The sequence below is a fragment of the Pimephales promelas genome, chromosome 2 (assembly GCF_988280905.1).
Source record: "Pimephales promelas chromosome 2, fPimPro1.hap1.1, whole genome shotgun sequence".
In the NCBI taxonomy this organism is placed as follows: Eukaryota; Metazoa; Chordata; class Actinopteri; order Cypriniformes; family Leuciscidae; genus Pimephales; species Pimephales promelas.
The window spans coordinates 14,618,574-14,860,131 of record NC_142770.1 but is presented as its reverse complement, the minus strand read 5'-3'; the positions used below and the strand labels follow the sequence as shown (position 1 = coordinate 14,860,131).

The 241,558-nt window shown below is 37.7% G+C and overlaps 4 protein-coding genes and 1 long non-coding RNA gene across 12 annotated transcripts; 4 read left to right on the top strand and 1 right to left on the bottom strand.

Annotated features, from left to right (window-relative positions):
• Window positions 1-739: 739 nt before the first annotated feature.
• Window positions 740-122,787, bottom strand: dennd1b (DENN domain containing 1B). 5 transcript variants are annotated; one of them, XM_039668723.2, is made up of 23 exons: window positions 122,467-122,787; window positions 121,736-121,800; window positions 99,185-99,228; window positions 87,668-87,717; window positions 86,827-86,946; window positions 81,582-81,651; window positions 78,314-78,394; window positions 77,786-77,845; window positions 75,874-75,927; window positions 74,060-74,170; window positions 69,161-69,261; window positions 66,628-66,673; window positions 65,271-65,372; window positions 57,304-57,429; window positions 23,853-23,954; window positions 20,323-20,413; window positions 19,513-19,550; window positions 18,541-18,579; window positions 16,436-16,492; window positions 14,929-15,018; window positions 5,661-5,737; window positions 5,294-5,513; window positions 740-4,973 (listed from the first exon to the last, which is right to left on the bottom strand). In XM_039668723.2, exons 1-23 carry the CDS (start codon window positions 122,481-122,483, stop codon window positions 4,386-4,388), a joined length of 2,349 nt encoding a protein of 782 aa, XP_039524657.2. In that variant the 5' UTR covers window positions 122,484-122,787; the 3' UTR covers window positions 740-4,385. The 5 variants fall into 5 exon arrangements, with proteins under 5 accessions (XP_039524657.2, XP_039524655.2, XP_039524656.2 ...); XM_039668721.2 differs by having other exon boundaries at window positions 19,510-19,550; window positions 122,467-122,785; XM_039668722.2 differs by having other exon boundaries at window positions 14,929-15,015; window positions 19,510-19,550; window positions 122,467-122,783.
• A 3,168-nt stretch (window positions 122,788-125,955) lies between these two features.
• On the top strand, window positions 125,956-128,022 carry c2h1orf53 (chromosome 2 C1orf53 homolog). Its single transcript, XM_089116653.1, has 3 exons — window positions 125,956-126,401; window positions 127,124-127,225; window positions 127,497-128,022. Exons 1-3 carry the CDS (start codon window positions 126,177-126,179, stop codon window positions 127,566-127,568), a joined length of 399 nt encoding a protein of 132 aa, XP_088972779.1. The 5' UTR covers window positions 125,956-126,176; the 3' UTR covers window positions 127,569-128,022.
• A 6,159-nt stretch (window positions 128,023-134,181) lies between these two features.
• lhx9 (LIM homeobox 9) lies at window positions 134,182-145,962 on the top strand. Of its 4 annotated transcripts, XM_039668730.2 has the most exons (6): window positions 134,182-134,287; window positions 136,850-137,060; window positions 137,938-138,140; window positions 138,621-138,976; window positions 142,546-142,748; window positions 143,135-144,768. In XM_039668730.2, exons 2-6 carry the CDS (start codon window positions 136,887-136,889, stop codon window positions 143,387-143,389), a joined length of 1,191 nt encoding a protein of 396 aa, XP_039524664.1. In that variant the 5' UTR covers window positions 134,182-134,287; window positions 136,850-136,886; the 3' UTR covers window positions 143,390-144,768. The 4 variants fall into 4 exon arrangements, with proteins under 4 accessions (XP_039524664.1, XP_039524665.1, XP_039524663.1 ...); XM_039668731.2 differs by lacking the exon at window positions 134,182-134,287 and having other exon boundaries at window positions 136,184-137,060; window positions 138,624-138,976; XM_039668729.2 differs by lacking the exon at window positions 134,182-134,287 and having other exon boundaries at window positions 136,194-137,060.
• A 1,199-nt stretch (window positions 145,963-147,161) lies between these two features.
• LOC148995808 (uncharacterized) lies at window positions 147,162-149,851 on the top strand. Its single transcript, XR_016145437.1, has 2 exons — window positions 147,162-147,625; window positions 148,983-149,851. It is a non-coding gene; the product is annotated as an uncharacterized LOC148995808 (long non-coding RNA).
• An 18,822-nt stretch (window positions 149,852-168,673) lies between these two features.
• nek7 (NIMA-related kinase 7) lies at window positions 168,674-235,788 on the top strand. Its single transcript, XM_039668727.2, has 10 exons — window positions 168,674-168,875; window positions 187,795-187,874; window positions 195,885-196,022; window positions 200,641-200,703; window positions 204,041-204,151; window positions 208,830-208,938; window positions 211,485-211,592; window positions 217,857-217,951; window positions 232,350-232,463; window positions 235,537-235,788. The coding sequence occupies exons 2-10, from the start codon at window positions 187,821-187,823 to the stop codon at window positions 235,645-235,647; spliced, it is 903 nt and encodes a 300-aa protein (XP_039524661.1). The 5' UTR covers window positions 168,674-168,875; window positions 187,795-187,820; the 3' UTR covers window positions 235,648-235,788.
• The last annotated feature ends 5,770 nt before the right edge of the window (window positions 235,789-241,558 follow it).

Below are 241,558 nucleotides of genomic sequence, written 5' to 3'. Positions count from 1 at the left end.
AAGTGACGTTTGCGAGAGAAAAAAAAACCCTAAAGGCTTGTTCACACCAAGGACGATAACTATAATAATGATATAGTTCCAAAAATAAAAATAGCAGTGAAGCAATATAGCTGATAAAAAAATGATAAAAAACAAAAATCCAATCAGAATCCTCTGCTTTAAAGCTTGTGTATTTAAAGCGACAGACGACAAACCTGCAGCGCTCGCTTAGAATAAACAGTGTTATCCCTCATTGGTGTTGACGCTTATATATTTATCGCTATAGTTCTTTGTGTGTACAGGCCTTAAGACTTCTACGCGAGTCATTTTTGGGCATGCATGGAAAACTTGCTAGTGCAATATTTCACGGGTCACAATGCTGTTTCCGATTTATGTATGTTTTATCGTGCGTATGCGTACATTTTTTTTCTCTCTCGGGTGTAGTCTCAGGATTTTTATTTTTTTTTGTCTTGCAAATGTCATTACTTAATCTGTGTAATAAAAATTGTAATTGGTCAAGTAAATTTGATTTTAACCAATTTTCAACATTTTATAAATTAACAGCATAGTAACTTAAACATGGACATGTTATAATTTGCTGCTCTTGTTCGGTAAACCGCGAAGAAATCGTACAATATAAAATGAACAGCAAATGGTCACAATGCAAATGATTTAGTGGTTTTCCCTTTCCAATATACATTTAGAATCACCAGAAATATCACAACAGTGGTCAAATGAAGAGTGAATCTACCCAGGTGAGTTGTATGGACATATATAATTTATTTAAGTTCACAGTGCATACAGTGGTACCAGTAGTTCCTGTAACAACACACCAGACTGAGCCAATTTGCACTTGAAAACCATATAACTGCAGTGAGAGCATGCGGAAGAGTTCTAGCATCCAGCTTCATTCACTCAAAAGCACTTCAACCACCACAAACTAAACTGATCAAATGTTCATTCCATATGTACATACCAGGAAACATTCAAGAAAATGAAGCACAAATGGTGTGTCTATCATTATGTTGAATAAAATCAGTGTGACAAAAACATGTTGCCTTGTGTGGAACATTCAAAAGTACAGTCTGGAGAGTCCAGTGATTCAGCTACAGCAGCTCATTACTCAATTTACAAAAGAATTCAACAGCAAAACAGATGAAGAACGTCACAATACTACGAAGCAAAAACAAAAATAGTACCATGGTCATAAATGCTGACATCGTATTACTTTATCGACTAAAAGAAGTACGCTCATGCATCTTAAAAGAATTCCCAGCATTACCAAAAAATACTACAGAACTTTACAACGAAAATGCACATCAATAACACGAGCATATGTAAACAGGAAAGAAGAAAAGATTTTGGGTAGCATGTTCTTCAATTTATGTGCTTACTATCCAGTTTCAAGTAGTGTTTAATTTTAAACAGCTGGTGAACAGTAACTGGTTCAAATGTATCGTAACCAAGCGAAATGGCAAAAACAATGAGGCTTCTCATATAGTTTTTCCAAAAGATTACACACTTCAGCTTTAAAATCAACACTCGGAAGTTTCAATGCTGCAACATGAACTGTGACCAAATTTCAAATAATGCTAAATAACAACTCATTTTATTTTAATAAGAAGAAAAACGCATGTAAATTAGTATAGAAAAGGGGTTAATTACCTTCTATCTATTCTGAATTTTCAGTCATTACCAAAGACAAATATCAAGAAGTCATCATAATTCAAAGCACATGAATGACAACAATAAACCAAACCATACATGTTTTTCAAATACACAGTATCAAAAAGTAATAACGACAATAAAAATACGCACTGGAAGCAAATGTAAAAAGTGATCACATGGCCATTCTGAGATACTTCGGCTGAGGTCCTGTGTGCTTGATTGGTCTCGAACAGGCTGATGGTCTTTCTTACATTAACCATATACCAAATAAACAGGTTATTAGGTAAAAAACTAAGACATTCTACTAAGTATTTCAGGTTTTGGTTCATATACCAATATTTTAGAAACCATTAAAATGTAAAAATACTAAAGTACCTGTGATAAACAAGTCGTCTACATAGACAGCATCACATGAATCAATGTGCGGTCACATTTAGAATTGTTCAGTGATTTTTATTTAATTTTTTTTAAGAGAAATCCAGTCATTTCCAAAGAAAGCTATGCATTCAGGAATTTCACAACAAAAAGTTCCCCTATGCAGATTCAAGTTTCGGTCGGTCGTGTGGATCCGCAGCATTGACCAACAGAAAGCTGGTCGAAAGTGACTCAACAATAGACCATTTTTTGCCAGTAAAATATTGCCAATGTGACCACACCGATAAAGAGTTGCTGTCTACGTAGAGTTTCAGGTATGAGATTCCATTTATGAGTTAGAAGGAAGCAGCTACTCAAGCAGTCGAACTCAGTTAAGGCACAACCTTGTATTTAAATAGAGGATTGGGGTAAATTTCTTTTCAGAAGTTCCCTAAAGTTGCTGATTGCTAAAAATAGTACACGCAAATTCGATCTTCCCATTTACAGGATAATACCTTTGAGCTAGCAAAAACTATAAGCATTTTAAAGTGAAAAGAATAGCTATTTTAAGTTGAAATACTTTTTTTTTTAATTTACGTACCATAAGTTTTAATAGTTACATTAACTACATGTCCTGCATGTCATGTGGGCATTGATCAAAAACAGACATGGACTAATAGCCACACAATGGTTGATAACTCTGATTGGGATTTGCATAGTTCATCAGGACGTCTGATTTGTTCAAAGGCCGAAGGATATATCGTTTCTGGGCTAAACGGCTACGTTAAAAGCCTAGCTTGATTTGAGACAGGGGTCCTGAAACTCTGAATGCTTTTACGCTCACATCTTTACCACAGCAGATTACGCAGGAGGGGTGAGGAGAGTCATTAAAGTGTCAGACAGAATGGCACGTGTCCTAAATCATCCTGCTCAACAGCCACTAAAGAAACAAGTGCTGGATCTAATAACCACTTCCTGTTTGGTGTAGCATACAGCTTTGAGGTTGACGTTCACAGCTGATATGAATGAAATGAGTGAAACAAGACAAATGTTTTCGTAACTAGAATTGGTACAATTTCATAAGCCTAACATTCATACATCAAGCTAGATTCTCTGCAAACCATAGATGAAGACACCCTCCTCCCGTATAACACCCTCCACCCGTAGAAGGTGAAAAAGAAGTAAACGAGACGAGTGGTATGAAAACATTGGTAAAACGTTGAGCGAGAAGAAAAAAACGTGACCTACTACTTCCGGCGAGATTCTAAAGTGCACATCTGATGGACACTTTGCAATCCCATGAGGCCACGGGAGAAGGTTTGTGAAGGGCAGTGAAGCGGTACAACTTAAGCCGTAAGTCACATGACGATATATGGCGAATGTAGAATGCTTGGATTTTGATTGGGCTTGGATACTAACTATAAAATACTTTTTTTTTTTCAGAAGTTTTCAATGTTTGTCCCTTATCAAATGTACTTTTATTACCTACTCAAACAGTACAGGATTTAGGACACAACTAGTTTATGCTAAAGCTGCTACAGCACCCCTTGTGGCAACACTGAGAATGCAACACGTACTCAAGTTAAGTTATAAATTTCACAACTTGTGCATTTGTGTTCTAGTGCCGTGGACTGAACTTTGTACTGAATAAGAGATCAATAAGATTAAAATATACATTTATTCGTCAGTAACAAGTTGTGTTTGCGCAAAAAAGTCAGTATACTATGACTATCGTTTTTAAGGCTATTAGTCCTTTAAAAAAAATGTAACTGGGATTTTTGTCTAAGCTGAAATTAAAACACTAACATCTTATCTGGGATAAAAGCATAAACCTGAGAATTGTCTTGAAAAAATACTTTTTTTTTCTTCAAAAATATAGCAAATTGAGAACCAGTTGTCCATCTGGCCTAGATAAATATCTCTCTTTAAGACGCAAAAAGTAGTGATAGTAGTTAGCAAGCTAAACAGCTACAGCGTCACAGTCAGGAAATACTGTGTAGAAGCAAATTAAATCTGTTTAAGGCATCATATTAAGCTGAGATTCACTCGCTATTTAAATATTTTCGTATGATTTAGTAAAATATACAGGGAAGTTCGCCCCTCACCCACAGTGATTTATCGAAACAGTGATTTGAAACTACGCAAGTGCAAATCATCTGCTGAAATAAATAAAACTGGATGATGAATATGGACATAAATCCCTTTGAACCTAATTTTCGTCCTTTCCATCGACCAGTTCTTAAACTTACCGAATGCTGTTGTGAGAAATAAGAGGACTACAAAACACCTTTGCAAATAATTCATGCAAAGAGTGCTGGTGTGACATCATAGGACAGTGTAAATATGAAATGAGAATTGTTAGACGGGAGTGTTGCGTCAGTTTCTCAGGATTTGTCCAGGCTGGTGTTGTTTTGAACGTGGTTGCTTTTGATGGCCATGCTGATGCGACACATGGACTCGATCTCCTCCAGTAAGCCTTTCTCCTCAGTCTCATGTCCTCTTTTTTCCATATCTGTCTCCTGGAACTGGTTTTCCCTCTCCCAAGGAACGAAGACCGAAGGATGCCCGTCTGTTGCCCTGTGCTGGGCGTGTTCCTGGTAGGGCCTTTGGGTTTTTCTGGAAAGAACCTTCTGTCGGGAGAGGCCGTGGGCTACTGGGTGCAGTTTGAGTGCGCTCAGCTGGGCGTCAGCAGAACTGGAGGGTTTGTCAGCATCACCAGGTTCCAAAAGTTGAATTGTCGGTCCCTCGGGGAGAGAGTTCCTTAGTGGGACCTCCTCATTGGGGAGGTTATTGGAAAGGGTAGGACGTGGAGGTAGGGAACGAGAGCTGGGTTGGCGTCGAGGCGAAGGCGGGAGATGCTTACCGTGAACGACGCTGTCATCTTGACCCATATTCCATCCACCTTGTTCTCCGTTTCCTACTTCGCAACCAGCCTGAGCAGGGCTGCTTCCCAAAGGAGACTTGCAATTTTTCTGGAAACAGTACAAATGACACACTGAGGCCATGCAGTTGATCGTGCACACAATCGTGAGATCAAAACAGACCCTATATACCTCCTTAATATTAACAAACTCTTTTAAAATGATGAAAGTTTTAAGTTTCCAAAATAATTAAATCTATCCATCCTTTATTCAAATCTTGACAAATAAAAAAACAACATTAAAATGTAAATTAAATCATTTAAATGAATGAATGAATAAAAAAAAACAACAATCATTAATTAATAAAACGTAAATATATGCAAATAATTGAAATAATTAAAAATAAATAATTAAATAAAAGGCATCCTCACCGTGGGATTGTAGTCCAGGTCTTCAATTGATCTGAAAAAGTCGAGGCTCTTGGCGGCGGACAGTCGCCCTTCCTCGATGTGGGACGTGCTGAGAGAGTCCAAAATCTCCTCCAGCAGGGTCATCTGGCCCGTTTGACTGGCTTCAGACCGAAACTCTAAATCAGAGTCATCACTGTCCTCGTTGTATGACGGCGCCTCCCCACTGTCTTCAGAGGATATTCTGCTCACACACACGTACATTGTTGTTAACTCGAAAGTCATGTGGGATGAAAAAAAGCACCAGAGGGCAGTGTTTCCTTGAAGAATGGATGATGTTTACACTATAATTGGTTTGGAAAACACACTGTAATAGAGTTTAAACCCTTACCTGCTGGCTGTGTCATCATTGTTGTCATTGTCTGGAAAGTAGAGGCTCATGTGTGGAGACGACTTTGGATTTTGATGCTAAAATAGAGGATTGAAATTGTTAAAATCCCACATAATCTACTAAAGCAACACATTTCCTGAATGAAACTTTGCATGTCCCCATTACAGAGCGACAGCATTAATTCCTGTCCCCATCATAGGTGCTCGGTCTGCTAATCCCTTGGCTTTTATAACACACCTGTGTAACACGTTTAATTGGCAAATTAAAGAATTGAAGCATTATAGGGCACCACTTCACGCTGCGGCCCCAGGCTTTAAGGTTTGCTATTAACTAGCCATCCACGACATGTGCACACACACACACACACGCAAGCAAACGTGCCGCCACTCACTAAAGTAGCCCATAAACTGCCGTTTGCCACATTATCAAAGCACATACTAAACCAAAGCCCTTTTACTGAGCTCGAGGCACGAGAAAAACGTCATGCTACGTTGCTAACCGGACAGAGTGGATCAGATCAACTGGTCAAGTCTCGCCGTAATGGCTCAAGCGAAAAGCTTCCTGCCATCTTAGGTAACGGTGCCTGCCGAATGGGTTAATGGCCACCCTGTCCATAAAAATAGCTAAGAGATGCGTGTACCGAATACTTTGCCATTGGAATAAACAGGAACACATGTTGGGCACTGATTGCCCCACTCGCTAGTAGCCGGCAGCTATAATGAAAGCGATTACGGGGGGTTCAGGCCTTGAATCCTCCAAAAGGCTTTAATGGATTCCTGTGTCAGGGCCATAAATTTAGCCAGCAAGCCACTTTGGCTTAAGTGAAAAGGCTGGATGCACCTGCGGAACTGTGTCACATTCATTTGGTGTCGGTGGGGTGTGTGTGTGTGTGTATGTTTGTTTGCCCTGCAACACTGTTTGCAGTTATGTAGCCCCTTGAGCTGCGAAGCGGGCCGTGCTGTTCAGAGAGCGGCCCCTCTCTTGTGCTTTCTATGAGCAGAGGTGTTTATTAAAACAAGGCGAGTGCAAGCCCTCTGCAGGATGGCAACACCAGACCTGCGTCTCAAACACATTCTACCCAAACAAAAAAAAGCAAACTCTCAACACATACAGTCAGGTATATGAACAAAATCATTCATTTTTTTTCAGCCCTTCTGAGATATTTGACATTTTCCAAACTTCGTTCTGAAATTTTGTAGAATTTAATCTAAGAATAAATGTAAAAACGAAAACGTATAAATATATGTAGTTGCTACAATGCTACAGTAGTTGCTAAGCAATTTATTTTTGTGGTTTCAAAGGTGTCCAGAGTGTTTTTAGCATGCTGCTAAGCAGTTGTTTTGGGTTGTTGCTTACAGAACCAATTCAAAAGACATTAGTACTTAGGGTTATGGGAGGGAAATAATAGCAATAGTAATGCTAATCTTAAAACAATTGCTAATTACGCATCAAGATGACACAGTAGAGGATGCTAGAAAATAACAATAATACAAAGTCAGCCTTAAACTTCGCAGTCGATAGGTGGGCTAAGTGCTAGGCTAATTTTTAAAGTTTAGATTTTTAGTGAGTTCATGTTGCAAAGAAGTTGCACTTGTTAAGGCCATGTCAAAATAAGTTTACATTTGAGGTTATGGGTGTGAAACAATAGTAACAGTAGAGCTGCATGATGAATTTAAATAAAACTGAAATCGTGATTTGGCATGCTGTGATTATCCAATCAAGGCTGTGATTTAATTAAATATAATATATGCACTGCGTGTATCAGAGTGAAGTGTGGCACATTGTTATTTTACACATGAGGAATTATTAAATATAAATGATAAAAAGTATATATATATATATATATATGTGTGTGTGTGTGTGTTTGTATAGTATAGTATATATATATGTTTGTTTATATATGTATATATATATATGTGTGTGTGTGTGTGTGTGTTTGCATGCCTGTGTTTTTGTCTCTATTTTTATACAGCACTTTGTTCAATGACCAGTTGTGTAAAAGTAATAAATAATTAAGTTAAATGAAATGAAATATTATTCTTATTATTTATTTTTTATATTATAGTTATATTTTCATATTTTACAGTGAAATATTACAGTAATATCCCTTATTTTGTTTAATATTTAATTTTTTTAAATCATCTATATATTACATTTTTAGGCCAAACTAATAAAAACTGAAGCTTAAAAAAAATCGAATTTTAAATCGCAAATGTTTAATCAGAACAAAATGTATTATATCCCCCCCGTTAGTGTAGCCCTGAGTAATAGAAATGATTGTCTTAGTAAATCGCTAATTACTCTCTGAGATGGCACAGCAGAGGATGCTGGGAAATAACATGAAGACAAAGTCAGCATTTAACTTTAGTCACTGCATTGTTTCCAAAGTGAGTCAAAGTGAAACAAAGTCAAAGGCCAGGAAAAGAATCAGGATATGAAATAAAATAACAAAAGCCGTTCGAGCCACTGTTCCGAGACAGGCCAAAACCGCTGATTTGGAAAACAAGCAGACATGTGCCTATTTGCTTCTTTTACGTGTCCCCAAATCAGCACGGACATATTGAGCTGCCACAGGTCAACGTCTGCTCCTTAAACTGCCTGTTTAAATCCACACGGAAAATGGGCTGTCTTCAGTCGAAGCGACGAGCAGACATCGCGCTCTTCAACGGAGACTTGAAAACCGTTAAAACTTCATCTCTCTTGTCAGGGCAGGCCGTTTTAAGAGAAAATCCCGTTTTGCTTCTAGCGTGGCCAAGTTGTAAGAAGCGGCAACAGGGCTTTACGTTGCAGCCAATCGTTTCGTCGATTTAATAGCCAGGCTTACATTATATATTTCATATGCTATTTCAGACCAGGCACTGATCTCATGCGCTTGGCAGGGTATGGAAAGGGAAGATATGCCTGGAAAATGCAAACAAAACCCCTGCGCCTCCAAGCCAAAACTTAAGCCAGCATCTGCTGAGCTATTCAAGCAGTTCCCCTTTAAACAAAGCCCAGGACCCCTTCCCAGGCAAACTTCCCTCCAACTGGCTCCAGCTAAAAGCAACTTTCCGAATATCAGAGAGCAGGAGAGCGCAAGAAAGAGTCTGAATGTGTGTGTGTGTGTGTGTCGTTCAGGAGCATCCAGTAGGTGGCACTTTGGTTACAGCCGACAGGGCTTTCTCCCCCGCCATCTCCGTCTCATCATCGTCTCATGCAGATGTGCGGCTTCTCTCCGTTTGCACAGAAACGTCCACCGGCCAGAAGCGCTTTCTCTCCATTTGTACGTCAATGTTTTTTGACACCCAACGAATCCATCTCGACGCTGGCAGTCCTTCAGACCTACAGTTTCACAAAGCTCTATCTCACACGTTCTCACATTCATCCATCCATGAAAGTGTATGAGATGAGTTTCGAAAGAATAAGCCATATCTAAATAGAATTTGAATTTAAATACATTTAAACGAATTTCGAAATTTTACATCAGTTTTTTTGAGTGAAAAGGATATTCAATAAGAAAAACAGAGTGAGACTTGTGCATCATAATGGATTATTTTGATGAAAGATTACAAAAGTATTTTCTTTAAAAGAGAATATTAGTTGATTACAAGAAAGTGTATTAAAAGAATATTCTGGTTTCAACCGGCGACATTAAATGTTGATAACCACAATAAAAAGACAATTCCCTCCTTTAAAAAAACAAAAAACAAAATTAAAAAAAATCTGGGTTACAGTGAGACACAGTGGAAGTGAATTGAGCCAAATACTCATTGTATATATTGTACAGCCACAAAATATAAGCAACATGAGTGTTAACATGATTTTGGTCTTAGAAAAAGTCACCTTTTCATTGTGAACAATGAAACAACTAAAACCCTAAAACAACAATTTTTTATAACTGTATAGCTGAAATAAAATACAATTTTCAAGTACTTTTATAAGACAAGCTTCATATTTCAACTTTTAAATCCTCAAAAAAATGGCCACATTCACTGTAACCTCTATTATTTTTTATTAGGAAAGCAAGGAAAACTAGTAAAAAAAATGTTATTAATCATCATAATGCCAAAAATGTTGTCAACGTGTACTGAACCTGGAATACTTCTTTTAAAAAATTCAAATGACTAATTATAATTTCATGACACCGAGTTCATTTTACACCGTTAACCCTTCCGCAGCTGTAACGCAATCGTGTTTACAGTGGTCACTGCTTAGGGCGGTATGCAAATGAAGGTGGAAGCCCACAAACCGGAGCAGGAAGTGTGTATGAATTATACACAACGTGAACAGAGCTTTTTGGACTCTTTAATATGCAGCGCTGCTGAACTGGCCACGGCTATAGGGGATCCATCTGCCGGCTTCATCCAGAGAGCGTGTGTGTGTGGAGTCATTCCCCAGAGGCTGTGTGCCACTCAGAGGAGGCAGCCGCAACACACACACACACACACACACACACACATCCATAGCTTCAGTCGGCAGGAATAAGCAGGAGATAGAGATCAGCTCCACTCTGCCCCAGGCCCTGCTACTGACACCCAGTCTGGCTTTCACAGGCCCTCAGGCTCGACCTGAAACCAGCCCCTTATACTGTGCGCCACATGGATTCGGCGCAGTGAGCCAGAGTCACAAAACACAGCTCAACTTTTCTCAAGTGAGTGCAGCAAGTGTTCTTATAGTTTCACAAAACATTTGTGAAACTCTACTGGACTTATAACACAAAAAGAATCAAAACATAGTATTTTATATATTTATTGTCTATTATATATACCTATTATATTATATATACCTATATAATATATATATATATATATACCTCTATTATATCTTATATATACATTTTAATAAATTATATATACATCACATTTTAATCAATTATTTTTGCATTGGTATTAATACATTGTTTATGTTTATTGTATATTCAACAAGTATAATTACAATGACTATTGTTTTTCAATAAATACATTTTCATATAATATTTTTTTATGTTAATAATCCTTTATCAAAAGAAATATAAAATATATACCCACATATTAGATTGGTTGTTCATTCTGGGCTCTACCACTAAACTGTTTTTGTTTTCCCCTAAAGCTGAGCTGATTTCATGTCTCTCATGTTACTCACTCTCTTTCTTCCCACATCATGAAATTAAGAAATCAATATAATAAATTCCAGCCTAAATCAATATTTCATATACATTTATTTATTTATTTATAATGTAAAGTCAGCTTTGCATCGGGTTCCTGATCACCCTGTTTGTTACGGCTCATAAAAAATGAGACGCTTAAATACATAAAAAAAAAAAAAAAAAATTCAAACAAATTTACTCAACAGATAACTGAATGTATACTGGAAATGTTTTGGTTACACTTGGTAACAATATTTTAAAGTTTCCTTGTAACACATTACATGTATTTTTTATTGTAGTAATAACTAAAAATTACACAAACTTAAATGCAACTAACCCCAAACCAACCCCTAATCCTACCCTAACCCTATATAGTATGTAGTTAATTCTTATTACTGAGTACTTAAATGTATAACTACACTCTAACAACGACCCTTTATTTTAGGATGTATGTGTTACAGTGTAATGATGAATTTAAGTGCTGAGTAATATTAATTAACTACATGTACTTACTATAGGATTAGGGTGTGGTTAAGGTGCCTTGCATGTAATTATGTGCGATTTATAGTAATTACTATAGTAATTACATGTAACGAATAAAAAAGACATTTTTTATATTAGATAAAAAAATTATTATATAAAAAAATGCAAAATAGAAGCATTTCCACTAGTGGTCACATTAGACATTTGGACACTACCACGGTTTATCAGATGTTGCAGGTCTCATTACACTGCAGCATTTCTCCCATTTTAATGAACACCAGCAGAAGTGCATTGAAAAATAGAGCGTGTTGGCCTGCCGCTCAGACCCCCGTCACCCTGTGCTCTTTTGTTCTCTGTTAGACGGTAACGATGACTGAGCGGCGCAGTGGATTGATTTGCTCATTGATCGCGTGGAGGGTCTTTGTGGCTCTGGTGCACGAGCAGGAGAACATGCGTATGTACTGTATGTGATGAATCCGAGAGCTCTGATAGAGGGTTCCTCAGGGACGGGCGAGTGGAGGGAGGTCGGTCCGCCACCTTAAGAAAAGCCCTAATTGGAGGACCTCTGTCTCCACACCTTTTCACGCCACCTATTCCTTTCTCCCCACCTCTCCCTGACGACAAGGATGCAACTAATAGCTGTGCTAATTAAGGGCTGGATGGAAAGTCACCGGTCACGATGGCACGCAGGCGGGGAAGGGATCAGGCCAGCCGTGGCTTTTGTCCAATGCCCTTCTGACACGGGACGCGGAGGTGTGAGCATGTAAGGGCAACAAGGGCTGGCTGTTCATGCCGGAAGTGAGATATTTTTTACAGCTAATCCACACTTGCACCATTCAGCTCTGAATTTTTGATCAACATTCATGTTGCTGAGCTACAGTTGTTAAAGCCTCAATAGAGAGAGTGAATAACAGAGCTAAGGACACTCTCATGCTGATGAGTGTGTGTCTGAATAGGCAATTTATAACTAGCGTGTACATGCAATTTTTATTTAAAAAAATCTATATGAAAAGTGAGTGCAGTCATGAAGAAATCAATGCTGGACAAGTGTACACAGCTCTTTCATTTACTCTCTGAAAATAAAAAAAATGAATATTGTGCAAAGGTTTGGGGTCAGTAATTTATATATGAAGAGTTCAGATGCAAAAGCCTCTAAATGCCATTTGAAATTTTTCTTCTAGAATGGTCATTTTTATCAAGCTTGTATATTTAACTTCAGTAATTTCGCGCCAATATATATATATATATTAGGGGTGGAGCCGAACCCAAATATGGTATTCGGAAAGGCACAAATAATGTCTTTTTTGGCGATTACTCATTTCGAACAAATACTTTAAAAATATTTGTATTTGGGAACAAGAAAAACTTTATATCAAAACAAGCTGCGTTTCCTCATGAGACTGTGACGTTTAGGAAGAGGTGACTGACACAGGCTGCTCCACACAGCAACAGAGAGGTCTCAGCTGAGTGAAAAAACACTTAATTGCATCACAATTTTTGTTGAATGTATTTTTGTAGCTTAAATAGGTTACGGAGGGGAGTTTGATGGGAAGATTATTCCATGGTTGCACGTCAGAGGCGCCCGCACCATTGGATGTGCTCTTGCCACAGCACAGCCTATGAGTGAGCCAGACGCTCAATGTGCTAGCTGTGCCGCTGCAAATGTGTTTTACATAAAAGCTTCAGTAAATCGAGGAAAAGGAGTTTTTCCTCTTCAGTAAATCGAGGAAAAGGAAGCTTTTATGTAAAACGCATTTGCAGCTGCAATCCAGGGCACGAAGCTCCTGTTCCACCACATCCCAAAGATGCTCTATTGGGTTGAGATCTGGTGACTGTGGGGGCCATTTTAGTACAGTAACTCATTTTCATGTTCAAGATACCAATTTGAAATGATTTGAGCTTTGTGACATGGTGTATTATCCTGCTGGAAGTAGCCATCAAAGGATGGGTACATGGTGGCCATAAAGGGATAGACATGGTCAGAAACAATGCTCAGGTAGGCCGTGGCATTTAAACGATGCCCAATTGGCACTAAGGGCCTAAAGTGTGCCAAGAAAACATCCCCCACACCATTACACCACCACCACCAGCCTGCACAGTGGTAACAAGGCATGATGGATCCATGTTCTCATTCTTTTTACGCCAAATTCTGACTCTACCATCTGAATGTCTGAACAGAAATCGAGACTCATCAGACCAGGCAAGATTTTTCCAGTCTTCAACCGTCCAATTTTGGAGAGCTCTTGCAAATTGTAGCCTCTTTTTCCTATTTGTAGTGGAGATGAGTGGTACCCGGTGGGGTCTTCTGCTGTTGTAGCCCATCCACCTCAAGGTTGTGCGTGTTGTGGCTTCACAAATGCTTTGCTGCATACCTCGGTTGTAACGAGTGGTTATTTCAGTCAAAGTTGCTCTTCTATCAGCTTGAATCAGTCGGCCCATTCTCCCCTGACCTCCAGCACCAACAAGGCATTTTCGCCCACAGGACTGCCACAAACTGGATGTTTTTCCCTTATCAAACCCTTCTTTGTAAACCCTAGAAATGGTTGTGCGTCCCATTAACTGAGCAGATTGTGAAATACTCAGACTGGACCGTCTGTCACTAATAACCATGCCACGCTCAAAATTGCTTAAATCACCTTTCTTTCCCATTCTGACATTCAGTTTGGAGTTCAGGAGATTGTCTTGACCAGGACCACACCTCTAAATGCACTGAAGCAACTGCCATGTGATTGGTTGATTAGATAATTGCATTAATGAGAAATTCAATAGGTGTTCCTAATAATCTGGTGAGTCTATATATATATATATATAAATCTTGCCGAATCATTGAACCTGAAAATTCAGCTTTACAATCAAAGGAATAAATTACATTTTAAAGTATATTAAAATATAAATAGTTATTTAAGTTTGATTCTAAATTGCAATAATATTTCACAATATTTCTGCTTTTTGGATTAAATAATTGCAGGCTTGGTGATCAGAAGAGACTTCTTTCAAAATGATTTTGCAGGTCGATGCAGCAAGAGCATTGTGGGAGTCCCTGGGTGCATGGCTTGATGGTTGTGGGCATCAGCATGAGGGACAGAGTAACAAGGCACATGCATATTTGACATTTTTGGAGATCTGTGTTAGGGTGCAAGGAGGATAAAACCTACAGCTACTAAACTATACCAAGGAAAAAACTATAACTAGCAGCAAAATAGGTTTGTTTAACGTAAAATACCAATAGATGATGGGAAAAAGGTCATGAAACATGATAATGTGCTTTTATAAGTGGATGCCAGGGGGAAAAAACACTAGAAAAGTGTTTTTACCTTACAAAATTAGAGTTGCATCAAAACTAAAGCCTTTTTACCAGTCCAAAATCTGGTTTTGTGAAACCACCACGGCCTATTTGGGTTGGAAATGGAGGCAGGCCAGTGAATGATATGAATCCAGGCCACCTCCTGCGTCTATGGGAGGCTCACTGCTTCCCTGCCTAGGCTTGGCAACACATCACTGAATCGCACACGCAAGACACACACTACACACGGCCGCTTTAGCCACAGCTGTCAATCAAGCCGCCCCATGTCGGTTCGGACTTACTGGTGTGCAAATGGCCGCTCCTTTCAGGGGGCGGACTGTCCGTGATCCCCTTTTCCCTCTGTGTGCAAGTGTGTGAAAGAGTGTGTACATGCTCACCGCTCTCCTCTGTAGTCTCCTGGGTGAAAGGCTTTTAGTGCTGGTGGGAGAACCTTCACAGTACAGGCTTTCCTCCTCTTCAGCATCCTGCTGAGCACCAATATAAAAAAGAGGGAAACTGACAAATCATGTATAATACTTGCATAATATATACCCAGTTTTGAACGTACTTCAAAATATCCAATTTTATGTTTATAAGATACAGTCAGATTTGCCATTGAATTTAGGCAATCAGAGCAAGATTTTACTTGGGTTCACTGCTTGGTTCAAAAATCACTTCTGTAAACACTGTTTAATGCATCGCTACACTATTGACAATCAGTGAAATTTCGATGAAATTTTCCTAATGTCGTTTAACTTTTCCGCCATTGCTCTGCTAAAATTTGCAGGCGAAATCTACTAATTCAATAGGAATTCAGGCAATCGGAGTGAGAGCGAAGGAGTTCCCTATGCAGATTTCACTCGTGTTCAAATCGTTTTTACTTAAATTCACTGCTTGGTTTAAAATTGACTTTTGTGTAAACACTGTGCATAATGTATCGCTACACTATTGACAATGAGACTTTTTGCGAGTGAAATTTCATCAATATTCCCTAATGTGATTCGACTTTTCAGCATCCGGGTGAAAAAGCAAAAAAAGAGAGGGGAAATGCGTTGTTCTGCGAAATTTTGCAAGTAAAATCCATTTACTGGGAATTTCATGTGAGAGAGGAGTTTTATTGAACCAGTGAACTTTCAGTGAAATTTCCCTAATGTGAAGGACCTTTCCCTCATCTTAAGCGTCCTGCCAAAAAGCAAAAAAAAAAAGCAAAAGAGAAACTGAGAAAGCACACAAACCTTTCTTAATATGTACCCAGTTTGGCCGGTCTGAGTTTTTCGAAATGTTATGCTACAAGCCCGTTTGAGTCTTGCACAGCAACAGACTGCATGATTATTTATACGAACGCGCACACACCCAATAACACTGACTCATTTGAGAAGCGTCTTGTTCAAATCTGTTTTGGTTTAGCTGAAGCAGAGCAGACAGCAGCTGCTAACATCCGGCGTATCAACTGTGAGAGGTCTCGTCTCCTCTGGGCCGCCTTTCCAAACTCCTGGCCTGACAGTTCACGCCACAATTGCCTTATCAAAGACATCAGTGTTATGGAAACATACATCTCGTTACATTAGCTTTGAAGAAATCACTCGCTCACTGATGAAATATGCAAAAAGTATGAAAGGTGATGCTGGGGAGGGGGGGCTGACATGACAGCCTATCGCCAGAGGCGCACTTGTTAGAAATGTACACTCCCGAACAAAGCACTAAGCAGGTTTCACAAGCCATTTAAAACCCTGAGCGCGAGCCATGGGTGAAGTCATGTGATCCATCTTAAATAGTGTGTGTGCATGAGTCTTTATGAGTGTGAAGGTGAGAGACGGCGAGCTGCTTTATTCAGAAAGCATTTTTAGGCTTTTGAATGCCCAAAAATACACTGTTTTGATAAACAGAGAACTCTGAATAACTCACCTTTTGTGTAATCTTGCCCTTCATGTCACGTATTTTCCGCTTTGCATGATCTTTGGCCTTTCAAAAGAGAGAGAAATCTATAATCAATACCTGAACAATATACTTAGGGGAAAATAACTACCCAACAATGAAATTTCTAAAAAGTGAGAGGTGAATCATATTAAAGGGATAGTTAACCCCCAGAACATAAAAGAAGATATTTTGAGAAATATTGTCCATTGTCCATACAATGAAAGTCAATGGGCTCCAAAGTTGTTTGGTTTCCAACATGCTTATACATATTTTTTCATGATCAATACAGTACCATACAAAAAAAGAAATATGACTGTCAAATATTAAGGTGAGTCACACGAAATCCATTCTTTTCAATAAGTATCTGCTTGAACAGGATTTGCGTGCAAGAGCGTTCAAGTTTAAGATAGAAACAGGAAGCTGCTTCTGTAAGCTGTGCTTCATTCATCAATATACTATTGAAAAAGTTTTTTTTTCCGAATTTCTGAAAAATTCTGGTGGAAATGCTAATGTTACTGCACCTTTACACTGCAATGTTTGTACTTTTGCACAATAACTTCACATCAATCAATTAAAATTAAGTCTGTCATGTTCTTAACCCTCCTGTTATCCTCAAATCTGATAACACTTTTTACCCTCTGGGGTCAATTTGACCCCAGTAATTTAAACCTCCACAATATGTTTATTTTTTTTTTTTTACAAAGGTTTGTCTCAGTTAATGTATGTCTTTGTTGATTACTTAAGTAACGTTTTAAGTTGACATCCACCCACCACCCCCCTCCCCACCCCACCTAATCCCACCTAACCCCTTATACATCCAGAATACCCATTACACGACTATGGACAAATTTACAAATCAACATAAAATCTTACTGATTTGACCTAAAATTGGAAAAGTATAAATACATCTGGGGTTTTATTTGTTTTATAATGTTTCTAAGTATAGATTTATGCAATCTATGACATTTGGAAAGAAAAACTATTTATTTTATCAAGGATAGTAACACGAGTTATGTTTGGGGTCAATCTCACAAAAATTATGTTTTGTCCTCCCCCATGGCATGGGAAACATCAAATTTCTCACAAAAATGATGTTTTCCCCTCCCCAATACAAAGGAAAGAATTATTAGTTATCTTGAGAATTATGTCACATGTCATGTGAACTACTAGTAGTTCTTGCAATATTACAGATATGGTTATGTTTGGTTAGAGCCCTAAAACAGAGGGACGTTTTTTGAAAATGACATTGAATATGTAAAATTACAATGAACATTATAAATTCAAATTATAACATGTTATAATGACCTCAATATAACAACCAAAACAAATGTGTGTGAAATTTTAATATTTCTTCTGTTTTATTATACAACTAAAAGAGCCTGGGGTCAAATTGACCCCAAGGAACACCGATGCTACAAAATTTGTACAGGACTTTGAAAAAAATATTAGCAGGTTAATTTTATGTTTACAGAGTTGTCCCCATTAAATTAGGAAAAGTCATTCAATTTGAAGCAAAAAAATAAAAAATAAATTATGTTTTTACAGAAGTTAAACATTGAATGGGGTCAAATTGACCCCAAGGATAAGAGGAGGGTTAACAATAGCATGTAAGAGTGTGGTGAATTACCCTAAATCCAAACCCACTTTTTTTACATGTTCTGCGCAGATTGAGGAAAAAGCATGAAATATATTGGTTGCCAAAATGTAGACGCACAATTCTTTATACAAGCACATGATAGATGTCAAATTTCTAGTAACTAAAATTCTGATTTATCAGGTTGAAAAGCATTTCCATAAACACAATGGATAAACACAAAAGAAGATATTTGAAAAACATTGGGAACCAAACAACATTGGCCAGGCCACTACTGGCTATCACATACATCACGTTACATGTTATAATATATAACACCATCTCTCTAATGTCCTACAGAAGAAAGTCATATAAGTTTGGAGCGACATGAGGATGAACAAATGATGACAGAATTTTTTGGTAAACCTGTCACTCACTCTCAAGCTGTTCCAAAACTGTATGAGTTTCATTGTTGTGTTGAACACAAAAGGTAACAATGGCTTTTCTTGTGTGTTCTTACCATCTGAAGGTTTTTCACGACTGGTTTTGCCCTCTGCCGCTATGGAGAAGAGAATTTTCAGAGATTTTGTTGTAAGACTTGTACTGAAAAAATCTCACAGAAAATATACACACATTTACTGTCACAAATCATTAACGGCTGAATAAACACCTTGTTCCACGTGTCAAAACCTTTGTTTTGCCCCAAAGCAATGAGAAACAACTTTGCCATTAAAACGAACTATTAACCAGATCTGTTCCCTTTTTACAAGTCTGAAACCAGAGAGAGTGATGCTCTAGGAAGCTCTTATTGAAAGGTATGTTCTTGTCTGAATTTATCTCTCGTTCCCGGGTAACATCGGTCTTTACCAAATGAATGCTGCCAGGCTAACACGCTAAACCTCTGAAATGCGTGGGATGTTGCCGAGTTTACATCCCAAAGCCTTGACCGACATGATGGCGCTGCGGCCCTTTCTTATGGATTTGTGTCAGTCAGAAGAGGTGAACTTTACACAAAACCTTTTGAAAAAGGCACTCCAGAGAACTAATTCGGCTCCGGCTGACGGATAGAAAAGAGGGGGGGGGGACGCAAAGAGACAGTCAAAAAGAAAACAGGCGCGAGAGACAGCGCGGAGAGAGGTGAGAGGAAGAGACAGCAGAGGGAAGGAGAGAAGAAAAGAGTGCTTTTCTTTTGTTCAATCTATCGAGTAATGGCTGTGTTTCCTGCCAGAAGTCTCGTGTCATCTCCGATGACTGGCTGTCACATCATATCAAGCCTGTCTCAACATCTTAACTGTCCCACGCCACAGTTTTCACCATCTTCCCAGGCATCGCATCTCCACTTTCATGCGATTCACTCAACTGGATATTTTTCATCACCTCATAACCGACGAGAAATAATAAAGGCGCTCATCTGCTTTGGACTTAATTATTAAACCAAAATTAACATTAACATTATGAGCAGAAAAACGAACAATTGCCTGCTGCTTACCACCTTGGAGTGAATCCACTGTTGATAAGACCTTGAATTACCTAAGAAACAGAACAGCATTAGAGTGTTAATAATACATTTAGTACAAATATTACTAACCAAAAAATATTATAAGAAATTAGTAATTTTATTCATCAAGAATGCATTTAGTTGATCAAAAGTGGCATTTATAATGCTATCAAAAGGTCAAAAGGCATTTATAATACTACAAAAGTTTCCTATTTCCCAAAAATTTAAATAGAAAATAGAAATGAAAAATCCCGAAAATGTACTACAAAATTATTGAGCAGCACAACCGTTTTACATAAAACTTAGTAAATATAATGTGCACATGTGTATATATACACACATACAAACATTTGTTAGATGCAACTAGATATATATCTTATTCAGAGCTCCACAGATGATAAATGAGGTTTAGAAGGAATTTGACAACTTTTAAACAAAAAAGAAAACAACTTGTTTGGATAAATAAGAACATTCTGTCATCATTTACTCACCCTTGTGTCATTACAAACCTGAATGTTTTTTATAGTTTTTTTTTTTTCTTTTCAATGTGCTTTAACAACTGGTCACTTCTGTTTCATTTGTATGGAAAAGAGCGACATGAACCTTCTTCGAGGTTTCTGATTTTGTATTCCAAAGTCAGGAAATTAGTAAATAATGACAGAAATTTAATTTTGAAAGAGCTCCTTTAAATTTTACATTTCAAAATGCCTAATGTTGTTGAAGCAACTGTTTCCCAAGGGTAAAAGTAGTGTGAGTGTGTGTGAGCTGTTTTCACTCATTGAAAGATGGAGAGGTGGCACTCACTTCTACAGAAGCCCCCCTCTGTGATCTCCTCTTCATAGACGTCTGTAAAGCCCCTTCCTGCGTTTAATTTGGCCAGTCTGCCTTCAATGAACTGCCGCCATAAATTAAAGTATCACAGGTTATTAAGGAAGAAGGGGGATGGAGAACAACACCAAAACAATTCCATCTAGACTGCTCCAGACGTGGTCACTGTGTGTAATTTACATCAGGTGATGGATTAACATGGCAGAGGAGAATGTTGTGTGAGCAATGCCTTTTGGGAAGTTTAATTTCCTCTCTTGTCACGTAGAGGACATAAAAGGGATCTAATAAATATTCCCATTAAAACTAGGCCTATGACATTTTCAGAAGTATGAAAATAAACTTGATGTGAAAATATTTATACAAGTATAACAAGCCAAAAAAAAAAAAAAGAAATATTATATAATTATATATTAAAAATATTTTCTGAATATATAACATCACATCATATAGTCAAACTTCAGTCTAGGTTTCTTGGGAAAGATTAAAAGATTGATTTGGAAGGATGTGGAAACTTATACTGAAGATGTTTGATTAAAAATGTATTTTAAATATATAAAAGAAACTAATGTAAGACATGTAATACAGATAAATAATAAAGTTGTTATGTAAAGGAATATAGAAAAAAACATACGTAAAGATATTAAAGCATGATACAGTACAGTCAATAATTTTACTAGAAAAATGGGTTCTTGTGTAAACTATAATTTTATGTACAATTTGAATTTCTGTTCATATATATTTTTATTTTATGGTCTGTAACCTCAAAAACCAAGCTAAGACATTAAGGAATATATAAATGTTCTGCAGTTTATGGAAGTTTTATTTAGTCTTCTAACTTAAAGTTATTACTGTAACAATTTTTGCATCCTTATAAAATTAATTAATAACATCTACTAAAAGATACTAGACAAATTCTTGTATATGCATCATTTTATGTTTAAAGGTATACATTAGCACATTTATTTCATATAACGCATATAAAATATTCTTAGGCCTACCACTAATAAATTGGATGCGATTCTGCACAAGTGCTTTGAATCGCCAAGAAGAGCACATTATTTTTAATGGGACCACTGAAGAAACAATGGACCAGAACAGGTCTCAGGTGTCCCAGTAACAGGGTGGGGACATCTCTAGGGGTCAGCACCTTTCATTGGACTCTGCTACAGGGTAACTTCATTACAATCTCTTTAATGAGTGATGAGACTACAGGGTTCAGCCTCAGACACCCAATTAGAGCATGTGATCAGGTCAAATTAACACCTATCAAAAACTCTCATCCTTCAGTATCGTGTTACAGACACACTCTCGTCACATTAATTGGACACTGCTCCAACATATCTGCTTGTTTAGTGGATATTTAAAGGCTGGTATGTAATAGAGCTGGGCATTGAAACAAATTTCATGATTTCAATTTACAAGCGTGCGATTCAATATCAATTTATTTTGAATACATATCAGCTACAACATGCCAATTTTTTCTAAAGTGAAAAAAGTCACTCTCAACTAATGCGATAAACTATACAGGGAAACCTATCAACTGGTACATTGCTATAATAGTAATGGTTAAAAAAAACTTATTTGTTTTTATTATAAAAAAGTCAATGATTTTATAATGATATATAATTATGTTTCTACTTCAATTCAGTTTTTGAAATATGGTGGCATAAAAACATGTTTTTATGACTAATTTGTTCAAACATACATTAAATATTGAGATTGCACCAATGCTATTGTTTTCTATATATCCTAAACATTTGTTAACAACATGTGTTCTTCACCTCAATGTGCTCATTGTGTCTGCCCTAAATTAATACACAGTGTTAGCTAACTGCATGATTTGAATATGTACATTTCTGAAATATATAACTTCGACACAGTCACCACTGATAACAAATCACTCTAAATTGTAATGTAGACACATGAATTTTCTGTAAAGCTGCTTTGAAACGATACGTATTGTGAAAAGCGCTATACAAATAAATGCAAATTTAAGGGCAGGTTAAGCAAAACATGTAATAGATATGTAACAGTAGAAGTGCATATACATATATTCAACACATATATATTCAATACTTCTCTATAGAGTTAATTATTCTAGCTGACTAAAGAGGTTTTGTATATTAAAAGACTTTTCTGAGGTAAATGTTATGTTTACAAGCTGTTTTTTAATGTCTTTCCGGGGTTGAAACACTGATTAAACAATTACATGAGACATGATACATTTCGTTAAGTTGTATCAAATCTTTTGACATACATTCTGATGTTCATTGATGTTTACGTCATGCTTTAACTAGTAGTAAAGATGATCTGTCACGGCACATTAAAGAGCGCCAAAATCGTTTTTATTGTTTGTCAAAGATAATAAAGCTTATTATGAATTATTGTAAAGAAGGTGCGCTAAAATTAATATTTAATGAAGTTCCTAGACTAAAAGATCAATTCTTGGTATTTAAGTTCTTCAAAATAAGAATCGATTGAAATTGAGAAATCTCCAGCACTAGCATCTAGGAACCAACACTTGATGATGGAGTTGGTGACATTTATTTTATTTCATTATGCTATATTAACGGTGCATAAATGTTCCAAAACACCATGTTAAGGGTAAATGTATTGTAAACTAGAATATATAACAATATATTTGTGATCTTCACATTTAATTATGAACAAAAGGCATAATCTTTAGCTAAAAAAACGTTTCCAAGCAACTTAATTTGCTGAATGCAACTACGGCGCATCAAAAAAAAAAAAAAATGAAGGCGTCAAGGGGATAGTGATGAGAGTCTGTCGGAAGAACCAGTTAACCGGATCCGTGCAGACAGGGAGATGGGGCGATGCCAGACCGCTGCAAGCTCTCTCTCGTTGGCAGGGTGATTGTGAGTTAGCATCAGGCGCTGGAAGCCGTGTGTGGGGGGGGGGGGGGGGGGGGTTTAGGAAAAAGAAAGCAGGTCGCCGTTGACAGACTACCCCCGCAATCTCTTGGCAGCCAGCCTCTACTCGTTTCTAGGCAGGGCCGGCCTCCAAGCGGATGTGGTTCATGGTCAGAACGGGGCACTGCGGTGCTGGCCTTTTGCAGAACGGCCAAGTTGAAGATAAGACCTCTCCCGGAGCTACTGCATGGGCGGGAGGTGGAAATGTCTTTGAACTGCTGGTCACTATCTGGGTTTTTGGAGAGAGCGTTGTGTGAATGGCGCGTCAAGACGTAGATGTGATTAAATGCGCAACTGCTTGTTCCGGGTATAAATTAAGACTTAATTAAGACTGCGGAGGGGGAAGGAAAGAGGCTCGATATCATGGCTATAAATAGAGCTGGAGGGAGCGATGGTTCAAGTGTAAGCAAGACAGTAATCCTCTTGGAGTTATTGTGCAATATGTTGCATGAGTATCTATATAAATATCATGAACTTCTCAACTAAATTAACAAATCAAGAACACTACAAATGTGTTATGTAATTTATGTTTGAGGTTTAAAACTGTGAAAATTTCCTCCATCGTTTCCACTTTACCTGCTTGAAAAGTTGCAGGTTCACGGCCATCTCAAGGAAACTTCTCATGGTGCTGGAGCGGTGTGCCACAAAGCTCTTCTCGCAGAAGGTGATTGGCTCTCCCTGGGGACAAGAAAGCCAAATTTAATGACTATAGACAGTCCACTATTGGCTAAAACGCCTGCTAACTGTGCTGCTTCATCCGAGTCTCACAGACAGATGTTTTGTTTGACTGCACTCACTTGTTTACCATCATCACCCATTGCATTCAATTACATCATGTCACATGAACAGATTACAAAAAAAAGTTGCCAGAAGAGATCTAAGGCTTGTTGAGAGGAAACACTTTGCCCATATGTGTGAATTAGAAAGAGTTTTGGAAATGTTTTTGGCTTATAAGGTTGAAAACAACATTTTTCTATGCAAATCGTTCGGAAAACCATCTCTACACAAATTTGATTGCATTGTTATGGTGGCCGAGAGAGCTCAACGCACTGTAAATGCAGAAAAAACATTACAGCAAATTAAGAAAACAACTTCATCACTTTGACAACACAAGCGCTGCGTTTAACAACGCGTTTCTGTATTTGGTTGAGTTGTGAGTATTTTCAGCACATTTCTGTATTTGTTTGCGTTATAACTTTTGCAGCGCCTTTCTGTTTTTGTGTGTTTTGTTTTATTGTGTGTATTTGTTGTGTGTTTCTGTATTTGGTTGCATTGTGTCTATTTGCGGCACATTTCTGTATTTGGTTGCATTGTGAGTATTTGCTGTGCATTTCTGTATTTGGTTTCATTGTGAGTATTTGCGACATATTTCTGTATTTTGTTTTATTGTGTGTATTTGTTGTGCGTTTCTGTATTTGGTTGCATTGTGTGTATTTGCGGCACATTTCTGTATTTGGTTGCATTGTGTGTATTTGTGGCACATTTCTGCATTTGGTTTCATTGTGAGTATTTACAGCACATTTCTGTATTTGGTTTCATTGTGACTATTTGCAACACATTTCTGTATTTTTTTTCATTGTGTGTATTTGCGGCACATTTCTGTATTTGGTTGCATTGTGTGTATTTGCAGCACAATTCTGTATTTGGTTGCATTGTGTGTATTTGTGGCACATTTCTGTATTTGGTTTCATTGTGAGTATTTGAGACACATTTCTGTATTTGGTATCATTGTGTCTATTTGCAGCAAGTTTCTGTTTTTGGTTGCATTGTGTGTATTTGCAGCACATTTCTGTATTTGGTTTCATTGTGAGTGTTTGCGGCACATTTCTGTATTTGGTATCATTGTGTCTATTTGCAGCAAGTTTCTGTTTTTGGTTTCATTGTGTGTGTTTGAGGCCTATTTCTGTATTTGGTTTCAATGTGAATATTTGCTGTGTATTTGGTTTCATTGTGTGTATTTGCGGCACATTTCTGTATTTGGTTTCATTGTGAGTATTTGCACCACATTTATGTATTTGGTTCCATTGTGAGTATTTGCGACACATTTTCTGTATTTTGTTTCATTGTGTGTATTTGCAGCAAGACTCTTTTTTTTGTTCCATTGTGAGTATTTGCTGCGTATTTCTGTATTTGGTTTCGTTGGGAGTATTTGAGACACATTTCTGTATTTTGTTTCATTGTGTGTATTTGCTGTGCGTTTCTGTGTTTGGTTGCATTGTGTGTATTTGCGGCACATTTCTGTATTTGGTTGCATTGTGTGTATTTGTGGCACATTTCTGTATTTGGTTTCATTGTGAGTATTTGCTGTGCATTTCTGTATTTGGTTTCATTGTGAGTTTTTGTGTTTTTGCACCACATTTCTGTATTTGGTTCCATTTGTGAGTATTTGAGACACATTTCTGTATTTAGTATCATTGTGTGTATTTGCAGCAAGTCTCTGTTTTTGGTTTCATTGTGTGTGTTTGCGGCACATTTCTGTATTTTGTTACATTGTGAGTATTTGCTGTGAATTTCTGTATTTGGTTTCATTGTGAGTATTTACACCACATTTATGTATTTTGTTCCATTGTGAGTATTTGCTGTGCATTTCTATATTTGGTTCCATTGTGAGTATTTGCGGCACATTTTCAGTATTTTGTTTCATTTTGTGTATTTGCAGCAAGACTCTTTTTTTGTTCCATTGTGAGTATTTGCTGCGTATTTCTGTATTTGGTTTCGTTGTGAGTATTTGCAAAACATTTCTGTATTTTTTTCATTGTGTATATTTGCGGCACATTTCTGTATTTGGCTGCATTGTGTGTATTTGCGGCACATTTCTGTATTCAGTTTCATTGTGAATATTTACTGTGCGTTTCTGAATTTGGTGGCATTGTGTGTATTTGCTGCACATTTCTATATTTGGTTGCATTGTGTGTATTTGCTGTGCATTTCTGTATTTGGCTGCATTGTGTGTATTTGCGGCACATTTCTGTATTCAGTTTCATTGTGAATATTTACTGTGCGTTTCTGAATTTGGTGGCATTGTGTGTATTTGCTGCACATTTCTATATTTGGTTGCATTGTGTGTATTTGCTGTGCATTTCTGTATTTGGTTTCATTGTGAGTATTTGCTGTGCATTTCTGTATTTGGTTGCATTGTGTGTATTTGCGGCACATTTCTGTATTTTGCTCCATTGTGAGTATTTGCTGTGCATTTCTGTATTTGGTTTCATTGTGAGTATTTGAGACACATTTCTGTATTTTGTTTCATTGTGTGTATTTGCTGTGCTTTTCTGTATTTGACTGCGTTGTGTGTATTTGCGGCACATTTCTGTATTTTGTTTCATTGTTTTTATTTGCTGTGTGTTTCTGTATTTGGTTGCATTGTGTGTATTTGCGACACAATTCTGTATTTGGTTGCATTGTGTGTATTTGCTGTGCGTTTCTGTATTTGGTTGCATTGTGTGTATTTACGGCACATTTCTGTATTTTGTTTCATTGTGTGTATTTGCTGTGTGTTTCTATATTTGGTTTCGTTGTGAGTATTTGAGACACATTTCTGTATTTTGTTTCATTGTGTGTATTTGCTGTGCGTTTCTGTACTTGGTTGCATTGTGTGAATTTGCGGCACATTTCTGTATTTTGTTTCATTGTGTATATTTGCTGTGTGTTTCTGTATTTGGTTGCATTGTGTGTATTCGCGGCACATTTCTGTATTTGGTTTCACTGTGAGTATTTGCGGCACATTTCTGTATTTGGTTTCATTGTGAATATTTGCTGTGCATTTCTGTATTTGGTTTCATTGTGAGTATTTGCACCAAATATCTGTATTTGGTTTCATTGTGAGTATTTGAGACACATTTCTGTATTTTGTTTCATTGTGTGTATTTTCTGTGCTTTTCTGTATTTGGTTGCATTGTGTGTATTTGCGGCACATTTCTGTATTTTGTTTCATTGTTTTTATTTGCTGTGTGTTTCTGTTTTTGGTTGCATTGTGTGTATTTGCGGCACATTTCGTTATTTGGTTTCACTGTGAGTATTTGCGGCACATTTCTGTATTTGGTTTCATTGTGAATATTTGCTGTACGTTTCTGTATTTGATTTCATTGTGTGTATTTGAGACACATTTCTGTATTTTGTTTCATTGTGTGTATTTGCTGTGCTTTTCTGTATTTGGTTGCATTGTGTGTATTTGCGGCACATTTCTGTATTTTGTTTCATTGTGTGTATTTGCTGTGCATTTCTGTATTTGGTTGCATTGTGTGTATTTGCGGCACATTTCTGTATTTGATTGCATTGTGTGTATTTGCGGCAAATTTCTGTATTTTGTTCCATTGTGAGTATTTGCTGTGCATTTCTGTATTTGGTTTCATTGTGAGTATTTGAGAAACATTTCTGTATTTTGTTTCATTGTGTGTATTTGCTGTGCTTTTCTGTATTTGGTTGCATTGTGTGTATTTGCGGCACATTTCTGTATTTTGTTTCATTGTTTTTATTTGCTGTGTGTTTCTGTATTTGGTTGCATCGTGTGTATTTGCGGCACAATTCTGTATTTGGTTGCATTGTGTGTATTTGCTGTGCGTTTCTGTATTTGGTTGCATTGTGTGTATTTGCGGCACATTTCTGTATTTTGTTTCATTGTGTGTATTTGCTGTGTGTTTCTGTATTTGGTTTCGTTGTGAGTATTTGAGACACATTTCTGTATTTTGTTTCATTGTGTGTATTTGCTGTGTGTTTCTGTACTTGATTGCATTGTGTGTATTTGCGGCATATTTATGTATTTTGTTTCATTGTGTGTATTTGCTGTGTGTTTCTGTATTTGGTTGCATTGTGTGTATTTGCGGCACATTTATGTATTTTGTTTCATTGTGTGTATTTGCTGTGTGTTTCTGTATTTGGTTTCATTGTGAGTATTTGCGGCACATTTCTGTATTTGGTTTTATTGTGAATATTTGCTGTGCATTTCTGTATTTGATTGCATTGTGTGTATTTGCGGCACATTTCTGTATTTGGTTTCATTGTGTGTATTTGCTGTGCATTTCTGTATTTGGTTGCATTGCGTGTATTTGCGGCACATTTCTGTATTTTGTTCCATTGTGAATATTTGAGACACATTTCTGTATTTTGTTTCATTGTGTGTATTTGCTGTGCATTTCTGTATTTGGTTTCATTGTGAGTATTTGAGACACATTTCTGTATTTTGTTTCATTGTGTGTATTTGCTGTGCTTTTCTGTATTTGGTTGCATTGTGTGTATTTGCGTCACATTTCTGTATTTTGTTTCATTGTTTTTATTTGCGGCACAATTCTGTATTTGGTTGCATTGTGTGTATTTGCGGCACAATTCTGTATTTGGTTGCATTGTGTGTATTTGCTGTGCGTTTCCGTATTTGGTTGCATTGTGTGTATTTGCAGCACATTTCTGTATTTTGTTTCATTGTGTGTATCTGCTGTGTGTTTCTGTATTTTGTTTCGTTGTGAGTATTTGAGACACATTTCTGTATTTTGTTTCATTGTGTGTATTTGTTGTGCGTTTCTGTACTTGGTTGCATTGTGTGTATTTGCGGCACATTTCTGTATTTTGTTTCATTGTGTGTATTTGCTGTGTGTTTCTGTATTTGGTTTCATTGTGTGTATTTGCGGCACATTTCTGTATTTGGCTGCATTGTGTGTATTTGCGGCACAATTCTATATTTTGTTCCATTGTGAGTATTTGTGGCACATTTCTGTATTTTGTTCCATTGTGAGTATTTACACCACATTTCTGTATTTGGTTTCATTGTGAGTATTTGAGACACATTTCTGTATTTTGTTTCATTGTGTGTATTTGCTGTGCTTTTCTGTATTTGGTTGCATTGTGTGTATTTGCTGCACATTTCTGTATTTTGTTTCATTGTTTTTATTTGCTGTGTGTTTCTGTATTTGGTTGCATTGTGTGTATTTGCGGCACATTTCTGTATTTGGTTTCATTTTGAGTATTTGCGGCACATTTCTGTATTTTGTTTCATTGTGTGTATTTGTTGTGCTTTTCTGTACTTGGTTGCATTGTGTGTATTTGCGGCACATTTCTGTATTTTGTTTCATTGTGTGTATTTGCTGTGTGTTTCTGTATTTGGTTTCATTGTGTGTATTTGCGGCACATTTCTGTATTTGGCTGCATTGTGTGTATTTGCGGCACAATTCTATATTTTGTTCCATTGTGAGTATTTGTGGCACATTTCTGTATTTTGTTCCATTGTGAGTATTTACACCACATTTCTGTATTTGGTTTCGTTGTGAGTATTTGAGACACATTTCTGTATTTTGTTTCATTGTGTGTATTTGCCGTGCGTTTCTGTACTTGGTTGCATTGTGTGTATTTGCGGCACATTTCTGTATTTTGTTTTATTGTGTGTATTTATTGTGTGTTTCTGTATTTGGTTGCATTGTGTGTATTTGCGGCACATTTCTGTATTTGGTTTCATTTTGAGTATTTGCGGCACATTTCTGTATTTGGTTTCATTGTGAATATTTGCTGTGCATTTCTGTATTTCATTTCATTGTGTGTATTTGCAGCACATTCCTGTATTTGGTTCCATTGTGAGTATTTGAGACACATTTCTGTATTTAGTATCATTGTGTGTATTTGCAGCAAGTTTCTGTTTTTGGTTTCATTGTGTGTATTTGCGGCACTTTTCTGTATTTGGCTGCATTGTGTGTATTTGCGGCACATTTCTATATTTTGTTCCATTGTGAGTATTTGTGGCACATTTCTGTATTTTGTTCCATTGTGAGTATTTGCACCACATTTCTGTATTTGGTTTCATTGTGAGTATTTAAGACACATTTCTGTATTTTGTTTCATTGTGAGTATTTGCGGCACATTTCTGTATTTTGTTTCATTGTGTGTATTTGCTGTGTGTTTCTGTATTTGGTTTCATTGTCAGTATTTGCACCACATTTCTATATTTGGTTCCATTGTGAGTATTTGCGGCACATGTCTGTATTTAGTATCATTGTGTGTATTTGCAGCAAGTTTCTGTTTTTGGTTTCATTGTGTGTATTTGCGACACATTTCTGTATTTGGTTTCATTGTGTGTATTTGCGGCACATTTCTATAATTTGTTCCATTGTGAGTATTTGCTGTGCATTTCTGTATTTGGTTGCATTCTGTGTATTTGCTGCACATTTCTGTATTTGGGTGCATTGTGTGTATTTGCTGTGCATTTCTGTATTTGGTTTCATTGTGAGTATTTGTGGCACATTTCTGTATTTTGTTCCATTGTGAGTATTTGCTCTGCATTTCTGTATTTGGTTTCATTGTGAGTATTTGCACCACATTTCTGTATTTGGTTTCATTGTGAGTATTTGAGACACATTTCTGTATTTTGTTTCATTGTGTGTATTTGCTGTGCATTTCTGTATTTGGTTGCATTGTGTGTATTTGCAGCACATTTCTGTATTTGGTTGCATTGTAAGTATTTGCGACACATTCCCGTATTTTATTTCATTGTGTGTATTTGCTGTGCGTTTCTGTATTTGGTTGCATTGTGTGTATTTGCGGCACAATTCTGTATTTGGTTGCATTGTGTGTATTTGTGGCACATTTGTGTATTTGGTTTCACTGTGAGTATTTGCGGCACATTTCTGTATTTGGTTTCGTTGTGAGTATTTGCTGTGCGTTTCTGTATTTGGTTGCATTGTGTCTATTTGCAGCACATTTCTGTATTTTGTTCCATTGTGTGTATTTGCTGTCTGTTTCTGTATTTGGTTTCATTGTGTGTGTTTGTGGCACATTTCTGTATTTGGTATCATTGTGTGTATTTGCAGCAAGTTTCTGTTTTGGTTTCATTGTGTATTTTTGCGGCACATTTCTGTATTTGGTTTGAATGTGAATATTTGCTGTGTGTTTCTGTGTTTGGTTTCATTGTGTATTTGCGGCACAATTCTGTATTTGGTTGCATTGTGTGTATTTGCTGTGCGTTTCTGTATTTGGTTGCATTGTGTGTATTTGCGGCACATTTCTGTATTTTATTTCATTGTGTGTATTTGCTGTGTGTTTCTGTATTTGGTTGCATTGTGTGTATTTGCGGCACATTTCTGTATTTGGTTTCATTGTGAGTATTTGCGGCACATTTCTGTATTTGGTTTCATTGTGAATATTTGCTGTGCATTACTGTATTTGATTTCATTGTGTGTATTTGCGGCACATTTCTGTATTTGGTTTCATTGTGTGTATTTGCTGTGCATTTCTGTATTTGGTTGCATTGTGTGTATTTGCGGCACATTTCTGTATTTTGTTCCATTGTGAGTATTTGCTGTGCATTTCTGTATTTGGTTTCATTGTGAGTATTTGAGACACATTTCTATATTTTGTTTCATTGTGTGTATTTGCTGTGCTTTTCTGTATTTGGTTGCATAGTGTGTATTTGCGGCACATTTCTGTATTTTGTTTCATTGTTTTTATTTGCTGTGTGTTTCTGTATTTGGTTGCATCGTGTGTATTTGCGACACAATTCTGTATTTGGTTGCATTGTGTGTATTTGCTGTGCGTTTCTGTATTTGGTTGCATTGTGTGTATTTGCGGCACATTTCTGTATTTTATTTCATTGTGTGTATTTGCTGTGTGTTTCTGTATTTGGTTGCATTGTGTGTATTTGCGGCACATTTCTGTATTTGGTTTCATTGTGAGTATTTGCGGCACATTTCTGTATTTGGTTTCATTGTGAATATTTGCTGTGCATTACTGTATTTGATTTCATTGTGTGTATTTGCGGCACATTTCTGTATTTGGTTTCATTGTGTGTATTTGCTGTGCATTTCTGTATTTGGTTGCATTGTGTGTATTTGCGGCACATTTCTGTATTTTGTTTCATTGTGAGTATTTGCTGTGCATTTCTGTATTTGGTTTCATTGTGAGTATTTGAGACACATTTCTATATTTTGTTTCATTGTGTGTATTTGCTGTGCTTTTCTGTATTTGGTTGCATAGTGTGTATTTGCGGCACATTTCTGTATTTTGTTTCATTGTTTTTATTTGCTGTGTGTTTCTGTATTTGGTTGCATCGTGTGTATTTGCGACACAATTCTGTATTTGGTTGCATTGTGTGTATTTGCTGTGCGTTTCTGTATTTGGTTGCATTGTGTGTATTTGCGGCACATTTCTGTATTTTGTTTCATTGTGTGTATTTGCTGTGTGTTTCTGTATTTGGTTTCGTTGAAAGTATTTGAGACACATTTCTGTATTTTGTTTCATTGTGTGTATTTGCTGTGCGTTTCTGTACTTGGTTCCATTGTGTGTATTTGCGGCACATTTCTGTAATTCGTTTCATTGTGTGTATTTGCTGTGTGTTTCTGTATTTGGTTGCATTGTGTGTATTTGCGGCATATTTCTGTATTTGGTTTCATTGTGAGTATTTGTGGCACATTTCTGTATTTGGTTTCATTGTGAGTATTTGAGACACATTTCTGTATTTTGTTTCATTGTGTGTATTTGCGGCACATTTCTGTATTTGGTTTCATTGTGAATATTTGCAGCACATTTCTGTATTTGATTTTATTGTGTGTATTTGCAGCACATTTCTGTATTTGGTTTCATTGTGAGTATTTGCGGCACATTTCTGTATTTGGTTTCATTGTCAGTATTTGCACCACATTTCTATATTTGGTTCCATTGTGAGTATTTGAGACACATTTCTGTATTTAGTATCATTGTGTGTATTTGCAGCAAGTTTCTGTTTTTGGTTTCATTGTGTGTATTTGCGGCACATTTCTGTATTTGGTTTCATTGTGTGTATTTGCGGCACAATTCTATATTTTGTTCCATTGTGAGTATTTGCTGTGCATTTCTGTATTTGGTTGCATTCTGTGTATTTGCTGCACATTTCTGTATTTGGGTGCATTGTGTGTATTTGCTGTGCATTTCTGTATTTAGTTTCATTGTGAGTATTTGTGGCACATTTCTGTATTTTGTTCCATTGTGAGTATTTGCTGTGCATTTCTGTATTTGGTTTCATTGTGAGTATTTGCACCACATTTCTGTATTTGGTTTCATTGTGAGTATTTGCTGTGCATTTGTGTATTTGGTTGCATTGTGTGTATTTGCGGCACATTTCTGTATTTTGCTCCATTGTGAGTATTTGCTGTGCATTTCTGTATTTGGTTTCATTGTGAGTATTTGAGACACATTTCTGTATTTTGTTTCATTGTGTGTATTTGCTTTGCTTTTCTGTATTTGGTTGCATTGTGTGTATTTGCTGCACATTTCTATATTTGGTTGCATTGTGTGTATTTGCTGTGCATTTCTGTATTTGGTTGCATTCTGTGTATTTGCTGCACATTTCTGTATTTGGGTGCATTGTGTGTATTTGCTGTGCATTTCTGTATTTAGTTTCATTGTGAGTATTTGTGGCACATTTCTGTATTTTGTTCCATTGTGAGTATTTGCTGTGCATTTCTGTATTTGGTTTCATTGTGAGTATTTGCACCACATATCTGTATTTGGTTTCATTGTGAGTATTTGCTGTGCATTTCTGTATTTGGTTGCATTGTGTGTATTTGCGGCACATTTCTGTATTTTGCTCCATTGTGAGTATTTGCTGTGCATTTCTGTATTTGGTTTCATTGTGAGTATTTGAGACACATTTCTGTATTTTGTTTCATTGTGTGTATTTGCTTTGCTTTTCTGTATTTGGTTGCATTGTGTGTATTTGCTGCACATTTCTGTATTTGGTTTCATTGTGAGTATTTGCACCACATTTCTGTATTTGGTTTCATTGTGAGTATTTGCTGTGCATTTCTGTATTTGGTTGCATTGTGTGTATTTGCGGCACATTTCTGTATTTTGCTCCATTGTGAGTATTTGCTGTGCATTTCTGTATTTGGTTTCATTGTGTGTATTTGCTGTGCTTTTCTGTATTTGGTTGCATTGTGTGTATTTGCGGCACAATTCTGTATTTGGTTGCATTGTGTGTATTTGCTGTGCGTTTCTGTATTTGGTTGCATTGTGTGTATTTGCTGTGCGTTTCTGTATTTGGTTGCATTGTGTGTATTTGCGGCACATTTCTGTATTTTGTTTCATTGTGTGTATTTGCTGTGTGTTTCTGTATTTGGTTTCGTTGTGAGTATTTGAGACACATTTCTGTATTTTGTTTCATTGTGTGTTTTTGCTGTGCGTTTCTGTACTTGGTTGCATTGTGTGTATTTGCGGCACATTTATGTATTTTGTTTCATTGTGTGTATTTGCTGTGTGTTTCTGTATTTGGTTGCATTGTGTGTATTTGCAGCACATTTCTGTATTTGGTTTCATTGTGAATATTTGCTGTGCATTTCTGTATTTGATTGCATTGTGTGTATTTGCGGCACATTTCTGTATTTGGTTTCATTGTGTGTATTTGCTGTGCATTTCTGTATTTGGTTGCATTGCGTGTATTTGCGGCACATTTCTGTATTTTATTGCATTGTGTGTATTTGCGGCACATTTCTGTATTTTGTTCCATTGTGAGTATTTGCTGTGCATTTCTGTATTTTGTTTCATTGTGTGTATTTGCTGTGCTTTTCTGTATTTGGTTGCATTGTGTGTATTTGCGGCACAATTCTGTATTTTGTTTCATTGTTTTTATTTGCTGTGTGTTTCTGTATTTGGTTGCATTGTGTGTATTTGCGGCACAATTCTGTATTTTGTTTCATTGTGTGTATTTGCTGTGCGTTTCTGTATTTGATTTCATTGTGTGTATTTGCAGCACATTTCTGTATTTGGTTCCATTGTGAGTATTTGAGACACATTTCTGTATTTAGTATCATTGTGTGTATTTGCAGCAAGTTTCTGTTTTTGGTTTCATTGTGTGTATTTGCGGCACATTTCTGTATTTGGCTGCATTGTGTGTATTTGTGGCACATTTCTGTATTTTGTTCCATTGTGAGTATTTGCACCACATTTCTGTATTTGGTTTCATTGTGTGTATTTGCTGTGTGTTTCTGTATTTGGTTGCATTGTGTGTATTTGCGGCACATTTCTGCATTTTGTTTCATTTTGAGTATTTGAGACACATTTCTGTATTTTGTTTCATTGTGTGTATTTGCTGTGTGTTTCTGTATTTGGTTGCATTGTGTGTATTTGCAGCACATTTCTGTATTTGGTTTCATTGTGAATATTTGCTGTGCATTTCTGTATTTGATTGCATTGTGTGTATTTGCGGCACATTTCTGTATTTGGTTTCATTGTGTGTATTTGCTGTGCATTTCTGTATTTGGTTGCATTGCGTGTATTTGCGGCACATTTCTGTATTTTATTGCATTGTGTGTATTTGCGGCACATTTCTGTATTTTGTTCCATTGTGAGTATTTGCTGTGCATTTCTGTATTTTGTTTCATTGTGTGTATTTGCTGTGCTTTTCTGTATTTGGTTGCATTGTGTGTATTTGCGGCACAATTCTGTATTTGGTTGCATTGTGTGTATTTGCTGTGCGTTTCTGTATTTGGTTGCATTGTGTGTATTTGCGGCACATTTCTCTAATTTGTTTCATTGTGTGTATTTGCTGTGTGTTTCTGTATTTTGTTTCGTTGTGAGTATTTGAGACACATTTCTGTATTTTGTTTCATTGTGTGTATTTGCTGTGCGTTTCTGTATTTGGTTGCATTGTGTGTATTTGCGGCACATTTCTGTATTTAGTTCCATTGTGAGTATTTGAGACACATTTCTGTATCTAGTATCATTGTGTGTATTTGCAGCAAGTTTCTGTTTTTGGTTTCATTGTGTGTATTTGCGGCACATTTCTGTATTTGGCTGCATTGTGTGTATTTGCGGCACAATTCTATATTTTGTTCCATTGTGAGTATTTGTGGCACATTTCTATATTTGGTTTCATTGTTTTTATTTGCTGTGTGTTTCTGTATTTGGTTGCATTGTGTGTATTTGCGGCACATTTCTGTATTTTGTTTCATTGTGTATTTGCTGTGTGTTTCTGTATTTGGTTTCGTTGTGAGTATTTGAGACACATTTCTGTATTTTGTTTCATTGTGTGTATTTGCTGTGCATTTCTGTATTTGATTTCATTGTGTGTATTTGCAGCACATTTCTGTATTTGGTTCCATTGTGAGTATTTGAGACACATTTCTGTATTTAGTATCATTGTGTGTATTTGCAGCAAGTTTCTGTTTTTGGTTTCATTGTGTGTATTTGCGGCACTTTTCTGTATTTGGTTTCATTGTGTGTATTTGTGGAACAATTCTATATTTTGTTCCATTGTGAGTATTTGCTGTGCATTTCTGTATTTGGTTGCATTCTGTGTATTTGCTGCACATTTCTGTATTTGGGTGCATTGTGTGTATTTGCTGTGCATTTCTGTATTTAGTTTCATTGTGAGTATTTGTGGCACATTTCTGTATTTTGTTCCATTGTGAGTATTTGCTGTGTATTTCTGTATTTGGTTTCATTGTGAGTATTTGCTGCACATTTCTATATTTGGTTGCATTGTGTGTATTTGCTGTGCATTTCTGTATTTGGTTTCATTGTGAGTATTTGCACCACATTTCTGTATTTGGTTTCATTGTGAGTATTTGCTGTGCATTTCTGTATTTGGTTGCATTGTGTGTATTTGCGGCACATTTCTGTATTTTGCTCCATTGTGAGTATTTGCTGTGCATTTCTGTATTTGGTTTCATTGTGAGTATTTGAGACACATTTCTGTATTTTGTTTCATTGTGTGTATTTGCTTTGCTTTTCTGTATTTGGTTGCATTGTGTGTATTTGCTGCACATTTCTATATTTGGTTGCATTGTGTGTATTTGCTGTGCATTTCTGTATTTGGTTTCATTGTGAGTATTTGCACCACATTTCTGTATTTGGTTTCATTGTGAGTATTTGCTGTGCATTTCTGTATTTGGTTGCATTGTGTGTATTTGCGGCACATTTCTGTATTTTGCTCCATTGTGAGTATTTGCTGTGCATTTCTGTATTTGGTTTCATTGTGTGTATTTGCTGTGCTTTTCTGTATTTGGTTGCATTGTGTGTATTTGCGGCACAATTCTGTATTTGGTTGCATTGTGTGTATTTGCTGTGCGTTTCTGTATTTGGTTGCATTGTGTGTATTTGCGGCACATTTCTGTATTTTGTTTCATTGTGTGTATTTGCTGCACATTTCTATATTTGGTTTCATTGTGTGTATTTGCTGTGTGTTTCTGTATTTGGTTGCATTGTGTGTATTTGCGGCACATTTCTGTATTTTGTTTCATTGTGTGTATTTGCTGTGTGTTTCTGTATTTGGTTTCGTTGTGAGTATTTGAGACACATTTCTGTATTTTGTTTCATTGTGTGTATTTGCTGTGCATTTCTGTATTTGATTTCATTGTGTGTATTTGCGGCACATTTCTGTATTTGGCTGCATTGTGTGTATTTGCGGCACATTTCTATATTTTGTTCCATTGTGAGTATTTGTGGCACATTTCTGTATTTTGTTCCATTGTGAGTATTTGCACCACATTTCTGTATTTGGTTTCATTGTGAGTATTTGCGGCACATTTCTGTATTTTGTTTCATTGTGTGTATTTGCTGTGTGTTTCTGTATTTGGTTGCATTGTGTGTATTTGCGGCACATTTCTGTATTTTGTTTCATTTTGAGTATTTGAGACACATTTCTGTATTTTGTTTCATTGTGTGTATTTGCTGTGTGTTTCTGTATTTGGTTGCATTGTGTGTATTTGCAGCACATTTCTGTATTTGGTTTCATTGTGTGTATTTGCAGCACATTTCTGTATTTGGTTTCATTATGAATATTTGCTGTGCATTTCTGTATTTGGTTTCATTGTGTGTATTTGCTGCACATTTCTATATTTGGTTTCATTGTTTTTATTTGCTGTGTGTTTCTGTATTTGGTTGCATTGTGTGTATTTGCGGCACATTTCTGTATTTTGTTTCATTGTGTGTATTTGCTGTGCATTTCTGTATTTGATTTCATTGTGTGTATTTGCAGCACATTTCTGTTTTTGGTTTCATTGTGTGTATTTGCGGCACATTTCTGTATTTGGCTGCATTGTGTGTATTTGCGGCACATTTCTATATTTTGTTCCATTGTGAGTAGTTGTGGCACATTTCTGTATTTTGTTCCATTGTGAGTATTTGCACCACATTTCTGTATTTGGTTTCATTGTGAGTATTTGCGGCACATTTCTGTATTTTGTTTCATTGTGTGTATTTGCTGTGTGTTTCTGTATTTGGTTGCATTGTGTGTATTTGCGGCACATTTCTGTATTTTGTTTCATTTTGAGTATTTGAGACACATTGCTGTATTTTGTTTCATTGTGTGTATTTGCTGTGTGTTTCTGTATTTGGTTGCATTGTGTGTATTTGCAGCACATTTCTGTATTTGGTTTCATTGTGTGTATTTGCAGCACATTTCTGTATTTGGTTTCATTATGAATATTTGCTGTACGTTTCTGTATTTGATTGCATTGTGTGTATTTGCGGCACATTTCTGTATTTGGTTTCATTGTGTGTATTTGCTGTGCATTTCTGTATTTGGTTGCATTGCGTGTATTTGCGGTACATTTCTGTATTTTATTGCATTGTGTGTATTTGCGGCACATTTCTGTATTTTGTTCCATTGTGAGTATTTGCTGTGCATTTCTGTATTTTGTTTCATTGTGTGTATTTGCTGTGCTTTTCTGTATTTGGTTGCATTGTGTGTATTTGCGGCACAATTCTGTATTTTGTTTCATTGTTTTTATTTGCTGTGTGTTTCTGTATTTGGTTGCATTGTGTGTATTTGCGGCACAATTCTATATTTGGTTGCATTGTGTGTATTTGCTGTGCGTTTCTGTATTTGGTTGCATTGTGTGTATTTGCGGCACATTTCTCTAATTTGTTTCATTGTGTGTATTTGCTGTGTGTTTCTGTATTTTGTGTCGTTGTGAGTATTTGAGACACATTTCTGTATTTTGTTTCATTGTGTGTATTTGCTTTGCGTTTCTGTATTTGGTTGCATTGTGTGTATTTGCGGCACATTTCTGTATTTAGTTCCATTGTGAGTATTTGAGACACATTTCTGTATCTAGTATCATTGTGTGTATTTGCAGCAAGTTTTTGTTTTTGGTTTCATTGTGTGTATTTGCGGCACATTTCTGTATTTGGCTGCATTGTGTGTATTTGCGGCACAATTCTATATTTTGTTCCATTGTGAGTATTTGTGGCACATTTCTGTATTTTGTTCCATTGTGTTTATTTGCTGCACATTTCTATATTTGGTTTCATTGTTTTTATTTGCTGTGTGTTTCTGTATTTGGTTGCATTGTGTGTATTTGCGGCACATTTCTGTATTTTGTTTCATTGTATGTATTTGCTGTGTGTTTCTGTATTTGGTTTCGTTGTGAGTATTTGAGACACATTTCTGTATTTTGTTTCATTGTGTGTATTTGCTGTGCATTTCTGTATTTGATTTCATTGTGTGTATTTGCAGCACATTTCTGTATTTGGTTCCATTGTGAGTATTTGAGACACATTTCTGTATTTAGTATCATTGTGTGTATTTGCAGCAAGTTTCTGTTTTTGGTTTCATTGTGTGTATTTGCGGCACATTTCTGTATTTGGTTTCATTGTGTGTATTTGCGGCACAATTCTATATTTTGTTCCATTGTGAGTATTTGCTGTGCATTTCTGTATTTGGTTGCATTCTGTGTATTTGCTGCACATTTCTGTATTTTGTTCCATTGTGAGTATTTGCTGTGTATTTCTGTATTTGGTTTCATTGTGAGTATTTGCTGCACATTTCTATATTTGGTTGCATTGTGTGTATTTGCTGTGCATTTCTGTATTTGGTTTCATTGTGAGTATTTGCACCACATTTCTGTATTTGGTTTCATTGTGTGTATTTGCGGCACATTTCTGTATTTTGTTTCATTGTGTGTATTTGCTGTGCGTTTCTGTACTTGGTTGCATTGTGTGAATTTGCGGCACATTTCTGTATTTTGTTTCATTGTGTGTATTTGCTGTGTGTTTCTGTATTTGGTTTCGTTGTGAGTATTTGAGACACATTTCTGTATTTTGTTTCATTGTGTGTATTTGCTGTGCGTTTCTGTACTTGGTTGCATTGTGTGAATTTGCGGCACATTTCTGTATTTTGTTTCATTGTGTGTATTTGCTGTGTGTTTCTGTATTTGGTTGCATTGTGTGTATTTGCGGCACATTTCTGTATTTGGTTTCACTGTGAGTATTTGCGGCACATTTCTGTATTTGGTTTCATTGTGAATATTTGCTGTGCATTTCTGTATTTAGTTTCATTGTGAGTATTTGCACCAAATTTCTGTATTTGGTTTCATTGTGAGTATTTGAGACACATTTCTGTATTTTGTTTCATTGTGTGTATTTTCTGTGCTTTTCTGTATTTGGTTGCATTGTGTGTATTTGCGGCACATTTCTGTATTTTGTTTCATTGTTTTTATTTGCTGTGTGTTTCTGTTTTTGGTTGCATTGTGTGTGTTTGCGACACATTTCGTTATTTGGTTTCACTGTGAGTATTTGCGGCACATTTCTGTATTTGGTTTCATTGTGAATATTTGCTGTGCATTTCTGTATTTGATTTCATTGTGTGTATTTGAGACACATTTCTGTATTTTGTTTCATTGTGTGTATTTGCTGTGCATTTCTGTATTTGGTTGCATTGCGTGTATTTGCGGCACATTTCTGTATTTTATTGCATTGTGTGTATTTGCGGCACATTTCTGTATTTTGTTCCATTGTGAGTATTTGCTGTGCATATCTGTATTTTGTTTCATTGTGTGTATTCGCTGGCTTTTCTGTATTTGGTTGCATTGTGTGTATTTGCGGCACAATTCTGTATTTTGTTTCATTGTTTTTATTTGCTGTGTGTTTCTGTATTTGGTTGCATTGTGTGTATTTGCGGCACAATTCTGTATTTGGTTGCATTGTGTGTATTTGCTGTGCGTTTCTGTATTTGGTTGCATTGTGTGTATTTGCGGCACATTTCTCTAATTTGTTTCATTGTGTGTATTTGCTGTGTGTTTCTGTATTTTGTTTCGTTGTGAGTATTTGAGACACATTTCTGTATTTTGTTTCATTGTGTGTATTTGCTGTGCGTTTCTGTATTTGGTTGCATTGTGTGTATTTGCGGCACATTTCTGTATTTAGTTCCATTGTGAGTATTTGAGACACATTTCTGTATCTAGTATCATTGTGTGTATTTGCAGCAAGTTTCTGTTTTTGGTTTCATTGTGTGTATTTGCGGCACATTTCTGTATTTGGCTGCATTGTGTGTATTTGCGGCACAATTCTATATTTTGTTCCATTGTGAGTATTTGTGGCACATTTCTGTATTTTGTTCCATTGTGTGTATTTGCTGCACATTTCTATATTTGGTTTCATTGTTTTTATTTGCTGTGTGTTTCTGTATTTGGTTGCATTGTGTGTATTTGCGGCACATTTCTGTATTTTGTTTCATTGTGAGTATTTGAGACACATTTCTGTATTTAGAATCATTGTGTGTATTTGCAGCAAGTTTCTGTTTTTGGTTTCATTGTGTGTATTTGCGGCACATTTCTGTATTTGGCTGCATTGTGTGTATTTGCGGCACATTTCTGTATTTTGTTCCATTGTGAGTATTTGCACCACATTTCTGTATTTGGTTTCATTGTGAGTATTTGCGGCACATTTCTGTATTTTGTTTCATTGTGTGTATTTGCTGTGTGTTTCTGTATTTGGTTGCATTGTGTGTATTTGCGGCACATTTCTGTATTTTGTTTCATTTTGAGTATTTGAGACACATTTCTGTATTTTGTTTCATTGTGTGTATTTGCTGTGCGTTTCTGTATTTGGTTGCATTGTGTGTATTTGCGGCACATTTCTGTATTTTGTTTCATTGTGTGTATTTGCTGTGCGTTTCTGTACTTGGTTGCATTGTGTGTATTTGCGGCACATTTCTATATTTTGTTTCATTGAGTGTTTTTGCTGTGTGTTTCTGTATTTGGTTGCATTGTGTGTATTTGCGGCACATTTCTGTATTTGGCTGCATTGTGTGTATTTGCAGCACAATTCTATATTTTGTTTAATTGTGTGTTTTTGCTGTGTGTTTCTGTATTTGGTTGCATTGTGTGTATTTGCGGCACATTTCTGTATTTGGTATCATTGTGAGTATTTGCGGCACATTTCTGTATTTGGTTTCATTGTGAATATTTGCTGTGCATTTCTGTATTTGATTTCATTGTGTGTATTTGCAGCACATTTCTGTATTTGGTTCCATTGTGAGTATTTGAGACACATTTCTGTATTTAGTATCATTGTGTGTATTTGCAGCAAGTTTCTGTTTTTGGTTTCATTGTGTGCATTTGCGGCACATTTCTGTATTTGGCTGCATTGTGTGTATTTGCGGCACATTTCTGTATTTTGTTCCATTGTGAGTATTTGCACCACATTTCTGTATTTGGTTTCATTGTGAGTTTTTGAGACACATTTCTGTATTTTGTTTCATTGTGTGTATTTGCTGTGCTTTTCTGTATTTGGTTGCATTGTGTGTATTTGCGGCACATTTCTGTATTTTGTTTCATTGTTTTTATTTGCTGTGTGTTTCTGTATTTGGTTGCATTGTGTGTATTTGCGGCACAATTCTGTATTTGGTTGCATTGTGTGTATTTGCTGTGCGTTTCTGTATTTGGTTTCATTGTGTGTATTTGCTGTGTGTTTCTTTATTTTGTTTCGTTGTGAGTATTTGAGACACATTTCTGTATTTTGTTTCATTGTGTGTATTTGCTGTGCGTTTCTGTATTTGGTTGCATTGTGTGTATTTGCGGCACATTTCTGTATTTTGTTTCATTGTTTTTATTTGCTGTGTGTTTCTGTATTTTGTTGCATTGTGTGTATTTGCGGCACAATTCTGTATTTGGTTGCATTGTGTGTATTTGCTGTGCGTTTCTGTATTTGGTTGCATTGTGTGTATTTGCGGCACATTTCTGTATTTTGTTTCATTGTGTGTATTTGCTTTGTGTTTCTGTAATTGGTTTCGTTGTGAGTATTTGAGACACATTTCTGTATTTTGTTTCATTGTGTGTATTTGCTGTGCGTTTCTGTACTTGGTTGCATTGTGTGTATTTGTGGCACATTTCTGTATTTTGTTTCATTGTGTGTATTTGCTGTGTGTTTCTGTATTTGGTTGCATTGTGTGTATTTGCGGCACATTTCTGTATTTGGTTTCATTTTGAGTATTTGCGGCACATTTCTGTATTTGGTTTCATTGTGAATATTTGCTGTGCATTTCTGTATTTGATTTCATTGTGTGTATTTGCAGCACATTTCTGTATTTGGTTCCATTGTGAATATTTGAGACACATTTCTGTATTTAGTATCATTGTGTGTATTTGCAGCAAGTTTCTGTTTTTGGTTTCATTGTGTGTATTTGCGGTACATTTCTGTATTTGGCTGCATTGTGTGTATTTGCGGCACATTTCTATATTTTGTTCCATTGTGAGTATTTGTGGCACATTTCTGTATTTTGTTCCATTGTGAGTATTTGCACCACATTTCTGTATTTGGTTTCATTGTGAGTATTTGAGACACATTTCTGTATTTTGTTTCATTGTGTGTATTTTGCGGCACATTTCTGTATTTGGTTGCATTGTGAGTATTTGCTGTGCATTTCTGTATTTGGTTTCATTGTAAGTATTTGCGACACATTCCCGTATTTTGTTCCATTGTGAGTATTTGCACCACATTTCTGTATTTGGTTTCATTGTGAGTATTTGCTGTGCTTTTCTGTATTTGGTTGCATTGTGTGTATTTGCGGCACATTTCTGTATTTTGTTTCATTGTTTTTATTTGCTGTGTGTTTCTGTATTTGGTTGCATTGTGTGTATTTGAGACACATTTCTGTATTTTGTTTCATTGTGTGTATTTGCTGTGCTTTTCTGTATTTGGTTGCATTGTGTGTATTTGCGGCACATTTCTGTATTTTGTTTCATTGTTTTTATTTGCTGTGTGTTTCTGTATTTGGTTGCATTGTGTGTATTTGCGGCACAATTCTGTATTTGGTTGCATTGTGTGTATTTGCTGTGCGTTTCTGTATTTGGTTGCATTGTGTGTATTTGCGGCACATTTCTGTATTTTGTTTCATTGTGTGTATTTGCTTTGTGTTTCTGTATTTGGTTTCGTTGTGAGTATTTGAGACACATTTCTGTATTTTGTTTCATTGTGTGTATTTGCTGTGCGTTTCTGTACTTGGTTGCATTGTGTGTATTTGCGGCACATTTCTGTATTTTGTTTCATTGTGTGTATTTGCTGTGTGTTTCTGTATTTGGTTGCATTGTGTGTATTTGCGGCACATTTCTGTATTTTGTTTCATTGTGTGTATTTGCTGTGTGTTTCTGTATTTGGTTGCATTGTGTGTATTTGCAGCACATTTCTGTATTTGGTTCCATTGTGAATATTTGAGACACATTTCTGTATTTAGTATCATTGTGTGTATTTGCAGCAAGTTTCTGTTTTTGGTTTCATTGTGTGTATTTGCGGTACATTTCTGTATTTGGCTGCATTGTGTGTATTTGCGGCACATTTCTATATTTTGTTCCATTGTGAGTATTTGTGGCACATTTCTGTATTTTGTTCCATTGTGAGTATTTGCACCACATTTCTGTATTTGGTTTCATTGTGAGTATTTGAGACACATTTCTGTATTTTGTTTCATTGTGTGTATTTGCGGCACATTTCTGTATTTGGTTGAATTGTGAGTATTTCCTGTGCATTTCTGTATTTGGTTTCATTGTAAGTATTTGCGACACATTCCCGTATTTCGTTTCATTGTGTGTATTTGCTGTCCGTTTCTGTATTTGGTTGCATTGTGTGTATTTGCGGCACATTTCTGTATTTGGTTTCATTGTCAGTATTTGCGGCACATGTCTGTATTTAGTATCATTGTGTGTATTTGCAGCAAGTTTCTGTTTTTGGTTTCATTGTGTGTATTTGCGGCACATTTCTGTATTTGGTTTCATTGTGTGTATTTGCGGCACATTTCTATATTTTGTTCCATTGTGAGTATTTGCTGTGCATTTCTGTATTTGGTTTCATTGTGTTTATTTGCACCACATTTCTGTATTTGGTTTCATTGTGAGTATTTGAGACACATTTCTGTATTTTGTTCCATTGTGAGTATTTGCTCTGCATTTCTGTATTTGGTTTCATTGTGTTTATTTGCACCACATTTCTGTATTTGGTTTCATTGTGAGTATTTGAGACACATTTCTGTATTTTGTTTCATTGTGTGTATTTGCTGTGCATTTCTGTATTTGGTTGCATTGTGTGTATTTGCGGCACATTTCTGTATTTGGTTGCATTGTAAGTATTTGCGACACATTCCCGTATTTTATTTCATTGTGTGTATTTGCTGTTCGTTTCTGTATTTGGTTGCATTGTGTATTTTTGCGGCACAATTCTGTATTTGGTTGCATTGTGTGTATTTGTGGCACATTTGTGTATTTGGTTTCACTGTGAGTATTTGCGGCACATTTCTGTATTTGGTTTCATTGTGAGTATTTGCTGTGCGTTTCTGTATTTGGTTCCATTGTGTGTATTTGCTGTCTGTTTCTGTATTTGGTTTCATTGTGTGTGTTTGTGGCACATTTCTGTATTTGGTATCATTGTGTGTATTTGCAGCAAGTTTCTGTTTTGGTTTCATTGTGTGTGTTTGCGGCACATTTCTGTATTTGGTTTGAATGTGAATATTTGCTGTGTGTTTCTGTGTTTGGTTTCATTGTGTGTATTTGTGCCACATTTCTTTATTTGGTTGCATTGTGAGTATTTGCGGCACATTTCTGTATTTGGTTTCATTGTGTGTATTTGCTGTTCGTTTCTGTATTTTGTTTCATTGTTTTTATTTGCTGTGTTTTTCTGTATTTGGTTGCATTGTGTGTATTTGCGGCACAATTCTGTATTTGGTTGCATTGTGTGTATTTGCTGTGCGTTTCTGTATTTGGTTGCATTGTGTGTATTTGCGGCACATTTCTGTATTTTATTTCATTGTGTGTATTTGCTGTGTGTTTCTGTATTTGGTTGCATTGTGTGTATTTGCGGCACATTTCTGTATTTGGTTTCATTGTGAGTATTTGCGGCACATTTCTGTATTTGGTTTCATTGTGTGTATTTGCTGTTCGTTTCTGTATTTTGTTTCATTGTTTTTATTTGCTGTGTGTTTCTGTATTTGGTTTCGTTGTGAGTATTTGAGACATATTTCTGTATTTTGTTTCATTGTGTGTATTTGCTGTGCGTTTCTGTACTTGGTTGCATTGTGTGTATTTGCGGCACATTTCTGTATTTTGTTTCATTGTGTGTATTTGCTGTGTGTTTCTGTATTTGGTTGCATTGTGTGTATTTGCGGCACATTTCTGTATTTGGTTTCATTGTGAGTATTTGCGGCACATTTCTGTATTTGGTTTCATTGTGAATATTTGCTGTGCATTTCTGTATTTGATTTCATTGTGTGTATTTGCGGCACATTTCTGTATTTGGTTTCATTGTGTGTATTTGCTGTGCATTCCTGTATTTGGTTGCATTGTGTGTATTTGCGGCATATTTCTGTATTTTGTTCCATTGTGAGTATTTGCTGTGCATTTCTGTATTTGGTTTCATTGTGAGTATTTGAGACACATTTCTATATTTAGTTTCATTGTGTGTATTTGCTGTGCTTTTCTGTATTTGGTTGCATTGTGTGTATTTGCGGCACATTTCTGTATTTTGTTTCATTGTTTTTATTTGCTGTGTGTTTCTGTATTTTGTTTCATTGTTTTTATTTGCTGTGTGTTTCTGTAATTGGTTGCATTATGTGTATTTGCGGCACAATTCTGTATTTGGTTGCATTGTGTGTATTTGCTGTGCGTTTCTGTATTTGGTTGCATTGTGTGTATTTGCGGCACATTTCTGTATTTTGTTTCATTGTGTGTATTTGCTGTGTGTTTCTGTATTTGGTTTCGTTGTGAGTATTTGAGACACATTTCTGTATTTTGTTTCATTGTGTGTATTTGCTGTGCGTTTCTGTACTTGGTTCCATTGTTTGTATTTGCGGCACATTTCTGTATTTTGTTTCATTGTGTATATTTGCTGTGTGTTTCTGTATTTGGTTTCACTGTGTGTATTTGCGGCACATTTCTGTATTTGGTTTCATTGTGAATATTTGCTGTGCATTTCTGTATTTGATTTCATTGTGTGTATTTGCAGCACATTTCTGTATTTGGTTCCATTGTGAGTATTTGAGAAACATTTCTGTATTTAGTATCATTGTGTGTATTTGCAGCAAGTTTCTGTTTTTGGTTTCATTGTGTGTATTTGCGGCACATTTCTGTATTTGGCTGCATTGTGTGTATTTGTGGCACATTTCTATATTTTGTTCCATTGTGAGTGTTTGAGACACATTTCTGTATTTTGTTTCATTGTGTGTATTTGCTGTGCTTTTCTGTACTTGGTTGCATTGTGTGAATTTGCGGCACATTTCTGTATTTTGTTTCATTGTGTATATTTGCTGTGTGTTTCTGTATTTGGTTGCATTGTGTGTATTCGCGGCACATTTCTGTATTTGGTTTCATTGTGAGTATTTGTGGCACATTTTTGTATTTTGTTCCATTGTGAGTATTTGCACCACATTTCTGTATTTTGTTTCATTGTGAGTATTTGCACCACATTTCTGTATTTGGTTTCATTGTGAGTATTTGAGACACATTTCTGTATTTTGTTACATTGTGTGTATTTGCGGCACATTTCTGTATTTGGTTGCATTGTGAGTATTTGCTGTGCATTTCTGTATTTGGTTTCATTGTAAGTATTTGCGACACATTCCCCTATTTTGTTTCATTGTGTGTATTTGCTGTGCGTTTCTGTATTTGGTTGCATTGTGTGTATTTGCGCCACATTTCTTTATTTGGTTGCATTGTGAGTATTTGCGGCACATTTCTGTATTTGGTTTCATTGTGTGTATTTGCTGTTCGTTTCTGTATTTGGTTTCATTGTGTGTATTTGCTGTGCATTTCTGTTTTTGGTTGCATTGTGAGTATTTACCGTGTGTTTCTGTATTTGGTTGCATTGTGTATATTTGATGCACATTTCTGTATTTGTTTGCATTGTGTGTATTTGCAGCAAGTTTCTGTTTTTGTTGCATTGTGAGTACTTGCAACACATTTCTGTATTTGGTTTCATTGTGTGTATTTGCTGTGCATTTCTGTATTTGGTTTCATTGTGAGTGTTTTTGGCACATTTCTGTATTTGGTTTCATTGTGAGTATTTGCGGAACATGTCTGCATTTGGTTTCATTGTGTGTATTTGCTTTTCATTTCTGTATTTGGTTGCATTGTATGTATTTGCAGCAAGTTTCTGTTTTTGCGTTCATTGTGAGTATTTGCAACGTGTTTCTGTTTTTGTCCGCTTTGTGTGTATTTGCGGCATTTTTCTCTATTTTGTTCCATTGTGTGTATTTGCTGTGCGTTTCTGTATTTGGTTTAATTGTGTGTGTTTGCGGCACATTTCTGTATTCGGTTTCATTGTGAGTATTTGCGGCACATTTCTGTATTTTGTTCTATTGTGTGTATTTGCTGTGCGTTTCTGTATTTGGTTTCATTGTGAGTATTTGCAGCTCTAAGTCCTCAGACGAGCCTTTCCATCGTTGCCTCCATGCATCCCGATTCTCCATGCATCCGGCCAGTTCGTTGGTGCTCTGGGCTCCCGCATCCCTCTTGAGTATGTCCACATTTGTTAGCGTGGGGCGTCCTCTTGACCTGTGGCCATGTGTTGGTTCCCATAGCACCAGCTTGCTGGCTGGCAGCTCTTGATGCCTTCGGCAATGTCCTGCAAGTCTTATTCTCCTCACAGAAATCTTGTTGGTCACTCTTGATACTCCCTCATAGAGGATTTTGTTGGTTACATGCATTCCCTTACTGATATTAAGCACTGCACGGAGCATCCTGGTGTAGCACCCGTCCAGGGACTTCTCTAGGGTTGGATTCAGTGTCCAGCATTCACTGCCATAGAGGAGAACAGACTCTACCGTCGCGTAGAATAAGCTGAGTCTGATTTGGCGGAGAGGCTGGAGTTCCATACACTGTTCATGCCGTTCAGGGCCCTCCACGCAAGTGCTTTCCTCACTATTAGATCACGCTCTGAGTTGACCCATGCGCCCAGGTACATTCACTGCCATAGAGGAGAACAGACTCTACCGTCGCGTAGAATAAGCTGAGTCTGATTTGGCGGGAGAGGCTGGAGATCCATACACTGTTCATGCCGTTCAGGGCTTTCCACGCAAGTGCTTTCCTCACTATTAGATCACGCTCTGAGTTGACCCATGCGCCCAGGTACTTAAAATCCTCAACTTCCTTTAGCACAGTGTCTCCTACTGTTATCAGAGGTTGATGTTCTGGTGGTACGTTGTAGGTCATGACCTCGATTTTCTTTGCATTTACCCTAAGGCCAACCTTAGTGCACTCTAGCTCCACCCTGTGTAGTAGTTCTTGAGCTTGTTCCATGCTATTGGAGAGCAGACTGAAGTCATCCGCATATTCAAGGTCTGTCAAGACTACTGCCAGGTGCCGACTTGATTTCCTTGGTGTCAAAGTGAAGCCAAGTTCCTGCTCTTGCCCACTGATTGCCTTCTTGAGTGCATAATCAAGGACTATGATGAAGAGAAAGGGGGCTAATGTATCCCCTTGCATAACTCCAGCCCGGATGTCAAACTCCTCGCTGTTGCCATCTGGAGTGACCACCCTGGCCCTTGTCCCTGAGTACATGAACTCTATTGCTTGGAGTAGGTTCGGAGGAATTCTGTATGCCTTCAGAATCTTCATCATCATCCCTCGGTGAATCGAGTCAAATGCCTTTTTGAAGTCTATGAAACATAAGACTGCAGTCAGTTTGTCCTTCCTCACCTCCTCTATCAGTCTCCTGAGTGCCAAAATCTGGGTTGTAGCAGTTCGCCCTACTCGAAAGCCATTCTGATTTACTCTCAAGAGAGGGTCGATTGCTTGCCGGACCCTGTTTAGAATCATGCGGTTGTAGATTTTGGCAGTTATACAGGTCAGGCTGATACCTCGGTAGTTGTCTGGCTTCGAGAGGTCTCCGGATTTGGGCACTGGCACGATGTTTGATAGAGACCACATATCAGGCTGCCGATGGTGAAGCAGAGCAAGGTTGCAAAACTCCAAAATGATGTCATCAAGATCACAGTTCTTCAGCACCTCTGGGGGTATGCCATCTGGGCCAGCGCTTTTTCCCACTCTTACTGTGGCTTTTGCCCTGACGAGCTCACCGAGTGTGAAGGGACCATTGTTGATGTTCAGGTTTGGGAGGTCTGATTGTATTTCCTCTTCCACAGCCACGTCTGCTGTTTCTCCCAGCAGCCCTTTGAAGTGGCTTGACCAGGTCGCCACCCTCTCCTCCAGGCTGTGTCCCTTCACCTGTCCCTCCTTGGTCCTCTTTCGTCCCGTCATTTCATTGATGACCCTCCATGCTTCCCCATACTGCCGTTCCCCTTGCGCCGCCTGCACCCTCCGCACTCTTTCCATCAGTTCCTCCCCTTTGATGGTATCATAGGTTCTGAAAAGAAACTGTTTGGCTTCGTTCAGCTCACTGCACCTCTCCTCAGTTGGTTCCTGCTCAAAGTTGAGGCGGCATTCCTCCACCATCCCACGTGCTGCTATGACCTCTGGGTGTTTTGATTGCAGGGAGGTTCTGATTTTCTCCATCTTAGGCACGCACAGTCTGGTCGCCTCCTCGTTCACTGTGACGAATCTCCTGTATTCGCTGCTTGCCTCTGCTCCCCTGTCCAGCTGCTGGAATCGTCTCTTCACCTCCTCTGTGTATCTGGTTAGAAGGCCAGGGTCGCTTGAGTAAGCTTTCCAGTTATACCGGATTTTGGGGCTTGGTTTGGGGGCCCTGAGGCTCAAGCGAACCCTCATTGAGACCACACAGTGATCTGAGCCCACAGAGCTAAAAGTGCTGTATGGCTCAGCATTCATGATGAAATTCCTCCACTTCTTCCTCACTCAGATGTAATCTAGCTGCCGTAGCATTCCTGAGGCTCTGTCTCTGAAGGTCCACCTCTTTCCTGTTCTCTTCCGGAAGATGGTATTTGCCGCCAGTAACTCGTGCTTGGTGAGGAAGGCAGTGAGGTAAGTGCCATTGCGGTTGGTAGAGTCATGGTAGGGGACGAGTACGTCCTCTGGTCCAAGCCTCGCATTAAAGTCCCCAAGGATTGCCAGGAAGTTGTGCGTTGGGACGCCGCAAACCGCTCTTACAAGGTCCTCAAAGAAATTCTCCACCTCGTCAGATGGCGCCACGTTGGTGGGTGAGTACACAACTATGACTGTTGTTACTGGGTTACCCAAGAACTCTGCACACATAATCCTGTCGGTGTGATGGTAAACCTGATGTAGAGCCTTACGTGCCCGTGGGGCCAGCATTAACCCGACACCTCCTGTTGCGGATTGGGCATCATTCTTCCACGCTGATACGGAAATGAACGTGCTTCTCTCCACTCTGTGGTACAGTATCGGGTCTTCAGTGTGCACTCTCTTGTGTTCTTGGACCGCCAGGATCTCCACTCCCCTTTCCTCTGCACAATGTGCAAGTTCTATCAACCTCGCTTCTTCTCTCACTGTGCATGTGTTGAAGGTTCCCATTACAACTGGTCTTCGACAGCGCATGAGTGCATTGGACGGGGTGGTGTAGTCGGACAGGACCCTCCCTGAGACAATCTCTGGGTTTAAGGTCCCGTTGTCATGGTGTCCTCCCGGAGGAGGACCAGCACCACCGTCCGCTGCGGTGTTCCTGCGGACTCCCGCCGTTGGAAGTATAGGATTTGGGATGTCTTTGTGCTCCATGGTTGGCTTTACTATGCTTATAGCGGACTGTGGGGCGCAACTCCTCGTAGTCCCGATTTAATTTCAGAGTGACCTTCTCTTAGACAGGTTGCCATCCAAGGCTGTGAGCCCCATCTACCCATGCTATTTGACCCCTAGCTGGGGCAGTAGTTGGCAGGCACCAGGACGTGTCCACACGCTGGTGGGCCTGCACGTCGTGCCTCTGGGGCCCACTGCTGCTCCGAGAGATCCCCTGCAGTTTCGCCTGGGTCCTTGCGGATCCCAGTATCCGTGTGTGGCCACGTGGAGGCACTGCAGGAGTCTTGGTGGTAGAGAGGCTGTGTACCGGCAGAAGGAGACTTACGCACTCGGCTCCTCTTTTCACCTCCACTAGGGGGGGCTAGCCGGTGGCAGTAGCAGATAGCAGAGAGTAACAAGCAGGAGCAACATGCAGCACACAGCATGCAACATGCACTGACTACAAGTACTTCTGCGCACTACTGCACATGACGCATCACACACACCCTGTGCAAACGCACGCAGCACCTTTCTGAATTTGATATCATTGTGTGTATTTGCAGCACGTTTCTGTTTTTGGTTTCATTGTGTGTGTTTTCGGCACATTTCTGTATTTGGTTTCAATGTGAATATTTGCTGTGTGTTTCTGTATTTGGTTTTATTGTGTGTATTTGTGCCCCATTTCTGTATTTGGTTTCACTATGAGTATTTGCGGCACATTTCTGTATTTGGTTTCATTTGAGTATTTGCGGCACATTTCTGTATTTGGTTTCATTGTGTGTATTTGCGGCACATTTCTGTATTTGGTTTCATTGTCTGTATTTGCTGTGTGTTTCTGTATTTGGTTTCATTGTGAGTGTTTGAGGCACATTTCTGTATTTGGTTTCATTGTGTGTATTTGCAGCAGGTTTCTGTACAGTATTTGGTTTCAATGTGAGTATTTGCAGCACATTTCTGTATATGGTTTCATTGTGAGTATTTGCGGCACATTTCTGTATTTGATATCATTGTGTGTATTTGCAGCAGGTTTCTGTATTTGGTTTCATTGTGTGTGTTTGAGGCACATTTCTGTATTTGGTTTCAATGTGAATATTTGCTGTGTGTTTCTGTATTTGGTTTCATTCTGTGTATTTGCGCCACATTTCTGTATTTGGTTGCATTGTGTGTATTTGCGGCACATTTCTGTATTTGGAATCATTGTGTGTATTTGCAGCTAGTTTCTGTTTTTGGTTTCATTGTGTGTGTTTGCGGCACATTTCTGTATTTGGTTTCATTATGAGTATTTGGGATACATTTCTGTATTTTGTTTCATTGTGTGTATTTGCTGTGCGTTTTTTGTATTTGGTTGCTTTGTGTGTATTTGCAGCACATTTCTGTATTTGGTTTATTGTGAGTATTTGCGGCACATTTCTGTATTTGGTTTCATTGTGAATATTTGCGGCATATTTCTGTAATTGGTTGCATTGTGAGTATTTGCGGCACATTTCTGCATTTGGTTGCTTTGTGTGTATTTGCAGCACATTTCTGTATTTGGTTTATTGTGAGTATTTGCGGCACATTTCTGTATTTGGTTTCATTGTGAATATTTGCGGCATATTTCTGTAATTGGTTGCATTGTGAGTATTTGCGGCATATTTCTGTAATTGGTTGCATTGTGTGTATTTGCGGCACATTTCTGCATTTGGTTGCTTTGTGTGTATTTGCAGCACATTTCTGTATTTGGTTTATTGTGAGTATTTGCGGCACATTTCTGTTTTTGGTTTCATTGTGAATATTTGCGGCATATTTCTGTATTTGGTTGCATTGTGAGTATTTGCGGCACATTTCTGTATTTGGTTTCATTGTGAGTATTTGCTGTGTGTTTCTGTGTTCGGTTTCATTGTGTGTATTTGAGGCACATTTCTGTATTTGGTTTCATTGTGAGTATTTGCGACACATTTCTGTATTTTTTTCTGTGTGTGTATTTGTTGTTCATTTCTGTATTTGGTTTCATTGTGAGTATTTGCAGCACATTTCTGTATTTGGTTTCATTGTGAGTATTTGTGGCACATTTCTGTATTTGATTTTATTGTGTGTATTTGAGACACATTTCTGTATTTGGTTTCATTGTGAGTATTTGCAACACATTTCTGTATTTTGTTTCATTGTGTGTATTTGCGGCACATTTCTGTATTTGGTTGCATTGTGTGTATTTGCAGCGCATTTCTATATTTGGTTTCATTGTGAGTATTTGTGGCACATTTCTGTATTTGGTTTCATTGTGAGTATTTGTGGCACATTTCTGTATTTGGTTTCATTGTGAGTATTTGTGGCACATTTCTGTATTTGGTTGCATTGTGTGTATTTGCTGTGCATTCCTGTATTTGGTTTCATTGTGAGTATTTGCAACACATTTCTGTATTTGGTTTCATTGTGTGTATTTACGGCACATTTCTGTATTTGGTTTCATTGTGAGTATTTGCAGCACATTTCTGTATTTGGTTTCATTGTGTGTATTTACGACACATTTCTGTATTTGGTTTCATTGTGAATATTTGCTGTGTGTTTCTGTATTAGGTTTCATTTTGTGTATTGGCGGCACATTTCTGTATTTGGTTTCACTGTGAGTATTTGCAGCACATTTCTGTATTTGGTTTCATTGTGAGTATTTGCAGCACATTTCTGTATTTGGTTTCATTGTGTGTATTTACGGCACATTTCTGTATTTGGTTTCATTGTGAATATTTGCTGTGTGTTTCTGTATTAGGTTTCATTTTGTGTATTGGCGGCACATTTCTGTATTTGGTTTCATTGTGTTTATTTGCAGCACATTTCTGTATTTGGTCGTGTTGTGTGTATTTGCAGCACATGTGTTGTCAAATTGATGAAATGTTTTCTTAATTTCCTGGTGTTGTTTATTTACAGTGTATTTTCTTCAGTTAAAGTGTGGTGAGCTCTCTCGTCCTCCCAACATTGGCGCACTGAATGAGATTATTTACATTAGATGGTTGTAAAACGGTTGTAAAATGTTCAATGGTTGTAAAACTATTCTATACAAATTACATTGAATGCAAATATTTATACGTAGTAAACACTTCCTAAGCAAACTGTATCGCATTGTCCCACTGAATAGCATGCGACTATTTAAGAATGATTTTTACGAACAATTTTCAGAGAAATTCATTCTGCTCCAGCTTCACGAACAAGGCTTAATAGCAAGAAAGGTTAGCATTTCAAGCAACCTTTCTTTTTTTTTCTTTAATTATAATCCAATTATAAATTTGTATAATTCATTTTCACAACAGCTAAGTGGCGTGGCTTAAAACCTGTCTGATCTGCACATTTAGCATCATTCTTGGTGCTCGGGGGTCAATAACAAAAGAGACCTATGACGCATCACACTACAGTGACCTATATAAGTCCATGATTGCCGACTCTTGCATGGGAGCCAATTATGATTCCCTGCATTGTTTCATTTACAGCTCAGTTAGATGTCGGCACTATGTTAAGGCGCTGAAGGGAAAGCATATGGGCTCCATAAAGCAGAGCGGAACTTCACACAGATGATTCGTTGCAAATGGAGGGATCTCTTTAGAAATGTAGCACACAGAATATAGGCTATTATCACAGAACATGACGGTAATCCTGGTGAAATACTCGATGTGTAAAATCAAATACCGCTATCACATTTCAGATACATAAAGGCTTTCTTCAAGAAGGAATGCTCTAAAATAATGCATAAATTACTGATTTATAGTAAAATATTGCAACTAATGCAATGTTTTCGACTAAATTGCTCTGCAATGCTGTCATTTCAAAGACATAAGGGTGTTTTGTCTCTGTAATAACAAAGTGAAATATTAATCAAAATAAAGCTCCACAAAGGCTGATTTTCAATCGTTCGACTTCTCAGACTCTTAATGAGATGGGGCCGACTGTCAAAAAGAACGACCCATATTTGAGCTTGTGTTTTAAAGCAAATGTGAAGAAAATTAAAGTGGCGAGACTGAGGGCATTCTATTTAAAAAAAGAAAGCATGAAAACAGTGGTAATTCCATGTAGATTTGCAGACAATGTGCTCAATTGAGGCAGTGCTTTGAAGGCTAAGAGTTTCACAGACTTGACTTCGAGCATGTGTGTATTTTTTTCTAGCGGCGAAAAGACAGTTTGTGCACAACTGCTAAAACATCAATAATGTATCTTCGCTCTGTGGGTCTACAAAAACCAATTACTCTCTGCCTTGCCAACAAAGATGGCCACATTTGACAAACAGAGAGCACACTTTGTTTTCTTCAACGCCACTCACGTAACCGGGAGGCACATTTCAGGAGTTTAGAGGGTCTGAGAAGACCACGAAGGCCCTGAGATTTCAAAGAGACCGTCCAGGCTTTTTAACATCTGACATTTCAGCAATGCAGACAGGCCCACCTTTCCCTGCACCTGTTTTTCCCTTTCTTTCAGCCTTTCTTTCTCTTGAAATGGCTTTGACTGAAAAACAAAAATAGGCTACTTCTTAGGTTTAACTGAAATATTCTTAAAGTCTACAAAAAAATAAAATAAAAATACTTTGTTAAAAAAAATGTTTGAAAATAAAAAAAATTGATGATTAACCCACGTCATTTCAGAGTCATCAAAACTTGTTGAAAATAGTATAAAAAAGGTAAAAATAATAATTTTTAAATGTGGACTTAGTCACTGACATTAGCAACAAATAAAAATGCATAAATATTTATAAACGCATTGTGACGATCTGCGGCTGGAGTGCCCGCTTGAGCCCCTGGGGGGCACTCCTTCCTAGTTTATTGTTTCATTCATGTTTTACCCTGGACTGATTATGGTTTATTTGTTGCACCTGTTTTAGATTGAGCTCCCTGATTTAAGCCTGAGTTTTCCCTTTGTTCGGTGCTCAGTATTGTATGTGTCCGACTGCATTACCTAGCCTTGTTCCAGGTCCCTGTTCATCTGCCTGTTCCCGGTTTCCCGTTTGCCTTATCCCTGCATGGATTTGATGTTTGTTTGGACTGCTTACCTGGTTTTTGACCCCTGCCTGTTTTCTTGTACCTGTCTCTGGATTCTCCTCCTAATAAAGCCTGCGTTTGGATCACCTCTGTCCCTGTCCCATGTGCAGTTTCATGACACGCATACTTATAAAATAAATAAATTATGTATCAAGATGGTACATGGTGTTGATAAAGTGATGATAAGGTGATATTCCGTGCAGAGCTTGAAGAGAAGAGTGGTAGACTTACAGGTTTATATCTCAGGGCGTCCCGATAGGAGCCAAACAATGCAGCCTGAGCATGCAGAAAGGCCCGAGCCACCCCACTGCCTGTAGCGGTCGACTGCTTTTTCAGCTTACTCTTCAAACTGGAGACCTAAAAGAAGGAAAGAGAGGGATAGAGTTAAATTAACACCTCTGAAATAGGTGGAGAAACAGGCAAACCCATTCAGAGTGTGAAGTGTCACATTTACAGGTCACCCCCCGCCCTAAAAACCAAAGAAAGAAATAAAGAAAAAGCCTTCTATCTCTCAAGAGCACCTGCTGCTCTGTTAATTGAAGCAATGGTGCCGTGTGCAGGGGTGGGGCCAGACAGCAAAATGACTTTGGCAGAGAATCTTGGTCTCTCTTATCCTTTTTCTTCTTTACTAGCTACTTCCTAAATCTCTCGACATACTTTCATTATATGATTTACAATGATCTGCTACTGGTCTGCTTTTAGTTCCTTGTTGTCCAGTCTGATACTGGTGAAAATCAACATTAAATGTGTTTGCTTATTTTTGCTGGGCTTAAAAAAATGTAAAGTTGGGAGAAAATAGTGCCAATAAAAGAGCGAAATTCTTCTTTAAAAAAAGAGAGAGAAGTTCTGCTTTAAATAGAAATATGCGGTGTAACCAGTGTTGGGGAAACTTACTTTTAATAATACTGTTGTTTAACATTTAATGACCGCAGATAATATAATATTCATAATATTCTGAGAAATATATGTTTCTGTAATATTTTTATTTGTTTTGTGTAAATGAAATGAGTAAATGCTTGTTTACAATTAGTTTAGCTTAACTACAATAAGCATTATATTCACACACACACACACGCACACTCCACATACTCCAACATAGTCCACACTTACACCCCATTTCTTTCAATGTAGGGACAGGACAGATGTAAAAAAAAAAAATGGATGACAAAGTAAGTTGCATTACTTATTTGAAAATGTGTAAATTTAAAGGTAATGGGTTACTCTCTGCGTTATTTGGGAAAAGAAATCTGATTACGTAACTCAAGGTGCAACACCACCACCTCTGGGTGTGACAAACATGCAGAAAACATTTTGTTGTCATGTGACATATGAAATTACAGAAAGCGAAGGTTAGTTAATAAAAATATGATCTTATTTGTAATTGAGCCCATAACCCAAAATAAATTATAAATGCACACTTATTAAAAAACAATTATTATAACCAATGAAGTATTTGAATTGCATGTCCCCACCAGATTTTTCCCCATACTCCTAGCCTTCTGTATCAAAGCATCCAAGCCTGTCATGAGACACAGCGGTGCACGAACACATGGGGATGAACCATGAAGCGGTGCTTGATCCAGGTAATCTAAGGTTAAGCAAATTGATTACATATTCTGTGGCGCTCATAACCATCTGCTGGCAATTCATTTGCATGCCTGAAATTGACACTGAGCAGCGTGCATGTCAATAACCAGTTTAGATTGCTTCATTAGGGAAGATCAAGCAAGGACCATAAACGAGAGCATTTAGGCAGTCCACAGAATACCAAGAGGCAGTTCAGTTTAGGAACGCAGCAAAAGCACTTGGGTGAATCGCCACTCACCCTTTTGAATGAGGAAAGAGGTTTTGTTGCAGATGCTCGCAAAATGTGCCATTCTTCATATCGAACAAGTTTCATTTTTGTTGTCTTTTGTTCTATTTGTCCCTATTGGGGTGCATCTCTTCTTCACAGAGTCCCTGAGCTGATATGGTGAATACTCAGAAGCATCAAACTGGAAGTTTAGCGGCGCTAAATTAACAAGTGTCATCTCCATATTCACACTGGCTAAGTGCTTTTATGTTTATGTAAAGTTAGTGCCATATTAATATTTCATGTTGATGCGTTGTCTTTTTTTTCCCTCACTTCTCTCGCTCTCCCCAAACAATCCGTTAAACAGTCTTCATTTTTGAAGAATCAAAGAAACCAAAATGCCACTCACACTCAGGAGAATGTTCACTATACCCAATGGGCAAATAAGAGGGAATTAAACAAAAGGTTGTGCACAAGAATGTCTTCAATATTTATAAATTAAATTCAAATGTATACCTAATGAAATAAATTCTATTATTTACAATTACATGACCCCCCCCCACCCCACCCCAATTTCCATTGACAAGATCAAAGTGATCTGTGTGTTTTGTCGTTGTGAACTGAGCTATCATCACTGCACGTCCAGTCTGAAATACCGCTTGATGGCCAAGCACGCGCGCACGCACACACACACACAGCTGATGCAAATTCTCCGCCCCCTCGTCAATATCAAGACTTCATCACCTATTTCTTTCACCCTTTTATTGATGGACAGTGTTACATTGTATTAGAGATTATTTGCTCCAAGTGAGAATGTTAGTGTGAAATTGAACAGTATTGCCAATGTTGTTTTCAATAAAAAACATTTGCACAAAGCAAGCCGATCCAATTTACCATGTTGATAAGAGCATTATAATGAGAAAAAAAAAATAATGGGACAAAAAGAAAACAAGAGACATTTAGAATATATAAAAATGTGGGATTACTCGCGAGTTAACAAGGACATTAATGTGATTAATCGCGATTAAATATTTTAATCGTTTGACAGCACTAATATATATTATCTATTTTAGACAAGCCTGAATGATGACACAATTAACTACAATGCATTTTTTCCTCGATTCATATATCACGTTCACAGATAATGCTGGTGATACACTTCAATTTAATAAGTGGCGGCACAAGTGTGGCCAATAATTGATCAGTTAGACTAATTAACTCCTATACTTTGAGTAACGTTAACGAGATGTGAGCGGGTGGGGCATCAGAGGGGAGCTTAGCTCTACAGGTGATAAACCTATTTGGCAGTGACATTTTTTAGTGTAAAGTCATTCAGCCTATAATCTGATCAAAGGGAGAGTCCCCCATTGGGTCCAATTATAACTATGGTATTGTAAGAGGGGGGTAGCGGGGGGAGGGGGTTGGGTGGGGAGATGACTTATGTTGAGTTATGATATTCATAATCTATGCAGAGAGGCCTTTCCACTATAGGTCTTCTCCCCAAAGCTGTGATCTTTTCAATTTACATCAAGCGAGGATGGCTGAGGATGAAAGTGCAGCCTCCGACTCGCTGAGCCCGTCGAGGGCAAACACAGGGCCTCATTAAACTCTACTGCATGGACTCCCCAACAGGGTTTGAAGTGCGTCAAGTAAAGAGCACGGGGTCAGAGGTGGCCCTGAAAACAGATCTCCATTTAACTCACCAGCTGGAGATGATAATTAGCAGGTGCATCACTGTCTCCTGCTCTAAAGGATGATACCATGGAGATCTGCTCTGCGATGGGCTTCTATTATACACCGCAAGTTTCAACAGAACACCACTTCTGAGACGCTTTTGCGCGTGTGCGCACGCACACACACGCCGGTCTCTCCTCGAGAGCTGAGCTGTTTATGGTCAAGGGATTTTAATTCATTGAACTGGACAAGCCGCAGACAGGCGCTACACACAGCCATGTCCTCACACATATATTTTACACTTTTTCCAGGTTTATAAATGGAGATCTGATGGATTTTACAACCAGACTGGATATTTAGAGATTTCTTTTATATATATTATCTATTAAATAAGCCTGTATGATGATACAAATAATTTATAAATGATAAATATAAGTTAAAATAAAGGAGTAAAAAAAATAAATGACCATTTACAAAGTTAATCTAGACATCTCACAATATTGTCAGGTTACATTGTGACCGTTTTGGCGTATGGCTGAAAGACTTTTTTTTTTTTTAAATGTGTTTTGTTAAGGATTCTGTCCAGGGATGGAAAGCCGTTGGGAGGCAATTAGAGGACTACAAAGAAAAAAGAAATAGATATGAAAATCTTCTGCTTTCTTTTGATGTGCAATAGGCTGAAAAGTAAAATCTACACGCAGACTGAATTCACATCCTTTCAGAAAAAACACAAAGACAAAGTGTATTTCAACCGTAAAGCTAAAGGAAACGCAGGTCAATGTCTTGTTCTTAACACAGCATACATTAAGTAAAAGAATAATATGTTAATTAATTAAAATTATATAACTTAATATAAAAATCATACAGCTATTTTCAAACAAATAAACAATGCTTGCAAAGTTTACATTCGTACTTAATACACTGCATACATTTAAAATAAATAAATAAAGAGTATAACTTAAATGTAAAACTAATAAAACAGAAATTATCAAACAAAAAAATGCTTAAATTTCTAACAAAACGCAAGGTTAGTGTCTTTTTTCTTAAAACGCAGCGTACATTTAAAATAAATAAATCAAACAATAAATAAATAAATCTTAATATAACTTCAAATAAAAGAAAATCTTCATCTTTTTTTCATATTTATCAGACAGTTAAAAATAAATAAATAAGTACCGAACTGAAAGAAACACCAATACAAATGACCACTCAATAACATTCACTAGTTAGCATTCACAAAGCAAATTACTCCATCAATCACTGCTAGTTTATATGCTAACATAAGCATGCTGAATGTGCAAATTATTCGATTTTGGCCTGTGGAAGATGTAACGCAAGTTTGTAAAAAAAAACTAAAATATGCATTCAAACACTAAAAAAGACTAGAAATATTTCAATGCAAATGTGAAAGTAAACCTCTGGTTTTTAAAACATCTGCATTTGATTTTAGTCTGACGCTCAAGCAACAAGAGCCAATCAAGTGCAGTTATTGTTCATCAACAGACCAATAATGGTGGTGCCTTGAGGGCTGGACACTGCATTAGTCCACTCGGGGCGGAAATGAGCCCCACCTGGTCTGCCCCGTCCCACACACTACGGCACGAAGAACTGATCCTTTAAGAGGGTCCTGAATGGGCTTGATTTGCGATGCCCTGAAATAGAACGAGCGCTGAAGAACGCAACATTCCCACTTTCCCCAAACAGTAATTGTTTGGTGTGTCAGCTGATGTAGTGCTTGTTTTTGTTTTCTCTCGAATCCCAATTAAACACCATACCGGGTGATCTCAGAGGAGGCGCGCGGATATTGCACTCTCTCTGATTAATTTGTTAACCTTCATTTGGTAGCTTAATATACACGAGGTGGGTGTGCAAACCTGAATTTTTGCTGTTGATTGAGAACGTAAACGATCAAAAGCAGGAAGTACAAATATAAGTTGTGTGGAAGAGACGAAAAGGGAGACAACCGGTATGACACGAGCAGCAAAGACAGAAAAACTGGAAAAGTAAACAATAGATCTGGCGTAACTTGAACAAAAGTAATAAAGTCAAAAGGAATATTTTATCAAAACAGTCTCAGGATTGATGCAGGACCTGTGAGCAGAGAGAATCGCATCCAAATAAGATTGCAGCGCTGTTTTGTAGCACAATGGATTCATAATTTTCTATTTTTAGATCGTTTTAATGACTGCACAAGTAAACACCCCCCATATCCCGCTACCAAATCCAATTATAATTGAATAAAATAAAAAAGCAACAGTTTCACAATGTTTAAGAAGGAAAACACCTTCATTTATTTTTGAGAGAGCAAACTCTGCTTTTAACATAATTTATTTTCTTTCTTTTTCCTTATGCAAAATCTACAACCACCCATCATTAAAATCTCCTAAATATTTATAAATTCAGTTCTTGATGGAACTAGAAAAACTTTAGCGACCAACACGTTCTAAAACAAAGAAAGCACGAAGAGTTGCACTAAAAAGACATCCAAGTGATCTTTATTTTAATGTTTATAAGTCACGGTACACTCACTTTAGACATTTTAAGCTCATTTTCACACATGGTACAAAATAAAAAGCAGCGCTAAATTTGTTTTGAACCCTCGTGCGACACTTTCGAAAAGTGTGGTGATTAAAACTGCAACCCAAAAAACACAATCCGTGGACTTTCAACCTCGTCCCATCTGATGTTTCCAATAAAAAGGCATGTTTGAAATCATTCTCAAGCGTCCGCCACATCCTTTCTGAGCCGCTGCAATTATTATCTCTATTTGTAAAATCCGTCGGTTTGTGCAGAACGGAATCGCTACTGGCGTGGTAGCATTTCTAATAGTCAATAAATCTAAAATATTATGTGTGAAATTGGGAAAAACTGCCATTAAGTGACAGACAGCGGTGAGCACAGCATAGGGTCCCGTCTGAAAAAAGGGCCAGGTAATTCAGGACAACTGTCACCCCTGACCCGTCTGAGAGCGGCTCTAGTGGTCAGACTCTCCGAATAATAAAGCCCACATGGTAAAAAAAAAAAAAAAAAAAAAAGCCTTCAAACACTTAATTAGATGAATCTCAAAAGGTTCGGCTTAAATCAATAAAAGACTTGCGAGGAAAGAAAAGAAAAAAAGAAACGCTCCAGGGTAAGTTATATTCTATTTTGCTTTATAGTTGTAAAATGCATTGATTTTTTTTTAGAGGCCAGAAATGCTAAAATCTCTGAATAAATGTGTATTTAAATAACGAAAGTAAAACAGAGAATCAAATTAATTGATTCAATTAAATTCCATCGATTGGCCCTTTTCAGAAACCAAATTGCGAGGCACTATTTAAGATGGGGGGGAAGGGGATAAACCCAGAGCGTTTGCTCAATTTAAACGTATTCCTTGAGTTATGAATTTTAATATCCCCAAAGGTATGATAACCAGAGGAAAAGAAAAATGAATTTTTTGCAGTGATAAATATATTATTGTAGGTGACATTTACATTCAGGTGGGGTAATTTAACATGATATGCAGAATACGCTCTATCATTAGTCAATGAAAAATTGCGTGAGAGGATCAAAGCAAACATGAAGCTGCCACTTAATTTATCACGCTACGAAGACAAAGAGGTTTTTTCTTTCCCCTCCGTCAGTTTCAAAAGACCCGACTCTTTTTTTCTTTCTTTTTTATACGACGCTCTCGGTTTGCAATTTAATTTACAAATGGGATGCCAGTGCTGAGATGGCATAACAGAACAGGCTGGCTTTTTCTGCTTGGACAGACAGCAGCGGGATCCACCGAGTCATATAGGAGTGTTAAAACACACCCCCCAGCGGGAGAGAAAAAGAGAACGCGAGAAGAGAAGAGAAAAAAAACAAACACGTTTCTTTATGTTCAGAAGGACAGATGACAGACGTGTTTCTGACCCTGACGCTGGATGCACTTCCCTGTTGCACTGACCGTGCCACCTGAACATTAATTAAAGAGAGAAAGCGCTGGCAGGTGGCAGAAAAGCAGGATCTAATAATTGGCCCCCTTCTTCCCCACGCCTTCAGAAAATCCAGGACTTCTAGCAAGATGTGCCACTGGGCAGAGAGAAAGGGGAAGAGAAAAAAAAAAAAAAAAGACATGAAGGCAGGAGTTTGAAATTCAGAGATGGCTGGCGAATTGCGATGGACGTTTAACGTCACAGGGCAAGTTTGCAGAGAGCGCTTTTTGGGGATTCACGGCTGCATCTGCTAATGATGAGGACAGAGGTGCGGTGTGTTCCTCTCACCAGAAAGAAACTGTTTGTTTAAATGTGAAAAGTAGAATGGGAGAAAATGGCAATCGCATTTGTGTGTGTGTTTGTGAATTTGAAACAGTGTGCTTAGAACAAAAGACAACGGTAGTGTATGTGTGTGTGTGTGTGTGTGTATGTTGGTTTACTTTTAAGGGACAACATTGCCCTCAGAACTTAAAGTAAATTTAGAGGAAAGTTACCCTTTAGAGATATCCTCAAAAGTAAAAATAATTATTCATATAATATATACATGTATTAAACACACACACACACCTTTAGACAAATCCCACTTTTAGGGACATTATTTGAAACAAGGATTCAAAAATAAAGAAAATATTATTTTTTAATTTTAAAATTACAAATAATTTTTGGAAGCTTTAAGGTTAGTCTGTAAAAATTATAAACATGTATATATAAGTCTATGGTGAGTCCTCATTTAAATTTCAAGGTAAACGCGTGTGTTGTTGTGGGACACTCACCACGTCACTGGGAAGCTTGTGCAGATCGTCTGTGGAGGTTTCCAGGGTGTTTGTGTCCACGTTCAGAATGACCACATCCTCCAGGGATCTGCCCTTTACTCTCTTTGGAAAAGCAACACACTTTGTTACACACCGTCCTGACTATTCCCATTTCCTGTGACTGTTTTAATGACTTTAAAATGTGAAAAATAAAAAGTAGTTTATTTAAATAATTTGTATAAACTTTTTGTGAATGGTTAACAAATTGTAAACATATTTTCACAGTACCAATTTCCAGACTACTGAAGATTCTCTATTTAGAGAACATAACATATTTTTTTTTTATTCAAAGAAGTCAAAACCTCCACATAAAGACTAAAGCAGGAAAGATTTAAATAGATTAAATTAACACTGGATTCTCATAAATGAAACCACTTTTAAGCTTTTAAATTATGTTCTTAAAAACATGTATGCACCAACAAAGACTCACAAAATCATTCTTGGTTGAGAGTCAAAATGTTTGAATCAATAACACAAATTAAATAGAATCATTTAGTACAACTGGAACGTTGTTTGTGAATGAATGACACATTAAAAAAAAGTTAAAGCAGTTGAAACAAATGTTAAAAATACATTTTATATACATTTGCAACTATTTTCAACTAATAATATATAACACCTTTCAAATAATAAAACTATTCAGGCATGTTGAATGAAGCACCGTGTTGAGCGGCGTAATGCTTCCACACAATGGTAGTCACGGTAGTGGCGACAAATCCAATAATTATTCCTCCAGTGCAGGTGGGGGAAACAGCCAAGTGTGTAAAAAATTTCTGGTTTGTCATTTTTGACAGTCGCTGCTACGGCGGCCCATGTGCTGATTTGGTCTAATTACGTGCAGCCGGATTGGGGAGGGAGGGTTGGAGGGGGGGGGGACTGTCAGCGGGCGAACGTGTGATAAACACCAGCACTGGCGCGACTGTCAGCGCTATCAGATCTGCGCGTGAAGCTATAGGTCTACCTCCAACCAACATGCCATTTCTCAATAACCGAACGCACCATCTCTTTGTTTCTCCGCCGTTTCACCGGCTCTTTCATTTCTCACGGGCGCCCCGGGAGATGAAAAGCAAAAAAACAATGTGTCAAATTTTGTAGGTTTCTCGGCGCTCGGTGATGATGCATCAAAGTAGATGGGCGTTATTAGCATCTCAGATGGTTGGAATCCAGAAGAGCGGTTAGTTTTAAATGACCCGGTGTGAAAAAAAAGTAAATAATGATGGTTTATGTAATATTGACTGGTGTGCTTCTGATCAAACTTCACGTGAAAACAACTTTAAGGATGATGAACGGCTGCTGACGGAAGATTTATGTGACGTACCTCTAAAAGGCTGAGATGAACTCCGACCAGATATGGCATGGGCGCACTGGGAATAGAGACAAAACACAGTCATTAGCAACATGAAAACAGCTTTATTGCATTTTAAAAATAGTCATAATTCAAGAAAATCGCTGTTTTCTTTCCAACAAGATGCAGATACAACGTAAACATTTTCAAAACACAGCCGTACATTTCACAGAACAAATATAACAACCAGGCCAACGATTTCAAACGAAATAATAATAAACGAGGACCACCGTACATTGACATATCTTTGACGCAGCATGCATCAGGAGCTAAACTTTAATGGCATCCTCGGCCGTTTCCCGGAACGAGCGCGTTTGAGCAGTGAAGGTGATTAGTGTAATTGGCGAGCGTCACTTTTGAGTCTCGGTGCAGAGCGGGGCGAGGCAGGGCCGTGTAATTAGATAGGTTTGGGTAGCCGCTACAGTGCTCGCTCAATCAGGTTATGTGGCTAATAAGCTGCAGTCTCCCTCACTGCATCTGTTAAGGCCATAGATTTAACTGACAAGCAGGCATGCTGACACGCAGACACGCACGCACATGCACGGGGTGAGCCCTGTCACGTCATTGTTGTCCGTGAGTGTAACTTTGTTATGACAGCCTAATTCCCATCATTTCTAATAGCGTTCATTATGAGCGATTGCACAGCCTTATAATATGATAATGCTCTTTTTTTTTGTATAATTAGATCGCTAAAATATGATAAATCACCTCGGATGTCGGTCCTGGAGTGGAAAACGGTGCTACTCTTAAAGCTAGATTTATATCAATGTTGTATTATTCGACCACAAATAGTTTCTAGTGTCAAGCATGGCAGCACAAGTCTGTCAATTTAAGGGTATAGGGTGTTCTATTAGCTATACAGCAGGGCTGTAAGTTAAGAGTGTGGTCACGGTTTCAGACCACAGTTGGCAAACGGAAATCAGCCTGCCTCTCAACCCGTGTATATATATATATGTATGTATATATATATATTTCTGATGGGTAAAAAAAAATTAGATTGCATGCTGGAGTTGTCGTGGTGGCATAATAAATCATGTCCTTGATAAACCCTTTGAGATCCCAGATATGGTGAGGGGTATTTCAGAAGCAAGTATTGCATGTTGTGAAACTATATTTTACTGATGGAGCGATAGAATATATCAGCAGGTCAATTAATTTAAGTTTGGACGAATTTGGAGACTGTACCTGATTGGCCGATTAAAATAACTCTGACCTATTCAAATTAAGTTCATTTTCAAGTGAAACATTGTTTAAATGAAAATTATAAAAAAATCTATTTTGTAGACCGACCGACCGAAAGACCGACAGACAGACAGGCCGAAAGACCCACAGCCAGATAGATAGCCAGATAGATAGCCAGACAAACAGATAGATAGTCAAAGCCAGACAGACAGACAGACAGATAGTCACAGACAAACATAAAGACACATAGATAGATAGACAGACAGACAGTCACAGACAGATAGGCAGACACACACAGACAGACAGACAGATAGTCACAGACAGACAGTCACATACATTCAGACAGACAGACAGAAAGTCAGACAGACACAGACAGACATAGTCACAGAAAGACAGACACGGACAGTCACAGACAGACAGACAGACAGTCACATACATACAGACAGACAGACATAGTCACAGACAGACAGTCACATACATTCAGACAGACACAGTCACAGACAGACTGACAGTCACATACATACAGACAGACAGACAGACAGTCACATACATTCAGACAGACATAGTCACAGACAGACAGTCACATACATTCAGACAGACACAGTCACAGACAGACTGACAGTCACATACATACAGACAGACAGACAGACAGTCACATACATTCAGACAGACATAGTCACAGACAGACAGTCACATACATTCAGACAGACACAGTCACAGACAGACTGACAGTCACATACATACAGACAGACAGACAGACAGTCACATACATTCAGACAGACATAGTCACAGACAGACAGTCACATACATACAGACAGACAGACAGTCACAGACAGACAGTCACATACATTCAGACAGACAGTCACAGACGGACAGACAGTCAGACTGACAGGCAGACAGACAGAGAGTCACAGACAGACTGGCTATATCTGTCATTAGGGCGCCTCTTGGGCAGAAAGAAACAAAAAAATGTTCACAGACCTGACTGCCAAATGTTCCTGCTGCCTATTGGATGCTCATTATTAAATATTTTGGCTTAAGATGGTAATGGTTTCGACACAGAATGCAGTAATATCAGCTTCCAGTGCAATCCACAGAATTGCACAGATTTTCCCCAATCAGTTCACAAAAGTTGGATTCCATGTGTGCCGTCAAGATTTGCTTATGATGTACACTTCAATGTAAAAGCTGTACAAATTCCCTCAAAAAGGCCTAAAGCATAAAAATCATACAGCTCTTCAGCTCAAAAAGCGACAGCCCAAGCTTGAGTGATATATAAATGAGAGAGACATTTGTGTGTTTAAGTGTGCAGATGAGCTCTTACCAGCAATAATCCAGCAGGTGAGGAGGAAGTACAGGAATGAAGATGTGCTGCCAGTGCATAGGGTAGAGCATGGCGGTGGACCCTTGCACGCATGCAGTTAACTACGACAAGAAAAGAAAAAAAAGGACGTGAGCTTCTTAATGTGACTGGCTCATCAATGAATTTCCCATCACACTACAGGGGATTGCGTTTATTGCAGGCTGTAAAGTTATTCTTTTTATCCAAACATCACAAGCTGATTAAATGTGCTTTTTTTGGTTTTCTGATGTTAACAGCACCGGTTCAAATCCAAAACTGGGGCATCAATCAAGGGACTAAAAATACACACACGGTGTCAAATGTGTATCGTCTTCAGGACCGATAGAAAATTAATGATGCTTTATTACTGTTATACACACGCACACAGTACAGTATACAATCTGACTCTACGAGAAGCAAACGCTTAATTATGTCGCTGGTGTGGATGTTTAATGAGTGAACACCCAAGTGACCCCCTACCACACCCTGGTTCCCCCTCACAGCTACCTAGCAGTTGTAATGACCTGTGTGGCACACGCCAGAGCTTCCTCATCTTCCAGATTAAAATAACATGATTAAATATGGAAAAAGAACAGAGGTCTGAAGGCTCCTCTGGGACTTCATTAGGGCAAATTGCCAAAGAATGAAACATGAGTTAACCAAGAGAGACTGTGAGCTGTTAGAATACCACGGGGAGTAGGGGCTGGAAGAAGGGGTCTTGACAATTGGAGCTTCCAGTAATGTGTGTGAACCATGCCTCCGAAGTATCAAGAGACCCCCCTGCTCACTGACACACAATATCACAATTGACCACTGAAACCAACCAAGCTTGGCGGTGGCACAACAGCTCGTTTCAAAGAGATCAGTTTAAATCCTGAATCCCGTCTATATTCAACTGTGCGCGAGGTGTAAGGCTGGTTGCGTGTTGTTGTTGTTGTTGTTGTGCATTGAATTCTGTGACATTGTGTTCGAACGCAACCGCTCCAGATAAGACGTGACCTATCGAGTCAAGAAATAGTACAGCTTTAATTAACAGTAATTTAGTGCCATGCATTATAACATATGCAAATTTGTTGTGCAGTACTCTGAAAAGAACGAAAAGGCTTTAGTGGTGACAGATCTAATTTTGTTCAGGCAATTTAGAAGAAAGAAATGAATATTTATGGCATTTTTCACCGATTGAAGTTTGCTTGATATCAAAGCTTTGAGACCCGTTCTGTTCGAGATCCTTTTTCTCAAGGTCCAATAAATGAATCATGCTGAGAGGTCATTGCACTGCAAAGAAACACTTTTCTTTGACTGCGAACAGACTGCCATCTAGTTTCTTAGAGGGGAACCCTTCCGTACCATGCAGAGATGGGTAAGAAAGCCTAATGGCGTATTCCAATTAATTCAACAATGTCCACAGACAAGCCCAATTGGCTTGATTTATTCTCGACTTGAAAGTAAAGCCGTGCCGTCTTCTTTCAAAGACGAGGGCACAAAAAGGAGGTGGAAAAACCTAGATAAACATTAAAAGGTGGAATTCAAAAACAAATTAACTCTTGATATTTTTCCCACAAAAGTTGTTTTGCTCCCAACCGAGGGATTCATCATAAAGCACGCACAATCCTGCAAGAAAGTCAGTCGTGACCTCCTTTCTGTGACAATTAAAGAGAAAGTTCAGAATAACTGTATCGATGCCACTGAATCTCCAGTTGTACCCACAATGCACTGCTGGAGTGCTGCACCTAATAAAATATTTGGCGGTCTTATGAATAATTAATAAATAAAGAAATGCCAAATAAAAAGAAAGCCAAATGGCCACAAAAGGCAAGGTACGCTTGATATTCCTTTGAATGAAGAAGTCATCCGCAAGAACAAATGCTGGATTACGGCTTGTTTGGATGCGGGGCAGCATCCTGCCGAGACCTGTGAGCTACCGCTGCCGTTAGCGATAATGAGCGTGCTGGGGACGTGTTAAGTGGGGGGTCTTCTCTATGGAGACCAACCATAGAGCAGATTATACAAAGGGATCCGGCTTTGGAAATACAGTAGACCCCCAAAAAACAATGATGCCATTACAAAGATTTCCAATGTATACATGACACTGTCCGGTTTTACATGAAAATGTACAAATATGCAACATCAGCTTTAAATAAAATATATGCCAAAATGAAATGAAATGATCACGCAAATTACTAGTGATAGGCTGATCATCGAAAGAGTTACCTCCCCATGTCAGATCCAAACTATTGTACATGATGTGACCCTGTCCTGTGATATTACATAAAAAATCATGACACTCAAGGCTGCACTGATTCGTTCACAAACTCTTTAATTAGCCTGTTTATTAAAAAGATGATGAGGCAAAAGATGAAAGACTAACCATATAACAATTTCTACTGGTAAGTAGCATGCTAGGAGACCTAGAAATAGATCTGTACCTTTCAGGAAAGGGAATAGAAGGATTTTGCCATCTTTGCTCAGCGAACTCTGGATTTGCCCAATCAGGTGACAGTCACATAACCCTCACTTCACAATCAAACCACATCCACACTCATCTCTAGGAGTACATTTGTACCATTTTGCCTTGCTGAGATATATTCCACAGATGAAGTATAAAGATATGCTTTGTAACACCTTTCCAGTGAACCCTGTCTATGTAAACAAGTTGACGAACATATTCCCTACATCTAGGAAGAAGCTGGGATTCGAAAATATCCATGGCAACTTCTCCAAGAATAGACAAAGACCCAAAAAAAAAAAAAGGTCCCGTTCTTTGATAAGCACAACAAAGCTCACAGTGGAATCTGTGATTGGGGCAGACTGGAGACTAGAGGTGCGATTCCCCCTGACAAGGGTGACAGCGCCGCAGTCTGCGCTGACTCCTGCTACCTGCGAGACTTCTCTCCCCTGGCCCTCTCCTTGTTTCCCAATTACCAAGCCTCGCTCTCCTCTCCTGTTGACAAACGCACGGCTCCGAGCGGGGCGCCGACACAGGTGTATCGCTAACAAGGCGGTGGCATTAAAAAAAGAAAAGGTAGAGGTAGGGCGCAGGGCGCCAAACACCACTAATCCACCTCCCACTGCAACACAATATCACAAAGAGGAGAACAGGAAGTGCCGCAGGAAGATAAAATGTCTATTAAAGGTGTGGTAAGAGAGATGCTTGAAGAAGGAATGAAAATAAGACGGCATTGCGGAGTAGAGAGTAAAAAAGCGGAGAGTGTGGGGCCGAAAGGAACCTCAGTGGCTAGCACCACAGGCCAAGACAGGATCGGGTCTTGTTAGCATACCACTGACAGCATGATGAGAAGGCGGCTGTCAAGACTCGGGGCCGGCCGAGGGGGTCTCGCAGATGAAACGCGCCAGGGCCTCCCAGTTGACTAGTTAGAGGGATCCTGATGCAGCACAATTATACTGGCATATGACAAGACTGCATGGGCGGCTGCCTCCCAGAGCCTGCGACATGGTTTTAAAACAGTGGTACTCCTTACCTCTGGTCACAAAACAGCAATAAGTCAACTGATGCATTGTTGTTAGATCATGATTTATTCCTTTGCTTTCCAATACAGGCAAGTGTGCGGCCATGTTCTGCTAGACTGACACAGCAGGTTCACTGGGGGCCCGAACACTCAGGCTCCACTGGCAGCATACATAATGGATTCCTTCTCTTCCTCTTTCCTTCTCTTTCTTTATCCCGTTGGCTGGCTAGAGAAACTGTAGCGGTAGGCTGACCACACCCTGGACACTGCCATACGCCCTCTCTCAGAACATTTCAGAAATCGGCCATATGTCTGTATTTGCGTCTATGAAATTTTGCCAAAACTGGTTGTGTGTGTGTGTGTGTGTGTGTCTTCCTATAGTTGCTTGGAACTCCCAAAGCTCTAGAGAAGAAGACGGATGGTTTCCGGATTTGAGATGATGAAAGTCTTCGCTGAGGTGGAACCTTAATATCACTAGTCTTCGTAGTAACTCTTTTGGCATATTAGTTTCATAAACTCAAGGTCGCTCATGCTCCCATTCTGCAAAACAGTAAATCTTGTTATGAGATAGTAAAAAAAAACTATTTTCCCAAGAGACTAATGATTTGCACATTCTAACCCCTCGTGTCAGTGAGCACACGGAATGAAGGCGGCAGCCCGGAGGAGTGAAATACTCTGTGGATAGGGTCATTCCGACAGCCTCCTCCGGAGCCAGAGGGTCCAAGGGGAGCCCCTCGGTTCCGGCACTGTCGGCGAGCGCACCGCAGATGCTCTAGGGGGGGGAATCGGAGCGAGATAGGGAGCGAATGACATCACTCGCCGCTTCTCCAACTGTCGTGAAGGTTTGGACCATCGTCCGCCCCCATGCGATAAGCGCCCACTCCCTTTTTCAGGCAAGAAGTGCCAGAAAGAAAATATGTGAAAGAGTCAGGGATCCAAATAAGTGATAATTTAAAGCTAACAGACTTGACTGCACATTAGCGCAGAGAAATACCCAAAATGACAAAACGGTGAGATCTGAATCAGTGTACAGGAATTTTTTTTTGACCACTGACCACTGAATTTTTTTATCTAAAGTTCAAATAATGAGAAACAGGGTCATCTATATAACTCTTTAATTATGATGTGCATGAGGTAGTTGATGATGCCCAGCCCTAGATACGATCTACAGTCTATGATTCAGTATCATCCACCTTGAGAAAGGTTTCAAGTCTTGTGGGGGAAAAAAACATACAACAAATGATCCCATCACACATCATAATTGGAAAACGTATATGATAAAACATTTCTTTACATGCAATTGTTCCCAAAAGACCTACTTTAAATTATTGTATTAAAAACAACATATATTAATATGTTTTAAGTAAGAAGAAAGCTGTCTGATGTGTAAATGAGAACGACATCAAAAACTCACAGTGCTAAGCTTGCTTGAGGTAATGATGATGCGTCGCTCATGCAGCATGCTGGCGTAGAGGTGCAACATGTTGTTCACATCCACTGCTACAAAGTACTCGGTTAAATTTCTCTAGGAGGAGAAAAAATTATGTTGATTAAGACGCATTTGGACAACACATCACACCTAAAAATGAATGAATGTAGTTGCATTAGATATATTTAGGCCTGGTTTCACAGACAGGGGCTTAGGCCACGTCCACACTACTGCGTTCTCGTTTAACCTTCAAATGGTCTTCGTTTCCTGTTTACACTTTTGGGCTTTGTGGTCTATACGACCCCAACAATTGATTGAGTAATTGTACAAAAAATATACGTTCATATATAATTTTTTTTGTTTACTTCCCATCTATTCATTAATGCCGTGTTTTTGGAGATATAAAGTACTTTTGTATCCATACGCCTTATTCACGGCAGCGCCATCTTTGAATTTTAATGAGAATGAAAGCGAGGCTGTGAGGGATAGACTTGCATCTCTTCAATGGGCTGTATTGTTATTTAATGTGTTTTCGGATTGTTCTGCTCATGAAACACTGGAAAAATATCTTTCTAAGAAATGTCAGTTGACAAAAATATACACCTTATTCAGCTGCTCTGAGTAAGGTGTATATACCACAGAATTCCTCAACTGCACCATTAGCTTTAGCATTAGCATATTAAATATTATTTCTTTTTGATACATTGCATTTATGCTCTAGTACTAGGCCTTCATTTCTGTGTAAAAATTTTCAGATTTATGCCGGATTTTTTTATTTATTTATTTTTTTTTTGACGCATGAAGAAAATACATTTAGTTTTTTTCACATTTCCCATTCAATGTGACCCCGAAGGCCAGAAGTTTAAACATTTTTTTTACATATCTTCAGAACAACCGAATCAAACCCAGTTTTTGTGTGTATGTGTATAGATAGATAATGTATAAAAAAGTCACAAAATCATATTCCACTGAGATGAAGGGAACCTTTTTTTTGTTAAGTAAAAGTCGATTGGGGTCGTATAGACCCCATGACCCGATTGAGGGCTACAAACAGAGAATTAAAACGAAGACGATCTCCATACACACCAGCGTTTTATCTGCGTATTAGAATTGATTTCCGTACGACTGAAAACGCGGATCACGTGACCATTCACCAACACTGGGCATGCGTGCGCCGGTGTAAACGGTGGCTGACGAATCAGGGAAGGACACGTCATGACTGATGACACCCAATCATAGAGCCGAGCGTGAGCCTCTGCGTCAGCGTTTCTAAAGTCCTCCGTTTTGTCCCGTCTTCACTAAAACGCCCTCCGGAGATTCCAAAACAAAAAACGGAGCTGCAGCATTTCTAAACTTCTCCGTTTTAGGTCTTCACTTTTTCCGTTTTAGTCTGGACGGGAGGTGCAAACGTAGCAAAAGATCTCCTTTTTTAAACAAAAACGCAGTAGAGTGGACGGGGCCTTAGATAAGAATTAAGCCTTCAATTAGAACATTTAAGAAGCTTTCATAAATGTGCATTGGGGACAAAAACTTGAGACAAAACAATGGCACTGACATATTTTAAAAACAGCTTAAACATGAATTTTAGTCTGGGACTACAGTAGGCTTCAGCCTTGTCTGTAAAACCAGGGTTTATTTAATATTTTTTGCTTCGTTTCATGTTTTGGTTTGTTTCATTTTCTGCTTCATGCTTTGCTTCATGATAACTTTTTCTCTTAGTCACTGACATTCATACTGTACATTAAATGTGGCTTTATTTTTGGGGCCTCTGTATTTGTAACTGGGTTAAACATACTCACACTTTCAGGTATGGTGGGGAGTCCATTAATGTCAGGAGCTATGAAGTATGAATGCTGCAGAAAACAGACAAGAAAAGAAGAAGCAAAGGTCACCATTTAGCAACCATCCAGTATTTAGTGTTTATAGACATTTTAACTTACTGTCTGTTCCACAACCAATAAATAAACCACGATTGGCCTGAACTGTGTCTAAGCTTGTTAACATCACACATACAGACAACAGATACGGATACATGAAGTCAACAAACGCCGATCCCCTGTGGACACTACCGGAGGAGGCTCCCCGCATCGGAGAGAATGTCTTTATTAAGGTACAAAAGCCAACTGCTCTGTTCTGACAGTATCAGAGGGGTCTGCAAGGCGTACTTTTGAACAGGCGAGCAAGTTTAATGTCTGGATCAAAGAGGCTCCGAAGCAAAGATCCCACGCTGCCAGCTAACTTTAACACTTTTTGTTTGCATATGTGGAGCGCTCCGCTCTTTCCCAATGCTGGGTCGCAATTCGCTGTGCGTAAAGAGTACCCATCTGTTGCTCAACACACAGGTTCAACTTTTGCTGCCTTCGCTTATGTTCCACAAACAAATGCAAGTGCAACCAGCATCTTCTAATACTCGAAAGATGTAAAATATTTATCTTGGACGCTGTGATCACATGACTCGAGCAATCAAACCAAGTGCTGTGCAATGTCAAAACAATTTATCTGGGCTCTATGTGTGTGTCCAGAGTACTTTTGCTACAATCGTACGAACGTAAACAGTTTAAAGATATCAATAAAGCAGAGTGACCAAGTCTTCTTCATGTGCTGACATGTGTTTATTTTCCCATACCGAGCAGCTGACTGCCCTCCATGTCGTGGACTACAGTTCCAGCTGGCGGTGGCCAACAATTTGCAGCCGTGTTTATAAAAATCACACATTATCAGAGTGCTTGTTATCACCACGCTCTGCCTGCTGCTCCCTGTAGTGTGATCAGAATCCCAGACCCTGCACCCAACACCACTCCTCAGCACACACACACACACACACACACACACATCTGATTGAAACATTACTCCCCACACAGTGCTGATTCAAACCTCTCCTATCACCAAGACCCTCTTCCCAAATTCCAAAAGTTGTCATTCTGCTAATCATTTTAACTTCAGAGATGTTAAAGCAGAACATGGCGGTGATTAGTGAACCCACCACCGGCTGGAAGACGGTACTGGTAACTCCAAGAAACCCCTTCGGATGACCTGATGGGTTTTTAGATTTGAAGCTAAGGTCAAATTCTTGATAATTGATGCTGAGTAATAGCAAGCTTAATATCTAGTAACATCAACTTATTGTATTTAATATATAGTGTGATAAATGTTTTTTTTTGTGACATATGTATACACAGACATCTGAAGTGTCTAAATAAAGCTTCAAAATGCACATTTCTTTTACATATACAACATTCTAGGAATACAGTCGGAGCATGATATTATAAAGTGTTACAGCTTGAAAAAAATAAAAACAGCATGATGTTTAAATACAATGCTGTTGAGCAGATATTCAAGTGTGTTTTGTATGTAGGCTAATGGGCAGAGCATCAATGGGATTTCTTGAGCATAACTAGTCTTTTGCTTGAAAAATAAATTAAATAAATAAATAAAATGTTTGATATTTGAAAAGAGAATTCAGCAGCATGGAAGAGCATGAATCATTTAGCAAGTTTGATTGTTTTCCAGACAAGAAATCATAAAAAGAACTGACAACAAGACCCAGGATGGGTTTTTGCCATATTTTATAAAAAGAATAGAGATGGATTATTTGGCAAAATTGGAAAGCTGTCTCCCATGTGATTAGACCAACGGCTCCAAATTTCAGAACTGCCCCATTCTCTCTCTCTTTTCATCCCTTTCCCTTCAGCACACTCTCTCCCCACTCACCGACTGTCTGCTTCCTGGATCTTGCACTATTTGCCCATAGGCAAAATGTAAGTGGTTGCTCTTGCAAAAATGAAGGAAAGAATATAGATGGATTAGATGGAGAGATCAAACATATAAACATACATAAAGACAGACAGAGACTGCAAAAAAAAAAAAACTGACATCCAAAATATTGACATATAAAAATTGGATGGATGGACTGACAGACAGAGAGAGAGACAGAGAGACAGACAGACACTGTAGATAGATAGATAGATAGATAGATAGATAGATAGATAGATAGATAGATAGATAGATAGATAGATAGATAGATAGATAGATAGATAGATAGATAGATAGATAGATAGATAGATAGATAGTCATTGAATGGCAGCTGTTTAAGACGGTGTTAACCAATGGCTGCTGCTGGACATGATTTGCAAAAGTGGTCATTAGGTTTAACGCTGTCCAGCCGTCTTTTATCAGAGCATAAGGCCGGCGGTCCCACTTCTGTTTCTAAACAAACCGTTATCCCTCCCCAGTACCTACCACACTCAGATTTACTGGCGTATTCGGCTTTGGCACAGGGTGGTTGTGCAGCGTTTCCAGCATGTCGTTCAAGTCATCTTCCTGTGAGGACAAAAAAAAAGGCTAATATGAAAAACAAACAAACAAGAAAAACGCACTAAATGAGCTCCCAAAAAAAACGCAAACTGCAAAGAGATTCTATGATTTAAGTATTCCTACAGCAGTCTACGGAAGAGAAATATATCCGACTGACACGCATTTAACGAGCGATCCTGAGGTTAAGAGACGGTAAGCTAGGCTGCGGCAGACGCTTATTATTCTGGGGATGATTTATGGCAAACATTGGCTGTTCGTAATTAACCAAAGGTCCTTGCTCAGAGCGGGCGGCTTTAAGAAGCCATTGGAGGAAAGCTTTGCCACAAAACAGGCCTCAGGATTACAACGCCGAGGTTTTACGAGCTTTTACGACAAGAGTGCAATTTACCCTCTCAAACTTGCTGTAGAATAGCGATGCTGCTGCTGTTAAAACAAAGTCTGACATCGAATAGTTACGCACATATTTAGATGTGCCCTCTCCTTGCAAGCAAGTTCCCAGATTAGCTATGTGGCCAGTGCTTGCAGCGTATATGTCCGTGTGTTTGTACATATGTGTGTGCGGGGGTGTGTGAGCTGCTGTCACGAGAGCCTGGATGCTCACACGCATGGTCAGTAACACAGCCTGAGGAAACACTTCATTTACCCTCGCCATAAACCTTCATCGCTCTTGTCCTTCCTCGTCAGTCAACGCTGCCTCACGCGGAACAGAACGCCAAAAGTCAACCCGATCATGCTCGCTTGCTCAAAGAATTCATTAATGCGTCCTAGAGTTTAGCTTGTGTTGGACAGTTTAAGGGAGAAAAGGAGTGAAATGTCGAAATGTAAACGGTTCATAAATTCAACCAATTACTTGGAATAGTTTTATTAATGAATTTGACTCATTTGTGACTCAAAAAGACCCATTACGGAAACTGTTGCATTTAATGCACATTTTGGTGTAAACCGTTAGTAAAACTGTTCTTATGTAAATTGTAAAAGTGTAAAAACAATTTTAATTTAAAATGTATGAGAAAATCCTTTATGAAAACATTATTATTACATACATTTATGCATTTACTGCACATTTCTGTGCAAATTAGTGACATTTTTTGTATAAATTGCCGCATTTAATGCAAATTTCTGTCTAAATTGTACAGAAAAACAATTTTCACTTAAAATGTGTGTAAATCTTTCAGGAAACCAATTTTACATAAAGTGCTGCATTTACTGCAAATTTCTGAGCTAATTCATAAAAATGTTCTTGTATAAATTGTCACATTTAATGCAAATTTCTGTCTAAGTTGAACATAAAACTTATTTAAAATGTATGTGTAAATCTTTCATGGAACCATTCTTACATAAATTGTTGCATTTAGTGGAAATGTCTGTGCAAATCATTTGTTTTCACATAAAATTATCACACACAATGAAAATGCGAGTACAATACTTCCTAAAACTATTCTTGCCTTAAATGCCGCATTTAATGCAAATCTCTGCACAAATTGTTCGTAAAATCATTTTGAAATAAATTGTTGCACTGATTAACACTATGTTTACTGCTCTTTTTTTGTTTTACTTTTGTTTGTGTTTGCATTATGTGTACTGTGTTTATTTCCATTAAGAACGTATTTGAACAGGAACCATCTTTTTGCAATCATCTGGATGCAATTCAGAATTTTTTCTTTTGGGGAACCAAAAGAAAACATTCTGAATTGCATCCATTCATTCTGTGATCTTTGAAAGTTACAATAAATAAGAAATACCTTATGCCTTCAATTTTAAAAAAGAATGTCCTTTACATAATGAACAACATGGAATTTAGAGAATGAGGGGAAACTATTTTCTTTGGGTATGAAAGAAAAAAGGAAAAGATACTTTTGTTAGTGCAATGGGTCGATGTTCTTAATTCCTGACCCCTGTGAGTCCCAGTGTACTTAGCACATGATTTGTTTAGTGTTGTGGAGGCTTGGTCTTCTTCACTTCTCTTTCAGCGGCTCCGTTACACATAACTGAATGATAAGAGACTGATAGAGAAATGCTGAGCACTTCAGTAACTCGCTGGCTCCACACAAACTCTGTTTTTCATTTGATGTTGGCTTAATATTTTCATCCCCTTTTCCTAATTCAAACTTTTCTTCGTCTCCTACTCCTGTGAAACTTTCAGAAAGGGAGAAGAAGAAAAAAAAAACGATTTGGCACAGTGTATTTCCTGACAATTTGTTTTCCCGTATATCATAAGGACTGACTTCCTGTTCGATGCTCGGTCTGTTAAATGTCAACAACACTGCAAAGCAAAGCGCAACCAACCAACTGTGCCTGTTTCGCTGAGATGGATTATAGATGACGTTTTTCTTTCTCCTTTGTCTTTGCAAAAAAAAACAAAAAAAAACACTCAAGTTTTGCTTTGCAGTGGCACTTTTGGCTCACAAGCTGGATGGCAGGAACATGGGTAATTTCGATGCTGTTTGTGACATTAGCAGTTTGCTCAACAGGGGGTCCGGCTAGGCGCAATCAGTGACAAGAAGAAGCGCCCTCACAGAGGAAACTTTTTTTTTTACAGTTACAAATGTTTACAGTTCAGCATTACTAAACTTTCAGATACTGTTTGATCTGTTTACATTCTGAAATTTTAATGAGAGACTGAAGACGAGCCTTTAATTACCTAAGAGATATATATATGCGTGTGTGTGTATATATATATATATATAAATAAATATACACATGTGTGTGTGTGTATATATATATATATATATATATATATATATATATACACACATATGTGGGTGTGTATATATATATATATATATGCCATTTAATGTGAGTTATGTAAATATTTAATATTTTCCTATTTATACCCCTTACCTTTTTGCTCAAGCCTTCCCTTACCTTATCTAATCTTTGATCAGTTTTAAAAAGTTTGGCAGTTTAATTCAACTGCATTAAATGTGATAATGTGTAAATCAGTTCATTAAACCGTTCTCAAATTATCACATTTAATGTGAATTTCATAAAGTTGCAGTGAAGTATCATTTTTCCCATTTGAAGACAAGCTGACGACTTTGTGTTTTAAATATGCATGAAATGCAAATACATATATTAACTTTTTTAATGAACAATTTTCTAAAAGTTATCAGATTTAATGCAAAAAAAAAAAAAAAAAAAACATTCCTGCGTATTGTTATAGTGTTGGAGTTGGATATTTCCCTTAACTTACCTGGTGTTTTGATAAGTAGTCTGCAAAAGTATTTAGCAGCTTATAGTAAATCTCAAACCATGGGAGATAGCTGTCAAAAAAAGAAGGAAAAACATCCATTACACAAATATTACAGAATACTATACAAGACAAAACTATAAACACTATCACTGTAGCCCCATTCAAAAGGGCGTATCTACTTTTCCGAAATCAGCCGATTCTTCCACACCTTCACTTTTAACCTGGCAGGCTTTACACCATGTCTACACCAGACGCGACAAAGCGACCGTTGCAAATCCATTTGTTCTTCATGTCAGAAGCGCGAGGAGTACAAGTACATCAGAATTAGAACAGGGAATCAGTTTATTGTCAGGGATTTGTCACGTCGCACCACGCATCCAGTGTAGACAGCATCAGATTATAATGGGTTCTTAGAACAAAATATGCAAAAAGTGCTACTGGGGTATAAAGTCTGTATCTCGGTTCTCTTTATGATAAAGCATAAAAGCATTTAATTAGAGCACTCAGCATTTAATAATTTAGAACAAATACATAAAAAGCATTTTTTTTTTCCTTTTTTCTTTCTCTTTCCTTTTTTTAGGAAAAAAAATAAAAAGCATTTATTTTTTCATATATATATATATATATATATATATATCCACACACCAATGCATAGCAGCTAAAATGCCTTCATCAGGGTGTGATAACAACACACTCAGAGTCCTTTAACTGCAAACAATTAGTCATATGACACAGCACACCTGATGAGAATTGTCTCGAGGGGAAACTAAAAACCTTAAACAAAATCGAGAGAATCTATAAATTCAAAACAGATTTAAATCAAATTCAATGTAGTCCCTATACACCAGCGATCTATAACATCAAAATATAATTAGTGCTGTCAAATTGATTAATAATCACACAAAAAAAAACCCATATATATATATTCACGTCATTCACGTTTGTTTTAGACACGGTGTTAAGACTAAAGTGAACTTATTATTACATTCTTGGTAATCGCTGATACTTGCATTTTAAACATTCCAGCCACGGAGCGGGCTAAATAAAAGTATTTGGTTTCTTCAACAAAAACATGACTGGACCACTGTAGCCTGTAATAAACCAGGGATGGGATGGTTTACAAGCATGCTGCGCCCAGATGCACAACCTGAACCTCATTGTCGTACATTAAGTCACTACATATGTCACTACTCCTTTTTTTCCCAAAATTAATTCACCAGCAGGAGTAAAAAAAAAACAACTAAATAAATAAATAAAAAATAAATCACACCTTATCAATGTGTATTAACTAATCACACAATGACTAGCCAAGAGTATCTGCAACATAGTGTGTGTTGCAGCCTGACAGAATCTTGGCAAAGTTGACAGGCCTTTAAAGATGGAACGCGGCCAATGTGTTGTTTTGGCTTGAAGGTTGCAAGAACACACACACCATTTATTTTGTTATGCAATCTAGTGAAAAAAAAAAATGCGGCCTGCTAGCGGGCTCTGACTTTTCCTTTCCCGGTATGTGGGCGTGATTACAACATGCAATTCAACTCGGTCTGAAATCTCACACTTAACCAAGAGCGATTACATCAGCTATTCTTTTCCAACACAGAGCATTGACTTTTGTTTGTTGCTAATGCTTGATTGCCTTAATTGGCTAGGATGTAAGAAAAGAATAAGCTTGAATTAATGGATAAAGGGAATGCGGTACTTTTTGAAGAAGAAAAAGCAAAAAAAAGGTTTCATCTCGTCTGATCTCAGCTGACCCACAGAGCACACAGTGTCTTGATTAGAGGTTTTTTTTTTTCCCTTTCTATCCTTCCATGGGTCAGCGAGCTCTCCAGCAGACTGGAATTAACACACAACAAAAAACACAACTAAGTGTATCTAATGCAAATTTTCATATTGCCGAATGCGTAGAAAGGGGCCAGTGGCACGCCGTTCCCAGGGACGTGCGCTCAAGCGTGAGAGTTTCAAGTCTGGGTGACCATTAACCTAAAACAATCATCTCTTAACATGCCAATATTTTGACGTGCATGACGATGTTCCTAAACCAGGTCACACTATTCTAAATTAAATGCATCTATGCAAATTGCAGACAGGCGAGAAAAATGATCCATGGCCTGGATTGCGGTGTTTTGGCTAGCGTGACGCGTTGTTTGAAAGATCGTAATTGACCGACACCTTCCTCAAGCTGCATTGCACAACAAAGAAAAAAAAAAATCATTATCTCTCTCTCGCTCACTCTTTGTTTAAAATGTGAGGCTCCTGGACGCTAATCCTTCATTTTTCACATGTGAAGGGGACTTAAACGTGAGCCTCTCCTTGTCAGAGAGCATAAACACTCATTATACTCTTAAATGAGAGCATGTAAATCTTTTGTATTAAAGTCAAATAAATCACTGTTCTATAAGCAGCATAACTTGTGTTTACGAAGATATCCAGGGAGGAATACCTTTCACAAAAATTCTGGATTCATTTTTTTTTTATTTTAAGTCATAAAGCAGAAGCAGTCCATTTTGCTTTTGTTTTAACTTTTTTTTTTTTTAATAGGCTGAGAGGAGCACGGCACCCCAGCCCAATCTCTTCACAGCTAGTAAGTAAAAATGTGTTTGTATTCGGCAAATCCTCTGATAGAGGAACATTCATCATGCTGAACTGTGCTGAGACGAGCCAATCTCAACGGCCCTTTTAGGTTCTCTAGCGCCGTGTGTACTTGGAGAGTAAACCAACTTATCTGTGGCTTACTGGCAATCCCTAACAAACTCAAGCTCCTTGCTTCCACAGTCAGAAGCATCAGATAAGCTTGAGCAAATGGTTTGATAGCTGGAAAAAAAAGAGACAGAAACTGACCACCAATGAATGAGAGAATGTGTAGGTCATGACACAGTTAGAAAAGATGAATTTGTATTTTCAAGAATTAAGTGTGAGCTACTTAAGTACTTCTACTGAGCTGAAACTTAAATAAAACCCAGCAACTGCACTGTAAAAAAAAATATGATTAATAAGTTATGACCACAGATATATATTTTTTACATTACTCTAGCTCATAAAAACAGCTAAAAACTGCTCAACTTTTTTGGATAAGTTATACAAAATTCAACTAATTTTTTTTAAGTCGGTTTAATGTAATTTAAATTCAAATGTACTTCAAAATTTAAGGAAGCAACTTTTTAGTTATTTTCAAAAACAAACAAAAAAAATCTTAGCTCACACTGAAAATCTCTCTCTATATATATAGTATAAAAACATAATAAAATATTAAATATTCTGTACTATTTATAGGTAAATGTGGAAATCAAATCAATCATTTTTCAATTTAACTTCTGCAAACAAATTGCTTCGAATTAATTAATACCGATAAAAATAATATTTTGACTAATTTAGAACAATCTGGTCTCTGACTTTAGAATTCCAACAATAAATCAATCTAAACTCATATTATGTATTTATGAAGATTTACACTGCATGCATGGTCTTTGGATTGTCTTGTACGCCTGTACGATCTAATCGGCCCTTAAATCAACATGCGTCCTAAATCATCAGAGGTATTTAGGAGCTTTTAAACCAAGTCAGCTTGCACCTTGTCTCATTCCCAGGATGAGATATGATTACACCCTGACTTTTCCTGAGTTTTATGTTCAGCTAAGGAAAAGAAATACCCCTAAATGACCACTAACTGAAGAAAACTTCTCCCGTCTGAGGAAGACGCCAAGTCGGGTCCCAGCCATCAAATAAAACCGGCAAGAGAGAGAGAGAGAGAGTGAGAGAGAAAGGGTCTATTTCATCCGGTGTCTCGCAGATGTCCGAAGGCTATGTGCTCAGAGTGTCCGAGGGCTGAATGGGCAGAGAGGGTGGGGTAAAACGGAACGCGTGTGTTTTTGAAGTGGTTTGGCCCCAAGGAACCCTGGCCTATTTGGCCTAGGCTAAACCTGCAAAGCTACAAAGGGCTGTCCACATAAAACTGTCCCTCTCATTAGGCAACTTCCTCGTGTAAGCTTAGGTGACAATTTTATGGTCCCAGCACTTCAACAATCACAAGGACACAAACTGTTTTAATTACTTTTCTTTTATATTCTGGTGGAGAGTGTAAATGTGTGTGAATAAGAAAAAGTCTTACCTTACAAAAATCTAAAATTACACGCATATATATATATATACTGTATATGTTCAACTTTTTATATAAACTGATATAGAAATAATTGTGTGTATGTTTATGTGTGTGTATAAGTAATAGTTTTAAATGTTATATATCAAATATTTGAAACTATCTGAATAAAATCTAAATAAAAGGGGGTAGAATAACAAAACTTTCTTTAGGTCTTCTGTTACGTTTCTCCAAGTTATTTCCATATAGATGACAAACAAAAGAAGTCTTGGGTCTTAATGGAAAAAAAAAAGGAACAAAACTTTCAGATGCATTTCTTATTATGAATGAAGGAAGCCATGCAAACTACTCAGAATGCATAATGAATTTTATACATCATATGTCAAATGAATTAGCATGTAAAACTCAGTGAAAGGGACAGGGGAGACTCTTGCTAATTGGCAGCAGGGCTTTATGCATAATTATTGGTGAACCGTCTCCGGCATGCCTCTGTGCCTGAATAACGAGTGGAGAGAAAGAGAGAAACACACACACACACACACACACACACAAAACAAAGGCCATCCTGGCTAGGACGGGAGGAGGAGAGATCTCGACAGCAGCTGATCATGACGATGATAAACCTGCGATTGTCCATCAATACCATGTAGACGGAGAGGGGAAAAAAAATGTGGTATGTCCCAGTTGAGCTGCTCTGAATTACTAAATGACTTTGTATTACTAAATACACTAGTTTAGCGTTTATGTAACAGAAACAGTCTTCTACTGTATCTGCTGCTTTCCATTCTCAATGGAACAGTTCAAACTGAAAATATGAAAGCATATGAAATCATACTATGATCTAAATATACAAACAAAAGGAGTATTTTTATCCGTGTTTATTATTATTTCATATAAGTGAAGTATTGTTGGTTTCAAATCTCTTTATTTCAGAATCTATAATTCATCTGGAATTGGTTTCCCTTAAACAGGAACAGGGACAGTGAATTTTTCAAGAAATAGGCTACATCAAACTGTAAATTAAATTCATAATATATTATTAACAATAAAAACAGACAGCAAATGGTCAAAAATCAACTAATTATGCAGTTTAAAAGAGCATAAATAAACAAACAATCTGTTCTGACATTAGTAATGATAATCTCTTACCTGAGCAAACAGATGCAGACCCTGCCGCCGGAGGTCAGCCGACAGAAACCAAACCTCTGCTTGCTTTCAATGTCTGTGAGCACAAACGTGAAGTTCTGGCCCACCTGAGTCTGGGACACTCTTCAGTCCACCACAAAGAGAGGAAAAAACAAGTTTGACATGAATCTTTTATCAAACTGTTCACTTGAATTATATTTGATGGAATGGTCCGAGTATTAACCAGCAACTGTAACTTTTAGCATTATCATAATCATAAAAGACGTCAAATATCAGAAAAGATATATATATAAAAAAAAACTCAGATAAAAAAAAAAAAAAAAACTTGCTGTAAACATTGTACATGCATTCACTAATTTCATATCCAATTGGCAGCAGAAAGATTGCATCACATTTAAGGTTGTAAGAACTAAACAAATGGTGACAGTGTCGTTTATCTCCACTAGATGGCAGCAAGAAAGCTTCAGCTGGAAGGAAGTGAACTTCTCACTCAGCACATCAGCTATTCAACGGCACTTTCCATTTTTCATTTCCAAGAGCAAACAAGCCAACACACACACACAGTGCTGTTTATTCAGAAGACGTGTCTAACATCATGCCAGTTAGGAGATACATGCAAACACATTGTCCACTGGGGGGGGGGGGATCTTTCTCGTTTTATTTCTCCGGACCTCTAAGTGAAGGGTCTGACATTGGAGACCAGTACTACTGGAACCAAAGGAGGTGCGCAGCTCCTCCCTGTGATTCATTTACGACAGCCTCTTAAACATGTGTGAACGAGTGTTGTATAAACAAACATCCTAATTTTTCCCTATTCACACATCAGGGATGAGGGATATCCTACCTTTCTACGTCAAACGGGAAACAGAACTTAGGCACTGTCTGCAGGACCTCCTGAAAAGAAACAAAAAGAGACATTATGGGTCGTTCAAATCATGTCAGTTAATTTAAGGATAAGCCTTAATTATTGACTTAACGATAATGACATGATATGGTGACGAACAGAGATCATGCCAGGTTGTTGCAATGAGGTTGCTAATGTGTTCTGAGTGTTTTAGTGCAATGCTAAAAGGTTGCATATTGCCAACTTCATGTCTCAATGATATTCTGGTGTTCAGATAGGGCTCTAATGTAAGTCTAAAGAATTTTTCGCCAGTTTTTCGTCTGCCAGGCAAAGTGCAATTGATTAGAAAAGTACACACACTTTTTCTCAACAAACTGTTAAAAATGGTTTGGTGCGCACACTGTAATCAAATGAAACGGCTTTATGATTGTTAACGCAGATCATTAACTAGCAAACAAATGTATTTACGTTTTTAGTACATTAAATGGCAGCGTATTGTCTCAAGTCAAAAGAGCGCAACACCACGTTTCTGTGATATTCTGCTCTCTAGATGCGGCTCTAATGTAAGTCTAGGGGACTTTTCTCCTGTTTTATTTCTTTTGTCTGCCAGATGAAAACCACGAGTTCAATTGATTCGAAAAGTAGGTGTAAATCAGTTTCAAATAACTATTCAATAAGCAGAACAGTGGCTGGCACACAAATGAGCAAACGAATGGATTTAAAGGGAAACGACACCAAGCTGACGTAAAGGGGAGGGCGTTCAGAGGCTAAAATAATTAGCGGCCATTAGCTCATTGATCGTTTCGCTTGAGGTGTGGGGACGACGGAGGTGACGGCAGATTGTTGGAACAATGGCTGAGCGGCACTGGGGGTTCAGAGGAGGTGCGGAAAGGATTGGAGGGGGGGGGGGGGGGCGAAAGTAGGCCCAGCCTTTGGGGCTTTACCTTCCCGCACAGCCCCAGAGGGAGAGTCCTAGCACCAGCAGCATATGGATTTCCATAGCCATATGGGTTAGCCACGTCTGGCCAGTCCTGCACTGTAGACTAGCCATGGGGAACTGCCAGTGATCCCCTGCTTAAAGTATAACAAGCTGCGACCATTCAGATGTTTTTTGGGGGCAGCTGGGTGGCTCAAAAGCGTCTTCCATACCCGTACCTGCACTTTTGAACAAAATTAACCATTCAGCGTGCATGTATGTGCGCCAGCCTGCGCGGGTGTCTGTTTTTATTTGCGTATATATGCATATGCGGCGCGGATGATGACTGGTTGCTGATCTCGGTGGGAGGCGGTGGTGCTGATGGGGGAAGACAGAGTGAGAGAGTTAGTATGTGATACAGAGAGCGGCGAGGAGATTGAAGGCTCTGGCAGGCGAGAGAGGAACGTTGGCAGCGGCAGAAACATCCTCGCCGTGTCGTGGCGTGGCGGATGACTGTACGGCACTAAAGCTGTCACGCGAACGCAAGCCTGATGCCGCCGTATGTGACTGCTACTATCATTAACTCCTATAGGCTCTTCCCCCGAGTGTTTATGCCAAGCTGCGCCACGCATTTGCAGAAGTGTATGCAAACGGATGCAACACAAATAAAATTGTCTCCTTAGCAGATGCAGAACTTGTCGCCGGTCCCACACTGGCCTGCTTGACGCCAGTCAATGCTGGTCCCTGCTGTCAATCAGGATCGAGCGACGGAATTCATACTGGATATTATATTTCAGACTAGAGCAAAGACAATATTTTTGATGACATGCAGCTGAATGAATGCATTCATAATGCCATGTCAATTGAAACAATCTAAAGAATTAAATAAACACACAAAAAGCCATGATTAAGACTACAGGAACTCCAAAGTCCTCAGCTCCTTTAATTAAATGGGGATAACTTGATAAGTGGTCTCAATATAATAAATGCTAAGAGGGGAAAAAAGTCGAAAAAATAATCGTATTTATTCTGCATGCTCTGCAAGTCATTCAGGTTTGGATTCAGGGTGTAACAGGTTGTGATGAAACATTACAAAGACATTTATTTAAACTGAAACTAGCAGAAAAGTGCATTTAAGTAAATTTTGATATTTGATTGAGTTTTAATGGATCTGAATGGGTTCAGTCACTTGGCTTCCGGCATCTGAGTGAAACATTCTCACGATTCTCCTCACGGTTTTAGTAGATCTAAATCTCTGTGCGCATGTGCATTACACACCTCTTTCTCTCAGGGTTTTATTACTATTCATCCAGGTGATCGGGGGACTACACCAAAGTGTGCTCAGATCGTGTGAAGAGGTGGAACGAGAGTTGCTATCGTTCCTGTTGTTTGGTTGTACTGTTTTCCCCTTTCTCTGCCTCTCTCCCAACCATTTTCCCAAGACAAAAGAATATAAAACAGCTAATGCATTTACAACTCACTGGAGGAGGCAGGATGAACTCTGCAGGCTGCATTATTTATTTACTGTTGAGACAGGGATATCACTCAATGAGACAGCGGTCTCCATTCCCCCCCTGGTCCCACTGCGGAGGCCTACAATCACAGCTTCTCCTCTATCACTATCTCTCTCTCTCCTCCACCAGCAGCATTTATTACCGCCCCATGCTACCGGGAGACACTACCGCTCCCTCCCTGAACTCCCTGCAGAGCAAGGGAGCTTCTGCCGGGCTGGATGGAAGCAGAAGATCCACCACTGGCATCAGGAGATATCAGGGGGCTTCTGCATAATGACAGCGTTCACACCTCAAGACAAAACTGGCCGATTCCCATGGAATGGGTGCTCGAAATAGTGGAACCACAACTCAGACGCAATCAGCGTCAAGTAGATGAGGATAGGAAAACATTTGACTATAAGGATGCTTTCAAAGCAGCAATTACTATGAATATGCTGTAGTTAGACTGATGTGTTAAAGCAGAAAAAAAAGTAATTTCAATTCATTTCTAAATATGTAATTTGGCCTAGATTGGATTTAAAAAGCTAAATTCACTATGATTTCTGTGCATAACACTGTCATTATTTGCGAAACATAATTATTTAGGATAACCGCGACTTTTTTCTCATTATCGTAACTATTTCTTAATTGCTACAATTTTGATTATTTGGACAACTGTGACTATTTTGCACAATTGCAACTAGTTTGAATGACAATTGCAACTTTCTTTTTATTGCCACTGCTACTTTATTCATGCAAATTTCTCATAAATGCAATGCAACTATATTTCTCGGAATAGTAACATCTGCAACTATTTAAATGATTGCAAATGTATTTTGAACTGGAATTACTTCTTGATTACTTCTCAACTTTATTTCTCATAATTGCAATTTTTATGTAAATGCTTTAAGTACTTTGTGTAACAATTCTGACTATTTCTCCTAACTGCAACTTTGACACAATTGCGAATGTATTTCTTATTTTAAACTTTCTCTGACAACTCCTTTTTTTTTTTTTTTTTTAGAAATGGGCTTCTATAAAAAAAAAAAACAGATCTGTCACATCTGTAAGGAGAAAAAAAAATCAGATTCGGGCCACATTCAGCGTGAACGTAGCCAATGTTACTAGGTGATGTGAGCGTTAGAGTCGAATATTTAGATGGGAACAGTAAGACCAGAATGGGAGGGAGGGAGAAAAGAAAAGGGAGAGAGAGAAAGATGTTGCGAGTGGGAACTAAGCGGTGCACCGGATGAGCGAGTGAAAAGCATTTCTACATTCTGTCAATACTGGGATGAAGGAGGGAGGGGGGTGCGAGAGAAAGAGGGAGAAAGAAAAGGAGAGAAAGAGGCAGAAGGAAGGTAAGGGAGAGAAAGCATGAGAACTGAGATATACAGACAGGCAGGCAGACAGACCGACAGACGAAGATAGGAAAGAAGAGAGAGATATGGTGGGAGAAAGACAGGAATAGAGAGTGAGAGAGAGACAGCAAACTCCCCCTTTCTCTCTCCAAGCTGGTGGGATTCCTCCCCAGGGGTTTCTGTCTTTAAACCTCCATGCTCTTTAAAAATTCTGCCAGCCAGCAGGTCTACACGGCGCTATGGAACTGTCTCCAGCAGGGGAAAGAAGTATGTGATTGTGTGTATGTGTGTGTGTGTCTGAGGAAAGATAGAGAGAGAGACGGAGACTGGCAGAGCCACCATGCTGACGGCACAGAGATCCCAGTGACAGGTTCAAACCCAATCTCCCCACAGGTCAGTGTTCACTGTACCCCCAAACCCCAATTAAGTCCTGCTTTTTCCTTCTCCATATCCCTCTCTCTCTGGGTGTCAGTGAACGAGCCATAACACATGCAGCGCCCCGTGGTTATGATGACGAAAATGCTACTGGGTTCAAAATCAAATGCGTCTACTACTACAATTGCTAAATTTCCTTAAGGAAAAGTGAGCGCTGCTCACCTGTGCATAGATCTTCATCACAATGCTAGAGTATTGGTGGTGGTTGCTATGCTGTTGCTAAGATGTGGTTTCATAGCGTTACATGGTGGTTAGGGTGTTCTGGGTGGTTGCTAGGCATTCGCTTACTGATATAAACCGTATGTAGCCACGCCCCTTTTTAAAGCAGTGCTCGTTGTGTTCTGTCTTCCAGTTTGTATTCCCACAGCATGAAGGTAAGATCTTACAGATTTATGAATGAACTGCTCGTTTTCAAATCTTCCCGGTTTATGACATTTGTTATGGCATCTGCTTCAAACAAAACAATCTCTACAATAAGTAAATCCACTTCACCAGCTAACAACGCTTTGATAGCGATGCCAAAGAAATATACAGAGATAAAGCAAAAAACTGAAGTCCAAAGACCAAATTTTAAAGATGGCTGCGCGCTTGTCTCTCTGGCGCATGTGGTCTATTCTGGTCTAAATATGGCTCCAACAATGCAAGTTCTTATGCAAAATGAAAATAGTGTTCCCAATCACAACACAAAAATAAGAAAAGCAATCATCATAATACTATTATTGCCTAAAAAAAAAACAAAGACAACTAACTACTAGGGCTGTCAAACAATTAATCGCGATTAATCGCATACAAAATAAAAGTTTGAGTTTACATAGTATATATGGGTGCACTGTGTATAATTATATATATATATATATATATATATAAATACATAAATACACACACATGCATGAATATTTAAGAAAAAAAATAGAATTTATATATAAAATATTTATATACAGCATATACGTTCTTAAATGTGTGTGTATTTATATATATTAAATAATTACACACAGTGCACCCACATATATTATGTAAACACAAACTTTTATTTTGGATGCGATTAATCGCGATTAATCATTTGACAGCCCTAGTAACTACAATGTTTTATATCACAATCGCAACTTTACTTAACGTAACTGCAAATGTTTCCCATAAATGCTATTTTAACTAACAATTACGAACTATTTCTCAAATGTGACTTGGTTTCTCATGCATAATTGTGAATTAATTATTTAGTCTAGTCTTTAAAAAACTCCATGGCTAAGGAAAGATCAACTAACTACTTTTTATCAACATTTTATCTCACAGCGCAACTTTACTTCTTGTAACTGCAACAGTTTCTCATGAATGCCACTTTTTCTAACACGCGCGACTTCATTTCTTGTAATTGTAACAGTTTCCAACAATTCCTTGCAAATGTCCAGCAGAATTACAGAATGTCTTTAGGTTTGGCCTTTAAAAACATCATGGTTAAGCAATAATAGTCCTTCATTAAAATGTAAAGCTTCAAATCAGATTCATTTTAAAATCAACTATTTATATTGCCAACATAATGATATTAAATAAAAATATTAAATGAATGATACCTCATATTAGATCGGCATATAAAGTAGTGTCCATCCATGACATGGTCAAGCCGGTTTGAAGTGCGATAGCTTAAAGCGAATATTCTCTAATAGAACCGGCGCCTGATGCAACGGCACATCAATGAGGATAAAATAATCTTCTGCCTTCTCTGGACCCTCAAATCTCCAACCGAGATTCCTTTCATTACGTTTTAATCGTATGCTGCTGGCTTGCTGCTTTTGACCCTGCACTACGCGCCTTTAATAAGTGCCGACTTCGCCCCTGGATCGAGGCAAAGTGCTAAAGGGGTAGCTCTTCCAGAGTTTCAAATTGACACAGGGCATTACATTTTCACTTGAAACGAGCCAAACAGAGCGGGAGGTGGTTGATTTCTCTTCTTTAGCCCTCGTCTTCCTTTCTTTTTTGCGGCTTCTTGCGCTGACCCTTAGGTGGTAAGAAGCTAATATTCGGTGTGCTGGCACAGAGGTTATTTCTTACCCGCGCAAACGCGCCGTCTGTCTGAGACTGCTTAAGGAAATGTAGCAGGTGATGTATTGATCCTCTGCCCACTTCAAGAACTGACAAGTGCGTGACAGGACCGCTGGGAGGAGACACAGGGCAGTGTGGATACGCAATCTCCACATTAACCACCCCAAGCCTTCCAACACCAGCTTCACTAGGCCTGTGGTCACTGGAAAAGGAGTTTTATAGTGCTACGCATGAGGGAAGGGTTTCTGAAAAAACAAAACCTGGCCCTCGAGACAAAAATTTTGAAATGTAAATGAGGAAAAACAGAGTAAAAATGTTTTACTTCCCAAATTTTCCAAATGAACATAGAGATTCAATCAAATTTGGCTCATTAGCCAGTTTGCACAATCAATAAGCTACCACACGTTTGCTAGGTGGTTTTCCAGGGTGTGGTTTTTAGGTGGTTCAAAGGGAAAAGAGCCCACCCACAAGTATATATTACATTCAGGCTGCTAATACGGTGTACAAACAACAAGGTTTCGCTTAATTTCGAAAGCAAACGCAGGTGGATAGATTTTCCAAAACACTCCGCAATGAATATATTAATGTGACGGGTAAGAGTTTTTTGTTCTCAAGAATACACAACTGATATTCTACTGGGCCAAGCTGAGATTCAGCTACATATGCCCGAGAACCGGAGAGCCAGAAACATCATTAATTGAGTGCCAAGTGGCCTGGGGGATTTTCTGCGTTTAAGCTGTCAACTCCCATTGGACCGCGCGATCGCTCGCTCACTCACACTCACTTCTCCCTCTCTTTCTCTCAGCTGTGGCTAGAAGCTACATCAAGCGTGTGGAGTCTCTGAGAAACGCAACCACCACCCCCTCATGCTCTCTCTCTCCATCTATCTCTTCCTCCACCAAACCAGGACATCCTGCACTTTGGGCCAACGACAAGTGTTTCCTTCCTCGATTGAGATTTGTCGCACAATGCAAATCTCAAGAGGTTTGAGAGAGCTAGAATACTTAAAAGATAACATTTAAAAATGGAAGGTCATCATGCAGTTCTTAATTTCAGTTCACTACGTGGACTGAAACTGTGGCTGCGAAGGGAAGTAAAACCGACGAATGACCAATCATCATCCCGTTCCACATTCAAAGAGGACGTGAGACCAGAGTTGAAAATATCCCTTTTATTTTTTATTTTTTTGCAAGATGTCACTTTCTTGATGAACAAGTCAATGTCTGAGACGTCCGATGTAATGAAGACCGTTTCCTACAAGCACCCTCCAGCGTTTCTGGCACTGTTAACAGAAAAAAGCATGAGGAGAACGCTTTTTTCCGTTCTCAAAGCCCTAAGGTCAGGGTAATCAGACGCCACGGGCAACAGCGTGGCCTCAGTGAGGATGTTTCGACTAGCCTGATGCAAAGGCCAGCTAACTGGGCCCGGCCTTCACATTACCCACTCTCTGGAGATCTGAACTGAGGAAAAAATCTCCCAAATGAGAACAGAAAGGGATACCCCCAAAAGCAAGGAATAGCCCCCCCTTTCCATTCCTCCAGCTCCGGCAGACGATGTTCTTCTCCATCACGGCTCATCTCGCACATGCCCTCCATGTTAAAGCGTTGAAACCACACCGACGCTCTTCGTGCTCCTTGATGATGCTCCGCTGGCTGGCCTTCCCCCCAGGCTGCTGGTGCGTGTCCTGCAGAGGAGGGGGTGAAGCAGGGGGAAAGGCTACCAATCATGAAGTGTCAGGCTTGGGGCATATGATTGTACACTGTGTCAAAGCTAGACAAATATTTGCCCCGCGAGGCTCCGGGGACGCAGTTTCTCGCTTTGTTACATGAGCTGTAGCTTCACTCAGCATGCCGGTTTACCACCTAACTAAGGAGATGGAGTGCCGGGTGACATCTGGAAGCTCCGGTGAAACTCTCCAACATCCATCAGGTCAAACACACTCCGCTGGTGGCTTGGAATGTGACGTTATCACTGCGCTATTCCCTTCGGGATACAAAGCAATGCTGGAGAAACGTGTAAATCTCAAGGATGTGCATGATAAGGTCAAGGTTAAAGGTTAAATTTGAGATAGATAAACAATATGATAATGCAGGATAGCATGCCTTGCTTAACCCTGAGACTCGTTTAACACAACCTCTAATGGCTTACTGTTTATATAAAACGGCAATAGGAAATATACAAATATTTAACAATTAAATTCATTTAATTGTTTCAGTTGAAATCTTAACTTGATTGAAACAGCCACAGGTTTGTGTAAATTGGCTATTTTGCAAGGTTATTTTTATACAATAATAAAATTAATAATATAAACTATAATAAAAACACAATCTAAATAATGATATAGTAATATTTTAACATCATTGTTTTATGATGTTTTATAAAATAATAAAGTATAAAACACGTTCATTTATCTTTTAAAATGTCACTTATCATATCACTAATTACATTTTTATTAGCTTTTGCCTTTTAATAGTATGGTGCAGAACTCACATCAAAGTACATGGAGTGGAGGGGGAACAGGACTAGCACAGGTTGGACATTAAATCACTCTAATATTAGACTAAATATATAAAACATATATCAAGCTTTCTATGGGCCAAGAAAAGAGATTTGTGATTTGTTGTGATAACTATATAATTACGGATGAAACTTCCTATTGAGATTATACATAGAGCACAAAGATAAGACGGTGCTTTAGGGTTCAAGGCACTGTGAGACATTTACTGCACGCAACAGTAAAAGAGGAGAACAGCTAATCTCTGCAGATATTTACGAGCTGGTGCTCCTTAACCCGTCATCAATGAAAACATGCGGCTTTTCGTTGCAAATCCTTTCAAATAACTTCAAATAAAGTCAGTTTCTGTGGCAAGCGCAGAAATAATAACCCGCATATGCATATCTGTTTAATTTCTTTTATTTTTCCCTTTAAACTGACACCCGGAAAGAGATCTGAGAGAGACCGTGGCAATGAAGTCTCGCTTTTCCATCTGTCTGCTTCATTTGCAAAAAAATGGCCTCCTTGCGATTCAGATATATACGGCTCTCTAGCTGCTCCACATGGCAGCTGTAGGTGACCACGGCCACGGCGAGTCTCTGGGGCCGAGGGATCGCACTTCATATTTCGCCGCCCTCTGTGCCAGCTTCCAGTCTGTTCGCCCCTAATTTAGAGTCCCTATTCGAGCAGAGCGGGTAGTGGAAGAGAGAAGGATAAAAAATCAATTCATATTTCCATAATCCAGTCCTGTCTGTCTCCGTCTCTTCCCTCGCCCTCTCTCTCTCTCTCCCTCTCGCTCGCTCCCCTGGGGTAAAGTAACCCCTCCACCCCGATCTACGGCCTACAACTGTCATTACGCGCCGCAACAATAAGAGGATAAACAAAGGAGGCCTGTAGAGATCGGAGCTGCTGATGCCATATGCTGGCTAACTTGGGGGAAAAAAGGGATTTCAGCGGATAGAGAGGGAGCAGCCGTACAAAGACGCAAAAAGAGCCTAATCCTGGTAATGAGGCGACTCAATGAGAGCCTTTATGTCAATGTGGAAAAGGCCGATCCATCTGTACACATCTTAAACTAGAAACGATCTTGTCACCAAACAAGTTGAATGGAGACTTTTCTGGAGGACTTATGCTATCGCGTTTAAGTTATCTTATAGTCTTTTTATTCGCTGACATTTAAATTATGCTTCTTGCAGGCCAGGCAAACAGTTTCTGAAGCATCTCAGCAAAAGCCCAATGAAGACCAAAGTGCACACGAAAGCCAAAGATGCTCATCTCTCCTTTCTTTCATTCTCATTGTAGTTCATAATGAACCATCCAACTTGCTTTGCCTGAGAGGAGAGGCTTGTACATGGAGACCTTGAGGCCGAGTGAGCAGAAATAAAGTGTGAAAACCACAACGTTGCACTATGGCCCAGACCCAGACCCACTTCTGCTTGTACAGAGAACTCATATGACCTAAACAATACTGAAGCAACAACCAACAACACAAATGCAATTCTTCTTTTACTGATCATAGTTTTAGAAGTTCTGCAATGCCTATTTGAAAGTTTAACTATTAAGAGAGCAATAAAATGATAAATGTGAAAGATTTTTGACTCCGTGCTCAACTGATACGAGTTTAACATCCAATGCCAATATCTAGAGAGCAGTATCACTAATGTAATGCAGATATATGATTCCAAATTTAAATGTTTATTTAAAATATACATTAAATTGTACATAATATTTAAAATGTACATTTATAAATAATGATGTTTATATATATATATATATATATATATATTTAAAGTATAATATGTAATATTTTAAAATGCATGTAAAAATAAAAATACTAAGAAATTCATTATTTTATATTTAAATACGTTTAAATAAATAAAAAAATTAAATAAATAAAAAATCCAACCATCTACAACCGTATTTATCTAAAAATATTAATATTATTTAATTAAAAATGAATATTTAAAAAAACAACATAACAAAAACATAACATGTGTGTATATATATATATATATATATATATATATATATGATATATTTAAAGTATAATATTTAATACTTGCATGTTTTAAATATGAATATTTTAAAATGTATGTACAAAATAAAAATACAAAAAAATAATTATTTTATATTTAAATATGTTTAAATAAAAAAATATATATTTAAAAAAAATCCAACTATCTATCTAAAATATAAATATTATTTAATTAAAAATGAATATTTTAAAAAAACAACATAACAAAATAAAACATAACATAAATAAACCATAACATAAGAAAATAAAACATAAAACATAAAAACAAAACATAAGATAAAACATTATAAAATATAACTATTAATAACAAAAATATTGTGTGATATGATAATTACAAAATAGCCAAATATCAGCTGATTAAGCAGATATTTCAGTCTATTACTACTCTTGTTACAGGCTTATTATGCTTTACTAGTGTGATATAGTGCCAACCCATGAATGACACACAGCTGTAGTGGTGTGAGACACAGCGGTGGACGTCCGAAATAGCTCCATCCGCACCCATTCACATCACAACCAGCTGATAATTACCAGAACAACGCTTATTGAAGAACTGCTCACCGCTTTTCATTATCAGCAACATCACACCGCATGAGAGAGAGAAAGAGAGAGAAGGAAGGAAGAGAGGAGGGAGGGAGGGAGGCCTTTAGGAGCAGGAGGGGTCGTGGATGTGGTGCTGGTGGGGTAGGTGGAGGGGTGGGGAGGAAGGGGTACGGATAGAAAAAAAAAAAAGTTCCTCTGTCTCCAACCTGGTCTCCAAAGTCCTGAGGGAACTTCCACAGCACTGTCGGATCTGTAAGAAATTGACAGACAGCATTAATCAGCAACCACGCACCGTTCAGAACACATACATATTAATGAAGGGGGTGGGGGCAAGGGTGGTTTCTCCTATGTGTCGGCACACCGCGGCAACGAGCAGAGGCATGGAACGTTCTGCATATGCAAATGCCATCCGGTTAGATAGAGGCCTTTAGAAACACAGAGACAATACTCCACTACCTGCAGAAACAGCAGATGTGTGGCGCTACATTAATATTTCACACCTAAATTTGTTAAAGGAAAGCCTTTACGGCAGCCGTTTAAAAAATATTCTGTTCACATTCAAAACATGAATCAATTTATTATTTATTTTTATAAATATTATACGTCATAGGCCAGGGGTGGACAACTCCGTGACTCAAGAAATATCAAATACATTAATAATAACTATTATTATACATAAAACAAATAAAATAAATTATAATTTAAACAAATAAAACATAAAAATATCTAATCTAAATATATATATATATAATTTTATGTTTATTAATTATTATTATTATCAATGCGTCAGAGCAGGTGTGCTGCTGCTAACCAATGTTTTGGGAGTTAATAGCTTAATATTAACCGAGTACTATTAACTTTTAAAGCAGTTTTTAATTAATGTTTTTAACACATTAATATTATTTTAGATTTTAGGTGAATAGCCATAATCTGACATAAATAAGCGTGTGCAGACTTGAAAACGCCTTGTGACACATAATAAGGCAGCACTCCAGACGCCTCTGCTATGAGTCACTCTAAAGAGATCAGCTTGGACCACAAAACAACAACTCAATGTCTGCTGAAGGTCAATGTGAGAACCCTGAAACAATGAGTTTGGTGTGTGCACACACACACACACAGCATGTGCAAGGTAAGTCTGATCTACAACAATCCATATTATGACAATAGGGCTGAGAGTTTTTTGGCGCAATTCGATATTGCAGACAAAAAAGTCCAATATCTTTTGTCAATAGTGTAGTGAAGCATGAAGCCCAGCACACAGAAGACAATTTCAAATCAAGCAGGTTTCTGTTGGTCCACATGTACGAATCTGTGACCTACTTGAACCTACCATAAACCATATGCGAAATTCCAGATTAAGTGGATTCCTATTGAAATAACTGGACTTGTTTCCCATATAACCACATTAAATATTTGGCAACCAAAACAGAAGTTATAAACAGCTACACCTCTTCATCTAAGGTAGTATTCAGAGTAGGACTGACCATGCTTCAAACACCGGTTTGTTACAGGAAGTTCAAATATCCAGTCTGATAAAAGATAAATATGTTCTCAGAAAAGAACAGATTATTCCAACAGAACTTGTACAGGCATGACACACAGTACTAAAGGTTTGTTTGGATAATTAATTTAATGGGAGAAATCCAATCATTTCAATAGAAATCTTTGTGTGAGGGTAAGACAGATTTCTCTTGTGTTAAAGTTGCTCACATGAATTCATTAATTTGACCAGCAGAAAGCTACTTGGTTTGAAAGTGACTTCTGTGAGAACAGTGTTTCATGCCCCACTACACTATATTGACAATAGACAACTGACCTTTTGTCGCAAATTTCACCAAAAGTTTGCTGTTGTGACCTTTGGAATAAGCAGTCTAAGTCAGAGCTAAGAAAGTGACACTTTTCAGGTTTGGCTCGATTAAAATTAACTCTGGTGCGAGAGAGATTGCTGACTGCATCATCACACCCTTCACCACATCTAGAGTTTAACATGGGGTACTTTCCTAAAGATCATCTCTAAATGCAAATCAAACCAGCTATTAGGCTGACTGAAATAAAACCATGCCAATCTCTAGGTATGGTGAAGGGAGTGTTATGATGTGGAGCTATTTTAATTCCAAAGGCCAAGGGAACTTCATCAGAATGCATAGTATTGTGATGAATGGCGTGGGGGTGTATCTTTTTGTGTTGTTTGGCGTTGGTTCCGCCCGTCTGAACCATTTCGTAGTATGTGCTTATTGATGATCGATCTCACCTGGACTGGAGGACATTTAAGAGAGCAGAGGGGAAGTTCGTGAGGACGTGATTGGCTTCGGATGCGCGGATCGCGGTTATATCCGCGGATGCTGCATATAATCAGCGACCCAGACGGGCCAAATGATTAAAAAAAAAAAAAAGAAATTAATTGCGGGTGGGTCAAGGGTCGATGAGATAAATAAATCATTAAAAGACTAGAAACTCTGAATTTCACGGTAAAGTTCAACGAAAGTATTTCTCTTCGGGGAAAAGCAATCAAGGAAGCCTAGAAAACCTTCTAGTGGTCATCATATAAAACACAAAGGAAAAACCCTACATGAGATCGCTTTATAACTTAACAGCTTTAACTAAAGATACACACAAGCTTAATAAGAGTGTTTCCAACAATGATGCAATTAAAACAATGATAATTTAAGTTTGAAAGGAGTAAAGCCTGTGTTTAGGCTATTAAAGAAATGTCATTTTTCCAAAAAAGAAATTTTATTTTAAATAAATGTTCATTTAAAAGCAGCCTACTTTCAGTGTGATATGTTACCATATCATCATGCTTAACACTGAGAATTTGAATAATTGTAATGTGATGATCAGGTGCAGATATCTAAATCAGAGAACATCATAGGTTTGAGCAGTTGTCGGGTGGATGACTTATTCTTCACAGCTAATTCAGGTGACATTAGAGCTGATCCGCACATCTCTAGCGCACAAGCCCTAGAGCCCCCTTTAAAGTTCAGGTACAAGTCAACGCACAAACTTTTTCTTTGTTCAATTTGCACACTGAACATGGGTTGGAGCTAAAAGTGCACTAGATTAATACATCTGTAAAATGTAATTAATAATAATAATTACCTTATTAGTAAAACACCTAATATTTGTGCTTGTAAAAAGTGTTTTCTTCAGCCATGATCAGGATTTTACCACCTCCACCTCGTTTTTTTATCAATAGTGTCGGTAAAAGAAGCAAGTGAACCGAATTACAAGTGTGACCACACCCTGAAAGTAAAAGCATGTTTAAATCAAAACTACAAAGCATGATAATAATAATATACTGCGGAACCACCAAGCAACCAACTAGAACACCTTCTCAACAGCATAACAACACCCTAATAGTGTAAGTTTTTAGACAAACACAGCTATAACACAATCATATAATAAATTACATCAATGAGTCAAGTTAAATATGGAGTATTTGCACGTTAGCCGTTTCCTCTTTCTTGTCAGCATCAATTTAGAGAGTAACAATCTGAACTTCCCATCATATTTGAACCGAAACTCTTGCTTCTTCATTCTGATCTAATCCACAGCAACAGTGCTGATAATTCAGTTCTGCTGTGCTGGAAGTGATGTCAGATGAAGCATCTAGCAGAATGAACACTGTGATGATTTAGCATGTCGGGCATGAACCCAACTTTAAACCTGCTTTATCGAATGGATCTCTCCATTTTTCATATAGGAACCCCTTCTTGTTTGCATCTCCACCCCTCTGGACGAATCCACCATAGTGGTTTCACTTCTCTCTGTAAAGGTAAATATGCCCGCATATTCTCCACCGGTGCTGACCAGAGTTCAGAGAGGAAAGGGAGTGGGGGTGGGTGAAAAGACTGACAAAGGTGCATTACATAATCCCATTGTGAGATTTCACGGACCTTGTCTTATAATATTTTTACAAAGACTGAATTTCCTTCTCCCCAGGGATCTGAAGCCCAACTCCTCCATCTGATCTGGCAGAGTCAGGTCAATTTTATGCTGATTTTATGGGTGAGAGGATGGGAACCACTGCCAGGGAGAGAAAGAGGAACACAAGGGAGAGGAGAGAGAGAGGGAAAAGGAAAGAGACAAGAATGAAGAGATGCGTCAGAGTGACAGAGAGAGGAAGATGGGTAGCTGACAATTACATGTTTAAGATTTTGGGTTCAAATTTCAATGAGTTTTTAAATTATAATATTTCAATTTCCAACTATTGTCATAAAACAAAACAAGTTTAATGACATCACAAAATCTTACCTAGTTTGGGGTTGGAACTCTTTTTTTTTTAAAGAAATTGATATCTTTATTTAGAAAGGATGCATCAAAAGTGGCAATAAAAATATTATGTTACAAAAAAATGTACAAAAGTTATTTCAAAGTTTTTATACTAAAAATATTAAGCAGCAATGTTTTTAACTTTGATAATAAATGTTTCTTGAGCAGCAAATCAGTATATTAGAATGACATTTTAATTTGATTTTATTCAATTTGATTTATTTAATTTGATTCATTCTAATTTAATTTTAATTTCTAATTATCTAACTTTTTCTGTTAATTTCAAACAGAAAAAGGTTATTTGAAATAGCAACATTATTTTAAAGATATTACTGTTTTTACTGTATTTTTATCAAATGCCTTGGCGAGCATAAAAGTCTTCTTTCCAAAACACTTTTAAAAATCTTACCAACCCCCTTCGAAAGGTAAAAAACAATGCCATGTTGTCATAAAACGCACGAAAATTACGTTTAAACAATTTTAGATGTCACAGTGCAGGACACTGGTGTCAATGCGCTCACATCAACTACTTTGATATAGAGAGCGAAAAGACAATAAAAAGGGTAATAAACAAGAAAAGATTGAACAACACAAATGGAGGCAAGAGAAAGCGATAGGTGAGAGGGAGGGGTAACAGAGGGGGCATTGCCCTCCAACCACGCACCTTCTGTGCTGCATATCCTGGAGGCTCCCGTGTTCTAACGCATTCAAAAATACCTTGAGACACATGCTTATTCATACACAGAGGCAAAAGGACTTGCAAATCTCTATCCCTGTGGGATTTTCGCACAACGGGGGGCTCACATGAAAAGCCCCAAAAATTCAGATGAGCTCTTTTATTATTAACACCCGCCCTGTCCCTTCAACAAGCCAGATCCGGCTTCAAATCTGAGCAATGCAATCAAATATTTGCCCAAACACTTATCTAGTAAGAGTATTCAAAGCGGAGATCTAAACGTTTTGTCATTTTTTAAAGAAAGACGACAGTATCTGACGTGCTCAGGTAACGCTAATTCCCATTGGCGCTGAAAAAAAAAGATGCCTTTTCTGTTCAAACATGAGCACGTTCAACAATTAACCTCCCAAATGCACTTCGGTAAAGGTGCCGCTTTCATTCATTCAAGTCTTTAAATATGCCAAAAATCTGTGTATGGAGGAAAAATGCAGACAAAAATGGCAAAAAAAACTTAAAATTTAAAATTAAAGGCTACTTAAAAATATTAATAAATACTATAATAGTAGTATATAATAAATTGGTATCTTTTTACACAACTTATATGTTTGTATATAAGAATATTTTGCAATAAATTTGAACAATCTTTACACTGAAGTTGCAATACAGTTGCAATACTTTACATTGAAGTTGATCTTTACAATACAGTCATTCTGTATTGAGCCATGGTATTTAAAATCTTGCAGTGATCTGTTCAAATATGAGCTTTTTTAACAATAAACCTCCCAAACGCACTCGGCGAAAGTGCCGCCGCCATTCACCGTTTGAAATTTTGAATACGCCACGAATTTGCAAAAATGCATGTAAAAATGACCGATTGGGTGACCAACTGTCTGTTTTTGGAGGGGGGGGGGGGGTGTACACTGGGGAATGTAGAGAGATGAAGGCCCCTGTCTGTGGGTGAAAAGCTGTCAAAGGGAGCCCGGCTCCTTGCCTCCGCAGCCTCCTGCTGCCATATTGTGAGTGTGTTTGCGCGGGGCGGGCAGACACAAAGGGATTAATGGGTTAAGGCTGAAAGTTGAAGGTTAGGAGGGTAAACCCAACCCCTGCTGCTGAGGCAGGGAGAGAAATGTCACCGTGACAGACCTGGGGCTGCTTAATCCCCCTCTCGCCCCTCTCGCTCCCCAACGGCCTCCCCTCCTGGGCTTGACACACTGAGGCCGCTCCTGTTCCCAGCAGGTCTGCGAACCGCCCCGAGCCAGTGGGCACACAGAGACACAGAAACAGACAGACAGACAGACAGACAGACACCCACGCACAGGAAGAGGGGTAGACCAACTTGACTTTCAACTAGGGATGGGCAGTGTATAAATGTACAATAGGAGAACATTGTTAGTTGGTAGAGATATTTACATGTGAGAGAAGTGAAGAAACAAGTGGTAATGTGTCCGAAATGAGTTAAGATGAGCATATATAGTCAAAAATAATTTAACCGATGTGTGGCCACAGGTGTGTGTATGCAGAGTGCAACAGTCAGGTTCTGGAAGCAAATATCCCATTCGCTTTTTCCATAGAGAAATTGATTTTTAATGATCCTCTATAAACCCAATTCCAAGTGATGAACCACACTACCCATAATCCTAAGAAGATCCACCAATCAGGTGATCATAGCAAACCTACCCCCATGAAGATTTGTGAATTACGTAATCCAATGTTAACTGAAACTATTAAAAATTGGTTTTGGTAATTGAAATAAAGCTGATTTAAAATAAAACATAAATATTAGATAAAAAATTACATTTAAAAAACGATGACTTTAAAATAAAGTTTAATTTTCAGTTAAAACTGCCAAAGCTAAATAGAACAATAACAAAAAAATAAATAAATAAATAAAAGCTTATGCAAAATAATAATAAAATATTATAAAAGTAATACTTAAATAACATTGACTTAATCAGATTGGTATGATCTTGATTAAATCTTGGTAACAACTTGTATGTTTGAGTATGATCATCTATTGCAATAAATAATAAATATGTTGTTTTTATATTTGTAACAAAAAAAATTTACATCAAAAGTTTTGTATTGTGCCATAATTTTTTTTTCATTTAATTACGATATCTGTAGTGTTTCGTGGGACTGTGTGGATTATTCTTCTTAGATGCGAGTTACACAGTTTTGTAACTGTTGTTTTCCTAAGGTTTTCCAAGGTTGCTTTTTTGCTTCAAATCAATGTTTCTATTATTGATATCAAGATGTGTGCATTCGTGATAGTCACATCACAGGATAAGCGATGTGAAGTATATGGATCATAGTTGATCTTTGATACGCACAGGCCATCTTACCGCCGTTCAGAACGAATGTAACTCGCAAAATTATTGCAAAGTTTAACCATCATAGAATGAAAGTTTATTAAATTAAGTCAAAATGCCCATCTCGTCGAGTATCCTCTAAAATATAGTTGGCAATAAGTTGTAAACAATTGAGAAAGAAAACGGATGTGTTTCATTATATTGGATCTGTACATTCATCTTAAAGTGACAGCAGCCTAATATACCCCCAAATGTTTGTCACCAATGTTAAATGTAGCTTTGTAGCTTTAATAAACATAAACTGTATTATTTAATTATATTGAATTTAGTGAAGACTATGCAGTGTTATTTTACATTTCATTATCCAACTTATGTACCTGAATAATGTTAGATTTAGGCCTACCTGAAAAAAGCACTGCTTATATTTTATTTGTATCTTTTTTTCTATTGTGGGGATTAGGGGGGTGGAAACAAGGCTGCTAAAAAGTAGACTACTGCAATCAATCAACTTTTTATTTGATTCACTGAGTTATTCTTGAATAACATTTTTAATATACTAAAGCATTTTAACAAACAAACATAACGTTAGAGGTGAAAATTTCTTGAGATTTTGGTTATAAAATCCTAGCCAGGCTTCAACCTTGGAGTTACATCTCAAAGCAGTCCAGACCAGAGTTTCCACTAGAAAAAAATGGTGCCGGTCAAAGTGACAGCGGTAGCGGTTTTGTTTTACGAACATGTTGATGATATGCCATTCAAATATAATTAGTCAAGTTGAGGAAAACTGGAGGCAGGCTATGTACCGCAGTTTAGAATGCAACATGTTATTATTCGCCTAACTTTCAAATAGACAACATGAAACATGAACATCCGATTGGCGTCAATCAACACCAATTGTTTTTTACTATGGTTTCACACACATTCACTTTTTGAAACATTGAGGCACAGATATACTAAATACAATTAAATAAATCATCTCCAGTTAACTAGCAGATCATTCATTTAGTTCGCTATTAAATAAGAGAGTCGTGGAACCTTCACTCAGACACGCGTATCAATTTATCGCCGTTGTGGAGACTCCGATGAAATCACAAAATAAAATGCACAAAAAATGTGTCCCTGCTTGATACAGGCTGTAACCACTGATGAACATGGCCTATTCAGTAAAAAAAAAAAACTGTAGCCTATGAGTGAGCAGATTAGAACCACTGATCTATACAATGAGATGTTCCTGATTCACCATCAGCTGTCGCATCTGAAAAAAGCTTTTAAGGCTAGCCTGCCTGGGCCTGGCCATATTTGAAATGTCTCACTCAATCGTTTGTTGTTTAGGTCACATTACAGCCGTTTTCTTTATGTTCCTTTATAACATAGCCAAAGGTCGGTGTATTATTTCTGTATGTATTTTAAGCTTATTCTCAAATTCATGTTGGGGGGGCGGGATTATTATACAAGTTTAATCGGAAAATTCGAACGGAGAGATTTAATTTTGTCTGACATTTCTTTTTTTTTTTTTCGGCCAATGTCTGGTAATTACCGGACAACGGAAACCCTGGTCCAGGGAGACATTTAAAATAAATCTCATGTGTAACTCTAATGAGGCTTTTAAACAAAAGCTTCAACAGTTGTCCAGGTTAATTTGCGGTTTATCAACCTGAACGAAACTTGTAACGATGGGGGAAATCCATCATTACGCTAAGCCTCAGCATTTCCAATCTGACGTAACATGCCAAGGTGGTGGCAGCTCAATGTATTGCCATCACTGTTTTCATCTCACCACCATTGAAAACACCTTGAAAAAAATCTAAAAACCCATTGGCTAGGAAAACAATCTCGCTCGTTCGCATCAGACCTGGCAAGTAATTTGACTGCGGAGCGAACGCCGGCTAATGGGTGAGAATTGAATTGAAATCACCTCGGAGGAGCTGGCTATTTTTCTTTTTTTGCTTTCGCACCCAATGTGAAGCCGGCCGTGGGTGATGGCAGGCTTGGGAGGGCCCTTCCAGAGATTCCCCTTGGGCTTTGTGCACGGCTAACCTTCGACAGGACCGCCGCTGCGTGGCAACACGCCGCTGCCCCGAGCGCAGACAGTGCGGGTCAGTCGCAAATCAATGTTTTGACGTCCCGGGAATGCTTGTCTTTAAAAGTCGATACACGCCGCTTTGATAGAGCCGAGGCCGGGGGGAAGAAGGTTAATAGGTGAGTGGTGGAAAGAGCTCACAGCTGACACCACTTTTTACCACCTCTGTCTATCTATCTGCGAACAAGATGGTGTAGAGCCAATAGGCCGGAATACATGCCGAGCTGATTGAGTTGCCAAGCTGTCTTCGTACCCTGATGGAAAACCTCAATGTACCTTAATGGCTCATTGGGATCGACTTGTGTTTAATACACTGTGTCAACAAGTTCTGTGAATATGTGAGGTGTCATTATCATAGTACTAAGTATTATCAAAGTAGAGACCAAACTGTGGAGCCCGCAGGGCAAAGGAGCCGGTCTGTCGAATTTCTAAATATAACGCTATGTCCTAGCCAGTGAGCGTCAGTGGCGTCCAAAACACTCCATATAACTGATTATCACATCAAATACGGCTCTTACTGTGGCACATATTTGTACTTGAAGTGTGGACAGAAAGATTACTTATCATTGGAAGACGCCTGGTAAGGGCAGAACAATCAGATGACAAATTTCAGCAACCTGGCGAAGTAGACAAAAGCTAGAAGACAAGCTACATGACTGAATATTAAACATCTGATTGGCAGTGAATGTGTTGGACATCAAAACATTTATGTTTTCAGTGTGGAGAGGCAAATTGCTTGTTAATGTGATGATCAAAAGACGTCAATATGAGCACTGTGGCAATGTAAACCAAGACTGTAAATCTTTATTACATATCATTGTCCATTATGCAGTCTTAAAGGGGTAGTCCATCCAGGAATGAATATTCATGTCATTCCAAACCTGTATGACTTTCTTTCTTCTGGACAAAACAAAGTTTTTAGACTGTTTTTGACCATTCAATGCAAACCATGGGGTCCAAAACAATAAGTACACCATAAGGGTGAGTAAATGACAAAAAAAATGTATTTTTGGGTGAGCGGTCCCCTTTAACATATTGGATTAACTCACAGCAACAGCTGCATGTTGTAAAAGGGATCCAATATATTTACAGTTAATTCTCTTCTCAACCAGACCAATGCGTGCAAACCCATTGGAAAACCAGTGGTTTCTGTTTTCATCCAGAGATGAAGGACTACGTGTTGCCTGTCTGCCTTTTCTCTTTGTACCCTCCCTCCATGCCTCCTCCTTCTAATGTCTTATACTTGGCCAAAGGTTAAAATGCTGAACTCGCAACCTCCTTGGCAAAACCTTTTCTTCTTCCGTTCCTTTTTTCGCTCATCTATAAAAGATTTATTTCACAGTATGTAGAGGTCTGGATTAACCCACTCTATGCCCCAGAACAAAGCCATTGTCTTTGTGCCCGAACAGGTCTGTGTAAAGAGGAAGCACCAGCTCCTTAACGTCCACAATAATAGCATTGTGCCTGGCATGCTGGAAGGGTCCTGGTTGTCTTTGGAGGCTCGTCTAGACTTTGAGCCAGCTACTCAAGGAACTGGTAGAAAATCCCATCAAGCAGTGGAGTGAACGTTAACTAAGGTAACCCGCTGTGAACCTGATGAAGATGTCAACCGAACATATGGCCAAAAAAAAATTCTTTTGTTGGTACAAGGAGCTTTTTTCTTCCCCTTCAGAATGAAGGGGAGTGGAAAGGGGAGGGAGGGCAGTGTTTGGAAGCCAAAAGCAAGGAATAACTGTGGTCATCAGTTTACTTCTGGATCAGTAACTTTATTCTAGCTTCGAGCAGCTCTGCCCCCAGATCTCACAATTAAAAGGGTAAGCAGATTAGCAGGCATCTTTCAAGCTTGAATAGAAAGAAAACACTCAGTTGTTTTAAAATGTTTTTCCCCCTCACTCTTTTTTTTTTCAAGCCACAAATAGCATTACATTTCATGCCACTTTAGCTGGCAAGAGCCTTAAAAAAGGATATACTTTACTGCAATGATATGCTTCTTAAAGTATCACACTGATCATTTACTGCCTGTGAAAAGAGAAACCGAATAGTTCACATGTACCCTGGAAGTTCATGGCGTGCATCGGTCATGATTACAATTTGAATTTGCGATATTCTAACAAGGTAGTACACATATTCACTTTTAACTAGTTGCATATTACTAGCATATTACTAACATATTGGCTGTTTATTATTACAAAACACATATTAATGTCTTATTCTCCATGACCATATTCAACATCCCTAAACCCTACACCATTCACAAGCCTATCCACTACAACAACCTTACTCACTGTCTAATAAGCAGTATTATACATATGGTGAGATTATATATATATATATATATATCAGCCTGTATTCTGTCCCAATTTCTTATGACATTTTAAGATGGTTCGGTTAAACCCTCAAGCATTGAATCTTTTTGTTGCTAACTACATTTTGCTCATTTTGCACCAAATGCTCAAATTTGGTGAAATGCCATTATCTCCACCCCTGTGTCATAGTGTGTCATTAGCTTTTAATAATCACCTGTGATGCCCTAAAATGCAATCACGCTAATGTCAAAGTGAACCTGAAGCAAGTTGCATTTAGAAGTCATACATGAAACCAGTGATTTTGTGGCATTTTTGCAGCATAAAATTTGAATGAGCATATGTTTTGGTTTAATTAAACATATTAATAATAGAGACAGGCCTTGTGAAAGATAACAATACTAATCAACAACTACAAATTAAAGGTGAATTTGATACATTTCAGTAACTGGCGTGGTGTAATACACTAATCCAGGTAACAATATGGGAATGGGCTTTCCAACAAACATCAAACGCTGATTATTCCCGTGTTTTATCTCAATGTGTGACAATTTGTCAAACGTCTGTGTGGATTCATTTGCATATTTTACATACACTTATAGATTTCAGAAAACAGCTAGGAAACAGCAGAGAGAAGGAGAGAGAGGAAGAAAAAAATCTTGAAGCTAGTTGGGGTGCAACCCAATTTCACAGCTTCATGATTGAGTGGAGCAGCATATGGATGTCGGCTATGTGACAGTCCCGGCATATCACTGTATATTAGCGCAGTCTGTCACAATACATGTCCAATTGCGAGAATGTTTATCAACTGTCTTCATGTGAACGATTTTTTTTTTTTTTGCATACCATTTGGTTGGGCTCATAGCTAGCATGCATCGTCAGGAAAGAAAGCCAGCGCACCACAAAGAGAATAAACAACATTCAAACAATCTGCCTCACAAATCACACCTTAACTCCTGACTCAAGGGTAATTTATATGCAGAGTACAGACAACGGGAGGGAGGCTGTTATGGAGGTATTGCCAAGCTCACTAATCACATCAGTCATCAAACTGCCTTATCTCAAGCTAGGCTACATCTCATGGACATTAAAATGTCTTTACCTCTTAAAGGGGGGCAGCCGCGACTCCGGTTTGGGTGCGCGAGGAGAAAAGCTGGAAAGGGGCTGCAGCAGGTAATCACAAGTTGCAAACCATATGCTCGCACCATCTGCCTCACACATAGCACATACACGCATCTAAAAATGGGCTAGCTTGCAGGAAAAACTCAATTATCTATTAAAGCATATGACAATTAGGCATTGGACAGAAAAGGTGCTTTTATATGCATCATATACCTTTATATCACCTATGCCTACAGGCCACCTCTGGGATAAAGACTCTTCTAAAAACACAGAAACATGACAGTTTTTCTAAACTCTGATCTATCATTGAAATCACGATGTGATTCATCTTGGGGAAATAACTATTTTACCCAATCAAAATATTGTGAGCATTACTGACTTGAACCTGATGATACCAAGAAAAGGCAACCCAACAATTCTCAATTTGTCAGATTCATAAGCAAATGACTCTTAGGATCGATTCTTTTAATGAATGATTCCAAGTTACCAGCTTGAATCAGTCATTCAGTCAGTCAGTGATGATGAATGCTTCACTGAAAAGATGGATTACTGACACATCTGACTCACTCACTAAACTAACAGTGGTGTTGAAATGTACTAAAATTGTGTGTATTTACGGTAAGATTCAAGGAACTTAAATTTAGATTATTACTGGCTGTTCATATGACAACATGCAGTAAAAGACATATTCACCTGTACAGGAGAATCAACATGTGTCTTTGCAATGGCTGGGTAATAAATAGATTTCTCGATACTAATCGATTCTCATTTTTACGAACCGATATCAATTCTTAAATCTCAAGAATCGATTTGTCATCCTGTTTCATTTGAATGAATGGAACATTGTATCACGGCTGCGCACATCCAAAAAAATAAATAGCAATAATCTTTGTCCTTTGTTACTATTGATATGAAACAAAGTCTCAATTTTCAAATTACGTCCATTTTCTCTAGAAATTCAAAAACATACCATTAAAATAACCTTTTGGCCCTGTGCCGTGAGATCGCTCTGGCGCAGCTCAAGAGAAGCAGCAGCGCTGATCTCTCTTCCGGGTTAATAATAACAGTTACAGCGCAAAATAATCATGAATGAGCATCTGAAAGTGTATTAAAAGATAGAGTACAACTTCTCGAAATCCGAATCATGTCACATTGATTCGCTCAATCAGCGTTTCAACCGTGTAAATACGTCAGTTAAACAGTTTGCAATCAATGTCATGTATCGTCATATTTACCTGAAAAAACTCGTAAACTCGTTATTCAGCTAGAAAAAAATAACTCTAGAGAGGAGCATTTTGCTAAATACATACACCATATTACATATGCATTATAATCTTAATGTTCTTCAATATTTAATGCATATTTGAATAAATCTGGCAAGTTTTTATGACAGCCACCATTTAAAAGTTTATATTCATATTTGGCTAATGAAGCCTAGTAGGCTACAACTAGACTCCCATAGTTTACAGCATTAGTTAAGAGTTTTGATTTCCTTGAGAACATTTGCCATTTATTGTAACTGATATCCAAAATAATCAATATTGAATCGAAATCGAATCAAATTGCAAGCTTGTGAATCGAAATCGAATCGTGAAATTTGTGTCAATAGCCAGCCCTACTATAGACTTAAATATAGAAACAAAAAAAGTCAAAAAAGTGAGGTAAGATCAAAAAGGTATCAGAAAACAATAATGTTTCATTCATAATATTAATGTTTTATTGTATTTTTGATTCAATGCAGCTTTGATGAGCATAAGATACTTCTTTTAATTGTACTGACCCCAAAGTTTTGAACGGTAGTGTAAGATTTAAAAGCATCACAGGAAAAAATTAATGGTTTGAGAGTGTTATGACTTGGAGTGGGGGAGACGAGAGAGGCGTGCTCACATACTTAACTAAATACTGTATGCTAATTCCATATGACACTTTCTGATGCAGAAAAGGAGACGAGGACCAATCGAGTGAGAGAACACTGTTCCATGTGTGACAACAAAGACCTCATGGCTGAGTCACATGATATTCAATGACAAATAGCACAGCAAAGCCCTCACAAAGACAAGCAGTGGGGACTGACCTACATTCAGTGGTGAAAAGTGGGCTGGAGCCCAAAAGGAGGGCAGCACTGTGACACATAACTCAAAAAATTGCCACAAGTCACTCGACACATGAACATTTTTAGCCGAGATAGGCCATTATTGTAATGTATGAAAAATGAGATTCAAGCCAATGTAGCAAGTCTAGCCTGCTCTTAAGGTTACTGGGAAACTTGTCCGATATCTTTGAGGATAATCACTAAACTGTTCACCAACAAAAGTAAGATTTTTTTTTACTGGGGAAAAAAATTTCAATCTTTATTTTAAAAAGAAAAAAAATACAAAACATTATACATTTATTTATAATGATTATAAAGACATTTGGTTCAAAGCTTCACAAGAGAAGCCTACAGAAGAACCTCTGCAACCGTTAATGTGTCTTTGTTCAGAGCTGGCCTTATTGCATTTGTCGGAGTGAAGGCAAACTTTCTCTCTAAGTTCAGGCTCAAGTATTGAAATGACACAACGCAATAATCTAAATCAGTGGTATTAATTATTTACCACATCCTCACTTTCGATGTCATTACACAACTCCAAAAATAGATCTGCCAAGAAGTCTTTCCATGTTCTTTCAGACCGACTTGCGACGGTGCACTTAAATGTGGAAGTCTGGAGAGCCGTGACGAGCCCTGCGGTAACTGCCTCTCAGATTACACCGATCAGCAGATTCGTCCTGCTGCCGTGCACAAGCAAAACATCGGTCCTCACACAGCAGAACACGTCCCGTGTAGCAAGGGAGGGAGTGTGTGGGGTCAAACCACCTGAGAAGAAACAGGCCGACTCCTGCAGGGCCTGACTGTTCCCGTCACATCTGCTGATCTTCACTCGCCAGCACCGGACACTACATTACCGGCCTTGCCATCCAACTATAGTAAAGAAAACAAAAACTACTTGCCATCTAACTATAGTAAAGAAGCTAAAGCAAAACCAAACCTACCTGCGTGTCAATCAAAATCACTTGAAATAAAAAAAATATTTAAAAAGGTTCTTAAAGTGTGCGCCACTTTTGCGGCAACACGTAGGAGTTTAGGAACAGGTGACTGCAGAACCATCCAGCGCTGGTGAATTTGGCAAAACTTCCATCGTAATCATAAATTCATATATTCACAGACCCAGTGGAACGGCTTCAGACTGTTCACAACTAACGAGACTCTTCAGCACGGCAAGGAAAAAAAAAGCACAGAGAGTTTCATGAAGTGAAAATCCATAACTTGCAGAACTGGAGGTCAATCTGAATTCAGTTCTAAGCAGGGGTGTGTGGGATAACTTATTCCGTGGCTTCAAACTAAAGCTTTTTTCCATCATTAAGCTGTATTTTTTGGGTGATGCTGGCAAAGGGGATCCGGGGAGACTTGATGAAGTTGCACAAGTATAATGAGGGCAGATCAAACCGAATTGAATCTGCATGACTATAAAGGAAAAGAAAATCATGCGCAAACTACCCCTGTAGCCGTTATGAGTAATGACCAATCAACACCATCTTAGGCACAGCGGCATTGTTAGTCTGACAGTGGAGCCCCACCAAAGTGTTAGCTGGCGCTGAACCCTAGACACAGCTGAGCGCCAATCAGGTTATTTAACAAGGTGGGGGTCAAATGGCAAAAAAAGACCCTTGGCTCACAGACCTGTCAAAAGCTGCTGTGTGAAATTTGAGGCAGGAGAATAAACGTGCTAGGACACATTTAAAAAGGTAAAGGTACAGCTGCAGGTGCATTTTAAAAATATTTATTTAGATGACTCAAACTTCACATGAAAAAGTCAAACTGGTTAATCTTGTAGCCTGCAAATGTAACCTGATCTCTAAAGGAAAAGTCAAAATTGCTGCAATTTCTGTAGAGGGTAGCCCATGTGCAAAATTTTAGATCACATATATTCCTATTAAAATGACTGGATTTCACCGAGAAAAATATGATGAACAACAGTAAATGTGACCGTACTATAAATTTTTGTAGCTAAGTGATTAACATAAATTTAAGAATCCCATTTACAGACCAGAATATCCAAGAGACTTAAGGGTGGCCTCTTTATATTTGGCCGCCCATCCTGCATCATCTAGGTGACTTCTGCACAAGCAAGCACCACTCACATTTTCTACAGAAGAAATAAATAACTTTATAGCACTATGTCAACCACCTAGTCAAACTGGTCCTTAACACCATTGAAAAATTGGCCTGTGCGAAAGAGAAATAAAGCTGTTGGTCGTCGCTGGAAAATCACTTTGCTAATTGCAGCACAAGTGTAGTTGTAAACTTCAGGTCTATTATTTTTATTGCTTTATTATTGGGTGCAATCTGGAAGAAAAGAAGAGGCAAGACAGGTAGCATCTGTCTCCACCTACTGCCTTGGCACAGTCAGCATCATCTGCCGGCTTTGGCACAGGGCATGAAAAACATCAATGCGGCTCACCAGTGCCAAGCACAAGCATGGCAGTCATGCTTAATCCAATCTGGCAAAGTGTTCATCTTCTAATGTTAGCTAAAATAAGTCACCTACTCTGCAGACGCTGGGCCTGTCAACCCCAGACCCATGCTGGAGAAGAAAACAATGGCATTTCCTTTAAAACCATTTGTTTCGGAATGTAACCCATTTAATTCATCTACATATTTTCAAATTCAACTTTGGTGAGTTGACTCACAGGGCAAGCTCACACTACAGGACTGTACGTCTACCTGAACTGCTGTGGTGTTTACACTACACAATAAAGGTTTCTTGTCATCTGTCTTCGTCTTGTCATAGTTAATGGCGACGAGATGACACGATTAAGCTACCTACAGTGAAAAAATGTTCTCTCACATAAATTCCATTTATACCATCTACACTGTGATTGGCTGGATTATTCCCACCTTGTCATCGCAGTGATATTACCGCCACATGATCTTGTAGTTTGTGCAAACAAGGTTTTTTAGATATTGCAGAGCCTGTGACTGTTTGAGACATCCCTAGCCTGCTCATACTTTAACAAGCATTGGCGACCGCAATGAGGACCGATTTGGCCACGATCCAGGGGTTTTGTCGAAGACCTTGGACAGCAAAATCCAGCCAAAAGTTGTGTTGTGCGAGCTTTAAGAAGCTCTGCATAATTAGGCTGTTATGAGTGTCTAATGCCAAATTCATACTACACAATATCTTTTGTCAGTTATGATAATCACTGTATCAGATTATGCGGTTTTGACGCCTAAATTCTTGTCATGCCGTGGATAAGAAACACGTCAGACTACACGTTGCTTTCCACCCAATCATCGCTTCCCTTCTTTAACGCCACGTGTGATGTCATCGAGAAGGCGTTACTAGCGACTGACTTCCGGAAACAAGAGCGTAAACAAACAATGGCCTCCAAAGCAACATGTTAGCTTAATGCTAATTCCAATAAGCGCCATCATTCCCCAGCATTTAAATTTTTCCACTGTGTCGTGGTCGTTCCTCAAAAAAACATCATGCATTTTGCCATACCTCCATGAACCTCTCAGAACCTAACAGCACCAACAAAATCATCTCTCTTTAGTTTTGGCATGTTTGAAAGCTGTGTACGGAAGAGCTTTTGTGCTCCTATTGGTCAATAGAATACTCACCCTATTCACCCTATGTCAAACGAATTATACCAAATTCGGGGTGATATTGTATAGTCTGACCTCGGCATTAGTGGTTTTCACATACACTACCTTTCAAAAGTTTGGGGGCAGTGAGATTAATTGATAATATTTTAGTTATTATTCAGCAAGGATGCATTAAATTGACCAAAAGTAATGGTAAAAGACATTTATAAGGTTAGAAAAAGATTCTATTCCAAAAAAATGCTGTTCTGGTAAACTTTCTATTCATCAAAAATCCTGAAATACAACATTGTTGTTTCAACAAAAATATGAAGCTGCACAACTGTTGATAATTCAACATTGATAATAATAAGAAATATTTTTAAGCAACAAATCAGATTGATTTCTGAAGGACCATGTGACACTAAAGACTGGAGTAATATAATGAACAGTTTGCCATCACATGAATGAATCACATTTACATTTTTAAATTGTAATAATATTTCACAATATTACTGTTTTTACAATATTTTTTTTGATCAAATAAAGTGTGAGCATTAGAGACTTTGAAAAAACTCACTACAAAAAGTAGCTGGATAACATGACATGATCTTAGTTCTGAAACTAAGATCCATCACTACTAGAAAATGCACTCAAGAGTAAACTTGTGTGGACAAAGAGGGAAATGAAAGATGACACAAAAGCAAAGGGTGGTTTCCTCTAATCTGGTATCTAGTAATAAACTCAACAACGAACTGAACACAAACAAACATCTCGCCAGTGGTTCCTGTAACTCAAAGTAAAGCAAGACCACAAGATCATGGGTTGGATTCCCAAGAAACACACAGCGTAAAATGCAATGTAACTCACTTTGGATAAAAATTAAATGCAATGTACTTGTAGGTTCGCTTGATTTTGTCTGACTTCATTTTTCCTCAAGAGAAACTGACCTGTATTTGGGCCGATCGAATATCAAATTAGACTAGATGACACATGAGGTGAGTAGAGAGGCAGAATGTCAGATGAGATTCAATGAATCCCCTTGAATGCCTCATATTACCGCAAATGCTCTAGAATCACCCCATTTGGCGACAGAAGTATGTTTCAGGCGCTATCCCGCAGGTCCACCGTGTTTGAACAGAACAAAAAGCATGAAACTCAAGAACTGAGCAGTCAATCACATGCTTTAACTGGAAATGGGAAAAGATTCGTTATATTGTAAATCACAACATTAAATTTGCGACAAGATATCGTATGCGGCTGACGCCGTGTGTATGTTATCCCAAGCTTGAATCGTTTCCTGTCCTTGATGAACTTCTGTTTGGCCTATGAATGAAGCTGCAGTTCTGACAGTCGGGGTCAGGATATGAGACGAACACCAACATATAATGACGAGGCAAGTGGGTTATACCATAGCTATTTCAACTTTTACTTTGGGCCGGGAATATTTTCGTTTTTCGGTCAGAGCAACAGCTGCCTCTGTGAAACACCTGCTCCTCACCCCTTCAATGTCAAGCAAAAAGAGTTATGATAGATTTAGGAATGAGGATAGGAACAAAATATGCCACATATATAACAAGCATTTTTTTTCATATCCATTTACCTCACATTAAACTGAAACATTAAAATGTTTCTTTCTGTTAAGGTTCATAATGGTCTCACTTCACAGCACGAGAACATCAGTCGTTACCTGGTCCGTTAAAGATGTGTGGTTTCTATTCAACCTTGCAGAGCTCGAAGCATACAGACAGATTCATAAACCAAGATCGATATCACAGCACATTAACCCAATTCTTCTTACACCAAAATGCATCTGCAGGTTTTTCTAAATAGCTCAAAGCAAACCAAGTGAGTACTGCTCTAAAATGGATACAGACACAAGTCAGCCCATCAGAAGCGAATCTTTACCGCCCTACGAATCTACAGCAATAACTTCCTTCCCGTGAATCCCCAGACACAAAACACGTCATTTAGTCATCCATTTCAAGCATGGAAACCAGCTAAGCACATCAGCTAAAAACAAGTCACACTTTTCAAGCTGTCAAAGTTTTACAATAAAGGCTTTTAGATGGTACAAACTAGCTATTTGTCATGATTGATGATAACCTTAGTAAAACTTTGGTTTTACTGGTTAAGATTGTTTTTTAGACAGATGTTGCTGTCGTGAGAATTTTCGGATTATGTGGTAGCACCCATAGATATCCATATAAAGGCTAGATGTCTCACGGCGGAGTATTTATCGTCATCACTGGCGGCCATCTTGTCACAGGTCAGGCTTTCTGGCGGGCTCTGTGGTATCTGATGTAAGAAATACTCTTATCTCGTTGAAATCTTGACGGATTAACAAACGGTTTGGTTTCTTACAAACGTTATTAACGTGGCTATAATTCTGGATGATTATTTATTTATACACTTATTATTCATAAGTATGCAGTATCATAACTACATCTCTGTCATTTATAACAAACCAGACTGTTTGAAAATCAATAGAATACTGAGCAAGTTACGGTGATTTAAAAACTACATGCACCATTAAAACAATGTTACCAGTGAGCGAGCTGCCTGTGACAAGATGGCCGCCAGGTGCTGACGTCGACCTCCATTGGCCAGCAGCGCGGACGAGATATCTAGCCTTTATATAGATATCTATGGTAGCACCCCCACACCTTCACAATGGTAGCAGAGGTGCACAGGAACAATCCTTCATAAAACGCATAAAACTTTAGTTTACAAAGACGTGAAACTCAGGCTGTGGTCTGGGGTGTTCACTGACATGCTCACACAAAAATCGCAGCAAAAGATGCTTTCCAACAGGTGTTTTACCATTCGTTACAAAACTGTTCACCTATTTTTCCGAAAGCCTCACGACCTTCCATTGAGAGATTGAATAATAGACAATAGGCGATAATGCACCTTTGCCAATTGCAAGCAAACCACTTTTATAGTGTAGCCTACGATACCGTGACCGCATAAGACTACAGAAAGGATACAAACAACCCCATTTCCGTTTCCGGCGGCGAAGTAATACCGTACATCCCAGAACATCCAATACAAGTCAATGGAGTCGGACAAAAACTACGATAAAACCTGTTGGAAAGCATCTTTTGCAGCGATTTTTGTGTAAGCACATCAGTGAACTCCCCAGACCACTCAGTGAGTTTCACGTCTTTGTAAACAAAAGTTTTATGCGTTTTATAAAGGATTGTTCCTGTGCACCTATGCAATCATTGTAAAGATGTGGGGGTGCAACCACAGAAACTGAAAATTCTCTGGACAGCAGCATCTGTCTAAAAAAAACAATCGTAACCATTCTATTTCATTAGAATCTATCTTAAAACAGGGCTTTAATTGTAAAACATGGAACTTGTCCTTTAAAACCATTTTAAACCGCGACCGGAACATGATACAAATACTAGATAGTTGTTTAAAGTGAGCTTTAAGTCAATGTGTATTAATCTTTTATTGTGTCATGTAGCTTAAAGCTTCTTGTTCTAATCTACCTACTGCAGGAGCTATTCCATAATCTTATTTGTAATATATATATATATTTATTTTTATTTATTTTTTTACAAGACTTAAGATAATAGGTCGATCTTGATACTATGTACAAACTAAACCACCTGGATCCTAGAACTGCAGCCCTGAAACCGCATCTGCCGCTATATAATCCAGTTCGGTAGGTGGCACTGTCACAAAAAAACCTGGACCCTGGAACCTGGGTTTGCAGTCTGCAATATACTACTGAAAATTATTAAAACCGCTGTAATATTCATGCCAGGCCAGTAGTTGGCCAGTAGTTTACTTTGAAAAGTAACACTATGCACCTACCTGTAATATGCATGACGTCATAGTTATCGCAAATTTGCGCTTTTGTAATTTCACAGAGGCAATAACAGTCTCATTTTAAAAAAAAACTTTCACCTGTGTCCTGTTTCGTTTTCAGTCCCTCAAAACACCATTGTCGTGTGAAAGAATGGCTAAAAACGCATAAAATGTTTTCCATTTTTAGTTGAAAACGGTGTCATGTAAACAGCCTCTCAGTTATCACATTTTTCCAATGTACAAAAACAGAAAAGATTGTATACGTCATCACTAACAAAAAACTACAACTAAGACAAAATTATAAACAAAATTAATTTGGACAAACTATCATGATGCCAAAAATGAGCAGTGCTACATTATAAGTCTGAGTAAACATGGATGCCATTTCAAGTATGCTGACAGCAAGATAAATTCCAAAAAGTAATTTTAGAGGTTCAACAAAGTCTTTCTAGTGTAAATACTTGTGTGTTTTAGAGACAAAAAATGCACAGGTCTGTTTAAAACACACTTGCATGCAAAACATAAAAAAATAGAAATGAAGGCTCACCTTCATTTTCAGACGCTGGACATGCAACCTGAAGTGCCAAATCAAATGTTCTCGCAGGATTCTCGCTGAAAGAGGAAAAACAAGCCCAATTCACTAACTTAACAACTTAACTTAACAACTCTTTGAGACTGTTGATTGAAGGAACAGTTCACTTATAACTAACATTTAGATATTGTTTCTTTCCAATCCAATGTAACGTTCATTCTTCTGTCGATGACAGGAAAATGACAGTTTCAGTCTCAATTCACAATAATTGCATATTTTCCAACATCCAAACATCTGCTTGTGTTGAAAAAGTTATACGATGTAATGTTAAATTTGAGTTAACTGACGTTATCCCTTAAAAGCTCGACATGTCATTTGAGACAAAAGTATGTAGTCGGTTTTCTCTTCAGAAATCGCAAATATAGTCATGATAATTACAGTTCAAATCCATAATGTTAAAAGAACGAGATGTTAACGTCGTCTAATTCGAGCTAAATTAATGTGCAGCTGTCAAGTTTAAATGTCTGTAGAGGAATGCGGCTAGGCTAGTTAGCATGTCTGAGGTAAACAGCTAACCGGTCAGCTGGACCTGTCATCTCCTCTCAGTAGCCAAATTAGCTAACTAACGGATTTATAATAGGCGCTATCTTCATTTTGACCGAATGAGAGACTTTTATTTACGGAGACTGATAAAGCGTACCGCGACAAACCAGAGGAATGTGTAAGGTAAATAAATGTGCACTTACTTTATCCTGCTGTCCATGGCTAAAGCATCGCGTCAGCAGCAGCTCGCGCCGACGGCGGGAAAATAAAACACCGAGTCACGCGCGCTGCCTGCGAACCTTCTGGATCCGCGGCTACCTGACTGAGGGTCGCGGAAACTGCTGCATTCCTCTATCTGTCGGCGCGCGTGCTCCCCGCTGACGCTTCCTAGACGCGCTGCTGACCGTTTCGGTTCCCCAGGCTGTGATCCTGCAGTGAAGCACCAGGAAGCACCTGGGTCACGCTTGTATGCGCGCGTGCGCGTATGTGTGGGTATTTCAGTGGGATTTTGATTCCAAGAAATGAACACTTTTTGTTGTTTCCAACCTGTATGAGTTTATTGATGAAGGGAATGGTGACATCATGTCAGTCCTTAAAGAGCCCCTATCATAGCATTTGAAATGTTCCTATTTTTGTTTTAGGAGTTCCCAAAAACAGTTTAACATGCATGCAAGGATAAAAAAAACACTTTATTTGTCTTATAATATGCATTTATTTTTAACTGATTTGCTCACCGACTCCCAAATGATTCGTACAACGATTCATTTTTCCAAACCACTCCTTTGCGTGACGCTAATCGGCGGTGATTGGTCAGATGACAGACAGTTATTGTTTGTTAGCATAACGCATAAACATATTGATAAAGCATTGCAGGACTACAAGATGCTCTATTCTTTATGACATCTCCAATAACAGCGACAAACATTTCACATATTTAAAAAAAAATTGACATTGGAGACCTATAAGCCGCGCTGAGCGTATAACTTACATACACACACGCGCGCGCCGCACACACATACTTATTGTGCCTTCCCTCCTCGCGCCCCGAAGCTACAAAACCGTTCAAAACCCATAAAAGCAACAATTATTAAAGGGTTAGTTCACCTAAAAATTAAAATTAAGTCATTAATTACTCACCCCCATGCTGTACCAACCCCGTAAGAGGACGTTCTTCTTCACCTACTTCTTGTTACCGGCTGCTCACCACGGAGTATTACCGCCACCTACCGTATAAGATGATGTTCCATAGATAAGGCGCTCCGGATTGTAAGGCGCACAGCACTGTCGTATTTGAGAAGATTAAATGCTTTTAAGTGTGCCTTATAGTGCGGAAAATACGGTAATTGAAACACGTATGTACAGCGCGCGTCTTCCTCTGCTTGTAAACAGAAAGTTTTGGCTTCCAGCTATATCAGCACGTCATCTTATACAGTAGGGGGCGGTAATACTAGCGGTGAGCAGCCGGTAACAAGAAGTAGTCGAAGAAGAACGCCCTCAGCTCAGTTCTCGCGCATGCGTTCTGGAAATCTCTTCAATTCTCGTCTCAAGGCCCATAAGGAAGTAATGGAATAGTCGAATAAAGTCGTTATTTATGTTTTTTTCGCATAAAAAGTATTCTCGTCGCTTGATAAACGTATAATTGAGCCGCTGTAGGCATATGGAATATTAAATTAAACATTTTCTTTAATGACTTTGTGGGCCGTCAAGTGCTAGTCCCTCATTTGTGTTCCGAAGATAAACGAAGGTCTTACGGGGTTGGTACAGCATGGGGGTGAGTAATTAATGACTTAATTTTCATTTTTGGGTGAACTAACCCTTTAATAATACTTACAGGTTGTGATTCATAGGAGGAAGCTGATCCATATACGCTGGGTAAGTAAGTTGAGCCCTCCTTCAGGAACAACCGCTTGCGAATCCACATTTGAATTCATGTATGTTTTTGAACGATTCGTAATTAAAATGATGAGAACACAATCGGGTTATACTGTTGTGGTATCCTATATGAACTCTAACCACCGATTCTTCACATGCTCGTCCCTGGTAAATGAAAACAAAGGGGCTGAACTATCTTTGCATTGTAGAACACAGCGTCTTCTCAACATGATGCTATGATGAAGTATTTGAATGTGTAGGCTTCAAGTTTACACTTCCATCTGTGCGCACAACTGGGCGCGGCCAATGACCTCTCTACGTCACGTAACAGCTAATGACTTGTTTCAAAAACAATTCATTTCATAGACTCAGAGTCGACTCTCACTTTTGAAAGACAATAACTTTATATACGGTGCACTTTCAGATATAATTCTTTGCAGGATGTTTTCATTCCCTTAGCGCTATATTCCACACTACATGAACAGTCATTTTCAAAAATCCATGATAGGGGCTCTTTAATACTTTAGTTAGCCTACCTTACTTAATATACCTGATCTACAGAAGAAAGAAAGTCATTAGGGTTTGGAACAACATGAGGATGAGCAAATTATGTCCTTTTGTTGTTGTTGTTGTTGTTGTTGTGAACTGTCCCTTTAATTGCATCCTGCAGCACATTTATTTTTCTTTTGCATGTCTGCTCTACTGATGCTAGCTTATGTATATATGGTTTGGAAATACCTTCTTTTTATTATTACAAACTTAAATGTTTCTGAAGAGGAATGTGAACATCTATATGGTTTAAAAATAGGCCTACAGGACCTCTTTATTAGTAAAACACTCAAATTAGTGGTTGGCTAAAGCAAAGGAAGTATAAATTCACACCACCCACTTGTTTAAAAAAATAGCTTGTGTTTCTTATGGGTCAAAGCCTAGTCATTTAAACCTGTTGCAATTCTATTTCCTGCTGGGGAAATTGTGGTGGTTAATGAAGGGGGCTCTGCTACTATACATGTCACTGGCTTGCCATTTCAAATGGAACTGCTGTTATCTCTGCTGATCTGTTTGTGACACATTTTTTTACTCTTTTCCATTGTTCATTCTTAAGCACGCTTTACTATATTCTATTTTAAGGACTTGAATGTGCAAGCCTGTAATAGTGGGTTAAATATGTAGCATGCAGTTAAACAGGCAAAAGTCAACTAGTTAATGCTGGCTGATGAACTATATGAACTGTTCTTAGAACAAGGAAGTTCTTCATAAATGTCAAGTCAGTGAAACATATCACATTTTTATTGGGGCAAGCTATCATGTGTTTTAAATGTCACAAATATATAATTCATATATAATGTCATGAACTTGATTGTAATATTGATAATTAATGTATATAATAATATATAATATTATGTTAAAATGTACATAATCAATTTTATTTATAAAATTGCTAATTACAAAATGTGTTGGCAAAAACAAGTTTATGGAAACCAGATTTTGTAGACTGTTACCTTTTACGTTTACTTTTTAAAGAATTGTTTTTTTTTTTTTGATTGCATGGTTGTTTAAACCAATCAGCATTGAATTTATATGAAAGAAACTAATATGCATTCATTGAGAACACTTATAAAGGGGCATGTTGTGTCGTGAACTGTATTATTTTTGTTCACCTCGATGAGCGCGGAAATTTCCGAGTCTTTAATGTAGCTCAGCTGCCTTCACACAAATGCTACTTCATAATAAAAAAGTTTTTTTTTTTCAATACACATTTTCCCCTGCTGTAGTTCTACTGTCCAACAGAGGGGTCGCTTAAATGCATCTAGTGAACGCCACTGTTTCAGAACATGAAAAGCACAATGAGGAAGCACACAGCGTTTTGTTTGGTGGTTTTTAACATATATTGACAGCATAGCAGAGTGTGAATATAGTTCTTTGAACAACAAAACCATTTTGTTCAGTAGGGGGTTGTTTAGAAGTTTGCATTTGTCTGCAAGCAACGTGATAACAGGACATTTTAGGAGACATTTTGAGTAATGCGGCTTCTCGGTTCATGTATAGCCTACTTTTAAGATTAACAAGTTTTAAACGCAGTCGAACGAATATAATAATATTAAATGAGGTGTACAATAAGATATCGCCGCGTTCATATTGTAATGAACACGAGAGCGAATCAAATTCGAATTTTCACGATGAAAATACATCCGCGTCACATGAAACAATGACGCTTTCAGATGACGACAGGTTAATTTATGAACTTCATCTGGACGCATGCAAGGTAAGAGCAAAATCAAACGCTTATAAAACTGCACTTCCAGCAGCTGGTGTCACATTTAAAGAAACTCGTGTAGAGACACAAACCTGAGCCAGTGACCTATGTGAGGGAACCTAACCAACACAGGCATTCCTGCCATTGAAGATCCTATATTTTGCACTTCTAGATATTTTTACATTCTTAGTTAACTTAAAAGAATACACCATAGGCCTACCTCTAACTTACAGACTAGTAAGGCTACTTCACTAAGTGTGTGGAAGACTGGGTCATTTTTGAATGTTCCTTTTGGCTGTCAGGAACTATGTAGTTTGATGGCCGAGAGAAAGTTATGGAAGACCCGTAGAGTTGGAGGATGCACAGACAGTGTCAGCTTCACTATGGAGCCAAAGGATGGCATCTGAAATGGCATGCCACAAAAAGCGCCTAGGGCCCTTTTGGCGTCGAAGGCTGTCATAGATGAAGCCAAAGCTCTCTGAGGAAGAGTCAGAAAATGATGCTTAAGAAACACATTTGTATTGTGTTTATGGTGTATTTTCATGAATGAATTGTTACATTTCTAGGGAGTAAAGTGGATGAAAAATGTATTACAATAAAGTTTATTTATTATAATCATTTAGCAGCTTACCTGAAATATGTTATCTATGGAACACTGATCCTTATAAAAAAATTATTAAATGTGGGCATTTAAATACATTTGATCATCTGCAAATTGCATCTGTTCACAGGATCAGAAAATAACATATATTGACCCTATAACCGGCTACAGTGTGTTCACTGAGTTTGCCCATAGGAAAAGAGGAAGATGCTGTGGGACTGCCTGTAGACATGTAAGCTTCATATTTTACTTGTATATCTTTACAAGAGGACTGAAAGAAAATGTCAGTCAGGATTGTATTAATTTTATAGTAAGTATTTTTTATTTAGAGTGAAATTTAGTTGGTTTTTTATGGATTACATGTTACATGAGACAGGAGAAATCCATTCTGTCAGTAACTCACAATACATAATAAAAAGCAAACTGTCCACATTATATTAATTTTTTTTTTTTTACTTTTCAGTACCATTTGTTAACTCTAAACTTCTTGTTTTTTCTGACAGTGTCCATATGGGCAAATTAATGTGGAGGATCCTGCAAAGAAGAAAACCTTCAACTCTTTGTTTTATGTATAGCAGTAAATGTTAAGATTGGCTGAAGAGCTCATTTGGTGTGCTCCTGTATTGAATTTGGACTTCTTTTAATGCACATTCGTCTTACACTGTTTAAAATGATGAAATACGCTACACCAGATGTGCAACCCACACTGCAGGAAATGGTTTGAATCACATCTATCCACTGTGATTTTACTTACAGGAGTTGGTATGCTCCTCTATCAGATGAATTTCACAAGCGGGAATTTTTTTGCGGTCATGAATATTCATATGGTTCCAGGCGATCATAATTTTGACATCTGTCAATTCTGACTATGTACTTCCTCCCTGTAAATGTTCGACCAAGAAAACACAATGCAACAAAGTCCTCTTAAATGTGTGTTGACGTTAAATACAATCAAAGACTTAATTTTCTCATAAAAAATAAAAATATAGGAAATTATACACAAGAGTTCACAGACGTTTGAGTTGTTGTATGTAATTCAAAGTAATTAAAATTACTTTTCCTTTAGTTCTCTTTTAGTTGTTCCATGTTTTATGCAACAAATAATTTAGCTTCAACAAATCTCAAACAAATTTGGTACAGCATGTACAATTTACATACACTATCCACAGGGTTGCTGTCAAGGCCCTGTGAGTGCCCACTAAAGGTCCTTTATTTTTCCATAGACCGGGGTTGGGTTTTTGTGTGTGTATTTCACCATGAAGTATTTTTATTTGCATACAATAATTAAATTATTATTCATATAGATTAAAAAAACTGGCAAAATACATATATGCATTTTAGTTGTTAGTGTGGTACCTCCTGGTCATTATGCATCTTCATATCTCCCTTTCTGAATCATACGTCCCTGTGGCTAACTGAGATTGATACTCTGGTCTTTTTCCAATACTAAAACTGTGATTTCAGCACAAACACTGTAAGTACACAGATCACACAATTATTATTAGATATTTCTTCATTTATAATCTTGTGCTGTTGTGTTGACATGATACTTTGTCTGTAGATATGCAAAGCCGAGTAAGATTTTGCCCCAGGCACTGGCCATCCAACCTGTCACACAGCATCGCAGGGCAGGAACAAGGAAATGGTCTCTGAATGTGGGAATGTGTATGTGGCAGAGCTCTGTCCCAGCTTTGCCGACTGGCGCAGAGCACGATATCAGGCGGCGGGAGGGTCCCAAGGCGGGTGCACATTTATCAGGAGCAAGGCCCTGTGAACGTCGACAAGGAGATTCATGATCTCAACTGTTCCAAGGAGGACAGGCAGGCGAGGGGCTTGTGGCATCGTCAGTCCGGATGAGAAGCAAATTTATTTGGGTAAAACCTAAGATGAGGCAGCGGAGCGTACGGCAACAACATTTCCAGTGGAATGGCAAAGGTGTCACACTCATCAAGTACCTGGGCCTGCCTGTCACGGGTCTGCTTGTTTTGCCTAGGGACTTGTCTGTCACATTAAAGTAGATGCATTGCCATTCAAGACCCTTCCCAGTCCTAGTGCCTGACCATGAAATAGGCCAACTTTCAAGTCTGCCTTATTCTTCTGCATCATATGACTTCAGAGATCGCATAGTGTTGTCGTTCTCTTTTTCCCTTTCTGTCCCTCCTTTCTCTGTTTCTCTGTATTTGGTGACTGAGATGCAAACGCTACACAATGCTCAGTCCCTCAGAGCACAGACAGATTTCAAGAAAACTTGCTTTAGCAAACAACTCACAAGCCATGCACTCACTAGTCTTGTCATGTGCTGGGATCAGGTGTGGGAATCATAACAACTGAACAAGAAAACATGAGAGTAAGGAAAGGGAAAATGAGTCTAAAACCTCAAGGGACTTCCTTGGAAAAAGAGGAAACTGGTTATGCTTGAGCAGCATCTCCATCCAGGAGATTCCTTTGGTATCGGACCTGAGCATCTGGTGAGATCTGTTTATTTCCTCTGTCAGTTAATTGTGCATGTACAAGTCGGCCGAAGGTTAGAGACTTAACGTAAAATCAGTGGTTTATTGCAAGAATCTTTCACCCTGTTTTAACCATTATATTTTTCATAGTGTCGTTCTTCGCATCTCAAATTTACCTTTGTTTCATCTGCAGGTTGTTAAGGTCAGACAAACCTGGGTTCTGGCTTCAATCACACTAAGCTCTCTCACTGATAATTCCCTCTGAATTGAAACCCACCCAAGCTGCTGTGGGGGCTACAATTCCTGCATCTGCAGAGCTTTGGAGTCCGTCACCTGACCTTCAGCCACAGCATATGCTACAGCAGACTCTATGCTCTGCCACTTTTCTAGAGGCAAAGGGACAGTCTGCCTGGTCTAGCATCCAAATGTATCACTAGTCCAGGTCCATCCTTTCCAGCTCATGGGGACTGGGGGCAAACCCTTGCACCCTCAGCCACAACACGGACCACTGCCGCTCCCCGCCATTCGAGCATCCAGGCCAGGCAGAAGATGACACGCGTTGGCTGAGAGGAACGGATGTCAGCCGAGTGATGGCTGGAAAATCAGTTTCAGCATCTGGGCTGTCCCTCTCAGTGCGTGTGGGTGTGTGTTCCATAGCGCCGTTGTTGGCAGTGTTTGTGTGTGTGTTGAATCAAGCTGTAGCCGAGCTGCCCGTCTGGTCATGCAACAGAGACAATGTCATTCAGCCTTGGGGCTGAAGCCTTACCAAAGTGGTCAGATGGACAACTGGCTTCCCTGTGGTTGCACCAGTGCTCCTGAAAAATCTCACCACATCTGACTGACAGTCACATGGCCAGATTCCTTTGGACAGGGCTGTAAATAGCCACACAAAACAGTAGGGCATCTCCCCAAGACCTCTCCCAGTGTTCCAGCCAGACCGTCTGGCCATATCATGCCATATGTGGCACCGTTCAGGCTGGATCAGGTGGTCAACTCATTCAGTGAGAAACCTTAACTTTGCTTCGTGTGAAAGGGTAAGGAATGATCTCTAGATCAGCCAGCATGATCTTTGCAATGTGGTGTCGACACCTTCCATACCCACCAATAGCCCGATGTAATTAAAACCATTAAAAAATACCAAAATGTAGTGTGATGGTGCTAAATGACTTGTGCCAAAAGGTAAGGGCAACTCTTTAAAGAACTCCTCTTTGCCAACAGAATGGTAGCAGAACCAGTGTACACATCTCTTGCTACAACATAATGACATTTGTTGTTGTAGACCAGTGGCTTTGTCTTACATGCCCATTTCAGATCTTGGAGTCTTTTCTAAAGAGCTAATGACCTGAATCAGATGTTTTATTAGGGAGACATTCAAAATGTACAATGTTGGCGGGACTTCAGGAACTGGGTTCAGAACCACTGTTATAGATTATTACATTATTTAGGGTATGTTTACACGACAGCAATATACTAAAAACAGATGACAACATTGTCAAAACTATCCCTGTTCACATGGATCTGCAAAAATGACTAAAAAGGCTGTATTTTGCATGCCAGGCCAGTAGTTAGAAATCTGACTTTGTCAAGAAACATCCTGCAAACATGTAATACACATGCGTGAATGTGTAATAAACGTGCATGACCACCGTCTTCACAAATTCACGTTTTTGTTGTATGCAAAGGGGAAAGTAATTTTTCAAAACCTTGCATTTTTCAAAAGCTTGCGTTTTCAGTCTCCCAAACGCCAATGTCATGTAAATGAACAGCCAAACGCATAAAAAGTTTTCACTTGAAATGGTGTCATGTAAACATACCCTCAGATCAGTGTTTCTTGTTTCCTGTCCTGGGGACCCACCTACCAGAGCATTTTAGAGGTCTCCTTTATAAAAAACACCTGATTTAACTAAAGCATCTTAATGACTAGGGAGACATCGAAAACATCCTTGGAGATGAGTACTGATGACTGGAGTTGAGAAACACTGATTTAGATTGCTGTTTCCCAAACTTGTTCTTGGAGTACCCCAATGGTACACACTTTGGATGTCTCCTTATACAGACACAATGTATGTCATGGGGCCTTTACTAATGAGCTGGTGAGTTGTAGAATCAGGTGTTATAATAGGGAGACATACAAAATATGAATTGCTGGGAAGTTTAGTTCCCTGTCATGAACCATTGTGAAAATGAATTTGGGACACTAATGTTTTTTTTATTTACAACATCGCTGTATATCCTTCTGATATTATTTATGTTTATTTTACATCCACAGAGACATCATAAAATATGCACTCGCCCTCCATTTTTGTCTGATTGAGAGACCGTAGAAACATGGTAAGTGAACATAATGAGCACCCAGTGCTCTCTCTCTCTCTCTCTTTCCTTTTTTTTTTTTAAACAGTGCTTTGTGGCGTTTTCTACAGCACAACCATTTCGGTACACTGGAGAGATTTTGACAATGGAACATGTAATGCCTTACTCCCTGGCCAGTGCAGTGACTACTGAGGTAGCTAATTGAAGCACACCCTTAGATGGTAACGTAAAATTATACACTTACATAATTGAAATAATAATTGATAAATCTTGAAGCAAGTGCTTGCAAGACAAGCAGTCTTTAGAGGAAATGGGTTGGTTTAATATACTTAGGTTGGAATTTAGAACAGACCCTAACTAGAATGTTTGATTAATATCAATATGCACTGCCTGCAAACACTGTAATGGAGGAAAACGTATATGGGTCAAGTCAATTCAGGATAATGGTGCTTGAATAATACAGCTTTAAAAACAAGAAAAGGAAAAAAGGTGGAGAAGCGAAAAAAAACTGTTGGTTAGGCAGCAGTTGGACTGTTGGGACGGGCTCTGTGCTATGGAGCCATCCTCCATCTGTCAACACGGGGAGTTGTGATTCTTGCATCAGCAGAGCAGGGCTCAGCATCAAGAGAAATGGGGTGAGGAGGGAGGGAAAGTGAGAGAGAGAAAGAGAGATTTTTAACAGCAGCTAAATTCTCATCAGGCACGCTAGACTGAACGTCCCCTCTTCGAAGCAAAGCACGAAACACCGGTGAGGAGCATCTGCTCTGTGGCTTTGTTGCTTCTTAAAAAAGTGCAATGCGACGACTTTGGAGAAATCTTTGTCCATCTTCAGTTTGCAAATATTAGTTTCATAATTCAGCCATCACATATGGTTTATAAATGGACATGGTTCTTGCGTAACAGCCAGTACCCTGACTTTTTTTTTTTTTTTTAGACATGATCAATGAGACATGGTGAAGTATTAGGATTATTCAAGATGATAATGGCTAGGGTATTTTTTTACATTTGAGAGATGTTGTAACTTAATGGATTTGTATGACTTGGTCAGCAGCAACTGAGCCTGCATGAAAAAAAAAGTGTGTTTTTTTTAGTAACGAGACTGCAGTTATTTCATTTTAAGATCTTTTTGTATGATGCCTAAGTCTCCTCCCTTTGACTTGCATGGCATGAAATGTTGCTTGTAAGCCAAGCTCTCAAGATGAGATGGCTTTCTCCTTACTCCAACAGTTTATTTAAAAGTATCAAAAACACTTTCCATTTTTCAGTCAGCATGTTTCTGTATCAGTTGACTAAGATTTTCAGTATTTAGGATGGTATTGCAACATATATGTTATGGATCTGTGTGTTTCAAAGATTTGGAGAGCAGATTTTTGATGTGTATGTCTTTTCACACTTTTTAAAGTTTAAGTATGTTTCCCCACAATGGAGCAAGCAACTCCCATTAAAAGCTTTAGTGTACTAACTCCACAAAATAAAGAACAAGCACAGAGGACCTAGGTTGTTGTTTTTTTTTTTGTTTTTTTTGCCTTTTTTTTTACAACAGCAGATCTCACAGAGTCAACAGCCCAACGATTATAAGGCATCCATGTTTTTTTTTAGCTATTAAATTAACCTGAAGTGTTGTCACTATAAGAAATGCATTATATCACATTTGTTTTGTTGTCTTTGGTTGAACGATCCCTTCCCAGTCTGTCCAATTTCAAATTATTTCGCAATTCATTTACAAACTAATGCTTTTAAAATGTTATGGTTGCATTGTGGAGAGACTGGGAGTTAACCATTTTGGTTCAGTGTCTGTAACACTTTTTTATTCTTAATTATACTAATCTTATTCCTAAATTGTGCAAATTAATATCAAGTACAAAGAATGCTGCTGTTACAACCGACCCCACCAGATGGGTTGTAAAACATAGACATCAGTTTTCAATGAATTTATTGCGATGATCAAATAAATATTTGAGCCATCCCCCATTAAATGCTAAACATTTTAATTCAAAACAGCAAATACATTAGAATGTGTTACAACTCTGTCGACTTGGCTTGATATTTTCTTTTTTTTTAGATGAAAAGCTTGGATCTTGCATATCAAACTAATCATGAAACCTGCTGATTCAGATGATATCATTTCTGTCAAAACTGTGTGGAAAATATGAGTAAAACTGTCTAATATCACTTCAAAGGTTGCCTATCTATCCATCTATCCATCTATCCATCTATCCATCTATCTATCTAGAGAAGAAGCCTCGTCATGCATGATCTCAAGGTGAGAAAACTAATGAAGTTAATGTTTTAACATTAAGAAATTACACAGAGAAAATCTCTATCTATCCTTTACCAACACATCCCGAAAGGGGCCTTGTGCGTAATACAATTGATGTACAGTGCTCGCGCAGGATTTGTCGTAATTGACACTCACGCGAGAAACAAGGAACAGCCCCCATCTGCTGGTAGGATCGCTCGTGTCTCACCCTCATCCTCATCCCTCTCTCACCGCAGCACTGCTGGGGCTTCAGGACGGCGCTCAGCGGCTCACGGTAAAATAACACTTTTCTATTGCTTATATACGGGAATATGCTGTTTATCGGTGTAAAAGATCATTTACGTTGCTTTGCCACTATAAATCGAAAAAGAGTATACATAATGGGCGAGGAGAGACCTTCAATTTGCACACACACAAATGTACATAGGCTAAAAAGGCCTATATCTATATGGCAGGTGAGAGATAAAAGTTAATGCAGGCGAAAACTCAATGCAGATTGAAAATTGAATTAAAGATTAGGCTACTTTGCATATTGAAGTCTGATCTGGTACAAGCAACATTTAGACATTTTGCTATTCAATTAGAATATTGACATCTCGATTTGTGAAGTTAGTTGCTACAAATAAACCTAAATATAAGAGTAATTTAACTTTGATTTATATTTTTTCGTTTGTAAAAATCTAATTTGATGTTCTTTGAAAAGGGTAGAGGGTTTTTTTTTGACAAATTGACTACAACTTGATTCGTTTTTGCTTGTAATAAAATTTGCTCGCGCGTTAGCTTAAGGACATAAAATAATTAGATGGTTAAAAATCTAACAATTGAAAACCACGATTTTTTTTCGATAAAAACATATTTATTTCTGAAGCTAACATAAATGTTTTTTAAACAGCAATTGCAAGCCAGTATACAAACTCAAGACTGTAATTTGTATTCCTGTAAATGCAAAAGTTCCAGTTATTTTAGATTTTCGGATTTTGACATGCTTTCAGTTGGACCAATTAACTCGCATAAAGCTCTTTTGGTCGCTGACAGACACGTTATTTACACGTGAGAAATCTTTTCCGTCGATTATATGAAGTTGATAGGAAAAATAACCGCACGATTGAAAGCTGTTGTATTTGTGAGCTTTATAGCCCACCTCAAGATCAGGACGAATTTATTCATTTCTTCTAATGGGCGAAATAATTCATGCTTTTTTTTTTTCTTTTTTTTTTTTTGAGAGGAGGGCATGGAAAAAGATGAATACATTGCTAGAATAATTAAAACTATAGGCCTAAATTGGACTGAATAGAAAGGAAAAAAAAATACACATGGAAGCGGCTAGACTTAAGAAAAAGAAATTCTAAATAAAAAAGATAATTACAATGCTCACCCAAATCTTTATTTAAAATATATAAATGTATAAAAATGGCGTGTGTAAATTTAAGAAGGCAATGCTCGTGCAATAGTTAATAAATAAATTTGCGAAACGAGTGTTACAGTTTAAACGCTACATAAAGAGATGCAAAATATCGTCTAGATAAAACATTATGTCTTTGATATCATTACTATCACGACTAATTGAATTCAGTTTGCTATCATTGAGGTATTATCATTCTCAAATATAATTCTAGACCATTTCTCGTATAGCTATTCGTAAAGAAAATAAACTGTGACAATGAGATTCATTTGACGTTTGACATCTGAAAATCAAAGAATGTAAACAACTGCTTATTCCTCCTCCCAACAGCATCGCTCCCCCTTCCCTCGCTCTCCTTTCTCTCTTTCTCCCGCAAATACACAAGAGAAAGAGACCAACACACACACACACACACACCTTGATAAAGCAGTCGGACAACTTTTTAAATTATGCCACCAATTTCATTTTACAGATTTCACACACTTTATCCTCAAACATTTGTTTTACATTTACAAGCATAAAATACATTATAGTTGAATTTATGCAGTTCAGGTACAAGAGTGCAAATGTCAAATCAATTTAAAGAAAACAATATATATATATATATATATATATATATATATATATATATATATATATATATATATATGGGTGCTTCATGATACACTTGCTTCAAATATGCATGCAAATATATAAATGAGAATGTGGGCTACAACTGTACTTTTTTTTTTTAGGAATTTAAGTTATAAATGACACATGCAGGCTTTCGGTTGCATCATTTGGGATAAGAAAATAAACAGCCAACTCCTTAAGATCGCAATTTTCCAACAAGAAACAAAACTAAAGACAGCTCAGATGACTAACAGTGTCAACACTTAATTCATTTACACTGTTGAACCATTAAGTTACATGCATTAATAGAAGCATTTAAGCAAAAAAAAGAAGAAGAAGAAAGCCTCACAAAAAAATGACAAACTGCAGCTAAAAAGAAGTAAAAGGTCTGTACCAAGTGCTTTCCAAGCTCGTGTTGCCCATCACCATCGGTTTGAAGAGAGAGTGACAGGTCTTTGTTGGTGAATAGAAATCAGTGGCATTGGAGAGAGGGAGGACTCCTCCTACCCAATTACCCGTGCTGGGCAGGCGTTTGCTCTCTTCACAAATAGGACACAGGATCTCTAACACACACAGTCCCAAACCTGACTTTCAAGCATTCGGATCCCCAGTAGGAGATTGGGACTATCTGAAAAACCAGGTTTAAAACATCCTTCAGACTTCAGCTTTGCCTTATATCGTCCGGACTATACTTTTTTTTCCCTCCTGCACAAGATATTGGAGAAGTGGACTTGTTCTCCTGACTGTTCCAGCGCCATCCGTCAAACTCCACCGGCTATATTTTTAAATATTGATTGCATTTGTGTGAATTTGTTGGTGTAGATCCACTCGGATGTTTTAAGGATCCGGAAAGCTGTATATGGAAGTTGTGGGGTGCAAGGCGAAAGAAAGCAGTTGCACATTGCGTCCAGCAGCCATGCTTTTCCACGGCATCTCTGGGGATCATATTCAAGGGATCATGGAGGAGATGGAGAGGAGATCTAAAACCGAGTCTCGTCTGGCTAAAACAGTCCAGATGAACGGACGAGAAACGGTAAGATTTTGCTTTATTAGCGTGTGTTTTCCGTTTCAGCAAATTTCAGCACTCCAAAACTCTTTATGGTCGCAGACTTCACAGTTTGTAACCCACTTAAAAACACAGCGAAATTAGTTTAATGTACGGTCCTCGTTTTGCAAGATTAGCAGGCCTCAAGAAACATGCAAAAAATAGTCATATTCTAGAAGATTTCTAGAAGTAGCCTATAGCCTAAATTAAATTGTTTGAATGGCGAGGATAATTTTTAAGTAAAGCATATTTGATTAGAATATAAAATGAGGGGTATTTATAAATAAAAAAATACATATTTTACACGTTCAACTGTATTCTTATAAATAATATTTAGGCTTAATTTTAAAGCAGTTGTCACAACACAACAGAATAACTTCTAAGACCACGAAATTAATAACTTCTTATAAGACCGCGAAATTAAACGCTACAAAAAGTATACTCCATACATATGCCAATGTGCCAAACATGCAATAAAGCTAATAATAATTGTAGTTATTAGTATTATCATTAGGCCTATGTGCATACTTTTGTAAATTGGATTTATTATTAGAATAGGCGACACTGTTGTAAACATCGTAGTAAAAACAAAACATAGGCCTGCGTTATAGAACTATGCATTATGTCTCATTTTGCCTTAATAAATCGATATATCCAATTAGCCTATACTTTAAAAAAATATACATATAAAGCCTATCCGGATAGGCTAATTTGTTTTTATCATTCAGGCTATAGCCTATTTTTATTTAGTTCTAGTTCTAAATCTATTGTGGCAAACTCAGTTAGCGTGATAGATATTTAGCCTAATGAACGCATAGACTTTCACTCACTCACTCCATCTCTTTATGTTGTGTGTTTTCTGAAGACTATGCCCTCCATGAGCCCAGAGAAGCCCGCGCTGTGCGCCGGCTGCGGTGGGAAAATCTCCGACAGATACTACTTACTCGCCGTTGATAAACAGTGGCATTTAAGGTGTCTCAAGTGTTGTGAATGTAAACTGGCCCTTGAATCCGAGCTGACGTGTTTCGCGAAGGATGGCAGCATTTACTGCAAAGAGGATTACTACAGGTAAGTTTAACTTTGAGGCTTAAACCGTGCATTAGGCCTGTTTAGTAGGCCCTGGCTAGTAGCCTAACTTTTTTTAACACACATAAAAAACTGGTGACATCGAAGCCAGTGTAAGCCATTGACCCATATAGTGATTTTCTGACACGCTTAAATTAATCTAATAAAGCGAATTCATTCATGCTGAATGCACGATGGGGGTTTTCCTAAACTCAAATTATAATCGTTTATATTTTCTAAAACAGGCTTGCCTAATTATTGAATTGAAAAGAAAACCCAAAATAATTGTGTTCCTAAATAGTATCACTACGATGACCTGTAGGCTATTTAAATAATGCGAACCATTTAAAAATGATTTTGATTAATCAAAAGTGTACGTGCATGCGCTTTTGATAGGCCTATGTTACGTTCGTTAAAGACCCGATGAATGTTACTACCAATCTGAGTGATTATTTTGATTATAAATGACTCGTGCTGTTCCAGAAGGTTCTCCGTGCAGAGATGTGCCCGCTGCCACCTCGGCATCTCCGCCTCGGAAATGGTGATGCGCGCCAGGGACTCCGTGTACCATCTGAGCTGCTTCACCTGCACCACATGCAACAAAACACTGACCACGGGTGACCATTTCGGCATGAAAGACAACTTGGTTTACTGCCGGGTTCACTTTGAGACCCTTGTTCAGGGAGAGTATCACCCTCAATTAAACTACGCTGAATTAGCGGCCAAAGGCGGAGGGCTCGCGCTACCTTACTTCAATGGCACCGGCACGGTGCAGAAAGGAAGGCCGAGGAAGAGGAAGAGTCCAGCGATGGGGATAGATATCGGCTCTTACAACTCAGGTGAGATGTGCATTAAATGGACTTACTTAGTATAGACGGATAACTTTGATTCCTTTAATCTCTCCATTGTTCGTGTAATCACCCACATAAGATGTGAATAATTGTGCTTTCGATAAACATTGATTTTATTTTTTACTATTAGGGGGAAACGAAAAAAATAGTCTTAATTCAGTTATCATTTAAAAATCAGCAGAAAATCAAGTGCAAACGTCTAAAATAATTATTACAAGCTCATACGCTAAATTCATTTCTCTAATATGGCCTGATTTAGTGCACTGTAAAATCAATAAGTTATGATAACATATGCTTTTACATTGCTTTAACTTTTCAAAATAGGTTAAGCCATTTTTAAACTTTTTGTATTAGTTACACAAGATTCAACACATTTTGTACTATATCAGTTTAATGTAATTTAAGTTGAACTGACTTAAACATCCAAGTTGATTGTATTAAAAATTGAAGGCAGCAAATTTGATATTTAATTCAGAAAATTCAATTTTATATATTGCACAATATGCAAAATTGCATTACAGTAGGCCTATTTGTAAAGGTCAGTTTGCACTATGTGTAGATAAAGTGGGACAGGTTCTTTCAGGAAAAGCGGGACAGTTAAAACTTGGATTGTGATCATTAAATCATTAATCATCATTGTGATCCCCTAAAAATTAAATGATCGATAAGTTATGACAACACAGCATTTCTTTTACATTTCTTTAAATCATCAATAAGTTAACAATTATATATATATATATATATTACACAATATTTAGCTTAATGTAATTTTAGTAGAAATGACTTAAACATCCAAGTTGATTGTACTTAAAAATTTAAGGCAGCAACTTTTTTTTTTACAGTGATATATGAGCTAACATGACATAAACATAAAGCATCATCCAAGGAATAGACTCTAATAGCATAGATGTGAGATTATATATTAGTTGTTGGTTGTGTGATGGTTTCAGGCTGGACCATGCTGGTCACTTAGGGTCATTAGTTGGCCCAAGCTGGTCTACATAATGGATCAGATGGATTATCAGGTATAGGGCCACGGTCGGAAACAAACCAGCCTCGATGTTCCAGTAATAACCATCTTGATCATAAGAATTTTTTTTCTTTTCTTAATGCCTGCAAACAATAGGCCAAATGTCCTCCTTTTGGTTCCAGTGAAAATCAGTGTTTTGAGTGTGTTAATTGATCAAATGTCTATTATTATTAGCCTATCTTACAATGTTTGTAAAAATGTTTGTAGTATAACAAAAAAAAAATGTGCTTAACTACATAGGCCTAGTTCACCTTCCATTAAAACTGTAGTCTGTCCACATCATCCTATGCATAGTATATTACAGAATATAGCCAATAAAAATATTGGGATAGCCTATGTATAACAATGACATTGTATTTTCCACTCTTTTAGTCTCATATTTATTTATTTTTCCTGGTTTTTATTTATGCACAACAGTAAAATCTTGGCTATATCGCGCTTGAGTCTTGATGATTGGATCTGATTAATTATAGGCCTCGCTCATTAGTGCGTCATCAAACATCTAATTTGATATTCTCAAAGGAGTGAACCCCGTGACCCAGCCCCGTACGTGCAGGGATCATAGTAATGTAGATCCATCGCCCACAGGCCTGTGTCTTCCCTCGCATTACCAGTCACTATTTTCCTCACTTTTTCTACTTTTTCTACCTTTTCGAAATCAGACATACGTCATAATGCACCCCCGCTGCGCCTGTTTTGTTTTGGCTGTTACAATTATTGTCTGCTTGGGAAAAAAATGTGGCTTTGTGTGCCAAGTTTCTGCCGTTCTTCATGAATGGAGAGAAATAAGGGTAATCTGCCTGTTAATTGTTCTCCGTTAATTGAATGTGACGTCGGAATCTCTGGCGTTCAACCAGCTCGGATTTCGCCACTTGAAGGTCATGGCTGTTCTCAGCACACAAGCGCGAGCGCACATCAGTCCGACTTTAAACTCCTTCGCTTTTTTATCCTGACTCTAACGTGCTGTGAAGTTTGCAACATTTTATCATAGCTGTAGTTTGTCTTACGAAATTAAATGGTTGTCAGTTGTGATAATTCTCAAGTTAATACGACTTCCGCGATTTTATTGATGATTTGTGACAGTTATTTATTGAGGCCTATTATTGTCGTTTTCGTTGTTGTTGTTGTTTTTCCACTATTGAAGCATTTTGTTTGTTTTTTTCTACTTGCATATTTTTTGGTAACGTTACAATGTTAATATTTTGTTTTTCACCTTTTCTTTAATTTTTAGATTTTTCAGCTAGGCCTAGCCTATACCATGTTTAACATATAGGGCTAAGCTAATAATAATTTTACTTTCCCATATAATTATTATTAGTTTTAAATTGTTTTGCATTTCAAAATTATATATGATTTTGCATAATATTGTGTATTTTTATATTCGTTAAAAACCTAATGCACTAGTCGACTTGTTGCATACATATTTGTAGATAGAGACCTCTGGTGGCAAAAAAGGAGCCTGGATCGTGAAAACAACACTCGTGAGAACATTTTGTTCTCCTCATACCTATAATTTCTTGTTAATTCTAAGAGTTAATTCTTGCTGTGCATTTTTTGTTAAAATATTTACTAATGTAAACACAAACGTAAACGGTGGGGTGAAATGAGCATCGATCAAATTAATTAGGCTACCAAATGAATTAAACGGAGCAGCGATTTAACATGAAGGCTACAACTGACAGTTTTGATTAATAAATCATTTTAGCTACCCATGGCACGTAGTTTAATACCTAAACATCAATACATTATTAAGTAGAGTTATTTAAGATTAAGGAAGGTGACTATTTCATCCAACCATATTTTCATACATGAATATTGTAATAAATCGCAAAAGGTTGGCAAGCAGTTGTTTTGAATTTAGTTATATTTACATTAATTTCGTCAGGTGTCATGTGATTCTAATGACTTTTTCTCTTTTATTTATTTTTTCTTGGCATCTATGGTTTCATGAAGAACCTTTAACGTCAATGGAACCTTCACTGTAAAAAAAAATATTTTCAAGATTTGTTATCACATTTTTTCTTTTGTCAAATCAACTTAAATAATTTATTTAGTTCATATAACTTATTATTTTGAGTTTCTGATGATTAAATCAATCTCCTTCATTGTATTAACTCACTTTTTCCAGTTCAATCAACTTAAAATTTTAAGGCAACCAGGTTACTTACTTTTTTAAGTTAAACCAACAATATTTTTTTACAGTGAAGGTTCTTTATAGTGGAAAACAGTTCTAACATGCTTTTCACACTAAGAATTGGAACTGCTCACTGGTTCCTTTGTGAACTAAAATGGTTCTTCTATGGCATCACTGAGAAAACCCACTTTCAGAACCTTTGTTTTCAAGAGTTTAAGAAGTTAAATATGACACGTTTTTGATCCAATTAGTCATTTACAGCTGTATAGTTTTCGATACTGTATTTAAATCCTCAATGTAGAGTTTGAAATCGAATATTTATCTGGTAAACATTGTCAAGTGGTTCTGTATCAAATCTCATTGCTTTGTTTTCGCTTTGTTCCGGTACTTCAGGTTGTAACGAGAACGAAGCGGACCATTTGGATCGGGATCAGCAGTCCTACCCTCCTTCTCAAAAGACCAAGCGCATGCGTACGTCGTTCAAACACCATCAGCTTCGCACCATGAAGTCCTACTTTGCCATAAACCACAACCCCGATGCCAAGGACTTAAAACAGCTTGCCCAAAAGACAGGACTGACCAAGAGAGTTCTTCAGGTAAGCGTCGCCACACTCCATTTCACATCCACACCAACACCTTGAGTTTTTTGCTTTCCGTTTTAACCCATCAGTCATTTTTCTGTTATGTCATGTTGTTAGAAATTTTGCGAGGCAATATACTAAATAGAGGCTTAATTCAAGGGGCAATACTTGTGCACCAAAAAAGAAAAAAAAAAATCCAAATTGATGGTCCATGTTTTCCAGTAGAATCCCTTTCAAAAGTTGAGGCCTGCTACTTTGCACAGCCTTTCGATTCACTTTGGCATTGTTTAGTAGTGATTAACTTTGTGATGTGAAATGATATGACTTATAAGTAGGCACAAATATGACAATAATTCGCAGCAAAACACAAAAAGAGTAAAGACACTGGGATTGGTTTGCAGGTTTGGTTCCAAAACGCACGGGCCAAATTCAGAAGGAACGTTTTGCGGCAGGAGAATGGGGGTGTTGATAAGGCTGACGGCACGTCACTTCCGCCGCCCTCTTCCGACAGCGGTGCTATGACCCCACCCAGCACGGCCACCACACTAACTGACCTGACCAATCCCTCTATCACCGTAGTAACATCAGTGACCTCTAGTTTGGACAGCCACGAATCTGGGAGCCCCCCACAAACTACCTTGACAAACCTTTTCTAACACGGATTTGCTGTTTTTTTTGTTTTTTTTTGTCTTTATCCCACTTTATTTTCAGATTCTATTTTTATTTTCCACAACAACAACAAAAAAAAAAAAACCCTTTGGCGACCACAGAAAGACCTTTGGAAATGTAAGACGAGACCTACTAAAAATGTGTAGCATTTGCAACCGTGTGGCAGCTGAGTTTGCAGTACTTGTCATTGATTTGTTTTTGTGATCATTATAGATCAATAAGTTACGACAACGTATGTTTTTTACAGTGCTTTAACTCATCAAAATAAGTTAAGCGATTTTTCAACTCGTTTTTGTTTTTTTGAACGCCAGTTTAATGTAATTTAAGTTGAAATGACTTAAAATTTGTAAGTACGATTAACGTGGATGTTTAAGGCAGCAACTTTTCTTAATAATTTCAGACATTAAATGAAAAAAATGATGTATGTTTCCAGTTTTATTTCCAACATTATTTGACACACTGGCTCCCATGAGCTCAAACGCCAAGTGGATGCTGCAACCTCAATTTAGGTCTGTTTTGTCACTGACGCCGGACTGTAATGCCAAATAACGGCGGTAATTGTTTAAAACGTTACCACCTAATTTGCCACAATGTGTGCGAATCAGATCACAAGTTGGCCTGGATCGTTTGCCGGGCAACAACTGTTTTGAATGAAGATATCCAACGCTCAGTGACAATATGGTGCCCAGTAGGAAGCGTTATGAGTGATTTGTGAATGCGAAGCTGCAAGTTAATTGGGAAAGACACGCATCACACTGTTTTGTTCTGGTTCCCCCCCTTCTTTTTTAATGTTCTGCCACCGAACAGACCAAAAAACAACACCATTTACGGCTCAAGTTGGAGATCGGTCGGGGCTCCTCGCTAGGGTGAAACATTTCCTTGTGTGATGCTAAATTTGTTCTGTTGTAGAACAAAGTGGTACACTAGATCTGCTTCATGAAGTAGATGCTTAACTCAGTTCTACTATGTGCCTTATGCGACTTGGAAGAGAGTTTGTGAAAATTCAGGAGATACATGTTTGTTTGTTAAATGATTTCCATCCTTGGAACGCCTCACTAGTTTTGTACTGTTCTGTTTTTCATCTGATTTTTCTGAAGATCTTTTTAATGGTGTATTCTGTTACAAGGGGGCGGCGATGTCATAGAAGGCAGTTGTGCACTCTTTCAGAACTAGTTGGTAAATCCGAGAATCATATATATTGATCTTCGTGTTAATAGTACAGTACGTGTTCTATCAAGATTGTCCATGTTTCCTTGTTTCTTGAAAAAAGATGGTGTATAGAAACTATTTCCCCTTAAATATTTATGGACCAAACAGTTGTTATATCTTATTAAATTTGTGTGAATAAAACTACTTTGCTTTACAAGCGTTTTATTTTTCATTACACAAACCATTTTTGTGTTGCTTTCAGATTTAAACTTCTGCTCACACCCAAAAAACAAAACAAAAAAACACGCACACACGACATGACAGATCGAACCTTGTCTTGCTTTCATTCTGACATGGATTTCTGACTTTATTCTGTTTCTGTTGTTAAAGTAATGCCCCATGGATTTGTACCAAAGCCCTGTAGTAAAAAAAAATAAATAAAAAAAATGCTTTTTAATGCATGAACATGGCTACTTTATACAGAAATACAAAGCACAGGAATGCTAGAAAGCCTTTTTTGAAAAACTAGTGCATAAACCTCTCAAAGCAAGGTTGCTCTGTAGTTTAATATATTGTTACTTTATGATTTTTTTTCAGGGAGAACAAATCTTGGGGCATTACAGCCATACTTCACGACGTTTGAAAATTCCCTAAAGTATTAAAAGAAGCTTTGATCGGAATTCTTCACCATTGAAGACAAAGACAATATTAGGATCAGATTTTAGAGTGATTTAAACAACGACAAAAAAATGTACCAAATCTACCAAAAATGTACTCCAAATTTCTTTTTTTTCCTTCTTTTTTTGTCCTGAATGTTTAAAAACATCTTCGTAAGAGAATCCACAACAAATGGGATATTTTCCTTACGACTGAAATGAGGCAGGAAGGCAAAGAAAGATAAGTTGTACAGTACTGTAGATACATAACAGAGCAACCTTGCTCCAAGAGGCGACTGCAGGAGACGGGATCTACGCACGCATGCATGTCTACACACACACAACTCTACCTTGTAATTCTGCTTGCTGTAAAACATTCCTGTGCAACAAATGTCACTTATCATGAACACACAGCCTTCCTAAAACTTGGCAGCAAAATGTCCGACCAAGAGAAGCTGGAAAGGAACACCATATGGCTGTATTTAAAATGAAAACAAGAAAAAAAGAAAAAAAAAAGAAAAAAGTTTCAGATTTTTGCATGCACTTCATGTTGTTGACGGCAATTTCAGGTGGATATTATTTTATATCGATGTTTCATTTGTTGTGTGTTGTATACTATAACCTTAAAAGCACATTTCTTCTTGTAAATCCAAAATCTTAATACAAAACAACAGTAAAAGTCCATAAAAAGCATGTTTGATTTGACAATAAAAAGTGGTTATCTTAGAAAATAATATATATATATATATATATATATATATATATATATATATATATATATATATATATATATATATATATTGGGTCCCCTGATTTTCTTAGTAACACATTCTTGTGGTGTTAGTAAAAATAAATCAATAAAATAATAAAGGGAAATATTCCTTTTTTAATTGTAATGTTGATGTGGTAAATGTTTTAAAATAATATGCTGCATTTTTTTTTTTATTGTAACAATACCTAGAAAGCCAGCTTTATTAAACAATGCTTGTGTTATATACTCTGTTAAGTGTGTGTGGGGAAAGCATTGGGCCACATGGGGGCCTAGTAAACAGTAAAGTGTTGAATTCCTGCTATGCCAGACTTGTCAAGCTTAGAGCTGCATCACTGATCTGCACATGCTGGATGACCGCAAAGCGTAATTCTTTTTCGGTCTGTGGACAATTTCTGTGCTGCCTTCATACAAAATGTTTAGTCAGAAAACACAATGTGCTTCATGTGGTAACATATAAGTCACTTAAAGGTATGGTTCGCCCAAAATAAAAAATTCTGTCATTTACTGGTGCACACTGTGAAGCACATTGTGTTGCGTTAAGATTCTAGCGGTTAATAAACAAAACTGCAGGCGTCTGGCTGGCGGAAGAACATTATAGCCGGAGCTACTTCTCTCTGTTGATGTATATGACAATTCACGCAGGTACTGTGCTCCTCCGCAGCGGTTGGCGTCCTGCTTGGTCTAATCAGAATATAAACACTTATTATAAGCATACAGTTGGAATTCGGGAATCAGGAAGACAGACAAAATACATTTTTTTAAACAAATTTTGAACACACACAAAAAAAAAAATACCTACCTTTAATGTGACTATACTGGATAAAATAGGTAACACCAACCAGTGGCGTCCACGCTTGCCCATTTCTGATAATTGTAAATAATAATAATAATTATTATAAATATTAGAATAATATTTATTCTAATAACAATACACTTACACACCCTTGCCACTATCAATAATAATACAAACGAATATTATATATATATATATACGCTATATAAAAAAATTGGCGAGAAAAGTGGTAGGCGGAGTTTCCTGCTGCCTTCCTTCGTACGTTAACGGTTCTGATACGCACGTTCGCGCGAGTCTTCAAACAGGAGCAGCAGGTAACGTTTAAGCTAATACAGAAAATTACATTTAATCTACCACGCTACTTTAAAAGTTACGGCAGCATGCGAGTTATAGTTACACTGTAAATGATTTCTGTTGTTTTCACAGGATTATACTGTTTTTCTCAACAGTTTCTTACTGTATAATCTATGTACAGTAAGTTACAGTAGATTTAGTTGTTTTCACAGTATTAAACTGTTTTTTCAACAGTTATGTACTGTGCACACAGTTGACAGTATGTTACTGTAGAATTTCAATGCATTCTGGGAAATTATCAGTTACTGTTAATCTAAATACAGTGCAAATTGACCGCGAAAAACACCACACACAGTTCCACGGAAAAATTGCTAGCCTACTAATGTTATTCTTACATTTAAAATAAAAATGTAGCACTGGTTGACCATTAACAGTCATAATTTATGACATAATTTATGTCAGTGGGGTGTGCATGAAAGCATATTTGACTTTGGAAGAGTTTCTCTGTCGTGTCAGTGGTGCTGCTGTCTTTTCTGCCGACCTGCAACTTCTTCATCTGGTAAGTAGGCTAATAATTCTTATAATGTGTATACGGATTCTAGCTAATAACTTTAAAGTTTTTTAGAATAGCTGACCACGATTTCTACATTCAATTTAATCTATTCTAGACATTTTAATATAATATGTATATGATAGGCTACTCTTCAATGTAGCCATTTGGGGCATGTTACTGTAAATTCAAATACATTAGTACGAAATGACCGCGAAAAATAACCACAACCAGCTGCCATTTTATGAAGAACTCTTCAGTTCCCTTCTCTCTGTAAGAACGCGCAGGCCGTGCATCGCGTCGCTGTCGGCAACGTTTTCGCCATACATATCTGGTTAGTAATTCATATTTTTATGCAAACCATATGAGTTACGTACGTTAACAGATTAACGTTAGAAAGAACTGGCCGCGGAATGTTATAAGCCTAGCATAAGTCAGACGCGGATTTCTTTCATCTTGATAGCCTAACTTACTTGATTAAATATGTGATTTTATTAACATATATTTCATATGTAACCTCTTATAAGGTCAAAATGGTCTAATCATTTTGTTATTTACCACGTTAAGTCGGTGAAAGCGCCTGCACGTTCATTATTTTATAACTTATAGGGGTTAGGAATTGAAAATCGATATCCTGAAATCGGATATCCAAGGTTAGGATTCGGATTTATTGTTATAAAATTAAAGTGTCAATTCCTCTTATTGATTTTTTCACGCTTTTTTTTCCGTGTAAATCCTGACCTGGCGTTCTGCCATTTAACGTTAACGTTACCTCAGTGATAACTGATGGACCACGGAAAGCGCCCAGGTGTATTTTTGTCCAAAATATTAAGTCATGTATCACACAAGCAAGATTTAACCTACGTTTTCACGTGATCGTAAATGAATTGATGTTGAGTTATGTTTCAGCTTGCGTTGCATTCAAAAGAAAAGAGTGGACGATAGAGATGAGTTATCTTTAGCCGTTCTTGGCATATTTATTTCAGCTGTTGACACTGACACATCAGTCTCTAATGAAGATTCTCTCAGTAATATGATCCTCTTAACTACGGTAAATCAACTTGGACAAACATAATAATAATACAAACGCATCCTCCATAGCCTATACTTTAGTGCCCTCTTGTGGCATAAACATATGCACAACACTGAACAGTATAGCATTGCATTATATTACACAGCATACAACTGAGGACATAATGAACATACTTTAACAATTGATTTTAAACAACAGTCCAACAAACAAGATTTTAGTATTAAGTGAATTACACTTTAGACATAATTTTGTCTGTTTTTGCTGTTTAGCCAAAACAACAACAACAAAAACGTACTGTATTTTAACTGTCTTGTCTGTTCTCCTTTTCCACAGGTGTGAGCTGTGCATGTTAAGAAGACCCCTATCCATCTTGACGACCGATGAATTGTAAATCTAATCTAATTTAATTATTCTATTTATCTAACTACTACTACTATACCTTGGTCCAGCACTGACCCACTGAGAACTTTTTAAACAGATTATTATCCATCTGTGAATTTTGTCTATCTGCAAGTTGTTAAGAATTGTTGTGTGAAAATAAACGTTGTTGTACAGTTTAAGGTTTAATTGCATAAAAGCTTGGATAGAAAACTTCCTATTGCAAAAGTTAGAACATAAGTCTACATATAAATGATTATTAATACCATAATGCAAGTTTTTCATGGCACATGTGCATGATGAGGTTGTTTTGTGTTTTTTTTTTTTTTTTTTAAAGGACACTGGATAACTTGTCATTTTGTAATACTCATCTGGATTGGTGGTTTACTTGTCAAAGCTTTTATAGTTTATAAGTTTATATGTGTCTCGCAGCCCTGCAAATCTGGTCCCTTAGATAGAAAGCAGCCAAAAACCCTTTAAAATCAGCAACTGACCAGTTAGACAGTCTATCTCAAACCAATAGACAATCTTAGACTAGTTTAAGCTGTTTTACCCCAGCAGGGAGTGGGTGGATGAGTTGTTATGAACTATCTTTCTAATAGATTGATCAGATAGCACCCCTTTAATCTTTTCTATTTTACCTGATATTTTTTTTGCATGTATTTATGCATAATTGTTCATGATTGTCATGCATGATTTTTATTGTATTATATTACATTTTTATTATTAATGTATTTAATTGTATTAATGTATTTAAATGTATATTATAAATGCGCTAATGTGTTTGAAAATACACAATAAACCTTGTGCAGTTAAAGCTTCAATTGTTCTTTTTTCTATTTCCCATTAACAGTTAAAATAATATTTCTACGGATTTTCTACAGGTTACACAGTAGCACTATAAAATAAATACAATAACATTTCATACTACACAGTATTATTAAAAATTAACAGTGTAATTCTGTACTTTAATATGGTAAGAAATTACAGTAAAATAATGTTATTTAATTTACAGTATGCTTAACAGTACTGTTGTTAGTGTTACGGTAATTTTACTGTTAAATGAAATACAGCAAGTACTGGATAATTGTTGCCAGTAAGTTACTGTTAATTTGACAAGAAATTTTTTACAGTGTAACTATAATAAAAGTATAACACAATTTCAGACTCATTCTGAGTGACAACGTTTCTCAGAATGCGTTTTTAATTCGTTTTTATCCAAGGGTAGGCCTATAGCAAGTGTTATTAGCTTAGGGAAATACATCTAGTTAAATGAAATCTTAAGTCCATGTCCAACTCTAAATTGTAAGGAATTATATCTTTTGATTTCATAGTAACGCTTTACAATAAGGTTCATTATTCATGTATGAACCATGAGCAACACACTGTGTTTGTTAAATGTTAATCTTAGACCCCATTTACACCTGGTATTAAAATGCGATCATATCCAGAGATAAGTTATCCGGATAATAAAAAAACGCACGTTAATGCAAGGTGTAAATTCGTTGTGATCGGATTGTGATCGGATCTGCCTGACCACATCTGGAGGTAGTCTGGCTCGCATTGTTTTCGGATCTTTACAGTGTAAATGCAATCTGGTTGTTGAAACCACATAGGCCTATGTATATTTTACTCCTCCCAAAAATGTACTCCTCCCAAAACATCGCAAATAAAAGTGAAAGTAAGTCACAGGCGCTTAACACACTTCAAGTAAAGAAACGAAATTATCTTACCGGCTATTGCCGCTCTCTCTTATTGATGTCTTTGATTTTGAAATTAGCTGATGATGAATAAAATGCAGCTCATATCTGTTGCTTTTGGTGGCGTGCAATCCATTAAATTTGCATAAAACGCGGGAGTTGAATATCGGATTTATATCCGTTTTGCAAAAACACATTTATGTGGCCAGGTGTAAATGGAATCGGTACTTTCCGGATAACTTATCTGGATACGGATCGCATTTTAACACCAGGTGTAAATGGGGTCTTCGTTAAAACTACAACTGTTGGGCTAATTGTTTATTAATGCTATGTCAAAGTCAGTGCATTCATGATAAAAAATACAACTTTTGATTTTGATGTTTTAGTCAATGCTGAAATTAATATTAACTAAGATGAATAAATGCTGTAGAAGTGCAGTTCATTATTAGGTACACTCTAAAAAATGCTAGGTTGTTTTAACCCAATTTTGGGTCAAATATGGACAAACCCGAAATGTTGGGTTAAAAATGTAATGTAAAAATTTAACCCAACGGCTGGGTTAGTCCATATTTGACCCAAAGTTGGGTTAAAACAACCCAGCATTTTTTAGAGTGTAATGTTAAAATTTAACTAATGAAACCACTTTCATACATAGAATACATACATTCAATTTACAACATCAACAAAACAAAAATGGAATTTTCCATAATTACCTTCTTGATTCTCACTGTTTTGTTTGGTAAAGTAAATCATATTTTGTAATTATCATTATTTCCCTATTTTCATTTGATGTGTTATGCATTCTAATTGCATCACCTTATTTTCTTAGAATGCCAAGGAAAGAAATAATAAAAAGTTTAGTGCCCTTTTTTGGTCCCTCCGCCCCTGCCCCTGAGGAGACGTATATAAGCATATACTATAGCTATGTAATTAAATATGCATGCATTGTAATAATAAATATATCAGTTCATCACTTAGCTGCCTTTTGGCTAAGATTAAGTCTAAACAATATTAATTAGAAATACAAAATCCTCACGTTTATTATACGTCACATTCAGTCCGTTGTCCTTTGGGCTAAAGTCAACAGACAAGAGGCTCTTAACACTCGTGACCGTAGGGAATTCTTAGGAAAACAAAGGACCTTGAGAGTTCAAAAGGAGGTGATGATGGATTTATTTTTACACACTTGGAGGAGTGGACGGTCACCATAACCAGAAGCAAACAGAAAGATGGATGCTGTCCTCCCCTGCAGACAGCGATTATATGGAAATCTTTCACACATAAGGAGACAAACTGCATGAGGAAGGTTTGTGATTGTTTACATGAGCATGTTCTATAATGACAGGCTGATTTTTTGTCAGAATATATATAGGCTACATTTGTTTTTTTATACACTACAAAACAACAACAACAAAAAAAAACTTTTAAAGTCAACAGTGATCTACGCTAAAGTGTCTTATATATATATGGTTATAGTGTTTCACATTTGACACTTAAGACCACTTAACATTTCAATACTCTTTACTAAAGTGTGGTATTTAAAGTCAGAAATCTCAATATTAACTAAAATATTTATCGAATCTTTCCACAACTGCAAGCCAAAGTTACAGTAGTGATGCTATTCCTTGAAAAAAGGCCTACACTTTTTAAAAAATAATTTATTACAAAAATAATATAATGTTTTCGGACACTTCATTACATGTTTAATTTAGTTTAAATTTAAATTTATTTTAAGTGCAATTAGATGAAAATTATATATATATATATATATATATATATATATATATATATATATATATATATATATTACCCACTTCAGTACATCTCATGTATATAATTTGTAATTTTGACTATTATCTTTGAAATGTGGTTAAATACTGCCGAATGTACTGACATGCATTTATAATAAACAAAAATTAAATTACATTTCTATATTGAAAAACATGTCATGTCATGTTAAACATATTTGTAATGACATGTTTGGATATTGATGAGGTTCAATTTAATTTAAAATGTAATATTAAATAACACACTTTGGTTAAAATTATAATCATGTACTTTACAAGTGCTTTAGTATTAGGGCTGTTAAACAATTAATCACAAAGAAAACAAAAGTTTGTGTTTACGTAATACATGTGGGTGCACTGTGTATAATTATTTTGTGTACATTTATATATATATATATATATATATACAGTATATATATATATATATATATATATATACACACACACACATGCATTTATATTTAAGAAAAAAATATTATTTATATATAAAACATTTATATTTATATATAATATAAATTATATAAATCTACATGAAACATGAAAATATACATGAAATATACATGAAAATATTTCTTAAATATATACAAGCATGTGTGTGCATTTATACACTCTAAAAAATGCTGGGTTGTTTTAACCCAATTTTGGGTCAAATATGGACAAACCCGAAATGTTGGGTTAAAAATGTAATGTAAAAATGTAACCCAACGGCTGGGTTAGTCCATATTTGACCCAAAGTTGGGTTAAAACAACCCAGCATTTTTTAGAGTGTATATATAAAATAATTTTACACTGTGCACCTACATATGTTATGTAAACACAAACTTATATTTTTTATGCAATTAATCGCGATTAATCATTTGACAGCCCTATTTAGTATGTTAGTCCTTCATTCATGACAATATATATATATATATATATATATAAGTATATATATATATATATATATATATATAAGTATATAAAAGTATATAAAATGTACTTTTAACTACAACTTTCAATTTTACATTACATTACAAACTTTTTTAAAACTTTACTTAAGTGTGTTAAGAAACATGTATAAAATGTACTCTCTTTAAGTTGTACACTAATTTATTAGCCTTAATTTCATTCATATATATATATATATATATATATATATATATATAATATATGAAGAGTTCAGATGCAAAAGCCTCTAAATGCCATTTGAAATTTTCTTCTAAAATGATCATTTTTATCAAGCTTGTATATTTAAGTTCAGTGATTTCACTTAAATGGCAATGATAATTACCTATTAAGTGTTATTTAAGTGAAATTACTGAACTTAAATATACAAGCTTGATAAAAATCATCATTAATGAAGAAAATTTCAAATGGCATTTAGAGGCTTTTGCATCTGAACTCTTCATATATATATATATATATATATATATACTGTATATGTATATATATATATATATATATATATATATATATATATATATATTTATATATATTTTAAATGTACACTTAAAATTTGAAGTACACATTCAATACAATTAAGCACACTTTTATTTTCACAAGCAATGCTATTCACATTGCCATTATAGCGCTATCTTACTGTAAGTCTCATTTGTGTATTTGTGTTTCTTCTAAGTAGTTTTAGGCGAAACATCGGAGTCAAAGTTGACGCTTAAGTGAAACATGACTCCATTAAGTCTCCTGAGCCATGAAAGAGAAACCTCTGAGCAATAAAATGTTCCTCTGGGGATTCTCAATGTTGTCTCTCTAGTGAATATCTGTGGTTCAGAACACAAGATGGTGTGTAAACAGCTGATGTGTGTGATGTGGACTCAGGTGCTCCTGTGACTGACACGGTAGAGTGAGCCCGAGAGGGACACACACTCACACACACACACACACACACACACACACACACACACACACACACACACACACACACACACACACCGACAGGTACATTGCATATATACAGCTGAGACGAGAAAGCAAGAGGCCTGGTGTCAGATGATGTGTACAGTCAGCCTGGCACCTGTGTGTGTGTGTGTGTGTGTCATACAGTGGCAGTTCCACACCAGCACCTTTTATCCCAGGAAAGTATGCATATCACTGCTTCCTACTCTGCCAAAAGACATGCTCATGTAGCAGTCTGCACTAAACATGCATGTCCACGCACACACACACACACAGAGAGAGAGAGAGAGAGAGAGAGAGAGAGAGAGAGACTCTGTGACCCTAGCAGCAGATGTATAACACATCTGAAATTTTGGAAACATTAAGTTCAGAGGTCAATGGCTAACATGCAGATCAGGCAAGTGTACAAATGTACAATGATACAGGTGCACACACCCAAATAATGAAGTGTCTATCTATCTATCTATCTATCTATCTATCTATCTATCTATCTGTCTGTCTGTCTGTCTGTCTGTCTGTCTGTCTGTCTGTCTGTCTGTCTGTCCGTCCGTCCGTCCGTCCGTCCGTCCGTCCGTCCGTCCGTCCGTCCGTCCGTCCGTCCGTCCGTCCGTCCGTCCGTCCGTCCGTCCGTCCGTCTATCTATCTATCTCTAAGTCATTTTCAAATATCAAATTTGGACCTTAAGGTAATATTTTAACTTTTTACAGTGCTTGAACACTACCAAAAACAAGCTTTAAAAAAACAACAACTAATGACTGAAGCTGAAAAGTTTAATAAAATGTAACAATGCTTTGCTTAAGCCTTTCAATAGACTTTTTGTTGTTGTTTATGTCTACTTGCATTTTTCTAAATTTAACCACATATATACAGACTCGTAAAATCACCCAAAATGCTATAATTCTTAGATCACAGTTAATTAAATGTTCTATCTAAATTATAAATTATTAGTGTCTAATCTATAAAAATTAGTGTCTAAAGTATATACTGTAAATAAGAAAGAAAAATCAAAATCATACACATTTTCAATTATATCCATACAGAAATGAATCAATTCATAATTGATAATAGTCATGTGAATCTATTCACATGACATTATTTAATGTTATTCAGCGTATTAGTGCTTTATTTGAATTGATTGCGTACTGTAAATTTACAGTATATATAATAATGCGTTCTGACTGTAATTAAATGAAGGATGATGAAAAATAAAGACTGAGATTGACATTTATGGAAATCAAATTTTGTCCTTTAAAAAACGTACGCTTAAAAGATGGTCTTCAAGAGACAATAATAAAAAACCAGATGTATATATAATGTACATTCATGAAAACATAGAAAACAAAACTTCCGAATTCCACGACTACAGACACACAAGCAAACAGAAACAGACACAAGTCACACGTGTGTTTACATAAATGCACGTAGACATTCTTATCGACAGCTGCAATAATAAATCAAATCAAGCTGGTTGTGTTTTTATGCGCTACAGCACGACCCTTTCGTGCACTACCAAAAAAGTTCATTGTCTGAGAGGTAAAGACAAACAAGACCAGAAAAAAGACACGAGGAGGCTCATCTACATTCCAAAAAAATATGAAATCAAACAAGGATTTTGGCAAAACAAATATCTAAAAAAAAGAGTTAACATTATGAAGCTGCCGTCGTTCTACTTTTAGAACAATCGACACAATCTGATTATTACACAGATTTCAAGACAACAGACTGCAGTGTTGAACCAGAGCTCCTGCGTGCAGTCACAAGAGCTGCCTCTTATCCATCTATCTAATTATTCCCTCAGAAACCAGAAATTTGAAGATACTAAAGACAGTCCCTATCTGCCATGAAGCAGCATTGATCTCATTGAGAGCAAAATGTGGGTGTTGAGGGAGCCCAATATAACTCATGCCATTAAATTCCAGCTTGCCGTTATTCGCCAACAGAATTGACAGATTTTCCGCAGACGTTTCTTTTAATCTTCAACGCTTGTTCAAGAAGAGGGGAAAACACACAGTGTGTGCTTTACCTTTCTTATATGGTATTTGTGAGGAGGTCAGCAGAACTGCTATTGAAGTGTCAAGACAGGAAAAAAAGAAATGAAAGAAAAGCAGCGCACAACACTTGTTGATTATCAACTGTCAAAATGTAGGAGAAAACATTGTTACTTTCCTTATACGGAACAGAAAATGCTCCCCTCAAATGCTCTGATTGGATGTTATAGTACTGTATAGTATCCTCTCAGCTTATTGCAGTCATTTTTTTGGTGACAACACATAATATTGCTTATATTGATGTGGTTTGAGTGTTAATGTTGTGAGGTGTAAACAGAAAATAGCCTTCCTTTTGATAGTATTTTGACACTATTACTGTAAAAGTTGCTGCCTTCATTTTTTAAGTACATTTAACTAGGATTTTTAAATCATTTAAACTTAAATTGCATTAAAAATTAGTTGAATCTTGTATAACATAAAAAAGTTGAAAATTGCTTAACTTATTTTGATGAGTTAAAGCAATGTAAAAACAGTTGTTGTCATAATTTATTGATCATTTGATTTTTTTTTTTTTGATATGCTGGTATGGTTATTGTTTTGTAACTAAATAAAAGTCTTAGTTTATAATGAAAATTGGCGTAACGTGTTAATCAGCCTGACATTGGAAAGGAATGTCATTTGCTCTTCAAATATATATATATATATATACTTGATGAGCAAATGGCATTATCACTAATCTAATTCATATTTCACTTTTGTTTACATTCCTTTCATTTATTTTATTTTATACACGTCTGGCTATAGTTTTACCATTGGATGATCATACAGGTATAATATTTAGAAAAACTAAAGAACAAACAACAGAAACATCATAATTTGTTTATATATATATATTTAAATGTTGAGGAGAGTTACTTTTAACATTAATATGTTACAATATCGTGTTACTCCCCCCAAAAAAGTAACTGATTGTGTTAGTTACTTTTCATGAAGAGATGTTATATTACTTTTCCGTTACTTTTTCTCACCTGGGCTGGACGAACTTGATTTTTTAATAAAAAAAAAAAACATACAGTATGTTTTTCAAATGTAAAGGCCCTTTAATACCAAAAGTGAAAATATAGCTGCGAGCAGCGATGGCGGGCCCAAGCCGGTGGCACCGCAACCCCGGTTCCTTTAGTTACCTAAAGGCACCCGGGTAGCGGTGCCGAAGGCTTTGGCCCTTTTATGATTAAATGTTAAAACGGCTTGCCATACTCTGTCATTTCGACTAGTCACAATTATGTTACAGATGTCTTAAATGATAATACAAACTATCCAAAATGTAATTACGAATAGACAGAAAGACGTTGTTGATATCTACAATGTTAATTCCGGACAGGCAAACTTAGCTTTTAAATGTTAAAAGGGCTTGCCATACAGGGACGTAGGCTCAGAGAGAGGCTCACCATATTCAAACCAAAATATCTGACTTCCTCTTGGTCCGAGCTAATGACTATGTATTAGAAAGTTGTCCGGCTTGAGGAGTACAATGTATATACCGATTTTTGTAACTGTAGATAAAACTAACAACTAGAGTTGAGCCGGATACTCGGCTGAAACGAGTATCCGGTACGGATAAAGCACTTTTGTCGAGTACAAATATTATACGAGTAATACGAGTCAATATCTGTGCTCGGATAAAAAAAAGAAAAAAAAAAGTAATGTTGAAATTAGGGCTGAGCGATATATCAATATAAAGAATATATATTTTAAATGTGATATGTAATTAGAGTTTGCGCTGCACGCCTTGCTCCAAGCAAGCTGCTTAGTGCTGACCCAGAGCTCTCTGCACTGCTCCCCGCGCCCCAGTCACTCCTTTTCCACTTTGCGTGCTTGATTAAAGCATGTTATGTTATAACATGAAATAAAGTCTTTCACCTCAGCAAAACGGACTTTGTCCTGTCAGCCGTTATACTGTAACGTTAGTCGTAGCGCACACTCAATTGCACGCGCAAATGCGGCGGCGCGCGCTGGATCGCCTCACTGTATATAAAGTGCAAAAGAAACAACGAGCATGCAACACTGTTGCGTTGTAAATAACACGAAATAAAAACAAAGCAGGTATGATTTTAATTCTATTCACCAGGAGCAGTTTCAATGTTTCATTAACAGTATTGTCTATTCACCAAGGTAACTGTCATGTCTATATTAACCCCTTAATGCCCCTATTTTTCTTTGTGTTATTTTTTATATTTTTTAAATGAATGTAATGGCTCATACCAACGTTGTATTGACAAAATAAATAAACCAATTAATAAATCACAATTACAATTCCAAGGGAATAATCTGCAATTAAGATTTTTGTCATAATCATGCAGGTGAAGAAACCTGTTAATTATTTATTCATTTGATTTTGCAAATGTTCATGTTTCAATAAAACTACTTGTGACATGTCATATTTGGCTTTGACTGAACATTTGCTCTCACTTTGCAGAAAAAATATCGGGATATATTTTGTATATTGAAATTCAGCCTAAATATATTGGGATATGACTATTGGTCCATATCACCCAGCCCTAGTTGAGATGAAAACTCTTGTTCGTTACATTTTACTTCATATTTGCAACCACATGTGTTGTATTCATTGTTGCAAAACTTGTTCTGTAGTTCGTTGTTATCGTGATCAAAACCATTGATCTGAAGCTCAATGCTGATGCTGTCATGTAAATAGTTTTCTTATCAGCAATAAATATAACAATTTCTGATCAACCCATATCAATTGCATGCTTAAAATAACATACCGGTTAAAGCCCCGCCCATTTCAAGACTACCCGACCCACTTCCGGGTTTAGGCCCCGCCCAGTCCGAGTACAGATACAGATACAGATAATTCATATGGTTATACAGATACAGATACAGATAATGCTGTACTCGCTCATCCCTACTAACAACCCCACTTTTGTCAAAAGGTGGCGCTATTTAGTCCTTGCACATTGCCCGTTTCTGAAACTTTGCACGTCTACTGGCTAATAAATGTGATGTATCTGTTGAGTTTCAAGCAATTTCAATTTCAATTTGACTGTTGAAAAGAAGTGCGCCGATTAGATACTCAGGATCGGTATCGGCTCTGACACTGCCATCTTTGACGAGGCTGATTCAAATTCTATATTGTGCATATACTATTCTGTTAGGCACAAAGGCACAAAAACTTTCTAAAGTACCATAAAGTTTTTGTGTACTGTATTATTAGTGTTCTGAAGCTATTATGTGATATAGAAATTAATATTTAAGTCATTAAATTCAAGAACACAAACTTTTCCCTCTCTGCGCCTGTCAGTCATTCTCCATTCAGCATTCAAACAGCACGTCACATTCGGTTACAGTCAATGATGAAACGATCTTCAATGATTCAATGTTAATCCTATTATACTGGATCTTTAAGATAAAGGTCTAAAGGTCTATATTTTCGAATGAAGAAACTTTTTCTTGCTGGACTTTATTGCTGTAACTTAATCGTGTTACTTTCTACCGGGTGTCGGACGCTGTCGGTTAGATCACAACACTAGAGTCAGAGCACTATAATTGTTCTTCACGCACACAGTAACTGAAATTTAAAACCTTTAAAAGAAAAGGCTCAATAAACTATTGCATAGATAGATAATGTATAATACACTGTTCATAAATATGTATTTCCTTTGTGCTTTGAACTTTTCAATACGGACTCAATGCGCTGTAACTTCATGTGGCTTCAAGCACATCATTCTCCGCTCGGGATGCACATAAGTGCTTTGTGCTGCACCGTATTGGAGCCGTAATATCATAATGCAGTGACGTAATGACAGATTATTAATTGCCTTTCAATTATATGTTGCTTTATAACAGCCATGGCTATATTTTTTTTTAATGATTTTTGTTATCTTGTTTTTCATGAATGTATTTTTCAAAAATAAGAGCAATGTGTATTATCTATTATTAATATGGTTTATAATAGCATTTTTGTCATAGATTATGACAAAGTAATCATATGATCCACCAGCGAGGAACCAGCAGAACAGAGTGAACATTCTTTCTGTTTAGTTCAATCCTACTTAATAGGAATTTATTTAAAATGCTCGCTCTACTCCACACCATTAATGTCTTGTGCGGACATCCGTATTTTGACTTTCGGTTTTAAGTAAGCGATTTAAAAGCTCCCAAGTCCCAGCGGAGTCACACGTTGATTAACCGGTGGGAATATACACAATAGGCCTACCTGATATTGAACACAAGAGGGCAGTATAGCACTACGTATGACTCAGATTATTATTTTTTTATGAATTTTACAACAATTCTGGCTGTTTTTGAACGTAAACACAATTCTTAAATGAAAAAAAAGGAAAAATTGGGGAAGTTATAATATTTGTATAATTTAATTTAGAAACAAATGATGTATAATTACATTTTTAGAAGATATGAGGCTTTTAGTGTTTACTTTTTTGACATTACTTTAATCTTTTGCCATAGTTGCACATGTCTATTGGCTAATAAATGTGATGTATCTGTTGAGTTTCAAGCAATTTCAAGCAAGCTAAGAGTCCCAAAAGCATCAAAAAATAATGTTAAAGTTTGTTTCGTTGCCACGGCATTTTGAAAGTGACACACTTCCTGCTGCCAGTTGGTGGCGCTATAACTTTGACTCACAATAGTCACATCCATGTGATCGGTCTCTTACAGCGAAAACACTGCTGAAGTTTCATCAAGATCAGTTAATGTATGCTGAAGTTATAACACACATCCTGTTCCATGTTTCTCGCCATAATTTCGTTTCCTCGCCACGGCCAAACCGTTCGAGATATCAAAAATCCCGTGGCACTTTTTCATCCTTAATGTCTTGACTTCACGCTGATCGAGTTTCGTCGAATTTGGTTCAGTGCTCTAGGAGCAATAATTTAAATTACATTGCATGTGTTTTAAACACAACCCTAAATAGCCAACTTCCTGTTGGGCTGGGGTAAAAAGTAACAGTGTGAAGTATATATGAAACGATGAGATCTATATGTGTACCAAGTTTCATATTATTACATGCAAGTGTGTTTGATTTATGGACCAAATTTTCAGACCAAGTTTATTGACCAAGTTAATCTGATTAATAAACTAATTATATAAAACTATTGTCAATTCACTACAATTAAACTAGTTATATGCCTTTACTTATAAAAAATAAAAATAAAAACTTATTTAAAAAATACCAGGCTTGAGAAATGTATTTTCTTTATGCAGGTCATACACACAGCAGTGAAATGGTTAAGCCCCCTCCCCCTGCACACACACACACACACACACACACACAGACAGCCAGCCAGCCAGCCAAAGGCTCAGAGTGGCCATATTCAAACAAAAATATCTGACTTTCTGTGGGTCCTAGCTAATAAGTGTCAATTAGAAAGTTGTCCGGCTCGAGGAGTACAATATACATACCAATTTTTGTAACTCTAGTTAAAACTAACCACCCCACTTTTGTCAAAAGGTGGCGCTACTGAGCCCTCACCACGCCCGTTTCTGCAACTTTGCACATGTCTACTGGCTAATAAATGTGATGTGTCTGTCGAGTTTCATGCAATTTGAAGCATGCTAAGGGTCTCAAAAGCATCCTAAAAGCATCCTAAAAGAAGGGTAAAGTTTGATGCGTCGCCACGGCAACAGTTTCAAAGATATCAAGAATCCATTCACAGGTCTACATCTGCCGTATGTTTACATTATACATATGAAGTTTGAAGCAAATCGGGTAAAAATAAAAGGGTGATATCTAAGCATTTTGAAAGTGACACACTTCCTGCTGCCAGTTGGTGGCGCTATAACTTTGACTCACAATAGTCACATCCATGTGATCGTCCTCTTACAGCGAACACACTGCTGAAGTTTCATCAAGATCAGTTAATGTATGCTGAAGTTATAACACACTTCCTGTTCCATGTTTCTCGCCATGATTTCGTTTCCTCGCCACGGACAAACCGTTCGAGATATAAAAAATCCCCTCGCAAACTTTCATCCTCAATGTCTTGACTTCACGCTGACCGAGTTTCGTCGAATGTGGATCAAAGCTCTAGGAGGAGTATTTGACATTCCATTGCGAGCGTTTTACAAACAAACCTCAATAGCCAAATTCCTGTTGGGCTGGGGTAAAAAGTAAGAGCGCGAGGTATAGATGAAACGATGAGATCAACATGTGTACCGAGTTTCATATTATTACATACAAGCGTGTTTGAGTTATGGACCAAGTGTTCGGACCCCGTTCCAGGGGGCGCTGACGAGCTGCCCTGCCACGCCCGGGTACCATCTTCAGCCCGGCTCTGATGGCCGCGGGTTCTGACCCGTGTGCAAAGTTTCAAGAGTTTTCGAGCACGTTAAGGGCCCCAAAAGTGCCCAAAAGGTAGCAAAATAATAATAATACTAAAGAATAAATATAGCTGCGAGCAGCGATGGCGGGCCCAAGCCGGTGGCACCGCAACCCCGGTTCCTTTAGTTACCTAAATGCACCCGGGTGGCGGTGCCGAAGGCTTTGGCCCTTTTATGATTAAATGTTAAAACGGCTTGCCATACTCTGTCATTTCGACTAGTCACAATTATGTTACAGATATCTTAAATGATAATACAAACTATCCAAAATGTAATTACGAATAGACAGAAAGACGTTGTTGATATCTACAATGTTAATTCCGGACAGGCAAACTTAGCTTTTAAATGTTAAAAGGGCTTGCCATACAGGGACGTAGGCTCAGAGAGAGGCTCACCATATTCAAACCAAAATATCTGACTTCCTCTTGGTCCGAGCTAATGACTATGTATTAGAAAGTTGTCCGGCTTGAGGAGTACAATGTATATAGCGATTTTTGTAACTGTAGATAAAACTAACAACCCCACTTTTGTCAAAAGGTGGCGCTATTTAGTCCTTGCACTATGCCCGTTTCTGAAACTTTGCACATGTCTACTGGCTAATAAATGTGATGTATCTGTTGAGTTTCAAGCAATTTCAATTTCAATTTCAATTTGACTGTTGAAAAGAAGTGCGCCGATTAGATACTCAGGATCGGTATCGGCTCTGACACTGCCATCTTTGACGAGGCTGATTCAAATTCTATATTGTGCATATATACTATTCTATGTTAGGCACAAAGGCACAAAAACTTTCTAAAGTACCATAAAGTTTTTGTGTACTGTATTATTAGTGTTCTGAAGCTATTATGTGATATAGAAATTAATATTTAAGTCATTAAATTCAAGAACACAAACTTTTCCCTCTCTGCGCCTGTCAGTCATTCACCATTCAGCATTCAAACAGCACGTCACATTCGGTTACAGTCAATGATGAAACGATCTTCAAGATGATTGAATGTTAATCCTATTATACTGGATCTTTAAGATAAAGGTCTAAAGGTCTATATTTTCGAATGAAGAAACTTTTTCTTGCTGGACTTTATTGCTGTAACTTAACCGTGTTACTTTCTACCAGGTGTCGGACGCTGTCGGTTAGATCACAACACTAGAGTCAGAGCACTATAATTGTTCTTCACGCACACAGTAACTGAAATTTAAAACCTTTAAAAGAAAAGGCTCAATAAACTATTGCATAGATAGATAATGTATAATACACTGTTCATAAATATGTATTTCCTTTGTGCTTTGAACTTTTCAATACGGACTCAATGCGCTGTAACTTCATGTGGCTTCAAGCACATCATTCTCCGCTCGGGATGCACATAAGTGCTTTGTGCTGCACCGTATTGGAGCCGTAATATCATAATGCAGTGATGTAATGACAGATTATTAATTGCCTTTCAATTATATGTTGCTGCGTCATTAAACATCTGTCCTATGCATTTCAAACATTTATAGCAGCCATGGCTATATTTTTTTATGATTTTTGTTATCTTGTTTTTCATGAATGTATTTTTCAAAAATAAGAGCAATGTGTATTATCTATTATTAATATGGTTTATAATAGCATTTTTGTCATAGATTATGACAAAGTAATCATATGATCCACCAGCGAGGAACCAGCAGAACAGAGTGAACATTCATTCTGTTTAGTTCAATCCTACTTAATAGGAATTTATTTAAAATGCTCGCTCTACTCCACACCATTAATGTCTTGTGCGGACATCCGTATTTCGACTTTCGGTTTTAAGTAAGCGATTTAAAAGCTCCCAAGTCCCAGCGGAGTCACACGTTGATTAACCGGTGGGAATATACACAATAGGCCTACCTGATATTGAACACAAGAGGGCAGTATAGCACTACGTATGACTCAGATTATTATTTTTTTTATGAATTTTACAACAATTCTGGCTGTTTTTGAACGTAAACATAATTCTTAAATGAAAAAAAGGAAAAATTGGGGAAGTTATAATATTTGTATAATTTAATTTAGAAACAAATGATGTATAATTACATTTTTAGAAGATATGAGGCTTTTAGTGTTTACTTTTTTGACATTACTTTAATCTTTTGCCATAGTTGCACATGTCTACTGGCTAATAAATGTGATGTATCTGTTGAGTTTCAAGCAATTTCAAGCATGCTAAGAGTCCCAAAAGCATCAAAAAAGAATGTTAAAGTTTGATTCGTTGCCACGGCAACAGTATCAAAGATATCAAAAATTCATTCACAGGTCTACATCTGCCGTGTATTTACATTATACAGATGAAGTTTGAAGCAAATCGGTTAAAAATAAGAGAGTGGTTTCAAAGCATTTTGAAAGTGACACACTTCCTGCTGCCAGTTGGTGGCGCTATAATTTTGACTCACAATAGTCACATCCATGTGATCGGTCTCTTACAGCGAAAACACTGCTGAAGTTTCATCAAGATCAGTTAATGTATGCTGAAGTTATAACACACATCCTGTTTCATGTTTTTCGCCATAATTTCGTTTCCTCGCCACGGCCAAACCGTTCGAGATATAAAAAATCCCTTGGCACCTTTTCATCCTTAATGTCTTGACTTCACGCTGATCGAGTTTTGTCGAATTTGGTTCAGTGCTCTAGGAGCAATACTTTAAATTCCATTGCATGTGTTTTAAACACAACCCTAAATAGCCGTCTTCCTGTTGGGCTGGGGTAAAAAGTAAGAGTGTGAAGTAGGCTATATATGAAACGATGAGATCTATATGTGTACCAAGTTTCATATTATTACATGCAAGTGTGTTTGATTTATGGACCAAATTTTCAGACCAAGTTTATTGACCAAGTTAATCTGATTAATAAACTAATTATATAAAACTATTGTCAATGCACTACAATTAAACTAGTTATATGTCTTTACTTATAAAAAATAAAAATAAAAACTTATTTAAAAAATACCAGGCTTGAGAAATGTATTTTCTTTATGCAGGCCATACACACAGCAGTGAAATGGTTAAGCCCCCTCCCCCTGCACACTCACACACACACAGACAGGCAAAGACAGAGATGTAGGCTCAGACTAAGCAAGACCACATTCAAACAAACACATCTGACTTTCTGTGGGTCCTAGCTAATAAGTTTAAATTAGAAAGTTGTCCGGCTCGAGGAGTACAATATACATACCAATTTTTGTAACTCTAGTTAAAACTAACAACCCCACTTTTGTCAAAAGGTGGCGCTACTGAGCCCTCACCACGCCCGTTTCTGAAACTTTGCACATGTCTACTGGCTAATAAATGTGATGTGTCTGTCGAGTTTCATGCATTTTGAAGCATGCTAAGGGTCTCAAAAGCATCCTAAAAGCATCCTAAAAGAAGGGTAAAGTTTGATGCGTCGCCACGGCAACAGTTTCAAAGATATCAAGAATCCATTCAAAGGTCTACATCTGCCGTATGTTTACATTATACATATGAAGTTTGAAGCAAATCGGGTAAAAATAAAAGGGTGATATCAAAGCATTTTGAAAGTGACACACTTCCTGCTGCCAGTTGGTGGCGCTATAACTTTGACTCACAATAGTCACATCCATGTGATCGTCCTCTTACAGCGAACACACTGCTGAAGTTTCATCAAGATCAGTTAATGTATGCTGAAGTTATAACACACTTCCTGTTTCACGTTTCTCGCCATGATTTCGTTTCCTCGCCACGGACAAACCGTTCGAGATATAAAAAATCCCCTCGCAAACTTTCATCCTCAATGTCTTGACTTCACGCTGACCGAGTTTCGTCGAATTTGGATCAAAGCTCTAGGAGGAGTATTTGACATTCCATTGCGAGCGTTTTACAAACAAACCTCAATAGCCGACTTCCTGTTGGGCTGGGGTAAAAAGTAAGAGTGTGAGGTATAGATGAAACGATGAGATCAACATGTGTACCGAGTTTCATATTATTACATACAAGCGTGTTTGAGTTATGGACCAAGTGTTCGGACCCCGTTCCAGGGGGCGCTGACGAGCCGCCCTACCACGCCCGGGTACCAGCTTCAGCCCGGCTCTGATGGCCGCGGGTTCTGACCCGTGTGCAAAGTTTCAAGAGTTTTCGAGCACGTTAAGGGCCCCAAAAGTGCCAAAAAGGTAGTAAAATAATAATTATTATAATAATAATAGTGAAGAAAAATAATCCCAAGGAAAACAATAGGGCCTTCGCCCTTTCAGGGCTTGGGCCCTAATAATCCCAAGGAAAACAATAGGGCCTTCGCCCTTTCAGGGCTTGGGCCCTAATGAATAAGGAAATGCATATTCATACCTGTACAGTAGAGGGCGCAGCTTGTAGCTTGTGTCAAAGTATTGCAAATTTGTATAATATTATGAGTTTGCATTTAATTTTTTTTTTTTTCATTGATGATTGCTGAATCTGTTTTAGCATAATTTAATTCAACAGCCCAGGTCAAGTTAATGATACAAGCCATTTCAGGGATGGCCAAAATTACGATTTAAAAACAGTCAGAGATAGAAACGTATCTTCACATTTACTGGTAAATCGTCATATTATGGGTAGACTACTTGCTAATTCTAATAAATATTTCTGTTTGTATTATCCCAACACAAAACTTAGGTTGTAACATAGTACAATAGAACTGATCTAAATTGAATAGAAAACAATTAAATTAAATGAAGTTTGGAGATTAAAACGGATGTGTAGGTCAACTGAAACAAATAGTAGCCTAGTAACTTGAATAGAAGTGAGAACAGCAAAAAAAAAAAAAAAAAACAGAGAAGTGAAACATACAGAATAGAAAAGGACAACAAATGAAACTTACGGAAATGAAATAGGAATAGAATACTAAATTACAGAATAAAAGAGCAGTTAAGCATAATTTACAGAATACACCAATGTCAGTAAGAAATGTGGTGACATGAAAGTGTCATGAAATAGAATTGAAATGAAACTTGCTAAATGGAATAACACTGAAGTGCAACTTCCAGAATTGAACTGAAGTGAAACAGAACATAACGTTTTGAACTGAAGCAGAACAGAATAAAATAAAATAGAAGTGCAGTGAAGAGAATAGAATAGAAGTTAGATAATGTAAAACTGAATAGTAAAACTTAAAAATATACTTAAAAATTATAATAGATAGTGGTAAAGTGCAACAATAAAATAGAAGTGTTGTTAGCCTTTCTTATATAATAGAGCACAATAGCATAGAAGTGAGGTAAAAGTTGTAACATTGAATAACACTGAAAATAGAAGTGTGGTGAAATGCAGAGAAACAGATTAGAATATTGATGAACTGGAAAAAAAACAAGAAAATACAAGTTTGGTGAAATGTACAAACAAGAGAAGACATTATAATACAAGTGAGGTGAAACTTGCACTGGAAAAGTGAAACTTACAGAATAGAACTAAACTGAAACATTTGAATATTAGTGTTCTGAGAAATAGAAGTGTGGTGAAATACAAGAGAATACATAGAAGTGAGGTGAAAATGGCAATATACCGTAGAATAAAATTGAATTGGAACATACAGGATAGGACTCAAGTGAAACAGAACAGAATATTAGTGAACTGAAACAAATCAGATTAAGTGTAGAGGAGTATAGTGAAATTTATATTATAGAGAATAGATGAGGTGACGTGAAATAGAATAGTGAGACCTTCAGAATTTAATAGATTAATAGATAATTGTGAAGGACAACAGAACAAAATAGAAGTGATGTGAATCTTCATTGAAGAATAGAGCAGAATAGACTTGCAAGTGAAATGAGATGTGCATGATAGAATATAACTGAAACTCATCTTTCTGCATAGCCTTAGTTTACTCTTGTCTCTGAGAATGTTAAAGTTATTGGCCTGTGTGAAGTTCTCCGCCCTCTTTTTCGAGCATGCTGGGATGTGTGTGTAACTTTCACAGGTCTGGAATGGCGTGTTAAGGAGCGCGCACACGCACACACTGACGCGAACAGAACACACACATCACTCTCTATAGTCGCGCGCGAACAGCTCGCGTTGGTGTTGCGGTGTCGTGCAAGAACACAACAGGAGCTCGACCTTGACAGTCTGGGACACCATCCTCATCCTCATCCTCAGCGCGTGAAACTCAGCTGGCACTTCCTGGTAAGAGTTTAACATCATTCCCTCCTGTCAACTTCAAAAACTGTATGTCACTTTTCCTTGTTTATTGTCACTCAACAATGATATTTTGAGTCGGTAAGGCAATGTGTAGCCTATGCGCTAAATGTTATACGAGGTTATAACAGAAAAGGCTGAGGAAAAGTTGACCGAACTTTGGGCTAGTTTGCGTTAGCGCGCTAGGCTAACGCTGCTGTGGCACTAATTTAGCCGAGACAAACTTTCAGATTATTTGATTCAACACTAAAACATCTTTTATCCAGTCAGACATTCACTTACGCTGTTTCAAGAGTTAGTTTTGAGCTGTTTTAAGAGTGTTGGTTGTGTTTCCACTGCTGTGACATGGCACGGTTAACGTTAGTTAGAGCATTGTGGCTAAGCTAACGTCTGTCAGTGTGACACATGCAGTAGAAATGTTGAGGGAAATTCACTCCTAATTTATCTGACATTGGCCAAATAACCTTAAAAGCTAATAACAAAGGTATTTAATGCTCTGGTCCTCTTGAGAAGTCATAACTAAGCTTTGTATGTGAGTGTGAGGGATTTCTTACTTTGGCAACACTTTCCAGCTGTTGACAGCAACGCGTTGTTACATGTTTGGGTTCATGATGGACCTCCTCCATAATGTTCACAATGATACAAGTGAACCAGGGGACAAGTTTAATATCACGTCTTTCGGTCACTTATATTTTTATAGGCCTATGTTAGAAGTTATTAGAAGTTTTTGCATTGTATTTTATACATCCAGTGAAATTACTGTGGAGTCAGGTTTAGAATGACGCTGAACAATGAATCATCACAATATTTTAAATACATTTGTTATTCAAACGTCGAAATATAGGTCTTTTTAGCTTGTTATAGCAAATATTTCACCCCAAAATTGTTCATTCAGTCACCCTCGTGTCTTTCCAAACCTAGCCTATGTTATTTTTTCTGTGGAAAACAAATATTAGAATGACAGATTGAGGGAGGCACCTTTCAGTGATGGATGATGCAATGAAAGTGAGTTTCACAGAAGAAAGAAATTCACACTGGATGTAGCTGGCAACATGAATGTAAATAATGACAATTTTCAGGTTTGCAAAATATGATGTGAACATTAAATCATTTTAACCTGTTAACTGTCCGTGTCCCTCTATTTTTTTTCCCTATAAAATATTTAATATATAAATAATCAGCATATATTAGGTATTCGATCTGTCGAAAGCTAAAACACTCAAAAGTCATCATGTGAAACCTGTTTAGAAAGAAATGGTACTTTATAACTTTTTAGCAGGTTTCTCCCCAAAGTGGGCGACATCATGTTTCAAATTCGTACAAAATTTACTACACCATAATCTCATCTTTTACTAATATTGACAAAAGTCATATTGTTGCAAAGGTCTGAGACTCAAGGATGAATATTTGGCATAGATAGAAATGATATTTCTATTTTGTGATGTGAAATTTTGAGAATTTTATTTTGTAATATGATGGGAAAATAAGGTGAATAGAATTCTTGCATTAATTGAATAAACTGAAATGTGGAGTGTGTAAATGAGGCCATTGTGACAAGTGACAGGATGATCGACAGGCCAGTTTATGGTGACAGGAATTATCCAACAATGGAGTTTGTTAAAGACGCAGTTATGACATTGTAGTATGTCCCCAAACTTGCCTAATCTTCTGCTTCACACTCAAAAGTGTACTTTTTCTTCAGTAAAAGAGTACATACTTTAGTAGGGGAATTTTTTATATTCCATGCAGTAAATCGAATGATATTTGGCTGAAATTACCATCAACCTCAAACCTCAAAGTGGTCCGATTAACAGAAAATTTGAATTAAATGTTGAAAATGTTGAACAAATGGTCTCAACTTCCTTTAAAAATGTGTATTAAAATGTCTTTAATTTCTTTATTAAAACAAAAAAATTGGTGTAATTGTGTTATCCTAAATATCTATTAATGTAATTCAATCTAATACATTTTTTGTCTGTCTCATTTGACATTTCAAGTTTCATCATTAAATCATTCACTCAACGCTCTAGACATCATATTGGCTGCTGAAAAAAAATAATTTTGGTCATATGCTAAATGGAACATTTACAGACTTTTATTTTTTTAATATTATAGTATTTTAATATTATAATCAGTAATATTAAAGTATTTAATATTATAATCACCATTAAGGTGATTTAAATATACCCATTTTATTTGTAGGCAATATTTTATTTACCCTCATATGTGTCCTTGTGTCCATTTAGTTTTATTGTCATTATTCAGCAAGTAATCTTGACATTTATATAAGGCTGATCTGGCACAATTTGAGTTCTTTTCGCAAGACAGAAGTGTTTGTGAAATTTGTCGTCCTTTTTGCCTTTAGATTTCCCCAGGAAATGAACTCTTTCATAGCCTAATTACCCAATGCATATGCCACTGTGAACACAGTAATGGAGATGCTGACAGCCTGCGTTTGTCACAAAATATGAGAAAAAACAAACAAATATGCACTGTGATCCAAAAGAACATCCTTTTCGTACGGGTCGCTATCGGCATTTGTTACGTCCTCACTGCAAACGACACTTAATGTTTCGCACAGGATGACTTGGAGAGAAGGCAAGAGGCCGTGTGTTTTGAAAGCCTGTCTCTCTTAATACGCAATACCCGAGTGTTGCAAATAGCCGGGCACGCCAGCCTGGCATACTAACACTCGTCAGCTTTCCGCTGAGTTTCTTCGGCCCAAGGGCTGTCGAGGTCTGTGGCTGGAGTGAGACGTAACACCCCCTCGTTCTGGGATCTTCCGCGACAGGACCCTGCTCTCTGCATTCAATCAGTCAGGGAAACAAACAGCCTGCTCGAGAGCTGAAGGCGGAAGCTGTGGCGCTTTTTTGTTTTTCAGAAGTCACGCCAAGCTGGAACTCTGAAACCTTTGGTGGTGCCTTTGCAGGGCATCGAATAACAAAAAAAAAAACTTTACACGTGCCTGAAGCCAAGCCTGGAAGCTCGTGGGGCGTTTGAACTGCTCTGGAAGGTCTCGAGAAGTGGGGGGGGGCGTAAACTGAGGGCGAGTGCCACCATACTGTGAAGTCCGGGCGAGTGGCCAGCATCGTTGACAGTTTAACAGTGAATATTTTACAGCACAGCATACTGCATGCTGTAAACAGGGGTGAGCTACATAAAGGCTGTTTATCGTATTTGGGAAGCCTTGAAAAAAAACAGCATCTTTAAGCCCCGTATTAGAATAAAGCAGATGGCTTGGGCCAGTGTGGCTCGGGAAAAAGCCGGGGATGAAAGCAGGCCAGTTTCTTTGAACAAGGAGTCTGTCACGTTACTATCTCTAGGTCTCTGGGTCAAACCGTGCGTTTTTTACTCTGGCTTCGGCCAAAAATATCCCAGGGAATCTCATTGATATTGATGTTTTGATGTTGCAAGCATTTTGTCTGGTTGTTAACAGGCCAAGCGCATTTTAAATGCACGGTTATGATATTCAAAGTGTTTTTTTATCTGTCATTTGTCGTGAGCATTTGTCGACCATTAAAAGTACAACAGCAAGACTAGGAACACAAGACTGGATTTGGGTAGGTCTTGATGATAAAAGTAACTGAAGTAATTATTTTATTTTCTAAAACATGAACATTATTGATCCAAGATCAGCTTTAAGGACTGGCATTTTGGCAAAACTGTAGCTCCTTTAAGCAGCCAATTTGGATTGTGATTTATGAAGAAAAGTTAGCTTTTATTCAGCAATCATTTCCAACTTGATCAGTAAAGGCAACGGATTGCTGTGCTGTCTTGTGCCTTTTAAAATGCAGTATTAGCTAATAAACCTCCATATATGCATGTGATTTATTTGTACTCAGTAGAAAATAGATTTTCCAATTTGATTCTGATTCTCAAGCTCCTTATTCGTTTTAGATTTGATTCAGGTTCAGGCCCTGTTTACACGAGAATGCCCGCGGGTGAAAATGCAAAAAAGTGACACCAACCTCCTGAGTGGAAATCTTAAAAACGCTCCACCGCCGTGTTCCCGTGTAAAGGTAAAAACGCAAAAGTCTGCTTGAGAGTGAAGGTTGTAGGCAGGCGCGTGGACTTGGTGTTGTTGTGTGGCAGTGCTCCACATTGCCACCTAGCCGCCTGGAGTGCATACTACATTGAATATCACACACTTCTGCGTTACCATATGCACGTGGATTTCCCACCCAAAACGCTCGTCTAAACACAGAATAAAAAGTGATAACGGAACGCCACTTTTTGTGTTTTCTCTTCAGAATCGTTTCTGTGTAAACATAGCCTCAGTTTTGGAGTATAGAGTGGTGCAGGTATGACATCCCTTTGTTGGCCAAAACACGGAAGCAAGTTAGCATTTTAGCACTTCCGGTTCCATTGTCCAAGTCTATGGGTTTTTGATTAAATGGCTTAAATAAGGTCTGTGGTGAACATAAGCTCAAGACACTTTCACGTTTTATTGTACGACTTAAAATGGTACAAAACTCTTCAGCACGTCTACTTTGTAATGCTTCCAAATGCTCACAAATCACCCCAGTCCTTCGTTCGCTCCACTGGCTTCCCATGCAGTTTAGGGTGGAGTATTAGGTTCTGCTGTTCATGTTCAAGGCCATCAATGGTATGGCCCCAGCCTACCTCGCAGAACTATTGTCGGTCTATCAACCAGTCGGAACCCTGCGCTCCTCTGAATACACCTCTTTGGTGGCTCCTAAGTTCAAATATAAGAAGTTTGGAGGTCGGTCATTTGCCGTCCAAGGCCCAAGCCTGTGGAACGCACTTCAACCTCACCTACGAAGTATTACTACGTTTAGTACTTTTAAATAGCAGTTGAAAACACATCTATTTAGACAAGCTTTTAACATGTAGCTTCCGTCTCGATTCAATTGCTTATTATGTACACTTATGTTTTTATATATTGTTGTCTATTGATGTTTTTACTGGAAAGCACCTTTTGGCTGTTGTAAGGCACTCTACAAATAAAATTTGATTGATTGACTGATAAAATACATCAGTATTACCCCACTTGTGTTTTTTTTCAAGCTGTTATGTGTTTTGAAAAGGGTGGTTGCTAACAAGTGGCTAAATGGGCAGTCGGGTATATTAAACGTCATCACGCCAAAAAGGTAAACTCAGTCCGCTTTTACAGCCTCGTTATGTTTATAATTGTGCTTTTATAAACTATTTACTACTTCAACGTTACCATCACTTCCGACAACTAGTTTAAGTCAAGCAACCGTGGTGTTGTTCGTTAAACTTTATAGCCTACCTTTAGCTTTCTACTTGCGACTGCATTTAGGTCATCTATGAAAATTATCTTGGACAAAATGTTCAAACTTTTGTTGATCACAGACCTTGTTTAATTTTTTGCGGTAATCCAAGGCCTATTGGAAAATCCTATTGGGTTTTTGTGGAGGGAAGTGATGCTAACTGCCGACTCGCCGCCGAGTATAAACAACATATTTTTTGTTGCATTTCCCTGTCTAAATAAAGTTCAGTTGGAATTATTCGGCTTTTAAGAACAAGCAGAAGACATGCCGGTTTCTCCCGTAGTGGGCGGAACTAATGCGCAAACCTCAATTTCATTGGTTGGCTCATCTCGTCTTTTACCTTCCCTGTTTTAATTTCAGTAAATCAGTTCAAGCGATTGTTGATAACGTGATTAATGAACCCAGGTCATCAATCCTGGCTTAGTGCGTTAGTATATTGTGATTTAGTACTAGTATTATTATCTTTTTATAATAATAACTAATCTATTACTATGATCTATTTTCATCACCAATCCTTAGTTCAGTTAAAATGGCAAAAATGCATTCATACATGGTTGGCAAGTTTTAGTTGTATTTGAAGGTCTATCATTAAACAGTGCTTGATTACCATAATATCATAACATAATGCTTGATTGACTAGTGTTAAGAGTGTACAGATATTTAAAAGCTGTTCCATTTTACCAAGATAAGCTGATTTGCCAGACTGATATACTATATAATGTGTATGATTCCACCATATATAATAGTATATCAGTCTGGCGAGTAAACAAAACAATTACAAGCCAATAGCAATTCTGTTTCTGTGCGCCAAGGTGTACCTAGAGGTTTGGTAAAATCGCTGAGAATGGGGATGCAATGCAAGCCCTAAAATCTTTGTACAACTACAGCGTTTTTCCCCAGCACCCTTATCTCTCATGAAAAGGGCAGATCCTTTGCGGCCCATTAAAGATTCACCAAAGACATTCTCTTTAAGTTCTGCTCTGTGTTCTGAGGAAGAAGCACTACTAGTAGATAGTGGAATGAGATGGTTTGAGTTTTACAGATGTATTTTCATGAAAGGGGTGAAGGGCAATTGATGAATAAGCATGGAAGGGGCTCATAGAAAGGGAAGTACCTAATGGTAGATGGGGTGGAGAATAGACCTCTCAGGGTTTCTGTGAGCTCCTCACTGCATGAACGGCCAGCATCAATATACGGCCCCACTGAGCGCCCCATGATAACTTCCGTTCAACCTTTCTGCACTATGGCTTTTAATTGACACCAGTTGATTAGTAAGGTTGACTTTTATATTATTTGGCAAATATGACAAGACTTCTTTAAAACAAATTAGTAGACTAGTTGTTCAATCAACCTATCAAGCAGTTGATTTTAAAATCAATAAGTCATTTTGTTAATTGCTTGTGTTTTTGAACAGTACATGTTTATGTGGACTGAACTTTTTAATCGATACTTTGTTGTATTGAATGAAATGTTGCCCAAATATTGATTAAAATAGTAAAAGTTTCATGTAGATTGATTTTTTTAAAAATGTATAATAGATCTATAGAATTAACTATAACACCAGAATATTTGGTGAAATAATTGCTTTTTCCAAAAAATATTTGATTAAATGTTTATTTTACACATCCCTAATTTTGGCATGGTTTTTAGAATACATTTTAGATATCACATCTCTTTGCATGACCAAAGTGTTGAAGTAGTTAATTGGCTTGTATATCATTACGCTTTGCAGAAAAACACAAAAATGTTTCTTTCCTCGACTGAATTGTGATGTTGACGATCTGTCAAAGGCCGCAGAAGAAATCGTGTTATGATATGCGTCCGATTATTGCATCATGAATATTCCAGAGAAATGAAGCATGATCAACATCTGTTGTTTTGGTTCTGCGTGATACAGAGCATAACGGTAATAATGTATCGTGCGTTCAGTGATTGCTGGGACGCCACTGAAATCGTTGTCAAACTTTTAGCTGAGAAGAAAGGGCCCAGGAGCTAGAGATGGAGGGATGTTCACTGTAGGCTTCTATTAGCATGATTGGAGCTGGTGGGCTTGACCTCTGGCTGCGGCAAATAAAAGGAATTTAGGCCCGAAGTGGAAGTTGTCACATCCCGTCGCGGTCAGAGGTTAGCTGTGGTCAGTGAGATGGCTTAGTCCTCATTAGACCACGTGACATGGGGTCCACCGCACGTTGGGTCACGGGTCTTCAGGCCACATGTAACAAGCAGTTGTATCATGCAAGAAAACATTTGTTGGCTGTGAAATATTAGCCTTGATGTCTTCTGAATACACAGCCGCATCCAAACTAAATGATAACAGTAACACATTTTGTATTTAGACTAAGCTTTTTTTAATTGACACTTTTATCAGTATTGATTAAAATATAAGAGTTGGGAAAATGGTTAGTTTGTTGATTGAACTGTTTATTTTATTGATAGCATTCAGTATTGAATCATGTATTTCACACAGTTTCTTGGGTAAAATAGTCAATTATTATTTGGATTGAATTTCATTCTTTTTTTTATGTGTAATTAGATATTGTAGTCTTTGTTAAATTACTTATTTTGTACACTGTAAACAGATATTTTCATGATTTGTAATCACATTTTTTTCTTTTGTCAAATCAACTTAAATAATTTATGTAGTTCAAATAACATAATAATTTGAGTTTCTGATGCTTAAATCAATCTCCTTCTTTGTATTAACTCAATTTTTCCAGTTCAATGAACTTAAAATTTGAAGGCAACCAGATTACTTAATTTTTTTTAAAAAGTTAAATCAACATTTTTTTTTTACAACGAGTGTATAGACTTAACTCTATTGAAATCTGTCCCTTTTATTAAATGAAAAATGACGCACACGTATAGACACATGAAATATTGCACACAAATATTAGATAAAACAGTACATATTTATTTAACATTTTGGGTAAAATAATTAATTCTTGTTAGATTGAAACTGATAATTTGAAATTGTAATATCAATTGTAATTGTTATTTTTTTGTACTTAATGAAATTGCGCAAATATTACGTGAAATAGTAATTTTTTAATTTACTTATTTTTCAGTGCTACTTGGAGTTTAAATAAAATATAAGAATGCTTACCAGAATTTGTTTTCCACTGAACTTATTTCCACTGAGTTGCAGTGTATTCTGGGAAAATTACATGCAGTGCTTCCTTAGAACTAACTGGGGCCAGAATGCAGTGCTTTCCTTAGAACAACCCACCCCCTCAAAATCAGATTAATGTCTCTTATGCTCTGCTTTCTTTAGAAGTCAATCAGGAAGTGATATTGATTTACTTGACAACTCACTGAATCTTTAAAGACATACACTCTAAAAAATGCTGGGTTGTTTTAACTAAATTTTGGGTCAAATATGGACAAACCTAAACGTTGGATTAAAATTGCAATTTAAAAATGTAACCCAATGGCTGGGTTTGTCCATATTTGACCCAACATTGTGTATTTTAGTATATCAAATGATTTTTTTGTAATGTGAGTTTGAAGAGTTTGTCTATGGACTGTGCATATCAACCTGTTTGACCAGATATTAGGTTGTCATGTAAAAGACATAATCATTGTTTATTGTAGAGTGAAACGTCTTGGTCTTAACCCTTGTGCTGCATTAGATTTTTAACACCGTTGAGTGCATTAAGGACCAAAAATGGCCACATATTAAACATTGCCTAAAATATTATATATTATTATTATTTTCCACTTTTACCAAGTTAAATCTTTTAACCAGCATCAGTCCTCATCATAACTACCAAAAATGTATTCAATTTCAGGATTTTAACCCTTTTAATTACCAGTTTTGTTTGCGAAACCATCGATTTGTATAAGAGGAAAAAACACAAAAATTCAATTATTTTCAATAAACTAAATGCAAAGAGAAAACTTTAGATTTGGATTATCACAGTCCCACTTTGCAAAAAATCCCACTTAGCGCGTTAGAGACCAAAAATGGCCATCTATTAAACATTGCCTATTGCCTAAAATAAGGTGCATTTCCACCCATAGGGAATAAATATGTAGTGACGTCATCTGGTGGAATACACTATATAATGCAAATATAATGCTTTTGCTTCAAAATGAAAGGATGTTTGTGCAAAAATCATGTTTCATGTATTACTGACAGCCTCAGATTTAAACAACGTTTTAATGGGTTTCAATGGGCCATTTTTGGTCTTTATGGTGCTGAGTGTTACTATTTGATTTACACAGTGTGTGTTATACATATTTTGCAAAATGGGATCACATTTTTTACATGCATCCAAAAAGTCACAATTTTGCCAAATTTCATACCATTTGCATTAAAACAGCCAAAATAGTCAAAGAAATTAAACTGCAAAAGACCAAAAATGTCCCTAATGCAGCATAAGGGTTAAAGGAGAACTCCGGCGAACAATGAACCTTTGGTCTAATAAAACATCAGTACATAGTCAACCGTTCTCTGAAACTTGTTTTCATGATAATCGAATGTAAAGAGTTTTATCTCTAAAAACTGTTTAGCGTATAATGCTAGTAATGGGGGCATTGAGTAAGTAAAAAGAAATCGCTAGTTTATACCACTAACAAGGCTCAAAATAGCCCCACACTAACGCAGTAACATAATGAGGCTCCATACATACAAAACGAAGCATTGAGAACTTTGTAAGTGTACAGACCGTTTAATAAGAAGATATTTTATGAAGACAGTTCACTTCGCGTATACAGACAGGAGCCATCTTAAAAAATAGTCTCGATAAGTCGAACCACGAACGTCGTGCTGAGTGATCTGAACTCTATGAAGTTCAACGAACTTCTGAACTGTATGAATGGCGTTCGGGGATCGACTTATCAAGACTATTTTTTAAGATGGCTCCTTTTTTTTTAAGATTTTTTAACATATCACCAGAATGATTGACACTTAGGTTGACCAATAGTATAGACTACCCACCCGGAAAAAGAAAATCCTCCGCTATACCTTTAAGCCCCGTTCACACTACAAGCGACAAAGCGACACGATACCATTCATTTAAATTGGGAGTGGGCGTTTTCCAGCGAAATGCACGACAGCGACCGTTGGCGACCGGTGGGGCGTGTCTGGCGATGCGACAGAGTTGAGATCTATTTTACTTTATGCAAATTAAGAGCAACTTTTGGGAGCAACGACCAATAGGAGTGAAGTCAGTGGAGTGCGTCACTCTTCAGTGTGAAGTCTGACTGAGGCACGTTGAACGAGAAGCTCATTTTAGCAGTCAGAAACTGTCCTATAATTTATGATATTTCACCGTGTACATACAGTGGTATTCACCGTATTGACTCCGTGCCTGATTCTGAATGGTTTTGGGAACCCAGATACACCGGTATTTGCCCGTTTGCTGCAGTTAAATAGCTGCGATGGCAAAGAGCACTCACTGTTTCTCGTTCATCTTTAATATTATGCATTTTATGTACTGATTAGATTTATATTTAGACTTTTCCTTTCAAAATGTTTGTTTGTAGCAGCAAGAAATCGTATTTGTTGTCTAACATAGAGTAACATGTCATTCACAGACATTACTTGGGAACCAGTAGTGGGAACTCCCTCCAGCGCAACCACTGGCGAACTTTAGGCAGTTTGTTAATGTTGAGTGACTACTTTTTTTGTTTTACTAATTTTGGGCTGTTTGTTGGTTATACACAAGATATATTACATATAAAATTATATTTATTTATATAAGCAGTATTTGTTGAGATAGATAGATACGATTGATAGATAGATAGATATGATCGATAAATAGATAGATACGATCGATAGAATTTAGATTTAATATTATTTTAATATATTTTGTAGTGTGGTTAATATATTTTATTTGCTTTTTTTTCAGATCCAATAAAATCATTGAATGTAATTAAGTCTAATATTAATACAATTCTTAAAAGAAAATAGGACATTAGTTATTATCGTTTTTGTTTTTCGGCCAAGTACATCCAAATTTTTTGTTTTTGACCCAGAAGTTTACCTGTTTTAAATTTACATGTAAATGAAAATGTTGCCCTAAAATCATTGTAGACAACAGATATTTTTTTGAAAAATAAACAATACAATAAACATTCAAATCCTCTCAGTAACTATAAGAGGTCTGAATGTTTACAATGCATTTGGATAAAATGTTTATTCCTCATCCTGTGTTATTCAAATCGGTCATCTTTGTGCAGACAACATGCTAGTCAAGTTACCTCTAATGGATTATTTGCATCACTTTAGGACTCCCTTCAGCACGCTCAAGCTCTGCACATCAAACAGCGTTTGGGGAGCCGCACGCCCCTGCAGGGTAATTAACTGTTCCCTCTCAGACCCTCCACTATAAAACACCTGCAGGCTTGACGGCACACTCACAAAAGCCCAAGCCCAGAACTGATTCATCCAACTGGCCCTCGAGAAGACGCACACAAAAGGCAGCAGGCCGAGGTGGCCCGGGTCTATTGCTGCCCTGCCAGCTCCTCCGAGCCACGTCCTTTTGACTCAAGCGTACGTGAAGTGGATCATTACACCTGCGCGCACTCCAGCCTCCTACGCCGGGTCCAATGTTTGTGTGTGTGATGATTGAAGGAGGCCGACTTGGAAGAGATACAAACGCTCGCACGCCGTTACTGTAGCGGGTTTCTGACCCCAAAGCAGAGCGGTAGTGCTCTCAAAAGTGTGCTCCTTTGAGACTTGCCGTAAAATAGAGTCAGGTATTAAAGGCAAAGGCCTGCGCACTACTTTGTGTGTGGGTATAAATCAAAGCCGGCCCTCACATGCAGAGGCCATTTGTGCTGTGCTATTTACTTCCGCTGAGAAATAATCATTACCCTATAAAATGTGAAAGTGAAAAATGTAAAGGAGGCCTATAAATAGGCGGCGAGCAGGAATATGGATGGCCGGCCCAGACTCCCTCAAGACCACAAAACTTGGTTCCTTATGGAAATGCAATCGTTGGGTACAAGAAAACAGCCCTTTGGATGAAATAGTGGGGTGCGGCATTTGTATATTTGCAGGATATTATACAGTTAGGCTGGATTTGTTGCTTTACATAACGCTTCTTGAACGTTTATTGAGATTAATGAAATTCTTGGTAATATTTGAACATTAATACAGCAGTGTATTGAGCATATGGTGCAACATGCATTTGTTTAAGGGTCAATTAATACTGATACTGATTAAATCCTGCTTAGTTAATAACTATTCAAATAACGTATACGATTTGGGCCCGTAAGAAATTATATATAAAAAAAAAATGTGTGCTGTCAATCAATAAAAAATGAACTAGATTAATCACAATTTTTTTCTGTGATTAATCGCAATTAAAATGATTTACATTTTTATCTTAATATATATATATATAAATATATATACATTGTAATAATTTCAGTTAATCTCCAAATTAATATAGAGACAGTATATTTTAAGTACTTGTTTAATGGCATCTTTTATGAATGAAGGCCAGTATTACTGATACTAATACAGCTACTGAAGTGTCATGAAAATGATTTCCCCCCCAATTTTAAACACTAATTCTAGCCAAAGCTATTTATTTTTTTTAACATTTATTTGCTTTAAAAAATATAACCACTTTTAATTTACCGTAAGTAGTGAACATTAAACAATCCTCACATAAACCCATAATGAATGTCATATTTACCTGTGCCCTTGCTACCCGTCTAACAGGCTGCGCTCCATAAATTATGAATTAAAAATAGATTAATTCTTATGAAAGATACAAAAGTTTTTTAGTCAATAGCACTATGTATGTTTATGTGTGTGTGTGTGTGTGTGTGTGTATCATTAACATTATTCTTTTATTGAACAGTGTTAAATATCCTAATTGTCCAGTTAGTCAGATAGTAGATCAAAAGTGCTCTTTGACAAGTTAAAATTCATAAATGGCACCGTTAAATAGCTGCATAATTGCCAGGACCATATTCTGAAACATCAAACATGTCTTGAGCTTCTCCATGTCGACTTGTACTTCTATGCTCATGTTTCTTCTCCGCTGATTAAATTAATGTGCAAATGTCGGTCCTTTTTAATTTCCAACTATTCCATCATTAATGATCATCCTCGCTGTCATAAAAAGGATTTTTATAATCACGGCCACTGCTTTTACTGTATTCACAGGCTCAAAGCGGCCTTTCATGTGCTGTTCATACCATGCGCTTCTACTGTTGGCTTTCCTTTTCTTCATGCACTTTTGAATTCATCTGCGTATGATCTGGTCTGCGTGAACACCTGTGAGGAAAGGCTAATTTAGGACCATAACCAGTTATCATCCAGACTCCTTGATCCAACCCTTTCTTGTTGCTTCTTTTTTTCATGCATGGAAAAGTAGCCAAGAAACGGGGAATAAAGGACATATAGGGCAGCCTGTCATCACACGATCACTTAAGTTGCCCTGTTGTGCTTGCTGTACCACCAATGGGTTCAGTTATGTCCACTTTTAACATTCTGGACATGGGAACACTGGGTGAATCTATTCTTTGATTAACTTTACCTGCTTCAAAGAAAGTAGCACACTTATTGGAAATATGATATGAAATCACTGCAACCTCCAGGCGTTTTGCCAAGTTATAAGAAATTATTACTCATGATTTCCACATAACCAAAGGCTGCATTGATTAATGATAGACACCCACACACAATAAAGACTTTTAGTTTGTTCTCTTTTAGCATCTATAGGGTTAGAAAAGTTACTGATATTTATTTTATGTTTCTTGCTCATAAATGTAAAAATGAATAATGAAAATGTGTAGATAAAATCTATAATAATTTCTAGACTCCTCAAAAAATCCTCTTATTTAAATTTTTGCCCTTTTTGTTGAATTTTCTTTGAACAATATGGAAATTATGAAAGGGATTGGATTTTTATGTCAAATTGTAATATATTTCTGTCAACTTCAGTTCAACTAAAACTTTCTCGTGAGCCTTGTGCAGTAGACGAAAGTATGCTGCTCATTCAGACAAAGACTTGAGGAAACATCCAGACAGCATATTGAAATTTGATATTCACAGACACTTGTCCACATGATTAAGAGTACAAATGATTTATTCATTCAAAATTTGCCAAAATCAGTTCGATTCTGCGTTATACTGTAAATTAAATTTTTCGAAATTTTATGCAATTCATAATTGGATTTTGGCAATATTGTGAACAACTTTACCTCATAACGCAATACTTAGATCAAACTAAAGCGAATACACTCATAATTGTAGAAACCATACTCACATTAAACTAAATGGTGAACATCTAATATCAATAAACAGTCATTTTAACGCCTTTATCACATTATTACCACTCTGACTAAAGTGTGCATGTGCTCGGACGTTACGCGGATGACCTGTGTTGTTCACACAACTTCATGAATGAACTGCTTGACATTATTCTGGAGTTTTCCCTCCACTCCAAATTGCTAAACTTTGTCAACACAACTCACTGTGCAGTGTCTACTCCATATCTTAATCCAGACATGCAAAGAAAGCAATGCAGTTTTGGCAAACCTAGTTACAACAGCATTGCGAATAACTTTCCAATACGTCCATAGAAATGGGTTTTGCATTTAATGTAATATGATTAAAACAGTGGCTGGAACATACTTGTTTTGTTTAATGGGGGTGAAAATAACTAGCCTAACTTCATTATACTCTGATAGTCTTGATACTGCTCCATAGGGTTTTGATTGTGAGGTGTGTCTTAACCGAACCAGAAAAAAAAGAACCTCTGCTCTTAATTGGATAGACCTAAAACCAATCAGAGCAATGCAGTAATTGACGAATGTTGAGCTATGCATAGTTGTGAACAGAACTCGACTGCACGCATGCTGGAAGAAGTAGTAAAATGAGTGTTGCTTCTTTTACTTGGTCCTCCATATGTGTGACCAAAGGAGAAACCGCAACGACCGCAGGGTTTTCAATCGGCAAACACATCTTTCTGATCAACAAATGCCTTCATTGCAGTTCTCTGTTCGTCTTTTAAAATGCATGCGCTGTTGATTTCTTTTACAACAGATGTGATAGCGTAATCTTTACATCTCAATTCTCCAGCTGGAGTCATCTTTGAGGGAAACCAGTTCAACCCATGCACTCTTTGATTACGTAGCCCGCCCTGGCAATTTGATTGGCCCGACGATTTCTGAACAGATCATAATTACTCCTAAATGGATCGAGTCCAGACCGAACCAGAAAATGTTGTGGACGGGGTTCAGGCTGGCATCCAGGCTAAAAAAAACCCCACTCTTTTTAGCGAATAATGAAAATCGCATGTAAACTGGAGTGAAGAGGTTTGCTCGCGTCATGTAAACATCTTAATGTGATAAGTCCTTACTCTGATCATTGGAAATAATCACATTATTAATAAAAAAATTTGAGTGAGAAACGGATCAAAATGTGAAGTCTTTCTATGCAACCATGCAGAAAAACTGCCGCTTACGTTGTTAGTCAGCTCCCAGGCCTCTATTTCAAGTAGGTTGCTGTCATCATGGCACGTGATGGCCCTTTTTATCATGCTAAGCTATGTATAGCTTCTTAGTTGTTGCCGCGGCCTCTTTTCAGTATGTTAATTTTACAAGCAATGCAGCTGTAAACCACGTGGACACCATAAATAGCCAGTGGAAAAAGCGCAGATTAATGTTTCTCTAGACAGTCGAAATGTGTTGCATATAGTCATCTTCAGAGCATGCGACTGCTGTAATCATTCTTGTTTGGGTGCTTTTGTGCTGATATCATGTGGCGTTTTTAATTGATTCTGTTAATGAGGGTGTTGGCAAAGGGCTGCAGATGGAAACCGCTGATGCCCTGGAGTCATTTTGACACGGAATAGGTCAATCAGAGAAGCTATGCTGCCATTCTCAATCTGAACTGCTTGAAACTGAAGTAGAGCTAACCAACAATGAGAGCAACCCATCCCTTGCTGACACTGGCAAATGTCAGCAAACTCTGTACCAAAGGGGCAAAATTATATACACCTACACCTGTCCCTCTGACCTTCCATCCGATCGGTCACGTTTACAAACAGCATTTCATGTTCGCTTTAAAGGGATGTTCCACTTTTTTTGGAAATAGGCTCATTTTACACGTTAAACAGTTGGGTTTTACCGTTTTCGAAACCTTTCAGCTGATATTCTGATATTTAGAAGAATATCAGTAACCATATCAGACACTTTCTGGTCCCATTGACTTCCATAGTATATATTTTTTTTCCTACAATGGAAGTCAATGGGACCAGAAAATCGGCTGAATGGACTCTAAAATGGTAAAACCCAACTGTTTAACTCTGGGGGAGTTGTAAAATGAGCCTATTTCCAAAAAAAAAGTGGAGTATCCCTTTAAAACTCACCTGTGGCTATGTGATTGCATTTTGATTTGTCATTCTGATCAATGGAATTGCGTAAAATAATAATAATAATAATAATAATATTAGGAGGATAATACAATGTATTATCAGTTTGATACATTGACGACTGTCTCAAACTGCCAATTAGTGTCCAGATTTATTCACCTAAGTGTACATAAGTACCCTTTTTTGGGAGCTCGGGTGTGTTTCATTAATTTAAAAACGTGCTCTTCCAGTACTAATTACATACTCGTAGAGAGGCTGTTTAAATGTTTGGCTTTAACGACTTGTTTCTTCCCCAGAGAAAATGCGTCACGCAAGCAGTTTCTACAATCCTTAATGTGGAGACAAATTTAGCTAAACTGCAAAAATGGCTAACAGAAACAAATCTTCGGTGGCAACAAACCCTGTCCTGCTCGCGCTGCCACTCAAATCTCCGACGCGGGGTTGGTGCTTAATTAGTGTTATTAACCTTCAACAAACCGGGCTGATTTTATTTTGCCATGGTGACAGCTTCAGCTCCGTTTCTCCGTTCACCGGCATGAGGTATTTTAATTGGCTCGAGCTCCTCGATCCACTCAGCCCTGACAACGCGCCGAGACGGACGTTCACCGCGGTGAGCGACATGTAAATGGCCTTTCTATGAAAGGAGTGTTTCCTTTTTTTTTGTAACCCCTCGCTCGTATTCCTTCAGTACAGTGAGGACACGACGAGCTCACCCGAGCTGCACGCCGCAGTGAAGTGACAACCGAGCAATCATTAAAAATTTTGATGGCTGCTGCACGCACAGGCCCATCTCCCGGCTTGATGTAAAGAAAAGCGCGCAGCCATCTTTTGTATTTGCTCTCTGTCACCGACGAGAGCTCAGGCCTAATTTATTCCTTCTCATCGTCGGCTCTGCAAAGGCAACTCGTCTTCACTGTTTCTTACTTGCACATACGCTTTATTGTGCTCACATTAATGTCTCTGTAGGCTTTCAAGGAGCAGGAGACTCAAGCCGATAGTAGGTTCTTTATGGCCGGTCGTTATTCAAGGTTTGGTTTTTGTGTCTAAAAATAATGAAGGAATTTATGGGTTGACATTTGTGGTTAACCTGTATGTTGTTGTTTTGTTTTATTATGTCCTAAAATGGATATCTAGAGGATATCTGTTTCTGAATTAAAATGGAATATTTTGAACACATTTTGCATTACTTGGACCACCAAAATATTTGAAAACTAATTCCTGTTAGGTAGCTAACTTGGTTAAGTCACCTTTATTTATAATTGCGCTCAACACAATACAGCTTTACAGTGATAACAGGAAAATGTCTTCAAGAAACCTGGTTGGTTTATCTACATGGAAATAGTTATCTTTAAATGTTTATTTACGCTCGCAATTCAAACATTTTTAATGGGCAGGGTTGAAACTGTTGCAAGCCTACACGCTGAATTCGAAGATCTACCTTCAGTTTTCACACCAAAATAAAGACTTGGGGTTTTAACTCTAAACAAAACGTAAAAAAGAAGAGTTTAAAACCAAATATATTTTGGTTTTGTAGTGTAAAACCATTTTAAAAATGGCCCTACGATGGAATCCAATGGCATGGGCAAACGTATATTTTGTCTTGCGCTTCAGTAAAGTTGACTTGGATAATTTAGTTTAAATTTCAAATAATTACAACATTTAGTCTGTGATTTAATAATTTAGATATTTTTTTTTCTAATATGGTTATTTGATTACTCGTGTGTTCCCTGTGCAAATAGAGAATAAGCCATATTATTATTTATCGGTATACTAAATGTATGATTTAAATATAATGTAACTAATAATACTATTGAGTTTCAGAGGTGGACCTGGTCCTTAATATTCTCGTTTTAAACTGTAATTGTGGGTCTATAGTATTTTGACCACTGTATTTGATTACATCTTTTTGTGTCTTTTTTTTTTATTTCCTTTGGCACTCTACGAATGGGTTTTAACATTTGATTTAACAATTGATTTTTGCAAGTCATGGGTTTCAAGTTTTAACACTTGATTTAACAATTGATATTTGCAAGTCAGTTTGAAGGGTCTCGGGTAGCGTGGCTCTTTGACATTTCTCATTAACACAATGGGTGTTGTGTTCTCATCGGATCGGGTTCCTCGTGCGAGGTGACGCAGGCCAGCCGTTCTCGCGGAAGCTCGTGATTGTCAGGAGCGCTTCTCCGAACCCTAATTCTATTACCAGATTCGCACGTCCACCTTCACTGGAGATTATTACATGGAGGGAGGGTTTGTTCCTATAGCCGTGCCGGAACGGTTGATGCATCTTATTTAGTTTCTTTGTTTTTTTCACAGGGGTGCAAGGGACTGCTGCTGTCACGATGGACGCCCAATCACAAGGCCAGCAGCCACCGGTGCCAGTGTTTCAGCCACAGGTTTGTGTTCTCTCACACATAAACACAAACACACATACAGTCTAGCCAAACTTTCTTTTGTAATCTCATTATATAGCGGTTCTACAAAGCTACTTGAGTTGTTTTTTTTGGGGGTTTTTTCTCGGCGTCTACCATCCTGACTCAACACCTGCTTGCTTAGCAGCATGTAGCACAAGCCTGTCGCCCTCTTCCACATCCACATCTGCCCCCTTCAAATCTCCCCGTGTCTGTCAATCCACCCGCAGAGAGACAGGCGGCGGTCTGCTCCGGCTGTCTCTCTGCTGTGCTGTGGGTGAGAGGTGATAATGAGATTCTGCTCTCTGCACAAGCAACGTTTCCTGCACACAGGAGCCATCATGTGTTTCCAATGCCAGAGACAGAGGTGTTGGAAATCTGCTGCTTTTAGCAGTCTTTTGCTCTCTCGCTCTCTTCCTCGTTCTCCTCTCTTAATCTCTTTTTTGTCATACTTCCTTTTCACACGCCCAGACTAATTTCCTCCAATCATATGACACCATTATTGTTGTCTTAATGTTTGTTCGCTTGTTAATGACTGCCAATACAAGCTTTCTGAACATCAGATATCACCCCTCATTTATTTATTTATTCATTTTATACATGGGCAGTATCTTTATTTTGTGTGTAAATCAGTTATCCTCACTAACTGGATGTTTAGAAGATTAAGATTAGATTAGAAGTTTTAAAAGTAAAATGTGCCTCGTCACATACATTCCGTTTTTGGTCATTTGGTCAATGTAAAAACATCAACTTGTGAATTCTTACAATATTGTTTACGGACTAATATTTTTAGTTAGCCTGGATATTGAGGACTTGATCCGTTGAGAAGCAAGTATGCCCAAACCAAAGCTGTTTGGACCAATCAAATTGTCAGTGCGGTCATTATACGATGATGGACAGCTGATCAACAGTAACATCATCATCCACGTCACCAAAGAGCGCGTGTGTAGAATTCGTTTATGACAAAGAACGCTGGAGAATTTCGATGTGTAGATTCAGGCATCGCGTCTGTTATTGAAGATGTTGACGGCATATTCATTTTAAAAGAGGAACAGAGAACCGCGATCAAGGCATTTGCCGATCGGAAATATGTTTTTGCCGTCCTTCGTACGGGATTCGGTCTATCCAATGGAGCAGTATCAGACTCACATTCTGACTAGAGTCTGAGTATGACCACGTTAGGCTATTTTTTAGCATTGAGTAATTATTAATATCAGATGTTAATAAAGAAAAACAAAACAGTATAGAAATATTACTATTGGTAAGTTACTGCTCATTCTTGTAGTAAGTGGTAGATGATGACAATGTATTTTGGGTTTCCCTTATCTGGAGAGAATTTTAAAAAAGTCCTGTTTTTCCAAGCTTGTTATTGTTAAAAGTCCCTCTTAATTAAGACATTTCTTTTTTTTTTAACCTTTTATTGAATAATCAATTGCTAGACTTACAATAAGAGTTCTGTTTAAACTAACATTAAATATGGGTTCAGGGATGGTTCAGCCCATATATAGAGGCTACAGGACTCTGAAATTTATTAAATCAGTTTATAAAAACTGCTTCTTGGTCACTTTGGGAAATTTTGGTTGCAAGCTGCTTCTGGGATTTCATACATTCTAGGCTCCTATACTCAAGTCAAGTAAAATCAGCTTCACAGAATCAGTCAAAACATAATAACAATGTTCATTTCTTAATGGAAAACATCCACGTTTGGTAGAGCTGATCTAGGGTATTATTGGTTAATTAATTTGAATATCCCCAGCTGAGTAAGCCAAAGGCAACAGTGGCAAGGAACCGAAAAACTCCATCAAGTGACCTAATGTTGTCCTAAAACTCTACTCTCTCAAACATAGTTATTTAAAAACACATTGGCCAATAAAAAGTGGAATTCAGCTTTTTTAAACCATACTTATTGCACAAAAATCCAATATCGCTCAAACTTCCTTGATATTGTTGAGTATAGCTGAGGGTGAAAACTGAAGGGCCGCTGTCATCAATAAACATAGAGACATTTGGCATGAATTTGAAGGCAACACTCAAGGTGAGTCTGGCTAAGGATTACACCGTGACCGCTTAAGAGAATGACTTTTACAAAAATCTCAACAAGCATTCAAGTTCAGCTTGTATTCCCTTGGAAAAAAAGCAAGCGAAAATGCTGAATTGTGAATGCAATCAGGCATATGATATCATATCTTAAAGTCCCCAAGGTTTGATGGATATGCATAGGAAATGCCGGATGAGTCGTGCATATTTGATGGCGCATTTGCTCTCAGAGCGAGTGGGAGGGCGAGATCTTCAGATCCGATTTTAATCGTCACGGCGGATTTTTCGACGAAGCAAAATCCTCTTGTAAAGCAAGGGCTTTAAATACTGGAGCAGATTGAAGAGGAGTGGGGCGAAGGAGGTATAAATATTGCATGGGCCGGGCCTGGAGAGAGACATTGATGAAAAGGATGCGAAAAGGATCTCCTGCCTTGTCCCCCCCCCCACCACGAAGATCCCCCCCCCCCCCCCCCTCCAGCACCCACCAACCAGCCAACACTACCACCACCACTGCTACTCCACCACCTCTTCAGCGCTTCGGTTGTCCTTTCCTTGGCAGCCGCTGGCAGTGTTGTGCTGTCAGCTCACACCTAGTCTCCACGCTGCTGCCGCCCCGTCCTCCGTCATTCTCCTCCTCCTCCTATTTCACATCCCCTGTCATACGGCTGCATGTCTGCATTTCTCTTTTTACATTCATGTCACCAGTGGCCAACCCTCCATCGTTTGCTGTTGCTCCTTATGATGTGTTGTCCCTTTGAGTCATTTACCCAGCATGCTTTGCTTCATCTTCCGTCTCCCCTGACCTTTTTTATTTATTTAACCGAAACGATGGATCTAAAGGCCCATTCACACCAAGAATAACTATTTTAGTATCCACACCAATGCACGATAGCATTATATTTATTATCAATGCTATGGTTTTGTCGTTTTTAAATGCTTGAGCTCTTTAAAGCAGGATGAATTCTGTGCCAATGTTTTTATCGTTCATCATCTGGAAAAAATCATTCTGAAAGTCATACCAACTATCATTTCTCTGTGCCGCTATCGTTACAGTTGTGAAATATATGACTTCCCTGATCTTCCCTATAGACCCCTTTTTCAGTTAGTAGGGCCCTATGAAATCCAATTATTTTTTCCGTTTTAATTTTTGGGAATTAGGTTTTTTTTTTTACCCATGACTGTTATTTTAGACGTAAAATGAGTGTGCTTTTAAAGTTAATGATTAAAATGTATTAAAAAATACAAATAAATTAGGAATGACCTTAAATTTATTGTATAGACATTTACTCAGTAGCCTTTTCAGGACAAATACTGCATGATGCAACATAACACTGCACTCTTCAAGTAACAACAAAATATGGTTATGAGCTTTAAACTGTCCAGTAATATAAATTATATTAGTTTATATAAGTTTAAATAAAGTCACACTCTGTCTCTCTCTCGGCCAGTGTCGCTCACGGAGTTCGCGTCGCTTTTGTCCTATCCGGCGCCTCATAGACAGATGCGGTGTGCAGGTTGTGTGTATGTGAGAGAGAGGTAGAGGGAGAGCGGGGAAATATAACTGAAAGAATACGCTGCGTGTTTTAAATAGTGTTAAAAATTGAAATGCAGTATGTGGCGGCGAATTACTCTATGTGTGGGAAACACTGCATAAGTCACGTGCAAACTTCTCGGCTCGGCACTGATGGCTTAGAGTCGAGTTTATTAACTTTTTGCCGACGAAAGGAGAGCCGCGGAGAGCCGCTTCGCCCTGCTTTCGTTGTTTTGATTTCGTCATTGTAGCTGAAATGACGGGGTGGGGGGGTTGTGTTGCCAGATTTGCTTCCCCTGGTCTGAATTTTCACCAGACATACCTTCTTCTCCCACACAAAAACAGAATTTCAAACCAAATATGTAAAATTCTACGAAATTCCGCGTTGACACTAGAATCTGCGTTAATTGGCCAATTCCGCAATTCCGTCCGCGATTCCGTGATCGCGGAAATCATAGGGCCCTAAGTTAGTAAACATAGTGACTTTTTGTGGGCGGAGCTTAGGTGGAGGCAGAACGATACCTCTGGCCGCTTCCCTAACCTTTGTTCGTAAGTTTTGTTGGCTTGTTTTTTAACAATGACTGGGAAAAAATCCGCTTTTATCTTAATGTGCAAGGTCACTCACTGTCCAGGACCACGATTGTTATTTGCAAAAGTACATTTTAACAGACGGAACCAGATTGGCTGACCTCTACTGAACACGCTGTCAATGGATGGACGATCAGACAAGGATTAGTGTTAACGCTTCTACACTTAACGTTACCCGATAGAGAATCAGAGCGGAAAAAGAAACTGACGGCATATAAATCTTTAGATGCCTATAACTATGTGCTGAATGGTCATGTACAAGACTTGTGTGGTACGATCCGCAGTTCTGCCTAGCCAGCGCCAAGAAGATGACAATGTAAAGATGTGAAGGTGCAATTTTAATGAGGTAAATATTTTCTAGAAATAAAAATACCAGATACATCATATGCATTTTTCATTGATTCTTGCACCCAACAACACAACAAGATGATATTTTAACAATAATAATGATTTAAGCCCCTTATTATAGCCGAATCTGTTCTGGTTTTATTGGCCGCCTTCAGTTTTCCCTTTGCTTTGCATCCAGTTAGCGGAGTGACGTAACTGTGATGTCGGCTCGAAATTGGTCTATTCGAATTTTTTTGTCAGATAATTCTCATTAAGTTAGAACGATTCGTTAACATTTTTATAGTTATTGTTATTGGTATAGTCATCATCCTTGAAGTGAAAGGTGTGAGACTGTTAACTGTTGTTTAGCTAAATGTTGTGAGTGTAATCCAGTCATTTCAATAGGAATCGGCACGATTTTGCGAGTTTTGTGTGAGGATGGAAAAGTTCCCCTCGCAGATTTCACTCATGTTCAAGCTGGTCACGTCAATTTTCCATGCTGAGAGAGAAAGCTGTTTGCTTTGACAGTGACTTCTGTGTGAGTTATGCTTTACGCATTGCTACGCTATTGACAATAGTCTGGCCTTTTTTTTTCTGCAAATTTTCGCTGACCTTTCATTTCCATCTAATGTGACAATCCTAGTGGAAAGCGTTGCATAAAAGTTGTTCAGCATCCCAATTCAAGGCATCCTTGGCCCCTTTCCTCCCACCTCCGTGTGTTATTTTTGTTTTCTCCACTTCCTGCAGAGCGGCAACAAGCCCTTTGAGCTCTCGCCCCTCCTGCAAGCTGCAATCTGTACAAACCGCGTCACGCCGCTGTCGAGTGACCCCGGCGGTCGTGGAGATCCTCGGCTGCTGCGGTTCATCTCTTGTCAGCTCAGTGCTCTAAATTGTGTGACAGCGCAAAGCCACGGATGAGACAAGCTGTCAGTCAGGGCGCCCCTGCTGCCCTTTGAAGGCGAGGCCAGGGGGCAGAAAGGTGCCGCAAATGGCCTGTGAAGTTTACATACACTGCCCACTGCTAAACAGATTACCTCTAATGAAGTGTCTGGAGCTCAGGCCGCGTCAGGCCTAATCCTGGCTGGCAGTGCGTCCCTTCGGCTGCCAAAAAAGCCGCCACCCTCTGGCCTCCTCCCGCCGCTATGCCGGCCTCCTCGGCGCTGGGAGGTGCCCATCGTTAATCAGGCCGGACAGTGCGCGAGCTGACATGCAAATGTAGGTCATTGCATATGTAAATGTGTGATTAGCGAGCCGCATGCCAGAACACATTAGCTCGACTTTGCTCTCAGCATGCGCTTGTCATGCCGCTTTAGAGGCTCATGCTAACATTTGTCAAGCGACCATGTGGGGAGTGAAAGCAATGCCTTGCCCCTCTGTGGACCATCCGCTGCTGACCAAATCAACACGAAATGTATGCATCATCTATGGGGCAATGACGTATAAGAGTGTCTAGAATAAAGAATTGGAAAATCTACGTAAAAAAAAAAAAACATGTCAAGTTGTGTGCTCCTGTGTCTTCATGTTGGAATCATATGGTTTTGAAAATAAAAGTAGTAATTATACTACTTTCATGAAAAGTTAATGTGGTGTAACTAAGTAAAATAAAAAAAGGTTTTCTTAAAAAACCTTAAACTGTGTGTGTATTTGTGTATTTATGTGTGTGTATTTGTGTATTTATGTTTTTTTTTGTTTTTTTTTGTGAGTGGCACAACTTAAAATTACCTTGCCACATCATAATTCATCTGATATTTTAAGCGACTCAACTCTTTTACCGCCACACAGTCACGAGGGTCTGCAGGGGTTTTCTGTGATGTCATTCACTGTTTTGTTTTTATTTATTGTTTAATGCATTTTTCCGCACGTTTATTTGGACCACACCTGATTGAACCACATGGTTTTTATTTGGCTGGAAATTTTTTAAATAAAAGCAGGTTTTAATATGTATGAATTAATTTATTTTAATTGAATTAAAATAATTTTAAGTAATCAGTGTTATTTTAGCATTGTTTTTATAATATCTTTTTATTTAAATTACATTTTTTCAGTTTGTTTATCATTTAGCTTTTTTCATTTTTATAGTTTTTCTATTTAGCTTCAATTATTTCCATTTTATTTTTAGCACTTAAAGTTATTTTTATATCAGTTACTGTAGATCACCCTGTTTTTTTCCCCTCTAGAAAAACATGAATTTTTGCAACTTGCTATTGTTTTAATAATATATTTTTTTTTTTTACATTTAACCTCTGGATTTGACACAAAGTGTCTAAATGTTGCCAAGAAACCTGGTGTCTTTTATATTAGCTTGATTTTGTTACATTTACTCTCTCTTCGCTGTGGTGGAGAAGAGCTGCACCAGATGTGTCCCTGGAAGAAGGGGCTGAGAGCGTGTTGTCACACGGAAAAACAAGCTACCTCAGTGTGTTAATTGGATGGGGCAATTCTTTGGCTCACACCTTTTTTTCCCCCCTTAAAGCTGTCAAGTTAGAAAACAATGAAATTCTTAAATTGGTCGCCCCTTGATCTACATCCACCCCTCCGGCATCTAGTCAAGTTGCAGTGCTTCCTCCAACTCATTTATTTCAGTTCAACCTGTTATATATACATCAGACAGTTTTACACAATAATGTTGATGGATTTGACAGATCGTCCAAGTATTCTTGTATTGGAAGAAAGACACTGATGCCGTTCACATTGAGCTGTCATTTGTTGGCATGACTGAATATCTTAATGGAGGAACGTTTCAGGAAGCTTAACTTGGAACCATAATATGAAAATGCATGCCAAGACTATAAATAAAAGACATTTCATTTGTTTACAAGACTACAATTGTGTCATCCTTCCCCTACCGTTGCCATCTTCACAATATAATTTGCCTTCAAGGCCATCTTATGGCCAACTTTGGGTAGTTCGCCATGACATGACAATGCGTTCCACTATCTGTCACCTCCAGTAGCCAGAACGTTTGCGGGATTGAAGTTTGCACTCGAAAAGCCTCTAAAGGTCAGAGTGTTAATTAATTAATTTATTTATTTGCTCACGCCATCTCCGAGGGGCTAATTCTGGGTTTTGTTTAGATTTTTAATTTTAGAGCACAAGTGTCAAGGCGCCGCACGAAATCTTGGGAAGAGCACTCGGGGCCGTTTGTCACTAACTGGTCCAGCATAAGTCACTTCAGAAGTGGGGATGTCACCACTCGGCTGATTTGTCCAGACAGTATACGGCAAAGATTCGTACGGCGTTTTGGATTCAACGTGGATGGTTAATGTTGATTCGTTCCCACACTCTCTTGCCCTGACATATCGCCCTAATGACACCTATCCCCAATGCCCTCGAGAGTTTTCTTACATCTCTTGGCATATAAACAAAAACAATCACCGAGTTTGGCTAGCAATGGCCGATCTGTGGGGACATGTTTGTTTTGTCAAGACGATTGGAAAAGCGCAAAACAAAAGCTGTCTGATGTTCATTTCTCTTTCTTGAAATGTACTTATAATCTTGTGCTTCATTTCCAGAAAATCCAACAGGATATGGGCTATAACAATTTAGCCAATTTTGCCATTATAAAGAAGATCGGAAGGGGACAGTTCAGCGAGGTTTATCGAGCTACGTACAGGCACGACCATACTCCAGTAGCTTTGAAAAAAGTGCAGGTAAGAACTTCCTTTTGTCATGTAATGTCATGTCTTTATGCCCTTAAAAAAAGTCCAATTCTCACTATTCTAGTTGCTTATTAACATGCATATTATTACTAGGACATTTCCTGTTTATCAGTACTCATAAAGCGGCACATATATATTCTACATCCATTAATTTTAGCTATTAGGTTTTTAGTGTATGTTTTAATTTGTTAAATTATAGGCCTGGCATTATAGCTAAATATATTAGGTATTTTTTATCAAAATACATCGTTATATTTATTATATATGTGTTTCATCCATTTTACAGCATCTTCTAATGGGCTATATGCACGCATAAATTCCGCATTTGACGCAAGGATGCTCGTCCATTTCCGGTTGTGTAGATTAAAACGGAGGAAAACCGAGGAAAACGGGATTATGGCAGAGTCTTCAAAATTTACTGTCCTCCAGTCTTTGAAACGAAACGTACATACGTTTAGATGTAATTTTATATATACTTATATTTATTTAATATAATTTTAAAAAGAAGCATAAACACAACGAGGGGTGTCTGTTTTATCTGTTTTTGTGACTAACGTTTCTTTAGTATAACCATGGAGTATAAAATTCAATATAAATTCTCGGTATTGCATTGGACTCTGCGATCGGCGGAAGTTATCGAGCATCCCTAATGCTTCACCGGAAATACCGCCGTGCATAGAGCCCATATTGCTCTGATATGGCTTGAAATAGCCTTAAAATGTCTGTTAAGACATTTAACATTGTGAAATGATCTATTTTATTTAAGTTTACATTATTAAATATAATTATTCGGATTTTATATTTACATTATATTGACTTTATATTGTACCAATTTTGTTAATATATTACAAATGAATAATGTTAAGTGTAAATAAGTCTTGCGAAAAACTATATTGTCAATATTCTGTTGGGACATTAACTGTTGTTTAACTCCCCGGTACTATTCACATGTCGGTCAAAAATGACTGATTTATGTATTTTATTAAAAAAAAATATTTATTTAGTAGTTATAATCCATTTATTTACTTTTTGAGCATAGGCTTGAAAATATAATGTCCTACTTTAGCGGTCACAAATCTTGAAAGCTTTGCAGCACAGACTTCAGTTCGGTCGCTTTTTAAAGACGATAATTGTCAGTTTATTGATAAAGTGACATTTTAAAAATCGATATACCGAAACGAAAACTTTTATAGGAAGTATATATTTTCCAAAGCACATTTTATTCTAAAACTGAGAAAATCAAAGCCATAAATCTAAACAAGCTGTGTTCCAAATTTGAGGTTGATATCTAAAAAAAATTAGCTTTCAATGAGAATTTGTTTGGGCGCAGTACCAAAGGTTTTCACTAGGTGAACTTCGTCTCCCATTCATTTCTAATGCTGTTATTTTTGCCCGCCAACAGTAAAGGTGTTACTTTTTTTTAGGACCATTTTACCTTTTTCAATCCTGTCCATAATATTTTGTTTGTATTGTTCACGCACCAATTTCCAAAACCTTTACCAAGTTCCATACCATCCCAAAACCCTCAAAATATTTAGGGTTTAAAATGACCAAACAGCACCTGAGGGTTAAGTGTATGCAACAAACTCATTGCAAATAAACCGATTCAAATAATAGGTATGCCGTCCAGTCATAGTAAACGATGAAGCGTGAATCTAAACCTTCCAGAGTTGTTTGCAGTCCATGTATCTTGATGAACAAGATTTGTTCTTCTGAAGTGAAATACAAATACTTAAAACGTACTTTTTTTTTTTTTTACAAAGCATAATTCCAAATGAAACGACTTTAATCCAAAGCCATTGGCTAAGCGAATCAGTATTTGTTTTAACATTGAGTTGTGAATTTTGCACAACAAAAACAAACGAGCTAAAAACGGTATTGGGTTGAACAATTGGAAAGCACCAAAACATCCTTGCATAAAAAACGTCTGTGCATTGGAATAGAAGCAGGCATCTGATTGGCTCTTACACTGATAATCACGATTGAATGTGTTTCTTTTCTTGCCATAAACACATTCACAGACACAGCCAGCTCAAAACACAGTTTCCTGTGGATGTGCAAAGCAGACGTGCTGGAAGAAATAATTGGCAAGCTGTAGATTAAAAAGAGCGGTGCCCGGATACCATCGCTCCTGCTTTGCTAACACACACACACACACACACACACACACACACACACACACACACACACACACACACACACACACACACACACAGCTCCTCCACCACAGTGGTCGTCTCCCTCACTACCACTGACTTTATTAATGCTAATGATGAGCTGAGAAAGAATTGGTATTTTTGTATATGCCATTATAAAATGACAGGTAGTAGTAACACACTTAATTTGGTGAATATATCCCATAATGCAGTTCTGTTCATCCATGCAATACAATAATAGATGTATGTTGACTTAAAAATTCAAGCTTTCTTTAAAACACATTTAGAGCTGCAGAAACGTAATATTTCTTCCATTATTGCAATGCAAACTTCAATAAACCTCTGATTTTTGCATGTGGTTCAGGGTGGAAGTCCACTATGGGCAACATTTCGACGTTTTGTGATTAGGATAATGAAAATACTTGATGTTTCCTGATGCAAATATTGTGCAACCCTGATTGCATGAATGAAGAATTTAATATTTGCTTCAGGATTAGTTTTTACTCTCTTTAAGCTTGAAAGGTTTGATTTTAGACTTTTGGCCTTGATGTTAACATTTCTGTTTGCTCTTTACATTGTGTTCTTTATCATAATCAGGGCAGACATGATCAAAACAGTGTTTTAACAGATGCTTCTAACATACTTTCAGGATTATCAGCTTTTGATTTTGTAAAACAAGATTGTTTTAGCTGTTTTGGAATAAGTTAGGGGCCGTTCACACAGAACGCATCTTTGCGTCTAAAACGCTCAGGAATGATTAAAAAAAAAGCGCAGATCGAGATGTCTTTTTGAGATGGAAATAAGAGAAATAAAACAGTTACCATGCCAACTTGCTACTTTAAACAAACGCTTGCCCTGTCTCCGAGGTCTTCTGATTGGTCCACTGTTTTTGACATTGATGAGTGGCGCCTTAAAAACGCGGCGCTCGTGCGAGATGCTGCAAAAGACTTTAGATAGAAAAACAATGTAAAAGTAGCGGATTGGAATGGAAAAATGCTTTCTGTGAACAGAAATAAGACATAATGTACAGTCAGCTGGTTATTATTATCGCAAAAATAAATTGTCTTATTAGGATGGTGTTTTAATTTTTTTATTTAAATCAATAAAAACTAAATATTTAAAATGTTAATTGTAAATAAACAAAAGTATTAAATTTAGTACAAATATTTAAAGATAAATACATTAGTAGTTAATTAAATATAAATTACGAGAATTAAATACGAATAAAAATATGAATTAATACTAATTAATAAATTAGTTAATACAACTAATGTATTAACTAACTACATCAATAAATAATATATATATATATATATATATATATATATATATATATATATGAGACAAATATAGTAATTAATACTAATGAATACATTTGCTTAAAACATAAAAAACTAAGGCTGTCAAACGATTAATCGTGATTAATCGCATCCAAAAATAAAAGTTTGTGTTTACATAATATATGTGGGTGCACTGTGTATAATTTTATATAAATATATATATATATATATATATATATAAATACACACACATGCTTGTATATATTTAAGAAATATTTTCATGTATATACTGTATATAGATTTATATATAAATATATATAAATATCAATATTTTATAGATAAATAATATATATTTTTCTTAAATATACAGTACATGCTTGTGTGTGTATATATATATATACACATACATGTATATTTAAGAAAAAAATACATACATAATATAATATAATATATGTATAATTATTTTGTGTATATATATATATATATATATATATATATGCATATATATATATATATATATATATATATATATATATATGTATACTCACACACAAAATAATTATACACAGTGCACCCACATATATTATGTAAACACAAACTTTTATTTTGGATGCGATTAATCACGATTAATCGTTTGACAGCCCTAATAAAAACCAATACTAATGAATTAAAAGTCAAAGAAATACATGAAATTGATTTATCTTTTAATTTGAGTTTCATGAATAAAGAAAATGTGAAGTGATTATGACAAATAAACTGTATAGCGGTTATTATACAAAATAAAGAGAGCGATTCCAAGAGGGTCCTCACACCATCAGTGTTCGGGCCCTAAATATTTGACTGCCAAGTGCTGTACCTGACCAGTATTTTAAAGAAACATATAATAAAAATTGGATGAACTAAAAACGAACTCCCATCTTCTTAACAGTTCTCTAGACCATAAACACAGGTGAATGTATGAGAAGGGGTATGCTTGAAGCAGGAGGCGTGTAGATGTGGTGGGGCAAAAGTTTGGGGGTCCTGGTTTTCAGTGTGACGTACCCCCTCCTCCTTGCCCTACCACCCTGTACCAGTAACATTTTCCTTTTTTTACTTGTTTTTTTCTTTTTCCATCTTTTTATGCCATAACACTTTCTCCTTCCTCTTTCTCTCTCCCGTTTGATCTTTTGATAGATATTCGACTTGATGGATGCCAAAGCTCGGCAAGATTGCATCAAAGAAATAGATCTCCTGAAGGTAAGAAACCAGAGAAAAGAGAGACCGACACCATGTGCCGCTATTAGGATCTCAAAAGGTGCCTCTGCCGAGACCCGATACCAGAGAAACGCGGAGAGAGAGAGAGATTCAGACACAGAAAACAATTGATCTGGATTAGACCTTCAGCTCTTTCTATCCGTCTCTCCCTCTTCCTCGTTCTCCTCTCTCTTTCTGTTTAGGCAAGTGCAAAACACGGTCCTCTTTGTGTCGTTCCTCCAGGCCAAGATTGACACTTTTTCTTTTTTTTCTTTTCTTTGCAGTGCCACAAAATACAGATTTTATCTTGTTCTGAATCTGCGGGGCATTTTTTTTTTCTGACTAGCAATTTTTCACTTTTATCTATTTTATTTATTTATTTAAGATTTTTACATGCCCTGATAACAGTTTGATTGGCCACAAAGCCATGGATGTGATCAAATTAAATGGCATTTAATTTAAATGTTTTTACATTATATTATCAATCACTAGTTATATTGAGGATGAAGATAACACCGCAACATAAAGGAAATTTAGCACATTCTCCCATGAATCTTTTGATGTTTCTTAATATCTTCTTTCTTTGTAAATCGTTTGTCGTTCATCAAACCACCTTAAACAGGCTGCAGCTCACGGTAGCATAAGCACTAACGAAAGTTAATGACAACACCAATAAGAGCTGACGTCTAGCTGATCTGAGGTGTCTGGCTTCTCTCTTCTCTGTTGTGTTTTTGTAGCAGTTGTCGGATAAGCCTTCCCTTAACACTCACACACACACACACACACACACACACACACACAATTCTCTGTGTTGTCATATTAATTGCTTCAGCTCCGATTGCCGTCCATTGCCAAATCTCCATCTGTATGCATCTTCCTTGAAACAGCATAATAGCTTCCTTTTTCGCCCTGCTGCCTTTTTATATTCTTGCTCTTTTGTATAGTAATAATCAGACAAAAGGGCCGTTCGCACAAGTGACCCGAAGGCTTTATAAAAAAGGGTTTGTCTTTACCCACATACTTGGAATATCAGTGATTTTTGTCGCAACTGAAAGTACAGTGACCTGGCAACCTCCAGCGATAAAATCAATATGGAAGAACTGGGTAGAAAGAAGCCCCTGAGATGCCTCCATTCCCAAGGGAGGTGGCGGGTGAAGAGGTCATGTAGCTGGCGAAGGTGACAGAGGTCACCGTTACGCTCCTTAACAACACTTTGCCAACCGAATGCACCGGGGTCAGAGGCTGCCGCAACACTGGCCTCGTTCCTGGTCTTCCTATCATGTTCCTCCTCCTCTTCCTGTCTCTCATTCGCCCCTTTTTTTGTCTCCTTTACACAATCGTTTCTACTCCGCTGCTAATGAATTCAGTCGTTATAACCAGCTCACCTCAAGCCGCTAATAAGCCGTTTGCGTGGAACGCAGACTCGTGCCTTCTACCTCAGTGGACAAAGCTGGGGGAAAATACGAAAGAGTCGCAAATCAAAATAATGAGGGAGACCGGCGTCCCAGATGTATCTGTCTATTTGTTTTTCTGTCACTTTTTAGACCCTCCCGTTTCACATTGTAAACAAAATTACGCTGTTATGCGGAAATTGTTTTGCTTTCTACATGTTTTTTCCTCCGCCGACAGAAATCTGCAAACGATTCTGACATACTTCGGTATCGTATCGGTTCCCATTTCGTAATCACCCTCACTTGGTTTCCTGTAGTGGATCGATACCGTAGCCAATTTGAAGCACAAACCCTCATTTATACAGTATGAACATTCTGACTCATGAGGAATCACTGGGATTGCGAAACGGCTCGCAGTGTGCGAGTTGGCATAATATAATTGTCACTGTAATCTGCCTCGTCGTAAACAGAGGGTTGGCTTAATATTGTTCCCAATGGAAAACGAGAGTGAAATTAAAGCGTTTAACCTGATTAAAGTCAACATCGTGCTGCGTTTCATGTCCGCCACATTGGATGTGCCAGCTAAGGGGAAGCTAGAATGGGGATGACACCGCCGGCTGCACTCGCTGCAGCTGTGTGATCCAAAAATACATCTAACGAAAGTCACAGGATGGCGACAGAGGCGCACACGTCCTCCCCTATATCAGCGCGGGGCATGAACATTTCTTTAATAAACCCCCTCTGCTGTGTCACAGCGCGTTGCGGGGGCCCGACACCCTCCCGTTCGCGAGGGCCTTTGCCTGTCTCGCTTCTCATTGATGCACTTGTTTCCTTTTATTTTCCACCCCCAGTCATCTTCAACGCTCCGAACCGATTGCAACTCTTCTACTCATTGACCAACCAACAGGAAACAAGGAAAAGCTGAAGGCTTGGGCTAGGGGGATCATGCGATTCTGCCATGCACGGTTGCTGTCTGGCCTCTAATGTTAACATCAGCCATAGGATTCAATACGTTTGTTTTCTTCTGTTTATTTGCCTTGTTTGCTAAGGCAAGCATCGGTTTTACTATAGCTCATACTTAAAGGATGTGAGCAAATGTATCGCCCTTAGTATTAAACTTAAAGTGAATGATACCTTAACGCATGTAGTCTTAAACCTTGAACCATTTTCACCTGGTTGATGATAAAATGCTGGAAAAATCCCTTATTCACATTAAGGGAGGGAACCGAGCCATATGTAGAGACTTGAGGGTGGGCATTTTTACTTTGGACCACCCAAAGACTACCCAGAAGCTTTAGTTAAGCAACCATTCAGAACTTAAGGCAACTCGCATTATCTTCAGAAAATCTTAAAACAATGTAAATATCTAGTTACAAAGTTTATGCATAGTAATAATACAATCACTAATAATAATAATATGTATGGATGTACATGTAAAATATTTAATATAATATTACCTAAATAATTTTATTGTACTTAATTATACTTTTTAAAAAGTCTCTCTTTCTCTTTTTATTTATATTATTACTGTTGTATTTATTTATATATTCATTACATATACACACACACACACATCTTAATAATTTCATGTCAGTATAATTATATTTATTTACTATTAAACTTTAACCATTGTATACATTTTTTCTACACATCTCACTCAAACTAATATTTGTTTATAAATATACATGCACAAATTATTTGACTGACATCATTTTTTATAATTCTGGTTGTTCCATTATTGTTATTTGTGTTCCATTCAAGTCGTTTGGTTTTGAAGACACCAGTGTACCTAAAACACTAGACGATAATGTCACTTTTACCTTCATACAAGCATCTTTTGTGGTTTCTGCCGCCTTCATGTTTGCAGGCTTTCCTGACCCACAGAGTCTTGTTAATATTTAAACAGTCACTGACACACTGTCGTTTTCCTCTGTCCCTTCTCTCCACAGCAATTGAACCACCCCAATGTAATTAAATACCACGCGTCATTCATTGAAGAGAACGAGCTAAATATAGTGCTGGAACTTGCAGACGCTGGGGACCTCTCACAAATGATAAAGGTAAGGACACATGCCGATTTGTCAGCAGTTTCTCCCTCGTGCCCCCCCAGAGTATTCCCACCACCCCGGCTGCCTGAAAGAAGGTAAAATGATCTGCACTACAACCACGTTTTCGGGATACCTTTGGTTCTGTTATAAGAATCGTATTGTTTATTAGAATCATGTAGCTTCCTCACGTTCAATTCGCTCAGCCTTCCCGTTTCCTCCTGACAACCCCTGCAACTCACATCTACAACCTGATGCTCCACATTTAATGGTCTGCATGTAAAACCCTTCGCTGCCAAATCTCCACCCGCATAAATCATTCCCGGCGCAAACAAAGCGTTTGCAGAAGGATTGCGTCGGTAAATGAGGAACAGGACGGATTAGTATGAAGACGCCTTCGACATATGCATCATAACGCACGCTTGTGCAAATATCCTGACCGTCAGCTACTTCGGTCTGCTCCGCTGCGCCGCTGGATTTCTCAGCCCGTCTGCTCAGCAGCGCTTTAATTAATTTTATTTTTTTATTAAACAATGTCACTCCGAAGGTGTATAGCGGGGCTAAATCCCCCAGCATTGTACGACCGAACATTGAGCCATATGTAAAACAGAGGGTCCGAATGCATAAATTTTACTTGTTTTTTCATTCTTTTTGATTTTTTTTTTTTTTCATCTCAGCCCCCTCCTCGATGCTCTCTGTCCATCTCGGAATTCAAATGAAATCAAATGGCCCCTTCATTTGCATGCACTTACAGAATATTGCATGTGCCGTGTTTGCTTTTTAAAGGCACAGAGGGGGCTGCCGCTCTCCCTCATTGACATCAAACAGCCCTCTGATATGCAAATAGAAAGGCAGGGGAAGAATAGATCCACCGGCTTTGTTTGGATGTGGGCCAAGGTTTTCTGGGGCTCGAGCCCGCTCGCTCACCGCCTTTCTGATCATTTCTGTGAAGCGGTACAAGTGCGGACGAGGCTCAAAATAGGCGGAGTGAGCATTCGCACAATGAAGTAATATGTCGCGCTAAAATAACCTCTGTTTTGTTTCGTTAATCAATTCCCGACCCCTTTTAACTGCCTCGACAAGCAGGTTTACTTCTTTGCCGGTGTCTCAATTATTGAGACTGCATGTGAAAAGGTCATAATTACCGAGCCATTTTGGCTAAGCAAGCTTCATTCTGTCTTAATTAATAGCATAATGTCATATTGGTTTCTGCTTTGAAGCAAGGTCATGCACTCGCAGACCTCATCCAGACTAAACCGACCGCACCGGATGACACCGTACTAAAAGCTTTGAGTCTTTGCAGAACTCTAATGGGATATCATTTGATGCTGTATCACACTGTTTTAGGAGGATTAATAGATATTGGTTTTATTAAGTACTATTTAGAATTGACAACGAGGCTTAAACTTTTTTTATTAAAACAAACGTTGCACTTTGATGTGGAATTGGTCAAACCAATACCAAACACCCTTGAAATCTGTGTTTAAGAGATCAAATATTCAGTTTGATTTCAAAAAGTATAGTTGGATTAGGGCTGCTCGATTATGACAAATATCATTATTGTAGATTATTCCCTCGAAATTGCAATTGCGATTTATTAATTACGATTATCGCAATTTGCGTTGAATATTGTTTTGAGTAACCAATAAGGTACGAGAGGCTGTGCTGAGCTGTGCCGAAGCGGAGTACAACTAACTTCTCTACTGAAAGAGTACAGAATCTCTGGATCAAAACACAGGCAAAGAAGATGCAGAAACAAGTGTCAGAAGCATTGCTTGTGCACATGTAAGCTAATGTGATAATTAAATGGAACATAAATAAAAATTCGACTCGACTTGGAGTCGACTCGGACTCTTCTTTGGTGACTCGGACTTGGAGTCGGACTCGAGAATCAACTTGGACTTGAACTCAGGTAATGGTGACTCGACTCGGACTCTTCTTTGGTGACTCGGACTTGGACTTGGACTCGAACACTAGGACTCGAGACTTGACTCGGACTTGAACTCAGGTAATGGTGACTCGACTTGGACTCGACTCAGACTCTTCTTTGGTGACTCGGACTTGGAGTCGGACTCGAACACTAGGACTCGAGACTTGACTCGAACTTGAACTCAGGTAATGGTGACTCGACTTGGACTCGACTCGGGCTCTTCTTTGGTGACTCGGACTTGGACTCGGACTCGAACACTAGGACTCGAGACTTGACTCGAACTTGAACTCAGGTAATGGTGACTCGACTTGGACTCGACTCGGGCTCTTCTTTGGTGACTCGGACTTGGACTCGGACTCGAACACTAGGACTCGAGACTTGACTCGAACTTGAACTCAGGTAATGGTGACTCGACTTGGACTCGACTCGGGCTCTTCTTTGGTGACTCGGACTTGGAGTCGGACTCTAACACTAGGACTCGAGAATCAACTTGGACTTGAACTCAGGTAATGGTGACTCGACTTGGACTCGTCTCGGACTCGTCTCGGACTCTTCTTTGGTGACTCGGACTTGGACTTGGACTCGAACACTAGGACTCGAGACTTGACTCGAACTTGAACTCGGGTAATGGTGACTCGACTTGGACTCGACTCGGACTCTTCTTTGGTGACTCGGACTTGGAGTCGGACTCTAACACTAGGACTCGAGAATCAACTTGGACTTGAACTCAGGTAATGGTGACTCGACTCGGACTCTTCTTTGGTGACTCGGACTTGGACTTGGGCTCGAACACTAGGACTCGAGACTTGACTCGGACTTGAACTCGGGTAATGGTGACTCGACTCGGACTCTTCTTTGGTGACTCTGACTTGGATTTGGACTCGAACACTAGGACTCGAGACTTGACTCGAACTTGAACTCAGGTAATGGTGACTCGACTTGGACTCGTCTCGGACTATTCTTTGGTGACTCGGACTTGGACTCGGACTCGAACACTAGGACTCGAGACTTGACTCGAACTTGAACTCAGGTAATGGTGACTCGACTTGGACTCGTCTCGGACTATTCTTTGGTGACTCGGACTTGGAGTCGGACTCGAACACTAGGACTCGAGAATCAACTTGGACTTGAACTCAGGTAATGGTGACTCGACTCGGACTCTTCTTTGGTGACTCGGACTTGGACTCGAACACTAGAACTCGAGACTTGACTCGGACTTGAACTCGGGTAATGGTGACTCGACTCGGACTCTTCTTTGGTGACTCGGACTCGAACACTAGGACTCGAGACTTGACTCGAACTTGAACTCAGGTAATGGTGACTCGACTTGGACTCGACTCGGACTCTTCTTTGGTGACTCGGACTTGGACTCGGACTCGAACACTAGGACTCGGGACTCAACTTGGACTTGAACTCAGGTACTGGTGTCTCGACTTGGACTCGATACGGACTCTTCTTTGGTGACTTGGACTTCGAGTCGGACTCGAACACTAGGACTCGAGACTCGACTCGGACTCGACAGTTGGTGACTCGACTACAACACTGATTGTCTTATTACCGAATAAACTGTCAAATTTGATTTATATTGCATGTTTAGTTCATGATACCTTTGCTGTACGTATGCAAGACTGTATGCTGTGACCGGTTACCAAACGACATGGTTACCAAAACTGTAGACATGTTACGAAAGATTTTTATATAGAACAAATGATGTTCTTTTGAACTTTACATTCATCAAATAATCCCGAAAAAATGCATCACTGTTTCCACAAAAATATTAAGCAGCTCAATGATTTTCAAAATTAATAATAATAATAAATGTTTCTTGACCTAAGCATTATGCTAGAATGATTTCTGAAGGATCATGCGACACTGAAGACTGGAATAATGATGCTAAAAATACAGCTTTGCCATCACAGAAATAAATGGCATTTAAAAACAATTTTAAATCAGAAAAAGTTGTTTTAAATTGTAATAATATATATTTTGCAATATTACTGTTTACTGTATTTTTGATCAAATAAACGCAGCCTTGGTGAGAGTAAAAGACTCCTTTCAAGAAATAGTCCTCTTAAATGCATATACCATAAACTTTAAGTTTAAACTACTGTCTCTTTAAGCTAGTGCTTGAAATACAGCAAACTCGTCTTGAGCATCCTTAGTTAAACATACATTTTTGACTAATTAATATTCAGTATCGACCGATAAAATCAGAAATATCAGCAAACAAATGTTCAAAATATATTTTGCATCCATAATATAAAGATTATCCTGGCATTATCTAATTGCCCTCTGTCAGATTCATTGAGATGTTTTTCACCGCTTGTATGCCGTAATCATCCTAAGCATGTGTGCATCTTGAAAGTCTCCCCAAATGTTTGTTTCCCCATGAGCCTCCTGCTGTACTCACAAACTTCAGATGTTTTCCATTGCTGTTACTTCAAATGAAAAGGGAAGGAAAGTTTATTGAGGGGTTTCAATCTAGAGCCTGCATCAGATTATAGGCAAACCCAGAGCCCTTCACATCCATGGTCACTGCTTTAAACCTACCAGGACTCCATGCTGAGCTTTTGGAACACATTTTCATCTTAAGACCCTTAATATCCTTAAACTGTAGGCTCCGAATAGTCAGTTGAGCTGTTTGCCTGCTTAAGATATAAAGTAAATTGTTGATGTTCTGGCTTAACGAAGATTGCATGCGTCTATGAAAAGCCTGTGCCGCCAACATAGTTATTTATTTATTTGTTTGTTTATTGCCTGCAGCATTTCAAGAAACAAAAACGGCTGATTCCCGAGAAGACAGTATGGAAGTACTTTGTTCAGCTGTGTAGTGCACTGGAGCACATGCACTCCCGCCGCGTCATGCACAGAGGTACACACAAATCCAGTGACATGAACACAAACACACAGACTTTCAAGGGCAGCACATATTCTACATTTCTGTGACATTTGATTGTATTCTCTACCTTTTAATTTTGTGTCTTCTTTTTTCTATTGTCAAGTGTGTAGCTACGTATGTTGAAACACACAAATTTGACTGACCGACATGAACCCACTGCGAAATATGCATAGGAAAATCTTTCAGATTTTTGAGATTGCGTGGATGCCTATTAAGATTACTTTTTGATTTTTGCCCACAAAAAATCCGCTGAACAACAGTATATATGAGAGTTGCTTCTGTACCTTTAAGAACTATCTATGTAAATGATTGTGTTATAATTGGCTGACTGCCACAAACTCACACTGATGTTAATCAGGAAGGACTGATTTGATAAAGTTGCTAAAAACTTGATAGATTTTGATACATAAATAAGTCAATGCGCTTGTGGAGAAGCAAAATAATGTTGACTAGTCATTGGGTTGTCTGAATAACAAGTTGTTCAGTATAAGAAATAACTTATCAAAAGAAATAGTAAGAAATAGTAAGAAATAACTTATCAAATTAAAGTCTGCATGAAACAGATGTTGCGATACTCTTTCCCTACTGTGACGTATATCCGAGTGAAATAGCTTCTCAAACAAGAAAAAATGTTGGACGGGACTTGATTTTGTCCATCGGGAAACTGAGTATTTGCTATTGCTGTGATCTTGTGAGTGACCGGTTTCATGGTTACTTTAAGGAACTCTCTTTAATTAGACTTATTTTAGGTTCATCTGAACCCAATCATACAGATTCCTTAAGGTTGAATTCCCATAAGATGCATCCTTGTGTTGCTAGACAGAGTGACACTGAAAACTACAGAAATACCACTAATCAAATATTCAGTTGTTGGATGACTAGTCGAACATAATGATATATCACTAATTGGGGCATCATTGACACCACACTACATCATCCTTGTGTTTTATTGCATATTGTGAAAAAAAACCTTCTCATCTGCTTCTCATCAGCTCTGAGACGAGACTCTAAGGTCTTTGCTATGCACAAGCTTGACCAGACACACTGCCGAGCGCATTGCATCATCCTTTTGCCATTTGAAAACAAGCAAGATGACGCAAGCGTCCATAGCGACCTGAGACTGTCTTCCCCAGTTCCCATGTATTTATGCAACACTTGTCGAAGTATTGTAACATACGAGACTCGTGTGAGTGTATGTTTTCGGTAAAGGTTACAGCAGGCCATGGGTTTGCATTCAGATCCTTTCCCTTGTTGATTGTAAACTCCTGCGGCGGGATATTTCACAGCGCTGGCAGTCAGTTCAGATCTTGTTCTTAAGCACCTGGCCTGTATGAATGTTGGAAAATGGTTAATGTTGGATTTGTTACTGTTGGAAAAGTTCACGTCCAGAGGTGTCTGACATCAAACACGAGCACATGGTTCCTGCGCCGCCGTGTCCCGGCCGGTGTCTTTGAAAGTAATTTGAGCCAAGATGAGGCTAATTGTAACCTTTCTTAAACTTTTCCTAACATTTATATAGGCCGTTTTTGTTTGCTTTGTGGATCTGAATGATATGTTTCTTCTGTCTGACTGGTGTGACTCTGTTTAACATTAACAGGATCAACAGGTCCCTGCTGATGGTTTGCAGATTTTTAGCAGAATTTGAATGCTTGTTTTCACACTTGCAGTTTAGGACTCGTAAATAAGGAGTTGGTGGAAAAAATGCTGTGTTGCTACTGAAAGTTTTATTATTATTGATCATGCATTTTTATGCCTTGAAAACATAAATGTTTGCTTATCTGTAATGTTTTACTTTGTCGTTGCACATTGATTTGCTGATTTGAAGAGATCATGTTATCTAGCTGTGAGATTATTGAAACCGAAATTTTATTTATTGATTTACTTAAAATTTGTATCACTTCTACCTTGTTGCAAATTCTGGAAAAAAATAAATGGAAGAGAGAAATATTAATTAGTATGGTAATGTGTTTTCTAAAAATATATATTTTTTAAATACAAATAATTATATAATATTTTTATATAGTATTGGTCAATGGACCCTGGGTTGTTGTTATTTTATTATATTTATATAGTGTAAAATAACAGTACAAATATCCATTTTTCTTAAAAAATAGAAAATACATCGCAAAAATGAAAATTAAGGGGGAAAAAATTCCCCCGTTTGGTCACATAAGATCAGAGCTACTCAGGAAAGATCAATTATGATCTTATGAAATGTTTTATTAAGAAAATGAAAACATAATCTTGTAATTTGAGCCAAATTGGGGCGTTACGGTACACAAAACTGGCAGTTCGGTATGTACCTCAGTTTTGACGTCACGGTTTGTATAGCACAGAAGGGGGGAACTAAACATAAATTGTTTCTAAAAATATTGTCATTTTTTTCAACTTCCTATCAGAGTACAGTGCTTCCGGCTCAATTAACCTTCATTTTGCCATATTTAAAAGTCCAGAAATTGTAAAAAAAGGTTACAGATTAATGATGGTCAGTCACTTACTCACATTTACTCCCTCCACAGACATTAAACCAGCTAATGTCTTCATCACAGCCACTGGGGTGGTGAAACTGGGCGATCTGGGCCTGGGACGCTTCTTCAGTTCCAAAACAACCGCAGCTCATTCTCTAGGTAAGTGCTCCTCCCTACAACCACCTTGTCTGTTTCATTATGTCCTTTGTGGAAAATGGAAAAACGAGGATGCATCCTTGAAACTTGAATGCATCAGAAAGGACCTTTAATTACTCAGTAGGTCCCGGATGCGTTTCATTAGGGCTGACTGCTAGCAGAACCATGTGTCTTATAAAAAAGCGCCTTTCCGACGGCCCCTGGGGCCAGTTGAGAGCAAAGCGTGCCAGTGGCTGTATCCATTTCATTGAGCAGTTTGGCCTTTCCTGTTGCCTCGACCTCACGTCCGCGCTCCACACGTATGATGTCTGGATGAGTTCAGGATCTTCAATCCCTAACGATGCTAGGCTAGGGCACCCTATGGTGACACAGCAACTTTTGGCGAAGTTGCCCGAGGTGGTGCAGGTTTTAACACGCCGTATATTTCAGATGACCTGTTGTTTAAAATCTCATTTCAAGAGTATACAAATTTGTTAACAGCTTGTCTTCTGCTTTATAGACAGTGGTATTGCTAAAAAAGGTTGTTTTTTTTTCACTATCAAGGTCTGACTTTTTGCTACATTTTAGTATAAAATATCTTAAATCACATTTCTATTGTCTTATCCACTTTGATTCACTTGGCTTTTGGATACACTAGTTTTGAGAGTCAATTATTTATTCATTGATTTTAATTGCACTGTTAAATAGGGGTGTAACGGTACACAAAACTAATGGTTTGGTATGTACCTCGGTTTTGACGGTTAAAACTAAACAAAATTGCTTTTTCTTTTTTATTAAACAGTAGTTTACTGAACAAACTCTGTCTTAAAATAAATTCAGTTATAATTAAAAGTTTATTGTATGCAGTAAACTATATAGGGGCCCCTTACTTGCATATTACTATAATATTAAAGGTTAATAACAAAGGCTAAACTATTATTCTAAATTCAATCGTGATTTATTTTAATTTTTTATAATAATCAACTTTCAAATAACTAATTGCATGCAAACATGTAGACCACAAAACGCAGTTTTTGCATTAACTTCTAAATGTAATTAGTATATGTTTTTACTCCAATTCGCAGTTGAAATATAAAAATTTACACTCTGGCTGTCGGATATTTTAAACGCATTAAATAATCAAGACCTCACTAACGGGTTAAGTAAAATATCATTAATACAGGCTAATATAGTGCATATAAAAGAGAAAAGAACAAGCTGTGGATTCTGAATGACTTGCCTGAGGTAAATGTAATGCTACGTGGGATATTGTTAACAAGCTGTTTTACTGATGTCTTTCCGCCATTGAAACACTGAGCGATTACACAAGATATAATATCAGTTTCAGTAAGTTGTCTGTACTGTATCTTTAAACATACCTTCAGATGTTCATTCAAGTTTATTAGGAAGAGATGATCGCATTCACTCTGCAGATTAAACTGAGGTGCCTATACAGTGATCTGTCACACACCACGCTAAAGAGCGTCAAAACGGCATTTATTTGAATTTGGTGATAAAATGGGCATAATTTGAAAAATTACACTTTGTTTCTTATATAGAAGGAAACAAAACGCGGAGCTTATTGAGATTAAACGGTGGCGGTTAGGCTACAACGAAACACATAAGACACAATTGACATAAGTGAGGTCAACCTTAACATTGGGCCAGAGATGGTCGGGGTGCGTTCGGTACGCCATGAGAGTATCGCGATACGCGAATCATGGTTTTTTGGTTCGGTTTGAATATCGTTACACTCTTAATGTTAAATATAACCTTTAAAAAATATCTCAAAATGAATTTCTATTTTTTTCATCTTGTACATTTATAATTTGTAACACTTAAACAATTGGTTTTAGTTCTTATTTTTTATTTTAGACAAAATATTATAAAATAATAAAGAACTCAAACCGTATCTAGGGATCCAAGTGTCAGATATGCCTTAGCATTATGCTAGTAAGTTTTGGTGGGTCATGTCAAACTCATATTTTATTTAGAAAATGTACAAATGTACTTAGTATTAATATTATCATAATTTTTATCTAATTAAGCTTGTTGGACTTTTAAATTTTAATTCTGCATTTATAATTATTGGGCTATTGCTGACAGGTTACAGTAAACAACACAATTAGCACACCAGAATAGATTTTAACTATTGTCTTGTGTTCACAAACTACTAAATGAAACTAAATGCATGATGTATAGGTAAACTATGCATCTGTGTGTAGGAGTATAAAATGGTGTTTTATGTCAGTGTGATGAGTATGATGTTGATACGAATTAGAAAAAAAACACTGAAGATGTTTTGCAAGTGTCTAGAAATAACCTTAAGTTCGCAGCATGTCTTGCATTGCATACCTCCAGCATTCACCTTCACTGAAAACAACACGGTGAGTCAGGAAACGCATGGCTTCTGAAAACCTGAACTCACAGCGCCCTCTACAGGATGCTTGTCTTCCTCATCTCAGAATGAGCTACAATCTCGGCAAGGGCTTAATCAGGGCTGTCCTTAATCATGTCTTAATGGCGCCTGCGTCACCTGGGAACCGACCACATCATCCATTCGCACCTGCTCCTGGGGCCGGTGCCACACCATATCATTTACACACTGCCATGTTAGGGATCCCTAACAAGGCTTTTTTAGGACCCCGACATGATTTATAACCGTTAATGCATTGGTGTATGATACCACCGCAGTTGTACTTGTCTTTTGTGGAGTTATCTACCTAGCTACTTCCCTACCTACTTCTTTATTTATCCGAGCGCCTGAAATTCTTCTCTCGGGATGTTTTAGTATTGACAGTCGGAATGTACAAACGTGCATAGACACCCAGGTAGGTACAGCACCCGTGTGCGTGTGTGCGCGCGAGAAAGAGAGAGACTCCTGCGGTTCTCTGTCACCTGTCCCGTAGGCTCAGGCTCTCCATTCGAAGGCTGAAGGTTGAACCGTAGCAGGGTATGAAATTCATGAGTGTCTACATGGCAGGTTAAATTCACCCATGGGCAAAGAGACCTTCGATCTGTGTCTCCCTCTGGGGCGAGCAGACCAAAGCTTCCCGTTCTCTCTCGCTCCTCGCTCCCCCTTCTTTCGCTTCTCTCCCTGCATGGGGGCGGTTTAGGGTGGAGGGTGCAGGGTTGCTTCGGTACGGTTTGGGGGTTGACAGTTCAGCCTGTAATGAGAAAAACCACCACGGTAGATCTCTGGGATGCACGTTGGATGGAGGTCCGGGAAGTGCCGTTCCACGGCTGTCAATTCGTCTCTTAAGAAGCCGATCCCTAGCCTTTTAACTCCGTCTCCGAGTGGCTCTGCAGCCCACAGATACAAACAAAGCGGAAGACTGAAAGAAAGGAAGATAGCTCATCTATACTTTTCCTGCCAGAGGCTTCCTAGCCTTTAAATTAAGCGGGGTAATGAGCTGAAAGGGAGGCTTTTTAAGAGGAAATAAGAACAAAAGAAAGTCTGGGAGAGAAATAACAGGTATAATGGATAATTAAAATAAGGAAAAGCAAGCTAATCCTGAACCCTCGTATTCTGCAGTTAACGCAGAGAGCATGTTAATTAGCGTCTCATCCGAGGGTTTTCAGGTGATGGGGAGATCTGTTCTGACTCATAGGTCTGAGGAGTTGACGGGGCCAAGCGGATTTTTCTTTTAATCCCTCACTTCGCAACGTTTACACTTGTGTTTTTTTTTTGGTAATTAAGCATATTTGTGGATTTCTGTGTAAGTAGCGTACCGTTGAGAGTCTGCGGTAATCTCTTCTCTCTGTTTTGCCGTACGAAGAAGGATCTTGGCCCATTTCTCATGCATTGTAATGTCGTAATTCATAATAATGCGAATGAATCCCAATGCGACTTGATTTATTTGCATGACTAAGTAATGCACTCTTAATTTGACGTGTTCTCTGAGAAGTTGTTCTGTAGCTCTTGGCTATTATAAAACTATTAGCACGAAAGAAGAGCCTTTTCAAGTCTCTAATGATGGATGTCGATGCACTCCTTTGAAAGCACAAATTTGATGACCAATATTTTTTTTGTTGTTTTTAGTTACGCATGTGATGGTCAATTTCTATGTTGTGTTTCAAGGTTATTCTTTTTTTCACACCTCAAAAAATGTAAAGTAGTTTAATAGCTTTAATAACTTTTCAAAATGGCAAATCGTAAGTTCATTCTCGCATAAAGTGTCAATTTTTTTCCAAAATATAATATAAAAAATCCAGAGTAACCCACTATAGCAACCAATAGCGTGCGTTTGAGGGATATCTGTTTGTTGTGGCAGTCAAATGGGTGGAGTGTTTGGAAACCGGTTTAAAAACATTTGTAATCTTTCTTTTTTTGCAATTCTATTTTTCTAAATTCACTTCAGCTTCAATGATATATTTAGAAATTCACAACACAATATATTTTTACCATATTGGTTATCAAACAATATGAGAGGTTTGTTGGATTTTTCTTATTTAAATGTGCATGCTTTTACACTTCGATTACCTTGATATCATGTTTTACTTGGTTAATCTTTAAATACATAAATCACCCCTAGGTATAAATGCAAATTTATGACGATTGAAATCAATAATATTGACCAATCAGATCCCACCGATGCCGTTTGGAATTTATCATAGGCCGACTCTCACCATCTGTTTGACTCTACTTTTATAAAAGAAAATGCTTTTAACGTAGGTCTGTTTGACACACTGGTTGCATCATGGGCGAGACAGTGGGAGGGAAGGGCCACGTTTTCACTTTCAGTGTTTCAACCTCAGCCCCAATACCCTCCCAAACATTCTGACGCTGTTCGGTGTCGAGACGTTTCGCTTTGGCTCTTGTTCTCGCCACCTGAGACTTCTTAGCGGTTTGTCAGATCTGAGCTGTTTGTGCCAAGGCTAAACTTTCATAAACTACGAGCATTTGTCAGAATGTTTTTTTTTTTACTCTATTCTTTTTTTTTCTTCTTTACCCCTCCCCCTCTTTCTATCATCAATCTTTCACGGTGGATGGCTGGTTGGCCACAGTCACTGAGCAGTAAAGAGCTTGTCACGGCTTCAGGGAGTACAGCGCAGGGAGTTTGACTGGCCTCTTGGGTCCCGCTCTTCTGCCTGATGGCTATTAGTCACTGCCAATTACCCACAATTCTTTGCAGGGCCACAGACTAAGCGACCTGACGCTCTGCTCAGTCTCCCGTCTGTCACGGTGCAATTCTCAATGCCTTCCAACATGTGCGACATCATGGCATGTAATTTGTGTTTACCTCTGGCAGGTTTCCCAAACATTTCCAATGTCTTCCATTGGTTGAGCAAACGGATAGTTCCACCCCCTACTCACTCTACTGGTAATACAAATGACCAAGACCATTATACAAATGGCAAGACCAAACCAGTATGCGTTGGTGGTTAGCTGTCATGCATGAGCCCCATGCTACAGTGTGAAATCATCAGATAGGACCTCGATTTTCCTTTGGCAGAACTGGTAAAGCCATCGAAGACTGTTTTGGTACAGTGGCTGTTTGAGGTTTATCGAATTTCAAAGACAATCCAACTTACAAGAGTGGAGAAAGTAAAAAACACGAGTGAATTGATTAAAGTTTCATTTGGCCGTGTTGAATGGCTTCTGTTGTGAATCATTGAGGTTCTTTTAAAATGAGAGGTGAATGAGAGATTTTAAATCTGCTCGAATGTAAGCTGAGATTTTCATTCCCCAAAACACACTTGCAATCTTAAAACAGCCATGAACATTTACAGCGCTAGTCTCCGGCTGTAAAAGTTGTTATACTTCTAATATGAACATCAAACTACTACTGTTCCCAAATTATACTGGTTTTGTTCATGTTAAAGTAACATCATACATTGAATGCTGTTTAATTTCATTGCCATTTAGAACTGTATGCGGCATGTGCCGATTCGCTGCTCAAGAAACATTTCCTATTATTATCAATGTTAAACAAACAGTTGTGCTGATTAATTTTTGTCATGATTATTTGACAAATAATTGAATGCAAAAAAACATCTTTTATTTTGTAACATTATAAAGGTCTCATTGCGAAATAAAAGTATGAATTTCTTTTAAAACTGACCCGTATGTAGTGTACAAACTGTTATAATGTATTTTCCTCCACACTGTACACACGCATCGCTGAGTTTGTTGTTAGTAACCTCTCTTTAGTCATCTAAAACTCCTCAGTCTGAAACCTTTGTCAATGAAGCATCCATGGATGAACTCCTCGCATAGCAAACCAGACAGCCTAACTCTCTCTCTCTCTCTCTGACTGTCTCTATCTGTCTTTTTTTCTGTTCCAGTGGGCACCCCATATTACATGTCTCCCGAGCGAATACACGAAAACGGATATAACTTCAAATCTGACATCTGGTCGCTAGGCTGCCTGCTCTATGAGGTAAGGTATAGAAACCCATCCCATCACTCCCCCTTCCTCCGTTTATACACCCCAGCCCTCCCTAACTCTCCCTTTCTCTTCTCAAGCTTTTGCCAGCACCGTTCGTCTCCTTTTGTGAGACGCAATCCTACACCTCGCGGTCGGTCATGAAAATAACAATATGGTTTTGTACTCTGAGGTAACTGGCCTCTGCGTAGGATACCTGGAGTATGTTCCCAAGCTGATGAGGAAATTTGAATGACATTTACATGTGTTTTAAATAACATGCAGCGCTCTTGCGATAAAATGATACTGCCTGCTTTGATTATGCTTTAATAGCATACGCTTCTCGAAGACACAGCGGACCAGGATCCATTAGACTCGGAGCAGCAGTTTTCTCTGCAGCCCTTAGTCTAAATTGAAGATGAAGTTGCAAGGAGGTCAACCGTGTTTTGGGGCCTTAAAAGGACAGTTCACCCAAAAATAAAAGTTCTCTCATTAACTTGCCCTCATTTTGTTCCAAATCCGTATTGCACTCTGAAAATACATGAAGGGTATATTTTTGAAGAACATCCTTACTTAACAACATACAAATATAACACAAGTCATCCATTTCACTGTATTCTCAGGCTTCTTATGTCATATGATAAACTTAAATTTAAGTTATTTGTTAATAATCTTGGTCTCCAGTCAGGTTTAGCAATGATTGAATCAATGATTCACAGTTGAAGTTGAGAACCAAATCAGCCTGTTGATGAATGAATCATTTATGTATTTCGTCAATTGGACCAATGGATTTATAAAAAAGATTTGACTCACAAGAATGATTCATTTGTGAATTACACATCACTACTTCTTACCTCCATAAATGAACCAAGAAGAGCTACAATGGTTAAGATTTACAGTGTATAACTACAGATTTTGGTCTGTTGAGAAGATTGCAAAGCTTTGGAATTGTGTGAACCATGTGCTTTTTTGTCATTTTGAATCTTTAAACCATTATATCAAGAATGCTCAAGGTAAAAGTTATTATTGATAATTTGATACTTTGATTCAGATTAAAATTCAACAAGAATTCGATCAACAATTAATTGATTTTTTATTTAAATGCTTTAATAGCAGTGGTTCTCAAACGTTTTGACGAGACAATATTCCAAGGTCCTTCTTTTCTAGGTTGATGTGTACCTCTGGTACTTCTTTAGTAATAAAAATATATAAAACTATTTTATAGGATTCTTAAATTACTTGTTCAGACTAGTTTAGACGGTAACTGGTTTCATTATTTAGAAAAAAAGCGGCCTGTATTTTCTTTCGAAATTCTCTTTTTTTGCTCAATGAAAAAGTATGTCTTTTGAAATGACTTGAAGGTGAGTAAATAAGAAATAATTAATATTTTTTGGGGATCTATCCTTTTAAACATCAGACCTTGCGAAATTCGTATCCCTGTTCAAAAGTGGGCATTTTATTTTTTGGCTCTGGTTTCATTGTAACCTGGTGACTGGGGCCACCTGGAATGGATAGCAGCAATCCATAAATGACACAATGCTCGATCCCGTGGGATGCACTGGCTACCAAAAACTGATGTATAAACACGCAAGCAGGCGCAAATTCACACTTGCACGGTGTGGAAATAGATACATTGTTAGTCCCGTTCTATCCCTTCAATCCCCTGAGTGTGTTTTTTCTCCACTTTGTCTTTTTGCCTCTTTTTTTGTGGATGGGGGGCTGGGGGGGGGTTGGGGCTAACCAGTAGCTACACCTCCCAAAGTGCCTGGGGCTGTAAAAAACAACCATCTGAGTTCACCACTGCATGGAGACAGTGTTTCTTGGCAGTAATTAGTCTCCCATAATGCACCAGGCCCATCAGTGTGATCAGTCCGTCCTGCTTCGCAGTGGCCATGGGTCAGCCAAGTGCTGGGAGAAGGCAAACGGGTAACAGTTGTGATCTCTTAAGCTTCTGTTAAAGCCTGTTCCAGGCTCAGCCTCGAACAGATCGGGGCTGTTGCCCCATGGTAAAAGAAGACTTTCATCTTTTCCCACTTCCAGCAGGTCACGTGACCTGGAGGGGGCGGGGAGCTTTGAGGTGATGAATTTACATCTGTTTGAGTGACAGATCTGATGATCGGCAAACCCGTCGGCAGTTGCTGTGATGTTACTTTATAGCAGTTTTTTTTTTTTTTTAGAACAATGACTTTGGAGTCTTTTTTTGCTATCATGAAGTTTTCATTTGATTTTTCATCTTTTTGCTATTTACTAATGGGAGACCATTTTTATTTACTATTGTATATATTGCATTTTATATACCTTGCATTTTAATTATAAAATAAAATAAAATATTTTATAATCAAATGACATTTTTTTCATTTTCTACTGATTTGTTTTATTTATTTAGAAAAAAATACATTTAAATTTTTGTAAATGATTATTCAAATTTTCGAGGAGTCACAACTTTTTACAACCTGAACTAATAACAAGTTTGTTAAATCTTAATAACCTTTGAAGCAGGTTTTTAAAAACGGTTTTATTCTATATTTTGATGTCAGGATAGCTGTATCTCTATTTTGCCTTTATTTTTTTATTTTTTTTGCTTAAATTTTTGCCTTTATTTCTCCCAAAAAAATCCAAATTTAATTATAATTCAGAAACCAAAAACAAGCTCACAGTGGAGATGTAATCAAACCATTGTTTGTGTGAAATTCATTTTTAATGTATGTTTAGGGCTGCCTCGCAACTAAAGATTTTTCTAGTTGACTGGACTGGTAGTCGTTTATTGAAGCGAATAGTCGACTAATCACATGTTTACGATGTTAATTTAATTACTATATATTACTATTATTATATATATATATATATATAGCAATGATTATGAATGTGTCGGGGGGGAAATACAGCAAGGAGAATTTCTAAACATTTTAATAATTTATGAAACTAGTGTTTTCTGAGTCAGTGTCGGCTGTAAAAGTTGATGCTGACTTGTCATCTCTGCAGAATAGTGGTTTAACACAGTAACATTTCATAATTTGATTTGGATTTGAATTTAGTTTTTTTAAAGTAGAAATTGCAAGCTTTCGATAGACATATTTGTTGTTTTGAAGTTTCGGTTCATTTTTTTTTTTTTTTTTTTTTGACCTACTCCAGAAAGCAGTTCTCGGAGTCTGAGATGGCAGCAACCACATCTGTTTTTTTTTTTTTTTTTCAACCGCACAACTTCTTTTGTTATAGTGAGTTTGCTCAAATAAAAGTAGACTCTTTACAGTTTGGAATTTGGAGTATTACTCTTATATGTATGACCAGAAATGATTTGAAGCATTTTAAGTTATTTTTTGCTATTTGCCACTTTCTGTGGAGTTTTTTTAGTTTTTTCTGCAGTTAATTAAAATTTGTCAGACTAAGCCTCTTTGTCGACTAATGTTTAGTGGACTATTAGAGGGCAAGCCAAGTAGTTCTTGAATTATTTCATAGATGGGACAAAAAGATATTGCATCATATCATTGACCCAGGTATCGTACATATACACCCATATACTTTGTGGCCAGTTTTATAATTTATGTGTGTGTGTGTGTGTGTGTAAACATTGTCTTAGTAGACAATTGAAAGCTATCTGCAGTGCTCCATTGCAGTGCTGAACTGCTGAATTGTTAATTTGCTGACTTGTGCCATCTTCCATTGATCCTCATTGATCTATTTTGTGTGAAAGGTCTATATGTGCGCTTGTAATTCCTTTTATTCTGAGAGCATGAATCTTTTAGTCGATCTGTTATGGTGGATTCGAAGGGGGTGAGGGGCGGTGGAAGCCGTTGAGGTTGCGAGACCTCGATTGAAAATCATCAATATCTGTGCATTGTATTCCTCCATATGCATCTCCTATTCCGTTTGATGCCGAAACACTTGGTTGGAGCTCATTTGGTCAGCTGATGGGGCTTGCTGGCCATCCTGTGATGAATAGGAGGGGTTCAGGACAAGGCCAGAGTTGGGGTTGACTCCCAAATGGCCTTCACGGCAGACGGGACACGTGCTCCCCATGGCGCATCGGTCAATAGCACTGCACTGTACACCACGGTCCATCTGCATTATTGACAGCTCTCTGCAATATGGAGAAAATGTGTGGTTTTGTGGTAGTTGGAAGAATTGAGTCATTTGATCTGTTTGGGTGTTCGTTGGGTAATATTTTGGCTATTCAACAAAGTAGCCAATAAAAGTTTTTAGTAGACTGGACGCTAACTACTATTGAACTTACCAAGTTTTTGCAGTCCTTCTCTTCAATTACTTCCTGAATAGGTCAACAGTGAGCTGGCTCTGTTGCTGATAATTTTTAGCATCATGTTTTGCTATTAATAGCATACAATACAATACAAATATATACATATGCAAACAGGTAACGCAGTTTAACAGGTTGTTAAAGCTGCTGTCCATAATTTTTTAATAAACATAACAGCATGCGTCTTGTGGAAGAAGATTGTAGCCGGAGCTACTTCTCTCTGTTTGTCTATGACGAGACACGCAGGTCCTGTGCTCCTCCGTAGCGGTCCAGACTTGAACCAGTTAAAATAGTCTGAATATAAACACTTATTAAAGGTGGACCGTAGTGATTCAGGATAAGACCAAAACACAGTTTGCAAAATGGATTCATGTACTCGCTTATATAATTTTTGCTAATTTTGAACACAAAAAAGTTACAGACTGCAGCTTTAAGGCCCGTACACACCGGGACGAATATCAGCGCGCGTTATTCGTCAGCGTTTTACAACGCGTTTTTTGTGTTCACACCCAAGCAATTTTCGCTGACGATGAGGCGAGTGAACATGCAAATTCATTCCCTGACATTAGATGGTGCCCATTTGCTCTGCAATACCAATCCACCCAGTTCTCGTTTATCAAGATGTTTGTAGTCACTGTTGCGTTTGTCATATAGTTTGTCGCGTTTGTAATATGTCATACAGTAGCTCTACATTCATCTTGCCTTGCATCTTCCTGGCTGTGTAGTGTAGACGCCGACGCGTATATCTTCTTCGACGTTGCATATGTGTGCGCGGCAAGACCGTTTTGTGTTTGAGCGCCCCCAAGTTGTGTTTTACTGTAACTTCAGAAGCTCCAAACATGTTAGCAAAAGCGCAAATCTCATTGGTCGGATAGTTTTTGACGCTGTGCGTCAAACTAAAATAACGAACCCAAGGCGTTTTTTTCTTTTTAAAATGACGCTTTTACGCGTCGGTGTGAACACTCACATTGGCGCCCATTGTTTAGTCATGAGGCGTTAAACGTCGGTGAATAACGCGCGTGAAATTCGTCCCGGTGTGAACATGCCTTTAAACTAAGAGACCATTTTGCAACAGTTTAGTGAATTAATTCTTGAAAGAATCATTGTTTTTGAGTTATTTTTTTTAAGTGAACAAATTGTTCTCATTCCCTTAACTCTTTCCCCGCCAGCGTTTTAAAAAAAAGTTGCCAGCCACCGCCAGGGTTTTTGACGATTTTCGCTAAATTTAAATGCCCCCGCTGAATATTTTCTTCCATGAATATATGAAGATGATATATATAAAAATAAAGATCTGAGCCTCTGCTTTTAGGCAAAAAAAACGTTTTTATTTTATCTTCATCTGTTCTTTTTTTATTGCCTCTTGAACAGAGGTAGGTTTTGTCAAAAACACAACATTTTGGACAAAAAACTGAGAAAAAGGTATTTTTATCAAACAAGTGCATTTAAAAGCAGAATACATTCAGATGTTGTTTCCTTCATATATAAAACTTTCCAAAATAAATTAAAAACATAAAATAAATGTAAAATATATCAAATTTCCCAGGATGTAAGGGAAATGTAACTTTTGCAATAAAACTTCTGCCTCTGCCTCTCTGTGTTCTACCTGTGAATAATGAATAATTGGAATTACAATAAACAGGCCTAGACACACACACACACACACACACACACACACACACACACACACACACAAATACATATTACAATGTGGTAAATGTGCACAAAGAGAGAAATAATTTGACAATTACACCTTCATATTTAGACAGCCACACATAAATGCCTGCACACACACATACATATTATAGTGTCATAATATTATACGATCTATCTGCGGCACGTCCATGGCTAGCATGAACATGTGCATCTCTCTCACTGACTACTTCGTCCCGATCAGATTCAGAATTATCAAATAAAGAGTGATCGGACTCCGAGTCCATTAACCTCCAGTACTTCAGCCATATAACTCTGCATTGTCTGTCTGATACATTCTCACTACTCCACTGTTTGAGACGATTGCAATCTGTTTCTCTAAACAAAGAGTTGCGCAATCATTCAGGACATGCGCGCGGGTCTTCCTTACCGTATACCACCTAAAACACGGATACCCGGAAAATTCCGTGTTTGGCGCAGATGCGTTTTTTCATTAAACACGGAAAATTCCGTGTTTGGCGGGGAAAGAGTTAAGTATTTAACATTTATGGATATTTTGATTTAGCTTTAATCTTAAATTTTTTCAGTGTTCTCTTTAATTTTAGTTTAGTTTACCGTTTTCTGACGCCCCTTCCTAGATTTGTATATGGAAATTGTAATAAAATAAGACTTGTTTATTTTAATGAGTCATTTGGATGAATCAATCAATGACCAAATCTTTCTGTGAAAAGATTCGAATGATTTTATTAGCTGAGATTAATCATAATCAGTGATTTCACCTTTTAGTTGACTCCAATTTAACCTTGAATCAGACCACACATTTTCTATATTTTCCTTCCCCCAACCACCAAGACCATTTCCTGTGGCTATATTAGCCTATGATCTCCTAACCCATCCTTAGAGCACTCGTACAATTGGTTTTGGTGTTGGGTTTTATGATGCTGAAAATGAAAGGATCGTCTCAAGCTACCCCGATGGCCCTTTCTGTGTCCTTGCCGTGTCCGCCCTGCGCCATCTCCACTCTCTATTAAAGACAGACCGAGTTCATATTGGTAGATCTCTGCACTTACAATCTGGCTCGGCCTTTTGAAGTCCTCTTAAAACTCTTCTTAATAGCCGTTCTCGAAGGTGTTTCGGATTTATGTTGGCATAAATAACAGGCAGAGACCATTGCATCTCCCTTCATCGCAAAAACACAAGGCCAGTTTTCCTGCTCCAGGTTTTACAATTAAAACTGTGAAGTCACATCTTCATTTACGACCATGTGTTTTGAGTAGAACATCGGAGATGAGAACCGAATCTGCTAAGTGACGTCGAGCGTTAAAAGCGAGCAGATTAGCATGCACACGGTGCAAGAGGACTGTTGAATTTTTGATTCATGTAATGCTAATGATATTCTTTCATTAAATAAGAATGCTTAGTCCGTAGTTGGCGGGTTGCAGCATCAGAGCTCAGGAAGTTTATATATTCAAGTATTTTTGCAGATTGTTTTGGGAAGTGTTATCCCACACCTGAATAGTAAACATCCATCAAGACGTTTGAGCTAATTAAACCCTCCCCGAATCCTATTCAAATATAGATTACCCAGTATACCTTGGTGTCTTCTCACCACAGATCTCAGATTTTAATTTGATAGCTTAGTGAATTAATTTGCCCCAACCGTGTACTGCTGCAGAATACTCATGTTCTTTTAAGGCGCTTTGAGAGAGCGGCATACGTGAACGCCAGGATCTCAGAAGAACTCTTAACATTCTGATGAGCAGCCGCACCCATGTTTTGCTAATGATGCATAAAACCAAGAAGCGTTGCACACTCATTCAGAAAATTTACAAACAACACGTGTCCAACTTTTTGGAGTGATCGCGCTACTAAAAGGAGAGGGGATTTTTCACTTCTCATTTGTTCAAGAGAAAAAACCCGGAGAGCTTAAACATCAATGTGTGTGTAGGTTAGGCGTTTGTACAAGTCAGTTTGTGGCGTCAGACGGGGACTTTTCAAGTCGCAGAATATGGATTCATATTTAATTGTGTTCCTTCCTTATGCCTGCACTTCCATTTGATTAATATATCATTAAAAAGAGTGCGAGAAGGATGAGCAACATGAAATAATGATGGTTTTCTCACACTTGAACATGACTCTTTTCATATGCTACACCCTCCTCTGTGGCTCCTGAGAGCCAGGACTTTCTCTGGGACTTTAATTGGCATGCAAAGAATTCAACAAAGTACAGAGATCAATAATAAAACAATGGTCTCCTTGAGACATTCTCTCTGAATTCTGATGCGATAAGCTAGTATTTATTTTCATGTTATGGCTGATCAAAGGCTGATATTAAAATTGGATACTATTTTGTCAAAATAAATATAAAAAATAAAACCGATGAAATGTTACACGCGAATTTAGGCATCATGACATGATGTATGTTTTGAAAAATGGATATTTATTCAAAGATTACATTTACTAACGCTTCACTTTCACTTAATATATATGAATATAAATGTAGTGTAAAAGTGTAAAATGAGCAAACACAATTGGGCCATTCCACCGAGTGGGTGACATTTGACTTTTTCGACATTGAATCTAATCCTACGCATATTTAACTATTCAAAATGTGTATTGGTCAATCTCAGGCAACTTTATTTATTTTTTTATAAGGTTTAAGCAGAATATGAACGCATGTTTTCTCAATCCTGTTACCGAAAATCATGTGTCATTTTAAAAGCAAGTTTAGAAGTGTTTATTTTAAAGAAATTGTTGGTTATATGTTCAAAAAATTTATATTTGTGAAAATAAAATCACTATTAATGCAAGGTGTATTTTGATTAAAAAAACACAAAGGCTTTTTTTTCCATTTTAAAGACAACCCGAAGCCTCAAGCTTATATTTTTTTTAGAATTAATTCATTAAATAATTGTATAAATTATGGGCCAAACAAAAATTGTTAAAAATAGTGGTTTAATTTTATTTATTTTTTTAGAAAAAGAAAAATAGTAACAGGACTGAAAGTAACAGGATTGAGTTTTTAAGTAAAAAGTTATCAAATAAATGGCATATGGCCACATAGCATTGATGCTAATAGCGTGAGGACACTGAGCCGTTTCTAGTGCCTTACCAAAAGTTCATATTTTTAAAATAAAAAAATTAAATCTAAGAAAAAGATTAGGTAACAGGACTGTATGTTGAGATTGACCTTCTCATTCATAGTTACAATTTCATCAAATATACAGAAATTAAAATGAGAGGAGTTACTTATAGTCGCCCCATTGCCTTCAGAAGATCCAGATGATGCAGTTTACTGTTGAAAATGTGTCTTGTGGAATATTCTACGTTTTTCAGAGGGTAACAGGACTGAGTGAAAACCCGGAGACATGACTAAAATGTGTATTTTATCTAAAATATTATTATATTTTTTCTTTCTTCATTTTAAAGCAGTTTGGATATAAAGTCACACAACAATGCAAAAAAAATCAGATTTCTGAAGGATTTTAATCATAATATTTCATGGTAAAGTTTAGAGAGAGAGTTGGGACGTGCAGAAAATGCTATTTTTTTAGTGTTCTGTGTCGTTTTTATTAATGTTTTTAATTATACGTTTTAAATTTGTAGTTAGTTTAATGTGCATGACATTTTGCTTACTAATAAAATGTATTTTAGAGTTAATTTTCATGCAATTTTATACATATAATGTCCTGGGAAACGACATTTCACCCTTTCGTTGAAATGGCTCAATTAAAAATCCATTTCTGACCAATATGATAAAAAAACTCTAATATCGATCAATATTCCAAGCTTTTAAAAAGTATACAGAAACAATTTACGCAATGACAGTAGACCTAAATGAAATGCTGTAATCAACACTTGTTGAAATGGAAGCAGTCGCAATCAGAGTTTTTTATGCTTTCATTGATTGCATTTGCTTTGTCAGCTTGATTTGATGCTCCATTGGGAATTTCGGAATGGAAATTCTTAACGCAAGTTCACTTTGCAGTCTCCACGCTACAACAATGGGTGAGATATTTGAGGTTAACTATGTAGTGTATTGAGTTTCACTAAATAATACAACCTGACCACCCTGGCTTGCAAGGATAGTTCCTTTAAGTTAGGAATTAGAAAAGAGTCTGTTTTTGTCTTCCTGGTCTGGGTAGCCATATGTGGTTATGTCTGTCTTAGTTGTTTTCGGTTCCTGTTGTTGTGATATTGTGAGGATCTATCTATGTGTGTGTGTTTCTGAGCAGGCGTGGATTTTTATTTTTTTATGTGTCGTCTGTGTATTTGTGTCAGCGCAACCACCATGTTGGTGGTTGAGATTCTGTTTAAGTATGTTCCTCTAAGCTATGGTGTCTGTGTGTGCAAGTTTTTCCCCCCCTCTTTTGTGTGTGCATGTGAGTGTGTAAACGTGTGTGTCTTTCGCCACCGTGCACCGGTAGCCGAAGCCCCGCAGACAGACAGCAGGCCAGCGTGGTGGACTCCTCTGGAATACCAATGAGGGGAGCTGCTGGGCTCTGGGGGTCAGGGAGCAAGTCAATCATCTTGCCCATCGCCTGGGCGCCCCGAATCAAATTAGCCTGAAAAATTCAGGGGCCGGGAGCACGGGGCGAGCAGCTGTCAGGGCCAAGAGCGCCCAGGCACTAATGAACCAGATGAATAGTGCAAAAACTCCAAAATAAAAACAGGACAGTTGACATTTTTCATCTGTCAGAAGCGGAAGATGCATGAAAATATGGTGGTCCTTGTTTAACCCATTGCTGGCTACAGCTGCTACTTGCCCCTGACCCCCCCTTTGCGGCCACACTTCCACAGGTAGGCTCATCGCATGTAAACAGTCCAAGTCGCGGCTGCGTTTTCATCTCGCTAAATGCCGTTCTACGGTCCTGCACCTCGCAATTATATTAAGGAACTCTTCGCAAGATTGGTTGTACACTGGCAAAACAGATGTTGCTATGAAATTACACTATAGGTATATCATCTTAAGTGTGTATAAGAAAAAAAAACGCCTATCCTTTTGCTGTGAAGAATTTTTTTTTTTCACTGGAAAAACACACCAAATGCCGTCTGGTCAAAACACACTCATTCACAGAGCCCATTACTGTCACACTCACATACACACATTTCCATCACCATAACTGATGGAGGAACAAGAAGGACATGCATTTTTCTACAAAAAACAAACAAACAAAAACCAAGTTTTGGCCCCATTATTTTCATCCTACATATCGAAAAAAGCATGTCTAAGTTTACCTGACGACTTTATCCATTTTCTTTGTTATCCATTTTTCATTTATTCTAAGACGAGACGTGGATTAAGCCTAATTTCAGTTAGGACATTTTAGTAACTTTTATGAACATGCCTTTTAAAAAAGTTGAGTCCGTCCCATGCGTTTTCCCTCCAGCGGAGCAAGTTGATATATTAAACTTTTGCCGTATCCGGTCGTCAAAACTCCGAACACATCTTCCTTTTTTAAGAATGACTTAAGTGACTAAGTGACAGAACGAGACTTCCTTAGATTTCCACGACGCATACGCGAGAATTGCGATCTGAAGTAGTGTAAGCTGGTGTAAGCAGATCGCAAATCTCGCGCATGCGTCGTGGAAATCTAAGGAAGTCTCGTTCTGGCCTACAAGGAAGAAAAGAAATAGTCGAATAAACTCGTTATTTTTGTTTGTTTTTTCGCACAAAAAGTATTCGCGTCGCTTGATAAACATATAGTTGAGCCACGGTAGTCACTTGGGATATTTAAACATTTTCTTCATTGACTTTCTGGGCCGTCAAGAGGCAGTCCCTTAGGAGCCAATGTGGTAGTTATACAGCTCTCAAATTTAATCAAAAATATCTTCATTTGTGTTCCGAAGACGAACGAAGGTCTTACGGGGTTGGTACAGCATGGGGGTGAGTAATTATGGACTTAATTTTCATTTTTGGGTGAACTAACCCTTTAAGCTTTCTTGGGACATGACATTAATTTTTTACTTCACATTGTTTATTTGAGTTACTGGAACCCCACCTGAAAAAAAAATGCAACAACTTGAATTCAAGTCTGAATCCTAAAAATGTAACAGTCACATTAGTTCTAGAATAGAATTGTCACCATTTATATGTCACTTAATCATAATGTTGCTGCTGTGTAAATGCCGATATGGAGACTTGGTTGTGGTCTCTTTGGATATGTTCAAACAACACCTGAGCATTATTTTGGTGACTTTTGCTCTGACACATTTAGTTCGAAGTACTGTATGAACTACTGGTTGTGTGAGAATGGTACATGTTAAAGAAACATCCCAGTCCTCCCAGTTCCTGCACTGCCAGTGATTAGAGAGGGACTCCCCTTCCTCTGGCCCTCCCTTTCCCATTTTGTGTGGAGCGGTGATGAAACCGGCTCTGCTCCATGAGTTCTGCCACTCCTCCGCTCTTCCTCTGACAGCCCAAACCGCCGTTTCGCCTCGCTCGATCACACCCCCACCTCCGTTAACTCGCTCGCCGTTTCCTCTCTGTCCTTCTATGTCAATTTAATTGAGTTCTCGTCCAGTGTGCTTTGCGCTGTAGTGGTTTCGTGCGAGTACTGTGTGGCTTGCATGCTTGGCATCTGGAAAGCTTTTTTTTTTCAGTTGTTTTGTATGGGGTTGTTTTTTGCCAGTCTGCTTTCGCAGTATCATAATCTCATAACGTCATCAAAGCATCATCTTCCTGGCGGAGCGGGATTGCACAGCTCCAGGCTAACAGGATGCACTGCATCCAGCTCTTGCGTACCACTATGATTTATGTCCTAAAAACTGTGGGATCAACATTATTTTTCATCTTCTACATTCACAAAACATCTACTGAAAATGCTACCAACCTTTTTAAAAGCTTTTTAAATGCATTTTTTTTGTGTTATTATGGTTTCTTGGGACAGCACATCCATCATTTTCCTTGTGTAACAGGCCAGATAGAGAAAGCTAGCCATTAGTTGGCGAGCGTGGTTTAGAAGTGTTGAGAAAATTGATGCATTTAGTTTGTAGTGGTTCTTTTGAAGATACTTGCCACCTGTGGCGTGATTTTTTTTTTTCGACTCTATTGCCCAAATTTCTCTATTTCGTTTTCAGTCTTTAAAAACAAACATTAACGTTAACAATTCAGAAGCACAACTGAGCAAAAATTGTGAAATCGAGCCAGGATAAGCACATTTACCTCCACACACATCAGTTGAATTCAATATTAAAGGGTTAGTTCACCCAAAAATGAAAATTAAGTCATTAATTACTCACCCCCATGCTGTACCAACCCCGTAAGACCTTCGTTCGTCTTCGGAACACAAATGAAGATATTTTTGATTAAATTTGAGAGCTGTATAACTACCACATTGGCTGCCAAGGGGACTGGCTCTTGACGGCCCAGAAAGTCAATGAAGAAAATGTTTAAATATCCCATGTGACTACAGTGGCTCAACTATAAGTTTATCAAGCGACGAGAATACTTTTTGTGCGAAAAAAACAAACAAAAATAACGACTTTATTCGACTATTCCTTTTCTTCCTTGTTGGCCTGAAACGAGACTTCTTTAGATTTCCACGACGCATGCGCAAGAACTGAACTGAAGTAGTTGAAGGAGATCGCAATTCTCGCGCATGCGTCGTGGAAATCTAAGGAAGTCTCGGAATATCTTCATTTGTGTTCCGAAGATGAGCGAAGGTCTTACGGGGTTGCTACAGCATGGGGGTGAGTAATTAATGACTATATTATTCTATATATTAAAGTTATGAACTATATTGTTCTAAGTGCACTCTTAAAAATAAAGTTACATCCAAACGGATGTTTTTGGAGTGATGCCGAACTTTTCAGTGAACAGTTCTTGAAAGAACCATTTTTTAATGATCTTAAGAAGCTATTCTGCAATGGAAAGGTTACACACTCCTAAAAAGAAAGATTTTCTGCGATGCCATACAAGAACCATATTTTAAGGAACATTTGATTAATCTTAAAGAAACTTTTTCCACAATAAAGTACCTCCTGTGCAGTGGTAAGGATCTATGGATGTTAAATGTTCTTCGTGAAACCATCAATGACAATGTCCATAAATAACCCTTTTTTAAGAGTGTAAGAATGTTTAATAAAGTTAATGCAACACAGCATCCCGAGAGTGACATGATGTATGCTCTAAAGACTTGACTCCTAGTTTTTTTGACGTCTTGAGCAAACATATGGCAGTTGTCTGCTGCCATCTGTGACGTGGGGCATCATAGTCTCTTCCGCAGACCGAGTCGGCCCCTGCTTGATGAAGATTTAGTGTGCATTGCAGGCATGAGAGATATGGGTACCTGCATTGGAGTAAATGAATTACTCAACCTCCAGGTGTAAACTCTGAAGCCTTTAAGAGAACAACCATGGAAATGAAATGTTTTGTAAATGTTTGTTTTTTTATTCTACATGTACCTTTGTTTTAATTAATTGAATTGAAATGATCATGACATGATCCCTCTAGCAAGCTGCCTGAAACCATCTTTCTAAAACTCTCACATTTATTTTCTTTACACATAGATGGCTGCCTTGCAGAGTCCATTCTACGGGGACAAAATGAACCTGTACTCGCTGTGTAAAAAGATCGAGCAGTGTGACTACCCCCCACTACCGGCTGACCATTACTCTGAGGAGGTATGTTTGAAGCTCAATGTATTGCACATGCAGATTGGCCAAGTTACATTGTCTGAAAGTGACTTCCGTGTGAGCTTTGCTTTATACATCGCTACACTGTTGACAATTGGCAATGACCTTTTTAGCCTAGCAAATTGTCGAAATTTTGTTAATGTGGCCGAACGTTAATAGTTGTGTCAATCTCACTAATGCCCCCGATATACTTGAAATGAAATCGAAGAATAATCTTCTGTGACGTCATTTCGAACAAAATCAAGCCAAATCAAACTTCATTTGGAGTTTCAGAAAAGCTTGCCAAAGCAAATTTTCCTGAAAAGTTTGCTACGGCTGGTAAACACCTTTGTTCTAACATTGCTTCATGGCGATTATATAATAGGTAGGTGTGCGCTGAGGCTCCGCCGCCTTTCACGCGTACCTTTTTTTTAAAATTAATTTGGTCTTATTCGTCAGTCAAGGTTAGACGTCTATGAGTGAGAACATGAGTACTCTGGAGAGCTACCTATAGTAAAAAATGCTGTACTTCTTATGAAACGAAACACTGACACTTTCGGAACAACTTTAGGGTGAGTAAATGATGACCGAGTAATCAGAGCAGTCTCTTTTAGTTACTCCCCATACTTTTGAACACGATGTTCAGTACTGGTCCATCAAGCAGTCCATCACCAAAACAGCATGTGAATTTCCAGCATGGAAAGCAGGTCTTTCCACGTAACATGCCGGCACTCTCTGATGTCAACCATTGGAGAAGCCACGAAATCCTCCGATAGATCCGGCACGTCCGACCAAAGCTGCCATTATTATTATTTACAAGCCTGGCACGACTCCTCTTCCATTCAGCACTTCCTTCAGCTTTCCAGTGCTGCAGGAAGGTCTGCCTTCCCTCCCTGTCTACATGTAAACAATGCTCCTGAAGGCGAAAGGCAAAAAAGTGTCAGCCGCTCATCTTTGGTGTGTCATTTACCGTCTCTTGTATCTCACCTGACAGACAGCCCCCCCTTAAAACGGGTGGAAACCGCGACCATCGAACCCCCCGCATTTCTCTCGCGCAAAAGCATGAATATTTTACATATCTGCATCCTTACTTTCCCCCACTGCCGCCGCCTCCTATTTCTTCTCCACTAATTCTCAGACTGTCTGCATTTGCATTTCACATGCCGGGCTGATTAGGAGACGCCGCGCCATGCAACAGCAGCCAGGCCCCGGCAAGAGAGGCGGTTGCCATGGCGATCTGACACAGGGGCATCTTCTTTCCTTCCGCTTTTTTTTTTCCCCCTTTCCCCCAGTTTTAATGATGCTGCTGCTGCTTGGCTGGGCTCAGTTTGCTTCTCAGTGCAGCATCGCAACTATCATTCCCATCCCTCACTTGCGGGGACTGTGTGTTTGTGTACTTCTTTCATGTGTAGAATGTTTGTAGCAGAGAATTAACAAACATTCGCAGGGCCAGAGGGCTTCTTGCTGGAAGTTACATTGCTTGGAGCCTTTCCCTCGGCTCTTCTGTTCTCTGTAACACTTGCCATTTTTGTCAATCATCTTGTTTGTCTTAAACCAATGACTAATACAGGGATCCAGACTCCAACTAAAACTGTTGGAAATGTATTTATTATTATTATTATTATTATTATTATTATGAAAGATTTAAGAGTGGATGTTTTTCCCCTTACAATTTAATAATATAAATAAATATGTGTGTATATAGTACACAATAAGTTATACAATAAGTAACGGCTGAAGGGCGTTGTTAGGCATGACGCGACGCGGAGTAACCTCTTCAGCCGTTACTTATTCACCATACAGCACTTGCCTCGAATACCTAATTGCTTTTATAAAACGATTACCACACAATAAAAATATTAAAGTAAAAAAAAAATATATATATATATATATATTAGTGCAACTGTCATGAAGTAAAAGCACTAAAAGGCTTTGTGTAATATGCATGAAAGCTCAAATAAAAGCAACATAGGAACTGCAGTGTTGCGCAGTGATAAATAGAACCGTTGTGTGAAGCGGTCATAGTCGTGTTTTATCATGAATAAAGCACAGCTATTGACCAGAATCAAGGATTGGAACTAACTGTTTATATGAAGAGTTCAGATCCAAAAGCCTCTAAGTGCCATTTGAAATTTTCTTCCAAAATGATCATTTTAATCAAGCTTGTATATTTAAGTTCAGTAATTTCACTTAAATGGCAATGAAGATTACCAATTAATTGTCATTTAAGTAAAATTACTGAACTTAAATATACAAGCTTGATACAAATGATCATTCTAGAAGAAAATTTCAAATGGCATTTAGAGGCTTTTGCATCTGAACTCTTCATATATATCTATATATATATATACCATTCAAATGTTTGGTGTCTAAAGGCCCATACATACTGGGACGAAAATCAGCGCGCATTATTCGCCAGTGTTTTTCGACAGGTTTTTTGTGTTCACACCCAAACGATTTTCGCTGACGATGAGGCGAGTGAACATGCAGATTCATTCCCTGACATTAGATGGTGCCCATTTGCTCTGCAATACGACTCCATCCAGTAGTTCTCTTTTATCAAGATGTTTGTAGTCACTGTCGCGTTTGTCATCTTTATGTTTTAACACCAACGAGACCAGCAACATCTTGCCTCGCATCTTTCTTATCTTATTTTTTCCTGGCTGTGTTTAGACGGCGACGCTACTTGCCGTTTATCTTCTTCTCCGTTCCATATGTGTGCTTGGCAAGATCGTTTTGTGTTTGAGCACCCCCAAGTTGTGTTTTACTGTAACTTCAGAAGCTCCAAACACGTGAGCAAAAGCACCAATCTCATTGGTCGGATAGTTTTTGACGCTGCGCATCAAACTAAAAAAAAACCAAAGCCGAGGTGTCTTTTAAAAAAATGACGCTTTTATGCGTTGGTGTGAACATTCACATTGGCGACCTTTGTTTAGTCACGAGGCGTTAAACGTCGGCGAATAACACTCGCGAAATTCGTCCCGGTGTGAACAGGCCTTAAGTGGGATTTGTCTGGATTATCGTATTATTGATCTGTATTATGAATTAACATCTTATATTTTCATCTTTTTTTCCCCTCAAGCTGAGAAAACTGGTAGATATGTGCATCAACCCTGACCCAGAGAAAAGACCTGACATCACCTACGTATACAGCATCGCCAAGCACATGCAAGCCTTGACGATCGCAAACTGAGTTTGCTTACCCAATTCCTCTTGCCTCTACTTTGAAGACCTTCATCTGGCCCACCAATGTCATTTAAAGCTTGTTTTGCTCCATCGTAATGAAACCTGGCATCTTTCAGTACAAAACATACAATATAAGGCACAAAGCAGGGCCTTTGTAATACCAAAACAACATAAAAAAGACAAAAAATGACCTCGACCTTTTTAATATTGCTCTCCAAAGAAGACAATGGAAAATTAAGCAGTGTTCTAAAAACTGGTTTGACTTGATTTTTTGATTTCGATGCTGGTACAGTGCGATGATACCTCCATTTTTGGCTGCCATCGCATTAGCATGAAATCCGATATGCTTTTCACAATCCCATAACACCCCTTCCAAGAACTTTTTTTTTTTTTTTGAGAAAAACATCCCTATAAAAAGAGAATGAAAATTCCCCCTAAAAAGCAACTTTATTGCATTAAAACATTTAGGAGGTTTGTCGTTCTATTAAAAGAGCGTGATATCATAGTGCTATTTGTCGCAATTTTTATTGCCTAAATTACTAGTCCATATCTAAACCTCAGCAGTTTGTACTTGCATCTTGCTGTGATGCCAGAAAAACATGCTCATAGTCCCAAGTCTTTTTTAATTTCCTCAATAAACATGTTTATTGCGATTCTTCTTGGGATTTTAGGTCTTGGACCTTTTGCGATTTTAAAATAAATCATTGATCACGACAATACGGCGCATTTGCGTTATCGTATAACGCATTCAGCGCGGGGTCCGTTTTAAAAAGCAAATTCTTCCCAGTATCCGCACCTTTACGGCTGATACTTGAACTTTAATAAATGTTTAATGCAAAGGCCCTCACTTGCAATGCAGTAACTTATAAATATTCACACATTCTCTAGTGCCTTGCTCTGAAAAGAAAAGCCAAAACAGTGCCTTTCTTCCTGTAAACCAAAAGGTTTTTTTTAAGAGATTGGCTCTAATTGCATCATTCAATTGGTTTACACATGCATACAACACATCCTGAAAGAGGTACGTTTACAATGAGTCTGTTTGGCCTTGTACAATTCCGCTATGTTCACGCAAACTTTTGACCTCTTCCAGACTGTCATCTTTGTGCTCCTGTGCTGCTTTCCAGAATGTGGCTTGTGATCTTGAGTTCCCCAAGCGTATGAAGTTCTACTATACAGACAGCAGCACCTTTTGCAGACAGTATGATTTGCTGTGATAGTACCAAGTATAAAATGGTATATTTTTTGCAACTTCAATCGAGAGCATTTTTAGTGTTTACCCTTTATTTTCCTTTCTTTTTGTATGTATTTTTGCAATAATCACTTTTTTCTTTCGCCTCATGTTAACACGATAACAGATTATGCTTGTTGCCTCATAGATAATAGTATGTATTTATCTCGACAAGGCGCTCAAAGCCTTCTCCAGCGAGATCTGGATCCTTTACCACGGTAAAGCACACATGAATCGGACGCTCGCGGTCTGTACTCTACTTTCACCCAAATCATTTGGGAGCGACAGGCAACTTTTTATTTATTTGTCCTTTTTTTTTTGACTGTTTATTTGAACGTTTAACATTCAAGATGCACATTAATTCTTTGTATGCTAATTGAGATGAAAAAAATAAATAAAATGAAATGACTCAAACCATTTCCTCTGGTGTTTTTGATTATTTATTAAATTTGGATATCCGTTTAGCGTTCTCAGAATTAGCATAACATTGAAAGTGTTTCACTTTTTACCTAAAAAACTCTTTTTGTGCGAGTGTTTTTAATTGCACATGCCAATCAATCCCCCAAAGCGTCGCCCACTCGTCTTTGCTTGTGTTTATCTGTATTGTTTTCAGCGACTGTCTCCACTTAGCCCCCGAGCTTTATTAGCTGGCAGCGTGTCGCGCTCGTGAGTCGTGCCCCAGGGTCCACGTCCAGCTTATTCCCTCCGGGAAAGGCATCGACAAGGGGACTATTTCCTCTCATTCTAATGAATTCCTCAAGGAGAGCGGTTCAATTTCATCACTGAAAATTGCTCCCTTGAAACTGCCAGAACAATGAAAACAAACTTCAGTAAACATCACAATTGATATCTGGGTTGATGTTTCCAACCTCTTGTAAGCTGCTATCTTTACCCAGACTGTTCCAGTGTGGCTATTAGTTATGAAAAAAACGGCTTTCTTTATTTGTTGTCTGTGTACATTTTGATTTTGGAAAACAGATTCAGGTATCCATCTAGTGGTGATGCAGTCTAACTGCGTTACACAGACTGACACTAACCTGTATTGAACCTTCCTGTTGTACAGCTCACATATTGTTAGATGAGAGGCATGTTTATAGCTCAGTATGAGCCGAGGAATTACACCGCAAACATAATTATGATTGTACATGGCTGAACAAAAGTTTAGGGTCCAATTTTCTTTATTTAACACGCTGTAAAAAATATATTTTCAAGATTTGTTATCACAACATTTTTTTTTTTGTCAAATCAACTTTTGAGTTTCTGATGATTAAATCAATCTCCTTCATTGTATTTCAACTTTTTCCAGTTCAATCAACTTAAAATTTTAAGGTTACTTATTTTTTAAGTTAAACCATCAATATTTTTACACAGTGTAGAAATCATTAGTTTTAGTCATTCAAATTGCCCGAGTAGTAAAAGGAAAGACATTTATTTTCAACATTTGACAAGATTTGTTATCACAACATTTTTTCTTTTGGCAAATCAACTTAAATAATTTATTTAGTTCAGATAACTTATTATTTTGAGTTTCTGATGATTACATCAGTCTCCTTCATTTTATTTCTTCTTTTTCCACTTGACTCACTTTTTCCAGTTCAATCAACTTAAAAAAAGAAGTAACCTGGTTGCCTTAATTTTAAGTTAAACCAACAATATATTTTTTTAAAGTAATCAATAGTTTTAGTCATTTAAATTGCGCGAGTAGTAAAAGTAAAGACATTTATTTTCAACATTTGTGAATCAGAAATGTTTCTTGATCATCAAATCATCATGTTAGACAGATTTCTGAAGGATCATGTGAGTAATGATGCGGAAAATACAGCTTTGATCACAAGAATAAATTGTTTTTACTATATAGATGAAAGCTATTTTAAATAGTAATAATATTTCACAATATTACTGTATTTTTGATTAAATAAATGCAGCTTTTTGAGCATAAGGGACTTCTTTCAAAAACATTAAAATCTTACCAACCCCAAACTTTTAAATAGTACTGTACATTTTTTTTAGTAACACTCTACACTGTAAAAAAAAAAATGTTTCAAGATTTGTTATCACAACATTTTTTTCATTTGTCAAATCAACTTTTTTAGTTGAGATAACTTATTATTTTGAGTTTCTGATGATTAAATTACTGGATAAAATTACATAATCATTAAATTACATAATCTCCATTGTATTAACTCACTTTTTCCAGTTCAATCAACTTAAAATTTTAAGGCAACCAGGTTACTTACTTTTTTAAGTTAAACCAACAATATTTTTAACAGTGTTTAATATTTAACCATATTTAAATGGCTAAATAGTCTCCTCTCTTTTTTTAGAGTTTAACTTGCTCGGAAGCCAATTTATGATTGAATCATTGATGAATAATTCTATTGAGTCTCTTCAATGAATTTGTTGATTAGGTTCTCAAATCAATGTTAGCAAAATGATTCAGAAGAAACTGTGAAGATCATTAAAAAGTTCTGCTAATTTGGTGGTAGCATGATGCATTTCCTAACGTCCAACAATTGCATCAGTCAGAAGAAATTGAGATTTTTTTTTTTTCGCTGGTCGCAAAACATGTTCCAAAGTAGTGTAGACCTGTTATTGAACAGTATGCTAGTTGTTACCCACTGATCCGTTTTACACTTTGTCGGCAGACTGCACAGACACTGAGAGATGTCACTACAGAAGCCGAACTGACTCAGATGTTTTTACGTTTTGCACCAAGGCCAAATATATTCTCTTTCCTTAAGATCCAGGTGCTTGGTTCAGCTCTCTATATCTGTCTGTTGCCAGAGGGACCAGCACTTGTAACGTGTCCCTTCTGCATTGGCAGCAGATTCAGCTGCTGGCAGCATTTTCATAGATTTTTTTTTTTTCCTTTCGGTATTTCGGCAAGAGAAACGTGCCGTTTCTCTTTAGGTCTGGTTCTTGAGGCGAGTTTCGCCTTGTTCCCGCCGTTTGAAGTGGCCGGGAAGCTGACGCTTTATTGGCCGATTGTGTGGTCAGCAGAGAGTGTCAGCTTTTGAGCCAAACTTTGTCCAAGTTTGGAGCTGTGAGTGCAGCAGGGACAACAAACAAGTCCTAATCGGGGCAAAAGAAAACCAAGTAGACAATGTTGGTTTCCCCCAGTGGACACGTATGGAGGAAAATAGCTTGCGCATCTCAGGATTTTTTTTCTTTATTGAAAGGATTTGTGCTTTGAAACATGAAATATCAATAGCATGCAGGTTTGAAATAGCTTGTGGCGCATACTTGGCAACTTTAAACCAATTAGTTTGTGAGGGGAAGAGAATTATCAAGGGATGATCTCCAAACATCCACCATTCAAACCGTTGCTGTTTTTTTATTTTTTTTTTATTTGAGAAGTTTTCTCCAAAATGCTATATCTGGCAATATCTTAGAACGGCGGTTTCTAAGGAAAAAAAGAACAACAGCGAGTTAACTCTGCCTTATGTATTGTTAATGATTCTGTTTTTACTTTCCTTTTGTTCTTTATTGGGTCATTCTACAAAACGCGTTTCCTCAGACATGCGTGGTAAAATGACTTTAACAATGAATATCTGATTCCAGCTTGTGTTGTGTTACCACGTTTTCTACATGCATTAACATATATATTTTCTTTTTTTCCACCCTTTTTTTGGTGTCTGTCTTCTCACCCCTTTGTTTTTAACTTCACTTTGGTATTTTGGCAAATATGCACATCTTTATAAGATGTGTTTGTTAAAGCTACCGTAACATTTTTGTCTTTTTCATTACATGATTTTAACATTTTGATTGGCAAAATGTATTATTACGAGGAAGTTATCTGTCGACCTTGTTAACATTTTATACTTTTTATCATAATGAAATTGTCATCCTTGAAAACTTCAGGTACATTTCTGCTGTTTTTGGTCATTTTATTTTTTGCTGTTTTGTCCGTTGGGTTTAATCTTGTCAACTAATGTCAAATGTCAACTAGGGGTGGGAATCACAAGAGGCTCTTCAATATGATATTATTATGATACTTAAGCCTTGATGTAATAGACCTTATTCAGAGCAGTGCCATGACAGGTATGAAAGCGAGTCTGTGAGAGATAGATCTGACATGTTTTCAGTGGCATTTCCTGTAAATAACTGTATAAAGCTCCCAGATCACAGCTTAGGGTTTTTTTTTTTTGTTTGTTTGTTTGTTTTTTGTCTAATGAAACTTCTTGGAAAGATATTTTTGCAGTGTTTCGTCAGAGGACAATCCAAAAACACATTTAATTACAGTATATCCCACTAAAGAGATGCATGTCTCCCCGATCCCGTTAAAAATATCTGTCAAAGATGGCGCCGCTGTAAATAAGGTCTATATTATTGCAATTTTAAACATTTTGCCATATGCTGAGTGTTGTTTTATTACTTGTATTCAACTGCAAATATCTCCAAAGGAAAATTTCTCCATTTAACTAATAAGATGAAGTTCTCAGTCTGTTCATTTCACATCTTTTTTCCATCTCCTCCTTCCCTTTCTTGATCAATATTTTGGAATGGAAATTAAAGTTGTCAAATAAAAATGTTTTCACACTCAATTTAGTGTAATTGTTTTTACAAAAAACACCCTGACAAGTCAGAGGTGACAGTGTTCAGATATGAAATGTAATTATGAATCATATTAATACTCTTGTCATAGTAAAATACATTAATTTGCATATAACTTGGGCGCAAGATAGTGCTA

Excerpts from the sequence above, each read along its gene's own strand:
- nek7 (XM_039668727.2), top strand. The coding sequence starts at position 187,821 with ATGGACGCCCAATCACAAGGCCAGCAGCCACCGGTGCCAGTGTTTCAG. Across the intron at positions 196,023-200,640 it reads TAGCTTTGAAAAAAGTGCAG|ATATTCGACTTGATGGATGC; the intron begins GTAAGAACTTCC and ends ATCTTTTGATAG. Across the intron at positions 200,704-204,040 it reads AAGAAATAGATCTCCTGAAG|CAATTGAACCACCCCAATGT; the intron begins GTAAGAAACCAG and ends TTCTCTCCACAG.
- lhx9 (XM_039668730.2), top strand. The coding sequence starts at position 136,887 with ATGGAAGTTGTGGGGTGCAAGGCGAAAGAAAGCAGTTGCACATTGCGT. Across the intron at positions 137,061-137,937 it reads AGATGAACGGACGAGAAACG|ACTATGCCCTCCATGAGCCC; the intron begins GTAAGATTTTGC and ends TGTTTTCTGAAG. Across the intron at positions 142,749-143,134 it reads TGACCAAGAGAGTTCTTCAG|GTTTGGTTCCAAAACGCACG; the intron begins GTAAGCGTCGCC and ends ATTGGTTTGCAG.
- dennd1b (XM_039668721.2), bottom strand. Across the intron at positions 18,580-19,509 it reads AGTGGATTCACTCCAAGGTG|CGGCAGAGGGCAAAACCAGT; the intron begins GTAAGCAGCAGG and ends TCTTCTCCATAG. Across the intron at positions 4,974-5,293 it reads ACCTGGACTACAATCCCACG|AAAAATTGCAAGTCTCCTTT; the intron begins GTGAGGATGCCT and ends TACTGTTTCCAG.
- c2h1orf53 (XM_089116653.1), top strand. The coding sequence starts at position 126,177 with ATGTATAGCCTACTTTTAAGATTAACAAGTTTTAAACGCAGTCGAACG. Across the intron at positions 126,402-127,123 it reads TTCATCTGGACGCATGCAAG|GATCAGAAAATAACATATAT; the intron begins GTAAGAGCAAAA and ends ATCTGTTCACAG. Across the intron at positions 127,226-127,496 it reads GTGGGACTGCCTGTAGACAT|TGTCCATATGGGCAAATTAA; the intron begins GTAAGCTTCATA and ends TTTTTCTGACAG.